The sequence below is a fragment of the Erythrolamprus reginae genome, chromosome 8 (genome assembly GCF_031021105.1).
Source record: "Erythrolamprus reginae isolate rEryReg1 chromosome 8, rEryReg1.hap1, whole genome shotgun sequence".
In the NCBI taxonomy this organism is placed as follows: Eukaryota; Metazoa; Chordata; class Lepidosauria; order Squamata; family Dipsadidae; genus Erythrolamprus; species Erythrolamprus reginae.
The window spans coordinates 15,335,957-15,592,430 of record NC_091957.1 but is presented as its reverse complement, the minus strand read 5'-3'; the positions used below and the strand labels follow the sequence as shown (position 1 = coordinate 15,592,430).

The 256,474-nt window shown below is 45.4% G+C and overlaps 8 protein-coding genes across 29 annotated transcripts in view; 5 read left to right on the top strand and 3 right to left on the bottom strand.

Moving 5' to 3' along the window:
• Positions 1–13,027: 13,027 nt before the first annotated feature.
• Positions 13,028–16,495, top strand: C8H1orf174 (chromosome 8 C1orf174 homolog). The gene is made up of 3 exons (XM_070759016.1): positions 13,028–13,120; positions 14,508–14,930; positions 15,725–16,495. Exons 1-3 carry the CDS (start codon positions 13,106–13,108, stop codon positions 15,833–15,835), a joined length of 549 nt encoding a protein of 182 aa, XP_070615117.1. The 5' UTR covers positions 13,028–13,105; the 3' UTR covers positions 15,836–16,495.
• An 18-nt stretch (positions 16,496–16,513) lies between these two features.
• Positions 16,514–22,791, bottom strand: DFFB (DNA fragmentation factor subunit beta). The gene is made up of 7 exons (XM_070759015.1): positions 22,643–22,791; positions 22,255–22,384; positions 21,320–21,508; positions 21,057–21,136; positions 20,188–20,358; positions 18,863–18,963; positions 16,514–17,101 (listed from the first exon to the last, which is right to left on the bottom strand). Exons 1-7 carry the CDS (start codon positions 22,745–22,747, stop codon positions 16,783–16,785), a joined length of 1,095 nt encoding a protein of 364 aa, XP_070615116.1. The 5' UTR covers positions 22,748–22,791; the 3' UTR covers positions 16,514–16,782.
• An 84-nt stretch (positions 22,792–22,875) lies between these two features.
• CEP104 (centrosomal protein 104) lies at positions 22,876–53,846 on the top strand. Of its 5 annotated transcripts, none has more exons than XM_070759014.1 (23): positions 22,876–22,964; positions 23,303–23,378; positions 24,553–24,683; positions 25,372–25,545; positions 27,206–27,344; positions 28,437–28,499; positions 30,188–30,267; positions 30,375–30,539; positions 31,925–32,083; positions 33,662–33,901; positions 35,080–35,283; positions 36,010–36,177; positions 38,065–38,238; positions 40,820–40,996; positions 43,535–43,741; positions 44,942–45,058; positions 45,270–45,306; positions 46,242–46,323; positions 46,985–47,093; positions 48,744–48,882; positions 48,972–49,039; positions 50,146–50,242; positions 50,386–53,846. In XM_070759014.1, the coding sequence occupies exons 8-23, from the start codon at positions 30,414–30,416 to the stop codon at positions 50,520–50,522; spliced, it is 2,241 nt and encodes a 746-aa protein (XP_070615115.1). In that variant the 5' UTR covers positions 22,876–22,964; positions 23,303–23,378; positions 24,553–24,683; positions 25,372–25,545; positions 27,206–27,344; positions 28,437–28,499; positions 30,188–30,267; positions 30,375–30,413; the 3' UTR covers positions 50,523–53,846. The 5 variants fall into 5 exon arrangements, with proteins under 5 accessions (XP_070615115.1, XP_070615112.1, XP_070615114.1 ...); XM_070759011.1 differs by having other exon boundaries at positions 30,371–30,539; XM_070759013.1 differs by lacking the exon at positions 23,303–23,378 and having other exon boundaries at positions 22,921–22,964; positions 30,371–30,539.
• A 1,676-nt stretch (positions 53,847–55,522) lies between these two features.
• Positions 55,523–67,039, top strand: LRRC47 (leucine rich repeat containing 47). Its single transcript, XM_070758993.1, has 7 exons — positions 55,523–56,298; positions 57,782–58,216; positions 58,798–58,914; positions 61,032–61,147; positions 62,063–62,165; positions 64,184–64,273; positions 65,839–67,039. The coding sequence occupies exons 1-7, from the start codon at positions 55,603–55,605 to the stop codon at positions 66,052–66,054; spliced, it is 1,773 nt and encodes a 590-aa protein (XP_070615094.1). The 5' UTR covers positions 55,523–55,602; the 3' UTR covers positions 66,055–67,039.
• A 7,674-nt stretch (positions 67,040–74,713) lies between these two features.
• Positions 74,714–103,265, top strand: ZNF362 (zinc finger protein 362). Of its 14 annotated transcripts, none has more exons than XM_070759001.1 (10): positions 74,714–74,816; positions 78,204–78,347; positions 81,151–81,294; positions 86,243–86,306; positions 89,359–89,605; positions 90,839–91,184; positions 92,109–92,333; positions 93,481–93,559; positions 95,062–95,220; positions 99,041–103,265. In XM_070759001.1, exons 4-10 carry the CDS (start codon positions 86,244–86,246, stop codon positions 99,155–99,157), a joined length of 1,236 nt encoding a protein of 411 aa, XP_070615102.1. In that variant the 5' UTR covers positions 74,714–74,816; positions 78,204–78,347; positions 81,151–81,294; position 86,243; the 3' UTR covers positions 99,158–103,265. The 14 variants fall into 14 exon arrangements, with proteins under 14 accessions (XP_070615102.1, XP_070615106.1, XP_070615097.1 ...); XM_070759005.1 differs by lacking the exon at positions 74,714–74,816 and adding an exon at positions 74,859–75,046 and having other exon boundaries at positions 90,863–91,184; XM_070758999.1 differs by lacking the exon at positions 74,714–74,816 and adding an exon at positions 75,134–75,221.
• A 1,796-nt stretch (positions 103,266–105,061) lies between these two features.
• Positions 105,062–157,069, bottom strand: PHC2 (polyhomeotic homolog 2). 5 transcript variants are annotated; one of them, XM_070758987.1, is made up of 15 exons: positions 156,987–157,069; positions 146,468–146,675; positions 137,022–137,180; positions 135,939–136,013; positions 135,649–135,819; positions 133,839–133,994; positions 132,000–132,321; positions 131,110–131,429; positions 128,787–128,913; positions 112,534–112,772; positions 111,702–111,825; positions 111,054–111,168; positions 108,073–108,214; positions 107,232–107,514; positions 105,062–106,298 (listed from the first exon to the last, which is right to left on the bottom strand). In XM_070758987.1, exons 2-15 carry the CDS (start codon positions 146,627–146,629, stop codon positions 106,144–106,146), a joined length of 2,550 nt encoding a protein of 849 aa, XP_070615088.1. In that variant the 5' UTR covers positions 146,630–146,675; positions 156,987–157,069; the 3' UTR covers positions 105,062–106,143. The 5 variants fall into 5 exon arrangements, with proteins under 5 accessions (XP_070615088.1, XP_070615089.1, XP_070615090.1 ...); XM_070758988.1 differs by having other exon boundaries at positions 111,702–111,789; XM_070758989.1 differs by having other exon boundaries at positions 133,839–133,928.
• Positions 157,070–205,141: 48,072 nt separating this feature from the next.
• Positions 205,142–254,149, top strand: LOC139171135 (solute carrier family 2, facilitated glucose transporter member 1). The gene is made up of 10 exons (XM_070758986.1): positions 205,142–205,264; positions 230,006–230,098; positions 239,539–239,699; positions 240,209–240,449; positions 244,597–244,759; positions 246,188–246,375; positions 246,563–246,667; positions 247,199–247,300; positions 249,427–249,630; positions 251,727–254,149. The coding sequence occupies exons 1-10, from the start codon at positions 205,247–205,249 to the stop codon at positions 251,922–251,924; spliced, it is 1,473 nt and encodes a 490-aa protein (XP_070615087.1). The 5' UTR covers positions 205,142–205,246; the 3' UTR covers positions 251,925–254,149.
• The window catches only part of ZMYND12 (zinc finger MYND-type containing 12), an 11,880-nt gene continuing 9,461 nt past the window's right edge, over positions 254,056–256,474 (bottom strand). The window contains exon 9 of the mRNA XM_070758985.1: positions 254,056–255,273. The gene's annotated coding sequence lies outside the window, so the exon portion shown is untranslated. The remainder of the gene's footprint in view (positions 255,274–256,474) is intronic.

Genomic DNA, 256,474 nt, shown 5'->3' with positions numbered 1-256,474 from the left:
GAAAGGAAGGAGGAGAGGAGGAGAGGAAGAAGAGGAAGAGGAAGAAGAAGAAGAAGAGGAAGAGGAGGAAGAAGAAGAAGAGGAAGAAGAAGAGGAGGAAGAGGAAGAGAAGAAGAGGAAGAAGAAGAAAAAGAAGAAAAGAGGAGGAAGAAGAAGAAGAAGTAGTAGTAGTAGTAGTAGTAGTAGTGAGGAGAGAAGGGAAGAGACCTATAGGACTCTGAGCTTGGTGGTTGCCTTGCAGACATCTCGTGACCCAGCCAGGTAACATTGTCAGTGTTAGATGCATCGTATCTGAAAGTACCATGCTATATTTTAGGGACTGCCACAAAGAAGGAGGTGGGGGTCAACCTATTTCCCAAGCATCCAATGGCAGGGCAAGAGGCAAAACAATGGAAGAGACGGGTGGGGTCCTTGGTGTTTTCTGAGCTTCAAGGCGGGGGGGGTTTCGCAGACGTTTCATGACCCAGCTACGTAACATCATCAGTGCCGGAAGGCAGTGGGGTTTGCACTGATGAGGTTACCTTGTTTGATCATAAAACATCTACAGGGAAACAACAGAGGAAGGAAGGAAGGAAGGAAGGAAGGAAGGAAGGAAGGAAGGAAGGAAGGAAGGAAGGAAGGAAGGAAGGAGAGACGGAGGGAGGGAAGATAATAATAATAATAATAATAATAATAATAATAATAATAATAATACAGCAACAACAACAGAGTTGGAAGGGATGAATGCAATGATGAATGAAAAGGAAGGAAAGGAAGGAAGGAAGGAAGGAAGGAAGGAAGGAAGGAAGGAAGGAAGGAAGGAAGGAAGGAAAGATATTTTGATAGATTCCAGGAGCAGCTGAGCAAAACCTCCCCCAGGTCGGTCCTTGAAGAGGAGACTTCTGTGTTGGGAAGTCAAACCAAGCTGGGGAAATAGGCCGTGGCAAGCCCCTTCTGTCTCGTTGTTAAGAAAACGACACAAGTGTGTTTAGAGTCAGCAAGCGTTAGGCTCAAAGGAGCTGACTCAAATGCGCTCTGACTTTCCTGCTGCAGCAGCCAAATCCCCCCGAAAACAGGGGGCTCCTGCCCGCTAAAGAGACCCCCAGAGGCAGCCTCCATCCAGGGTGGTGAGCTGGCAAGGATGTAGTGGGGGGGGGGGGCTCCTCTCAGGGGCTTCTCATTGGGGGCTGTAGATATTTGGGGGGGGAGTATTTTTTTTTCTAAATATACAGGAGTCTTTCACTTATGACCGTAACTGAGGTCAAAATTTACTCTGTGAAGTGAGAAATTTGTTCAGGGGGCTTTGTTCCATGTGACGGCCTTTCTCGCCACAGTTGTTAAGTGAATCACTGCAGTGGTTGAGATAGTCACATGGTTATTAAGTGAAATTTTATTTTAATTTATTTTTATTTTATTTTATTATTTTATTTTATTTATTATTTTATTTTTTGATTGACTTGATTTGATTTGATTTGATTTGATTTGATTTCTATGCTGCCCTTGTCCGAAGACTCGAGGCGGCTCATATACAATACATAATATAATCCAATTAACTAATTAAGAATCTAAATTTAAATTAAGGTAATAGACTTCTATGCCGCCCAACCCCATGGGACTCAGGGCTGCTTCCCCATTGACTTTGCTGGTTGGAGGGTCGCAAAAGGAGACCGCCTGGCCCTGGGAAATTGCAACCGTCATAAATAGATTGTGATCCCGCTGTATAGAGTGCTGATGAGACTATATTTGGAATAATACTGTGTCCAGTTCTGGAGACCTCACCTACAAAAAGAGATGGATCAAATTGAAGGGGTCCAAAGACGGGCTCCAAAAACGGTGGGAGGTCTTAAGCATAAAACTGATCAGGAAAGACTTCATGAACTCCATCTGTCTAGTCTGGAGGACAGAAGGGAAAGGGGGGACACGATCGAAATATTTAAATCTCTTAAAGGGTTAAATAAGGTTCAAGAGGGAAGTGTTTTTCATAGAAAAGTGAACCCAAGAACAAGGGGGCACCATCTGAGGTTAGTTGGGGGGGAAATCAGAAGCAACATGAGAAAATGTTATTTCACTAAAAGAGGAGTAGATGCTTGGAACAAACTTCCAGAAGACGTGGTTGGTCAATCCACAGGAACTGAATTGAAATATGCCTGGGATAAACATAGATCCATCCTCAGATAAAATACAGGAAATAGTAGAAGGGCAGCCTAGATGGACCAGGAGGTCTTTTTCTGCCGTCAATCTTCTATGCTTCTAAATATGAGTCAGCCTCCAAATGTCTGAATTTTGACCCCATGGCTGTGAGGATGCTGCAGAGGTCGTTAAGTGCAAAAACTTTTAACTTTTTCACTGCCGTTGTAACTTTGAACCATCACTAAAGGGACTGTTGTGAATGGAATTGCTGGCCACTAAACAAACGGTCATATTTTGAGGACTACCTACAATTCCTGGTGGGATGTGTTTCCCCTCCCTCGTTCTTTTGAGAATAAAATCCAGGGGGGTTTAGCATTTACGAGGGATAAAATATTAACTTCTCAATCCGAGCACAAGTAAACAGCCAATTTGGGGCTGACGAAGGCAGAGGAGAAACGCTCAGAGCAGCCACCGAAGTGGATGGTAATGAAGATTTATCGGGGATCATGGAAGTGATGAGTTTTATTTAGGATCTAGCAAATTGTTCCAGGGAGAGCGGGAGGAAGCCAGCAGAGCCGGGAAGGGAATCGACATAATAGAAAGTGACAACTTTCCAAAGGAGCAGCAGATTTTTCTGAAGAAAGAAGCAACCCAGTTGCCCTTAAAACCCCCAACAAACAACCTTTCTTTCTTTCTTTCTTTCTTTCTTTTTCTCTCTCTTTCTCTCTTTCTTTCTTTTCTTTCTCTCTCTTTCTTTCTTTCTTTCTTTCTCTCTTTCTTTCTTTCTCTCTATCTTTCTTTCTTTCTTTCTCTCTCTTTCTCTCTCTCTTTCTCTCTCTCTTTCTTTTTCTCTCTTTCTTTCTTTCTCTCTCTCTTTCTCTTTCTTTCTTTTTCTCTCTTTCTCTCTCTTTCTTTCTTTCTCTCTCTTTCTTTCCTCCTCTTTCTTTCTCTCTCTCTTTCTTTTATCTCTTCCTTCCTTCCTTATTTATTTACTTATTTACTTACTTTTTTACTTATGTATTTGCTTATTTATTTTTGTCAAGTACATATTGGTAGTATACAAAGACATAACAATGTTTATATACATGATGCTAGTAAGAGAGAAACATTCGGACAGGAGATGGAAGACATGCTAGTGCACTTATGCACGCCACTCACTGACCTCTTAGGAATCGGGAGAGGTTAACAGTGGACAGTCTAAGGGTAAAGATTTGGGGGTTAGGTGATGATACTACAGTGTCCGGTAGTGAGTTCCATGCATCAACTACTCTGTTACTAAAGTCGTATTTCCTGCAGTCGAGTTTGGAGTGGTTTACTTTGAGTTTGTATCTGTTTTGTGCCCCTGTGTTGTTGTGGTTGAAGCTGAAGTAGTCGTTGGCAGGAAAGACGTGGTAGCAGCTGATTTTATGGGCTATGCTAAGGTCGTGTTTAAGGCGATGTAGTTGTAATTCTCCCTGGCAAATCTAGGATAAAGATATCCTGGGTCTATTGTTGCAGAAAACTACGAAACTGTGTTCCTGAATTGCCCAGGAATTTAAAATCCAAGACCAGTCAGATCAGAAACCAACCCCAGAATTTCTGGTACAGGGTTCACCGCAGAGACAAAGAAGCTCAGAATTAAATGGAGAATTTAAAAGCCCTGGGCCGGTTTTTAAGGACAGGGGAACGAAGAACCCCAAAGGAGTGGTTTTTTGACCCGGAGCCTCGAACGGAAAGCTTTTATAGCTGAAACAGTTTGTCCGACCGAATCTCGGTTGAAATCCATTAGTGACCTCTTGCTGAAGTGATTACTGGCGAGGATTCCCTTATTCATCAGCTGCAACCTATTTGCACCGCGGTCTATTTTGGGAAGACTTTTTTTTTTTTTAAAAAAAATACATTTTTAAATAGGTTCTCGGTGGTGGCTGTTTCTGGAGATTTGGGGCCAGAGAAGCACTTTCGGGGGATAAAAACAGAATCTTGGAGAAGGTGTCCTGTTTAAGGCCTGGCCTTAAACTCCCCATCTGGAGACCTTCGAAGTGAGAACGTCATTGCAATATGCAACGGTCCTTTTGGCACGCCGGGTCTCCAAAATGGGCCTCTTCTCTTTGCAAGGCAGCTTAATCAAAACCCTGCAGAAACCTCACTCCAGCAGCCTGGGAAGATCTCCCCCCCTCCAGCCATCAGGGGTCCCCCTCAATCTAAGTCGCTAAGTGAGAAGTTTGCAAAGTGAGTTTTGCCCCATCTTACGACTCCTCTCCCCAGAGCTGTTCAGGGAATCACTGCAGTTCTTTACACACACTGCAGTGTGTAAAATGGTCACAAGCCTCTTCAGTGCCACTGTGACTTTAAATGGTCGCTAAACAAACTAAATGATTATTTTATATTAATGTTCTTTAATTGACTTTTTAAATTTTAATATTAGATTTGTAATGTATTGCACTATTGTTGTGAGCCGCCCCAAGTCTTCGGAGAGGGGCGGCATACAAATCTAATAAATTATTATTATTATTATTATTATTATTATTATTATTATTATTATTAACCACCCACCTCTGTCGTCAGGCATGGGGAATTGAGATATCCATGGTATGTTTGTATGTATGCTTTGCTTTTTTAATAAGGGGTTTTTAGTTACTTAAATATTAGATTTGTCATTCATTGTTTTGTTATTGCTGTGAGCCGAGCCGAGTCTACGGAGAGGGGCAGCATACAAATCTAATAAATAAGATAGATAGATAGATAGATAGATAGATAGATAGATGGATGGATGGATGGATGGATGGATGGATGGATGGATGGATGGATGGATGGATGGATATTATTATTATTATTATTATTATTATTATTATTATTATTATTATATGATGGAGGAGGAGGAGGGAGGTAGGGAGGAGGAGGAGGGATGGAAGTGGAGGAGAAGGGGGAGGATGAAGATGGAGGAAGGAGAGGAGGAGAGGAGGAGGGAGAAGGAGGAACAAGGAGGGAGGAAGGGAATGAGCAAGAAGAGGATGAGGAGGAGGGATTAGGAAGAGGAAAAAGAAGGAGGAGGGAGGAAGAAGTGGAGGAGAAGGAGAAGGATTGTGGATTCCATGGTGCTCCCTGAATCTTGCAGACATTTTATTACCAAATTAGATAACATCATCAGTGTTGAAAGGTAGTACGGTTTACAGAGAGGAGAAGGGTGGAGGAGGAGGAGGAGGAGGAGGAGGAGGAGGAGGAGGAGGAGGAGGAGGAGGAAGAAGAAGATTTCAATGAAATCTCATAGGTGGAATATGTTTTGAAATGGTAAAGGAGCAGGAGGAGGAGGAGAAAAAGGACTGTGGGGTCCTTGGTGCTCTCTAAGTTTTCTAGTTTTCTTCCAGACGTCTCATTACCCAAGTAGGTTACATCATCAGTGCTAGAAGGGGATGGGGTTTGTGGAAAGGCGGAGGCGGGGAGAGGGAAAAAAGGTTGTCACTTATTAGGAAAGTATAGTTTGAACAAAACAATCGATCCATCCACGGCCTCTTGGACACCTTGAGGAGGAAATGGTGGACCGTCCCTCCATTTAGAAGGCAAACAATCCCTAAAGCCCCCCAGCCAGGGAGAAATAAGCCATCAAACTTTTAAGCAAGTCTTTTCCTCATTTTTTTCCCACCCCAAAAAAAATAATTTCAGGAAAGGAAACACACAGCCGTTTATTAACTGCCAACCATCTCCTCCGACTCCAGAGATCGATCACATCCATTTTAATTGGGAGAGAGGGGCCTGGCACCGGTTTTATGCCCCCCTGGCCCCGCCTGCCCTAGACACGGAGTGGGAAACCCGCTCCTTCCAGAAGGCAGCAATTTGTTTTAAGTTGGGGGCATCCAGAGGAGGGCTGGACCCTTCCTCCCCAAGTCTCCCCCCCCCCTGCTTTCATCTGATATATTTCCGTGGCAAAATATCTCCGTGTCGAAAGGAAAACCTGGGATCTGAGCCGCAAAATGTGATATTTTGACGGTTGCAATTAGAGGGAGGTTTGAATGCTGCTCGATGGCTCTGCACGAAAAAACAGAAGCACAACACACACTCACACAGGCACCGCGCGAGCAAGGTTTGTGTGACAAATGAGCTTGGCAATCCCATTGCAGCAACACGAGGCGTTATATATTATGGGAAGCAAGATGAAGGAAGCCATTACTTCAAATGGCAGAGAAAAAAAGGACGGGGGTGGTATATAACCTGAAGGGGTAGGGGCGAAATAAAAATAAAAACAGAATGAAATTTATAACCTCAGCCATCTGGACTGAGCAAGTGTGATTATTTTTATATTGGGGGCTCCAAATTGGCTTCAGCAAGTTCTTTTGTGGGGGAAATTGATGATGATGATGATGATGATGATGATGATGATGATGATGATGATGACAAGAAGGAGGAGAAGGAGGAAGAACAGGAGGAGGAAAATTAACTTCATGAACTCAATCCGTATAGTCTGGAGCAGTGTTTCCCAACCTTGGCAACTCAAAGATATTTGGACTTCAACTCCCAGAATTCCCCAGCCAGCAAATGCTGGCTGGGGAATTCTGGGAGTTGAAGTCCAGATATCTTCAAGTTGCCAAGGTTGGGAAACCCTGGTCTGGAGGACAGAAGGGAAAGGGGGGGACACGATCAAAGCATTGAAATATGTTCAAGGGTTCAATAAGGTTCAGGAAGGAAGTGTTTTTAATAGGAAAGTGAACCCAAGGACAAGGGGCCCCAATCTGAGGTGAGTTGGGGGAAAAGATCAGAAGCAACGGGAGGAAATATTATTTGACGGAAAGAGGAGTAGATGCTTGGAACAAACTTCCAGCAGACGTGGTTGGTCAATCCACAGTCACTGAATCTAAACATGCCTGGGATAAACATAGATCCATCCTAAGATAAAATACAGGAAATAGTAGAAGGGCAGAGTAGATGGACCAGGAGGTCTTTTTCTGCCGTCACTCTTCTATCTTTTTATGTTTCAAAGAAGAGGAGGAGGAGGAAGAAGAAGGAGGAAGAGGATTAGGAGTAAGAATAGGAGGAGGAGAAGAAGAAGAAGGAAGAAGAAGGAAGAAGAAGAAGAAGAAAAAGAAAAAGAAGAACAAGAACAAGAAGGAAGAAGAAGGAAGAAGAAGGAGGAGGAGGAGGAGGAGGAGGAGGAGGAAGAAGAAGAAGGAAGAAGAAGAAGAAGAAAAAGAAGAAGAACAAGAAGAACAAGAAGGAAGAAGAAGGAAGAAGAAGGAGGAGGGAGGAGGAAGAAGAAGGAAGAAGAAGAAAAAGAAGAACAAGAACAAGAAGGAAGAAGAAGGAGGAGGAGGAAGAAGAAGGAAGAAGGAAGAAGAAGAAGAAGAAGGAAGAAGGAAGAAGAAGAAGAAGAAGAAGAAGAAGAAGAAGAAGAAGAAGAAGAAGAAGAAGAAGAAGAAGAAGAAGAACCACAACAAAAAAACAGAGTTGGAAGGGACCTTGGAGGTCTTCTAGTCCAACCCCCTGTTTAGGGCGGATGGGGGGGGATATAGATTGGCATCAGGTGTCAGCCTTCCTCCTCCCTCCATACCTCCATACCCACCTTGGAAACATCTCAAGGTGATTAAAAACTTGCCGAAGTTTGTGAACCTAATCCCAGGTCATTGCAGGCAGCCCTTGACGATTCTTCTAATGACGGTTCAAATGTATAGCATTGGGGGGGAGGGAAGCGATGTGCAACTGGTCCTCACACTTACAGCCAATTCTCGCACTTACAACCATCATGGACTTCCCTACGGCCACGTAATCAAAATTCGGGTTCCTGGCAACCGGCATGGACAGCAGTCGTTGATTGAAATTTCAGCCCAAAATTTCCGTTGGTAAGCGAGACAGTTTTGCCCCATTTTGTGACCTTTTTTGGCACGGTTGTTAAGTGAATCACAGCAGCTGTTCAGCTCGTCACATGGTTGTTGAGTGACTTCGCTTGTCTAGGTAATATAATAAACCTTCAACAAACTTTAAGCAGAGTAACTGCAGCAATGTGGGTGAGTCAATTCTGTTCTACAACATAGAACAATATTTTTATTTATTTATTTGTTTGTTTGTTTGTTTGTTTATTTATTTATTTATTTATTAGATTTGTATGCTGCCCCTCTCCGAAGACTCAGATACAAATAGGCAAATAAACAATAGTAGTTACACAGTCCAATATCACACACATATAATCCTAATAATGGTTTACAAACCAGGTTATGGCACACAGCAAAATATACACACGCAGCAAATATAAATCTCTCTAGTATACACTCCCCCAAGAGGAACAGCGTTGGCTCCCTCTTGTGGCCAACCAGCAAATGACCCTTAAAGGTACAGTCGTAAACTTACATTGTTAGCTTTTGTATTGCAACACCCCAACATAGTTACATACAGTATACTAACAATGGTGACCATCATAACTTTGAGTCAAGCGACCTTTGAGGATGCTGCAATGATCATAAACCGGACCGAAGTGATTTACCAAAGTCACTCTGTTAATGTCTCACTTAGTGACAGGAATTGGGGGGGAGGCTCCGTTGTGGTTGTAAGTTGAGGATGACCTGCAAATCCCTGAATCTACCATCCCTCCAACTTTTTACTGGCTCGAGAAAATCCGTTCACAGCATTGCATTTGAGCTTGATGCTTGTAGAAATTTAATAAACTCCGGCATCAAAGATTCATTGCTTTTACACAGGGTTAAATCATTTTCACTTGCCAAAATCAGCCCCGGCTCTTCATTTTTCATGAGGCGACTGTAAAACAGGCGCCTTGCCCAGCGCTGAAAGACCCAGGCGCTGTTTGCACAACGTATAGGGGTGTGAGAAGCATCCAACTCCCCAAAGAAATGGCCCATCAATAATGCAGAGGGCTTTGCTTCTTCTTCTTCTTCTTCTTCTTCTTCTTCTTCTTCTTCTTCTTCTTCTTCTTCTTCTTCTTCTTCTTCTCCTTCTTCTTCTTCTTCTTCTTTTCTCCTTCTTCCTCTTCTTCTTTTCCTCTTCTTTTTCCTCTTCTTCTTCCTCCTCCTCCTCTTCTTCTTCTTCTCTTGTTCTTCTTCCTCCTCCTCCTCCTCATCATCTCCCTCTCCTCCTAATTCTTCCTCTTCCTCTTCTTTCTTCTTCTTCTTCCTCTTCTTCTTCTTCTTCTTTTCTCCTTCTTCCTCTTCTTCTTTTCCTCTTCTTCTTTTTCCTCTTCCTCTTCTTGTTCTTCTTCTTCCTCCTCCTCTTCTTCTTTTCCTCTTGTTCTTCTTCCTCTTCCTCCTCCTCATCATCTCCCTCTCCTAATTCTTCCTCTCCCTCTTCTTCTTTTCCTCTTCTTCCTCTTCTTCTTCTTCCTCTCCTTCTTTTTCCTCTTCTTCTTCCTCTTTCTCCTCCTCCTCCTTCTTCTTCTTCTTTTGTAAATTGGCACTTGGCAAACAGAGGAGCCAGCAAAGGAGAACCTGGGAAATTAGGCAGGCTCCAAAACTTGGGGGCTTTCATTGCACCGGAGTTCTTCCAGCGACCTGACCTGCCTCCTGTGTGTCTTCTTGATTGTCCAGGTGCCAAAGAAGGAGGCTCCCTTTTGAAAAACCCTTTTAAGTGGCTCCTAAGAGAGGTTCCTCCTGCAGGGAAAGGCAGGCCGAAATTCTATATTTGTCTGAAAGAGGCTCTCCCGTAAGGAGTTATTGTGACCTCTCTCAATAGGGGGAGAGGTTGGAATTAGGTTAAGGGATTAGGTTAGATGAACAGAGTTGGAAGGGACCTTGCAGATCATCTAGTCCAACCCAAAAGCTGGGGTGGCGCAATGGTTAGAGTGCAGTCCTGCTGACTGCCAGCTGTAGTTCAGCAGTTCAGACCTCACCACGGGCTCCAGGTCAACTCAGCCTTCCGTCCTTCGGAGGTGGGTCAAATGAGGACCCAGACTGTTGGGGGCAAGAGGCTAATTCTGTCAACCACTTAGAGAGGGCTGTAAAAGCATTGTGAAGAAGCTGTATATCAGTCTAAATGCTATTGCTATTGCTAACCCCCCGGCCCATACAGGAAACCCTACATCTGCTGCCTCTGCCTAAGATCATTTTTAGGTTTTTAAGAAGATGTTGGATAACCATCTCTCTGAAGTGGTGTAGGATTTCCTGCCTAAGCAGGGGTTTGGGCTAGAAGACCTCCAAGGTCCCTTCCAATTCTGTTGTTGTTGCTGTTGTTGCTGCTGCTGTTGTTGCTGTTGTTGTTATTATTATTATTATTATTATTATTATTATTATTATGTCAATACAACTCAGCAAATGAGATCACTATGCCGAATTTCATATTTCATCACCAGTCGGGCGCTTCCCAAGCACATAGGACTGCATGATGTTACTATTATTATTATTATTATTATTATTATTATTATTATTATTAAACTCACAACCTCCTGATAGTGGGGCGAGAGCTGGAGGAGAGGAAAGGGAGAGGGAGGGGAAGAAGAGAAAGGAGGTAAAAGGGGGAAAGAAAGAGAGGGAGGGAGGGAGGGAATAAAACAGGAAATGAAATGGAAAGGGAAGAAGGTAGGAAGGAGAGAAGAAAGGGAGGGAGAATGGAAGCATAAGAACCTAAGAAGAGCCCTGCTGAATCAGGCCAAAGCCCATCGAGTCCAGCATTCTGTGTCCCACAGTGGCCCCCCCAATTGTCCATTGGGATCTTGAGCAGAAAGAGAAGGCAAACCCCCCTTTCCCTTAACCCCCAACAAATGGGATCCCAAAAGAGAGAGAGAGATGATAGATGATAGATAGATAGATAGATAGATAGATAGATAGATAGATAGATAGATAGATAGATAGATAGATAGATAGATAGATAGATAGATAGATAGATAGATAGATAGATAGATAGATAGATAGATAGATAGATCAGACAGACATACAAGGAAGGAAGGAAGGAAGGAAGGAAGGAAGGAAGGAAGGAAGGAAGGAAGGAAGGAAGGAAGGAAGGAAGGAAGGATAGACAGGCTTCCGTCTATCAGTTCCTGCATTCTTCTCTCCTCGTGGTGGTTTTCTTTAGCCAAGATGAAATGCTGGCTTGTCTAAGATGGGGAGAGGCAAAGGAGGAATGAAGGCTAGGTTAAACTAGGGGAAAAGGACCTTGAGCCATTTCATTCCTGAGCCATGGCTGCACCCTGCTGGTCAAAAGAGATATGACAGCCTTCCGGCTTCCCATCATCGTTCTCGGCAAACGCACAAAGTTTTCTACTTTCAGTAGTTTCTCTTCAAGGCTCCGAAGACACTGGACAGCAGCCATTTGTCCGGAATGGTCTAGGCCAGAGGAAGGCAAAGTTGGCTCTTCTATGACTTGTGGACTTCAACTCCCAGAATTCCTGAGCCAGTCATGCTAGCTCAGGAATTCTGGGAGTTGAAGTCTGCATGTCATAGAAGAGCCAACTTTGCCTTCCTCTGGCCTAGGTGGTCTCATGGTTAAGCAAAGGTTGGACTTGAAGACCTCTGAAAAGTTTATTTTATTTTATTTTCTCTGTAAAATAAGAGCCATATTTTCATCCTTCAACTTGCAATTGAACCAAGTCTAGGCTGATGTTGGACGACGGGCCAGTTTGCATTTGTTTGTTCCCTTCAGGGTTTTTATTTTTATTTTATTTTTGTCTTTTCCAGCTTTTTAAGAGCATCTCTCAGTCATAAACATTTCACAAGGGAGAAGATGATGTCATACCTTAAGATTTTTTTAAAAAAATATTCCCTCCCCCCTTCCCCTTTGCTTGTAAAAGAGGATTCAGCAATTTCTATCAAGAGTTTTGGAAGGCAAAACAAATCCTTTCTAATAGCATTTTTATTGATTTCGCTCAACACAAAAATATCACAACTGTGCCAATGTAACCACCAGGAGAGGGGGATGGTTTGCACAAAGGGGGGGGGGGGGTTGTGGCTTACAAGAAGTCGACAACAACCCAGCAGAGTGGAAGGGGGCCCAAATAGCAAATTGGTAGACCAATTGGAGGAGTTTAAAGAGCACAAAGGCAGGCTCTTGATTCATAACCGTCTGTTTAGCAAAAATTCAAAGTTTGGGGCTGGAACAATGACTTGCAACCGGTCCCCACACTTACGACCACTGCAACGTCCCCTCCTAGTCTTGAGTGATAGTCTTGAGTGATTGCGATGCAGGTGCTTGGCAACTGACTAGCATTTATGATTCTTGGGAGAAAGGGTAGAAAGATTGGGTGTGACTCATATAATGACCAGATCGCCTAGCAAATTACATCCCAGTCCCAATCGCGATCGTAAGTCAAGGACTGCTTTTAATCCATGATTATGGTTTTTTTTTCTTTTTTGCAATTTTCTTTTTACAATTTGCAGTTCAGGAAAGGTTTAAGGCAAGCAAACCCTTGAGGAAAAGTCTGTTATACATTTTGCATTTGGTTTCATTTTGCTTTTAATTACAATTTGCAACAAGATTCCAGATTCTTAAGACTCCGCACACACGCACACACACACACACACACACACACAAAGTCAGAGGAATGCCAATAGATTAAATCCGTCGCAAAGGTTGGAAATTTGGACCATTTATGCCAAAAGGGCCGTTTGAACTCTTAAACTCGAGGCAGGCACGTTCTTCTAGAAGTTGCATACATCTACGTTCCATCCTGGAGGAAAAGTGGGGCTTGCCCTCTCTAAAGATGGCGGTTATTACCTCAACCCTGGCCTACTGTTTAAAATTCTTAGGAAACAGCGCTGAAGGCAGTGTAGCACCTCACTCTAATCCTTAGGCGACGAAAAGGTGAGGTGGAATTCAAAAAAACCTGAAAAAAGCTTCAGAGTTAAGGAGTTTCTAGGTTTGAAGGGGCTGTCATATAAAGGCGCCCAAAAGAAAGATGGCGACGGTGCTCAAGGCAAGGATGAAGTCCCGCCGGGAAAGGAGGAGGCCCTGTTGCCAGGCAACGACGGAAGTGGGTGTTCCCCCGTTCTTCATTTTAATTCGGCAATTTTACCGGAAAAGGGGCGCCGCGGGAGGCGGAAGTGCCGGCGGAGAGTGAGGGAACTTGGGTGGTGGGGGTCCTGCGGCTTCTTCCATGCGGGCCCGGCGGGTGAGTGGGATAGGCAGGGGGCGGGGCCTCTAGCTGCGATTTGCATACGGGTCTTCACGAATCAAGCGTGTAGGAACTACGGGGGGAGGGGGGGCGTATGCTAATTTATGCAAATACATGCTAACTGTTTAAATGCATGGCTAATGATAAGGTTTACTTAATAATTATGTGTGTATTAAATACAAACCCACATATACATATAGTGCAATTGTATACACACCTATGTAATTAAATATTAAAATTGTCCTTATCATTAAGGATATTATGCATTTTATATATATAAACATAAAATATTATATATAAGTTTGTGTATTTTATATATTTTAACTTAACTTTATATATTTTGTTTATTATATATTTAAATTATATAGTTATGCATTTATCTATATAAACACTAGTATAACTAATTTAAATAATATAAATCAATAACAATTCTAGTATACTGTAATTCTATTTTTTTATTTTTTTAATTATAAGTCATATTATGTATTCTTTCCACCATGTACATTAGTAGCACCCTAAAACATCCTTTTGCATATGTAAGTCGATATTTCCATCACTATTAGCTAACCCTGAATAAAATCGGCCCAGGTTCAGGAAGTCTAGTACTGTATGAATTACTGATAAGCATGTGCTAATGTGAATGGACACCAGCAATGGCGAGGCAGGCTTCCCCGTCCTGCATTTTGGGACCTATGAAGGGCATCAGGCTGGCCTCCAAAGAGCCCGGGTAGTGCAGTGGTTAGAGTGCAGCACTGCAAGCTGCTTCTGCTGGCTGCAGTTCAGCAGTTCAAATCTCACCACCAGCTCAAGGTTGACTCAGCCTTCCGTCCTTCCCAGGTGGGTGAAGTGAGGACCCAGATTGTTGGGGGCAAGAGGCTGATTCTGTCAACCACTTAGAGAGGGCTGGAAAAGCATTAGGAAGCGGTATATAAGTCTACATGCAATTGCTATTCTTTCCTTCCTTCCTTCCTTCCATCCATCCATCCATCCATCTATGCATCCTTCCGAGGGGGTGGTCAAATGAGGACCCAGATTGTTGGGGGCAAGAGGCTGATTCTGTCAACTGCTTAAAAAGCACTGGGAAGCGGTGTATAAGTCTAAATGCTATTGCTATTCTAAGTCCAGTCCTGATTTTCTAGCCATCCCATCGGCAATTGAACAGAATGCTGAATGATAAGGCGTTTGAAGGGACCTTGAAGGTCCTCTAGTCTAGTCCAACCCCTGTGAAGCAGGATCTTCCCTACACCCACTCTGGACCAGTGGCTGTCCAGCCTCTCCTTGAAGACCCTCAATGATGGAGCACCCACAACTTCTCACGGGTATGGGATGTCTCCTTACCTCCTGGGTCTTCTAACGGGCTTCCTTCCTCCTCCTCCCCCCACAGGGTCCTTCGCGCAATGGGACCACCAAGAGTCCCTCCAAGAAGCCGAGGTGCGAAAGGAAACGGGGGGCCAAGCAGAAAGCAGGAGCTCAGCTGGGGCTGGCTGCGGAAGCCCTCGAGTTGAGGCTGCAGGGCGAGGAGGGCCCTTCCAAAGACCCCCAAGATGTAGCCGAGGAGAACGCGGGACCCGGGGCCTCTGAGGCCACCCAGCCTCACCTGTCACGGAAGGCAGAGGGAGAGGAAGAGGAGGAGGAACCAGAGGAAGGAGGGAAGGCCTGCACGGCTGGCGCCTCCAACGCTTTGCAGAGGGAGCCGGGGCAGGCGTCCGGCCAAGCCAGCGAGCCGGACAACAGCATTTTCTTGAACGAGGACAGTAACCAGCCGCTGCCGATGGACCGGTTCTTTGGAAGCGTGGCGTTCACGCAGGTAAGGGGGGGGGATGCAGTTGGCCTTTTGTGAGGCTGGCTGGGGGGATTCTGGGAGTCTGCAGCGTTGGGCAGGTGGGTAAGACGGATAAGAAGGCCCCTGGCAACGGAAGGACGGACTCAACCGTTCATTCTCTGAATTTTATTTATTTACGGACTCAAGGCGGTTTACAGCAATAAAAGAGTAACAAGGATTAAAATATTCCGATGCATAGAGTAAAAACAAGTAAAAAAATTATATTATATAAAAATATATATTATTTTCCTGAAAGAGTAATCAATCCTTGGAACAAACGTCCAGCAGACGTGGTTGGTGAATCCACAGGAACTGAATTGAAACATTCCTGGGATAAACATAGATCCATCCTAAGATAAAATACAGGAAATAGTATCAGGGAAGACTAAATGGACCAGGAGATTTTTTTTCTGCCGTCAATCTTCTATGTTTCTATGTTTCTAAATAAAATCCCGTATAAAACAATCAATCATCCCTCATTTATATCACTGGCCCGAACAGAAAACGGCCCTCAGGCCTTCCAGCATTAAGTGTGTTTTCAATGCCTTTCAGAAGGCGAGAGTGGGGGCAGTATGAATCTTCAGGGGAGAAGTTGGTTCCAGAGGACCGGGGCCACCACAGAGAAGGCTCTTCCCCGCGGTTCCACCAGCCGACATTGCTTGGCTGACGAAACCCGGAGACATATGAGGCAGAAGACGGTCCCGTAAATAATCTGGGGGAATTGAAGACCATGCCAATTGAGGGCTACTAGGTCTGAAGGTGGGGTCTCTTTCTTCTAGGACCTCCCACCGGCCTCCTTCTCACGGACCAACACCAGCCGGCGGGAGTTCCGAAGAATGCATTTCATCGCCAAAGAGGAAGAGGAGGAGAGTGGAGACGAGGCAGTCTGAAGGTTGGCGATTCTCACCGAAGGGGGTTTGAAGGCCAGCGAGAACCAATCCCGGGTGAATTTTTTCCTTTTCCAGATGGCTTGAAGACTTTAAAATGTCCCTCGCTGTTGTAGAATCTTCTAGAGTTTGTATTCTTCAGCAAGAACCAGCGTTTGGGCTACTCGGAAAACCAAGGTGTCAGTTTCTGGCAAAGCCCATGGGTCACAGCGCCCACTACAACGACCATGTTGACAAGAGCCCTTGGACTCAAGGGAGCGACAACAGACCCACCCAGAAGTTGTGGGTGCCGTCTTCAAAATAAAGATTTGACCAGGATTGGAATAGAGACCCCTGCTGGAGCAGGGGGTTGGATTAGATGACCTCTGAGGTCCTTTCCAACTCTTGTTATTCTGTATGCTTCTTTCCCCCCAGGCTTTATCACTTCTCTCCTTATCTGAAAGCTCATTTTTAAAACCATATTCTGAGTTCGTTCAGAGCTGTTTTGAAGTTTGTAAAATTTGGCTGAGCTGTGGACTGCACACATTAAAGCCGGGTTTATTACGTTCTGTGAACATAAATGTTGGATGGGTTTTAAATAAAACGATGGCAGGTATGTGGGCCCTCCCTGTTTGGGCACATCTGTCCCTATGAATAAAAGGATCTATTTTAGAGCTCAAGAAATGGGTATTTTTTTAAAAAAAAAAGATACAAATGTTCACAAGATTTTGCTGCCTTAGATTGACACCACAAAATAATCACGGTGAATGAAAGGAACTGCTTTCATCACTTAGATAAGTAATAGAATTTATAATTTATATAATCTATTCTTAAATCTTTTTTAAAAAAAATATGGAATGGTGTTTAAAAAGCAATCATTTAAAAAACAAAAATGGCCAAACAAATTTGATTCGACACCTCTTTGGCAGTTATCATTAAGCAAATGGCACAGCCGTTAAGTGGGTTCCTTCTCAGCTATGGGGCGGGGTGGGGGGTGGGGTGGGGGGTTTGTTGTCCTCATTTTTAGAAAGTTTGGCGCTGGTCTTTTTTTTCATTTTCGACAATTGAACCGGGTGCTTATTCTTCCGGCCTGCCTTTTGTTTATGGTAGATTTTTTGGGGGTTGCAAACGAGATTGTGGACCGTTTTCTTGTGGCACACAATGTGCACCAGTTTCAAATTCTCCCTGGTGAACAGGAGCTGGTAAAAATATTCCCAGTCAATTTTCTTCCCGTTGCAGTCTTTCACGGCCTCGACTAAGGTGGGCAGGACCACCCGTTTCTTCTCAATTCTGAAACAGAAAAGAAGGCTAAGTGTTTTCAACATCCTTAGTATTATTCCAGGGCTGTTTGTAAAATCTTGAGGACTAGTGCCAAATCAATGTTCCGTGAGGCCAGGAAAATTCAGAATAAAGTGGCTACAGAAATGGCTTGGCTGCTGTTGTTTCAAGAATGGAAGACCCTCAGCAATAAGTCACTCAGCCTCCTGTTCCCTGTTCCTCAACTATCTATCTATCTATCTATCTATCTATCTATCTATCTATCTATCTATCTATTTATTGGATTTGTATGCCACCCCTCTCCGTAGACTCGGGGCGGCTAACAACAGTGGTAAAAACAACATGCAACAATCCAATACTAAAACAGCTAAAAACCCTTATTTTAAAAACCAATCATACATACAAACATAAAATACATAAATTGTAGAAGCCTAGGGGGAAAGAATATCTCAGTTCCCCCATGCCTGACGGCAGAGGTGGGTTTTAAGGAGCTTACGAAAGGCAAGAAGGGCGGGGGCTACTCTAATCTCTGGGGGGAGTTGGTTCCAGAGGGCCGGGGCCGCCACAGAGAAGGCTCTTCCCCTGGGTCCCGCCAAACGATATTGTTTAGTTGACGGAGAAGGCCCACTCTGTGGGACCTAACTGGTCGCTGGGATTCGTGCGGCAGAAGGTGGTCCCAGAGATAATAATTACCTAAGCCTTAGATCAGTGATTTTCAACCTTTTTTGAGCCGCGGCACATTTTTTACATTTACGAAACCCTGGGGCACATTGAGCGGGGCGGGGGGGGGGCTAAAAAAAGTTTGGACAAAAAAATTCTCTCTCTCCCCCTTCCTTCCTCTTTCTTTCTCTCTCTCCATCCCTCCTCTCTTTTTTGCTCTCTTTCTCTCCCTCCTTACCTCCCTCTATATCTTTCTCTCTCTCTCCTTCCCTCCCTCTCTTTCTCTCTCTCTTGCTTTCTTTCTCTCTCTTGCTCTCTCTCTTGCTTTCTTTCTCTCTTGCTTTCTTTCTTTCTCTTTCTTTCTCTCTCTCTTTCTTTCTTTCTCTCTCTGAGCTTCGCGGCACACCTGACCATGTCTCGCGGCACACTAGTGTGCCACAGCACACTGGTTGAAAAACCCTGCCTTAGATAGTTGAGGAACAGGGAACAGGAGGCTAAGGTAGGTCCGAAGGTAAACTGCGCTGTCACCTGGAGTCCTTTTCCGGCCAAAGCAAAGCTATTCAACTTCCCTTCTTGAGTTAGTCTAGCCTTTTTTAAAAAAAAAAAAGTATATATCTTTGCTACATAATTATTTTCATATTTTAAATCAGTGGTTCTCAACCTGTGGACCCCCTCAAAAGGCTGCGATGTCCTCACAGGACGTTTGTGGATTTTGATCACGATGCTGCAACAGTCAAAAGTGTGGAAAACTGTCGTTAAGTCACTTTTTCCAGTGCTGTTCTAATTTGGGTCATTAAACAAACAATTGTTAAGTCAAGGACCTACCTGTACGATTTTCAAGGACTGTTGCAACTTTAAACTGCCGCTAAGCAAGTTGTCATAAACTGAAGACTGCTAATAAACTGTCCAGAATTGCTAACAGGTGGCATACGCTTTTAATAAATGATACTGCTTTTTATTTTGAAATTCTTCCACCTCCCTACATACAGCAGCCAGTTGCTCAGCCAGGTAGGGAGGTCCACGGAATTTAAAATTCAAGGAATATTTTTGGGTTTACACACGGTCCATCGTCAGGAGAGGCCAAATATACTGACCGAACAGGGTGGGACTTACATGTGGTCGAGGTTCCACGTGCTGAACAGAATCCGGCTTTCTTTGTTCCCGTAAGGGTTGATGGAGTGTCTCCGGGAGCAGTCGTCGGTGTCAAAAGGGCCCTGTAGCCAAGGGACACAACCAAGGTGAATCCAAGTAGTCCCCAACTTACAAGGCTGCATTATTTATTTATTATTTATTAATTGGACTTTTATGCTGCCCCTCTCCAAGGACTCGGGGCATCAACAGAGGGATAGAATCAAGATCACGTGAAGGGTTAATATCCCTGTATAAGGCCTTAGTAAGGCCACACTTGGAATGCGGCATTCAGTTTTGGTCGCCGCGATGCAAAAAGGATGTTGAGACTCTAGAAAAAGTGCAGAAAAGAGCCACAAAGAGGATCAGGGGGCTGGAGGCTAAAACATAGGAAGAACGGTTGCAGGAACTGGGCATGGCTACTTTGATGAAAAGAAGGAGCAGGGGAGACGTGATAGCAGCCTTCCAGCATCTCAGGGTTGCCCCAAAGAAGAGGGAGTCAAGCTATTCTCCAAAGCACCTGAGAGTAGGACAAGAAGCAATGGGTGGAAACTAAACAAGGAGAGAAGTAACTTAGAACTAAGGAGACATTTCCTGACAGTCAGAACAGTTGATCAGTGAAACAGCTTGCCTCCAGAAGTTGTGAAGGCTCCAACACTGGAAGTTTTTAAGCAGATGTTGGATAACCATCTGTCTGAAGTAGTATAGGGTTTCTTGCTTAAGCAGGGGGTTGGACTGGAAGACCTCCAAGGTCCCTTCCAACTCTGTTGTTGTTATTGTTGTTGTTGTTGTTATTATTATTATTATTATTATTATTACAATTCATTATTATTATTATTATTACAATTCATTCAGTGACCGAAGGTCCCTTCCAACTCTGTTGTTGTTGTTATTGTTGTTGTTATTGTTGTTGTTGTTGTTGTTATTATTATTATTATTATTATTATTATTATTATTATTATTATTATTACAACAATTCATTCAGTGACCGAAGGACCGACAGCACTGCAAAAAGGAACTTAGGACCCTTTAAATGAATTGGTGTTAAGTTGAGAACTACCTGTAGGTTTTATTTTGGCATGGCCGCTGTAGGTTGGGATAGCTGGCTTCTCTGTAAAGCCAGTGTGAACACCCCTGTGCCTGTGGGCACCGACCTGAAAGACCCTCCCTCTCTCCCCACGCGTCCTGCAGTGCCTGGCCGAAGGTTCAACTTTGGAAAGTGTGAACCAGTCGATGCCACTAAAAGAAGGAAAATAAAAATGTTCAACGCCTTTGCTTTTACAGTTTGCTTTGATTTTCTTACTACTTACTTGGCAAGAGAACCAGCCTTCCGAGGTGCAGAGGGGGCGCCGGGTCTGTTCATTCCGGTCAAAATAAAAGCTGTTGTATTTCTCCAACTTCAGTTTCTCCACCATAGCTGCAGCGATCTCACCGAGTTTCCTTTTAAGGGTGGGAGGGAAGTCAGAAATGTAACCCCCAACCTTTGGAGGGAGAAACGCAAGTTTTAAATGTCTTATTTATAAATATTATTCAAAGATAATCAATGTTCCTTTCCCAAAAGCAAACTTCAGAGTGTTTTTTTTTTTAACAAACCAAACTGAAACCTGATAGATTAAATGCTAATTCAAACCCTGAATATGTTCTTTTATGTTATGGGCAAGGCATAATGGTGAAACCAAAGTATGAAATAGGACGGCAAAAATGCAGGGAATTATAGAGTTTGCCTTGCCCATAACATAAAAGAAAGAAAATCCCAAAGCAGCTTTAAAAGATCTGTGTCTATATTATCAGGTAGCCTTTTGCAGTCCATAAAAAGTACACTCGTTTCCATGTAATTAAGAGCACAATATGGAAAGAATTACAAATATGAAATATATTTTAGTGCAGCGTGTGTATCAAACTGTGCTTCACTTTGAATTTTAAGCTTTTCTTTTTTTTTATTTAATAAATGAGATAGTAATTGGCTACAAAGTAATCATGCAAAAATAAGCAACTTGTTTGACTGTTAAGTGCTAATCGGTTCAAGCAACGAGGAAAGGGTCAATCAATGATTTGCCGAATACCTAATCATCCTAAACAATGGTTGGGTAATACGGTAGGTATGGCAGAGGCAGACTTTGCCTCCAAAAATTTAAGGTCAAGATAAAGACTGAGTAGGGAGTTTTGCAAGCCACGTTACCTCTTTCATGTATCCACGGATTCTGCTTTCACAACTGTGGCGCATATAACTGGACTTGGTCTTAAACCGAGATTCAACCCCTAGGAATGGTAGGAAAAGAATCTATCAGTCCTCTGCTTTCCCCCAAAAAGCGTCTTGGAGCCACATTCCAAATCTAAGTGAGATTGTCAAGTTTCCAGTCCTTAAGGCTGCGTTTCCCAAAACTCTCGACATCCTGAGCATTTTCACCCACAGACCAGACAAGACATTGGCTCAGAACTGACCTTCAAACCACCTCTCGTCATCCTGTCTGCTTTCTGCAGAAATATTTTCACTGAGATTCTGAATCAGGTCAGACAGCAATTTGCACCTCATGGGAGCCTCTTCACCTGACAGCAGCCTCTGAGCTTCCTGGACCATGTGAGAGGAACAGCTGGAAAAAGTGCTCAGGAAGCGCTCGATTTCACTGACGTCTTCCCAGAGAAAAACACAAGAAAACCAAGGGTTATTCATTCTTGCAGATGATTAGCTTTAATGGCAATCTCTCTCCCTCTCTCTCTCTCTCTCTCTAAATACTGGTGGGTGGGTGAGTGGGTGTTGTGTGCTGGCTCAGCAGCTGCACGCTGTGTTGAAACTTCCTGGTGAGTCAGTGGGGTAATTGATGTATGCTGATTAGTTGATGTATAAATATTTCCCCTGTCAAATCACCCTGCTATACCCAAACATGAGAGAAGCATTGTGTATTGTCCTCTTGTGAGCCGCTCCGAGTCCTCGGAGAGGGGCGGCATACAAATCTAATAAATTGAATTGAATTGCTTCTCGGCCCCACTGGGGCCATATTCCAATGCAAATAAACTTTTTATAGCCAACAAATATAATCTATAAGTGTTAACATATTTTTGCTGATAATGAAAAGGAAAGGAGAATACATACTGTATAAATATGTGTGTATTTATGCATCTGTATATTGAATTAAGACTCTGAGGTTTGCACATTTTGTAGTGTGTCCAAGTTGCTAGTCCTCAGAGTGGTGTTTGCAGACAGACAAGACGCTAGTCCTCACTAAGATAAAAGTTTTTTTCCCCCCAAATTCCTAACAGGGCTAGAAACCAACTCTATTTGGGGCTGGTTGGAAGAGGAGCTCCGGTGTGTTTGTGTGTGCGTGTTTCATGTGTCATGGGTGTGTCATTGGTGTGTGCCCCCCCCCCCCCCGACTTACACCCGTTCCATTCCTCCCCGGGGCGGAGCAGGATCAGCTCGTCGTCCTCGGGCAGGTCAGGGAAATCCTCCTCGCTGACTTGGACGCCGTCCTCGTAGAAGCCCAGCCGGCAGCCCTCGACCACGGGCGGCTGCAGGGAAGCGGAAAAGCCCGTCAAGGGAACCGTTAGTCGGACAGAGACGCTCCGGCCAGTCCAGGGGTTAGGCAAAGCTGGCTCTTCTATGACATGTGGACTTCAACTCCCAGAATTCCTGTGCTAGCATGATTGGCTCAGGAATTCTGGGAGTTGAAGTCCACAAGTCATAATAGCCAACTTTGCCTACCCCTGCACCAGTCGGTCGGCCATCACCCCCCTCCCCCGCCGCCGCCTCTCCTCCCGCCTGCCCACCTCCAGCCGGGAGGCCTTCCGCAGCAGCTCCGCCAGGCTCCCAGCTGCCAGCCCGTATTTGCGCCCTCCGGGCCCAGCCCGCACTTTGAAGGCCTTAGGCGCCATCTTGAAACCGCGCCCGGCGCTTCCCTACACCATGATTGGTCCGGAGGTAGCCAATCCGCGGCGGCGGCGGCGCACGCACGGAAGAACGCCGCCGCCGGCGTCCCATTCGCTTCCCCTCCACGCCGGCCCGCCACTGTGCCGCCGCGCTCGCGCCTGCGCAGTGGTGCCGCAGCGGTTGCTAAGGGAACAGAGGCCCTGGTGATGGAGCCGGAATAAAGTAGGAGGCGAGGGGGGCAGATGGGGCGGGGGGGCTCCCCTTCTCTTGGCCGCCCCTCCCCAACGGGGGGGTTAGGGGGGCTCTCTTGGGGCGGGAGGGAAAGGGGCGGAGCCTCTCCTGAGAGCGAGGGCCAGTGGGACTGCCCGCGACTAGATGGCAGCGGGGGGGGCTAATAGACCGGGGGGGTCGCGTTACTATCATTGGGATTGATAGTATTATATATATATAACATATACTATTATAATCGGGATGGGGGGAGGGGAGCATCGCCGGACCCGAGAGGAGCCAGTCAAGGTGAGCTGTGCGCCCCCTCCCCTTTTTTGGCCCCCTCCCCGCAGTCGTCTTCATGGTGGTGAAGGACGCGCGAGCAGAAGAGGCCGCCCCCGCCTGCCACGACGGACGGATCGATTCCAGGTGGGCTGGGCGGTGAGGGGGTACATGCATGCAAGCCCAGAACATGCAAAACATGTCAATCTCATATGCATGCAAAACTGCTGTGCGTGCAAAACGTGCCAATCCAACCTATGCAAAGCATGGGCATGCAAACACAGTACATGCGAAAAAAAACCACGCCATTCCAACACATGCAAAACATTTGTGCGTGCTAACACTGGACAAGCAAAATGTGTTCCATTCCTGTACTGTAGTTACCCAGAATTAACATCGAGAGAGACAGCTACAGAAATCAAACAAATGTTTCTTGGAGCTCCTGGATGGAGTTGAGCCTTTACTGGCTGAATCCCCTTCCTGACGCCTAGGCGGAGTGGGCAGCAGATATTTTCTCTTTGTGCTCAGAGAGAGAAACATATGCCGACTTATTATTATTATTATTATTATTATTATTATTATTATTATTTATTAGATTTGTATGCCGCCCTTCTCCAAAGACTCGGGGCGGCTCACAACATAGCAATAATACAACATATTACAAATCTAATAATAAAATTTAAAAATCAATTTAAAAACATTAATATAAAATAACCAGTGTCATATGGTTGATAAGCTCCAAACAGATCTATAACTAGTCTCCTTTCCTTTTCACTCATCAGCAAAAAATATGTTCCCATACATATGTATTTATATTTATATATTTTCATATTTATGTATTTAGGATAGAATAGAATTTTATTGGCCAAGTGTGAGTGGACGCACAAGAAATTTGTCTTTATTGCATATGCTCTTCACGTTCATAAAAGAAAAGATAAGTTCAAAGAAACCATTTGGACAGTATTTCACCAAGGCTGTTGTTGTCGGCACCATCTTGGAGAAGTCATTTTATCATCCTCTCTCCTGTTCCTGTTAATTATCTTATCTAATTCTGTCAACTTCATATAAAAACCGTATAATTTAGTATCTTTTTCAAAATATCTTTATACCTGACAATATTTCCCATGTTAACAATATTTGTATGTATTAGTGCTTCCGTCATCAAAAGCCAGACTGGTATCTTTAAATATTGTTCTCTTAACTTTCTCCCATACTAACCATAAGGCGTTTCTTATATAAGATATAAGATATTAAAACTCTGTAATCTTTAATGGCGAGAAGCTGCTTCTTTTGTAAAAAGCTGGCTGTTCTTTCTTCCCAGTTAGCACAAGAGGGCAGGATGCCACATAAGATTGGGTTTATGGTTATAAGTTCATCCGGACATGAGGACGGCTTCAGTGCCAAGGAACTGATGGTTCACGCGCCAACGGTCAACGGATGGAGGTCGCCAAGGTCAGGTCCTAAGATATTCTAGATATTTAATGTGCTCTTGGGGGAGTCTTGCAAGAATCCAGAATGTTTTCTTGTATTTAAAGAAATTGAACAATTAAATAAATTTATATGCAGCCCTTCTGTTTTCCACTGTTCAAAAAAAGATTATTTCCCCGGACAATAAAGCAACTAGAAAAAAATACAATTTCTCAGTCAGAGACCTTTTAAAAAGTTTAGCATGTCTTTCATCTCCACTGTTAGGAAAACAGAATTGTGAAAAGGTCGTAATTCAAGCCCAGGATTGTAAAACAGTCAGCCAAGAAAGTTTTCTCATAAATCATACGTTTCATGCATTTATGTTAATTTTCTAGGTTTTTAGAGTCCTATGGCTAGAGTATTTTATGTCATGTTAAACTTATCCACATTGAATTAGGGATATTCAGAGAGCTTAGCTTTATAGAGACATGACAATTTATTTTCCTTGCTTTTTTTTCTTCTGTCCCTTTCTCCTTCCTTCTCTCTCTTCTCTCCCTTTCCACTCTTTTTCTACCTTTCCTCCTTCACTCCCTCTCTTTTTATCTTCCTTTCTTTCTCCCTTCCTTCCTTCCTTCCTTTGTCACTTCCTTTCCCCTGGTCACTGAGTGTAATAAAATATTCCCTCCATTCCAACCCTGGCATGGGGAATCAAAGAAATCTTCTTTATTTTCAGACTCTGCCAGTACCCCCAAGAAATAGTCCTCCAGATGGTGGAAAGGTGCAGAATTCGAAAATTGCAGCTCCTGGCTCACCAATATATGATCTCCAGCAAAATTGAGTTCTATATCAGTGAAAACCTGCCTGATTATTTTGCACCCTATAAAACAGAGCAGTTCCAGAGACTTGGGTGAGCTTTCCCTTCCCTGACATTTGTCGGTTTTCCTGCCCTCAAGGGATCAGTCAGCAGAAATAGGTGGTCAGTGGGCACATGGCATTTGCCCAGCCCTCTGGCTGATTCCGATTCGGACCAACTGTAAAAGCAAGGCGCAATTCCAGATAAGCAGCCACAGATCCTAAAAGACGTGTTTGTGAATGCCTGGCTGACCCTTTGCTTATTCTCCTTCCCTTAGGAATTTGAGAGAATTTGTGGATAGCTTAGGATTTCAAGACAATAATTTGAGATTTGGGGTGGGTCTATGAAAAAGATGGAGGCCCCGTCCAACACACACTGTAGAAATCACAGATACAAAGACATGATTTCTAATCAAAGGGGTGGGTTGCGCACATAGGTTTGATCCTATCCTACCCACAGAGGGCATTCCATATTCTTATAGACATGGATAGTTAACCCACATTTTACTCTTTTCCCTAAATACACAGAAAGTATAAGTTTTAGACTTAAATAAGACAGAATAGTGAGATGCTTTTTATTGACAAGATAGGTTTTCTGTATCGTTGCAATAATCGGCAATAACCTACAACACACATAGAAACATAGAAGTCTGACGGCAGAAAAAGACCTCATGGTCCATCTAGTCTGCCCTTATACTATTTTCTGTATTTTATCTTAGGATGGATATATGTTTATCCCAGGCATGTTTAAATTCAGTTACTGTGGATTTATCTACCACGTCTGCTGGAAGTTTGTTCCAAGGATCTACTACTCTTTCAGTAAAATAATATTTTCTCATGTTGCTTTTGATCTTTCCCCCAACTAACTTCAGATTGTGTCCCCTTGTTCTTGTGATCACTTTCCTATTAAAAACACTTCCCTCCTGGACCTTATTTAACCCTTTAATATATTTAAATGTTTCGATCATGTCCCCCCTTTTCCTTCTGTCCTCCAGACTATACAGATTGAGTTCATTAAGTCTTTCCTGATACGTTTTATGCTTAAGACCTTCCACCATTCTTGTAGCCCGTCTTTGGACCCGTTCAATTTTGTCAATATCTTTTTGTAGGTGAGGTCTCCAGAACTGAACACAGTATTCCAAATGTGGTCTCACCAGCATTCTATATAGCAGGATCATAATCTCCCTCTTCCTGCTTGTTATACCTCTAGCTATGCAGCCAAGCATCCTACTTGCTTTCCCTACTGCCTGACTGCACTGTTCACCCAGAAATCACTACCCCTAAATCCTTTTCTTCTGAAGTATTTGCTAACACAGAACTGCCAATACAATACTCAGATTGAGGATTCCTTTTCCCCAAGTGCATTATTTTACATTTGGAAACATTAAACTGCAGTTTCCATTGCTTTGACCATTTATCTAGTAAAGCTAAATCATTTACCATATTACAGACGCCTCCAGGAATATCAACCCTATTGCACACTTTAGAGTCATTGGCAAATAGGCAAACCTTCTCTACCAAACCTTCCCCTATGTCACTAACAAACATATTAAAAAGAATAGGACCCAGAACAGACCTATTGGCAGCTCACTAATTCATTCCAGACATCTTTTTCTTAAAACATAAAATATTGAACGTCCATCAGCACCAAAATGTTCATAATACAGGTAAAATATAATCTACATTAAATCTCTCTTTTTTCCCCTCCTCTACAGTTATGTCTCCCTTTCCGATAACGAAAAGACCGGCTACAGGGCCCGGGAATTAAAATCAGTCTATGTGGATGCAGTTGGCCAATATCTAAAGTTGACTTTCCACAAAAACTACGCCAATCAGTACAACCTGTACAGCCAGGTAAAAACTGGGCCCCTTTAGATCAATGTTTCCAAACCTCAGCAACTTCGAGATGTGTTGACTTCAACTCCCAGAATTCCCCAGCCTGCCATGCTTGTCCTTCCACCGCCCAACAGAGCAGAGAGATTGCAGGGAAGGGATTATAAGAGAGGACACAGTGGGATACACATCAGAAATAATGCATTGGTGACAGGGAATTGGGAGCTAAAGTCCAATGGGTTTGGAAGCACTAATTGAAGGGAACACAGTGTAAAAATCATTGAGGTTGATAGTAATATTCTGATTTTGAATGGCCAGAGAGATCCTGTCTATAGGGGCCATAACTTGCCTGAAAAAAATACAAATTATTAAGTTTATTATTAATAAAAAATAAATAATGTAGGATGTAATAGTTGAATTTCCTACATGGATAATTAAAAACAATGCGCTGTATTTTCCGGATTATAAGATGCACTTTTTTTGTTTCCCAAAAAGGGGGTTAAAATATCTGTGCATCTTATAGACCAAAGCCCTGCCCAGCCACCAGTAGTTTTTTGGCTCCTGCCTGCCCTGTTTTAGGGCTTTTTTCAACCTTTTCCAGGCCTCTTTTGGACTGTTTTTTAGGCTTTTGCCAAACTGTTTTCAAGTCGTTTTCCAGCCCATTTTTAGGCTTTGTTTGGGCCATTTTCAAGCCCTTTTTCCCTGTTTCTGAGGGTTCTTTTCGGGTTGCTTCTTTCCAAAAGATGGGCCAGAAAAAGGCTCTAAAAACAGACAGAAAAAACACTCAAAAACAGCTCAGAAAAAGCCTTGAAAACGGGCAGAAAAAAAGCTGGAAAAGGTCCAGAAAAAAGACCTAGAAATGGGGGGGGGGGGCACACACAGGACAAGAGCTTTTGTTGTTGTTTTCCTCTTCAAAACTTAGGTGTGTCTTATAATCAGGTGGCTTTATAGTCCGAAAAATACGGTAGCTAACTTTGTTTCTGTGGCCTATTGGATTCTTCTCTCATTTTCTTGAAACCAAAATAAATAAGACGTCAAGACGGCTCCCAAACGGCTTTTGAAGGATCTCAGAAGCTCCACTCTCTCTCTCTTTCCTCCCTCTTGTTTTTCCAGGTTGCTCTTGTGGCAATAAACATCATTGGAGAACCTGCAGATTTGAGCCATGAGAACAGCCAGGTGCGTCCCGGGAATTTTGCAGGAGGGAAAACAAAATGCAAAGAGGGTCTTTTCCTGTTTGCCCCCAATTAAACAAAGATTTGCAACCGTCCTAAGTTGCGACTGTGATAGGCAGACTGCATTACGGACGTAACTCAAGGAGCAACGGTCTGCAGGTAGTCCTTGATACAAGTGTACAGTTTGAATTTTGTCCACACAACCATGGGATGCTGCGATGGTTATAAGCAGTGATGGGCTGCAAATTTTTTTTTTACTACCATGCTGTGGGTGTGGCTTGTTTTGTGGGTGTGGCTTGCCAGTCAAGTGACCAGATGGGAGTGGGTTGACGATCAGAGGGGGGCTTAAAGATGACCAAAGTGACCTCACTCACATCAAGTGTTAGGGTTAGGGTGCCTGGCCTCTCCCCGCCTCCAAGAGATACAATTTCCTTCTCTATTGACTATGACGGAACATCCAAAATATGCTCTTTAATTCTATGTATAAAGAAACATAGAAACATAGAAGACTGATGGCAGAAAAAGACCTCCTGGTCCATCTAGTCTGCCCTTATACTATTTTCTGTATTTTATCTTAGGATGGATATATGTTTATCCCAGGCATGTTTAAATTCAGTTACTGTGGATTTATCTACCACATCTGCTGGAAGTTTGTCCCAAGCATCTACTACTCTTTCAGTAAAATAATATTTTCTCATGTTGCTTCTGATCTTTCCCCCAACTAACTTCCCATTGTGTCCCCTTGTTCTTGTGTTCACTTTCCTATTAAAAACACTTCCCTCCTGGACCTTATTTAACCCTTTAACATATTTAAATGTATTGATCATGTCCCCCCTTTTTCTTCTGTCCTCCAGACTATACAGATTGAGTTCATTAAGTCTTTCCTGATACCTTTTATGCTTAAGACCTTCCACCATTCTTGTAGCCCGTCTTTGGACCCGTTCAATTTTGTCAATATCTTTTTGTAGGTGAGGTCTCCAGAACTGAGCACAGTATTATTCCAAATGTGGTCTCACCAGCACTCTATATAGCGGGATCATAATCTCCCTCTTCCTGCTTGTTATACGTCTAGCTATGCAGCCAAGCATCCTACTTGCTTTCCCTACCGCCTGACTGCACTGTTCACCCATTTTGAGACTGTCAGAAATCACTACCCTTAAATCCTTTTCTTCTGAAGTTTTTGCTAACACAGAACTGCCAATACAATAAGATTGAGGATTCCTTTTCCCCAAGTATATATGCCATATGTATACATACATATTACATGCAGGCACACAAAAATATACATTATCTACTATATAAACTGTACGTGTATGTACACATACACAAGTATGCACAATTACATACACATTCAACCTCTTTGACTGCGATAGGAAGAACATACCCAGAGCCCAGAAGGGGAAAAAAGAAAAACTTTTTTCTACCGGTTCTGCGTACCTGACCGTACCCGTAGGAGCCCATCACTGGTTATAAGTGCGAAAATGGTTGTGAATCACTTTTTTTCAGTGTCGTCGTAACTCCAAAGGGTCAAGGGCTGCCTGCATTTCAGGGTTGCTTTCATTCGCCTGCATTGTGTCCATTTTTGTCAAAAGTTCTTTCTTCTTGCTGAGAGGGGTGGCATACAAATCTAATATATTATTATTATTATTATTATTATTATTATTATTATTATTATTAATTTGTTTTATCCAGTCTGACAGGGAGAAGCTCATCGACCACTACCTTGGGAGCAATTTGGACGACTCGGCCCTCCTCGAGGGAAGCTACTCTGGGTGAGAACGGCCGTTTCCCTTCCCTTCCTCCCTCCCCACCCCCGCCTGCCCAGCGTGGGCCTGGAGCACCGTCCCAAACTGCCACTCTCCCCCTTCATTCCAGGAAGCCCGACGCCATTTCTCCGCTGGACGATCTGGCTTTTGACATGTACCAGGATCCGGAGGTGGCCCAGATCATCCGCAAGCTGGACGAGAAGAAGCACGAGGCCGTGCACATGGAGCACTACGACCACGCCAAGAAGCTGAAGCAGGCCATCGCGGATCTGCAGAAGGTAGCGGTGCTGGTGTGGCCAAGCCGGCAGGGGGGAGGAGCATGCTTGTGGAAAGGGACTCGGCTGCTCTCAGGCCCACAGGGTCGGCCTTCTCCGGGTCCCGTCAGCCAAACAATGCCGACCGGCGGGAGCACGGGGGAGGGCCTTCTCTGGGGTGGCTCTGGCCACCCCCAGAGATTCATACCGCCCCCTCTACCCTCCAAAAGGCCTTGAAAACCTGGCTCTGCCAACAGGCCTTGGGCCATTGAGCTCTGCCACTCAGCTCCGGCCAGAAGGAGGGAATGTGTTTATTGAATGAATGTTGAGGGATTTTATATTGTTATATTGTTTTATGCTGTTGATTGATTGATAGATAGATAGATAGATAGATAGATAGATAGATAGATAGATAGATAGATAGATAGATAGATCAGATTTCTATGCCGTCCTCCTGTGACTCAGGGCAGCTCACAGTAAACAAATTCAAAATATGAAGACTTCTAATATTAAAATTCTCTAAAATTCTCACTACTACAAACACATAGAAATCTAATTTTTTTTTAAATTTATTCTATTTTTATGCCGCCCTTCTCCTTAGTCTCAGGGCGGCTTACAATATGTTAGCAATAGCACTTTTTAACAGAGCCAGCCTATTGCCCCTCCCCCACCACAATACGGGTCCTCATTTTACCCACCTCGGAAGGATGGAAGGCTGAGTCAACCTTGAGCCGGTGATGAGATTTGAACCTCTGACCTTCAGATCTACAGTCAGCTTCAGTGGCCTGCAGTACAGCACTGTACCCGCTGCGCCACCCCGGCTCTAATTTAAGTTGAATTGTAAAACCCTTATATATTTAAATAACCAACTGTCCCCATTCATCCTATCATACTTCACCCATAGGCCAGGGCAGATGTTAAAATTGCAATGACTCCCAGGCCTGTCGGCAGAAATACATTCTCAAGGCCTTGCGGAAGACCGGGGCGGTACAAATCATGTTTTGTACTGTTGCTTGTTTTATACTGTTTGCGTTGTTTGTTCGCCAGCCAGAGTTCAAAAGAAGTTGGGCGGCTTATGAATGGAATGAATTAAATTAAATTAATTGAGGTCCTTCCTTTCTCGTTCTCTTCCGCATCCGAAATGTGTAGAAGGCTTTTTTCCCTTCTGGATGTTGAAGATCAAGAGCTCTGCTGTTGGATTGGGGAAACCCAGTTTCTTAAACAAACCGTGATTTAGTTTATTTATGGCTTTGAATGTGGACTTGAGGAACGGCCGAAGAAGCGATGCCCAGTCCATTCATTCACTCGTGTAATTGTCCACCGGACATTCGGGGACTCGTTCGCTCTGGTGTTTTAGAGGTTTTTCTCTCTTAACGACCAACTGGCCCCGCACGGGGCTCCCGTTCCAGGTCGGGGAGCGGCTAGGGCGCTATGAGGTGGAGAAGCGGTGTGCCGTCAAGAGGGAGGACTACGACCTGGCCAAGGAGAAGAAGCAGCAGATGGAGGACTATCGTCTCAAGGTCTACCAGCAGTTGGAGCTTCATAATCTCTTGGACCCAGAGCTGGCCGTAAGTGGGGCCTCCCCCCTCGGCACTTCTGGAAGCCAGCTGTTTGGGCTTTATAGGATTTAGAAGGTCCATGGTTGCTTTAGATCAAATTTGGCTACTTGAAGATGTGTGGACTTCAACTCCCAGAACCTGGTTAAATAAGGTCCAGGAGGGAAGTGTTTTTAATAGGAAAGTGAACACAAGAACAAGGGGACACAATCTGAAGTTAGTTGGGGGAAAGATCAAAAGCAACGTGAGAAAATATTATTTCACTGAAAGAGTAGTAGATCCTTGGAACAAACTTCCAGCAGACGTGGTTGGTAAATCCACAGTAACTGAATTTAAACATGCCTGGGATAAACATATATCCATTTTAAGATAAAATACAGAAAATAGTATAAGGGCAGATTAGATGGACCATGAGGTCTTTTTCTGCCATCAATCTTCTATGTTTCTATGTTTCTATTAGAATAATTTAGGTGACAAGGAGATAGGCGCTATATGCCACAGTGATGTATTAGCCACAGTTACTCAACCTTGGTGATGTGAACATGTGTGGACTTCAACACCCAATTCTAATGCATTCCTTTTATTTATTTATTTATTTATTGATTGATTGATTGATTGATTGATTTGATTTGATTTGATTTGATTTGCATGCTGCCCCTCTTCATGGACTCGGGGCAGCTCACAACATATGTACGATAATACAATTGGATCCAATTAATGTAGATGGTTAATTTAAAACATTCTAAAAAGTTAAACATCAAAAATCATTCATTCAAGCACAAACCACGAGTATATTAGGCATTCAGTGGCCAGAGGCTGGGAACTAATGACCCCAAGCCTGGTGGCATAAATAAGTTTTAAAATTCTTACGAAAGGCAAGGAGGTTGGGGTGGTACAAATCTCTGGTGGGAGCTGAATCCAGAGGGCCGGGGCTCTCACAGAGAAGGCTCTTCCCATAGGTCCTGCCAGGCAACATTGTCTAGCTGATGGGACGTGGAGAAGGCCGACTCTGACCGGCCGGTGGGACTTATATGCGGTCCCGTAAGTAATCTGGTCTCGTGCCATGTAGGGCTTTAAAGGTCATCACCAGCACTTTGAATGGCATTCGGAAACCATTTGGCAGCCACTGCAGTCCGTGTTTTGATGTGTATCCCCATTGTGGCTTGCTTACTCCCTTCTAATCCCTTTCTCTGCTGTCTCCCTGCTCTGGAGAGGGAGGGGAGAAAACAAGCATGGCTGGTGGGGGAATTCTGGGAGTCGAAGTCCCTCCATCTCCAAGTGGCCAAGCTTTCACAATATGGGTTTAGATAGCATTTCATAGAGGCTGGTTTTCTTTCCCTTGCCAACCCGCTCGCATCTCTCAGTCCTCGGAATCTATGGTCAGCTGCACAAGGTATGGACTGGCCACAACAGGATGTGTCAGCAAACACTTCCAGTGACTGTGGAGGAGTCAAAGGGCAGCCAATTTTTGCTACTGTGTAGAGAGAAATAAACCTCCGGAGACTTTGCCTCCAGATGTCTCTGGGGTTTTCTGAAAAGCCAAAGGGACAAATGAATGAACGGTTGCGTGAATTTCTCTCCTCCAATCAGATCCGGCGACTCCCTGACTTGCCCCTCGACCCCGTGGCTCAGCCCACCACGACCCTCCAGCAGAAGAAGCCCCTGCTGTCTACCTGGCGGGAGAAAGCCGAGCCGGAGAGACCTGCCTCGTTGCCCCCCGAGAACCCCCCGGAAGCCCCCTCGCCTGAGCCGGCCCCCTCGCACGCCTTCTCTCCCGGACTGGCCCGGGCAGCTCCCATCGCTGAGGAGACTTTCCCCAAAATCAACCAGGTGAGTTTGGGTGGACACTTCCCTGCTTCTTCTCTTGTCCCTTTTTCTCCAAACCCGGAGGTTGGGTGGTGGGGAGGAGATAAGGACAAGGCTGGACTTTCCCTCCGAGGAAGAGAGCCCAAGTCCCAAGGCAGAGATGGGAGGTCCTTCCTTCCTTCCTTCCTTCCTTCCTTCCTTCCTTCCTTCCTTCCTTCCTTCATTCATTCATTCATTCATTCATTCATTCCTTCCTTCTCTCTCTTCCTTCCTTCTCTCTTCCTTCTTTCTTCCCTTCCTTCCTTCCTTTTTTCTTTCTTCTCTCTCTTTCCTTCCTTCTCTCTCTTCTTTCTTCCATTCTTTTTTCCTTTCTCTTTTTCTCCTTCCTTCCTTCCCTTTTGTCTCCTTTGCCTCTCTTTAACCCTCCTTTCCTTCTTCCTCAAATACCAAGTTCTTGTGGGAGAACTTTTTCAACAATATTATCCTGCCCTTCACATTAGCATTAACCTTCACACTTATATATCGCTTCAGTGTGCTTGACAGCCCTCTCTAAGCGGTTTACAGAGAGTCACACTCTTTCCCCTAACAATCTGGGTCCTCGTTGGACCCACCTTGGAAGGATGGAAGGCTGAGTCAACCTGGTGAGATTCGATCTGCCAACTGCTGGCAGCCAGCGATCAGCAGAAGGAGCTTGCACTACTGCGCTCCAACCACTGTGCCAGGGAGGGAAGGAGGGAGGGAGGGAGGGAGGGAGGAAGGAAAGGTTAGAAGAAGGAAAGAATGGGAGGGAAGATTTGTGTCCAGGGGCAGAGATGTGAGATAGAGCCTCAGTGGTTGGAGTGTAGTCCTGCAAGTTCTGCTGATCACCGGCTGCGAGCAATTGGCAAGATCCAATCTCAGTAGGCTCAAGGTTGACTCAGCTTTCCATCCCTCTAAGGCGGGTCAAAGGAGGGCCCAGGTTGTTGGGGGCAATATGTGCTGATTCTATCAACCGCTTTGAGAGGGCTGGAAAAGCACCAGGAAGCGGTATATGAGTCTCAATGCTATTGCTGTTCTTGCTCTCTGCAAGAACCCTTCCCACTTCCCTTCCTTGAGAGTGCTGTGTGTGTTTGTGTGTGTGTGTCCCCGGGAGCTGCACCCTGGAGGGCATGAAACAGCTGCCCCCCTTTGATCCCCCTCCCCCCGGGCCTTTTCCCTCCCAGGTCGAGTTCTTACCTTACGACGAGCGGCCCCTCCCGGCCATCCGCAAGCAGCAGGAGGAGGGCTTTTCCTTGGTGGAGCCCGAGACGGCGGAGGAGGAGCTGGGGGACACGCCCAGGAGCGGGGTGGTTGGCGACCCGGAGCCCCTGACCGAGAAGGCCCTGCGGGAGGCCAGCGCCTCCATCGACGTCTTCGGGGAAACTCTGGTAAGGGGACGGTCAGAGTTTAGGTGGCGGGATGAGTCTAGCCGCCCGAGTCTATGGAGAGGGGCGGCATACAAATCTAATTATTATTATTATTATTATTAATAATAATAATAATAATAATAATAATAAGTGTTGCGAGAGAAACCCGGGAGCAAAAACACAGCACGTGGAGCCCTTTGGAATCAGCGGTCCTCAACCTGGGGGTCAGGGTCCCTTTGGGGGTCGGACGGCCATTTCACAGGGGTTTCGTAATAAATAGATTGTGAAGACTCCATGCACTGGGGTGCAAGAAGCAGAAGACCTTCAGGACCGCCTTCTGCCTCGTGCATCCCACTGGACGGTCAGGTCCCACAGTGTCGGCCTTCTCCAGACCATGTCACCTGGCGGGGCCTAGGGGAAGGGCCTTCTCTGTGGCGGCCCTGGCCCTCTGGAACAAACTCCCTCCGGAGATACGCCTTTGGTGGGAAAATGCGCCTTTGGTATTTAATCATTCCGGCCACATGATCCCGGAGACGTCTTCCGACAGTGCTGGCTCTTCTTCGGCTTTGAAATGGAGATGAGCACCGCCCCCTAGAGTTGGGAACGAGCAAAGCATGTGCAAGCGGAATCTTTACCTATAGAAGTGAGGGAAGGAGCCTGCCCCCAGGAGCCATTCTAGGCCTACTTTTGTGGAGTTGCTGATCTCCAGCCCCGTCCCTCTCCTACCACCTGCCTTGCTTTCCGCAGGTGGCCGGCGCCTACTCCAAAACCTGGTCGTATCGCGAGGACTCCTTGCTGGCCATCTACAAGAAGATGACCGAGGCTCCCACCAGCATGCCAAAGGAGGAGCTGAAGAACATGCTCCGGGGGGCCATCTTCCTCGTCGTGAGGGCCACCAAAGATATCGTCTCTTCGGTGAGTCCAGGTGGGAAACTGGAAGGTTGAGAGGCCCGGTCACCTGTTTCTCCCCCAAAGGCTCCTCCCCATCCCCTGCTCTCCTGCCCCTGCTTCCTTCCAGCTGACCCTAAAAGGAAAATCAGTTGTCTTCAGGTGGCCTTTAAAAACCTTGAAAATGACTCACCTGGAATATCATATTAAAAAAATATATTTGAATGGGCAGAACTAGACAGAATGACATTGGAACTAAACGATAGGGAGGGCTCGAACTATCATGAAGTATATAGAAACATAGAAGACTGACGGCAGAAAAAGACCTCATGGTCCATCTAGTCTGCCCTTATACTATTTCCTGTATTTTATCTTACAATGGATATATGTTTATCCCAGGCATGTTTACATTCAGTTACTGTGGATTTACCAACCACGTCTGCTGGAAGTTTGTTCCAAGGATCTACTACTCTTTCAGTAAAATAATATTTTATGAATGGTTAGAAAAAAGGTTAGAAAGCTGTAGAAAGGGAAGTTATATGTCAAATAGATATAGAACCTATATGGTAGGAAAGGTTCATATCATACCAAAAGAAGCCAGAAAAATGGGAGCATATTGCAATGAGAGCTAATAGGAACATAGTTGGGAAAATAGGCTTAACATTAAGCCCAAAATGAGCTATTGTTATTAAGAACCATAAAATAAATGAAAAGATAAAGGGTGAGCTGTCAGGAAAGACAGCAAGAGAAGAGGGGCTATTGGGTTTTCATTTCTTCTCTCTCCTTTTTATGTGTTTTTTCTTTCTGTTGTCATTTTGTTCTTTTGTTGTCATTTTGGTTTAGTCGTACAGTGGTACCTCAAGATACGAACCCCTCGTCTTACGAACAACTCGTGATACGAATCCGGGGTTCAGAAAAATTTTGCCTCTTCTTACAAACTTTTTTGGAGTTACGAACCGGCGTTCGGAGACTGCTGGGAAGCCGCGCGGCTGTTTTAAAAGGTGACAGCCGGGCGGCGGGGCTTCCCAGAAGCCTCCCGAACGCCGGTTCGTAACTCGAAAAAAGTTCGTAAGAAGAGGCAAAATTTTTCTGAACCCCGGGTTCGGTTCGGGAGGTTGCTGGGAAGCCCCCCAGGCCGGCTGCGACCTTTTAAAACAGCCGCGCCGCTTCCCAGCTGTCTCCCGAAGCTGAACGCGGAAGTTCGGCTTTAGCGTTCGGCTTCAGGAGACAGCTGGGAAGTGGCGTGGGTGTTTTAAAAGGTCGCAGCCGGCCTGGGGGGCTTGCCAGCACCCCCCCAAACCCCGAACCCGGGTTCGGGGGGGGTGCTGGGAAGCCCCCCAGGCCGGCTGTCACCTTTTAAAACAGCCGCGCGGCTTCCCAGCAGTCGCCGAAAGCCGTTTTTTTGCGGGGGTTTTTTTGGTTGCACGGATTAATTGACTTTACATTGTTTCCTATGGGAAACAATGTTTCGTCTTACGAACCTCCTCCTTGCACCAATTAAGTTCGTATCATGAGGTATTACTGTACTGGATGAGATTATAGTATTATGCACTGCTCAAAAAAATACAGGGAGCACTCAAAGAACACATCCTAGATCTGAATGAATGAAATATTCTCATTGAACACTTTATTCTGTACAAAGTTGAATGTGCACAACAGCAAGTGAAATTGATTGTCAATCCATGTTGCTTCCTAAGTGGACAGTTTGATTTCACAGAAGTTTCATTTACTTGGAGTTATATTGTGTTGTTTAAGGGTTCCCTTTATTTTTTTTGAGCAATATAATTATGACTGGAAATTACAAACTATGTACTCTCTTTTAAAATGTATATGAATTTAGTAAAAAATATTTTTTTCAAAAAATGTCTCACCTGGATGGTTCCGTGTTGCCGCTTCCCCCTTTAAACGCACCAGGTCTTCCACGCTTCCTTGAAGCTGCTGAAAATGAGCATCACGCAGTACATCCCCAAGCATAAGCTGGGCAAGCAGGAGACCATCTTCTGTGTGGAGAGGACCTTCCCCAACCTCCTCTCCCGGACGGGGGACTCCTCGGCCCGCCTCCGGTTGGCCGCTGCCAATTTCATCCAGGTCAGTCTGCCTGCAGGGAAACTCGGTTGGACGACGGCGGTTCAACTGGTCGGGTTTGTTTGTTTGTTTGTTTGTTTGTTTGTTGATTGATTGATTGATTGATTTGATTTGATAACAAGACAGCATACTATAATAATCCAATACTAAAAACAATTAAAAACCCATTACAGTGATCCCCCGGGTATCGCGATCCCGATCATTGCGAACGGCTATATGGCGATTTTTCAACCCGGAAGTCAAAACACCATCTGCGCATGCGCGCCTTTTTTTTCTATGGCCACGCATGCGTAGATGGCGCCGGGCAGATCAGCTGCTGGGCGGCTTCCCTGGGTCTTCCCCCTCTTGCTGGCAGGAGGGCGAGCGGCGGGCATCAGCGAGGAGTTTCCCCACCGCCCACGCAAACTCCTCGCTGCCGCTCGCCCGCCCTTCGCCCGCCCACGCCGTTCGCTCGCGCCGCTTCCCAGCTGAGTCCTGAAGCCAGAAGGCAAAGGCGAACTTCCGCGTTTGGCTTTGGGACTCAACTGGGAAGCGGCGCGAGCGAACGGCGTGGGCGGGCGAAGGGTGGGTGAGCGGCAGCGAGGAGTTTGCGTGGGCGGTGGGGAAACCCCAGCGCCGCTTCCCAGCTGAGTCCCGAAGCCAAACGCGGAAGTTCGCCTTTGCCTTCTGGCTTCAGGACTCAGCTGGGAAGCGGCGCGAGCAAACGGCGTGGGCGGGCGAAGGGCGGGCGAGCGGAGGGCGCGCGGGCAGGCAGGCGGGACCCGGAGAAGACCCAATCTGTGGGACCTAACTGGTCGCTGGGATTCGTGCAGCAGAAGGCGGTCTGAGATAATCTGTTCCAGTGCCATGAAGGGTTAACAGACATCCTATCCATCACATAGCTTAGAGACGGGTCCTTCACATGTGATTTTCAAATGTGATTTCCAAAATTCACTATATATTTTTTTAATGTTCTTGTCTAGTTTGAGAAGTTTTTTTTCACCTCGAATCCCTGTTGGATTTTGTATTTGGACCTTCTGGATACAATATTTTAAAATGAGGAATTGATTTCAATTCGGTTTCTTCATATATTTATGATTTCATTTGAATGTTGTAAGCCATTTCAAGTTGCCTTGTATAAAATAGAATTCTTTTTTGGCTGTGATTGGACCCATAATTAATTTGCCTTTGGTACAGATGCTCTCAGTGAACATAAAAGAAAAGATGCATTTGTCATGAGGAATGTGGAGGATAGAATAGCACTAAAGCCAGTGCTGGCAAACCACGGGCTGATGGGCAATTCTGTGAAAGGCTCCAGGTCAGCATGGCAAAGCACTCTGACCTGTACGACCTTTTGTCCTACGTGACATTCCATACATTTCTCCCTTCTCCTTGGAAGACATGCTTCCTTATCAGTTGCAAACAGCTTTGGAAAGGACCTCCAGACCTGTAGGCAATGGCTTTAAGCATCAACATAATTGATCATTCACTGTCCGCGAGGCAGACATGAGGCCCTCCATGCTTTAAACTAGCCAATAAGATTCTGTATTCTCTAACACCCAATGAGATGTAACTTGATGACTAATGGTACTGGATGATAATAAAAGGACGGGCCAGGCTTTGTCCTGAAGGAGTGACTTCCCAGAAGATGCAATTCTTGCCTCCTGCCTTCTTATTGCCGACAAGGAGCAACACTTAAGGGTTGTCATAGGGGTCAAATAAGCAATCAGGAAACTATCAATATCAATACAAATCTTAAGCATACATGCTACAGTCATACAGTCCTAAGTGGAAGGAGATGGGTGATAGGAATGATGAGAAAAAAGTAGTAGAAATAGAAGCCCAGCGGCCGATAAGGTCCCACAGAGTTGGCCTTCTCCAGGTCCCGTCGACCAAACTGTCGTTTGGCGGGCCCCAGGGGAAGAGCCTTCTCTGTGGCGGCCCCGGCCCTCTGGAATCAACTCCCCCCAGAGATTAGAACGGCCCCCATCCTCCTTGTCTTTCGCAAATTACTCAAGACCCACCTTTGTCGCCAGGCATGGGTGAGTTAAGATATTCCTTCCCCTAGGCCATTACAAGTTATGTATGGTATGTTTGTGTGTATGTTTGGTTTTTATAATAAGGGTTTTTTAGTTGGATTATTACATGTTGTTTTTTATCATTGTTGTTAGCCGCCCCGAGTCTGCGGAGAGGGGCGACATACAAATCCAATAAATAAATAAATAATAAATAAGTGCAGACTTAGTAAATAGTTTGACAGTGTTGAGGGCATTCAGAGAAAAAACTGTTCTTGTGTCTAGTTGTCTTGGCGACGCTTTGAGGGTAGGAATTGAAACAGTTTGTGTCCAGGATGCAAGGGGTCAGCAAATATTTTTGCCGCCCTCTTTTTAACTCGTGCAGTAAACAGGTCCTCAATGGAAGGCAGGTGGGCAGCAACTGTTTTTTGTATATAATAAATAAAGAAATCCTTCAAACGAATGGTTGTAAGTCGAGGACTACCTGCACCTCCTAAATAAATCCTTTTGTGCTCCCGATTGAGTCTCTTGTAGTCCCGGAAAGCCTGGCTGCCCCCCACCGACCATTATCCCGCCCTTCCTCTTTGCAGGAGATGGCCCTTTGCAATGAAGTGAAGCCCCTGCAGATCATCCCTGCCCACCTCGTGCAGCCCCTGAGGTCCAACTGCCCCACACACCTCGCCATGAGCCAGGTGGAGCTGGTGGAACGCTTGCTGAAACACCTGGGCACCGAGAACTCTGGCTTCACCGTCGATAACGTCATGCGGGTAAGGACACTGGCCTCCTACGGCCTCCGACTTTCCTTGTATAAATGTGTCACAGGCCTCTCTTCTTTTCATTCTTTCTGTCCCATCACAACCAAAACTTTCCTTTGGATGCTTAACAACCGGTGTTTCTCCATCTAGGCAGCCTCAAGATGTGTAGGCTTCAACTCCCAGATTTCCCCAGCCAGCATACTCTCTTCCCCCCCCCCATCCCCTGGAGAGGAGAGATTGCAGAGAAAGGGACTATATGTAAGAGAGTAACCCAGCCTCAATGGGGATACACATCAGAAGAAATGCGTTAGAATTGGAATTGAAGTCCCCACATTGCCAAGATTGAGAAGGGGGGTTTTTTGAACGGGAGGGGAGGGATAATTTTTTTTCTCTCCACCTTAAACATACATAGATAAAAAAAGGACATCCATAACTAACAATATGTATACAGTGTTCCCTCGATTTTCGCGGGGGATGCGTTCCGAGTCCACCCGCGAAAGTCTAATTTCCGCGAAGTAGAGATGCGGAAGTAAATACACTATTTTTGGCTATGAACAGTATCACAAACCTTCCCTTAACACTTTAAACCCCTAAATTGCAATTTTCCATTCCCTTAGCAACCATTCAGATTATTTCTCACCATGTTTATTTATTAAAGTTTATTTAAAAAAATATTTATTAAAGGCAGACGAAAGTTTGGTGATGACATATGACGTCATCGGGTGGGAAAAACCGTGGTATAGGGAAAAAACCCGCAAAGTATTTTTTAATTAATGTTTTTGAAAAACCGTGGTATAGACTTTCCGTGAAGTTTGAACCCGCGAAAATCGAGGGAACACTGTACACCATTTTTGGCTATGGACAGTATCACAAGCCATCCCTTAACACTTTAAACCCCTAAATTACCATTTCCCATTCCCTTAACAACCATTTACTCACCATTATTACTGGTACTCACCATTGAATAAGACACTTAGTGATCCTGATATTTATAAACATAATTATTTATTAATAATTATTTTTTTTGTTATTTATTTGCTATTTATATACTCTGACAGATTTTGAATTTAAATTGATTGTACCCCCCACAAAAAGGAAGACACACAAATGTGCATGCAGACACACAGAATAGCAATAGCAATACCACTTAGACTTCTATACTGTACCAATTCAGGGTGCTTTACAGCTCTCTCTAAGTGGTTTAGAGTCAGCATATTGCCCCCAACAATATACTGACTCTAAACCTCATTTTTCCTGCCTCAGAAGGATGGAAGGCTGAGTCAACCTTGTGCCTTGTGAGTTCCGAATTGCCAAACTACTGGCAGTCAGTGATCAGTAGCCTTCAGTACTGCATTCTAACCGCAGCACTACCACAGCTCTAAATTCAGATGAAAGTTTGGCGATGACGTATGACGTCATCAGGTGGGAAAAACCGTGGTATAGGGGGGGAAACCGCCAAGTATTTTTTAATTAATATTTTTTTGAAAAACCGTGGTATAGGCTATTCGCGAAGTTCAAACCCGCAAAAATCGAGGGAACACTGTATATAAAATTTGTCTTATCTAATAAACAATTAAGGGAGCATTTTAGCTTTCCTTTTTCATTTAAACGATCATAACTTCATCCCTCCAACATTCAAGCTAATTAACAATAAGATTATTTGGATTACAAGAGTCAAAAAATACCACTTCAATGCCTAACAATATATACATATAAAATTATTTATTGAAAAAAAAGATCACTCCAACAATTAAACTGATTAACAGAATTTATCTATTTAAGATAATATAAATCATGAACTACCTTAAGTCTGTGTCACATTATTTTTCCGTACTACCTCCGTTTCTTTTTTCATCATCCGGGTTTTTACCACCTAATTTCTAGTGCTTGTACCTCATTTCCAAAATGATTATTCATTTTAACTATTTTTAGCTTCCATCCATTCATAAAACTTTCCCCAAATTTTATAATAATCCTAATCATCTCCCTCTGTATCAATCAGATTGAGAAACTCTTGATTACCAGATCATGCTGGCCTATCTTGAGGTGTGTCCCCCTCCCCACCATCCTTTTTTTCCTGCCACTCCAGATCCTAAATCTATGATGGCGAGCCTTTTTTTCCTTAGGTGCCGAAAAAACATGCGCACCCACTATTGTGCATGCGCAAGTGCCCACACCCATAATTCAGTGCCTGGGGAGGGCAAAAACAGCTTCCCTTGCCCCCCTGGAGGCCGGAAATGGCCTGTTTCCCAACTTCTGGTGGGCCCAAAAGGCTCGTGTTTCGCCCTCCCCAGGCTCCAAAGGCTTCCCTCCCTCATCCTCTCCCAGTAGCTTTCTGGAAGCCGAAAACGCCCTCCCAGAGCCACTGCGTGAATCAGAAATCAGCTGGCCAGCACACACATGCACGTTGGAGTTGAGCTTAGGCAACGGCTCACGTGGCAGCAGATATGGCTCCACGTGCCCCCGTGCCCTTGGTTCGCCCTCCATGTCCTAAACGGTTGTGCTCGATGCTCAGCTCTGAGCCCGACGGGAAAGCTTTGCCGTTCTCAGTTTGCCACAGGAGCTCTGGAGCACCGGGTTTTCGAGGTGCGGGAAACGGCTCTCCGGATCATCTTGGACATGTACCGGCAGCACCGGGACCACATCCTGGATTACCTCCCGCCGGACGACGCCAACACCCGCAAGAACGTGCTGTACAAGACCCTCTTTGACGGCTTTGCCAAGATCGACGGCCGGCTCACCGAGGCCGAGCTCAAAGTAAGGGAGGAGCCTCTAGGGCAGGGGTGGGCAATTAATTTTGCCATGGGGCCGCATGAGAAATTGGGATGGTTTTAGAGGCCCAGATTAATATAATTAACTCAGTTCTACCCAATACTGTATATTATTGGGTAGAACTGAGTTAATTATATTATAAGCATATACTATATTATATATATTATTTATATTATATATATATATATATATATATATATATATATATATATATATATATATGTATAATTATATTATATATTATATATTATATTATAATTATAAATTAATTGCCCACCCCTTCCTTCCTTCCTTTCTTCCTGGTTCCCTCCATTTCTCCTTTCTTCCTTCCTTCCTTTCTCCTTCCTTTGTCAAATGAAGACCCAGATTGTTGGGGGCAAGAGGCTGATTCTGTAAACTGCTTATAAAGGGCTGTCAAAGCAGTAGGAAGCGGTATATGTCTAAAATGCTATTCCTTCCTTCCTTGTTTCCTTCCTTCCTTTCTCCATATCTCCTTCCTTCCTTGTTTCCTTCCTTCCTTTCTCCATTTCTCCTTCCTTCCTTCCTCCCTCCATTTCTCCGTCCAACCTCCACGGGCCGGTCACAGACAGCAGGTGGGCCGCCCTTTGCCCAGGTCTGCTCTAGGGGGATGGAGGAGGCTGTTTCCGCCTCCCCCAGGCACCACGAAAGCCTCTGTAGAGGGTGAAGAATAGGCCTACAGGGAGACTGGAAACGGGCCCCTTCCGCCCTCCGGGGGCTTCAGGGTGGCCTGCTTGGCCCAAAACAAGGTGCAAGGGGAGTGCTGAGCCTGGGGGGAATTGCGTGTGCATGTGTGCACATTGGGGGCGGGGGCATTAAAAACCTGCCTCCAGAAGTGGTGAATGCCCCAACACTGGAGGTTTTTTAAGCAGATGTTGGATAACCGTCTGTCTGAAGTAGTGTAGGGTTTTCTGCCTAAGCAGGGGATTGGACTAGAAGACCTCCAAGGTCCCTTCCAACTCTGTTGTTGTTGTTATTATTATAAATAATAATAATAACAACACACTTTCAACCCCTGAGGGCTGTTCTAGACGTTTCATGACCCAGCTAGGTGACGTTGTCATTGCTAGAATGAAGGCACGGGAGTGGGGGTGGTTGCCGGGAGTAGGAAGAGGAGGAGTGAGGTTGACCGGGGGCTCCATGGCTGTCTTCTGGTGGTCTCCACAGGCCCAGAAGAAGTCGGCCACCGAGGAAGCTGAGAAGGAGAGGAAGGAGGAGGTCAGAGCCGTACAAGGCCACGGGACGGCCTTGAAGGAGATACAGGCAGAGGACCCGGCTGACAAGGTATCATCCCACAACACCAAACAACCACTTCCCCCCTGCCCAGGGGACCCCTCCCCCATCAAATTGTCAACTGTCATGCAAGTTTCAAGGGGACCCAGTGAGATACAACCCACCCACCCCTTTAGTCTATGTGTCTTGTTAATTAAACTTGGCTCTCCACAAAGAGCCGGCGTTTCTGTTTCTTTTGACCTTCCTTCATTTCTTTTTTTAGGAAAAAGAGAACGATTTCCAGAAATCCAAGAATCAAGGTACTGTTTAGATAGATAGATAGATAGATAGATAGATAGATAGATAGATAGATAGATAGATAGATAGATAGATAGATAGATTGATTTTTTTTGAATATTTACATTTTTGTACTTACAGGTGGGTCAACATCCATATTTTTACATTCCTATCGATATTTTCTATATTTATACATTTGTACATTGTAATGTTCCATCTCTCACTGTGAATTTGCGTTTCTTTTTGTGTCCATTTGTACCACTTTGTCCAGACTGAATAATAATCAGAGTCCTTTTGGTCATTTAACTCCATAGTTGGTCTGTCCTCTTCTGCGCATTCATGTTTTTTTAATTATTTCCTTATCGTCGGGTTTCTGTGGGTTCTTCCATTTTTGCACGTAAGCAATTCTTGCAGATGTTACAATGTGTAGTATTAGATATTTTTCATTTTTAATACATGATCCTCCAATAATGCCTAATAAAAAGAATTCTGGCATAAATTCAATTGCTACACCTATTATTTCTTGTCGCCATTTTCTCAATTTTCTCCAGTACTTTTTCACTTTGGGACATAACCACCATAGATGGAAGAAGGTCCCCTGCTTTTTCTTTTTTTTAATGCTTTTATTAAGCACCTGAGGGGCGTTTGCCGTAACTGAATCCAGTTACACTCTGATTTAATTTTTAAATAAAAATAAGGAGGGAACGGATGGCTGTTTTCAATCAGGCGACCCCAAAAAGAGAAGCCTTTTTATTTTCAAATGTTTGGATTGTACAAGTAGTCCTCCACTTAACGACCTTCCGTTTAATGGCTGTTCGAAGTGAAGAACAGCACTGAGCAAAAGGGATCGAGGGCCGTTTCAGCACCCTCGAGGCCCTGCGATCAAAATCCAGACGCTTAGCAAGTGGGTTCATGCTTACGGAAGGCGCCCTTCTCTCCCCTTGCTTTCTCTTCAAAGCTGAAACATCCAAGAAGGCTGCCCAGCCCGTCCCAGCGGATACGCTCGATGACCATTCATCGGTCGTGAACTACTTGGACAAGTGAGTAGCTGGTGGTTCCTCCCTTCTTTCCCTCCCTCCCTCCCCTTTCCTTCATTTCTCCCTCCTTCCCCCTTTCTCTTTCCTCCCTCCCTCTCCCCCCTTTCCTCCTCTCTCTTTGTCTCTTTCTCTCTCTCTCTCTGGCCTTCTTTCCTTCCTTCTCTTTCTCCTTCTTTTGTTCCTTTCCTTCGGTTTTTTCCTCCTTCCCCTTTGTCTTTCCTCCCTCCCTCATTCCTTGCCCCTTCCTTTCTTCCTCTCTCTCTCTCTGGCCTTCCCTTTCTCCTTTCGTTCCTTGCTTTCCTTCATTTTTCCTCCTTTCTCTTTCCTTCCTTCCATCCCTCCCTTCCTCCCTCTTTTCTGGTCAGGCATAAAAAATTAGGACCACACCTGAAGCTCCAGCTAAGCTACTTTATGGCTTGTGCCATAAAGGCTACTTTCTGAGCCTTGGTGGCGCAGTGGTTAGAGTGCAGCCCTGCAGGCTATTTGAGATAACTGCCAGCTATAGCGGTATATAAGTCTAAATGCTGTAGCTATTGTTATTCTGCACATACAACACTCAATGAACGTTGGATAAGAGTGAAGGGAATTCCAGAGGGCCTGGACTGAGGCCTTTTTCCCAGGACGCGGCTCCCGTGGCTTAATTTGTCTTCTTCCTCCCCGCCAGCCTGTGCATCTTTTGTGGGGAAAGGGACGAATCCTTCACGGAGGAAGGGCTGGACCTCCATTATTGGAAGAACTGCCCCATGCTGACCAGGTGCGACTTCTGCAAGCAGGTGAGCTTTCCCCGAGTGGCTGCCCTCCTGGAGTTGGGCCTGCTCCGTCTCTGGGGGTTTCAGGAGAGGATTGGACCGGCTTTCAGTGGCGGTCAGAATTAAGCCCCTTGGCAACTGGCTCATATTTTATGACGGTCAAAAGACAAGCATAGCCGGATTCGCTTAACAACTGTGTTGCTAACTTAACAACCCTAGGCATTCAAGAACTGTGGCAAGAGAGGTCATAAACTTTGACTCATTTTACAACCTCTCTTGCCACTGTTCTTAAGTGAATACCTGCAATTGTTAAGTTAGCAACACGGTTGTTAAACGAATCCAGCTATGCTTGTCCTTAACTCAGCTAACAACTGCTCTGGCTCAGCAGTGGAAATTGTTGGGCTCAATTGCAGCCATACGTCAAGGGCTGCCTGTAAGGTCTTCTGCTTTGACAGGGGGGTGGACTTGAAGACCTTCAGGGTCCCTTCCGGCCCTGTGATTTTATGGCCCTCCTTTCTCGTGCCTTAGAACAGAATCACAGAGCATGAAGGGACCTTGGAGGTCTTCTAGTCCAACCCTGTGCTCGAGCAAGGGATGCTGAACCGTCCCAGTCCAGTGGCTGTTCGATCTCTTCTTCTTGAAAACCTCCAATGATGGACAAGCGACAACTTCTAGAGGGAGGGAGGGAGGGAGGGAAGTCCTCCAACGGGTTGGTTATTCTGCAAGCCAGGCTAGGGATTTAGGAAGTCTGGTCAGTGACAACTAGTCGCTAACAGAGGCCTGGCCCCAAATAGTTGGGAATGCAGGTCTCGCTGCTATGGGGGGATTTAAAAGTATTTTTAAGAGTACAAGACGCACTGGAATATAAGACGCACCTTCGTTTTTGGGGAGGAAAATAGGGGAAAGAATGTGCTTACCAGGTATTCGTCTGGCTAGCATCCTTAGCCTGGTCAGCTTCAGCACATTATTTTATCCCCTGATTAAGGGCTTAAATTTATTTTCATTTTGAGAGAGTAACAATGAAAGAGCTTGCAAGCCAGTAAGAACTGTGAACATTGTTAGCACCTGGAAAGAAACAGAACAAGTAGAGCAGTGGGGGGGGGAAAACCCTGCAAAGACTTAGGGCATGGAAAACATTCTTCACAGAGAGAAATAATGAAAGAGGCTGCAAGCCGGTAAGAGCTGGGAATATCATTAGCACCTGGAAAGAAACAGTCTGAGCAAATAGAGCAATGGGGAAAAATCCCTGCAAAGACTTTAAGACTTGGAAAGCATTTTTTGCAGAGAGAAATAAAGGAGCCTGCAAGGTAAAAGCTGGAAAGATCGTTAGCAATTCAATTCAATTCAATTTATTAGATTTGTATGCCACCCCTCTCCGAAGACTCGCAACTAGTTAGCAACTAGTTAGAGCTGGGGGAAAAAGACTACATTCAGAGTATAAGACGCACCCAAATTATCAGCCGCTTTTACGGAGGAAAAGGCGTTTTATGCACCGAAAAATACAGTAATTTAATTTAATTTAACTTAATTTAATTTAATTAACTTCTGTGCCGCCCAATGGGGAACAGAGCAGATTTTACTGCCAGCCTGGGAAGACCGAGACACACACAAACACACACCCAGCAGTTTGACATCCTCCCAAGCCAAGCCTGCCTTCTCTTCCCACCTGGGCAGGTAGTGGAAATCGCCAGCCTGACCGAGCACCTGCTGACGGAGTGTGAGAAAAAGGACAACTTTGCCAAGTGTTCTCGTTGTTGCGAGGCCCTGCCGAAGGACGAGCTGGCCCGGCACGTCAAGAGCAGATCTTGCAACCGTACGTCCTTCGTTTCTGCCCCCCTGTACGGCACCTTTTTTTGCACCTGGGACCCTTCCGATGACCCCCTCCCTCTTTCCTCTCTCCAGCTGCCAAGCCTGAGAAAGTGGCCAACCGCTGCCCGTTATGCCACGAGAATTTTACGCCGGGCGAGGAGGTGAGAGCTGTGGGTGTTAAGCAGAGAGTGTGCTTCAAGAGGAATTGACGGTCAAATTGCAGGGTGTCCAGTAAACCTAGAAAACAGGGGAAAGGGAATTATCAGGGAAATCGGTGGTTCGGGAATTCATGGGGGGGGGGGGAACGGAATAAATCAGAGGTAAAAAATCAGGGGGGAAACCCCAAACTGTGTTAAAATGTTTAAAAGTCAGGGAAACATCATGCAAAATAAAAACAACGGATTGCGCTGCCTAGCACAAATAGCCAGTGCCTTCCCTCCCTGGGAGGATTATGTCATTCTTTTTCTCACCCTGAGCCAGAGTGGCGTAGTGGTTAGAGTGTCTGTCTATCTATCTATCTATCTATCTATCTATCTATCTATCTATTCTTGTCTGTTTATCTATCTATCTATCCATCCATCCATCCTTTGGAGGTGGGTAAACGAGGACCCAGATTGTTGGGGGCAAGAGGTTGAGTCTGTAAACTGCTTAAAGAGTGCTGGAAAAGCAATGTGAAGCGATAGATAAGTCTACATGCTGTTGCTATTAGTATCTATCTATTCTTGTCTATCTATTTATCTATCTATCTATCTATCCATCCATCCTTTGGAGGTGGGTAAAATGAGGACCCAGATTGTTGGGGGCAAGAGGCTGATTCTGTAAACTGCTTTAGGGAGCGCTGGAAAAGCAATGGGAAGCGGTAGATAAGTCTATATGCTGTTGCTATTAGTATCTATCTATTCTTGTCTATCTATCTATCCATCCATCCTTTGGAGGTGGGTAAAACGAGGACCCAGATTGTTGGGGGCAAGAGGCTGATTCTATAAACTGCTTAGAGAGGGATGGAAAAGCACTGTGAAGCGGTAGATAAAGTCTAAATGTTATTGCTATTTTTTTTGCTTTCGTTTTAATTCTGCCTTCGATTTGGCATCGGCCCCTGCCCCATATTTTCTCACTCTCTTCTTGTGGGAAAGTCTCCCTGCCGCCCAGTCCCCATCCTTCCCCATGGCGGTTGTGAGCCTACCGTCCGTTGCTCTTCCTCCTCTTTCTCTTCCTTGTCACTGAGCCTTTCCTTTGTCCCCTCTCCCCCCCACCCCTCCCCTTGCAGGCCTGGAAGGTGCACCTGATGGGCAAAGACGGCTGCCGCGTGAACCCCAGGCGCACGCATTCCCTGAACAAGAGCCTCCCGATGCAGACCTCCACCGGTAAAGACCCCCTCGGGTTCCCCCCCTCCCCCTCCTTCATAAACTGGGGTGCCCCTCTCCCCTTCCCCTCCTCTTCTTCAGAAGGGGTGCTAAACTCACACACACACACTTTCCTTCTTTCTTTCTTTCTTTTCAATTTCCAGGCCGGGCTGCCGGGAGCGTCCTGAACCGGTCGGTGCCGCTGGGAGCGAAGGTGCGGTCGCCCACGGTGGGGAGCAAAATCCCCACCCCTCGAGGAGGCTTGAATAAAAACACTGGCAGAACGTATGCAAAGCGATGAGGCGGCTCCCTTCTTTATCGCCCAGGGGCCACCTTTTCCTCCTCCAGCTGCAGTAGGGGGGGGGGGAAGCAGTGGCAGTCCAACTGGGGGGCACCCCTCGTTCCCTGCTAATTGCCCCCCATCCCCCCCAATTTACAATCGCTGCAGTTTGCTCTCCATGCAGAATAGCAGAAGGCACCTTGGAGGTCTTCTAGTCCAGCCCCTCTGCTCAAGCAGGAGATCCTAGACCAGAAGCTGGTCCAATCTCTCCTGTGATGGGACACCCACAGTCAGTGTTCCCTCTAATTTTTTTAGGGGGTGGGCGGAAAAGTATAGTGTCTGAGCGGCAGTCCCTTCGGGACTGGGCGGCACAGAAATAATAAACAAACAAGCAAACAAACAAATAAAAAACCCACCCTGTTTTGCCTCAGAGAATTTCAAAATAAAATACTGTACTGTGTGTCTATAACAGTGAGCTCATAATAGGGCAACTCTATCAATATCAAAATGCCACTTAAATAGTTGAGCTAGTTTCAAACTAGATTTTGATTTTCTTTCTCTCTTCCTTACTCCCATTCTTTTTCTTCCTCTTTTCCTTCCTCTCTTTTTTCTATCTGTTTCTCTCTCTTCCTCTCTCTCTCCTTCCCTCTCACTCTTTCCCTCTCGGCTTCTGGGCAGGTTTGGAAAACTCTGAGTTGATGATGATTTTTAAGTGAGCGATTGCTCACTGCTCAGCTTAGAGGGAACTATGCCCACAGTCTCTAAAGGGAAGCTGCTCCGCTGATTAATTGTTCTCATGGCCAGGAAATCCTTCTTTATGGTTGAGTTTGGGTCTCAGAATAACAGAGCTGGGAAGGGACCTTGGAGGTCTTCTAGCCCAGCCCCACTGCTCAGAGCAGGAGACCTTATATATTACCCCAGACAAATGGATGTCCGGTCTCTTCTTAAAAACCTCCAGTGATGGAGCAGCCACAGCTTGGATAACCCAAGACTGCACCGCTGAGATGGGCGGTGTATCAATTTAACGAATCTGTAAATATTCCCTGGGAGAAGGAGCTAAAACCAAAGCACAAAATAGATTAGAAGAGGCTGTTGCAGGCTCTGCTGCTTAACGGTAGGGACCTTTAAAGGGCTTTCCTCACCCTCTTCTCTTGGAAGGGTTGGCGCAGCAGCTAGAGTGCAGGCTCCTTCAGCTAACTGATTGCTGTAGTTCAGCAGTTCAAATCTCACCACCAGGTCCAGGTTGACTCAGCCTTCCAAAGTGGGTCAAATGAGGACCCAGATTGTTGGGGGTCAAGAGTCTGATTCTGTAAACTGCTTAGGGAGGGCTGTAAAAGCACATGAACCAGTATATAAGTCTAAATGCTATTGTTATTGCTAAAGCTCTGGCCAGGACCAAGCTGAACTCCTGACCTCAATTTTCTCCTTCGCTCAGACTAGCAAAATCTGGGGTGGGGGTGGTTGTTCCTTGCACGCTTGATCACTGAAGCTCTGCGGTGAAATCTTCAAAAAGAAGGGAGGAAAAAACCCCTGGTAGATTTTGGGCTTCACTCTGGCTTTTGATGTCTCCAAAGAGCGGAGTTGAGCGAGTTAATTTTTGATGCCCCAAAAGTCATCAAAAACGGAATTCATTTTGTTCAGGATTGCAGCCTACTTGGGGGGGGGGGGGGGCATTCAGAGAAAAGAACAAAGGAATTGTGTGTTTTTTTTAAAAATCCCTTTGGAAATACAGGGAAAGAACAATTGAACAAGGGAAGTAGAAAACAGTCACAAAATCCTACTTTTTTAATTAAAAAAAATCTCTTCTTGGTCTTATGCTTTCAACCCTCAATTTGAAAAGACCGGCATTGTTTTTTTCAAAACACAATGTGTCTTTTTAAAAAAACAAACAAATGGATTTGCATCTCTTCTTGAAATGTCTTAAGCAGTGGTGGGTTGATACCGGTTAGGACTGGTTTGCCTGAGCCGGTGATGGATATTTGGCCCCGTTCGCCAAACCGGTAGTGATGGCTGGCTTCCAAATAGGTCAGGAAGGCAAGAAAAAACCCCCCACTGGTCTTAGCCAAGGGCTTATCACAGGTTTCTGAAATGCACCAGTATACCAAAAAAAGGGTTTGCTTTTCTGACATGGCCAAGCCTTGTATCCTTATATCCTTTCCGTATCCTCTCTTTAATTTGCTCAGGACAGGCAAGAATCTTATTTTAAAAGACTTTAACAGAAACAAACCAGGTTGCATGAAATCAGCATTTCCCCCCCCCTCTTTATTTACTCCCTGGAGACCTCCGGCTGAGCACAATTTGGGCCGAGGGCCTCGCATAGCCACAAATAACGCGAGCACTTTCTACTATGCAGTCAATGCCCTCGATAGCTGTAGATGCAGGAATGCACCACCGTTGACACCTGAAAATGTTTTTTTATTATTATTATGTGTGTGGTTTTTTTTTTAAAAAAAATTGAACTGTAGAGAATTTCAAATGTGTTTCAGTTTCATAGAGCAGAAGATGTAAGTGAGGGCTGTTCGGATTTTAGCGCAAACTCAGCTCCACCGAGACATACTTTGAGGCTCAGCCTCGGCAGCCTGACCTTGTGTGGCTGTTGGCTGGGAATCCTGGGAGTTGGAGTCTACCCCTCCTCAAGTTTCCCAGATGCTTTAGGGCGGTGTGTCTCAATCCTTGGCAGTCATCGGCTGCTGTGCCTCGCCTTACATTAGGAGCACACGACTATGAAGTGAACCAGTTGCCACGTTTCTGAATTTTGGTCACGCAACTGGGATGTTGCAAAGTTCAAAATTGTGCAAGATGGTCGCAAGTCACTTTTTTCAGTGTCGGCGTAGCTAAACGGTCACTAAGTGAGCCATTGTAAGTCGAGAACTGGCTGTATACAGGACAGAGTGAGGCATCAGCTATCGAGTCCCAGCCCTGTCTGGGAAGGAGGGGGGTGAAGAAGGACCCTCATCGCATGCTCTCAAAACCTCTCTTCCTGGGTTGTTTTGATTGTGGCCATATTTACTATCCTCTAAGAAGGTTGTGGAAAAACGGAAATTCAAAAACGTCCTTCTCCACCATCTCCGGGCCTTGTGTAGAAATCTCTGGCCCGTCTTGAGGTCTGCAAAAGCACATTATGGGGGGGGGGCGAGGGGGGGGAGAGATTGCTTTAGATCCGCCAAAGTGGAATCCTACCTCAAAGGAATCCTTTGTGGCCCTTTTCATTCCAATTTTGTCTTAATGTAAAGAGCAAATAAACTGGATAGCAGGCCTGATTCCAGAGTACCGCAGGCGTTCTGCTACGTAGAAACATGTTACACTCCTGTTTGTACCTAAATGATAATAAAGTTTGAAATTTCAGCTGATGGGTGACTGGTCCTTTTTATACGTCTGTTTTCTGCACATCCATTTCTTCTTCCTCATTATTATTATTATTATTATTATTATCATTACTACTACTATTATTATTATCATCATCATCATTATTATTGCATCATCATTTTCAGTTCAAAAGGAAACATAGAAACATAGAAGTCTGACAGCAGAAAAAGACCTCATGGTCCATCTAGTCTGCCCTTATACTATTTTCTGTATTTTATCTTAGGATGGATATATGTTTATCCCAGGCATGTTTAAATTCAGTCATTGTGGATTTATCTACCACGTCTGCTGGAAGTTTGTTCCAAGGATCTACTACTCTTTCAGTAAAATAATATTTTCTCACGTTGCTTTTGAAACTAACTTCAGATTGTGTCCCCATTTCTTGTGTTCACTTTCCTATTAAAAACACTTCCCTCCTGGACCTTTTTTAACCCTTTAACAGATTTAAATGTTACAATCAATTTTAAAGATTTAAAATTGGTGGTCTATTAGAACAAGGAGTCATTTGGGTGGCGCACGTAAGGCCTCCACCTAGAAACCAGGGGACTGTGAGTTCTAGTGCCATTTAGACACAGAGTCGGATAGGTGATGTTGGGCCAGTCCCTCCCTTTCAGCCCCAGGAAGGAAGGAATGGCAAGCCATGAAATCTTCCTAGAAAAGGACAGCTATTGATCCAACTAGATAATGTTATCAGTGCTAGAAGGGAGTGGGGTGTGTGGAGAGAAGGAGGGTGACTGGGGCTCTTCGTGCTCTCTCAAGTGAGCCAGGGTGGTGCACTGGTTAGAGTGCAGCACTGCTGGCTTCTTCAGCTAACCACTAGCTGTAGTTCAGCAGTTCAGATCTCCCCACCAGCTCCAGGTTGACTCAGCCTTCCATCCTGCCAAGGTGGGTCAAATGAGGACACAAGTGGTTGGGGGCATGAAGCTGATTCTGTAAACTGTTTAGAGAGGGCTGGAAAAGCACCATGAAGCGGTGTATAAGTCTAAATGCTATTGCTGTTGTAGACATTTTTTGACCCAACTAGGTAACTCAGTGCTGGAAGGGAGAGGGTTGTCTGTAGAGGGGAAGAGGAGGAGGGGGACTGTGGGTCCTTGGTGGTCTTGCAGATGCCTCATGACCCAACCAAGGAACATCATCAGTGTTGGAGTAGATGAATAGAAAGAGACCATGATGGAAGGTCGGTGACCATTAGATAACCAACTTAGGGACGTTTGCCCTGGAGAAGGTCAAAGTTGGATGCTTCTTTGATGCTGCTAATCCAGGGGACTGCAAGCTGGGCAACTTTTAACACTTGGGGACTTCAACTCCCATAATTCCTCACGTTCGGCCTAATTCTGGGGGTTGGAAGTCCACAAGTCTTTAAAATGTTGCCCAATTTGGAGACTCGCTTGGCTCAACCATTGGGAAGGAGCAGCAGCAGCACCCCTGGAGGACCTGAGAAACCAACTTGGTGGGGGGAGAAATATGTATCTTAATTGAAAAGTCGTGACACTTTTTCAATCTGGGCCCCTTTAAAGTGGATGGACTTCCGCTCCCAGCATCCCCCGGGCGGGAAGTCCGCCCATCTTAAAAAACCCAGCTTGAGAAACGCCGGCTCTTAAAATGTCTCAGCGCCTGCGCAAAAAGAGGCGGCATGGGGGAGAAAAGGAAAGAGAGCAGCGTGACGTGAAGTGAAAGAGACGCGCGCGTCTCAAGACGTCATCTGCATGCGCCGGAAGCGACCGGTCGAGCAAACATGGCGGCGCCTGAGGAAGATTGGCCGGAGCTGGAGGCGGCCGCGGCGGGCGGGCGGCGGGAGCTGCGGCTGGAAGGCGGCGAGGCGCTGGAGTGGAGGGTCCGAGCGGCCGGGGGTCGCCTCCCGTCCGCGTTAGGCGAGCTGGGCGCGGCGCTCCGCTCCCTGGAGGTCCTCGGCTGCCCGGAGCTACGCGAGCCCGGCGCGGCGCTGGGCCTCCTCTCGGGCCTGCAGGCGCTGGCGCTGCCCGGCTGCGCGTTGGGCCCGGCGGGGCTCTCCCTGGCCGGAGGGCTGCTGCCCGCCGCGCTGCGCTCGCTCGACCTGTCGGAAAACGGCTTGGAGGAGCTGCCACCGCAGCTGGGCGGGCTGGAGGGACCCGAGGAGGCGGCGGGAAGGGCGGTGGCGCTGCCCGAACTGCGGGTGCTGAACCTGCGCCGCAATCGCCTGCGCGGCCTGGGCCCCGGGCTGGCCCGCTCGGCCCCCGCGCTGCTGGAGCTGCTCCTGGGTGGGAACCGGCTGCGCGCCCTCCCGGGGATGATGCTGCCCCCGCCGCCGCCTCCTCCGCCCGCCCAGGGGATTCGCCGGCCCGGCCCCCCTCCGCCGCCGCCCTCGCCTCTGCCGCTGCTGGGCCTGCTGGAGGCGTCCGGGAACGAGCTGGAGGTGCTGGGGCCGGAGGTGGCCCGCCTGGCCGGGCTGAAGGTAAGCCACACAAGGCAGGCCGAGCAAATTGCATGAATCGCGTTTCATTCAAGCACACTTACATCAGAGGGGGTGGACTAGAAGACCTCCAAGGTCCCTTCCAAATTTATTCATTTGTTTATTATTTATGTGCCACCCTCTCCAAAAAGGACTCAGGGCGGCTAACAATAGTCATAAAAATTCTAATCACGGTTGAGTTATTCAGCGGAAGGGCTTCCTTCTTGAAAGTGGCGGGTGCTCCATCACTGAAGATCTTCAAGAAGAGACTACTGGGCAGCCATTTGTCTGGAATGGCTAGATCTCCTGCTTGATCTTGGGGTTAGACTAGACCTTAGAGGTCCCTTCTAGCTCTCATTTATTTATTTTTATTTGGTCAGTCGGATTTCTATGCTGCCCTTCTCCACAGACTCGGGGGCTTACAACAAAATAATAAAATATGGTACAATATAGTGAGTGAAACCCAACCTGTCATTAAAACTAATAGTTAGAACCCCAATAGTATAAAACAGCATTCATTCAACAACCTTCACACAATCACATCCACGGCCGGAGCAAGATGTAAAACTCAGCGGCCCCAATGTCTTCCACATTATATGCAGTGGGTGACTGTGCTAGCCGAGAAACCAGGAGATGGTGGCCATCAATATCTAGTGATGAAGGGGTGGTAGTGAATAAATTCACAGAGACACACACACATCAACATAAAACAAAACATTGTTTTCAGGAAAGCAAACTTCAAATTCCCACAAACCCCCAGCACTGTGCATTTGTGTAATGATGAGAACACATCTGATTGCTACTGACTTCAGGGACCAAAGATACATAAATGTATTAGTGTCATAAAACATTCTTAAGGATGCATCTCATCCTGGGCACTCTTATTTGGAAATATTGCCATCCGTAATAGTTTGTATTTTATCCCTATGTTTGTAAGCTGCCCTGAGTCTGGAAAAAGGCAGCATAGAAATCCAAATAAATAAATAAATCTGGCAGATGGTTCAGGATAATGTAAACAAGGACAAATACGCTGAAAAACAGCTTCTACCCCAGAGTGGTAACTATATTGAATTCTACTGTATACTGCAACATTAATGCAATGTCAGGGGTTTTTAATTCAATTGTGAAGGATATGTATTTTTGTTTTATTTTTAATACTTTTTCTTATGTGTAATGTACACTGAAGATGACATTTAATTTCATTGTACAAGGCGCAATAACAATAAAGTTAATAGAACACACACACACTCTCCCATGATGGTGGCTGTGACTTCCCTACCAAGAATGTGGAAGGGGTGAATGTTCAAAGTAAACACTTTCCAAAAAAATGCCTAGCACCTCTTAGCTTCCCTCTATGTGCTTTTGCCCTGCCACCTGTTGTAGTTTTTCAGCTGTCCCGTCTGACCGAGAGGACAAGATTTCGTTCCTAGGGATTTGTTCTCTTTTCTTGGTGGAAAACAACCAGCTCTTGATTCTCTTTCTCCAGACTTTGGACGTCTCCAATAACAAGCTTTCCGAAATCCCAGCAGAGCTGGCCGACTGCCCGAAGCTGAAGGACGTCAACCTGAAAGGCAACGCCCTGAAGGACAAACGGCTGGAGAAGATGGTGAATGGCTGCCAGACCAAATCCATCTTGGAGTACCTGCGCCGGGGGAGGGGCAAGCAGGAGGGCGGCATCGACAGAGAAGAAAGCCGGAAAAAGAAGCGAGAGAAGAACAAGAAGAAAGGAGGCAGCGATGACGAACTGGAAGATGTCCAGAAGCTGCTGGTGAAAATCCTTCACATCTCCGAGAGCCCGGCACCGTTGGTGGTGAAAGCCAGCCCCAGCGCGAAAGACATCCGTCCTTACATCGTGTGTTGTGTGGTGAAAGGCATGGATTTCAGCACTGGCAACGCTCTGAAGAGGTTCCTCTCTGTTCAGGTGGGGTTCCAAAGGAGGCACTAGGCCCTTACGCAACTCTCCTACCCCTCGCAGGTAGAAAACTCTTCTCAAATGGGAGAGTCCGGCTGTTCCTGGTCAGGACCTTGGCTTGAAATGCTGTAGTTTAAAATGAAATCTGTTTTTAGTTTGATTTGATCTATAGTTAGGTTTTATCCTTTTTTAATATATGACTAGATGTGTTTTTATACAGCGAGTTACAGTGGATACTTTACCTTTTTTTTATTCAAATTTCTTTTATAAATCTTTTTTTTTACATATATAAATTATTAGATGTGTTTTTCTTTTTATATCTTCCTTTACTTTTTAATTATTTTCTCATTATTTTACCTTATTTCTCTTTTATAATAGAGCATAGTCATAGATGCCTTTAAATATTCTCTGGTTTGATCAAATACAATGTCATCTTTTTTGTTCCTATACAATGAAGACTTCTATGCTGAGCGGAGCAACGGTGGCTCCTTTATTGTTTTATGTTATGTTTGTAATGTCTGTCTTTGAAAAATTAATAAAAATATTTTTTTTTTAAATGAAATCTGTTTTTCTTTCAATCCCACAAACAGACAAAACTCCATGAGGACATTTGTGAGAAACGAACAGCGGCCACGATTGCGACTCATGACCTGCAGCTGGTGAAAGGACCACTCATCTATGAAGCTCGGGCCCCAGAGGAGTTGAAGGTGGGCTGTCCTCCAGCAGAGAGAGGGGTTTGTGGGGAGGAATGGGGTGGGGGTCCTTGGTGATCCCTGAATATAGTTGTTCCCTTGCAGACATTTCATGACCCAACTACCCTCAACTCCCACCCCCAAAACGTCACTACGGAGCCCTGCACACCAAGACAATTAGACACAAAAACAGTTTTTTCCCAAACGCCATCACTCTGCTAAACAAATAACTCCCTCAACACTGCCAAACTATTTACTAAGTCTGCACTACTATTACTACTAGTTTTTTCCCATCATTCCTATCACCCATTTCCTCCCACTTATGACTGTATGCTAGTTACTTGTATCCTTAAGATTTTTATTAATATTGATTGTTTCTTCATTGACCCCTATGACAGTCATTAAGTGTTGAACCTCAGGATTCTTGAAAAATATCTCTTTTTCTTTTATGGAGACTGAGAGCATCTGCACCAAAGACAAATTCCTTGTGTGTCCAATCACACTCGGCCAATAAAGAATTCTATTCTATTCTAGCTCATGTCTCTCAGGCTTAGCAATCCTGAGTGATATTTCATTCTAGTACCATATAAGGGAAAAGTAGAATATACGGTGAAAAGTAGAATGTATTGCCATATAAGATAAAAAGGCAGAATGTAAGCATGTTAATGAGTGTGAACTGCAACCTGATTGGGCCAGGGCATTATAAGATGCAAATCAACTTCACCATTATCCCCTTGTGGTCGTTTGCTGTTGATGGTGGTTGTTAGTTGGCTGGCTGAAGCAGTTTGCGTGTGAGTTAGATATTGAGTAGAACTGAGATAGTGGTACGAAGAAACCTGGATTGGTTGAATATCTACTTGTAAGTAAGCTGAATACAGCCAATGTAAAGTTCCTGTAAATAGAAGATATTTTTCACTGAAAACTACTGTTTTATACAAAAGTGTCCTCGTCATTTATCTGGTTCATTAAATTGCTGCGATATATTCTGATATCTCATATAGTCCTCCTACATTACTCTGCATATACAGTGGTACCTCGGTTCTCGACCACAATTCGTTCCAGAAGTGTGGTCGAGAACCGATTTGGTCGAGTACCGAATTTATTTATCCCATAGAAAATAATGGAAATGGATTTAATTGGTTCCCAGCCCCTGTTGACTCGCTGGGAACCAATTAAATCTATTTTCTTTATTTCCTATGGGATAAAAATCTGAGGAGCTCTATAGTCTAACCCAGGGGTAGGGAACGTTGGCTCTTCTATGACTTGTGGACTTCAACTCCCAGAACCCCGAGCTAATCATGCTAGCTTAGGAATTCTGGGAGTTGAAGTCCACATGTTATAGAAGAGCCAACGTTCCCTACCCCTCTCCAAACTGCAGGAAGGGTGGGGGCGGCTGCAACACCAGCAGCTTTTGGGGGCTCCTTTCCTCAGTGCTTCACGTGATGAAGGGAAGCCGCCAGAGCCATCTCAGCAGTTGCCGCCGCTCCACCGGCTTCCCTTCGTTACGTGACGTTCCCGGCGCTGCTGCTCCTCGAAGGAAAGCTGTCGCCACCGCTGCCGCCGGGAAGGAGAAAGTTGGTGCACAAGACGAAGCTCTGAGGAAAGGAGCCCCCCGAAGCTGCCGGTATTGCAGCTGCCCCCACCCTTCCTGCAGCTGGGAGAGGTTAGACTATAGAGACTGGGAGGCTGTTAAGCGGGCGGTAACATTTCGGATAACAAACAAAATTTTCTGTGGCCGTTCGGTATCCGAATTTTTGCCGAAAATTTTGTTCGGTATCCGAAATGTATGAAAACCAATGCGTTCGAGAACCGAGGTAGTATATATATCCGAACGATGTCATCAATACTAGGAGCAAAGTCCATCTCAGTTCTAGCCCTCATGATGTTTCCTTCTTGGGTTATGAATCATCTAAAGCGGTGCTTCCCAACCTTGGCATCTTGAAGAGATCTGGACTTCAACTCCCAGAATTCGGGAAGGTTGGGAAACACTGGTCTAAAGCAAAACAACCCAGTTCGGGGAGCATCAAAGACGCCAATGTTATAAATGGTTTGCCTGTTTCCTGCCCCTCAGTCTTTCTCCCCTCCCCCCCCTCTGAAGATGACCATCTTGAAACAGTTTTTCCATTTTCCAGATCATCCCCCTGGGGCGGAAGGAGGTCCAGGCCAATGAGCTCCTTCGCCAGTTGCAGGCCGAAGCTGAGGAACAGCGGAAACAGAAGAAAAGACAAAACATCTCCGGACTGTACAAGTAAGTCATGGATTCAAGGCAGAGGAGGAAAAAGTAGGGTAGAGCACGAGTTCAAGAGTTACCACATCTGTAGACTCAAACAGGGTTGCTGGCAAGGTTTCCTAAAAGAAACAAAAATATTTCGTGCTCTCTCAATTTTCACATTAATATTTTAGTTTTAAACGAAATTATTTTACTTATTTATCCTAAAATTAGCAGCAGGGTTTCTTAAGAAAAAATCCCAAGATTGTGCACACAAATAAACTCGGGTTTTAAACAAAAACAAATCCATTTTAATATATGTTTTTCCTACATTTATTAGGGTTGCCAGCAAGATTTTCTTTGTTAAAAAGTATCCAAAAATTCATGTTCAACTAAACCCAGATTCTACACAAAACACCCCAATAAATCACTTTCACACTAAATTAATTTTCATCTATTTATCTCAGAGTTCTCAATTGGGTGTCTAAAAAATAATTTGAAAATTTCACGCTCAAATCTAAGTTCTGCACAGAAGTCCCAAGGTAGCAAAATATGCTATTTTAAGTTTAAACTAAATTATTTTTACCCATTTAATACACACTCTATAATCTCGCATATAGAATAATTTAGTTTTCTGTACTTTTAAAAAAAATTTAAAAAGTAAAAACCCAGAGAGGATTTGAAAAACCCAAATTTGGGTTTAAAAACCCAGCACTGATGATCCCTTCGTGAAGACTGAAGCCTTTTGTGGCTTGAATTTGATTAAATTCTTAAATATGCAGTTTGAGCTGCCTCGGCTGCTATTTTTAGAGATAGAGTGGGAGGTTTTAATTTAATTTTATTTTTTTTAATGGTGCATCAGACTAGGGTGGTTGCTTGGGGCTTGCATTAGTTTTTATTGGACTGTCATGGCGTCCTAATAAGGTTGGACCTTCTTCCTTCCAATTTGGGCAGGTATCTTCAGTTGCTGGATGGGAAAGAGAACTACCCTTGCCTGGTCGATGCCGAAGGCGCTGTGATTTCTTTCCCTCCTATTACGAACAGCGAGAAAACAAAGGTAAGGGGCTTGGCTGAGCCGTGGGTGGGGAAGGGGCTGCGATTCCTGCACTATTAGGACCCGTTCTTCAATCTGCCCATCACGCAAATCGCGCCAGCCTTGTATAAATAAATTCCAATCAGTGAAGAAACATTGGTCCTTACAGTCAGAATGCACTGATGGCATTACGTAGTTGGGCCATAAAACGTCTGCAAGGAAACCCCCAAGCTGAGGTAGCATCATGGATCCCCCAGTCCTCCTCCCCCTCCTCTTCCTCCTGCTTTCCTCAAAGCCCCCCCCCCCCCCAGCACTGATGGTGTTACGTAGTTGGGTCCTGAAACGTCAGTGGCCAGGTACCTGGACTGTGATCACAAAGATGAGCAGTGACCTCACTGGTTGTAAATCACTTTTTGCAGGGCTTTGAATGGTCACTAAATGGGTGGTTGTGACTCTATTGGATTGAAAGTGTTATAATTAGAGTAGGGAAGATGATTCCACTGGGTTTACAGTGACTTTTTTTTTCCTAGAATAGGGTATGATGATTCTAAAAGTATTACAACTAGAATAGGGTATGATGAGTATATGGAGTACAGTAGTACCTCTAGATACGAGCTGCTCCATATGCGAGTATTCCAAGTTACGAGCCACGAGGGGAGAGAAATTTCTGTTCCAGACCTGAGCTCAAATTCGGGATACGAGCCGAGCGTCCACTAGGTGGCGCAAGAATCCTTGCTTCTCGTTATCTCGGAGGGGAAAAACAAAGTCTAAAGCCATTTGTTCCAGATACGAGTTGTTCGACATCAGTTTTCCCTCTACTTTTTTTGGGGGGTGGGCGGAAAAGTATAGTGTCTGAGCCGCAGTCCCTTCAGGACTGGGCGGCACAGAAATAATAAAGAAAGAAACAAACAAACAAACAAATAAAAAACCCACCCTGTTTTGCCTCAGAGAATTTCAAAATAAAATACTGTACTGTGTGTCTATAACAGTGAGCTCATAATAGGGCAACTCTATCAATATCAAAATGCCACTTAAATAGTTGAGCTAGTTTCAAACTAGATCTTGATTTTCTTTCTCTCTTCCTTACTCCCATTCTTTTTCTTTCTCTTTTCCTTCCTCTCTTTTTTCTATCTGTTTCTCTCTCTTCCTCTCTCTCTCCTTCCCTCTCACTCTTTCCCTCTCGGCTTCTGGGCAGGTTTGGAAAACTCTGAGTTGATGATGATTTTTAAGTGAGCGATTGCTCACTGCTCAGCTTAGAGGGAACTATGTTCGACATACAAGCTCCCTTCTGGAACGAATTAAACTCGTATCTAGAGGTACTACTGTATTCAGTGTTGTTTTTGTTCTTTCTTTTTTAATTTTTTCTTTCATTTTCTTTCCTTGTTAATTCTTTCATTTTCTTTAATTCTTATTTTTTATTTCTTATCTTTACCTATTAAAAGGAATTATTTGCAATTAGTTTTTTTTATTTGGTTTACTAATTTGGCGATATTTGGGGCATACTATTTGGCGGGTTCCCCCCCCCTATATTTTTTTAAACTATCTTTTAGCAAGGGTTGGATTTAATTTAAATACCGTTGGAGGTATTTAGAAATTTTTGCTCCTTTTCTTTTTTAATGTTCTTTTCTTTCATTTTAAAGGGCACCTATTATGGAAGAGGGTTTAAAACATACATGAAAACTGATATGGAGGAGATTTTGAGAAAATTGAAGCATTATGGCTTAATTAGATGTGATCAAGAATAGGAACAGCCTAAAATGTATATTGGCGAACAGTCTTTTTGTTATTTTATAAGAAATTGGAGTAATTATTTTTATTCAGATGTCAAATGTTAAGGAGGTAGCATTGGTTAAACTATGTATATCAAAATTGTGAAAATTAAAATTAATAGTATTTTCTTTTTTCTGAACACGTGATTGGAGAGAAAAATAAAAAAAATTATTTACCCCCCAAAAATAAATAAATGGGTGGTTGTAAATTGAGACGTTCTTCTCATAAATGCAGAAATATAAATGCTGATGTTTCCTTTTGGTCTTTGTAAGCTTGGGAAAACGACCACTGACTTACTCCTGGAAGTGACCAGCGCCAGTAGTCTCCAGCTGTGTAAAGATGTGATGGACACGCTCGTTGTGGTACGTCTTCCATCCCCCCCACCTCACATCAGGGCTGGGAACCATGGGTCTCAGGACTGTCAGGGTGCGCCTGATCCCTGGATACAACTCACAGCTGGGAACACAACAGGTGCAATTACACCTGTGGCTGGTTAACATCCAGCCTAACCAACAGGTTTACAGCTAGCCCTCAACAGCCACCTGCCAATTACAGCCGTGACTGTCGTAAAACAAGTCAAATCAGGACCAGCTTTCTTTCCAGCGGTTGCAAATGCTGCAGGCATTAAGTGAAGCCATAGTTCACAGTGGCCGTCTTGGCCAGAGCTCAGGTTTTCAGCCAAATAATGTCCTCACTCCTGGCTGCGTGACCGCAGGACACTGCAAAGAGTCAGCCGTAAAGACGGCACAATTGCCAAGCACGCAAAATGTGATCGCGGGACCACAAGGGGGGATAGAACACCAGAACCAGGTCTTAAAATACTTTGGGGGTGGGGGGGGGCTATTTATTCATTTATTGGATTTTTATACAGCCCCTCTCCGAAGACTCAGAGCGGCAACATATAAAAACAGTAAATTGGACCAAAGTACCTCTGGAACCGCCTGCTACCGCACGAATCCCAGCGACCGATAAGGTCCCACAGAGTTGGCCTTCTCTGGGTCCCGTCGACTAAACAATGTCGTTTGGCGGGCCCCAGGGGAAGAGCCTTCTCTTTGGCGGCCCTGGCCCTCTGGAACCAACTCCCCCTGGAGATTAGAACTGCCCCCACCCTTCCTGTCTTTCATAAACTACTTAAGACTCAGTTATACTGCCAGGCATGGGGGAGTTGAGACACTCTTCCCCCAGGCTATTTTTTATACTTTGTTTTATGTTTGGTATGAATGTTTGGTTTTTAAGTAATGATAGGGTTTTATATGTTGTTTATATTAGATTTATTCCACTGTTATATTGTTTTTATTGCTGTTGTGAGCCATCCCGAGTCTTCGGAGAGGGGCGGCATACGAATCAAATCAATCAATCAATCAATCAAATAAATAAATAAATAAATAGCAATAAAATTAATCCAATTAAGTTAAAATTACATGGCTATCTAAAATCCCTAATTGTACTGCTCAAAAAATATATAAAGGAAACCCTCAAATAACCCATCGTAGATCTGAGTGAATGAAATATTCTCATTGAATACTTTGTTCTGTACAAAGTTGGATGTGCACAACAGCCTGTGACATTGACTGTCCATCAGGGTTGCTTCCTAAGTGGACAGTTTGATTTCACAGAAGTTTGATTTACTTGGAGTTATATTGTGTTGCTTAAGTGTTCCCTTTATTATTTTTTTTGAGCAGTGTATATTAAAATCAATCACACCGATTCGTGCAGCAATCATACAGTCATTCGTTGTGCCAGGGTTGTGGTTTGTCGTAACTAAATGACTGTCTGCAGTTCCCATGAACTCTCGATTGTCGTGGAGCCCAAAACCAATCACAGTGCTCAGACCGCCACCTGGGTTTGATCCGGTTCTTTTCAGGAAGCTAAAAATAATATTTTTGTGTCTGTGTGTCATCGTTATTATTGTTTATATGAATTTCAGAAAATGGCCGAGATGAACAGGCTGACAGCTGCCGTCCACAAAGACGGGGACGCGGGCTCGGATCACGAAATCCTCCAGCCCGAAGAAGGCGGCCCCACCAACACAGCCCCTCTGATCCTGCAGCAGGTCCGGGTGGTGGACGCCGAAGGGAGCCTCAGGGTCCTCTACCCCTCCAAGACGGATCTCCGCTCCTCCCTCCTCACCGTCCTTCATTAAGCGCCATTTTCCCCCCTCCCGCGATGCCATGCGGGACTTTTTTGTAAAGAGGTTTTTTGGGGGGGTGAGGGGCTTCCCGGTCCTGGGCTCGTTCGGAAACAGGAGCCATTTTAACCCGCATGAATTTGAGGTCTCAAAAGAGACTCGGACGTTCAGTTTGGTTTAATCCCCCCTGGTTTAATCTTTTGCCGATGAAGTTATTTTGGCCAACGTGATGTCTCCCTGACTGTGGATATAATTTTGCTGTGCTGTGTGACTGCCCCCCACCCCAAGTGGCAAAGAGGCAGGTTGGGGGTCTCCTCAAGGGGAAAATACTGGGGGGGCAGCGTTTCCCTGACCGGTTCTTCCCTGGAATGTGGATTCTCCCAGAGAATGGGGGTGGTGGCTGCGACCGCCCCAGCTCGGCCCTCAGACTTTGGGGTGGGGGATCCCCAAATGGCCCCCACCTCCCTCCCAGCTGTGGGGTGCTTGGTGGCGTTTTAAACTTGGTGTCCTCTTGCAGACGTTTCGTGACCCAGCTGGTGCTAGAAGGGAAAGGTGTTTGTGGAGGGGGCAGGAGGAAGACCGGGAGGGTCCTTGGTGCTCTGTTTTTCTTGGGACATCTCATGACCCAGCTAGGTAACAGCATCAGTTCTAGAAGGCAGTGGGGGTTCTCCTTTCTAGCAATGATGTTACCTAGTTGGAACAAAAAAAATTCAGGAAGCACCAAGGATACCACCCCCTAAATTCAACCCCAGTCTATAAACACCCTCTTCCTTGGGCGACGGGCAGCGAATGCTCCATCCCTCAATCCTGGTTGTGGAGAAATAACCCTGCTCCTTAAGCAAGCACAACGCGGTTTTTGAAAATCCAAATTTCCCTCTAAGAATACACTTCCGAATGTACGGCGTTGGACTAGCAATTTTACTGAAAATTTAAATCTTTTGGGGCATCAATAATCCACCCCCCACCCGCCAAAAACAGGAATAAAAATGTTCAAAATCTCGGCTTTGATGTGTTTTGTTCTACGGAATCCCGCTGGGCTCAAGAGAAGTCGCCACTCGGCTCTTAAAACGCCATTTTCACTCTGGGACCATTAGATTGAGCCTGGGGGAGGGGCTGTCATGGGGGGGGACAGGGATTGCATTGCCCAGATCCCCCCCCCGAGTCTGCAGTACCCACAGCGGCCAAAGGGGGGCGCTGTGATATTGCCTTTAATAAATAAGAGGGAAAACTTTTTTTTTAGGACATAGGACATACCGCCCCCTGGTGGAGGACTTGGGTGTTGCAGGCTAAATAGGGAACCAGGACAAAGCATTGACAATCTATAGCACACGATCATTATACAGTACTACAGTATATTCCTTCTGCCCATTGTGACTGCAGCAATTGGGCGATCCACCAGGGGGCAGGCCAGCTGACTTTCTGTCTTGGCGAAAGCACTTTTCCCTCCAGACACTTCAGGAAAGCTTCCGGGAAGCAAAAAAAAAAAAAAAAGTACGGACATTGTGCTGTTTTTTTGCATTCTGGACACTTCTGGGAAGCTTCCCGGAAGCCCTGGAGTAACAAAACCAGCACAATGGGCTCACCGGATAGGCTTGCCCCATAAAGGCCGATTCAGAGGTGGGCCTGTAGCACAATGGTTAATCTCCTGCCTTGTATGCAACCTGCTACAGGTTCAAATCCTGGTAAGGTCCAAATCCCTTCCGTTTCCCTTATCACAAAAAATACATATAAAATAATTACATAACAAACGCACCTTTGTAAAAGGAAACATAATATTCAAATATATATATATTATTTAGACCAATATATAGAAATCTATATATAAAACTCACTTTTGCAAAAGGAGACATACATAGGGGATGAATAGAAAATAATAGTTTTATGGGACTTCAACTAGAACTGGAACACCCTTTTCGTTTTTAACTGTTTATATCTGTTAAATTTAATAAATAATAATATAAATCTAATAAATAAAATAAATATCCTTTTTTTAAAGTTTGCTGGGTCTCCTGGATACTTGTAGAGCAAAACAGCAGATCATAAAAATAATAAAAAATGTTTTGCTTAAAAACATTACAGTACACCCATATGCTGGGTGTAATTGCCCCAGAAAACCACCAGGGGGCCGCCTTCAAGAGCTGCAATAGCCCAGAAGAGCCACAGGAGGGCAGCCATCCTTTTGTAATCCTAGCTAGTTGGTCCCTCCAGCAGGGAAGGCAGAAGTCTTGGGAAGCTGCAATTGCAATTGGATAATTTATTTTTAATTTGGAGGCCAGGCGGGGAAGCTACAAAGGGAAAGGCAGACAATTATGGGATGGCAAAAGAGAGCGAGCTACTACAATAAAAAAACTGAGGATTGCAAAGCAACTGAATAAACCTTAAAGCAGAGGTCTTCAAACTTGGCAGCTTTAAAACTGGTGGACTTCAACTCCCAGAATTCTGGGAGGACTTTTAAGACTCGACTTCAACTCCCAGAATTCTGGAGGAACCTTTAAGACTGGTGGACTTCAACTCCCAGAATTCTGGGAGAACTTGTGGAGTCCACAAGTCTTAAAAATTGCCACGTTTGAAGCCCCCTGCCTTAAAGGAAGAAGAATCGGGGGCAAACTCACTAGGATTTCTCAATTTTAATTACGTTGTGTGACTCTGTTGCAAAGAAAGAGAGGAGGGGGGAGCCTTCCAGACGGAGTGGGGCAGGGGTTTCCAAACATGGCAGCTTCTAAGATTGCAACCTGGGAGTTTAGTTTAGTTTAGTTTTATTGGATTTATATGCCGCCCCTCCCCGAAAACTCGGGGCGGCTAACAACAATCATGAAAATATACAATAAAATCCAATACTAAAAGCAAATTAAAACCCCTTAATATATAAAAACCAAACATACATACAAACATACCATGTATACAGTTGTAACGGCCTAGGGGGAGAAAAAAAGTCTTAATTCCCCCATGCCTGGCGGCAGAGGTGGGTTTTAAGAAGCTTACGAAAGGCAAGGAGGGTGGGGGCAATTCTAATCTCTGGGGGGAGTTGGTTCCAGAGGGCCGGTGCCGCCACAGAGAAGGCTCTTCTCCTGGGTCCCGCCAAGCGGCATTGTTTAGTTGACGGGACCCGGAGAAGATCCACTCTGTGGGACCTAACTGGCCGCTGGGATTCGTGCAGCAGAAGGCGGTCCCTGAGATAATCTGGTCCGGTGCCATGAAGGGCTTTATAGGTCATAACCAACACTTTGAATTGTGACCGGAAACTGATCGGCAACCAATGCAGACTGCGGAGTGTTGGTGTGACATCCACAACTTGTTGAAGTCCACAAGTCTTGAAAAGTTGTCTCATGTTTGAAGAGCCACAGAGTCTGGGGGTGAGGACGGCCCAGGACAAGAGCCTCTGAGACCCGGGCCCCCATGCTGGAGGAAATTGGAGGGGGGGTCATTTGGCCTCTTCCCCCCCCCCCTCCTAGCCCTGCGGAGAAAGCTCTGCAAACCCGGCCTAGCAGCGAAGGCCTCCCCTCCCTGGGGTGGGGGTGGGGGGTCTGGTCGGCCTGCCATGCAAGGGAGTGGGCCCTCCCTTGTTGCTCCTGGCCAGCTGCCAATCTTCCCCTCCTGTTTGGCTTGGCAGAGGCCAGGCCCAAAGCCATGGGGGATTTTCGGCTTCTCTCCTTCCAGATTTGGCTGGGGGGTCTGGGGGAGGTTCTGGGGTCTTTGACCACCTGGGGTGCAGAGAGGAAGGCAGAGCTGGTTAAGTCTTCAGCCACAATTTGCCCTCCATACTTTTTTTGCTGAGGGAGGAAACTTGAAATTTGGCACTCAGCTGAGTTTTTTAACCTTGTTTTTTTAAAAAAATTATTTAATTTTTTATAGTACAGTGTTCCCTCGATTTTCACGGGTTCGAACTTCGCGAATAGCCTATACCACGGTTTTTCAAAAAATATTAATTAAAAAATACTTCGCGGGTTTTTTCCCTATACCACAGTTTTTTCCACCCGATGACGTCATATGTCATTGCCAAACTAATAATTTTTGCAAATAAATAACATCTCTACTTCGCGGAAATTCGACTTCCGCGGGCGGTCTCAGAACGCATCTCCCGCGGAAATTGAGGGAACACTGTTAATAAAACATTCACACAACACATAACAATATGCTCATGTGTGAACACCACCAAATATCATTCATACCCCTCCACCAAGATGAGGGCATATTTTATATATGCCACTTTAACTCAAGAGCAATGTATTTATTTTATTGTTTTGTTTTGTCAAGTACGTATTGGCGGTATAGAAAGATATAACAATGTTTATATCTGTTGTGGTTCCGTCTGAGGCCCCTCCAGGAACGGCTGACCTTCTGTCGGTTTCCAGCTCAGAGGGAGAGGCTGAGGAACAGGAGGTGCAGACAGACGAGGAGGAGGAATCCCAGGCTGAAGAAGAGGGAGGACAGCCAGAGTCCCACCAGGGGGAGCTCTCCCCAGCAAGCAGCCTGGATTCCTTAGAGGAAAGTGCACAAGCCATAATTGATCTGCGACAACGAAGAGCTACTCAGAGAGGGAATCAATTGGCTAAATACTTTCAGCATTAAAGTGGCAACAGCTGGGTTTGGGTGTGGTGCTCTTGGGAAAGGCTAAAAGGCAGACCCGCCCTTCCTGGCTTGTGGAGTTTTATCTTTGAGAGTCGTGGGACCTGATTGTGAACTTTGGCGTCTTGGAATCCTGGTTTGTGCCTTTGACTATTGAAACCTTGGGGGGGGGGGGTGCCAGCAAGAAGCTTGCTGTATTGTCTGGACATCAGGACCCTGCTGTACCGTATTATATCCTGTCTGTTGGGAAGAACAGGTTTTCCTCTGTGCTTATTTTTTCCAGTTATAAAATACTTTTGGCTTTTACCAGAGTGTCTGGCTGTTTTTTCCAGTTGGTGTTGAGGTCTGGGGGAACCCAGACAGAACAATATACATGATACTAGTAAAAAAAAGAAACATTAGGACGGGACGGAAGGCACGCTGGTGCACTTATACAAGTCCCTTGCTGACCTCTTAGGAATCGGGAGAGGTCAACAGTGGACAATCTGTGGGTAAAGTTTTGGGGGTTAGGGAATGATACTACAGACTCAGGTAGTGAGTTCCATGCATCAACTACTCAGTTGCTAAAGTTGTATTTCCTGCAGTCAAGTTTAGAGCAGTTTACTTTTAAGTTTGTATCTGTTGTGTGCTCATGTGTTGTTGTGGTTGAAGCTGAAGTAGTCGTTGACAGGAAGGATATTGTAGCAGATGATTTTATGGGCTATGCTTAGGTTGCGTTTAAGGCGACGTAGTTCTAAGCATTTTCCACCTAGGATTGTGAGTCTAGTTGCGTAGGGGATTCTGTTGCGAGGGGAGGAGTGGAGGGCTCTTCTGGTAAAGTATCTCTAGATTGTTTATTTACATATTATAAAGTAATTCTAATTTATTCTTTGTACCTCCATCTCAAATTCTACTGACTACATGTCCTCTTATCTTGTCCCATCATCCCATCAGTTCCCACGGGTCAGTTTCATTGGCCGAATTCATCCTCTTGTCCATAATCTCAAACTGAGATTATTATTATTATTATTATTATTATTATTATTATTATTATTATTATTATTATTTATTAGATTTGTATGCTGCCCCTCTCCGGAGACTCGGAGCGGTATTGGGTATTATGTACCGATACCCAATTTTGTGTTGTCCATTTTGTCGCATCCTTCCAACCCAACACCCCCTGAGCGTTTTGTATTGCTGCTTCTTTTATTTCTCCAAATTCTCCCATCTCGTTCCTTTCAACTAACATCACCATTTCCTTTGTAATTGTCCATCATGTGTTTAACATCCTATTAGTGTCCTCTTGCACTTATTTCCAAGCTGAGTTTTCTAACCTTGCTTCTAACCCTGGACTCCACCTCCCATCATCCCATGATGATGATGATGATAATAATAATAATAATAATAATAATAATAATAATAATAATAATAATTTATTGGATTTGTATGCCGCCCCTCTCCGTAGACTCGGGCGGCTAACAACAATGATAAAAACAGCATGTGACAATCCAATAATAAAACAACTAAAAACCCTTATTATAAAACCAAACATACACACAGAGATACCATGCATAACTTGTAATGGCTTAGGGGGAAGGAATATCTCAACTCCCCCATGCCTAGTGGTATAAATGAGCCTTGAGTAGTTTACGAAAGACAGGGAAGGTGGGGGCAATTCTAATCTCCGGGGGGAGTTGGTTCCAGAGGGCCGGGGCCGCCACAGAGAAGACTCTTCCCCTGGGGCCCGCCAAACGACATTGTTTAGTCGATGGGACCCGGAGAAGGCCAACTCTGTGGGACCTTATCGGTCGCTGGGATTCGTGCGGTAGCAGGTGGTTCCGGAGGTAGTCTGGTCCAAAGCCATGACAGGATTCTTCCACCACCGCCACCCCGAGCCTCCCAATGGACAGAAAATGTAACTTAACGACCAAAACGGAGGCCAACGTGCCCTTTGCTAAGTTGTTAAGCAGGCTTTGCCTCATTTTATGGCCTTTCTTGTCACGGTTGTTAAGTGAATCACTGTGGTGGTTGTGGATCTGGCTCCCCTGCTGCCTTGCCTTGTCAGAAGGGGATCAGGTGACCCTGCAACAGTCATGAGTCCATGTCAGTTGCAAAACCTCTGAATTTTGATCACATGGCAGCCACAAGTATGGAAAACAGTCCTTCAATTTTGCTGGGGTTTTTTTGGTGCTGTTGTGACTTCAAGCAGCCACTAACTACACAATTGTAACTCCAGGACTACTTGTAACCACCGCTTTGTGTAACACTGTGTTCTCCAGCAAAGTAACAAAGAATAACAAACTTTCAAATAACCAGAAATGGATGTTTCCTTTTTTAAAAACCACTATAATAAAGTAAGTAACAAATTAACTGGGGCCCTCTTCCTTTGGATTTAGATATCAGAGCTCAGCGCCCCCCCCCTTTATTATTTTTCTTCCTGCAGCCCCATCCTCAAACAGAGGCCCATCTCCTTCCTCAATTGCCTTCATTTAGGATGGGGCTGGATTAAACGGGGAGGGGTCACAAACCATAATTGCTGGGGGGAGAGGGCAGCAATCCAAAGAGGGGGTCTCGAGGTTCCTATTTGCTGGATTGGGGGCGGAGCTAAGTCTCTTTATTAATTTAAAGCCCTCTTTTGGCTCTGGGGGGGGCACCAAAGTCCAACCCAGGAATGTGGGCATCCCAGCAGGGTGATGGAAAGAGAAGCCCCCCCCCCTTGGCCTCTTGTTAGATGTTCTGCAAAATATGGGTGTATAAAGTGGGGGGGAGGGACTACTCCCCCCAAATTGGCCCCTCCCACCCAGCATTCACCCCCACACCCTGTGTTTTCTTGGCTGCAACCTTCATCCCTTTTTCCCCTTCTCAGCTGAAGTTGAAAACTTCAAAAGTGTTTTGAAAAGGGGGGGCAAGAGAGGAAATGACACCCTGCCGAGTTGAGGGAATTGTGTGTGTGTGTGTGTGAGAGAGAGAGAGCGAAAAGAAAAGAGGAGAGAATGCTTAAAGAGAGAGAAAGAATGAAAAAGAGCAAAAAGTAAAGGGGGAGAGAGCAAAAGAGAGAGAGAAAGAACAAAAGGAAAGGGGGAGAGAGCAAAAGAAAGAGAGAATGAACAAAAAAGAACAAAAGGAAAGGGGGAGAGAGCAAAAGAAAGAGAGAATGAACAAAAAAGAGCAAAAGGAAAGGGGGAGAGCAAAGGAGAGAAAGAGAAAGAATGAAAAAGCAAAAGGAAAGGGGGAGAGAACAAAAGAGAGAGAAAGAGAGAAAATGAAAAAGAGCAAAAGGAAAGGGGGAGAGAGGAAAAGAGAGAAAGAGAAAGAACGAAAGAGAGCACAAGGAAAGGGAGAGAGCAAAAAAGAGAGCGAAAGAGAAAGAACGAGAAAGGGCACAAGGAAAGGGAGAGAGCAAAAGAGAGAAAGAACGAAAAAGAGCAAAAGAAAAGGGGGAGAGAGCAAAAGAGAGAAAGAACAAAAAAGAGCAAAAGAAAAGTGGGAGAGCAAAAGAGAGAAAGAGAAAGAATGAAAAAGAGCACAAGGAAAGGGAGAGAGCAAAAGAGAGAGAAAGAGAAAACAAAAAAGAGCAAAAGAAAAGGGGGAGAGAGCAAAAGAGAGAAAGAACGAAAAAGAGCAAAAGAAAAGGGGGAGAGAGCAAAAGAGAGAAAGAGAAAGAACGAGAAAGAGCACAAGGAAAGGGAGAGAGCAAAAGGGAAAGAATGAGAAAGAATGAAAAGGAAAGGGGGAGAGCAGAAGAGAAAGAATGAGAAAGAATGAAAAGGAAAGGGGGAGAGCAGAAGAGAAAGAAAATGAGAAAGAATAAGAGACAGAAAAGAGATTGAAAGAGTAAAAGAGAAAGAGGGAAAGAGAACAAAAGAAAAAGGCAGAGGGAAAGGGAATGAGAGAAAGAGTGAAAGAAATTGAAAGAGAGAGTAAGAGAGATGGAAAGAGAAAATTGTTGAGAGACAAAGGGAAAAGGGGAGTGAGAAAACAGAAGTGAAGAAGGAACGACCTCCCACTCTTTAAAACAAGATTTTGCAAATTTCCCTCTTATTTCCCCCCCCCCCCCAATAAAGGCAAATATTTCTCCTCCTCTATTATTCCCCCCCTCCCTCTTTTTTTAAAACCCTCTTTCAAGGGATCCACCCAGATCTCCGAGCCTTGCGGAGGACCCAGAAGTGATCTGTCCACCAACCCGGAAGATTTGAATTTACCACCCAGCCAAAGGAGGGGAGCACGCAAAAGTGCGAGGCTGGGGAGGGACACATTAGGGGGGCACACCTTTCAGCGTGGGAGGGGGAAGCCCAGTTGGGGAGGGGGATTGGGGGATTCACCAGCCGCTCATTCGCTGTCCCCCCACCACCAAAAACAAGCCCCCCCTCCATCCTGAACGGATGGATTTTGGAGGGATAAAAAAAATAACTCCTTTGCAAAAGTGTCCCTTTCTTCTCCTCCTCTTCCTCCACCGTGGAAGGTACCTGGGCCGAAGCGCTTGTGATTTCTTCTCTTGACTTCTTGAACTCCAGAAGGGGGGGGGGCGTGTGCGGGGGGGGCGTGGGAAGGGAGGGGTCGGAAGCAGAAAGAAGAGTTTGGGAAAAATGCGCCCGTTTGGGCCAAACTTGCCGGTGCCCCCTCCTCTTGCTCTTCAGGTCAGTCTCTGGGGGAAACCCGGGAGGGGGATGGAGGGAGGGGGTCTCTCCTTTGCCCACCCCCCGCCAGAGAGGGAGGAGGAGGAAGGCTGGGCGAGGGGGGGCGCCCCCTTTTCCTGGCGCAGACGGCTGGCGGCGGAGAGGCGATTGGCAAGCCGGGCGCGTCTATCTATGCGCCTTTCTTCCTTCCTTTCTTTTTTTAAAAAAATAAATAAAAGGCCGGGCTATTCAAAACCCGCGATCGGGGGATCGAGAGATCCTTTCAATCCCCCTCCCAAAAAACCCACCATGCCGATCTAAGAGCCCCTTTGGGGCGCAGCTTTCGGGCCAGGAGCGATCCTCGGGCGCTAGGCGAGAGACCATGGCCAAGAGGAGCGAGGTGGCGTTTATCTTTCCTTTGGGGTGTTTCCCCCCCCTTTGGCCCTGCTTTGTGGGGGGGCTGCCTGGCGCGGTCGGGAGAGCCCCCCTCCCTCTCTGTCCCCCCCCCCCGCCGGGGGTCTCTGGGCTGGCGGGTCCCCCCTTCCCCCCCCCCAGATCTGCAGAATATGGCGTCCCCGATCCGTTTTAAAAATAACATTGGCTGCCATTTTTTTGCACTCTTTTGTCTGCAAATTTTCAGCAAAAACTCTGCCCGGCTCGCGGGGGGCGGGGGGGAGGTGGAGGGATCGCAGGAGGAGGGCAGCGGGGGGGGGCGCACGGGGGGATTTCCCCCCTCCCCAAAAGAGGTGGGGGAAATCTTGGTTTAATATTTTGCTTTTCGCAATTTTTTGCCTTTCTGCTCCGCTTTCTCATGGCGGGGGGGGGAGCTAGGGTGCAGAAATCGGGGAAGGGTCTTCGGGACACATCGGGGCGGTGAGAAGCTTGGCGGAGAAAAGGGGGAGCAGCCCGCGGAGCCCCCCGCCTCTGCAATTCCGCCTTTTCTTTCTTTCCACGCGTGTCCGAGGAGGGCGCGGGGGAACCGAACCCGCGTTGGAGGAAAGAGGCGAAAGGGGGAGAAACCCCAGCGCAGGAAATGCCAAATGTATCTTTTCGGATAGTTGGTGGGCTTGTTTGTTTATTTATTTATTCCTTCCCTTCTTTCGGGCTCCAAAATGGTGGGATTCCGCCCGCGTTTCTCTTCCCTTCCTTTCTCCCTTCCTGCGAAAAAGACATTTCTCTCTCGGTCGTTTGAACGATGCCACGTTTGCTGCGGAATAAGCGGGGAACTTTTGCACGGGTCGCGGGTGGATTTTTGCAAAGGGCCGAAGCTTCCAAGGAACATGGGGGGGAGGAATTGGCCTCCCCGGTGCGGTTTGTGTTGTGTGTTGTGTTTTCTTGGCGCTTTTCGCGCATTTGCGACTTTGTAAGAAGTGTTCGGGCTTTGTGTTAAATATATACTCCCTCCTACTGTATGGTATATAAATATGTCCTGGTTAATATCGGAGTTTGTTTGCCTGGGATGGCAGGAAAGGGGTGGGGGCTTGTCCAGCAGGAATTTCTTTGGGGTGGGGAACTAAGATGATCTCTCTCTCTCTCTCTCTCTCTCTCTCTCTCTCTCTGTGTGTGTGTGTGTGTGTGTGTGTGTGTGTGTGTGTGTGTGTGTGTGTGTGTAGTGGCTATTTGGAGGTGGGAATGCTGGAATTTCTCATTTTTTCTTTCTTTCCACTGGCTGCATGGAATCTCCTGGAGGTGTGTTTGTCTTTCCCTTTTGTGTTATTTCCCAGCAGTTTGGGGGCAGCTTGGATGTGTGGGGGGAGGTTGGGGGGGTCTCCAGCCATAATCTGAAATTTTGCTTGGTTTTCTGAACCGCCCAACTCTGGTTAAAACTCAGGCCTTGGGTTCCTGCCACTCCAGGCCTTAGGGAGGGGGGGAAGAGATTGACGGGGGTGGGCACAGTGGGGGGCTGTGGGGCAGAAGGGGGGACATTGGGGGGGTCCCTTCACAGTTCCTTTTTTTCCTGCATAAATAACCCTCCGTTTTGGATGGCTGTGAATAGTTCTCAATTTAACAGAGGTAACATTAATGACCCCTTGAAGTTTCAGTGACCCTGGGAAATAAAGTAACCGATGACCCTTGTGATCCAAATTCAGCTGCTTAGTGACAGACTCACATTTATGACAGTCGGGGTGTCCTGGGGGGGGGGTTTCACGTGATCTACATTTGGGACCTTCTAACCAGCAAAGTCAACGCAGATTCGCTTGCTAACTGAACAGAGGCAGCAATTCGCTTAACAACGGTGTGCAGGAAGGTTGTAAAGTAGGACGAAACTCACTTAACGGGGGCCTTGTTTTTAGCAAGACAAATTTGGGGGTCTGTTGGGGTCGTAGCTGCTCAGAGTCTGTTTTGGAGTGGGCAGCATATAAATGCAATAAATAAATGTAATAAATGAGCCGAGGCCTGTCTGTACTGTAATTGCAATTTGGTTTTTGGTTTTTTTTTAAACAGGTGGGGTCTGATGAGTTGTGAGTGACACAATCCTGGGAGGTGGGTTTCAACGAGGCAGTGGGTGCTGGGAGGGATCCCCTCACCTGCCCTAACCATGCTTGTTTAGCTGTTAAACTGTGTTTTGGGATTTAAAATGCAGCTTTATTTCTGGAACCTGGTTTGTGCTTTGGAGAAGTTGGGTTTAAATTGCACCACCCTGAAAGCTCTCCCTTCAATGGAAGCCTGGAGGGCCATTTGTCTGGGATAGTAGAAAGGGGTTGGACTACATGACCTCCCAGATCCCTAGCCGAGGGACCTGCTGAAATTGGGGTACTTGGGAGGTCAATTGGTGGGAAAACTGGAAGGCTGTGAAAGGAGGCCAGCTGTGTGTGTCTTGTTTTTCCAGCCAGCTTGTGTCCTTTGGCAAAGGATGAGTAATTGCTCTAAATGTGAGACACCAATTCCGTTTCTTAAACATTAGGAGTTCTCCAACCTTGGCAACTTTTAAGCCTTTGTGGACTTCAACTCCCAGAATTCCTCAGCCACCCATGCCTCTTTCTTTTCTTCCACTGTCTATAGAGCGGAGAGATTGCAGAGAAAGGGACCGCAAGAGAGTAAGAATATCATATCAAATGGGGAGACATATCAAAAGGAATGCGCTATTGCCAGGGGATTCTGGGAGTTGAAGTCCACTCAAAGTTTCCAAATCTTAAAGCTTTTCAGGTATTTGCTTCTATTTTATTCAGTTTTATATTGTTTGATGAAACTTATCCTAGACATAGAGAAAGGCTTTATCAGACCTAAGAAGGCCTCTCTACACAAGCACAATCTTCATGTGTCTCCTTCATCTGTAAACTTGAGGACTAGGAACCTTTACAGTTATCATGACTAATTTGACCCGCACTGAAATATGCCAGCACCTTGTGGCACTGAGTTCCACAGGCCAGCCATCTATCTGCCTTGCACCCGACAAAATAAGTCAAAATAAGATGGAAGGGAAAAACCCTGGAGAAATATCTAAATACAGTATATGTACATTTGAAAAATACTTTCTGCTAAGATATACATAGTGGTGCTGTGTCTCTGATTTTCATTTGGAGAACTGCAGGGTCCAAATTTTAATATCAGAAAATTATAGCTTTGTAATTTTTTATTAGATAAATTAAGATCCCCCCCCCCCATACCAATTTGTTTTCCCAACTTTAGCCGCTCCGAGTCCACGGAGAGGGGCGGCATACAAATCTAATAAATTATTATTATAATAAATTATTATTATTTCCAGGAAAGTTAGAAATGTGAATTTTAGAGGATCCCCCCTGGTCTTAAATCAAATAAGTGCATTTGATCTGCTGGTTTATTTAATTTTTCTTAATGAAGGAAAGCAAACTTTTTAAAATGGCAAGCCTGCCATCCTCTCACATCCGATTTTTGTTTAAAATCCAAGTTAGTTTGAAACTTTTTGAACAGGGAAAAATGTAAATAACAAAGGCTCCTTGCTCTGTGTGTTACACTGTTACCGTTGCAGTTTTATTTGTATTTGAAAACCTGGTTTGTTTGTGGTTTAGTGTCTTTTGTAAACAGATTGTGGTTCAAAGCAAACAACTCCTTAGTGGTAGAGATTCAAGCACTGAGATTTATAAAAACAGAATTTGTGGTGCAATGTAATGGGTGAATCCAGCTCATGTTGGCCTATTCAGTAGACCATGATTAGTAGAAATCATTCTGTGTTTTGGCCAGAAACTAGAATTAAGCCCCAGTTTCCAGCAAAAAGGTTGTACATTACAGTCACATGGCCTTAACACTGCAAATATCCATAAATGTGGTTGTGAAACATCAAAAATGCAACCACCTAACGGGAGAGACGGCCATTGCAACTTTAAAACCAGGTTGTAAGTACCAGTGGGAAGGCCTCTCCTAACTTGGAATGGTCGCTAAGTGAGGACACCCTGCAAGCAGCCCCCTGGTCTCACATGTTGCTTTCGGTAGCATCTCAGGTGGTTGTGTTATTGTGATGCTGGAAGGGGATACAAAACCACACCATGTGTGTTGAGTGTTGTGAGGCTGTGATAGAAGGGCTGAGCTTTATTTTTAAGAGCAGAAGGATTGGTGAATTTCTTTCTTTCTCTTTCTCCCTCTCCTTTTCTTTCTTTCCTTCCTTCCTTTCTTTTCTTTCTCTCTTGCTTTCCTTTTCCTTCTTCCCTCCATTTCTTTCTTCCTTCCTTCCTTCCCCTTTTTTCTTTCTTTCTCCCTCTCTTTTTCCTTCCTTCCTCCCTCCCTCCCTCTCTTCGTTTCTTTCCTTCCTTCCTTTTTCTTTCTCTTTCTTCCTCTCCTTTTCCTTCCTTCTTTTCTTTCTTTCTCTCTCTCCCTTTCCTTTTCCTTCCTTCCTGCCTTCGTCTTTCTTTCTTTCTTTCTCTTCCTTCCTTTTTCTTTCCTTCTTTCTCTTTCTTCCTCTTCTTTTCCTTCCTTCCTTCTTTTCTTTCTTTCTCTCTCTCCCTTTCCTTTTCCTTCCTTCCTGCCTTCGTCTTTCTTTCTTTCTCTTCCTTCCTTCCTTCCTTTTTCTTTCCTTCTTTCTCTTTCTTCCTCTTCTTTTCCTTCCTTCCTTCTTTTCTTTCTTTCTCTCTCTCCCTTTCCTTTTCCTTCCTTCCTGCCTTTGTCTTTCTTTCTTTCTCTTCCTTCCTTTTTCTTTCCTTCTTTCTCTTTCTTCCTCTTCTTTTCCTTCCTTCCTTCTTTTCTTTCTTTCTCTCTCTCCCTTTCCTTTTCCTTCCTTCGTCTTTCTTTCTCTTCCTTTCTTCCTTTTTCTTTCCTTCTTTCTCTTTCTTCCTCTTCTTTTCCTTCCTTCCTTCTTTTCTTTCTTTCTCTCTCTCCCTTTCCTTTTCCTTCCTTCGTCTTTCTTTCTCTTCCTTTCTTCCTTTTTCTTTCATTCTTTCTCTTTCTTCCTCTTCTTTTTCTTCCTACCTCTCTTCCTTTTTCTTTTCTTTTCTTTCTTTTTCTCTCCCTTTCCTTTTCTTTCCTTCCTTCTTCCCTTCCTTTTTCTTTCCTTCTTCCTTCCTTCCTTCTTTTTTCTCCCTCTTTTTCCTTCTTTCCTTCCTTCCTTTTTCTTTCATTCTTTCTCTTTCTCCCTCTCCTTTTCCTTCCTTTCTTTTCTTTCTTTGTCTCTCCCTTTCTTTTCCTTCCTTCCTTCCTCTTTCTTTCTTTCTTTCTTTTCTCTGCATTTTTGCTTCTCTCTTTCACTCCTCGCTTCTCTTCACTCGAAGTCTCAGTCGCGTGTCCTGCCTGCTCCGTGGCAGGACCGCCATTCGCTCTAGGAACAGCTAACTCAAGTTAACCAGGTCTAGCTGACCATGTGACTGTGAACACACAATGAGGTTTTACCAGAGGCATTGAATCAAGAAGAGCTTTTTTGCGCCTTTGGACTCTTTTGAGGTAGACTGCCCTTCCACAGGAGGTTCTATCTCCTGCCCGGCCCATGCTTCGTGCTCGGCCGCTGTTTCCTGTGTGAACCATGTCTTATTTCTCTTTATTTCAGCCAGGCGAGGGGCCCGGGGGCCTCCCAGGCACAGCCGCCCCCTGCCAGGGGCCGTAGCTTGTATTAACCGCAGTTTGGTAGGATCTGGCAGAGGCGGTTTCGAGTCACGTCAACACCCTCCTGGCCGGGGGTTCAAGATCGCCCGTGAGTACCGAGCTGCGGTTAACATCTTCCCTTCTTGCAGGGCTGTGACCGGACCCTGCAGTGACCAGTCCCCTCCATCCATCTCTCCGTCCCGGCCTTACTGCCTTCATATCCGGCAGAGGGGGTCCTAATATCCCCCATTTCCTGGCTCAGGGCTATGGAGGAAGTGGGCTTGGGAGAATATGCCTGGGGGTCAACCTTCCCCAAAGGGGGATATGGATCCCCTTCTGGTTCTGGGACCCCCTAATACAGTGTTTCCCAACCTTGGCAACTTGAAGATATTTGGACTTCAACTCCCAGAATTCCCCAGCCAGCATTCGCTGGCTGGGGAATTCTGGGAGTTGAAGTCCAAATATCTTCAAGTTGCCAAGGTTGGGAAACACTGTCCTAATACCCAGGAGTCATTTTCTCTGATTGCAAACCAGGGTTTGAAATATCGAGGGTTCAACTGGAGCATGGAGGGTTCTTTCTTTTTTAAAAAAATAACATTTATTTAATACATTGTTCTACAGTAGTAACCAGGAGAGGGACCTTGGAGTCCTAGTGGACAGCCATTTAAATCTGAGCCAGCCGTGGGTAGCAGCTGCCAAAAAAGCCAACACAGTTCTAGGCTGCATTAACAGAGGGATTGAATCAAGAGCATGTGAAGTGTTAATAATACCACTTTACAATTCCTTGGTAAGGCCACACTTGGAATACGGTTGCCACGATGCAAAAAGGACGTTGAGTGCAGAGAAGAACAACAAAGATGATCAGGGGACTGGAGGCTAAACATATGAAGAATGGTTGCAGGAACTGGGCATGGGTAGTTTGGTGAAAAGAAGGACCAGGGGAGACATGATAGCATCCTTCCAATATCTCAGGGGTTGCCACAAAGAAGAAGGAGTTAAGCTATCTTCCAGAGCACCTGAGGCTAGAACAAGAAGCAATGGGTGGAAACTAATCAAGGAGAGAAGCAACTTAGAACTAAGGAGAAATTAGAAATATTAATCCATGGAACAGGAGTTGCCACCAGAAGTCATGAATGCCCCAACACTGGAAGTTTTTAAGAAGATTTATTTATTTATTTATTGTTAGAGTTGAAAGGGACCATGCAGGTCATCAAGTCCAACCCCCTGCCTGAGCAGGAATCCTAAAGCACCCCAATGTCTGAAGAAGTGTAGGGTTTCCTGCCTAAGCAGGCGGTTGGACTAAAAGACCTCTAAGGTCTCTTCCAACTCTGTTGTTGTTGTTGTTGTTGTTAAATATATACATTAAAAAGAGAACATCATTAAATGCAAAGTATCTCAATAATGCAAGTTAAACAAGAGAGAAAATAAAAGATAAGGATAGAATTAAAAGAGTAAAATATTAAGGAAGAGTAGAGAGAAGAGTTATGTCAACTATCTAGTTGTCATTTCGATCGCAAGCTACCTACAATATCTATTTCTATAGTGGTTATAGGTTACCCCTCAATGTTGATTATTCGTATAGTGTTCTTATTCAAGTTGAGTGTAGAAGTATAATTTTTAATGGTTTATTGTAGGTTTGTGTAAGTAAACAGTCCTTTGGGGATTAGTTTATACAGTTTGGAAAAAAACATCTTCAGGATGTCTTGTTCGATAGCTAATGTGATTCAAGATGAAGGTTGTTTTCATTTCTTAAGTTGATGGTGGAAAGTATTGTTGTTTAGTTGTCTTTAAATAATATTGAGGTATTTTATTTGATTTAGCCATTGGTACAATTTTTCCCAGGCTTTGTAGAAATCCGATTCATCTCTGTTTTGAATTTCCATAGTGAAGCAGGGTGGTTCCTTTGCAAACGTCTCGTGACCCAACTAGGGAACATCATCAGTGCTAGCAAGGAAGGGGAGGACCATGTGGTCCTTGGTGCTTTCTGAGTGTGTTGCTTTCAGAACCGAACTAAGTAACGTTATCAGGAGGGTGTTGGCTTTCTTTTTAAACTCCATCCTTCTTTTTCTTTCTGCCCACCTCAAATTATTCTCAAACCCCAAACATCCTAGATAAGTTAGGCCATTTTTTTAAAAAAGTGACCAGGATTTATCTGTGTGACTCGGAGGCTGGACAGTTTGAACAGTTGAGATTCAAAGAACTTCTCTTGAACAAACGCTGAAAATTTGGGCTGTGGCCCAAAGCGAAGCTGGGTTCACGCTGACTTTGTGGATGATGGGTTATAAAAGGGAGACAGAACGCAACTTAGGGAGAATTGAGAAAAACGTTTTTGGCAGAAAAAATTGCAAGAAGAGAGAAAAATAATCTTGAAATCTGCACGTGTCTTGGTTTAAATACGTATAAGATGAAATAAGATTTTAAAGTTTTTGCTACAATATCCCACCACCACCATAAAAATGGACAAAAACAATTGCACAAATCGCATCAGCTTCTACCTTTATTTGCTACTAGTCCTTTTACCAACAATGTTGTCATTTCCAACTCCCAAACAATCAAAATTTCTTTGCCATCGTTTAAAAGGAGGTTTCTATCCAGTTGTCGGTACTGATTTGAAGTGTGTTTTCTCTGTTTAAATTAGTTTTGCGTTGTTTAATCCACAAGCGCTGCAATTTGTCTCCCTGGTTGTTTATTATTTTTGTTATTTCTGAAGATGGCTTGGGAGTTTTGGGTGGGCGTTGCAGTTTATCAGTAACTCCCAAACTTTCCAAACTTGTGTCTCTTGTCAAAAGAAAGATAAAAAGAAATTTATTTGTTGTGATTTCGTTTTTTCAGTTTTTCCTTACCTTGAATTTCCCAAAGTGTGAAAACTTTAAAAATTGGGTCCAATTCCAGCCAACCCTTTGTTTTGTGTGTGTGTGTGTATTTTGAAATACTGTATATATATATACTGTATATATTTATGTTCTCTGGGAGAGTTAAAATTTGGTGGGGCTGAAAGATTTGAGCCTCTTTATTTCTGATGGAGTATTTTCCCCCCAATCCTTCCCAATTCCACCAATAAAAAAACCCAAAACAAAATAGGCATTTTATCCATTTGGAGGCCAGGATTTCAGGGTGCTACACCAGTGAAGGTCCTGCCAAGCCTCCACTCAACAGTTTGGCTGGTCTCAAGAACCCATTCTCAGGTTTTGGATTGAAGTGGGAGTCCGCCTGAGGTTCCTCGCTTCCTTTTTCTAGCTGAAACTAAGCTTGAAAAGTGGCTTATGGTCTTAACTGCACTTTTAAAAAATATAATTTACCTGCTTCTTCCTGACCTTGGGCCAAAAACCAAACGTCCTTGCTTTACAACGAAAAACGGAGCCCAAGATTTTATCTCACTAGGTGACTCAGTTGCACCAAGTGAGTTTTGCCCTATTTTACGACCTCTCTCGTTGTTAAGTGAATCACTACAGTTGTGCAGCTAGTTACGTGGTCGTTGAGTGAATTTGTCTTCCACACATCAACTTGCCTGGTCAGAAGATCACAAAAGGGGAGTGGGGGTCATGTGATTGTGACCACCATAAATATGAATCAGTTGCCAAGCATCCAAAATTTGATGACAAGAGATGTTAACAAGAGATGTTAAGTGTGAAAACTCCCTTTTTTCAGTGCCTTAGTAGTAACTAACTACTAAGTAGTAAGGTACTACTAAGTAACTTACTACTAGTTACTGAACTTAGTATTACAGCTCATCTGTCTGGAACCCACACCACATTTCAGACATAAACACTCTAGAAAGCATCTAGAGATACTTTACGAAAAGAGCCCTCCACTCCTTCACTCACAACAGAATCCCCTACGCAACCAGACTCATAATCCTAGGTTTAGAAAGCTTAGAACTATGTCGCCTTAAACAGGTCCTAAGCATAGCCCATAAAATCATCTGCTACAATGCCCTTCCTACTTCAGCTTCAACCACAACAACTCACGAGCACACAACAGATACAAACACAAAGTAAACTTCTCCAAACTGGACTGCAGGAAAGACAACTTTAGTAACCGAGTAGTTGATGCATGGAACTCACTACCGGACTCTGTAGTATCATCACCTAATCCCCAAAACTTTTCCCTTAAGACTGTCCACTGATGACCCCTCCCGACTCCTAAGAGATCAGTAAGGGGCGTGCATAAGTGCACCAGCGTGCCTTCCGTTCCTTGTCCTCATGTTTCTCTCTTTCTAGCATCATGTATATAAATATTATATCTTTGTATACCACCCATATGTACGTGAGAAAAGAAATTATTATTATTATTATTTATTGGATTTGTATGCCGCCCCTCTCCGCAGACTCGGGGCGGCTAACAACAATGATAAAAAACAACATGTAACAGTCCAATTTAATAAAACAACTAAAACCCCTTATTATAAAAACCAAACATACACACAAACATACCATACATAACTTGTAATGACCTAGGGGAAGGAATATCCTAACTCCCCCATGCCTGGCGACAAAGGTGGGTCTTGAGTAATTTGCGAAAGACAAGGAAGTTGGGGGCCGTTCTAATCTCTGGGGGGAGTTGATTCCAGAGGGCCGGGGCCGCCACAGAGAAGGCTCTTCCCCTGGACATTGTTTGGTCGACGGGACCCGGAGAAGGCCAACTCTGTGGGACCTTATCGGCCGCTGGGATTCGTGCGGTAGAAGGCGATTCCGGATGTATTCTGGCCCAATACCATGTAGGGCTTTAAAGGTCATTACCAACACTTTAAATTGTGACTGGAAACCGATCGGCAGCCAGTGCAAATAAAATAACAAATAAAATAACTAAATGAATTGTTGTAAGTGGAGGACTAACCCAAGTGTGGGGGAAAGGGGAAGCAAAATTCTGCAGGATTCTGCAACTGTTGTTGTTTTTTAATTCTCTGTGGTTTATTTTCCTTTTGGGGAATTTCCTCCTTCCGGGGGTTCTGCTGTTGGGGGGGGGGCTTTGGGGAGGGGGGAGCAGCTGATCAACTCTGCCTTCCAGACCTTAACCCATCATCCTCACCCTCTCCTTCCGTCTGTTTTGATCTCCAGAATGGCGGAGCCGCGCTTTAACAACGCCTATTTTTGGCCGCCGCCTCCCACCATGCCCAGTCAGGTAAGAATCCGACGTCTCTGTCTTCCCCCAATTTCCGGTTAGATTTATTATTTTCCCTGCCCCCCACAAAGTTTCTAGTACCCTGCCCTGTTTTGGAAACCCTAAGCCTGATAATGTTGATGTATGTAAAGTCAAGCGGGCATTTTTCTTCGCCCTTCCCCATTGGGCCGATTGACAAAAAAGGGCCCAAGTCAGAGAGAATTTTATTTATCCTTCCTTCCTTCCTTCCTTCCTTCCTTCCTTCCTTCCTTCCTTCCTTCAAGAAAGAACTTTATAATTGAACTTGCATTTATTTATTCTTCCTTCCTTCCTTCCTTCCAGAAAGAACTTTATAATTGAACTTGCATTTATTTATTTTTCCTCCCTCCCTCCCTCCCTCCCTTCCTTCCTCCCTTCCTTCTTTCCTTCCTTCAAGAAAGAGCTTTATAATTGAACTTGCATTTATTTTTCCTTCCTTCCTTCCTTCCTTCCTTCCTTCCTTCCTTCCTTCCTTCCTTCAAGAGAGAACTTCATAATGGAACTTGCATTTATTTATTCTTTCTTCCTTCCTTCCTTCCTTCCTTCCTTCCTTCCTTCCTTCCTTCCTTCAAGAAAGAACTTTATAATTGAACTTGCATTTATTTATTCTTCCTTCCTTCCTTCCTTCCTTCCTTCCTTCCTTCCTTCCTTCCTTCAAGAGAGAACTTTATAATGGAACTTGCGTTTATTTATTCTTCCTTCCTTCCTTCCTTCCTTCCTTCCTTCAAGAAAGAAAGAAAGAAAGAACTTTATAATTGAACTTGCATTTATTTATTCTTCCTTCCTTCCTTCCTTCCTTCCTTCCTTCCTTCAAGAAAGAACTTTATAATTGAACTTGCGTTTATTTATTCTTCCTTCCTTCCTTCCTTCCTTCCTTCAATAGAGAACTTTATAATTGAACTTGCATTTATTTATCCTTCCTTCCTTCCTTCTGTCCTTCCTTCCAGAGAGAACTTTATAAATTAACTTGCATTTATTTATTTATTCTTTTTATTTTGTTTTTATTTTTATTTTATTCGTAAGCATTTTGAATACAGTGTATTATTTACAAAAAAAGAAAGAAAAGACAGTAAAAAAATATTGACGCATACATTGATAACGATAGTAATAATATAACCAAATATTTTTGGCTAAGTTTCTTTTTATATTAGCTTATTTATTGTTTTGTTAAGTATATTGGCATAATTAGTTATAAATGATGTTTGTATTTAGTAAATACATTCGGAGTCTTTCTTCCTCTAGTTTTTACCTCTTATCTCTAACCACTGGTAAAATCTATTCCACATCCAGTAATATTCTCTTGTCTTCTTTATCTTTTACTTTTAAAGTTGGTCTGTCCATTTCAGCACAATCTAGGCTTTTCCAAATTACATCCTCATCTTATGAGGTGTTCTCATTTTTCCATTATTTTGCAAATATCATATTTTGCTGCTGTCGGCATATGCAAAACTAAATATGTGGTCCCTTTATCATAACCTATTTATGCCCAACAAAAATACTTCCTCATTTTATTTTCTGTCTGTCTTTCTTTCTTTCTTTCTTTTCCTTCCTTCCTTCCTCTCTTTATAATTTGCTTTTCATGTTCTTCTAAAAATTTTAATTTACTTGTATTTTAAGAAAGGAGAATAGCAGTTCCTGCCTTAATTCCAGTACTTTCAGCTATCCCGGTGTTTGTAAGAAAAAAAGGCTATTTTTCGCCCCTTAAATCTACTTCCAAATTCCCATTATTAATTTTGGAGCAATGGGAGGAGGATAAAGGGAGCACCCGCACAGATTCATGGTCTTCTCCAGGAAACAGCTGGCCAGTGTGCACATCTGCCCTGGAGCTGACCTAGGGCCAAGGCTCATGTGCCCGCTGATATGGCTCCACATGCCCCCTGTGGCACCCATGCCATAGGTTTGCCATCTCAGTACTGTGCTAGCCTTGGAGGAGATCTCCGAGTGGCCTCCACTCCAAGATGAACCGGTCTGACTCTACTTGGCTTTGAAGTCCAGATGAAGTTCTTCCCTAAACCCCAAAATCTTTAACCTCAGATTGTCTACAGTCGACTCTGCCCAGTCGAGGTCTGTAAGGGGCGTGCACAAGCGCACCGTTGTGCCTACCATCCCTGTCCTACTGTCCTGTTGTCTTCTTTGATCGTTATGTACTACTAATGTTATGCTTATACAAACTACAATCCTATACTTGTTTGACAAAATAAATGAATATAAATAAAGTTTGGCAGGGATGCTTCGGTTCCGTTGAATCAGGACTAGATGACCATTTTTCCCCCCATTGTTAAAATTATTGTTAGCCCTTAAATTATGCTAGAGCTATGCTAGAGGTATAACAAGCAGGAAGAGGGAGATTATGATCCCGCTATATAGAATGCTGGTGACACCACATTTGGAATACTGTGTTCAGTTCTGGAGACCTCACCTACAAAAAGATATTGACAAAATTGAACGGGTCCAAAGACGGGCTACAAGAATGGTGGAAGGTCTTAAGCATCAAACGTATCAGGAAAGACTTAATGAACTCCATCTGTATAGTCTGGAGGACAGAAGGAAAAGGGGGGACATGATTGAAACATTTAAATATGTTAAAGGGTTAAATAAGGTCCAGGAGGGAAGTGTTTTTAATAGGAAAGTGAACACAAGAACAAGGGGACACAATCTGAAGTTAGTTGGGGGAAAGATCAAAAGCAACATGAGAAAATATTATTTTACTGAAAGAGTAGTAGATCCTTGGAACAAACGTCCAGTAGACGTGGTTGGTAAATTCACAGTAACTGAATTTAAACATGCCTGGGATAAAGATATATCCATCCTAAGATAAAATACAGAAAATAGTATAAGGGCAGACTAGATGGACCATGAGGTCTTTTTCTGCCGTCAGACTTCTATGTTTCTATGTTTCTAATTTGGGTTCCCTCTGCCAAGCGCATGAGTTGCAGGGGTGTTTGAAGGTCATCTAGCCTGACCCCCCCTGTTTTAAGCCACGACTGTCGGTCGGTCGTTCTAGGTCGGTCATTCTCTTCTCTTCTGTCCCCAGCTGGACAACCTAGTCCTCATCAATAAAATCAAGGAGCAGCTCATGGCGGAAAAGATCCGACCCCACCACCTGCCCCCCACCTCGGTGTCCTCCCAGCAGCCCCTGCTGGTGCCCCCTTCGCCCGCAGAGGGCAGCCCTTCCATCATGTCCATTCCCAAGCTCCAGCAAGTCCCGGGCCTTCACCCCCAGGCGGTTCCCCAGCCGGACGTGGCCCTCCACGCGCGCCCGGCCACCAGCACCGTCACAGGTAGGGAAACGGAAGGGTTTGGTCAAGGCGCTAGTCCTCATGGTTTCGGTGAGCGGGTGAAACCGGTGCTAAAGAGGGCAGAGCTGTAGATATTCCTCAGTTTATACCCACCATGAAAAACCAGAACGTTCAACATCGAGGGTGCAGGCATTAAATGGCCACACCCTGATTTGGCAACCTTCTCTTTTAACAAGAGAATTATGTCCATAACACCAGTTAACACAAAAATAATAATTGGCAATGGTGATATGCCTGTTTTATGGAGTGATGTGCTGATTCCAAAATAATAATAATAATAATAATAATAATAATAATAATAATTATTATTATTATTATTATTATTATTATTATTTAGATTTGTATGCCGCCCCTCTCCGGAGACTCGGAGCGGCTCGCAACAAAATATGCTTTGTTTTGCTCTATCACATAAACTTTCTGATATAGAAGGAATTTCTTTTATTACGTTATTTCTACATTTTCAATGGTTATGGTCATTACTGTTTTCTTAATGTTGTCAGCATATTGCATATAGAATAGCATGGAATAATGAATGGAATAGAATAGAACAGAATAGAATAATGAATAGAATGGAATGGGATAGAATAAGAAAATAAGAATAGAATAGAATTCTTTATTGGCCAAGTGTGATTGGACACACAAGGAATTTGTCTTTGGTGCAGATGCTCTCAATGTACATAAAAGAAAAGAGACATTTGTCAAGAACCATGAGGTACAACACTGAATGATTGTCGTAGGGGTCAAATAAGCAATGAAGAAACAATCGATATGAATAAAAATCGTAAGGATACAAGTGACATGTTACAGTCATACAGTCATAACTGGGGGGGAAGGGTGACAGGAATGATAAGAAAAAGCTAACAGTAATAGTAATGCAGGCTTTGTAAATAGTTTGACAGTGTTGAGGGAATTATTGGTTTAGCAGAGTTAAATACCGTATAACGCTGCTGCTCCATGGAAATTATACCTGCTGCAGAAAAACTATATAAATTTTTGAAATCAAAACAAAAAAATGATTCAGAAAAGTACAAGGTCAATTGTGATTTTTTTTGTAGACCTGTTTCTACAAATTAATTTAAAAAATTAAAAATTTTAATTTAAAAATTAAAAATTTTAATTTAAAAAATTAAAATCTCCTTAAAAATATTAAAAGAGAGGAGAACTGGGCTAAATGTTGACTCCTTCCTCTTCCTCCCTTTGGAGGAATTTGCTTAGCCTTTCCCCCTCCCCGACTTCCAGGTTTGGGGCTGGGGTCCCGCACTCCCGCCGTCAGCACTTCCGAGTCCAGCACGGGGACGGGCACCAGCACCCCCTCCACCCCCACCTCCTCCAGCCAGAGCCACCTCATCGCCTCCTCGCCCACCCTCATTTCGGGGATCACCAGCCCCCCGCTGTTGGACTCCATCAAGACAATCCAGAGCCACAGCCTGCTGGGGGCCCCCAAGAGCGAACGAGGCCGCAAGAAGATCAAGGCCGAGCACCCCACGGGACACCCGGTCCTCGTGGTCCCCTATCCCATCTTAGCTTCCGGAGACATCGGCAAAGAAGGGAAGACGTACAGGTAGGTGGGGAAAATGGGCTGCCGGTCACTGGCGCATCTTGGAACAAACGGGTGGTTTTGTTAGTGCTATTTGCATAAGTGGTTGGGTTTGGCAATACAGGAGTCTCTCTTCTTACGAACTTAATTCATTCCATGACCAGGTTCTTAAGTAGAAAACTTTGTAAGAATAAGCAATTTTTCCCATAGGAATCAAATGTAAAAGCAAATAATGTGTGTTAGTGGGGAAACCACAGGGAGGGTGGAGGCCCTGTTTCCTTCCAGGAGATTCCTAGAGAGGCCCCACGGAGGCTTCTCCCCACCTTTTCAGGCCCTGTTTCCTCCCAGGAGATTCCTAGAGAGTCCCACAGAGGCTTCTCCCTGCCTTTTCCGGCCATGTTTCCTCCCAGGAGGTTCCTAGAGAGGCCCCACAGAGGCTTCTCCCCGCCTTTTCTGGTTACAGTTTCGGAGGCTCGGGTTTGTAAGCGGAAAATGGTTCTTGAGAAGAGGCAAAAAAAAAAATCTTGAAACCCAGTTCATATCTAGAAAAGTTCGTAAGTAGAGGCGTTCTTAAGTAGAGGTACCACTGTATATAAAGAAACTCAATGTATGTTTAAATGAATTATAACACTATAGCTTTAAGAGTTAATGTTGCAGTTAGCCACAAGAGAGAGCCAGAAGCATGTGTGTGTGTGTGTGTCTCTCTCTCTCATTCTCTCTCTCTGATTATTCTCTACTATTACTGTTATGTTTCAGGTGAATGTTTTGTGCTAAATGCTGGTTTATGTATTTGTAGACTCAACAACTTATACTATTGTGTATATATGTGGGTTTTCCAGTCGGCTCCAGAATCGAATGAGGGGGGGGCTTTCGGTTGGGGCCCTTGTGGCTCTTTGAGGGTTTCAGGTGACCGACCCCTGCCCTGACCCCCCCTTCCTCGCTCCTCAGGTGTAAAATTTGCCCGCTAACCTTCTTCACCAAGTCGGAGATGCAGATCCACTCCAAGTCGCACACGGAGGCCAAGCCGCACAAGTGCCCACATTGCTCCAAGTCCTTTGCCAACGCCTCCTACCTGGCCCAACACCTGCGCATCCACCTGGGGGTCAAGCCCTACCACTGCTCCTACTGCGAGAAGTCCTTCCGGCAGCTCTCTCACCTCCAGCAGCACACCAGGTAGAGCTCGGGACCTTCGGAGGCCAGAGGCGGGGCAGGGGGAGGCCTTTGGAGGGGAGCCCAGTGGAAAGAAGTCGGGCTGCGAGGAAGGGGCAGAGCTGCGAGTGGTCCCCAAACCGCGAAGCAGGCTCCTCACCCCAATAAAACCTCTTTTATTTCATGTTCAGAGGATTCCTCCAGGAAAGGCTTTCAAGATGGTTCATAATTAGGAGAGGAGAGGAGAATAGCAGAATAGAATATAGACCAATGGTCCCCAAACCTGGCAACTTTAAGACTTGTGGACTTTAACTCCCAGAATTCTCCAGCTGCTCCTCTGCCCCACCGATGCCTGACTCCGAAGGCAGCTGATAACTGTCAGATGGCCCTGGCCCCCTCTCTGCCTCGGATGCAGAGCCCTTGTCCAAGCCTTCCCTAGACTCCAGGACTGGCCCCTGCTCCTCCCCAACCTCCTCACTGTCCAAATCTGGAAGTTGAAGTCCACAAGTCTTAAAGTTGCCAAGTTTGGGGACCCTTGATATAAACTATATTGCAATAGCATATAGAATAGAAGAATAGAATAGGAATAGGAATAGAATAGAATAGGAATAAGAATAGAATAGAGTAGAATAGAATACAGTACAGAATACAGCACAAAGAATATGAATGGAATGGAAAATAGAAAAAAAATAGAATAGGGAATGGAATGGAATGGAATAGGAATAGAATAGAAGAATGGAGTAGAATAGAATTTAGAATATAGAATAGGAATGGAATGGAAAATAGAAAAAAAATAGAATAGAGAATAGAATGGAATGGAATAGGAATAGAATAGGAATAAGAATAGAATAGAAGAATGGAGTAGAATAGAATTTAGAATATAGAATAGGAATGGAATGGAAAATAGAAAAGAATAGAATAGAGAACAGAATAGAAAGAAATAAGAATAGAATAGAAAAATAGAATATAGAATACAGAATATAGAATAGGAATGGAATTGAAAATAGAAAAGAATAGAATAGAGAATAGAATAGAAAGGAATAAGAATAGAATAGAAGAATAGAATAGAATAGAATATAGACTACAGAATATAGAAATGGAATGGAATGGAAAATATAAAAAGAATAGAATAGGCTTTGTGAAACGATTCCCGTGTCTTGCTGCCTTTCAGAATCCACACCGGAGACAGACCGTATAAGTGCCCGCATGGTGGTTGTGAAAAGGCTTTCACGCAGCTCTCTAACCTCCAGGTGAGTGGAAGGATTGGGGGAGCCAACAACAAGGGACGGCAGGAGACACAACGGGAAGTTGAGGCCACGGCTTGGATGTGGGATCTCTGTCTCCCTAATGGCTCTGGAGCTGCATGTCACTCTTTCATCCCACTAACTGCAGCTCCTTGGCGCTGGTCGGCACCACAAGCCCTTCCCGAATGCCGGACTCTGGCGTCGCCATCATCCCTAGCCCCCGAGGTCCAGAGAGAAGCCTTTCTTCTGCTTGCCCATCTCAGGCCCTTTCCACTCTCTTTCACTCTCCAGCCATCATGTGGACGGGCTTGCTGGAAGATTAAGTGTCCTGAAATGGCCCGATTCCTTTCACAAGGCACACCTGGGGATGGAGTTTAAAGGAGAGGCAGTTGGGAGGGACATTTGTTGAGAACAAACATTGAATTAATTTTGAGTTCCCGGCATCTTCCCAACTGTTTTGATTTACTGCAGTGCTACTTCACTTCTAGAACTCCATATCTTGCTTGCCCTGCGGGATTAATTACTGTTCTGCCGGGCTCTCTGGTAGGAGCCTCCCGAAAATTCAAGGGTACAAATTTCAGACACACACGCGTTTGAAAATTCAAAACAATGTTCTTTATCCCAAAATTCAAAATAAACTAAGCACTCTTTTTGTATTGCAAAGAGCACTCGTCCCAAAACAACCGGGTAGTCTGTACAATTTCCCTTAAGCAGTCATTAAGTACTTAGGTAGCAGCTGTGAAGAAACTTCACACCTTTTCTTCTTCCAATGAAGTGAGACACACACACACACATACACACACACACGCGTTGCTCTGCTTTGTTTTCAAGGGCGTGAAAAATCAACAAAGTCCAGAAACCAGCAACACAGGATTCCTGAAGAACTGCGATCAGATACTCTTTCACAACGGCCAAACCCACACGCTGCTATTTATAGCAGCAGCCCTAATTACCAACCACAGGTGGCCTCCTTTTCTCTTGTAATAATCCTTTAGTTGTTGTCTCCTATGCATCACTCTACGCATGCGTGGATGTGTCATTAATTCTTGTTCAGAATCCAAGGATGATACAGATGATTGATCTCCTGGGCTGTCTGCCAAACTCCTCTCTTCCCTGTCACTCATGCTGCCTTGGTCAGAGGAGGCTTCATCGGCAGATTCCATTGGGAGCAAAATAGGCCTGCGGCACGTGGATGTCTCCCCCACATCCACCTGCACATTCCCTTGGGCAGGAGCTGGGCCAGAGCTAACCACAACAAATTACCTTATCTTGCCTTATTGGATTCATAATTTGATGGGTTTTTTGCTTATAACGATTGGACAGGAGTATTAGTTTGTGGGAGAGTTTTCTCTCCAGACAGGAGAGTATAAAATGGACGTTGGGGGCAAAGTTGGAGCTAATAAAGGGACTCATATTTATTCTCTGGCTGTGTTACCTTTGTGCCACGCCACAACATAGAGGCTGTGCCTTGCGTTTTACCTTTCTCCTCCCATTTTCACTCCCTGCAGTCACACCAACGGCAGCATAACAAAGACAAACCCTACAAATGTCCAAATTGCTACCGGGCGTACTCAGATTCTGCTTCGCTTCAGATCCACCTCTCAGCGCATGCAATCAAGCATGCAAAAGCCTACTGCTGCAGCATGTGTGGACGAGCATACACTTCGGTAAGTGACCCAGGTTGCGAATGTCACGGGAGAGCAAAGGGGGTTTCTGTAGAGATCCAACTGGCGATGTTTGCAACAAAAGACCCAAAGCAGAAGGGAAAAGTCGCAGTTGCCCTTAAATTTGTGGTAGGGTTTGAAGGCACCAAGTGGGAAAGGCTGAGTTTTTGAATATGATGCACCTTGGATGGTTACACCTCTAGTGGGAAGCTTCCCCAGTGTTGAGCATTGGAGGGACTTGCCAGGAGCCAGAGGTACAAGGGTATAAAGCCCTTCATGGCACCGGACCAGAATATCTTCGGGACCGCCTTCTGCCGCACGAATCCCAGCGACCAGTTAGGTCCCACAGAGTCGGCCTTCTTCGGGTCCCGTCGACTAAACCAGTGTTTTTCAACCGGTGTGCCGCGAGACATGATCAGGTGTGCCGCGAAGCTCAGCTTCTGAGACCGGAAGCTGAGCTTTATTCTTCGCGCCCAGCTGGAGCTTCCCTGGCAGGGGCGGCAACAAATCTCCTTTGGGGTCCAGTGGGAGGGCACTGGCAGCGGGAACGGGAGGCTGCCGGCTGCAGAGGCCCCGGGCACCGTTCCCTGTAGGCTGCGCATGCCTGAGCCAGTGCACCCCAAAATGCCCCCCCCGCGCACCCTTTTCCAGGGGCACGCAGGGAGCCACGGCTGCCCACCCGCCTGCCCGATTTCCCTCCGCGCGGCTGGGGAAGTGGATTCGCCGCCCCGATTTCCCTCCGGTGGCTGGGGATGCGGATCCACCGCCTTCGCCAGCCCGATTTCCTTCCGCCCGGCTGGGGAGGTGGATTCGCCGCCCCCACCAGCCCGATTTCCCTCCAGTGGCTGGGGACGCAGATCTACCACCCTCGCCAGCCTGATCTCCCTCCGTGGGGGGGGGTTGACGAACCGACGACCGGGGGCTGTCCATCCGGGTTGGGTGGTGCAGGGCAGGCACAGGCAGCCCCAGGGGAGAACAAGGGAGGGAGAGAAAGGAAAGGGAGGGAGAGAGAGAAAATTGAATGAAGGAGGGAGAGAAAGAAAGAGTAAGAGGTAGAAAGGATAAAGAAAAAGGAAGAGAAAGGGAGGGGGAGAAAGGAAAGAGGGAGGAAGAGGGTAGAGAAAGAAGATATGAAGGAGGGAGAAAAAGAGAGATAGAAAGGAAAGAGGGAGAGAAAGGAATGAGAAAGGGAGATAGCAAATGAAAGAGAGAGCAAGAGAGAGAGAGATAGCAAGAGAGAGAGAGAAAGAGATAACAAGAGAGACAGAGAAAAAGAGAGAGAGAGATACAAGAGAGAGAGAGAGAGAAAGATAGTAAGAGAGAAATAGAGAGAGAGAGAGAGATAGCAAGAGAGACAGAGAGAGAGAAAGAAAGCAAGAGAGAGAGCAAGAGGGGGGGAAGGAGGGAGAAAGAAACACATAGAGGGAGGGAAGGAGGGAGAGAGAAAGAGAGGAAGGAAGGAAGAAAGAAAGAGGGATGGAGAGAGAAAGGAAGGAAGAGAGAGAAAGAGGGAGGGAGAGAGAAATAGAGCGAAAGGGAGGAAGAGAGATTTTTTTGTCCAAACTTTTTTTAGCCCTCCCCCCCAAATATTCCCCAGGATTTTGAAAATATGAAAAATGTGCCGCGGCTCCAAAAAGGTTGGGAAACACTGGACTAAACAATGTCATCTGGCGGGACCCAGGGGAAGAGCTTTCTCTGTGGTGGCTCCGACCCTCTGGAACCAGCTCCCCCCTGAGATTAGGATTGCCCCCACCCTCCTTGCCTTTCGGAAACTCCTTAAAACCCACCTCTGCCGTCAGGCATGGGGGAACTAAAACATCTCCCCCTTGCCCATGTTGTTTTGCTGTTTGATTGATTGTGTGCTTGTTTTTTATATACATTGGGATTGTTTTATGAATTTCTTAACTTAAAATTGTAATTGGATTGGTGGGCATTGGATTTGTCACTATGTACTGTCTTTTTGCTATTGTTGTGAGCCGCCCCGAGTCTGCGGAGAGGGGCGGTATATAAATCCAATAAATCTAATCTAATCTAATCTACTAATCGTGCCTTCGCCCAGTTGTAGTTAACTCATCGTAGTTTGGAAAACTGGGACGTTGCAGATTGTCCCAGTGCCTCCAGCAGGACATTGGGGGTGACCCTGATCCAGGAGGAGGAAATGGCCATATTATTCCAAACTGTGGGTGCCACACTCCTGCTCCCTTCGGGTCCCCACTTAGCACTCTGTACAGCCGATCCTCGCCTTGCGATAATAACAATTGAGTCTAAAATTTCCATGGCTAAACCAGCTGAGTGAGTTTTGCTCCCTTTCACAACCTTTCCTTGCCGTTGTTATATAAGTGAATCTCTGCAGTTTGTAACACAGTTGTTAAGCGGATTGGGCATTCCCGTTAACTTTGCTCATAGAAACATAGAAGATTGACGGCAGAAAAAGACCTCATGGTCCATCTAGTCTGCCCTTATACTATTTCCTGTATTTTATCTTAGGATGGATCTATGTTTATCCCCAGGCATGTTTAAATTCAATTCCTGTGGGTTTACCAACTACGTCTGCTGGAAGTTTGTTCCAAGGATCTACTACTCTTTCAGTGAAATAATGTTTTCTCACGTTGCTTTTGATCTTTCCCCCAACTAACTTCAGATTGTGTCCCCTTGTTCTTGTGTTCACTTTCCTATTAAAAACACTTCCCTCCTGAACCTTATTTAACCCTTTAACATATTTAAATGTTTCGATCATGTCCCCCCTTTTCCTTCTGTCCTCCAGAGTCCAGACTATATAGATTGAGTTCATTAAGTCTTTCCTGATACGTTTTATGCTTAAGACCTTCCACCATTATTGTAGCCCCTCTTTGGACCCGTTCAATTTTGTCAATATCTTTTTGTGGGCGAGGTCTCCAGAACTGAACACAGTACTCCAAATGTGGTCTCACCAGCGCTCTATATAAGGGGATCACAATCTCCCTCTTCCTGCTTGTTATACCTCTAGCTATGCAGCCAAGCATCCTACTTGCTTTTCCTACTGCCCGACCACACTGCTCACCCATTTTGAGACTCATCAGGAGATCATATGACCCCCACTGTGACCGTCATAGGTCCACACTGATTGGTCTGATGGAGGCTTTCCCCAAACCACAAAGCAGATTCCTTGCCCCGAGAAAACCTCTTTAATATACAGTGAATTTCTCTCCAGCAAAGTCTTTCAAGGTAGTTCACAATTACTGACCCTTATCAGGCTTGGAGAGTGGCCGAGTGGCCGGGCCGTTGTATTTCAGACGCCACAATACTTAGCAAAAGTGTAGGAATGAACTAATTAAGCAAACTGATTGTCTCCTGCAAACTCCCCTCCCCAGTCGCTCCTCTTTCGTTCCCTCTGGGAGGGGCCATTCATCGTCCACCTGTGGCCTTCCTCCCAAATGGACCCTTGTTCCTCAGCTGTCCCCTTCCCCTGGCAGCTCACACTGGGAAGAGGCTCCAGCTGCTCCTCTGCGCCACCGATGCCTCACTCCGAAGGCAGCTAATAACTGTCAGACGGCCCTGGCCCCCTCTCTGCCTCGGATGCAGAGCCCTTGTCCAAGCCTTCCCTAGACTCCAGGACTGGCCCCGGCTCCTCCCCAACCTCCCCACTGTCCGAATATGCTGCCAGGTCCACTGGCCACCAGCGGGCTGCAACACCTGTTGCCAAGTGTCCAAATTTTGATCGAATGACCACGGCCATGCTGCATGGCCGTTAAGTGTGAAAACAGTCACTTTTTTCCAGTCCTGAATGGTAGGTGGACAAACCCAAGTTGGGGCTCATTTGTACCTTTCCCCTCTTTCTCCCCAGGAGACGTATTTGATGAAGCACATGTCAAAACATACGGTGGTGGAGCACCTGGTGAGCCAACACTCTCCTCAGAGGACGGAGTCTCCCGGCATCCCCGTTCGGATATCCCTCATCTGAGACGTGGAGAAGCAGCGGCCTTCCCCTCGCGCGACGGACCTTCATGAATGCCCGAAACGAGAAAGGGGGGAAGCGAGACGGAGAACTTCGGATTATGCAAAACCGCCATAGCGCTCACCCTGTGCTGTTTCCTCAGATTTCTTGACAGTCTACAGCACTGAGCTCAGGAGGACCAAGAGACCCCCCTCCCCACCCCCTAATTCACCCTCCTCCCCCAAGCAACTTAGGCCCCCTGTGGAGGGGACGTGTCCTCTTTTGACATTGGGGACAACCAAAGACAATTCCACAGCACTTTCAACCCTCCCCATCCTCGCTTCTCCTGCAGCACCGTTTTCTGGGATCGCGGCGTTCTGTTTTCCCCCGTATTCCCTCACTTCAGTTCGGATTGTTTTTCTTCCCTCTCCAAAAAACAAAAGAACAAAAACAAAGTTTGGTGTAGATTTGAGAGATCTCTCTGACACAGAGCACATGATCCCTCTGGATCCATTGTGGGTCTTCTTGGACCAGTACCGCAGAGTATTTTGGTGCTAAGTTGGAAGGAGGCCCGACATCCCAGAAAGCATCAAGAGAAGAAAGAGGCGCAGCCTGGCGGACGCGACAATGCCACGCACCAAATGTGGCTCAGCCTGTACCCAACTCACGGCTGGTGCAACGTCAGGGGAGGAACCGTGGACCTGTCTTGTGCGGAAAACGGAACTAACTTCTGATCTTTTCCGAGAGAGGGAAAGCTTGGAGAAGATTGCAAAAAACTCGGTGGGGAGATCCTGTACGCATTGGGGCGGGGTGGGGGTTGGGGGGGGGACAAACACGAGAGAACCAGAGCACTTGGAACAGTACGTCAGGAACGTCCGCTGCATTAGACGTGGGTTTGACACCCTGGTGGCCTGTTGGGGACGAGACAATTGGACGAGATACATCCTGTACAGAAGACAAGGTTGGCACCTGCCCTGGCAGCGAACGGGGGCACAGCTCTAGGGGGACAGGCACTTGGGGGATAGTTCTTCCACACAAGTGTTTTAGCCAAGCTACTACTAGGTGGTTGGGATGTTCTAGAGTTGGAAAGCCATTGTCTTTGCTCGAGTATGGGTATGCAGCTTGGCCAAGTGAGTCTTCGAGGGGGGACGACAGCGGGATCCCTTTGTCATTTCTTCCCCTGCCCTCCCCCCAATCAAGTCTGTCCCTCCCACTTTGTGGTGGTCCTAATTCATCCCTAGATGACCAAAAGGTGCATCAACAGGCGCTTCTACGCCTCCAAGTTGGTGTTGGGGGCAAAAGGTGACTGTGGTGAGAAAAAACCCACTTGCGGGAAACTCGTTTATCTTATCTTACAGGAGGGGGAATCATCCCAGAGCCTTAGAAGTGGTCTTCCCCAGGGGCAAAAAAAAGCGATTATGCAGCTTTTCAATCTCAGGCCTACGGGTAATCCTGCTTACAACTCTTAACAGAGCCTGCACATTACAGTTGTTAAGTTGTGTAACAGTCGTAAAATGGGTACCTCCCAGGGCCAACTGAATTTTACCTTTTTTTGCAGCAGTTGTTAAGAGTACATGGTGGTGGAAAACGAACACTGTATTCATTAAGTCAGTGATTTTCAACCTTTTTTGAGCCGCGGCACATTTTTTACATTTACAAAACCATGGGGCACATGGGGGGGGGGGGGTTTAGCTAAAAAAAGTTTGGACAAAAAAATTCTCTCCCTCCCTTTCGCTCTATTTCTCTCTCCCTCTTTCTCTCCCTCTTTTTTTCTCTCTCTCTCCATCCCTCTTTTTTTGTCTCTTCCTTCTTTCCTCTTTTTTGCTCTCTTTCTCTCTCCCTCCCTAGTTCCCTCTATGTCTTTCTCTCCCACCTTCCCTCCCTCTGTTTCTCTCTCTCTCTCTCTTGCTTTCTTTCTCTCTCTTGCTCTCTCTTGCTTTCTTTCTCTCGTTCTCTTTCTCTCTTGCTTTCTTTCTCTCTCTCTCTTGTTTTGTTTCTCTCGTTCTTTCTCTCATGCTTTCTTTCTCTCTCTCTTGCTTTCTTTCTCTTGCTTGCTCTTGCTTTCTTGCTCTCGTTCTTTCTCTCTTGCTTTCTTTTTCTCTCTTGCTTTCTTTCTCTTGCTTGCTTTCTCTCTTGTTTTCTTTCTCTCTCTTGCTTTTTCTTTCTCTCTCTGAGCTTCGCGGCACACCTGACCATGTCTCGCGGCACACTAGTGTGCCACGGCACACTGGTTGAAAAACACTGCATTAAGTGTACACCACTTGTTATAGTTATAGTTTTCTATAACGGTGACCAGCTATAAGTCAGGGAGTATGTATAGCCGTGATGGCGAACCTGCGTCACACGCAGCCATATCTGAGGGTATGTGAGGCCATGCATGAGCTGGCCGGCTGATTTTTCAGCCTCGTGGAAGGCCGTTTTCACCCTGTGGGGACTTTCCTGGACCCTCCGTAGTGCAAAAAATAATCCAGCGGTCAAACCAGAAGTCCGTTTTTCTGAACTTTCAGTTTGCCTGTTGGGCCGTTTTTTGCACCCCGGAGGCCTCAAGTAGGTGAAAAAGGTGAAGGTGAAAAACGGTCTAACCGGGGGGCACATGGGCAGTATGGAACACATCGTGGGGTTGCGTGCTAGCATGCTTGTGCGCTAGCATGAATGCGCACTCCCGTTTTTGGGACACAAGGTTTGCCATCGCTGACCTATAGCAGTGTTTCCCAACCTCGGCAACTTGATGCTGGCTGGGGAATTCTGGGAGTTGAAGTCCAAATACCTTCCAGTTGCCAAGGTTGGGAAACACTGACCTATAGAGTTGGAAGTCACCCCGTAGCAATCCAGGCCCTTCCTTTCTCTCACATGCAGGGGGGCTTTGGCACAACCACGTCAGTTTGTAAGAGGCGTTGCTAGAGATCGTGGCCTCTGACGAAGCCCCATCACTTTTCGGGCAGGACTTTAGCTCCCCAACCTTGCCGGCATCCAAAACCCACCAAAAATTCTCAAGGGGGGGGAAGTATTACCCCACCCGCAGCCACTTGAATACTTCAACTCCCAGAATTCCCTGGCTGTCCCTGTCGCCTTTTTTCCCACCCAGAGCAGAGAGCTCGCAGAGGAAGGGATCATAAGAGAGTAAGCAGGGCACAGAAAAGAACGGGTTATCACCGGGAAAATTCTGGGATTGACCATAGTTGAGAAACTGAGCTTCAGTTATGCCCTCCTGGTTTCTGGCGTGGTTTTTGCATTGGGGCGGGGGGCACAGGACAGACTCCATTTCAAGAAAAATAGCCAGACTCCCCCCCCCCTCAAAAAAAATGCTGGGAAAAAAATGCTCTTTGGCTGAATTTTGCTTCCATCCTTCCGAAACCAAAACTACATGGCTGCCTCTCCCCCTCCCACCCCCCTTGCAAAAATTTCGCAGGCACAAACCCAAATGCAACTCTGGTCCCTTGCCTGGTTTTTAGCCAAACCTCAATGTTTTGTCTAAATAGGGTAAGGGGAGGAAGACCCCCCCCCACCTCAATCGACACAACTGAAAATCCACCTCTCTAAATCTCCCCTTTGCAATCCCTGTTGGGTTGTTGTTGTTTTTTAAAAAAAGATATTTCTTTTTTAAAAAAGGAAAAAAATATTTTTACGCCTTAAAATCGGTTTTTTTAAAAGCAGGTTGTTTCTTTCTTTATACTGATTTGGCCCTTCCTCCTCCCTTCTTTTTTTAAAAAAATATTTTTCTTTCTCAGTTTTGAATTGATGTTGTATGATATTCAATATTGTATCCTCTCCTCTCTTTTTTTTTGGCATGTTAATAACTGTGTAAATAAGACTCTTATACATATTGTTAACATCTTTTATATATATATATATATATAAAAGCCCAGGAAGCATCTAGCTAGTGCCCTTGTTAATGAAAAAAAAATGTTTTTTTAAAAAAATATATAGCGGGAACCTCCTTCCTCCCAATTTCTAAAACACTCATGCTGTGGAAAAAAGGCAGAGACTGACCCCTTGGTCTGGTGGGCAACCGTTTGCATCGCTCAGAAAAAAATTAAAAATAATATTCCCAATATATGAGAAATGATCACTTTTTAAAAGTTGCTTTGTATTTCTTCTCTGTTGTGGAAAGCAAATAATAAAAATGTCTTTTCAATCTTGGGCTGGACTTGGTGTGGGATCGGCTACTTTTCGTGGGCAAAACCAGCAAGGCTGAGGTCTGTTTTCACCCACAACACATGAAGCTCAAAGAGGTTTGTTTAGCCAACAGCACCTGTGTCGCCACCAGGCCCCTCCGGTCAAAACAAAGGAATCCACAGCAAGTCCTTGACTTACAACCCGAAGTTATGAACCTTCCTGGTTACAGGCGTAAGTCATAGAAACATAGATTGACATAGAAAAAGACCTCCTGGTCCATCTAATCTGCCCTTATACTACTTCCTGTATTTTATCTCAAGGTGGATCTATGTTTATCCCAGGCATGTTTAAATTCAGTTCCTGTGAATTTACCAACCACGTCTGCTGGAAGTTTGTTCCAAGCATCTACTACTCTTTCAGTCAAATCATATCTTCTCACGTTGCTTCTGATCTTTCCCCCCCCCACTAACCTCAGATGGTGCCCCCTTGTTCTTATGTTCACTTTCCTATTAAAAACACTTCTCTCCTGAACCTTATTTAACCCTTTAACAGATTTCCCTTCTGTCCTCCAGACTAGACAGATGGAGCTCATGAAGTCTTTCCTGATAGGTTTTATGCTTAAGACCTTCCACCATTTTTGTGGCCCTTCAATTTGGTCAATATTTTATCCATCTCTTTCCCTAGGTGAGGTCTCCAGAACTGGACACAGTATTACTCCAAATGGGGTCTTGCCAGCGCTCTATACAGCGGGATCACAATCTTCCTCCTCCTGCTTGTTATACCTCTAGCTATGCAGCCAAGCCTTCTACTCGCTTTCCCTACCGCTTGACCGCACCGTTCACCCATTTAGAGACTGTCAGAAATCACAACCCCTAAATCCTCTTCTGAAGTTTTTGCTAGCACAGAACTGCCAATACAATACTGTAAGTAATTCACCCCTCTGAGCGGGCTGCTTTTTGCAACCTATTTTTGTGCCGGTCATTAAGTGAATCCCTTGAGCCTTTAAGCAAACTGGGACATTGCAGCCATCAAACACAGTGGCCACGCACCCTGGATTTTGAACCCGTGACCATGAGGCCATTAGGTATGAGGACCAGTAACAAGTAGTTTTTTACCACTGTTGTAATTTTAAACAGCAGCTTGAAGAGACGGTCGCAAGTCAGGGACTGGTTGCATCAGAAGCTACGTGAGAAAATATTGTACTGAGAGTAGTAGATGCTTGGAACAAACTTCCTGCAGATGTGCCACAGGAACTGAATTTAAACATGCCTGCGATAAACATAGATCCATCCAAAGATAAAATACAGGAAGCAGTATAGGGGCAGAAGGTCCTTTTCTGCCCTCAAATCTTCTATGTTTCTATTTGCTGTTTCTAATTCCATCAAGCTTGGCTGGCATCATCCAGAACAGATTGGCCTACAGAACCTATGAGTAAATTCAAACCACCACCAACAGGGAGGTTATTTCCTATTGTGGCCCAAGAGGAGGACACAAGTGATGTTGGGTGGAGAGAACATCGGATGCCTGCTGGATGGGGGATTCTATTCCCCATCATCCACAAACACAGTCGCAGCAGCCACGGCCACTATTCCTCCACGCCTTAATGGGAACCGAGTCATTTTAAATTCCGTAAGAGAACGAGTAAATACGAACAGCCTCCTAGAAACTATCCCCAAATCTTCCCGTATAAAAATAAATCGACAGTACTGGATATTTCCACCTGCTCTTTTCCCCAAAAGAGACTTCTGGAGGAGGATATTGGGTTTTTTCAGCCTTTGAGGCTCAGCCGATCACTGTTTTTTTAAAAAACACGTGTTTTTTTTACCCCAAAGATGTTTTATTCAAAAACCAGGTGATGGAAGAAACGATAGAAAGTCCTTTTCCTGCAGCCCGGGAAAGGCTTCGGCAAGTGTCCAGCACACGGGGAAAAAAACAAGGCATTGCAAAACTGGTGACCACCGAGGGACACAGCTCAGCTGCAGCCCCCTTCCGTCCCCGATGGCCCCAGGCAAGGCCACCCACTCCTGACACCCCGGAGGCCGGCCCCGTCTTCCAGAGAGAAAACCAGCCCCTCCTGCCCCTCCGTTGGTGGGGGGTTCTCTTTGCAAATAAGGGTGGTGTGCGTGTTGTGTGAATTGATGCTTGTGACAAATGCAAAAATGTTTCTTAAGGCAGCCAGGAAAGTTGAGCTATCCGGGGAATCTGCTCCTCCTGAGCAGGTTTTTGGAAGGGGAGGGAGAGAACCCAGGACGGGCCACTCCCCGTTTCAAAAAGTGGAGTGGAGAGGCCAAAAAAAACAAAGAGGATGGACGGCAGAAAGGAAGGATGCAAACCGGAGAGTTTTGTCCAGATTTCTGCCTGGGAAAGGCGGCACGGCCCCCGATGAGGTGGGGGCTAGGTGGGGCCAGAGAGATGGGGGAAGTGCACAAGGTGGCACCAATATCGCACTCACACACACACACACACTCACACACACAGCGCTACAGAAAAGCTTAAGGCATCGGTCCTGTTTGGCTTTGAGGTTCCCAAGAGATTTTTGTCCAATGGGGGGTGGGGGCCTGGTGGCCCCCTCCCTCCTCCTCTGTCCAGGGGGTCCCACTCCCCACCCTCTTGTGGCAGGGAGAGGAGCAGGTGGGGAAGCTACTGGTTACTATGGTCATCGTTGTCGTCATTGTGGTATGTACACAGCCCCACGGCCCTCGGGGCATCGGGTCCCCAAGGAGGGAGGTCTGTCTCTTCCCCCCATCCGCAGGGGGCACTTTGTGCTCACGTTACCTGGCCAGAAGGGGGAGTCCCGGCCCAACGGCCTGACCCACCTGAGCTCGCTTCCCCTCCCTTCCCCCGAGCGGATCGCCCGTCCACCCATCACGCCGCGGCACCAGCCCCAGCCCCGGCTCCTACGAATCCTTCAACATGCAGATGCGGGCGTAAATCTTCAGGGCGGGGCCCAGTTTGATGTTCATGGCGCTCATGAGGTGGTCTTCCTTCAGCAGCAGCAGCGCCTGGCCGTCGATTTCCTGAGTGCGGAACTCGTCGGCGATCTCTTGACAGCCTGCAAGGCCGGGAAACAAACCCCATCAGCTCAAAGGTACTCGAGACAGGTCGAAAGTGTCCCACGCAAGGTTTGGAGATCTCCGGCCACTTGGAGAGGGCGTGACTCATGGCAGGGGGCCTCCGTTAGCCTCGCTTGGCAGCCCCCTCCCTTTGCTTTTCTGTTAAGAGAACGGGGGGAGTTCTGAGGACTTTGCGGCCCACACCCCTAATTCCTTCCTGGTACCAGATTCGGAGAGTGAGGAGGTTGGGGAGGAACCTGGGCCGGTCCTGGAGTCTGGGGAAGGCTCTACGTCCGAGGCAGGGAGGGGGCCAGGGCCATCTGACAGTTATTAGCTGCCTTCGGAGTCAGGCATCAGAGAGGCAGAGGAGCAGCTGGCGCCTCTTCCCAGTGTGCGCATGCGCAGAGCTGCCAGACGACCCAACTGGGAGAAGGGTTGGCTTGGGAGTTAGGCCACAGGGTCCCTCCCAGAGGGAATGAAAGGGGAGGGAGTTTGCAGGAGTTAATTAGTTCATTAATTGGTTCGTGAGTCTCCGAGACTCCTTGCCAAGGTTTGAAGATATCCGCCTGGCAGCTCTGCAAAGCCAATGAAGTCTGTGGCTGTCAATTTACCCTTGAAAGACTGGCTGTGAATGAGAAGAATTCACAGCAACAATAAAAAAGAGGGGTTTTTTTGTCGGGACAAGGAGTCTGCTTGGTGGTTTGGGAAGGCCAAGGTCAGAACAGTTGCTTAACTGAGGTCAGATTCCAGAGGCAGCTGATAACTGTCAGACAGCCCCTGGCACCCTCTCTGCCTCGGATGCAGAGCAATTGCCAAAACTCCTTCAATCCCCTCTTCTGTTGGGAGAGGCAATTAAGCCACCCAACGTGGGGCCAGGAGAGGCGGTTGGGACCTCGCGAAGGTTGGCCCATTGTCTAGCGGCAAACACTTACCGGGCAGCGAGTGGATGAATTCGTAGACGTCCTCCACGTTCCACTTGGTGGGCTCGCTCGGCAGGAAGTGGCGCTCCATGCCCACCAGATCCCGCAAGTGGACATCCGGCAGTTCCATCTCTCGCTCACTCTGCCGCCGCCGAGAGGCCGAGGAGCTGGCCGAGATGGGGGAGAGAGGCTCCTCGTAGCTGGAGTTGTCCGAGCAGCGGCTGGAGTCCTCGTGTCCGTGGAGGGAGCCGGGGACCGCCATGGGTGCAGAACTGGGGGGCAAGGAGGCCGGTGTCTACGGGGCCCAAACAGGAGACAAACCAGACTGAGAAGAGCGACCCTCGTGCCCGTTTCTAGCTCAGAACTGCGTCTTCTGCATGGAATGACCGGGAGTCCTCAACGTACGACCACCAAGGGAGGCCAAAATTTACGCTAGGGAGAAATTCATTGCCCCGTTTTTGTGACTTTCCTTTCCACATTGTTAAGGGAATCCCGGGACGTGTTAAATTAGTAAACACGATTGTTAAGTGAATTAGTTCGTTTCGAGAAGGGCAACTTAGAAATCTAATAAATAAATAAATAAATAAAATAAGTAAATTAGATGCCAAGTGGGTGACCGAGGGGAGGTGGGCAGTGTGAAGAAACAGTCCTAAGTCACTTTTTTGGTCACTTTGGAATGGCCGCTGAGCCAACTCTTGTAAGTCGAGGACTATGTACGAGACCAAAAAGGACCAAACCATCCTCCGAATTTCTCCGCTTCGGAACCCATTCTGAATTTCGCTCTCTTCAGAAAACGCCCTCCCCCCACTCCAAGTCCCTTCACGTTCCCACCCATCCCCCCTGCTGAGCTAACCGGTTTTTTGCTTTCTTTAGTGAGCGGGGGAAGGGCTCCCTTGGAGGGTCGGCGTCGGCAGTGCGCAGGCATGTTCGGTTTCTGCAGTTTGCTGCGGTCCGGATGGAAGAGTCCCACTCGCTTGGTGCAACCCACATTATACCTAGGGAGGGTGGAGGGGACAGAGAGGTTAATACGGTGCTCTGGGAGAGGGAAGAGCAAGACTCCCATCCGAATCGAAGCCAGGCTCGACCCTGCTTAGCTTGGAGAGTCGAGTGTGCCCAGATAGGCCAGGCTAGAGGTAGGCAAAGTTGGCTCTTCTATGACATATGGACTTCAACTCCCAGAATTCCTGAGCTGGCATGATTGACACAGGAATTCTGAGAGTTGAAGTCTACAGTCATAGAAGAGCCAACTTTGCCCAGGCCAGGCTAATCCAATGTCACTCCCAATGAATGTCCAGTTGTCCAAAATGGAGCCAACTCAAACAGAGAGATGGGTAGGAAATAAATGTGAGCATGATGGGTAATCCTCGAGTTACATTTAGTGACCGTTCAAATTTAAAACGGAAACGGAAACGACGTACAACCGTTTTTCATGCTTATGACCATTATACAGTTATGTGATCGGCGGATGCTTAACAACGGGGTTGTATTTAAGACGATCACCAATGTGGGACTAACAACTGCAGTGACGCACTTAGCCCCAGAAAGTCATAGAGTGGGGCCAAACTCACTTCGATGTCGCATTAGGGGCTCAAATTGTGATTGTAAGTCAAGGAATACATCGGCCGCAATCCCAAAACATCTTTAATGGCTGTCGGCATTGAAAAACAAAATCCCTAATTTTGTTCTAATATACAGAACTAAAGAAAACAAACCCACAATTCCACACACTAGATACAAATACTCAATCAATATCAATATCAACTTCATTTGATTAGCCAATTGACCATATCAAAGCAAGGAAAAGGACCACGTCGGTCGTTATAAAACTGTGACTGGTTAAAATACAATAAAATTGGCTAAAATAGAGGGAATTTGAATAAATAATAAGTTAAAATGCAGTATAGTATGCTAAAATTGAGTAGTAAAACATGAGAATATAACTCGTGCAAAGGTTTATATTAAACAAATCTAAGATACTGATATAAAATATTCTTGAGTTCATCTCCTTTGCATGCCACCCCAATATGTTCTATAAAACGTATTCTCATCTGAACAGCCCTGACTATAAACTTAGCGGTTCTAGAAACTACATATATATTTGTACCCCGAAGAAAATATGATAATTGTTTATTACAGTCCCAGTGTATGATTTTGTCAAGTAGGGGCTGTAAATACTGAGGTCTTACTGAGGAGTATAGTTTACAAATGCTCAATATTAGGTCACTTGATAGGGAGACTCAACAACATGGTTGACAAATTATGTCTTATATATAGAAACGTAGAAGATTGAGGGCAGAAAAAGACCTCCTGGTCCATCTCATCTGCCCTTATACTATTTCCTGTATTTTATCTTAGGGTGGATCTATGTTTATCCCAGGCATGTTTACATTCGGTTCCTGTGGATAACAAATAAATATACATAGGTAGCGAAAGAAAATATACTGCTCAAAAAAATAAAGGGAACACTCAAAGAACACATCCTAGATCTGAATGAATGAAATATTATCACTGAATACTTTGTTCTGTACAAAGTTGAATGTGCACGACAGCAGGTGAAAATGACTGTCAATCAGTGTTGCTTCCTAAGTGGACAGTTTGATTTCACAGAAGTTTGATTTACTTGGAGTTATATTGTGTTGTTTAAGGGTTCCCTTTATATATATTTTTTGAGCAGGGTATTAATTGATGATAAACAAATAGCTATCTAGGTGCATATATAAACACCACTGAAACTGAATACGTTCTGTATGTTGTTTACGTATTTATTTATTTATTTATCATTTACTTATTTACTTATTTACTTATTTACTTATTTACTTATTTACTTACTTACTTACTTACTTACTTACTTACTTACTTACTTACTTACTTACTTACTTACTTACTTACTTACTTACTTACTTACTTACTTATTGGATTTGTATGCCACCCCTCTCCGTAGACTCGGGGCGGCTAACAACAGTAATAAAAAACATCATGCTCATTTGTCTATCTTGTTTTTTCTTTTCTTTCTATTTTTAAATGTAGAAACTTAATAAAGATTTTTAAAAGAAAAAGAAAAAAACCCAAGTCCCCATCGGTCAATTGCAGAAGGCAGCCTAACTTGGACCAGAACTTTAACCCCTTCACACAACCACAGCTGCTGCCTCTCCCAGGTCCTTTTGGAGCAGTGTTTTTCAACCAGTGTGCCGCGAGACATGGTCAGGTGTGCCGCGAAGCTCAGAGAGAGAAAGAAAGCAAGAGAGAGAGAAAGAAAGCAAGAGAAAGAAAGAAAGAAAGAGAGAGAGAGAGAGAAAGCAAGCAAGAGAGAGAGAAAGAGAACAAGAGAAAGCAAGCAAGAGAGAGAGAGAGCAAGAGAGAGAGAGCAAAAGAGAGAAAGAAAGCAAGAGAGAGAGAGAAAGAGAGGGAGGGAAGGAGAGAGAGAGAAAGACATAGAGGTAGGTAAGGAGGGAGAGAAAGAGAACAAAAAAGAGAGGAAGGAAGGAAGAGAAAGAAAGAGAGATGGAGAGAGAGAGAGAAAGAGGAAGGAAGGGAGAGAGAATTTTTTTGTCCAAACTTTTTTTAGCCCACCCCCACCCCGCTCAGTGTGCCCCAGGGTTTCGTAAATATAAAAAACGTGCCGTGGCTCAAAAAAGGTTGAAAATCACTGTTTTGGAGGACCCGACAGGTGGACAAAAGTCACCCAATCCAGCCGCAACACCTGGCGGACTCTGCCGCCAATCATCACAGCCTGGCTGTCCTTCACCGCTTTAAACCTGCTTGAGGGGTTTTTACCCTGCAATTCTGGACAAGGGCCCCCCACTTCCCACAGGGTTTTGGGGGGTGCGGAGGTACCTTTTGGCACAGGCCATGGAGCAGAATCGCTTCGAGCGCTTGAACTTGTAGGCGAAGTCGAGTCGGCCGCAAAGCTCGCATTTCAACTTGGGGGGGGACGGCTCGTCTTTGGATTCTGGGGTGGGGGGAGAGAGAGAGTGAAATAGACCCATTCAAGGCCAGAGGGCAAGTACACGCACATACACACCCCTTCCTGGGGACCAAACAAAGGGGCCTCTTTGCGACAGGTGACTTGAAGAAAAAAAGGAAATAATGGAGAGGGCCCCCCCTATGTGGGAAGGCCCCTGACCCCCCCCCCAAATTTTTTTAAAAGGTTCAGGAAATCAACTTTATGTGCAGTTAAAAACTTCTGCAAAAGTTAAGAGACTTTGGGGGGAAATGCAGGTGGGTGCAGAAACTTCGGAACGAGACCAGTGTAAAAAAAAGGGGGGGTCTTCTGCTGCCTGGCCCCTCCCAAGGCATCACTCCATGCCAGGCTGAGAGGCCCTTTGCGCATGCTCAGAGTCCCTATTTCACCACCACCCCTCTTCTTTCCCCAGGACTGACCACTTCCATCTCTGAGTCATTTTTTAAAAAAGTGCCTGACCCTCCCCAGGGCATCGGGGAGGCGCTCTGTGCGTGCTCAGGGTCCCCCTCTCCCAGGCCCACCTTGTAGGTAGGGGTCTTCCAACTCGGAGTCGGTGGTGGTCTCCTGCAGCTGAGGCTTCTCCGCCAGCACGGCCTGCGCATACTTCTTCTTCAGGTTGCCCACCAGCAGGGAGGAGCGGCCCACCTGGCCCCGGAAGAGCCGGAGGGGGAGTTAGAGAGACCACACAGCCCCTCAAAGATTTGGGGGGGGGGGGCTAAGAGTCAAGGAAGAGGCAGAATTCCCCACCCAGAGAAGCTCTAGGATGCCTGCCCCCACCCCTCAAAAGGAAGCCCCCCACCGCCCCCCATTGCCCCACACCTTCGTCCCATCCATTTTGCACCCCGTCTCATTTCCTTAAACAGCCCCCCCTTTTCAGAGAGAGAGAGATGAAGAGAGAGAGAGATGGAGAGAGAGAAAGAGACAGAGAGAGAGAGAGAGAGATGGGGAGAGACAGATGAAGAGATGGGGAGAGAGAAAGAGAGAGATGGAGAATGAGAGATGGAGTGAAAAAGAGAGAAAAAGAGACAGATGGAGGGTCAGAGACATGGAGAGAGAAAAAAGAGAGACATGGAGGGAGGGAGAAAAAGAAAGTGACGGGGAGAGAGAAATGAAGAGAGAGATGAAAAGAGATGGAGAGAGAGAGAGATGGAGAGAGAGGAGAGAGAAAAAAGAGAGAGGGATGGAAGAAGGGAGGGAGAAAAAGAGAGACGGAGAGAGAGAGAAAGAGACATATGGAGGGACAGAGATGGAGAGAGAGAAAAGAGAGAGCTGGAGGGAAGGAGAAAAAGAAAGAGAGAGATGGAAGGAGGGAGGGAGAAAGAAAGTGAGATGGGGGGAGAGAGACCTACGTACCGGGAAGGGCTCAGCCCCCTCCTGGATGACGAAACCCTCGATGAGGTGGGTCAGGATCTGGGGCCGGACGATGGCCTGGGGGGTCGCCTTGCTCTCCCCGTTCTGGGGCAGGAGGGCGTTGCTGGGCACGGGGGCGGAGGCAGCACTGCCGCTGTTTCCGGAGGTCATGCCGGGGCTGATGGGCTCGGGCCGGGGCACTGCCGGGCGAAGGAGGCCGCTGCTGCCGCCGGGGGTCCCCTCTGTCGGAGGGAGGGAGGGAGGGGCGGGCAGAGTCAGGCAGGGCTGCTCCCAGACAAAGGCAGAGGCCCCAGCCCCTCCCGTCCTCATTACCATACAGCTGACTCCCCCCCCCTCGCCCCAGACCCTCGCTGGACAGCCCCAGCCCCCCCATCCCTCACTGGAGAGGCCAGAGAAGAAGCCCAGCCACACAATCCCAGTGCCCCCCACCCCCACTCTCCCCAGAGCCCTGCATGCTCTCTCAGCTGGGGGTGCTTCATGACCCAGATTCGGTAACATGGTCACTGCTAGTAAGGCAACTAGCGCTCATGAATTAGCAAAAGCAGCCGGTGTGATTAGCACTGATGATGTCAGCTAGTTGGGTCTTGAACTGTCTGCAAGAAACCGACAAACCCAGAGAGCACCAAGGGACCCCACAGCCCTCTTCCTCCTCCTCTTCTTCCTCCTCTACCTCTTCTTCTTCTACTTCCTTCCCCTACACTTCCTCCTCCTCTTCCCCTTCTTCTTCTTCCTCCTCCTCTTCCCCTTCTTCTTCTTCCTCCTCTTCTTCCTCTTCTACTTCCTCCTCCTGCCTCCTCCTCTTCTTCCTCCTCTACCTCTTCTTCTTCTACTTCCTTCCCCTACACTTCCTCCTCTTCTTCCTCCTCCTCTTCCCCTTCTTCCTCCTCCTCTTCCTCTTCTACTTCCTCCTCTTCTTCCTCTTCTTCCTCCTCCTCTTCCCCTTCTTCCTCCTCTTCTTCCTCTTCTACTTCCTCCTCCTGCCTCCTCCTCTTCTTCCTCCTCTACCTCTTCTTCTTCTACTTCCTTCCCCTACACTTCCTCCTCCTCTTCCCCTTCTTCTTCCTCCTCTTCTTCCTCTTCTACTTCCTCATCCTGCCTCCTCCTCTTCTTCCTCCTCTACCTCTTCTTCTTCTACTTCCTTCCCCTACACTTCCTCCTCTTCTTTCTCCTCCTCTTCCCCTTCTTCCTCCTCTTCTTCCTCTTCTACTTCCTCCTCCTCTTCCCCTTCTTCTTCTTCCTCCTCCTCTTCCTCTTCTACTTCCTCCTCCTCCTCCTCCTTTCTCATCATGCCCATCACCCATCTCCTCCCACTTGTTGCTTGAATCCTTACAATTTATATTAATATTGTTTCCTGATTGCTTATTTGACACCTATGACAATCATTAAGTGTTGGACCTCCTGATTTTTGACAAATGTCTCTTTTTCTTTTATGAACACTGAGAGCATCTGCACTAAGAGAAATTGTTTATCCAATCACACTTGGCCAGTAAATAATTCTCTTCTCTTCTTAATTTCTATTCTGTTCTAATGTATATTTTCTTTTATGAACACTGAGAGCATCTGCACCAAAGACAAATTCCTTGTGTGTCCAATCACACTTGGCCAAGAAAGAATTCTATTCTATTCTATTCTATTCTATATTCTATTCTATTCTATTCCTCCTCCTCCTTCTCCTCCTCAACCTCCTTCTAGCACTTATGATGTCAGAAAACCAAGGCATTAATTCATACACAGCTAAATAAAAAAGATGAAATAAACACATCTAACAAATTAAAGTCATTCGGAGGAACACAGGAAGAGCTTTGGAAAATCTACATGCAGTTTCCAGGGTTGTGTTTCTTGTTTACAACAGGGTTTATAATTGTGGTTACGTTCCTTGTTCACAAATACTATTTTTGGGGAAGGAAATCCAGGGTCCAAAAACAGTTGTTAAGTTCCAAAAACACATATTGCTACTATCTTGGCTTATTAATATAACATAACATGTAACATAACATAACATATAATATTATTATTCTGTTCTGTTCTATTATAAATCTCATCTCTTTCTCTCTCCCAAAAACCCAAACAATCCAGACCGATTGGCAAAGGAGGAAAAATTCTTAGGCTCTGCAAAGCAGGATAAAAATAACAAAAACCACCCAGGTTGCTGGACCTCATGATACCCGAAGCAGGATGTTTACACAGGCAAGAAAGCGCCGTTTCTAAACAAGACAAATTCTGCCCCCCAAAATAAATGCCCCTTTTTTTCACGGAAGGAATCAAAATCCTTTCCCCCAATGAACGAGGAACAGGGCCCAGCGGGATCGTCTGCTCAAAAGCACCTAAATTTGCAAAGGCGGAAAAGCAGCTGCCAATTTTATCTCTCTTTTTTTTTCCTTTTATTTTGCAGAAAGCGAAAAGTTCCCAGGTGTTTAACCGGGGGGGGGGGGGATAAAAAGGTCTTGATGTGACACACACACGGCTCTTTGCACGCCAGACACACACGCCTGAGGGAGCTTGTTGCTCCCCGGCACTCCCAGCTCGTGCGCCTTCCCCGCCCTCCCTCCGTCCCTCCGGCCAGCAACGTGCGCGCAACCTCCACAACAGAAGCCAGCAGGCGTGTTTTGCAAGGCATGCTGGGAGCAGCCTTGGTCAACAAAAGATGCCCAGCACGCCCGAGGTTCCTGCAGGCAGCAAAAATGCTTCCCCAGTTGTTGTTGTTGTTGTTATTATTATTATTATTATTATTATTATTATTATTATTATTAAGAATAGTAATAGTAGTAGTAGTAGTAATAATAATCATAATAATAATCATAATAATAATTTATTAGATTTGTATGCCGCCCCTCTCCGAAGACTCGGGGCGGCTCACAATAATAATAAAAACAATATTATAGTAGAACAAATCTAATATTAAAAAAACATATAAAACCCTATCATTATTTTAAAAACCAAACAACACATTCATACCAAACATAAAACAAAATATAAAAGAGCCTGGGGGAAAAGTATCTCAACTCCCCCATGCCTGGCGGTATAAGTGAGTCTTGAGTAGTTTACGAAAGACAGGGAGGGTGGGAGCAGTTCTAATCTCCGGGGAGGGGGGTTGATTCCAGAGGACCGGGGCCGCCACAGAGAAGGCTCTTCCCCTGGGGCCCACCAAACGACATTATTTATTAGATTTGTATGCCACCCATTTCCGCAGACTTGGGGCGGCTCACAGCAGTAATAAAACAATGTACAGTAACAAATCTAATATTAAAAGTCTAAAATAACAAATCCAATATTAAAAGTCTAAAATAACAAATCTAATATTAAAAGTCTAAAATAACAAATCTAATATTAAAAGTCTAAAAACCCATTATTTAAAAAGCATACACACAAACATACCATACATAAAACTACACAGGCAGGGGGAGACATCTCAGTTCCCCCATGCCTGATGGCAGAGGTGAGTTTTAAGGAGTTTACGAAAGGCAAGGAGAGTGGGTTGGGGCAATCCTAATCTCCGGGGGGAGCTGGTTCAAGAGGGTCGGGGCCGCCACAGAGAAGGCTCTTCCCCTGGCTCCCGCCAGACAGCATTGTTTCATCGACGGGACCCAGAGAAGGCCAACTGTGGGACCTAACCAACCGCTGGGATTTGTGCCGCAGAAGGCGGTCTCGAAGATATTCTGGTCCAGTGCCATGAAGGGCTTTATTGAAGTACAGTAATTGTATTTTTCAGAGTATAAGACACACCTTAGTTTTTTGGGAAGAAAATAGGGAAAAGAATCTGCTTATCCGATATTCATCTGGCTAGCGTCCTTAGTCTGGTCAGTTTCAATGCATTATTTTATCCCCTGGTTAGGGCTTTAAAAAAAAACGTTATTCATAAGAGAGTAACAATGAAAGAGCTTGCAAGCCAGTAAGAACTGGGAATATCGTTAGCACCTAGAAAGAAACATTCGGAGCAAGTAGAACAATGGAAAAAAACCCTGCAAAGACTTAGGGCTTGGAAAACATTCTTCGCAGAGAGTAATAGTGAAAGAGCTTGCAAGCCGGTAAGAGCTGGGAACATTATTAGCACCTGCTTAGGGCTGGAAAGAAACTTACTCAGAGCAAGTTAGAGCAATGAAAAAAAAAATCTGCAAAGACGTAGGGCTTCCAAAACATTCTTTGCAGAGAGAAACAATGAAAGAGCCTGCAAGGTAAGAGCTGGGAGGGGGAAAAAGGCTTTGAAAAAAGCTACATACATAGTATCAGCCTTTTTTAGGGAGGAAAAAGTTGTGTTTTACACTCCAGAAAGTACGGTAATAAGCCCACTTTGCAAACGAAAAGGTCACTCATTGCTATTCATGCAAACAGATGTGCCACACAACCAGCTTTCGAGACGCAAGGCCTAAGACTCTTCCTGACACCCCAAAATCAGGTTTCCAAGTGCGACCAGGAAGAACAATCCAGGCCTCCTCTTGTGACTTTCCTAGGTTCTCGTCCAACTGCGAGAAAACCCCAAGGGTGTGGGGGTCTAGCTTGTGGTGCTTGCTGGCATGGCTTTCAAGTCCCTGGTCCCTTTGGTTGTCAATATGTTTGGAGCTGAATTTAAACCAAAGGAGCTTCCTAGGGTTGCGACAAAAGGGAATACTGTATTTGCAGCTCAGGTTTGAAATGGGGGCTCCCTGACGTTGGTGGGTCTTTGCAGGCATTTCGCAACCCAACTAGGGAACATCATCAGTGCTGCAAGGGACTGCGAGGTGCAGAAAGGAGGAAGACCTTTCTAGCGCAATCAGGGTTGCGACAAATGAGAATATTTGGATTTATTGCTTGTATTTCCAAAGGGAGAAGAGCCAGGCTGCACTGTTTGAGCCGCCTCCAATCTGGTCCATGGATCAGGCATCGTTCTTGCCTTGTGGCAATCTGCACGACACCCCAAAGTCCAGCTGTGTGTGTGTGTGTGACCCAATTATTATGCTGCACGAATCCCAGCGACCGGTTAGGTCCCACAGAGTTGGCCTTCTCCGGGTCTAAGCAATGTCGTTTGGCGGGACCCAGGAGGAGAGCCTTCTCTGTGGCGGCCCCGACCCTTTGGAACCAGCTCCCCCCAGATATCAGAGTTGCCCCCACCCTCCTTGCCTTTCGCAAGCTCCTTAAAACCCACCTCTGTCGTATGGCATGGGGGAACTGAAATTTCCCTTCCCCCTAGGCTTATAGAATTTATACATGGTATGCTTGTATGTATGAGTGGTTCTTTAAATTGGGGTTTTTTAGATTGTTTTTTAATATTAGATTTGTTTACATTGTCTTTTTATATTGTTGTTAGCTGCCCGAGTCTTCGGAGAGGGGCGGCATACAAATCTAATAAAATAATAATAATAATAATAATAATAATAATAATAATAATAATAATAATAATAATAATAATAATATTGTCTCTGCTATATCCCCAAAAGCAAACCTCCCTGGTGGGATTGGTTCCAGGGGGTTGGACTAGAAGACCTCTAGGGTCCCTTCCAACTCGCGTATTCTGTTTTCGTGACTTGGAAACAAGGTGTGGTCATCATAACTCAAGAAGTACCTGTGTGCCCCTGGTACTAACAATCTCAAGACGCTTTCTAACCAGAATTTGTGTGCACGCATGTGTGAATGCTGAACTATCAAGGTTAGCTGATTAGCCAGGTTCCAAATCTCCGGTAAACCACATAATCATTTCTAAGTTAATTAAATCAGTTGCAAGGCCATGGGGATCTTGTAAGTCCCTCTGAAATACGCAGCGTTCAAAAACTGACCCTTTAAAAGCAGAGGTTTGCAAGATTTGAAGCAGACAGAAATATTCCAAGAATTCAGATACTTGCAAAACTCACATAAATCTTATCTAAGGATTTTTTTTTGTCGCAGGAAAGTCCCAAATTATTCTGATTTTACAGTGGGGGGAAAAAGCACCAGCAGCTGGTGGATAAATCCCCACGCCCACCCTAGACTGGCTGAGCCTTTGTCAGACCACCAAGAGTTGCGTTGTCACGTGAGAAGCCACAAGTGACAAACCAGGACAGAGTTCACACAACCCCCCTGCCCCCAAAGTTAGTTTAAATCTAGCCGTTGAGCAGCAGGAGGGTGCCAAAACCAGGTTTGGACCAGTGACTGGTTTAACTGTGGTTTCACAAAAGGGGGTTAGACTAGAACAGTGTTTTTCAACCAGTGTGCCGTGGCACACTAGTGTGCCGTGAGACATGGTCAGGTGTGCTGTGAAGCTCAGAGGGAGAAAGAAAACAAGAGAGAGAGAAAGAAAGAGAGAGAGAGAGAGAAAGAAAGAGAAAGAAAGAAAGAGAGAAAGAAAGAGAGAAAGAAAACAAGAGAAAGAAAGAGAGAGAGCAAGAGAGAGAGAAAGAAAGCAAGAGAGAAAGAGAGCAAGAGAGAGAAAGAAAGAGAGAGTGAGAGAAAGAGAGGGAGGGAAGGTGGGAGAAAGACATAGAGGGAGGGAGGGAGAAAGAAAGCAAAAAAGAGAGGAAGGAAGGAAGAGAGAAAGAAAGAGGGATGGAGAGAAAAAAAGAAGGGAGAGAAAGAGGGATGGAGAGAGAAATAGAGCGAAAGGGAGGGAGAGAATTTTTTTTTGTCCAAACATTTTTTAGCCGCCCCCCCCCCCTCAATGTGTCCCAGGGTTTTGTAAATGTAAAAAATGTGCCATGGCTCAAAAAAGGCTGAAAATCACTGGACTAGAAGACCTCCAGGGTCCCTGCCAACTTTATCCTGGTTTTTCTGCTCTCTCAAAAAAAAGCGGAAGGGAAAATCACTCAGCAGTCACCACGGAACATGCGCGCACGGGGAAGGAAGGAAGCGCTGGCAGGGAGGGACAACGAGTCACAACACAAAGGAACAAGCCCCACCCCTCTCTCAGCTGTGCAAGCCTGGAACTATTGTGGTTTTCTGTTCTCATGCGCAGCGTTTGGGGAACTGGGCTTCGCGGCCCCACTTCTGCCCACTTCCAGGCTGCAACGTCCATCCAGGCTGGGCTCTGACACACACACCCCTTCACACACACACAAACACACACCAGCGCCCCCCACAAGCGTGGCCCTAATCCAATCAGACCTAGGCTGCCTCTGGGTGGAGTTGCCATCTGGCCTCACAATGCAAATTCAAAGCGGGGCTTAGAGAAGCCAAGGGGAACCCACCACCCATCAGGCCCAGCCCCTCCCCTTGCCCGCTGGGGATTCCTGGCCATGCGGTGCTCCCACCGGAAGCCCCCTCCCCACTGGAGAGCCCAGGGAGAGGGTCCATGCCAGTCACCGTTCTTTCATTTCGGGTTTGTTTATCTGCCCATCTCGTAGGGGAATGAATCTGGGCAGCCAGCCGAAAAGCCCTTTAGAGCCAGCCCCCCCTAAAACAAATGGGGAAGGGTCTCCTTTAGGAGAGGAGAGGAGGCTGCCCACCCCCCCCACCCCCACTTTGCTGAAGTCTTTTAACCAATTCTCTCATTGCATTACCTCCTACACTATTTCACCCAAGTGGCTGTCCGGCCTCTTCTTGAACACGTCCCCCCACATCTGGTGGCCAGCTGTCCCACGGGTTAATTGTCCTCGCAGGGAGGAGGATTCTCCTGAATTCCAGGTCGCTGGAATCGGGACTCCAGGTTTTGATTTCCGTAGCAGAGGAACGGAAGGAAGGAAGGAAGGGAAACCGCAGCAATGGGACCGGAAGGAGAGGATTATTTACAGCTGTAGAAAGCCGCCTTTGTGTGTGTGTGTGTGTGTGTGTGTCCTTCCCACCCTCCGCCACACGCCACTTCCTGGAAACAAGAATCCTCTGACACACACACAAACAACGAGCTCTGGGGGCCAAAAGCGCCTGCAAAGATTGAATCTCAAAACAGCCGTCAACAAAGTGTATCAAAAAAAGTTTAAGCAAACTTTTCCCCCCACTGGAAAACCCGAAGGATGATTTGGAGTGAGGGGCCCCTCCCTGACAGAGTCAGCTTCTCCGTAGGTGACACCAAAGCAACTTCATCTGCACCTTCTGGGGGCTGGCAGGGGGAGGAAAGATGGCTTAGAAGCATAGAAACACAGAAGATTGACAGCAGAAAAAGACCTCCTGGTCCATCTCGTCTGCCCTTCTACTCTTTCCTGTATTTTACCTTAGGATGGATCTGTGTTTATCCCAGGCATGTTTACATTCAGTTCCTGTGAATTCTTCCTTCCTCATTCCTTCCTTCCTTCTTTCTTTCCTTCCTTCCTTCCTCTAACCTTCTTTCCTTCCTCTAACCTTTCCTTCCTTCCTCTAACCTTTCCTTCCTTCCTTCATCATTCATAGAAATATAGAAACCTAGAAGACTGATGGCAGAAAAAGACCTCCTGGTGCATCTAGTCTGACCTTATACTATTTCCTGTATTTTATCTTAGGATGGATCTATGTTTATCCCAGGCATGTTTACATTCAGTTCCTGTGAATTCTTCCTTCCTCATTCCTTTCTTCCTTCTTTCTTTCCTTCCTTCTTCTAACCTTCTTTCCTTCCTCTAACCTTTCCTTCCTTCCTTCCTTCATCATTCATAGAAATATAGAAACCTAGAAGACTGATGGCAGAAAAAGACCTCCTGGTGCATCTAGTCTGACCTTATACTATTTCCTGTATTTTATCTTAGGATGGATCTATGTTTATCCCAGGCATGTTTACATTCAGTTCCTGTGGATTGACCAACCACGTCTGCTGGGAGCTTGTTCCAAGCCTCTACTACTCTTTCAGTCAAATAATATTTTCTCACATTGCTTCTGATCTTTCCCCCAACTGACCTCAGATTGTGTCCCCTTGTTCTTGGGTTCACTTTCTTATTAAAAACACATCCCTCCTGATCCTTATTCAACCCTTTAACATATTTAAATGCTTCGATCATGTCCCCCCCTTTTCCATTCTGTCCCCCAGATTCGACAGATGCCTTCTCCTGGGAATTCTAGTTTAGGAAGAAGTTTGGAAACCATGGCAGGTGAAGGGTGGGGGGCACAACTGGTGGAGGTGGGCTCGCTTGAGGAGGGGAGGGGGAAGGAAATCGGGGGGGAGAGCATCCCCCAAACCCCCGCAGTGCTGTTTCTCAGCCTTAAGATGCGCGGACTTCAACTCCCAGAATTCCTCAGCCAGCACAAAGTTCAAAAAAGAAACCCCAACACTGCAAAAGTGTGACACTCTAAACAGCAGGGGTCTCCAAACTTGGGAACTTTAGGACTTGTGGACTTCAACTCTACAGCAGAGCTGGCTGGAGAATTCTGGGAGTTGAAGTCCACAAGTCTTAAAGTTTGGAGACCCCTGCTCTAAAGGAGCCCAACTAGACTGCAACATTGCAACATTGTGAAAACAACTGGAAACAAACTTTCCTGGCCTCCACTTGGCCTACCTGCCAGGGCTGGTGGAGGGGGAGAGGCTGGGCTGAAAGGGGGCCCTTCCGCTCCCTTGCAATAAAGCCACCACCAAACAAGGCCCTGCCATCGGGTGCGGGAGTCCTGGATAATGTCAATAGTGGGGTGTTTGGATAACCCGGGTTAGGCCTTGGGGGGGGGGGCTGGGAAGGAAGCAGGGGGGAGATTGACAGGCAGCACAGCTGGGGGGCGGGGGGCGGGAGCCTGACTTGTACACACACACACTCTCTCTCTCTCTCTCTGCAAGACCAAGAGAAAAGCAGCATGGGAATTGCAGTCTCCAAAGGATGCCATCTGCAAGGGGCTCTTAAGCCCTTGGAAGCCATGCACCCTCTCTCTTGCACCCCCCCAGAGAATGCAAACCGCACCCGGGATGGGAGTTGTAGTCCAAGCCACCCGAAAGTCCTGAGAGCTGCTGTGACTGCAACACAAACAGCCCCCAAATACCCCCCTCCATCCCAACCCAAACGCCCCCCCCCCGCTCCCCTTTGGCAGCCCTACAAAAACCCAGCGCCCCAAAAGGAGCCTGGCTGGGAAGCATGGGCGCTGGAGTCCCGCAGAGGCCCGTTGGGGAGGCGAGCGTGCTTTCCACCGCTCCTCTGCCGACCCACGGGAGACCCCCCCCCCACTCAGCCCCGCTAGTGCCCCCCGGAGGGAAGTGGGGGCCACGCGGAGAAGCCCCGGAGGCCCAGATCTGGGGGTTGCCCCCCCCCGCTCCCCCGCCTTACCTGCGCCGCCCGGCCCGCCCAGCCCCCCATGCGCGCTCCGGCGGGGGGGGGGCGGCAGGGCCGGGGTCCTTCTACGGGGGGGGGCGGCCGGGGGTCGCGGAGGGGCGTCGCGGGGCTCGGCGGGGCCGTGAACAATGCCGCCCACCGCGCCGCGGGAGCAGAAGCCGCGCCCGCAGCCCCCGCCCCCTCCGACGCCCCCCGCCCCTCATTGGTCGCGTCCGCCCCGCCCCCCCGCGCAGACCCGCCCACACCTTGGACGCCCCCCCGCAAGGAAGCGAACGAGGTCAGAGCGGACCCCGCAAACCCCCTCCTCTTCCGTGCCGTCTCCCCTCCCATGCCTCGCTGACGAGGCTACCTAGCTGGGTCACGAAACGTCTGCAAGGACGCCCCCTCCTTTCAACCCTGAGCTAGAAATATTCATGGGGGGGGGCTTCCAGTCCAAGCAGGAGATCCCAAGACCATTCCTGCTGGAATATTAGGGGGGGAAACCCCTCCCTCTCCTCCATCCCCCCACTTAGAGCAGTGTTTCCCAACCTTGGCAATTTGAAGATATTTGGACTTCAACTCCCAGAATTCGCTGGCTGGGGAATTCTGGGAGTTGAAGTCCAGATATCTTCAAGTTGTCAAGGTTGGGAAACACTGACTTAGAGGGTCTCCATTCGAAGACAGCATCACCTCCGACGTCTTCCAGTCCAGCCCGCCCCCCTGAAACCCCTCATTTTTTGTGCAGGGGAAAAAAGAGGAGAAAGTGAACCCCTCCCCTATTTGGAAAACTTCCTCCCTCGCTCACCTGGGGTTCCCACAGCCAGGTGGGCCGCCCCAAACAACAGCCAGACCCCATGGCACTGAGCCGGCCCAGCTGCTCCCTCCCAGCCGGGATTTGAACCAGGGGATTTTGGATTTTGGGGAAAGAAGTTGGCAGAAGGAGCAGCCGTTAAATGTCCTTCCTTTGTCTACGCGGTTCGTTTGGCTTAATCTGATTAGGCCTGCCAATCACCTCCTGCTCCCCACGCCATCAGACAGATGCCGGGCTTTTTATCCACACTACACAAACACACACACACAAACACACACAGACGTTTGGGGGCTTCCCCCCCCCCCTGTAACAAAAGCCCCAAACACTTCAGTTTTGTAACCCATCTATGCACTGGGACAAGTGGAATGAGAGAGAGGGGTTGGAGGGGGGGCTGCTTCTACGTGCCCTCCCCACAAGACCCCTCACAAAAAAGTCCTTCCCCACTTGTAGCCCCTCCCCTCCCCCTCCAAATGTCACCCCTCCCACATCAGGACTACGAATCCCAACATTCCCAGCCAATCCAGCAAGAAGGAGGCACTCCCCTTTGTTTTAGAATCAGCGGCCACTGTTTGGGGAGGGGGTCAAAGGTCACCCCGTGCCTCCGGAGTGGGGCTGCTCAAATACGCTCCCCCCACCCCAATGATCCAGGACAAAGGGCTGGGCTAGGAAAGCAAACAAAACAGGCAAACCCTAAAACAACCCCACGGTACTTCTATTTATTCTGGTTTCCCCACCCCTAATAAAAAAAACCCAGTTTTGAAATATTTGACTTTTTCTTCCTTCCCATATAGGTGGTTTATACCTTTGCAAAAGAAATCGGAGAAGAAAGGGAAGCTAATTTTAATATAGTCTGGATATAGTTTAATATAGTTTGTATAGTCTGGAGGACAGAAGGAAAAGGGGGGACATGATCGAAACATTTAAATATGTTAAAGGGTTAAATAGGGTCCAGGAGGGAAGTGTTTTTAACAGGAAAGTGAACACAAGAACAAGGGGACACAATCTGAAGTTAGTTGGGGGAAAGATCAAAGGCAACATGAGAAAGTATTATTTTACTGAAAGAGTAGTAGATCCTTGGAACAAACTTCCAGCAGACGTGGTTGGTAAATCCACAGTAACCGAATTTAAACATGCCTGGGATAAACATATATCCATTGTAAGATAAAATACAGGAAATAGTAAAAGGGCAGACTAGATGGACCATGGGGTCTTTTTCTGCCGTCAGTCTTCTATGTTTCTATGTTTCTAATAAAATTTAAAAAAATTAAAATTAAATTAATTTAAATTAAAATAATAATTAAAATAATTAAAATAATTAAAATAATTTAAAAATTAAAATTAAAATTAAAGTTAAAATTAAAGTTAAAATTAAAATTAGTTTTCCCTTTCTTCTCAGATTTAGATTTAAATTTGAACTTAAATACAGAAGGGGCGGATTTTTTAAGGTTAGATTTAGAGGTGAGTTTTAGGGGCCAGAAAGTGGGTTCTCCCCACACCAGGGCCAGCTGTTGCCCCACCGAATGATTTAGGGCGGAGAAAGGAGCTTCCGAGGTTACAAAGAAGGGAAAAACAGAATAACTGAGTTGGAAGGGACCTTGGAGGTCTTCTAGTCTAGTCCAACCCCAGAATTGTGTGATTGCCACTGGCCACCTTCTGGCAAGCCAGATTTGCTTAACAACTGCATGAACCATGGCAAAAGCCATAAAATGGAGCAAAAGCTGTTCAACAGCTGCCTCGTTTAACAACGGAAACCAAATGCTCCATTGTGGTCAAAAGTCACAACTTCACAACAACAGCGGTCACATCTTCGACATCCGAGAGAGAAAAGGTCGTAAAATCGGGTGCAACAGCACAAGCAAGGGAAATTCCACTCCCCATTGTGGTAAGGGAGAAAAATGACACCCAAGGGCCAGGGGGTGTTTGGGGGGGCTCCACCCCATCTATCCCACCCAGAAGGCCTGGGGTCGTTGACCAATGACACATAAGAATCAGAACCTAAGAAGAGCCCTGCTGAATGGGGCCAAAGCCCATCGAGTCCAGTATTCTGTGTCCCACAGTGGCCCCCCAATTGTCCATGGGGATCTTGAGCAGAAAGAGAAGGCAACCCCCACTTTTCCCTTGACCCCCAACAAATGGGACCCAAGGAAATCCTGCCTGCCTCAACCAACAGAGAGACAGCACTTGGACATCCGTTTCAATCACCACCTATGATACACTTGGCATCCATGAATCTATCTCATCCTGCCTTGAAGCTATCCAGACTGACAGCTGTCACAACCTCTTGTGGAAGGGAATCCCATCAACCAATGACACACCTTTAGATCGGGTCTCAAAAGATATATAGGAGTTGTCGACTGTTTCACATTATCTTTTTAAAAAATATATATTTTTCTTATTGGAAGCCACCCAGAGTCCTTCGAGAGTTGGGTGCAATATAAATCTAATAAATATAATATAATATAATATAATATAATATAATATAATATAATATAATATAATATAATATAATATAATATAATAGTAAGTAAATAAATCAAATAACTAAATGAATGAATAAATAAAATAAATACATTAAATGGATAAATAAATAAGCAAGTAAGCAAAATAAACAAACAAAATAAATAAAATAATTAAATAACTAACTAAATAACAAATAATAAATTGTATTGAATAAATAGGTAAGTAAATAAATAAATAAAATAACTAATTAACTAGACAGAAAGAGAGAGAGAGATACAGATAGATAGATAGATAGATAGATAGATAGATAGATAGATAGATAGATAGATAGGTAGGTAGGTAGGTAGGTAGATAATGACAGATAAAATAAAATAACTAAATCAATCAATCTTTGCAGGATTTTTCCAGATGTCTTTACATGTTTCCACCAAAAGAGCAGCTGGAAGTGAGGGAGGGGTGTCTGTTTGTGTGTGTGTGTATGTTTGCATAAGAGAAAGACAGCTGCTTCTGGGTGGGTGGGGGGCAATTCCTCCCCTTCTCAGCAGCCCCCCCCCCATTTTCCACCCAGGCAGGCCTGCTGCTTTCAAGGAGCATCGTCCAGCCTGGGGAGGGGGGCTGAGGGTGGTGGTGGATTATCTTGCCTCCCCCCCCCAGAATGCAGATGTGATCTCACCCCTCCCAAGGAGGGGGGGGTCATGCATGCTGAAGTTTTGCTCCCTTTAACGGGCGTGAAGGGGGGCAGCCGGGTCAGGAATCCAGCTGTGGGGTGAAGCAGGAGGGGAGGGCAGCCCTATTGTTTTGGGGGGTGGGGTGGCACCCCCTTCCCAAAAGGCAGACAAAAGGCTGCTGTCACATCCCAACCCCCCCACTCCCCAGTCACAGATCGGGGAGGGACAGGCCCCACAGTTGAGCGGGTGGGGGGACGCATTTCTGGGCCAGGAAGGAAGCTGGGTAGAAGAACGACAAAGGGGTGGGATGGAGCATCTCAAGGTGCCCCCGTTTTGCCATTTTCACGGTGGGGCCTCTGATTTTCACCCCTTCTAAGAAACGGTGGTAAGCCCACAAATAGTCCTTGACTGACGCCCAAAATAGAGAGTTTTTTAACAAGCCCCCCAAAACTCAAAGTCTTTCCCTCCGAGCAGCGTCTGTTAAAAAAACAAGGCTCCGTTTTCATTTTTCCAACATTGAGCAAATGTTAATCTTGCCACAGTTGTTATATGCCAACAGAAGAAGATATAGTAGAGAAAATAATAGCCTGTGCAGAGATGGATAAATAACACTGGAAATAAAAAAAATAAGTTCTGTAGATGTATTTATATTATTATGTGTTTGTGTATTTTTTGTGTATTTTTAAAAATGTTTAAAGTTCAATAAAAACTTTTTTTTTTTTAAAGGAAATTTATAAATAAGGAAGAGTCAGAATATTATAAAGGTTGGGACATGTTCTATTGCTGGCTGGGAATAAAAAGATAAAGTAACAAACGTACATTGAGTCAATTAACAAATGAGAGTCATTTCTTGGTGATGAATGGGTCAAGGGGAAAATAGATATAAGACTATATATATAAAATATGATGTATATAATGTTGCGGCCCTATTTGGACAGGGAGTCATTGCTCACAGTCGCTCATGCCCTTATCACCTCGAGGTTCGATTACTGCAACGCTCTCTACATGGGGCTACCTTTGAAAAGTGTTTGGAAACTTCAGATCATGCAGAACGCAGCCGCGACAGCCGTCGTGGGGCTTCCAAGATTCGCCCATGTTTCCTCAACACTCCGTGGCTTGCATTGGCTGCCGATCAGTTTCCGGTCACAATTCAAAGTGTTGGTCATGACCTTTAAAGCCCTACATGACATTGGACCAGATTACCTCCAGAACCGCCTGCTACCGCACGAATCCCAGCAACCAATAAGGTCCCACAGAGTTGGCCTTCTCCGGGTCCCATCGACTAAACAATGTCATTTGGCGGGCCCCAGGGGAAGAGCCTTCTCTGTGGCAGCCCCAGGCCTCTGGAGCCAACTCCCCCCGGAGATTAGAACTGCCCCCACCCTCCCTGTCTTTTGTAAATTACTCAAGACTCACTTATGCCGCCAGGCATGGGGGAGTTAAGATATTCCTTCCCCCTAGGCCATTACTAGTTATGCATGGTATGTTTGTGTGTATGTTTGGTTTTATAATAAGGGTTTTTAGTTGTTTTATTAATTGGATTGTTACATGTTGTTTTTTATCATTGTTGTTAGCTGCCCCGAGTCTACGGAGAGGGGCGGCATACAAATCCAATAAATAATATAAAATAAAATAAAAATAAATAAACTGGTCCATAACAAATATGTAAAAATAGTTGTGTAATAGAATATGAGCACAATAAGAAATTGTAACACAAATTTGCTACACGAATGTCCAAAGTTTTTAAATGTCTTTGTTTTGTGTGATGTGCATATATGTTTATAAATAAAACTTTATAAAAATAAATAAATAAACAAACAAACAAGACTCCAAAATGAAGATTGCAGGCAGTCCTCGACATAGGACAGTTCATTTAGTGACCAGGATTACAACAGCCCTGGAAAAAGTGACCATTATGGCCGTTTTTCACCTTTAATGGCTGTGAGAGCCTCCCTGTGGTCAACCTGATCAAAATTTGGACAATTGGAAATGGACTCGTGTTTATGACGGTCACATGACCTCCTTTTACGACCTCCTGAGAAGTCCCCCTCCATTTTGGCCAGACCCTTAGAGCCCATAATCCTTGCCCGATTCTCCTTCAAGAGCTCCCTGGCTTCTGCAGGTAGACTGCCCTGAATGGGGAAGTTCCTCTGAGCGATCCCCAATTAAGTCACTTTTTCCAGATTCTGGGAAAGATTCTGGGAACAGCTGGGCATTTCCTACCGTGTGGCGGGGGTCCGGTCCCCTCGGAAGGTGGCGGCTTGGGAGGGGCCAACGGAGACGTGCAGGCGGCCTCGGGGGAGAGAAGAGCCAGGTCCTTCCGGGGACCCTCCGGGACAGTCAGGGGCAGCTGCGGACCGAGAAAGGAAGTGAAGAAAAGTCAAAATAAACTTTCTCGTGGATTGGTGGGAAAGAATATCTGTAGCTCAGAATTGAACTGCAGGGCTGTTTTCCCGCAGACGTTTCACGACCCAACTAGGAAACATCATCAGTGTTAGAAGGGAGAGGGGTCTGCAGGAAAAACAAGGAAGAGGAGGTGGGGCTGTGGAGTCCTTGTGTTTCATGACCCAACTAGGTTACACTGATGATTGTTGTAGCCAGTCAACTTCCTGAAAAGCTGATCACGAGGCTGCTCCGAGTCCTCGGAGAGGGACGGCATACAAATCTAATAAATTATTATTATTATTATCACGGATTCTGAAGATCGAGAGACGGGCTACAAGAATGGTGGAAGGTCTTAAGCATAAAACGTATCAAGAAAGACTTAATGAACTCAATCTGTATAGTCTGGAGGACAGAAGGAAAAGGGTGGACATGATCGAAACATTTAAATATATTAAAGGGTTAAATAAGGTTCAGGAGGGAAGTGTTTTTAATAGGAAAGTGAACACAAGAACAAGGGGACACAATCTGAAGTTAGTTGGGGGAAAGATCAAAAGCAACATGAGAAAATATTATTTTACTGAAAGAGTAGTAGATCCTTGGAACAAACTTCCAGCAGACGTGGTAGATAAATCCACAGTAACTGAATTTAAACATGACTGGGATAAACACATATCCATCCTAAGATAAAATACAGAAAATAGTATAAGGGCAGACTAGATGGACCAGGAGGTCTTTTTCTGCCGTCAGACTTCTATGTTTCTATGTTTCTATTTTAGTGTCCCAGGCCAGTGTTCTTGGCCCCTGAATCTGAGAGTGAGGAGGAGTAGGAGGAGTTAGAGACTGAAAGACAACCAGAGACTATGGCATCCCCAGAGGTGTGAATGAGTGACTCAGGAGATGACCACGAACCATTTATGGATGCAAGAGTGTGCAGAACTAGGACCAGGCAGGATTTTTTTTGAGAATAGAGAGATTTGTATGTGACTAGCTCTATAGTATAAAAATCTAATAAATAAACAAACAAATACATAAATAGTACACTTGGCCACACCTGGTAACTATATAAGAAGTCTCATGAGGAATCAGTGCAAATGACAACATTCCAGCAATGACAAGGAGTGTTCTCCATGCTGTAGAGATCATATTTGCTTCCAGACAGCAGTAAGTAGCCACAGACTGCTCATCCAGCACTCATGCCAAAAGGCTATGACCACTGCACAACTCTTGATAAAGTTCCTTTCACTTTTAACTATTTTGATACTATGGGCATTTTTTAACCAATATACGAGGCTCGCCCAGAAAGCCATGCACCAATTTTTTTTCTCAGCCTACAGTAATGGTATGAATGCAAAACTTTAGATATCCATTATATCTGTGTGTAAATTTTGTGTTTCTTCAGACAGAGAGCATAGCTGCAGCAGTGTTTCGAAATGGCATCTGTAAGTGACGTACGTTACAAGCAGTGTGTCATCATTGAATTTCTCACTGCATAGAAAGAAACTGTTGGGAACATTCACAAACGTTTGTGTACAGTTTATGGAGAATCTGCAGTCGACGGAAGTACAATTGGTCACTGGGCACAGATATGGAGGCCATTACAATGCAGAAATGGCTTCGTGACCAGAACAAGGAGTGGTACCGACAGGGCATTCACACCCTTGTGTGTCGCTGGAGGAAGGCCATAGAACTGGACAGAGATTATGTGGGAAAATAGAGAGTGTAGAAGAAACGCCATTCTTCCTTGTATGCAAGTTTCATTGTCTTCAATAAAGGAAAAAAATGTGGTGCATTACGTTCTGGGCGACCCTCGTATATTTCCATCTTATACCTTTCCGGCTGGTTGCGTGTGTGAACTTCTTTTCGGGGGTTTTCTGACTTAGGGACAGAACAACGCTGTTACCTAGTTTGACCACGAAACGTCTGTAAGAAAACCGCCAAGCTCAGAGACCACCAAGTTCAACCTCGAGCTACAAAGGCCGATGACCCAGAGCAGTTTCCCTGGCTGGACGAACCCGGGGTAGCCATCCACCAATTTGGAACAGGGGCTGGGCTGGATGGCCTTAAGGGGACTTCCCAAAACTGGACCCCAAGCAGGACAACTCCCTGGAAATCAAGGGTGGAGAAACCCCCCCGCCCAGAAATCGCCCTGCCACGCACTCACCGTCCCAACGGGCGGCTGTAGCTGGAGGATGACGGCAGACGTGTGTTGGAACTTGTGCTGAGCTGCGTTGTGGTTCGGACAACTTGTGGGACGTCCGTCTGTGCGTGGTGGCCCCAGGGCAGGTGGGCCGGGTAGGTGTGGGGGCGACGGGTGGCTGAAGGCATTCGGCTTCTGCTGGACGGGGGGCAGGTGGGCTGGGGGGGCGGGCGGGGGCTGGAATGCTTGCAGGTGGGGCGAGGGTTTGGGCTGCAGCTGCTGCTGGATGACAAACTGGTGCGGGAGGGTCTTGGCCGGGGGCTGCGGCTGGGTGGGAGGGAAGGCTGGAGGAAGCAGAGAAGGACCGTCACTCTCCCCCTCATCGAAGCTTTCCCCCCCCCCCACCCGGGGGAGAAGGAGAGGCTGCTGTGACTGCCAGCATCCCTTTTCCCTGCCTCCTTTTCAGCAGAAGCATCGTTTTGGTCACTTAACTCAAAAGAGAAGAAGGGGAAAGAGAAGGGAGAGGAGAAAGAAATGAAGGAAAGAAGGAGGGAGGGAGGAGGGAGGGAGAGAAGGAAGGAAGGAAGGAAAGAAGGAAAGAAGGAACAGGAATGGAGGGAGGGAGGAAAGAAGAAAGAAAAAAGGAAGGAGGGAGGGAGAGAAGGAAGGAAGGAGAGGGAAGGAAGGAAAGAAGGAAGGAAGGAAAGAAAGAGGAGAGTGGGAGAGAAGGAAGGGGAAGGAAGGAATGAAGGAAAGGAGGGAGGGAGGGAGGAAAGAAGGACGTAACCAAAGAGGAGGGAGGGAGGGAGGGAGGAAGGAAGGAAGGAAGGACCTGGAACCACAAGGAGACCCCCACCCCGGGGAACCCCCCTCCCTTCCCTTCCACCTGCCAGGCCCCCTTCGGGCGCACTCACCTGGGGCCATGAGGGAGGGGTTGGGCGTGGAGGGGCCTGTCCGGTTGGGGCCTCGTCCCTCCAAGGCGGCTGCTGTCCCGTTGTTGTTGCTGCTGCCGCTGCTGCCTGCCCCGCCCATGTCCCCTTTCCTTGGGTGCTCCGGGGGGCCCTCATGCCCGCCTTCCTTGCAGCCCCTCATCTGAGCTGCCGGGGAGGAGGAGGGGGCATGGCCTCCATTATTCAGGGTGGGTTTGAGAGCCCCAGCAGGTAGCCCTGGCTGAGCCGTGATGGAGCCTGAGGCCTGGCTGGTGACTGGCGGCGTCCGGAGGGCCGGGTTCTGCACCTGGAGACCGGAGGATATCAGCCTCAAGAGAAGCTCCTGGATACGAACCACCCTTGATTGACCACCATTCCGCTTAGCAAAATCAATGGGGGGGGCCAGATTCACTTAATAACCACATGACCCGCTTAACGCCTGCAATGATTCGCTTAGCGACTGCGGGAAGGTACCATGTTTTTCGGAGTATAAGACGCACCTTAGTTTTTGGGGAGGAAAATAGGGAAAAGAATCTGCTTACCAGGTATTCATCTGGCCAGCACATTATTTTATCCCCTGGTTAGTGCTTTAAAAAAACATTATTCACAGAGAGTAACAATGAAAGAGCTTGCAAGGCGGTAAGAGCTGGGAACATTGTCAGCACCTGGTTAGGGCTGGAAACAAACTTACTCCGAGCAAGTAGAGCAATAGAAAAAAACCCTGCAAAGACTTTGGTCTTGGGAAACATTCTTTGCAGAGACTAACAATAAAAAGCCTGCAAGGTAAGAGCCGGGGGGAACATTGTTAGTAAAAAAACTTTATTTGTAGAGAGTAACAATGAAAGAGCTTGCAAGCCAGTAAGAGCTGGGAACATCGTTAGCACCCGGAAAGAAACAGTCTGAGCAAGTAGAGCAATGGAAAAAACCCTGCAAAGACTTAGAGCTTGGAAAACATTCTTCGCAGAGAGTAACAATGAAAGAGCTTGCAAGGCGGTAAGAGCTGGGAACATTGTTAGCACCTGGCTAGGGCTGGAAACAAACTTATTCAGAGCAAGTTAGAGCAATGGAAAAAACCCTACAAAGACTTAGAGCTTAGAAAACATTCTTCGCAGAGAGAAACAATGAAAGAGCCTGCAAGGTAAGGGGGGGAAAAAAAGCAACATTCAGAGTATAAGACGCACCCAAATTATCCGCCTCTTTCAGGGAGGAAAAAGTTGCGTCTTAACCTTCCGAAAAATACAGTAGGTCTTAAAGGGAGCTGGAGGGCAACAATTAAGTGTTGGTTATGCCCTATAAAGCCCTTCATGGCATCGGCCCAGACTATCTCCGGAACTGCCTTCTGCCGCACGAATCCCAGCGACCGGTTAGGTCCCACAGAGTTGGCCTTGTCCAGGTCCCGTTGACTAAGCAATGTCGTTTGGCGGGACCCAGGAGAAGAACCTTCTCTGTGGCGGCCCCAGCCCTCTGGAACCAGCTCCCCCCAGATATCAGAGTTGCCCCCACCCTCCTTGCCTTTTGCAAGCTCCTTAAAACCCACCTCTGTCGTCAGGTATGGGGGAATTGAAATTTCCTTTCCACCTAGGCTTATAGAATTTATACATGGTATGCTTGAATGTATGATTGGTTCTTTAAATTGGGGTTTTTTAAAGATTATTTTAATATTAGATTTGTTTACATTGTCTTTTTATATTGTTGTTAGCCGCCCCGAGTCTTCGGAGAGGGGCGGTATACAAATCTAATAAATACAAATACAAATACAAATAACTGAACTAGGGAGATGGTGGCCTTCGACCCAGGGCTCCCGACCAGCCCCCCTGCCCTTACCTGGGGTGCGGAGGTGGTGGTAGGGGGCTGCCCGCTGCTGCCGCTGGTCCCCTCGGGCTGGACGGCGGTGACGGTGGGGGTGAAGATGAGCTGGGGGGACAAAGGGACAGCACGGCCTAGGCTCCTAGCTACTTGCATTAAACTTGTCTGCTGGGCCTGAAAAATCACAGCAAAGGGTGGCCCCGTTGCGGATCCCAGCCAGCCAAGCCCAGCGAGACACAGAAAAAGACACGACAACGTTTTTTAAAAAAAAATTAACTTAAATATTAGATTTGTTTACATTGTATTATTATTGTTGTTAGCCACCCCGAGTCTACGGAGAGGGGCGGCATACAAATCTGATTAATAAAATAAATAATAAATAAATAAATAAATAAACGGGGGCTCCGGAGGGGGGGGCACCCCGGAGGCTGTCTAGACCAACCCCCTCCCCCCAGACACTTCTTCTTGGAGACCTCCAAGGATGGAGAACCCACAACTGCCAGAGGCAAACCGTCCCACTGACTTAATTGATCTTGGATTACAAATAAGTTAAATAAGTTGGAAGGGACCACGGAGGTCTTCTAGTCCAGCCCCCTCTTAACATGATTGAAATTAATAAGATTAAGATTTAGGTAACGATATAATATACCAATGTAAAATTAATAGGCTGATTAAAAAAAAATCTGTAACAATAATGTCAACAGGTCGGTTGGCAAAGGTGTAAGTTGTTGAGTGGTTTAAGATTTGATATACAGTATAACTGCAATCATGAACGATGATATCTATATGTCAGTATAAGATGTGTCCTGTTTCTAGCTTTGTCTCTGTTCATTTTATGGTATTTGTTTTTTTCTTAATGTAAATAATAAATATTATTTTTTTAAGGAATGGAAATGTGAATTTATATCAAGTTCGTTGATTTCATTGTTGTTATGGTCTTTTTTCTGTGTGTTGGTGCTTTGTATTTTGGGTTTTCAATAAAAAGTTTAATAATAATAATAATAAAAAGTTTAATAATAATAAAAATAATAATAATTACATCACTCAGTCTTAGGTGCTTGGGAAGCGCCCGACTGGTGATGAAATACGAAATCCAGCATAGTGACCTCGTTTGCTGTGTTGTATTGACATAATAATAATAATAATAATAATAATAATAATAATAATAATAATAAATTGTTGTGAGCCGCTCTGAATCTTCGGAGAAGGACGGCATACAAATCTAATTAATAATGATAATAATGATAATAATGATAATGATAATAATAATAATAATAATAATAATAATAATAAATCAGTGTAGCAAAATTGTGTGGCTTTTGAACGAAGGCAGTCAATCTCAGATTTCCACCTCTCTCTCTACCCAACCCCCAGTTCAATAGGTGTGGGGGGAATCATGGTTCCCATCGTCCCCAGCTCGTTGCAATAATGCAATTTGGGGAAGACAGAGGCGAAGTTCAGAACGGTGTCTTCAAGGGCAGCGCTACGTGTAAAGAATGAGCGGTAGTCTAGATTGAATGTTGGGAAAAGGGAAAATTGTTTTGCCTATGGAGGTTCTCAACCATCCAGGTCACGATTATCTCGAAGTGCAACTGGACCGTTGTGTGTGTGTGTGTGTGTGTTTGTTTTCCCCCTTGAAAATGTTTCGCTTAGCATCCAAAGAAGCTTCCTCAGTTCTACCTGTTTCCCTGCCCTTGGATCCCATGATCTTTTTCTATGACTTTCTGACAAGCAACAGGGAAGGAAGATTGAAGGGCTCCCCTCCTCTCCTTCCGCCAAACTGGGACCCCCCGGGGGCAGCTCCCCCCCCCAACGCAGCATCGCTTACCATCTGCGCCCGGAGATACATTTGCGCCTGGCTGGCACTCAGAGTCGGATTGCTGGTGTTGCCCAAAAGCACGGCTTGCTGGGCGATGCCCGAGGCGGTGGCAGCCGCAGAATTCGCACTCTGCGCCCGGTTGATGAGCTGGGCCGCTGCAGGGGAGGAGGCCAAGTTGATCTGGACGGAGAGACAAGCGAAACGATGAGCCCAGCCGCGTCTAAGGAAAGGGGAGGGCCTCCCCCCATGACGACAACCACAAGGGAGGAAACTGAGGCAGAACACTCAAGTTATCTTACCGTGGGCTGCTGCGGGGGGGTCTGCGTGGCCCCGTTGGAGGGGGAGACGCCCTGCCGGTTGGCCGCCAAGCTGGCCTGCAAAAAGGGGGGAGGAAAGGGGGGAGCGGAACCCCCACGGTGTTAAAGCGGCACATCCCACAACCCCAGAACATCATCATCATCATCATTATTATTGTTATTATTATTATTATTATTATTATTATTATTATTATTAATTAGATTTGTATGCTGCCCCTCTCCGAAGACTTGGAGTGGCTCACAACAACAAATTATTATTATTATTATTATTATTATTATTATTATTATAATTATTATTATTAATTTGTATGCCGCCTCTCTCCGAAGACTCAGAGCGGCTCACAACAATAAATTATTATCATTATCATTATCATTATATAACTTATTATTATTATTTAACTTTTTATTATTATTATTATTTAACTTTTTTTATTATTATTTAACTTTTTATTATTATTATTTAACTTATTATTGAAAACCCAAAATACAAAGCACCAACACACAGAAAAAAAGACCATAACAAAAACGAAATCAAATGTGATATAAATTCACATTTCCATTCCTTAAAAAAATAATATTTATTCATTATTTACATTAAGAAAAAAACAAATACCATAAAATAAACAGAGACAAAGCTAGAAACAGAATACAACTTATACTGACATATAGATATCATCGTTCATGATTACAGTTGTATATCAAATCTTAAACCACTCAACAACTTACATCTTTGCCAACCGACCTGTTGACATTATTGTTACAGCTTTTTTTTTTCAATCGGCCTACTAATTTTACATTGGTATATTATATTGTTACCTAAATCTTAATCTTATTCTTATTAATTTCAATCATGTTACCTAAATCGTAAATTGTCCACAGTTAATTGCTAGACAACAATTTTTCATTATTTTGTATATCTAGTAAACTAATATTTTCTTTTCGGAGGGGGTGGGGAGTGCCCAGAGGCAACCCCCTGTTCCCCCCCTTCTCTTCCCTGCCCCCCTCCCCACAGATGGGGGTCCCGGCCTTTTTGGGGCGGCCTCCCCCCCCCCGGGAGCCAGACACCTGTTGGATGGCGGCCAGGCTCTGCAGCTGGCTGTTCCCCAGGTGCTGCTGCTGGAGGGCCGCCGTCTGGAGCATCAGATGCTGTTGCTGGGCAGCATACATCTGTTGCAGGTATTGGGCGGCTGTGTTCGGTTGGCGGTGCAAAGCCTGTTGGATCACCTGCCCAGGAAGGAAGGAAGGAAGAAGGAGAAGAAGAATAAAAGACCTTTGCAAACAGAGGAAGAGAAGGCGCCTCCCTCACCCCCCCAGGCATGGGAAGAAACCTGCCAAAGCTTGTTCTCCACCCTGGAATTCTCAGAATTGCCTTCTAAAATAAGGCCTCCCCTGATAGTAAGGTCCAATTGGGCTTTTGAGTGCATGGCAGTAAGGCCAAGGGCTTGTTTCAGGGTTCAAAAAAATATAAGGAGGGTCTTCTTTTCAGGGAGGGAGGGAGGAGATAGATGGATAGATAAGACCATGCTTGGCCTTATCTATCCATCTGTCACCCTTCCTTCCTTCCTTCCTTCCTTCCTTCCTTCCTTCCTTCCTTCCTTCCCTCCCTGAAAATAAGGATGGAAGGATGGAAGGAAGGAAGGAAGGAAGGAGGTAGATGGATAGATAAGACCAAGCACTTATTTCAGGGTTCAAAAAAATATAAGGAGGGTCTTCTTTTCAGGGAAGGGAGGGAGGGAGGGAGGGAGGGATGGAGGAAGGAGATAGATGGATAGATAAGACCAAGCTTGGCCTTATCTATCCATCTGTCACCCTTCCTTCCTTCCTTCCTTCCTTATTTTCAGGGAGGGAGGGAGGGAAGGAAGGAAGGAAGGAAGGAAGGAAGGAAGGGTGACAGATGGATAGATAAGGCCAAGCACTTATTTCAGGGTTCAAAAAAATATAAGGAGGGTCTTCTTTTCAGGGAAGGAAGGGAGGGAGGGAGGAAGGAGATAGATGGATAGATAAGACCATGCTTGGCCTTATCTATCCATCTGTCACCCTTCCTTCCTTCCTTCCTTCCTTCCTTATTTTCAGGAAGGGAAGGAAGGAAGGAAGGAGGTAGATGGATAGATAAGACCAAGCACTTATTTCAGGGTTCAAAAAAATATAAGGAGGTCTTCTTTTCAGGGAAGGAAGGAAGAAAGGGACGGAGGGACGGAGGGACGGACGGAGGAAGGAGATAGATGGATAGATAAGACCAAGCTTGGCCTTATCTATCCATCTGTCACCCTTCCTTCCTTCCTTCCTTCCCTGAAAGGAAGGAAGGAAGGAAGGGGGTAGATGGATAGATAAGACCAAGCACTTATTTCAGGGTTCAAAAAAGGCAAACAGACTTATAAAGAAACTCAAGAGACAGTTCAGGTATTTTCAACCACACAACCTTTTGGAAAATCTTGTGCATTTTGCAAAGGACCTTTCCATTAAAAAAAAAAAAACAACCCTCAGATAAAGTCCAGCCACACAATTGTGTGTGTTTTATGAAGATGCTAAATATGTGAAAGGGTTCAATAAGGTTCAGGAGGGAAGAGTTTTTATATAGGAAAGTGAACACAAGGACAAAGGGGCACAATCTGAGGTGAGTTGGGGGAAAGATCAGAAGCCACGTGAGAAAATATTATTTGACCGAAAGAGTAGTAGATGCTTGGAACAAACTTCCAGTAGGCGTGGTTGGTCAAACCACAGGAACTGAATGTAAACATGCCTGGGATAAACCTAGATCCATCCTCAGATAAACTACAGGAAATAGTTTAGAAGGGCAGACTAGGTGGACCAGGAGGTCTTTTCAATCTTCTAGGTTTCTATGCTTACAAAAAGACTCTGATAAAGTCCAGCTGTGTTCCGACACACAACCCTTGGCAAATCTGGTGCATTTTCTAAAGAGGTTTGCAAGGAAAGTTAGATAAAGTCCCAGGCAGGAAAGGGGGATTTTCATAAAGGATTGCGCTATCTAAATATCTTACCGCTTCCTCACCCCCTCCCCATCAAGGAGGGGGGAAGGAGAGAGAGGAGGGGGGGTCAGATCAAAGGTTAACCAGCCTCAATGAGGGTCTTAATGCTTTGACCTTGTAGGCAGGGGCTTTGCAAGGGGTCCTGGGGGAGCTTTCAAAAAGAGTCATCAATCATCCCCCTGACATTCTCACCCGCCCGTCAAAGAATCCAAAACGAATCCAGCGGGGCTACTTAAACAACTGTTGTGTATTTGGTTTCCACAAATTCTTCCAGGGATTGGACAACACGGATTGGACTCCCTCGATGGCAGGAAAGCCCCCCCTCCTGGTTTTTTAATTTGATTCCCCCCCCACCCTTTGAAACTAATCATGCTTAAACAATTTGGGGAAGGAAAATCCGACAGATCAGAAGATACGAGCCGCCCTCGATTTTATAACCGTTCGTTTAGGGACCATTCCAAGATACGACGGGGCCGGGAAAAAGGAGGATTTTTCACACTTACAACTGTTACAACACACACACACACACACACACACACACCATGGTCACGTGATTGAGAGCCAGACCCTTGGCAACTGGAATGGACTTTAGACGATCACCGCGATCCACTTTTGTGACAAACCGAGTCCAGATTCGCTTCACAAACAGGTTACTAAGTTATAAACTGAGAAAGTTTGTAAAAGGGGGGGGGAGCTCTCACTTAGAAACTGTCTCGCTCAACCGTAGAAAATTGGGGTTCTATTGTGGTCGTAAGTTGAGGACCAGCCGGGATTTTTTTTGAACTTCCATTCAAAGCATAAAACGTATCAGGAAAGACTTAATGAGCTCAATCTGTATAGTCTGGAGGACAGAAGGAAAAGGGTGGACATGATCGAAACATTTAAATATATTAAAGGGTTAAATAAGGTCCAGGGGGGAAGTGTTTTAATAGGAAAGTGAGCACAAGAACAAGGGGACACAATCTGAAGTTAGTTGGGGGAAAGATCAAAAGCAACATGAGAAAATATTATTTTACTGAAAGAGTAGTAGATCCTTGGAACAAACTTCCAGCAGACGTGGTAGATAAATCCACAGTAACTGAATTTAAACATGCCTGGGATAAACATATATCCATCCTAAGATAAAATACAGAAAATAGTATAAGGGCAGACTAGATGGACCATGAGGTCTTTTTCTGCCGTCAGACTTCTATGTTTCTATGTTTCTAAGCACAAACACACACACAAAGATGCACACACACTATAAAAGCAGAAAACTTAGAGACACAATCACAAAATCACCGTGCACCCGCCAGTGTACAAGGCTTGCCTCCGTCCCAAAGCACGCTTGGTGTGATGTGTAACCCAATCAGCGAAGGACGGTGGTACAAAACCTCAGCAAGTTTGTGTAGGTTTGTGGTGGTGGCAGCGTGCTTGCAGAGGTCCCCGGCTGAGCTTGTGGCTTCGGGTTTTGTGTATTGTGCACACCCAGGGGGCGTGAGCCGGGGACTCATTCTCCATCGAAAAGCCCCACAGTAATTACAAAGCCTGATTCAACCGAAACCTGAATGGGAAAACAGCCCTTGCGAACTCCGGAGATCTCCCGGAGGACGAAGCAGCTGGATTCCTCCACCACCCACCACACAGCATGAAAAGCATCCCAAACAACACAACCCGACAACACCGTTCCCACACTGCAAAGAGAAACCGAGATTGTGAGTATCTTGGACTTAAAACCGCTTCAGGAGAGGAACAAATAAAATACCTCCGCTCGCTCTGGTCCTTTGAGGCCGAGATCCTTTGTCCTCCTTCGGATGGGGATCTACTGAGATTTCCCGGGCAGGATTAAGCCTTGGGGGGAGGGGAGAAGGAGGGAGGGGCAAAGGTTTGGTCCCCGGGGAAGGAGGAGTTGCCGTCCTGGAATAAACTTTCTGCATCAGAAAGCAGTTCCCCTGACAGCTCCTTGAAAACACACCCACGCACCCACAAACACACCCACAGACACACAAAGCCCACCCCTCCCCTCCCCCCTTTGCAAAACTTTGTCTGGGTTTCCCTCCCTCCACTGCTATCAATGGGGGGGGGGGGGTTCCACCTACATTTTCCATCCTTCCCATATTCTCCCCCTCCTTCCTGCTGGAGGATAATGGTAATTGTAGTCCTACAGGCTGAGGGGGAGGGGAGGGTAAAGGAAGGACCCTTTTGTGCGGCCTGAAGATTTAGCATTTGGTGCCTTCGGGTGGCTGGAGGGATTTGGGGGCCACCGGCCAAAAAACTTTCCAAGGGGATTTTTCCACAAACATTTTTGTCGGTGTGCGACAAAATGGCAAATCCTTTGAACATTCTCTCCAATTTAGGCACTTCTTTAAAAAAAAAAAAAAACCCACACCAACCAGGACTAGGAACTTATGCAGTTCTTCATCTCTTCAAATGGGTGTGGCACTTCCATGGCTCCTCATTTTACCAACTTTGGAAGGGAGGGAGGAAAGGAAGGAAGGAAGGTCTTAAGTTTATTGTAATAGGGAAGGAGGGAGGAAAGGAAAGGAAAGGAGGAAGGAGGGAAAGAAGGAAGGAAGGAAGGAAGGAAGGAATAGCAATAGCATCTAGACATATACACCACTTCCTAATGCTTTCCCAGCCCTCTCTACGCAGTTTACAGAGAGTCAGCCTCTTGCTCCCAACAAACTGGGTCCTCATTTGACCCACCTGGGAAGGATGGAAGGAAGGAAGAAAGAAGGAAGGAAGGATGGAAGGAAGGAAGGAAGGAAGGAAGGAAGGAAGATCGGAAGGAATAGCAATAGCATTTAGACATATACACCACTTCCTAATGCTTTTCCAGCAGTTTACAGAGAGTCAGCCTCTTGCCCCCAACAATCTGGGTCCTCATTTGACCGACCTCGGAAGGACGGAAGGCTGAGTCAACTTTGTCTAATCCAAAAAGCAGAGACACCGCCCCCCCCCCCACCAAGAAAAGTGGGTCTAGTCAGGGCTGTGGTTCTCCCAGTTGCAACGGGTGGCTGTGAGAGTTGGACCGTAAGGAAGGCCGAGCGTCGAAGGACGGAGGGCTTGGAACCCTGGCACTGGCAGGAGAAGACCCCCACAGTTCCCTCGGACTGCAAGGCGGCCCAACCACTCGGTCGCGGAGGAGATTCCCCCCTGGATGCTCTTTGGAAGGCCACCAGATCCTGAAGAAGGAACTCACAGACTTTGACCACCTAGTGAGGAAGGGAGGACTGGCCGGAGGAGAAGAGACTGAGCGTGGGAACGAAGGAGGCGAAAAGGAGGAGGAGGAGGCGGCTGGAGGGAGGGAGGGAGGGAGGGAGACCCTGGAGGAGCCAGCAGTGAGCTTCAATGGACTCCGGGGGGGAGGGGGCAGCAGAGGAAGGCCTGGAGGGACGTGGTCCATGGGGTCGCGATGGGTCGGACTACAACTTTGCAACTAACAGCAACAATAACCTCGGTCACCGTTTGTTGTTTGCACCAAGCTAACAATGTTACAAGCTGCATGCAGGGTTGTTTCTAACCAGGAAGCTTGTTCAGAAAGAGGACTCATATAAATAGAAAAGTTTAATATAAACATGATAAACTGTGAAAATACTGACTGACCCCTCGCATCCTGGACACAAACGGTTTCAACTCCAACCCTCAAATCGTCGCTACAGAGCTCTGCACACAGAGACAACTAGACACAAGGACAGTTTTTTCCCTGAACGCCATCACTCTGCTAAACAAATCATTCCCTCCACACTGTCAAACTGTTCACTAAGTCTGCACTACTATTACTATAAGCTTTTCCCCCATCATTCCTATCACCCATCTCCTCCCACTTAGGACTGTATGACTGTAACTTATTGCTTGTATCCTTAAGATTTTTATAAATATTGATTCTTTCTTCATTGTTTCTTTGACCCCTATGACAATCATTAAGTGTTGTACATCGTGATTCTTGACAAATGTATATTTTTTTAATGTCCACTGAGAGCATACGCACCAAGGCAAATTCCTTGTGATGTGTATCCAATCACACTTGGCCAATAAAGAATTCTATGCTATCCTATATTCTATTCTATTCTGTTCTATTCTATTCTATTCTATTCTATACTGCTTTAAAAAATAAAGGGAACACTCAAAGAACACATCCTAGATCTGAATGAATGAAATGTTCTCACTGAATACTTTGTTCTGTACAAAGTTGAAACTTTGTACAAACAGCAGGTTAAATTGACTGTCAATCAGTGTTGCTTCCTAAATGGACAGTTTGATTTCACAGAAGTTTGATTTACTTGGAATTATATTGTCTTGTTTAAGTGTTCCCTTTATTTTTTTTTGAGCAGCGTATATTTTATATATATATATATATGTAGTGGGTGGTGGGTACAAATGCTATTATAATATGGTATATATTATATATATGATCCCTTTATTTTTTTGAGTAGTGTATAATAGAGAGATTTCTAGAGAAAATGAAAATAAGTCATGTTATATTTTTTTTTAAATATGTGACTTGTATAGAGATAATGGAAATACAGGTCATAAGGTCACCCAGGCAGCTTCTTAATTAATAAAGGTTATTTAATTAATGAAGGTTATCTGCATGGTTCATTAGTCGCTGGGTTTGTCAACACGAGTGGCCAGCAAGGCCACAAAGGGCCACAAGAGGGCGATATTGACTCAAAGATTCCAGATCGGTCACAGGGACCCCTGGAGGTCATCTAGTCTAGCCCCACCAGACAGATTTCTAACTTTCTCACCTTGATTCAAATCCCACCCCCTCCACTCCCCCACCCCCATCAATAAATGCTTCCTGGTGAAATCTCCCCCACTTTCAGCCCGCCTTTTCTTCCCTTCCCCACTGACTCTCCGGCCCCCAAAACGAATCTATATTAATTGGGGGAGGGGTCTGCGAGACCCCAAAAAAGCCCCCTTCAGAAGGGGGCGGGTGATGGAGGGGTGTGTGTGGCAAAGGGAAACCCCTCTAATCCTGTCCGATTTTTAAATTTTTAATTTTTTTAATTTTCTCCACTCAAAGACATGTTCAATATCATATACCTTCCCCCTGCATTACAATACAATAATTATCCAATTACTTTTGGTATTTATCCTCCCACTTGTGCTACCTCCTTTTCTTTTATCACCTGAAAAAATCAAATATAACATTTTCCAACATCCTTGTTCACATTTGCAAGGCCACTGGTTAGGTTAGGTTTATTGGATTTATATGCCGCCCCTCTCCGCAAACTCGGGCCGGCTAATACATCTAATCAACTTTTACTCCTCTAATACATTTGGGCCAAAGAGAACTCTAACAGTGCTAATTTTCATTTATCCCTATTTATTCATATACATCTCTAAATCCTTATTCTAGCTTCATTGCCCTTTTTTAACAAAAAAACCCCATTAACACAAAGAAGAAAAGAAAAAAACAATATTACTTATTTATTTATTTATTTATTTATTTATTTATTATTTATTATTTGGATTTGTATGCCGCCCCTCTCCGAAGACTCGGGGCGGCTCACAACAAGTGTAAAACAAATCATAAATAATCCAATTAATTAAAATATTTCAAGATTTAAAAAACCCCATATACTAACAGACACACACACAAGCATACCATGTATAAATTAAACGTGCCCAGGGGGAGATGTTTAGTTTCCCCACGCCTGACGGCAAAGGTGGGTTTTGAGGAGTTTACAGAAGGCAGGAAGAGTAGGGGCAGTTCTCCGGGGGGGAGTTGGTTCCAGAGAGTAATCCTAAACAGGGGCGTACATAAGTGTACCAGTGTGCCTTTCGTCCCCTGTCCAATTGTCTCTCCTTTCTCTCATATATCTTTTCTCCCTTTCATATAATAATAATAATAATAATAATAATAATAATAATAATAATAAGAAAGTATGGATCATCGACATCGCAATCCCAGGGGACAGCAGAATTGAGGAGAAGCAGCTAGAGAAATTAGTGAAATATGAAGATCTAAAAATCGAGCTGCAACGACTCTGGCATAAGCCAGTGAAAGTGGTCCCAGTGGTACTTGGCACGCTGGGCGCAGGGCCAAAGGATCTCAGCGGACATTTGAAAACCATTGGAATTGACAAAATCTCCATCTGTCAGTTGCAAAAGGCCGCTTTACTGGGATCGGCAAACGTAATTCGCCACTACATCACGCAGTCCTAGGTGCTTGGGAAGCGCCCGACTGGTGATGAAATACGAAATCCAGCATAGTGATCTCGTTTGCTGTGTTGTATTGACATAATAATAATAATTTATTAGATTTGTATGCCGCCCCTCTCCGAGGACTCGGAGCGGCTCACAACAATAAAACATCATATACAAATCCAATGCTAAAACAGTCTTTTTTTAAAAAAAAAAACCTATTAAAACAGTCATACAGCCCAAACACACCATCCATAAAATCAAAGACAGCTAAGGATATATCAATTCCTCCATGCCTGGCGACATAGATGAGTTTTCAAAAGTTTGCGAAAGGCAAGGAGGGTGGGGGTAGTTCTAATCTCTGGGGGGAGCTGATATATATATCTTCTCCTCTATTTTTATATCTTTTTTTCTATCCTTTTCTTTATTTGAGAAATATTGGTGAGACCACATTTAGAGTACTGTGTTCAGTTCTGGAGTCCTCACCTACAAAAAGATATTGACAAAATTGAACGGGTCCAAAGACGGGCTACAAGAACGGTGGAAGGTCTTAAGCATAAAACGTATCAGGAAAGACTTCATGAACTCAATCTATCTAGTCTGGAGGACAGAAGGAAAAGGGGGGACATGATCGAAACATTTAAATATGTTAAAGGGTTAAATAAGGTTCAGGAGGGAAGTGTTTTTAATAGGAAAGTGAACACAAGAACAAGGGGGCACAATCTGAAGTTAGTTGGGGGAATGATCAAAGGCAACATGAGAAAATATTATTTTACTGAAAGAGTAGTAGATCCTTGGAACAAACTTCTAGCAGACGTGGTTGGTAAATCCACAGTAACTGAATTTAAACATGCCTGGGATAAACATATATCCATTGTAAGATAAAATACAGGAAATAGTATAAGGGCAGACTAGATGGACCATGAGGTCTTTTTCTGCCGTCAGTCTTCTGTGTTTCTATGTTTCTATATATATTACTACATGTCTATTCTCTTCAATATGGATTGTGTATTGTACAAACAAATAAAATAAAATTAAAATATAAATCATCCATTCATATCTACTAAGTCTTGCTGAATACCCCCCTAACACTTCAGGGAAAGTGAAGGCATGACACTGAGAATTATTATGGTGAATTTTTTTTTACACTTTTACTATAAATTAAATGATGCGGTTGTAAGTTGATTATGTTTATGAATGTGTAATAATGTAAATTTAAGCGGACTAATCCTGCCCGATAGTTGAAGAGCGCGCAGAAATTGTATTTTAGGGAAATTGCCCATTTGGACCTCAAAGGTCACCTAGTCTGATCCTCTCGTAAGGTGGTCAGTCCCACTGGTGGGAAATTTGCTCCCCGTGCGCCCATCCCGGGCCCGGCTGCTGACCCCTCACCTGGACGGTCTGCCGGTCGGGCATCCCGCTGTAGACAGAGATGGGGGCCCCCGCCTGCCGCCCGCTACCACCACTGCTGCTGCTGGGGGCTGTGCTGGTGGTGGTGCTTGTGGCCCCCGGGTTGCTGAGCGTTGGCGGAGTCTGGACCTGCTCATTCTCCATGGTGACCACGCAGGGCGGCCCGTGAGGAGTCACCGCCAAGCAGACCCTGCGGAAAAGAGGAAGAAGGGGGATTTTTTTTAAAAAAAAAATCAGGGTTTCAATGCCAAGTTCGAATCCTGCCCTGTCTGACTTACAACAGCAGCCCCATGGATGCTGCCCAGGAAGGAAGCCCCGTTGCAGACCCACAGCATTTCTAGGCTTCCCACTACCAAGGGGATGCTTGATCCACAGTGAACACAAACACACAAACACACACACGTGTGCCCACAATGGTGAGGTTGTCCCTTCCACAAATGCTCAGATACAGAGTTTTCTCCCCCCCCACCCCACCTCTTTGGGACATGCTTATAGGGACCGGCCCCATGTTGGATGGTGCCGATGGGAGGATTCGAACCTGGCTCTTCCCACGCCAGCCATCACTTTTCCTCCCTAAGCAGTACGACCTGGTCATTGGAGACCTAGGCGTTCCTTTCCCCACCCCTTTAAATGTCACTTTCAAGCCCTCTGCCATCCCCACAACATCTACTCTTCCGGCTTGGAGGACTAGAAACTTGACAACCCGATTAGATAAAATCATTTTCTTATAAAACAAAAACAAAAAAAAAGCAAGTCCACCCCATCCAGAAAATACCACAGGCCTCCCACTCCTCATTGCTATAAGGACAGTTATGGAAAAGAGAGTAGGGGGGGGTCTCACCTGTCCTGCTGCCCAATGCACCCACCCTCCAGCACCTGTTTGCTCCTTACCTTCAGGACCCGGCCATTTGCAGGAGGCAGGTGTAGTTGACAGGGGTGCCTGCAAGACCCCCGTTCATCCCCCTCCCCAGGCAATGCCCCTCAGTTTTGCACCCCTGCTAAAGGGGGCTCCGGGGGCATCACGCACCCCCCATTTGGACCCCCTCCTCCTTCCCAAATTCCAGCAGCCGCACACACAGACACGCCCCCCCCACAAGGATGCTGGGGAGGCTGTGCACAGGCGCCTTTTTGGGGAGGGGGTCTGCTTCAAGGGCTCATCTCAGCCCCCCCCCCCAAGCCTTTGTTCCGCTCAGCCCCAGCCAGCAAATAGATAACGGGGAAAGAAAGGCGGGTGGGAAGTAATTTCCTGATGATTATGGCATTTCCTAGCAACGGCCAATCAGGGCCGGCCCCCTTTTTTGCCTGCCGTATTTCATGCAAATAGCCTTTGGAGGGGGGTCTTCTCTTCCCCCCCTTTTTTTAATCACGGCGGGTCAGCCAAGCAGCCTCAGTGGAGGCATTGTTGCCAGAGACCAAGAGGGGGATTTTCAGCCCACCTGGAGGAGAAGGAAAGGAAGGAAGGCAGGGGTGGGGAATATTGGGGGAGGGGGGAGGGGGACCCCCACCCACAAAACGTCCTTGGCAGGCACCGGGGGGGGGGGGGTCCCTTGGAAGCCCAGCCAAAATGGGCACCTTCGCAGATCAATTAACAGAAGAATAACAGAATAGCAGAACAAATAAATGACACAATAGCAACATGACAGAACGACGGAATGGCAGATTGACAGAACGACAGAATAACAGAATGATAGAATAAGAGAACAGCAGAACGACAGAACAACGGAACGGCAGATTGACAGAATAACAGAATAGCAGAATAGTCGAATGACAGAACAACAGAATAGCAGAACAACAGAATTACAGGCTGATAGAAATAGCAGAACAATAGAACAACAGAGTAACAGAATAACAGAACGGCAGAATGACAAAATAAGAAAATAGCAGAGCGACTGAATGATACAGTAGCAAAACGACAGAATAACAGAATGGCAGAGTGACAGAATAACAGAATGACAAATAACAGAATGATAGAAAAAGTGAAAAGCAGAACGACAGAACAACGGAACGGCAGATTGACAGAATAACAGAGTAGCAGAATAGTAGAATGACGGAACGACAGAACAACAGAATAAGGGACTGCAAGAAATAGCAGAACAATAGAACGACCGAGTAACAGAATATTGGAAGAACAGTATGACAGAATAAGAAAATAGCAGAGCAGCAGTATGATACACTAGCAAAACGACAGAACAGCAGAACAATAGACTGGCAGATTGACAGAACAAGAGAATGATAGAATAAAAGAATAGCAGAACAACAGAACAGAGCGACTGAACAACACAACAGCAGAACGACAGAACAACGGAACTGCAGATTGACAGAATAACAGAGCAGCAGAATAGTAGAAAGATAGAATGACAGAACGACAGAACAACAGAATAAGAGACTGACAGAAATAGCGGAAGAATAGAACGACTGAGTAACAGAATAACAGAACAACAATATGCCAGAATAAGAAATTAGCAGAGCGACTGGATGATACAATAGCAAAATGACAGAACAATAGAATGGCAAATTGACAGAACGAGAGAATGATAGAATACAAGAATAGCAGAGCAACAGAACAGAATGACAGAACAACCAAATGGCAGATTGACAGAATAAAGGAAGAGCAGAATATTAGAAATACTGAACGACAAAATAAAAGGCTGGCAGAAATAGCAGAACAATAGAAGGACAGAGCAACAGAATAACAGAACAACCCAATAACGGAATGATAGAATAGCAGAAATAACAGAACCCCAGAGTTGGAAGGGACCCGGGAGGTCTTCTAGTCCAACCCCCTGACCCAGCAAAAGACCCTGCAGACAATTTTGAACAAATTCACACATGCAGCAGCCTCCATCTTGCAGAAATAAATACGCACCCAGCAATGCCTCTGTGGCAGCCGGAATATTTTTCAAAGTTTTGGGGAGGGGGCAGGCCTAGCAACCTTGAGATGGATTTCATTCCCCCCCTATTAATTCAACCCCTGGAGTAGGAAGCACTCAGGGCCCCCTCCCCTCCCCAGGCCAGCCCATTTCTCTCCCCTAATGGCTTCATTTTAAGGAGTCCACTCACTGGTCACTGGCCGGAGGGGAATCTCCCCATATTGATCTGGTCCTTCCGCTGATTTCCAGCGGGTTCATTAGCATATCAATTAGCCATTTCAGGGAAGATGGCAGGGGGGAGGGGCACAGCCGGATGTCAATTGATAAAAGTGGATTTAATAGATTTTTTTTTTAATCTGGCAAAATACCTAACAGAAATATTCCAGCTTTCAATTCCAATTTTTGTTTTAACTTTTTTTTTTCCAAACCATGTCTGAATTTTAATCCAAAAATATTTTTTGTAAAAGACACTACGGTTAAAATGGGCACAAAACTTAAATATGAGTGGCATAAATGGGAAAAAGCTCTGGAAAAGGAATGACAAAAGGACCATTTCAACTGCTTTTAAAGAAAATCTATATAAAATGTTTTACAGATGGCCCATGTCACCAGAAAGAATTGCTAAAATGATAACAACAACAACAACAACAGAGTTGGAAGGGACCTTGGAGGTCTTCTAGTCCCTACACTACTTCAGACAGATGGTTATCCAACATCTGCTTAAAAATTGCAGTGTTGGGGCATTCACAACTTCTGGTGGCAGGCTGTTCCACTGTTGAAGGATAAGAGCATGAAATGTTGGACGTGTCAACAGATACCAGGATCTTTTTTATCATCTGTGGCACTCATGTGCAGAAGCAAAAATATTTTCCATCTTTTCATCCTATCTTGCATTCCATCTTAACACCCCTGTCTCCCCTAAACAGCGGACCCCCAATTCTCACCCCTCCGGAGAATTGAGGCTGGGGGGCTTGAAGAGGCATAGGACACACACGCACACACTTAAGGAAAAAAAACCCTTTCTTTAAAACAAAAAAGGCTTTAAAGAACAGGATGACGTTGTGCCTGCCAACCGCAATAGGACTAAGTCCTCAAATTACGACCACAATTGGGACTCAGACATCCTGCCGCTAAGCAAGACTGCCGTTAAGTTGGTTGTTGGCAGCATTTTTGGGGCCCGGTCATTAAGAGAGACATTAAGGTCGCAAAAAGGGATCAGGGGAGCCCACGGCTGTGGCAAATCGACACCGGTTTCCCGAATTGCCATCAAGGGGACGTTGTGATGGCCATTAAGTGTGAGGACTGATTGTAACTTGCTTTCTTCGGCATCGTGGTGAAGTCTGAACGGTTGTAAGTTTGAGGACTGCCTGAGAGGGTAAATATTGTTACTTTAGAGCAGGGGGAGGCCAAGATGTCTCTTCTTGTGGACTTCAACTCCCAGAATTCCTGAGCCAATCATGCTAGCTCAGGAATTCTGGGAGTTGAAGTCCACACCTCATAGAAGAGCTAACTTGGTCTACCCCTGCCCTAGCCTAATCCAGCCCACTGCCCAAGATCATAGAATCCTAGGGCTGGAAGGGACCTTGAGGTCTTCCAGTCCAAATCCCTGCCCAAGATCATAGAATCTTAGGGCTGGAAGGGACCTTGGAGGTTTTCTAGTCTAGGGGTAGGCCAAGTTGGCTCTTCTAGGACACGTGGACTTCAACTCCCAGAGTTCCTGAGCCAATCAGGCTAGCTCAGGAATTCTGGGAGTTGAAGTCCACACCTCATAGAAGAGCCAACTAGGCCTAACCCTCCATTATTATAGGTGCCTGACCTGAAACTGGACTGGAAAAAGTGACTTATGACCATTTTTTCCACACTTATGACCGTGGTCATGTGATCAAAATCCAGACGATTGGCAAATGCTTCACATTTGCGATGGTGACAGTGTGGGACAGGCGATCCCCTTTTGCGACCTCATCGCCTTCCACTGAGCAAAGCCGACGGGGAAGGCAGATTCCGCGTGTGACTAATTTAACGACCGCGGGTTGTAAAACGGGGCAAAACTCACTTAATAACCGTCACGTGTAGCAATGGAATTTTTTTGGGGGGGGGCACTGTGGTCCTGAGTTCCCTTCACAGGCAAGCAAATGAGACACGCGTCAATTTTGCAAAATATATATTACTAAATGCACTCCGTTCGTCTCTCCTTTGCCAGACAGCCCTGGGCCAGCTGCTCCCGCAATTTAATGATGATTAAACATGGGGGGGGGGGGGAAATGGATGGTAGCGCCCTGATCCAAGCCAGATGCTGCGTCTCCTGCCTTTGTTTACATCCGAAGGACACGGATAAAAACACCGCTGGACATAAAAGGGGGAAACATATACATACGTGTGTGTGTATAAAATATTTCTGTTGACCATGAAAAGGAAGGGAGATGTGTAGATTTATTTCAAGTTTATTTCGCTCTCATCAGCTAGCCAGACCCTTAAGTCAGTAGCTTTAACCTCTAGACCACATGTGTGTGTTTGTGTGTGTATGTGTGTATCATATTTTTGCTGATAATGAAAAGAAAGAGAGATGTGTAGATTTATTTCAAGCTTATTTTGCTCTCGTCAGCTAGCCAGACCCTTACCGAGATTTGAACCTGGGGAGTCAGCCTTGTAAGGCAAAAGCTTTAAACCCCCTCCCCTGTATGTGTGTGTGTGGTGTATTTTTGCTGATAATGAAAAGGAAGGAAGGACTACCCTAGATCTATTTCAATCTCTTTTGCCCTCATCAGCTAGCCAGACTCTTTACCGGGATTTGAACCTGGGGAGTCAGCCTTGTAAGGCAGTAGCTTTAACTTCTAGACCGTGTGTGTGTGTGTGTGTGTGTGTAATATATTTTTGCTGATAATGAAAAAGAAGGCAGGACTACTATAGATCTATTTCAAGCTCTTTTGCTCTCATTAGCTAGCCAGACACTTACTGGGATTTGAACCTACGGAGTTTGGGCGTACTAGTAGTGGCAGCTGCCAGTGGTTTGGAGAACTGGTAGCAACGGCAGCGTGAAGCCCCACCCACCCACCGCCATTTTCTTTTTTTAACCTTCTGCACACGTGCAGTGGATGAAAAAGCAGGTGACTCTGAACCCATAGAGGGGAGTAGATTTTGCCGCTCCTAATTTCAGCGTGTTCCTAAGTTACGTTGCAAGGGGACGTTCCAGCTGAACCCAAAATCCCACAATTCCCCATCTTGCTGGGGGATTCTGGGATCTGAAGTTCTTCCCCCCCCCCCCCCCACTCCTCAAGAGGCCAAAGTTGAGAAAGATGTGAGTTCCCAGAGCCGGGAAAATAAAATAAGGGTTTTTAGCTTTTTTAGTATTGGATTGTCGCATGCTGTTTTTACCACTGTTGTTAGCCACCCCGAGTCTATGGAGAGGGGCGGCATACAAATCCAATCAATCAATCAATCAATCAATAAATATCTGCTTTTCCCAACCAAAACTCTCATAAGAGAGTTTACGGAGAGGGGCGGCATACAAATCCAATAAATAAAATAAGAGGCAGAATTTGGGAAGAAAGAAGGCAAGCCGACCACAGGATACAAACTGGCGCAACAACAACACAACGCAGCAGCCACGGAGGGTCGCCAGGGATTGGGTAGATGGGGGGGGCTAATTTGCAACTCCAATAAGGAAGATACCTCCCATTAAAGAGACCCAGACATTTATAAAGGCCTCGCTAATTCCCGGACTCGGTTTTTCCCGCAGTCCCCAAAGTGGGTGCCATGCCATCAACGCACTGGACTTGCAGGCGCCGCAGAGTTCTTAGTCGTGGTCCCTTGGCGGAGAGTAATTAGCCCTCCATAAATTGGGGGGGGGGAGAAAGCATCTGGAAAAAAATTAAAAATCCCCCGCTCTCAATCTCATCTCCGTTTGATTTAATCCCAAGGGCCGCTACAGTTCAGTTCAGTTCGTCCTTGAGCTCCAAATTTCTGCTGCTAAGCAAGGCAGTCGTTAAGTGAGACCCCCAGAGTCCTTCTGGAGAGGGGTGGCATAGAAGTCCAAATAAATAAGTTTGGTCCCACTTTACGACCTTTCTTGCTGCGGTTCTTAAGCCACTCACCGCCGTTGTTAAGTTGCTGCAGTGCGAAAAGTGGCCCTAGTTCTACTTTTTTCCGTTGCAACTTCAAACCATCCCTGAACGAACCCGCTGTAAGTCGAGGACTGCCTGCAGGAATAAGGGGATCACAAGGCCGCAGGGCGACAAATAAGGGCAAGCGGGGCTCTCACAACCAAAGTCAAATCTGAAGTTGTGTGCTTTGCAAGCGTATCGCTTAGCGATGGAGTCACCAGCCCCACTTACCGTCATTAAGCGAGGATGGTCTGCTTTATTTTATCACCTTTCTCCCAAGCTCATCTTGTGTGAAGGCAAACAAAGAGACACACAATTGTATGACCTTTTGGTTTTTTTTAAACGGGCCTGAAACCTCTTTGTTTGCATCTGTTTCTCTATTTGTGTCTATTTCAAAATGTAAATTTTGGTTTTGCTATTTGTTTCTTTTTATTCTTTACTTATTATACCTCGTTTTTTGATGTTTGGTTCCAAACCAATATGTGGAGCACAGAGGGGTCCAACTTTTGGGGGGTATAAACTTTTTATTTATTTTTTCCTCCACATCTTACAAAAATACAAATTCATATACCTTCAAATTAGAATACAATACAATGTAATATCAATTGCCAAATTCTTAATTATTTATCTGGTGTTTTTTTTTGTAAACATCATTTATCTTGTGCTGCCTCCTTTTCTAATTTTGTCATCGGGATTTCAAAGATTGTTTTCTGTTCTCATTCGGGTTCAAAATGTTCTTAGCTGTCAAAATTTCCCTTGGGTATTGGGCTTTTTTCTACTAAAAGTATGCCATAGGGCTGGGACAGGCAACGTTGGCTCTTCTATGACTTGTGGACTTCAACTCCCAGAGTTCCTGAGCCAATCATACTAGTTCAGGAATTCTGGGAGTTGAAGTCCACACGTCATAGAGGAGCCAACGTTACCTACCCCTGCTAGGGCTTCAGTCCATTTCTTATATTCTTACATCTCATTCAATTTCATCTGTCCGTCGATTACCCTGTGGGGGGGAGTTACTGACCCCCTCAGAGAGGGTCCGCCACTTGGGTGTCCTGCTCGATCCACAGCTCACATTAGAGAAACATCTTTCAGCTGTGCCGAGGGGGACGTTTGCCCAGGTTCGCCTGGTGCACCAGTTGCGGCCCTATCTGCTCACAGTCACTCATGCCCTCATCACCTCGAGGTTCGACTACTGTAACGCTCTCTACATGGGGCTACCTTTGAAGAGTGTTGGGAAACTTCAGATCATGCAGAATGCAGCTGCGAGAGCAATCATGGGCTTCCCTAGGTATGCCCATGTCACACCAACACTCCACAGTCTGCATTGGTTGCCGATCAATTTCCGGTCACAATTCAAAGTGTTGGTTATGACCTATAAAGCCCTTCATGGCATCGGACCCGAATATCTCCGAGACCGCCTTCTGCCGCACGAATCCCAGCGACCAGTTAGATCCCACAGAGTTGACCTTCTCTGGGTCCCGTCGACTAAACAATGTTGTCTGGCGGGACCCAGGGGAAGAGCCTTCTCTGTGGCGGCCCCGACCCTCTAGAACCAGCTCCCCCTGGAGATTAGGATTGCCCCCACCCTCCTTGCCTTTCGTAAACTCCTTAAAATCCACCTCTGCCATCAGGCATGGGGGAATTGAGATATCTCCCCCAGGCCTATATAATTTATGTATGGTATGTTTGTTTGTGTGTATGTCTTGTTTTTAAATAAGGGTTTTAAAGATATTTTTAAATATTAGATTGTTTTTATTATTGCTGTGAGCCGCCCCGAGTCTACGGAGAGGGGCGGCATACAAATCTAATAAATAATAATAATAATAATAATAATAATAATAATAATAATAATAATAATTCATGTTTTTTAAACCTCATTTTAATATAACTACTCTTTACCAGGAAAGTTCCAAATTTACTTCTCTTTATACAAGGGAAAAAAAAATTTGTTCATATCTGCCTTAAATCTAATTATAACAATAGCAATACAAGGAGAAAAAAGGTTATTATTAAGAATTTAAATTATATTATCTTCTTTATGTGCTTAAACATTATTATCATTCCTTTTATTTTACAAATACAAAAACTTGAAGACCTGTGAACTTCAACTCCCAGAATTCCCTGGCAGTAACCTCTTCCTTCCTTTTGGCCTGTACCCCTCTTGTCTGCCTACTTACTCTCTTTTCGTCCCTTCTTCTGCAATCTCTCCACTGTCTAGAGTGGGAGCAAAAGGCAACACGGCTGGTTGGTTGACTGGCTGGGGGATTCTGGGAGTTGAAGTCCCCAAGTATTAGAGTTGCCAAGGTTGGACACCACCCCCGAGGAATCCCACCATCCCCCAGGTGGCTGAGAATCCTGGGATATGTAGTCCCAATCTCTCTGGGTTGGGGAGGCTGGCAGTCAAGTGCAGATGGATGGAGACGGGACAGTGAGGCTGAGAATGAGTGGCTGTTCCAGCACACACACACACACACACACCCCAGGAACTCCGAAAGAGGGACTTTCCAGTCGCTTGGTCGGTTGTCTCATTTTGAAACAAATACACAACGCACAACAGAGGCAAACTCTCGGTTTCTGGTTAGCCACTAAACACGCACACAGAGAGAAGTGGGTAGGGTCTCCGCTTAAGAACGAACGCGTCCTTCAGCCACGTGGCAGGAAAGGGACCCTGTTGGCGGCCCGTTCGTCAGCGGAACGGCCCGCCACAAGACATAGTGTGCAGGAAAGGCATCGAAGAGAAAGAGAAAGGAAGGAAGGGACTGAGAGGAGTGATCCCCTCCTTGACCCGCTCCAAGGACTTTGAGACCACAGCTTCCCTGATTCCCAGCTACAGGGAACTCTGGGTATTGTAGTCGGCCACACTTGGGGAGCAGGCAAAAGAAGAATTCGAGATTCTCCTCTGATTTTGCTGAGCTGAGGACTTGGGAAGGCAGGGTGGATCCTCCAGGGCCAGGCAGAGTCTAGCCCCAAATGCCAAAAGGTGGGAAAGGGCCACAGGCATCTATTAACCTGCAGGGTGTGTGTGTTTCAGGTTCAGACCCTCCTCCCGACTCCCCCACTGCCTAAAATCCGGGACTGGAGATTCGGGACCCCCCCCCTCCACCGATGCCCAGGGCTGCCTTGCATGGAGAGCCTCCACAGCCAAGAGCAGTCTTCCTTTGCAGAGGAGGGAAGCGCTCTTGTCCCCACCCCACCGAGTTCCATGCTTCTGGCTGCTCTGCCTTCCGGACCTCCACAACCATCATCCTCTCCCCCCACCCCCTTATTAGGGACGGGGAAGAAGCCTCTCATGCCGGCGCTGAAGGGCTTGCGCAGAGGCGGCGTCTCCTCTCCCATCATCCCTTCCCGCGGGCGGGCCGCGGCTGATGGGAGCGGGAGTCCCCAGCAGGGAAGAAGCGGCGGCGGCGGCGGCGGCGGCGGCAACCTCTCTGCCCGCTGCAGCCCGTGGAGAGGGTGATGGGGCCGGGAGTGCCCTACCTCCCCCGACCGCCTGGGCAATGACCCCCCGACCGCCCCCCCCCCCACGGGCCTTACCTGCCCCGCTGCTGGCCCGTCGCCCCGACCGGCCCCCGCCGCAAAGCGGAGCGCTGCCCGGGCTCATTCCAGCGGCCGTCACGTGCGGGGCCCCGCCAATGGCAGCCGCCCGCCTCCCCCCCTCCCCACGCCTGGGACTCACCCGGGGGGGTGAAGGAGGAGGAGGAGGGGAGAAAGTGCCAGGCCTGACCCGGGCGGTCGCCATGGCAACGGGGAAACCGGAGGGGGGGGGCGGACGTGCGTGCCCGCCTGCATCGCATCCCTCCCGGCCGAGCGGGGAAGGCGGGGGGGGCGCGTTTGCATGGAGGGGGGCGCCAGATGTGGCGGTGCAACTGGAGGGGCCCCTTGGAAGGGAGGGCTCGGGGGGCATCACGTCTACGGCCGTCCTCGACTTACAACCGTGGGAAGAACAGGGGGTTTCTGTGTGGGGGGGGGGGTATTGAGGACCCCCGTGAGGGTCGTAACCTGAGGACTCCGCGGGAGGAGAGCGGCTTCTCACGGCCGGTGCAGCGGTTCGAACTCTCTACTGGCGGTTCCAGGTTCTCCTCCCCCCATCCCCCAGGCCTTGAAAGGATTTGAGACTTTTGTCTGATAGTTTCGGCCCCCTGAATTGCCTTGGATTCTACCAGTAGGGGGAGGGGCCACGCCCAGACACCCCCCCCATGGACCCCCAATTTGTCTTATAGATATATGCCTCTACTGCCTCTCTGTCTCTGTCTCTCACTCATTCACTGTATCCCTCGCTCGCTCCCTTTATCACTGTATCTATCCATCCATCTATCTTTTCTCTCTCACTGTATCTCTTCCTTTATCTATCACTCTATCTATCCATCTATCTATCTTCTCTTTCTCTCTCACTCTATGTCTGTCTCCCTTCATCTATCACTCTATTTGTCTGTCCATCCATCTATCTTTTCTCTCACACACACTGTATTTCTCTGTCCCTTTATCATTCTATCTATCACTCTGTCCATCTATCCATCTATCTACTCTCTCTCACTGTATCCCTTTATCAGGATCTATCCATCCATCCATCCATCTCTTCTCTCTCTCTCTCTCGCTGTATTTCTCTGTCACTCTATCTATCACTCTGTCTATCCATCCATCCATCTATCTACTCTCTCTCACTGTATCCCTGTATCAGTATCTATCTATCCATCCATCCATCTATCTTTTCTCTCTCACTGTATTTCTGTCCCTTTATCTATCACTCTGTCTATCCATCCATCCATCCATCTACTTTCTCTCTCACTGTATCCCTTTACCACTGTATCTATCTATCTATCCATCCATCCATCCATCCATCCATCCATCCATCCATCCATCCATTTAACTATCTCTCCTCGCTCTCTCTTGTTCTCTCTCCCCCCCCACTGCCAAGAGTGACCACCAGGTGGCAATAGAGTACTTCCACAGCCTGCTAAAGGCTGATTTTTGATCTCACCTGCCTTGTTTTACCTTTTACCTTCCCTACTCTGGTGTCTTGAGACCCTGTAAAAAATTTTCCCTGCATATCTGAAACTTGAAATTTCATGGCTTTGCATCATGTCAGGGGTTCTCTCTATGAGAATTTTTTTTTTTTGGGGGGGGGGGGTGTTATTTTTTGCTGGGGAAAAAAAGGTCACCAAAGTTCTGTTCCCGGGTCTCCCTGATCCGGACTGAAAATTCTTTATTTTAGGTGCTTATATTTGGTCACTTGGAAAGTAGTCTGAACATTTCTGCACATAAGAAAAATATAAATGAACTGAAAAAAGTAATGCTTATTGGTTTATTTTTTTCATAATAGCCCGCCCCCTCTTTTTTGTGAATTTTTTTTCAATGTATAGATAGTTTAGCCTGCAAAATGCATTCAATTTTACTAAAGTTGGTGTGGGATTGGTAGTTTGAACATTTATGAACATAAGAAAAATATAAATGAACTGAAAAAAATGATGCTTATTGGTTTTTTAAAAATCAGAAATAAGCACACACCCCCAGCTGCTTGCAACCATTTTCACTTTAAATTGTTTTTAGGCTCCAAATCCGAAATAGTTTGAAAACTAGTTTGAACATTTCTGAACAAAATGATATGAAAATTGAACTGAAAAAATGATGCTTATATTTTTTATTTTGATCAAAAAGCCCCCCCCCCAAAAAAAATTTTTTTTGAGCATTTTGTGTCAGTTTATTTTTTTTTTTAGGCTACAAATCTCCAAGGAAGTTTCCCCCAAAAGTTTTGATATACTAAATTGAACATTCCTGATCATAACAAAAATAGAAACAAACTGAAAAAAATGATGCCTATTTGCTTATTTTGCTGACAAAAGGGCCACCCCCCCCAGCCTTGCTGTGTGTGCCATTATTTTCACTTTTTATATAGATTTGGCTAGAAATATTGGGAATATCCTTTTGAAAAGCAAGCACATGATAGCCAGACAACTAATTTTATGAAAGAAATCCATTTTACTACAAACAAGCATGTAATTTTGAAATTAACAGCATAATTTGTATATAATCAAGAATGTTCAATTTAGTATATCAAAGCTTTTGGGGGGAAATTCCTTCCCCCAAAAGCTTTGATATACTAAATTGAACATTCTTGATCATAAGAAAAATAGAAATAAACTGAAAAAATTGATGCTTATTGGTAGCCTAAAAAATAATAATAAACTGACACAAAATGCTTGAAAAATTGGGTTTTTAAAGTAAATTTAGTAAAATTTAGTAAAATTGAACACATTTTGCAGTCAAAACTATCTATAAATTGAAAACAGATTCACAAAAATGGGGGGGAACTTTTATGAGCAAAATAAAAATATAAGCATTAATCTTTGCATTTCAATTTTCATTTCATTGCGTGCAGAAATGTTCAAACTAGTTTCCAAGTGAAAAATGTTTTCAAAAAGACCAAATATAAGTACAATGATACCTCGTCTTACAAACCCCTCATCATATAAACTTTTTGAGATACAAACCCGGGGTTTAAGATTTTTTTGCCTCTTCTTCCAAACTATTTTCACCTTACAAACCCAAGCCGCCGCCACTGGGATGCCTCGTCTCCGGACTTCTGTTGCCACCGAAGCGCCCGTTTTTGCACTGCTGGGATTTCCCTGAGGCTCCCCTCCATGGGAAACCCCACCTCCGGACCTCCGTGTTTTTGTGATGCTGGGATTTTGCTGAGGCTCCCCTCGCTGGGAAACCCCACCTCTGGAGTTCCGTTGCCAGTGAGGCACCCGTTTTTGCGCTGCTGGGATTCCCCTGCAGCATCACAAAAACATGGTAGCCCGGAGGTGGGGTTTCCCATGGAGGGGAGCCTCAGGGGAATCCCAGCAGCGCAAAAACGGGCGCTTCGGCTGGCAAAAAGGGTGAGTTTTAGGCTTGCACGCATTAATCGCTTTTCCATTGATTCCTATGGGAAACATTGTTTCGTCTTACAAACTTTTCACTTTACAAACCTCGTCCCGGAACCAATTAAGTTCGTAAGACGAGGTATCACTGTACCTAAAATGAACAATTTTTGGTCCGGATCAAATAGACCCCGGAACAGTACAAGTGTATATATAGTGTTATTGAACAGCACACCAAGGTTAAAAAAAATCTTTCTTTTTTGCAAAGGGGTGGAAATCTCTTCTCTCCACCACCCCCAGCAGAGAGCAGAGGGTCCTTCCAGCTGCAGATCCCCCTCCCCTAGTCTGATGATCCCCTTTCCCGCAAGAGCCTCTGGGAGGAGCCCTGGCATCCTTATCTGACTCTCCCGTTGTCTTTTGGGCCAGGCTGACCCAGATGGACGTCCTTCGCTCAATTCGGAGACCGGCGCTGCTGGGATGCTGAAGGTCAGCCCGATAAGCCAGGAGGGCAACTAGGAGGCCGCTGCAGCTGGGCCCTCCCCACTCCCACCCCCTTCAGGGAAGAAGGCGCAGAGGAGATAGCGAAAGAACAGGAGAAGCCAAAGAGAGCCAGTGTGTCCCTTCCAGGCTGGAGGGACTGAAATCAAGCTTTGATTTGGGCCTGGGCCTCTCTGGCCTGCGGGACAGGTGCCAAAAAGAGGTCGGGGGGCACAAATTGGTGGGTCCCTTTTTGGGGGCATCGGGCAATTAAGCCACCCACCCAGCGACCGGTTAGGTCCCTCAGAGTGGGCCTTCTTCGGGTCCCGTTGACTAAACAATGTCGTCTGGCGGGACCCAGAGGAAGAACCTTCTCTGTGGTGGCTCTGACCCTCTGGAACCAGCTCCCCCCTGAGATTAGGATTGCCCCCACCCTCCCTGCCTTTCGTAAACTCCTTAAAACCCACCTCTGCCGTCAGGCATGGGGGAACTAAAACATCTCCCCCTTGCCCATGTTGTTTTGCCGTTTGATTGATTGTGTGCTTGTTTTTTTTATATATATTGGGATTGTTTTATGAATTTCTTAATTTAAAATTGTAATTGGATTGGTGGGCATTGGATTTTGTCACTATGTACTGTTTTTACTATTGTTGTGAGCCGCCCTGAGTCTGCGGAGAGGGGCGGCATATAAATCCAATAAATCTAATTTTATCTAATCTAAATCTAATCTGGCCCTTCACCCAACTGCCCAGGAAATCCGTCCCTCTCAGCAGATTCTAGCAGCCCTCTGAAGATGGGGGGTGGGTGGGAGGGGCCCTGAAGGCAGTGGGGCATAATGGGCTCAAGGGGAGGGGGGGCTCCGTTCATGAGCTGACCCAGACAGGGCCTCACCCTTAATCAGAGTTAATGAGGAGGATGGCTGCAAAACTGCAGAATTGGGGGTGGGGGGTGTCTTGCTTTGGGTTTGGGTTTGTTTTGTTGTTGCAATTTGGCAAAGGGTCAGCGAGAGCCTTGCCAACTGCGCGAGAGGGATTGTGTGCTTGTGCATGTGTGTGTGTACACATGGAAGTGTGTGTGAATCAGCTGACTGGCCCAGCAAAGCTGCAAACAGACCCATCAGAGTTGGAGCAGATAATTCAACAGGTGAAGCTTGAGCAGCTGACCCTTTCCGAAGGGTCATTATTATTATTATTATTATTATTATTATTATTATTATTATTATTATTATTATTTAGATTTGTATGCCGCCCCTCTCCGTAGACTCGGGGCGGCTCACAGCAATAGTAAAAAACAATATACAGTAACAAATCTAATAATTAAAAAACTAAAAAAACCTTTATTTAAAAGTAAAACATACACACAAACATACCATGCATAAAATATATAGGCCAGGGGAGATGTCTCAGTTCCCCCATGCCTGATGGCAGTGGTGGGTCTTAAGGGGTTTACGAAAGGCAAGGAGGGTGGGGGCAATCCTAATCTCCGGGGGGAGCTGGTTCCAGAGGGTCAGGGCCGCCACAGAGAAGGCTCTTCCCCTGGGTCCTGCCAGACGGCATTGTTCCACCGACGGGACCCGGAGAAGGTCAACTCTGTGGGACCTAACTGGTCGCTGGGATTCGTGCGGCTGAAGGCAGTCCCAGAGATATTCTGGTCCAGTGCCATGAAGGTGGGGGTGTCAGTCACCCCCTGCCCGTCACCAGGGTCAAAAGCTGTCAAGGGCCCTTCCCCCACCCCCCACAAGTGTGTCTTTAATTGCAGGATTAGTGAATAAGTGCCAAGAATCCGTTAATTCTCAAATAATTAAGGAGCAAGAAGGGAAAGCCAACTCCAGCCACGCCTCATCCCCCCCAAGCCTTAAAACAAAATATACCCCTGCCCCCACCTGAGTGAGAATCTGGGGGGACACGGGGGTGGTCACACACACACACCCCTCACAATTCTCTAACCATCATTAAGCTCCCCAGCAAAGCTGTGAAGTTAACGCAACGGATGGTTATCTGTATGATCCCAAATTCGGATGCTTGGCAACTGACCAGAACTCAGGACAGTTGCCCTGTCCCAGGGTCATGTGACCCCCTTTTGTGACCTCCTTAAGAACAAGAGGGATTCACTTAACAACCATGTGTCTTATTGGAGATTCACCTAACAATCCATAAGTAATGGAACAAATGAAAGGAGGGAGGGAGGGAGGGAAGGAAGGAAAGAGAGAGAAGGAAGGAAGGAAAGAGAAGGAAGGAAGGTTAGAAGAAGAACGGAAGGAAAGGGAGAAGGAAAGAAAGAAAGAAGGAAGGAAGGTTGGAAGAAGGAAGGAAAGAGAGAAGGAAGCAAGGAAAGAGAAGGAAGGAAGGTTAGAAGAAGGACGGAAGGAAAGAGAGAAGGAAAGAAAGAAAGAAGGAAGGAAAGGTTAGGGGAAGGAAGGAAGGTTGGAAGAAGGAAGAAAAGAGAGAGAAGGAAGGAAGGAAAGAGAAGGAAGGAAGGTTAGAAGAAGGACGGAAGGAAAGGGAGAAGGAAAGAAAGAAGGAAGGAAAGGTTAGGGGAAGGAAGGAAGGTTGGAAGAAGGAAGGAAATAGAGAAGGAAGGAAGGAAAGAGAAGGAAGGAAGGTTAGAAGAAGGACGGAAGGAAAGGGAGAAGGAAAGAAAGAAAGAAGGAAAGGTTAGGGGAAGGAAGGAAGGTTGGAAGAAGGAAGGAAAGAGAGAGAAGGAAGGAAGGAAAGAGAAGGAAGGAAGGTTAGAAGAAGAACGGAAGGAAAGAGAGAAGGAAGGAAAGAAAGAAAGAAAGAAGGAAGGTTAGAAGAAGGAAGGAAGGAAAGAGAAGGAAGGAAGGTTAGAAGAAGGACGGAAGGAAAGGGAGAAGGAAAGAAAGAAGGAAGGAAAGGTTAGGGGAAGGAAGGAAGCTTGGAAGAAGGAAGGAAAGAGAGAGAAGGAAGGAAGGTTAGAGGAAGGAAGGAAGGTTAGAAGAAGGAAGGAAAGATAGAAGGAAGGAAAGGTTAGGGGAAGGAAGGAAGGTTGGAAGAAGGAAGGAAGGAAAGAGAGAAGGAAGGAAAAGAAAGAGAAGGAAGAGAGGGAGGAGAAATGGATGGATAGAAGTAAGGAAGGAAGGAAAAGAAAGAGAAGGAAGAAAGGAGAAAGAGGGGAGGGAAGGAAGAGAAAGGAAGAAAGGTGAAAGTGGAGGAGGAGGAGGAGGAAGAAGAAAAAGAAGGATGGATAGAAGGAAGGAAAGGAAAGAAAGAGAGGGAAGGGGGGACAGGGCAGGTTTCCCCAGTGTTCAGCCACTTCCTTCCCCTCCTCACTTTTCCATTGTGTGGCAGAGCTGCCAGGAGGAGGGGGGATGTTTTCAGGGACCCCCCCCCATCCAGCCCCACTGCCTCCAGCCAGGGCTTTCATGCCCAGAGCCCCCTTTGTGTGGGCGCATTCCTCCATGCGCTCCGCAAGCCCACCAACAATGGGAGCTGCCAGACCGAGCGTTTCCGCTTGGCTCTTCCCGGCTGCCTTGCCAGCCCCCCCCCTCTGCCCACCCACCCCCTACTCCCTCCAATCTGCACCGTCAGTGGATTCCCTCCCAGCGCCCAGAGACCCCTTTGGGGGGCACCCTCCCCCTCCTCCTCCCCCTCCTCCCCTGGGCTGGCATCCCTTCTCCAGGAAAACTCCAGGGAGCCCCTTGGTTGGCAAAAAGGGGGTGGCGAGACTTCTTCCCTGCAGCCCTTTGGAGGGGGGGGGGGCTTGTCTAGAGATGGGCAGCTAGTGTAATAAATAGGTTATTACAGGAGAGAATACAGAATGGAGTGGAGTGGAGAGGAGTGGAATGGAATTAGAACAGAACAGAAATAGAGTAGAGTAGAATAGAATAGACAATAGAATAGAATAATAGGAATAGGATAGAATAATAGGAATAGAATTGAATAGAATAGTATTTAAGAATAGAATAGAATAAGGAAAATGGAATACAGTAGAATAAAATAGAATAGAGTATAGAATAGAATAAGGAATAAGAATAGAATAGAACAGAACAGAAATATAATAGAATAATTGAAAAGAATAGAATAGAACAGAATGGAACAGAATAGAATAGAATTTAAGAATAGAATAAGGAATTAGAATAGAATAGAAATAGAATAGAATTTAAGAATAGAATAGAATAAGGAATAAGAAAATAATAGAATAGAATAATAGAGAGGAAGAGAATAGAATAAGGAATAAGAATAGAACAGAACAGAAATAGAATAGAATAATTGAATTGAATAGAACAGAACAGAATAGAATAGAATTTAAGAATAGAATAAGGAATAAGAATAGAATAGAATACAATAGAAACAGAATAGAATTTAAGAATAGAATAGAATAAGGAATAAGAAAATAATAGAATAGAATAATAGAGAGGAATAGAATAGAAATAGAATAGAACAGAATAGAAATAGAATAGAACAGAACAGAATAGAATTAAATAAGAATAGAATACAGAATTCCAAATAAGAGCCAGCCTGTTGAAAGGGCAGGAATTTTAAGTATGGGGAACATTTTTTCTATTTTCACCTGGGCTCCACCCTGGCCGTAGGGCAGATTGTGGACGGTGAGCAATCTTTACTCACTGAGTAAGAGACTAGTCAACCCATAATAGAGACTGGAGGACGTGCCGTTCCTCCGTAAATAAAAGTGTTTGAAAGAGACCCAGGAGCATCATGGGGGCTACAAAGAGCCGCTGCAACCTCAGCCTCTCGGAGGTGGAAGGGACCTCGGAGGTCCTGTAGTCCAGCCCCCTGGCCAAGAGAAGCAGAGAAACCTCAGAGGGGAAAATAAAGCCAAGAATCCTGTCACCCTCGCTGAATAACTGCAGAGCTCGACAACGGCATCAAGAAAGGCCGTAAAAAGGGGACAAAAACCGCTGTGTCGGTGTCTTGCTTAGCGACGGAAATTTGGGGGGGGTCCATTTCTGTCGTAAGTCAGGGACCACTTGAATTATCCCGGACGGAGGGCTGTCGGAGGAAAACTTCCTGCGTTTGTTTTGCAAGAGAGCGAAATCCTGACGCTGGATTGTGGTTGTTTGTTTAATCTTTATTTTCCAGTTCAACAGCAACCGTGGGAAAAGGGCCGCAGGGCTTAAGGGCCTTTGTCCCTCCAAATCCCACCCCTCCCGGGATAAAACTCCCAGCAGCCTTTCTCCCCTCTTGGCCAGGGTCCCTAGGGGTGGGGGGAAAAGGGGAGGGGGCTTTCTCCCACCCACCCACCCATCGCAGGAGCAGGCAGGGTCCTTGGAGGTCTTCTAGTCCAGCCCCTGGCTCGAGCGGGAGACCCTAGACCACAGTTCCCTCTAAGCTGAGCAGTGAGCAATCGCTCACTTAAAAATCATCATCAACTCAGAGTTTTCCAAACCTGCCCAGAAGCCGAGAGGGAAGGAGAGAGGGAAGGAGAAAGAGAGGAAGAGAGGAAGAGAGAGAAACAGATAGAAAAAGGAGAGGAAGGAAAAGAGAAAGAAAAAGAATGGGAGTAAGGAAGAGAGAAAGAAAATCAAAATCTAGTTTGAAACTAGCTCAACTATTTAAGTGGCATTTTGATATTGATAGAGTTGCCCTATTATGAGCTCACTGTTATAGACACACAGTACAGTATTTTATTTTGAAATTCTCTGAGGCAAAACAGGGTGGGTTTTTTGTTTGTTTGTTTGTTTGTTTGTTTATTTATTTATTTATTTATTTATTTATTTATTTAATATTTCTGTGCTGCCCAGTCCCGAAGGGACTGCCGCTCAGACACTATACTTTTCCGCCCACCCCCCCAAAAAATTACAGGGAACACTGCCCTAGACCCGTGATCAGGTGGGGCTGGCCGCTCCCGCTGCTAATGGTGCGCTGCGCACACCGCTTTAGATGACATGCTATATATTAGCTCTTATCACTGTTGGTGGACGTGCCCAAAAGCTAAAGAGTACTGGAACATAATAGAAAAATGGCTGAAAGAAATAACTCAATTAGATATTAAGAAAGCACCAGAATTTATTCTATTGGGCATATCAAATTATAAATATAAAAAAGATATATATTTGTTCTGTCTGGGTCACTCCAGAAGCCAAGACCAACCCAAAAAGAGAAGCCAGACACACTGGTAAAAGGCAAAGGCAGTTTTATAAAATCCAAGAAAAACACAGGTAACAGAAAATGTCCTTACAAACAGGAAAATGCTGTATCTTCAGATATATTCACGAAGGCCAAAAGTCCATGCAGCAATACAGAATTCTTGCTGCCAAACCAAAGCTGTAGATAGCAGACCTACACCTCCCACGGGTCTTCCAAAGCTGCTGGGCCACAAGCCAGGAACAGAGACGCCGAGAAACAAGACAGGATAACGCCACGCCAAGCTGATAACACTCCACATGGCTTCAAGGGCTTGCCTGCCTTTTAAACCCTGCTGATGAGTACCACACCCAAACCCAGCTGTTTCTACTTCAATGGTGAAAATATCTCTTTAACTGCTCCTTTCGTTGCTCTGAACGTTGCTGTCTCATGTCAATGACAGCTTGTGCGTCATCACCTAATGACTCCAAGCTACTGGCTGGGGAGAGCCCACCCCCCCCGGGCTCTCATGCTGTTCTCCTTCATCCCATTCCTGATTTTCCTCTCCCCCGTCCGACTGTTCAGCCCCCTCCTCTGCGCTGTCATCCTCCTCCGGGCATGGAGCCAGCAGAGACACAGCTGGTCCCTGAGCAGCCTCAGGCTGAATCACAATATATATTATTTAATAGTTCATATATTAGTAGCAGCTAGGATAGCTTTTGCACAAAAATGGAAAGATAGTGAGATTCCAAAAGAAACAGATATTCTTAAGAAGATTTTAGACTGTGCCGAATTAGATATGATGACGAGACGGTTAAATAATCAAGAAGAATCAGAATTTTATGATATCTGGCAGAAAGTATATATTTGGTGGGAAACAAGGAATAAGAGATAAGCGTGTTGCTATACTATTTTGCATATTTGAATTTAGTATTAGAATTGTATGGTAATTATTAGTATAAATATAAATCCCTTTCATCTCTTTTTTTTCCTTTTTCTCTCTTTGTTTTTTCATAATTTTTTTTCTTTTTTATATGTATCTTTATAAATTTTGATACAGACTTAGATTTATATTAAGATTGATATTTTTATTCTATATAACAATATGTATTTTATAGATAAACTTTTTACTTTTATATGAAGGCTTCTATTTTGAGTGGAGCGACTGTAGCTCCATTAAGTGTTATATGTTTTGTTTGTTGTGTTTGTTACTTTGAAAAAACCAATAAAATATATTTTTTTTAAAATAGATGACATGCGGGCGGGCGCACAAGCCCCAGTGAATTTTATTTCTTTTTATTTTTTTATTTTTTTATTATTAAAATATATACATCATATATACAACGTATGGTACATTGCAGAGCATATCGCATAAAAGAGGGGGGAAAAACAAAAAAAAACCAAATTTTATTTCTTTATTGATTTTTTAAAATTAATTTAAAGAAATAATATATAAAACTCACACACAACATAAAACAATTGCACAGTGATCAGCGAAATCTTTTTTTTTTAAATAAAGTTTATTAATTTATTATTAAGAAAGGAGAGAGGGGAATGAAGATACAGAAAAGTAAAAAGGATACAAAGCAAGAAACATCTTTCGAAGTAACATATATAACTTATTATATATCAATTTCCAGAATATCTCCAGGACCGCCTTTGCCGCACGAATCCCAGCGACCGATTAGGTCCCACAGAGTTGGCCTTCTCCGGGTCCCGTCGACCAAACAATGTCGTTTGGCGGGTCCCAGGGGAAGAGCCTTCTCTGTGGGGGGCCCGACCCTCTGGAACCAGCTCCCCCCTGAGATTAGAACAGCCCCCACCCTCCTTGCCTGTCGCAAACTCCTTAAGACCCACCTCTGTCGTCAGGCCTGGGGGAATTGAAATATCTTCCCCAGGCCTATAACTGTTTATGTATGGTATGTTGTGTGAATGTTTTTAAATTATGGGTTTTTAGCTTTCTAATTATTGAATTTGTATTTTACACTGTTTTTCTGTTGCTGCGGAGTCTGTGGAGAGGGGTGGCATACAAATTTAATAAATAAATAAATTTCAAACATTTGATTGTGCATATTCTCGTTATATTCAATATTTAAAATTGTGTAATTTCATATCTATTATATATGTTGGTTTAAAAATAAAGTAGTACAGCAATATAGATATTAAGAGATAGATAAGATAAGAGGAGATTTGGATGGGGAAAGGGAAGGGGGGTGTAGCAGGCGTTATGTGTTTTAACGACGTGTTATTTAGTTACACATGGTGGATATGTATATTAAGAGATAGTTGTGAGTTACGTTGTTAGTAGGTTATGGATAAGTATCAGGGGAATTAAACTCAGACAGAGTATGTGATTAGCTTTTGGTCGATGCTTTTGTTGTATGTGTTTTTCCTTTGTTGTGGAATGAAAGGTTCTCAGTTGGTTTCTGTTTTATTGTTTTTAACATGTGCAGGAAGTAAACCCTTGTGATGCGCACAGGACCGAGTTTTCAGCTTTTTTTTTTTTTGCTTCCGCGCATACGCAAAAGGAAAAAAAATTGCCGAAATCTTGAACGTGCCCATGTCCCCTCGCAAAATGTCTCTTCCTGTGCATGCTTGGGAGCACGATCTTGTTGGGGCGCATGCATGCACCCGCCAGTCACAGGAAGCCATTTTTGCTACCATTGCGGCTTCCTTATCCGTAACCTGTAGCAAGCCAATAGTGCCCGTGATGGCAAACCTATGGCACAAGTGGCGCACAGAGCCCTTTCTGCCGACACGTGAGCCAATGCCCCAGCTCAGCTCCAGCCCGCACCGGCCAGCTGATTTTCAGCTCGTGTGGAGGATCTGGGAGGGCGTTTTCGGCCTCTGGGGGTTCAGGGGAGGCTGTTTTCATCGTCGCCAGGCTCCAGGGAGGCCTCGGGAGGATGAAAAACAGGCCCATGCGCCCCACTGGAAGTCGGGAAATGGGGAGCAGGGGGGGCATGTGGGCACACATGGGGCAGGGCAGGGCAGGGGGGAGTTATGCACATATGTGCAGAGGAGGTGGGACGCAGGGGGGATGGAATTATGGGTGTGAGCACACACGTGCGTGGGATAGAACGTATGAACATCCTTTTGGCACCCGAGGGGGAAAAAGGTTCCCCATTATAGCCCTAGAGCAGTGTTTCCCAACCTTGGCAACTTGAAGATATTTGGACTTCAACTCCCAGAATTCCCCAGCCAGCATCTACCTGTCAATGACTACTTCAGCTTCAATCGCAACAACAGAAGAGCACGCAACAGATTCAAACTTAATATTAACCGCTCCAAACTTGACTGTAAAAAATATGACTTCAGCAACCGAGTTGTCGAAGCGTGGAACTCATTACCTGACTCAGTAACCCCCAACATTTTTCCCTTAGACTATCCACGATTGACCTCTCCAGGTTCCTTAGAGGTCAGTAAGGGGCGTGCATAAGTGCACCAGTGTGCCTTCTGTCCCCTGTCCAATTGTCTCTCCTTATCTCATTTATCTTTTCTTCCTTTCAAATTTGTTCACCTATACTTTTATATCTTTTCTTCTATTCAGTTCTTTAGTTATATTACTACATATCTATTCTCTTCAATGTGTATTATGTATTGGACTAAATAAAATTAAATTAAATTAAATTAAATTAAATTAAATTAAATTAAATTAAATTAAATTAAATTAAATTAAATTAAATTAAATTAAATTAAAATAAAATAATAAAATAAAATAAAATAAAATAAAAAAATAATAAAATAGAATAAAAATAAAATAGAATAAAATAAAATAGAATAAAAATAAAATAGAATAAAATAGAATAAAAATAAAATAGAATAAAATAGAATAAAATAAAATAAATAAAATAAATAAAATAAATAAAATAAATAAAATAAATAAAATAAATAAAATGAATAAAATGAATAAAATGAATAAAATGAATAAAATAAATAAAATAAATAAAATAAATAAAATAAATAAAATAAATAAAATAAATAAAATAAATAAAATACTGTATAAAATAAAATAAAATAAAATATAAAAAAATAAAATAAAATAAAATAAAATAAATAAAATAAAGTTGCCAAGGTTGGGAAACACTGCCCTAGAGGCCATTTCAGACCAAAGGTTTTTAGTTGGTGAAACAAAATAATTAATAATTACCGATAGGGGGAAAAAATAAATCACTAGGGCAGGTCTGCAAACGAGACAGAAAACTGTGCAAACCATATGTGTGTATGTGCGTGTGTGTGTGTGAGAGAGAGAGACCCACACACACAAATTCTGGAGCTTGAAAGCTTGTAGTGTTTGCTGGCTGGCAGGAAAACTGAATTTTTTTCCTCTCCAGCTCAAAGAAAAGGGGGCTTGTGATTCTAGGATTTTGTGAACAGTGCAGGGAAGTTGCTGACTCACAGAAGAACGCAGTGGGGAGGGCCATTAGAGGTCCTCTAGTCCAGCCTCCTGTGCCATTCCAGACCAAACCTTGTCCAGTCTTTTCTTAGAAACCTCCCATCCTGGAGCACCCACAACTTCTGGAGGCCAGGGGTTCCACTGGTCAATTGTTCCCCCAGCCAAGAGATTATTTTGAGCATCGGTCTCAGAATAGGGACCCTGGAGGTCTTCTAGTCTGTCCTTCTGCTCAAGGTGGGAGTTTTTATACCATCCCAGAAACAGCCCGTTCCTTCTTGAAGACCCCACTGATTAAGGCAGGAAAATCGATCCACTGATTAATTAACTCAAGGACACAATTGGAAGGGACCCTGGAGGTCATCTAGTCTAATCCAGCCTCTTGCTCCAACAAGAGACCTTATACCTTTCCAGGCAAAAGGGTCCAAGGCCATAAGTGTGAATGATTGTTTTCATGTATTGTAGATTTTAGATTGATTTTAAATTTAGATTTCTTATGCATTGTATTGTTGTACCTATATTGTTGTGTGAGCCACCCTGAGTCTGCAGAGAAGGGTGGGATAGAAATATAATAAATAAATGAATAAATAAATAAATAAATAAATAAATAAATAGATAAATAGATAAATAAATAAATAGATAAATAAATAAATAAATAAGATAGATAGATAGATAGGTAGATAGAAAGATAGATAGATAGATAGATAGATAGATAGATAGATAGATAGATAGATAGATAAATATATGGTTCTGCAACCCAACAAGACTGACACAGACTTCAGAGGAGAATCAGAACTGCAGAATAAAACAACTGCTGCCAACCTGCCTTCCATTGAGGACCTGGATACTGCACGAGTCAAAAAGAGGGCGGGGAAAATATTTACTGACCCTTTGCATCCTGGACACAAAGTGTTTCAACTCCTACCATGCAAACGTCGCTACAGAGCCCTGCACACCAAGACAACTAGACACAAGAGCAGTTTTTTTCCGAATGCCATCACTCTGCTAAACAAATAATTCCCTCAACACTGTCAGATTTTGTACTAAGTCTGCACTACTATTTCTACTAGTTTTTGTCTCATCATTCCTATCACCCATCTCCTCCCACTTAGGACTGTATGGCTGTAACTTGTTGCTTGTATCTTTAAGATTTTTATCAATATTGGTTGTTTCCTGATTGCTTATTTGATCCCTATGACAATCATTAAGTGTTGGACTGTCTGATTCTTGACAAATGTCTCTTTTTCTTTTATACAATACAATTCTACAATACAAATCTAATAAATTATTGTTATTGTTATGTCAGAACAACACAGCAAACGAGATCACTATGCTGGATTTCGTATTTCATCACCAGTCGGGCGCTTCCCAAGCACCTAGGACTGCGTGATGTAGCGGCGAATTATGTTTGCCGATGCCAGTGAAGTGGCCTTTTGCAATTGACAGATGGAGATTTTGTCAATTCCAATGGTTTGCAAATGTCCGCTGAGATCCTTTGGCCCTGCGCCCAGCCTGCCAAGTACCACTGGGACCACTCTCACTGGCTTATGCCAGAGTCGTTGCCGCTCGATTTTTAGATCTTCGTATTTCACTAATTTCTCTATTATATAATAATATTATATATAATATATTATAATAATAAATATAATAATAGTAATAATAGTAATAACAGTAATAATAGTAATAATAATAATAATAATAATAATAATAATAATAATAATAATAATAATAATTATTATTATTATTATTATGTCCACTGAGAGCATCTGCACCAAAGATAAATTCCTTGTGTGTCCAATCACACTTGGCCAAGAAAGAATTCTATTCTATTCTATTCTATTCCCTTCCCTTCTTCCTCCCTCTTTCCCTCCCTCTTTTCTTTCTTCCTCTACCCTCCCTCCCTTTTCTTTTCCTCCCTTTTTTCTTCTTCCTCCTGTTTTTACCTCCCTTCTCTCCTTTTTCTTCCTTCCCTTCTTCCTCCTCCCACCTTTCCTTCCTTCCCTTCTTCCTTCCCTTATTTTCTTTTATGTCCACTGAGAGCATCTGCACCAAAGACAAATTCCTTGTGTGTCCAATCACAAAGAATTCTATTCTAAATAAAACCCTCCAAATTCCTCCGTCTTTCCTCCTCTTGGGAAAAACCTGGACGAAATAATAATAATAATAATAATCAGCCACCGGATTTCTCGCCTGGCCAATTTCAAAAGAAGCCCTGCGTCTCTCTAAGGCACAGGGGACCGGCCACGGCTCCTCCATCAAAGGCGGGTGGGGGCTCTTGGCCTTCCCCTCCCTGGGCGGGGCGGCCGTGGGTGTCCTGGAATCTTCGCCCCAGAATTTCCTGCAACCGGGCTCGTTTATTTTGAAAAGGCTCGGCCGGCCGCTCTATTTATGCCGGGAATTCAGTCTCTGCCCAAAAGTGCCCGGAGCGAGAAAGCAAACTCAGGAACCGCCTGCTAACCTGGATTGAATCCTGGTTTCCTTTCAGTGGTTTTTTTTTGTGTGTGTGGGCAACCGAAACAGGGGCAAGCAAGGGGGGGCCCTGCGAACATCCGGTCAAGCCAAGCGGGCTCTGCGAAGAGGGCGGTGGGGTTGGCAGGGAACAAAGCCTCTGCCGGCCTTGGTGGGGCCAAAACAGGCCAACAAAGCCAGAGCAGGAATGCCAGCCGGTTGCCCTGCGGCGCTCAGGATCCGTCTCTCTTTTGGGCGGGTTTGTTTTTCTGTCGCCCCCCCCCCCCCGGAAGAATTTCCTTTGCTTCTGTTTGCTGAGCTGTGAGAATCTTGGTGGGCTGGGGGTGTCGGGAGGGGGCTCTGGGGTCACGAGAGCAAAGCTTTTGGGCAGGGGTCTGGAAGAGGAGGAAGGAAGGAGAGGAAGAAAGAGGAGAAGGAAGAAAAGAAGGGAAGAGGAGGAAGAATGAAGGAGAAGGAAGGGAGGAGAAGGAAGAATGGAGGAGGAGGAGGAGGAAGAGGAGGAGGAGAAAGAAAGAAGAAGAAAGAGGAAAAGGAAAAGGAGGAAAAAAGGAGAGGAGAAGGGAGAAGGGAGAAGAAGGGAGCAGAGGGAGAGGAAGAAAGAGGAGAAGGAAGGAAGAAGAAGGAAGGGAGGGAGGAGGAGGAAGAAAGGAAAGGAGAAGAATGGAGAAGAAGGAAGAGGAGGGAGAGGAAGAAAGAGAAGAAAGAATGGAGAAGAAAGAAAGGAAGGGAGGAGAAAGAAGAAGAAGAAAGAGAAAAAGGAAGAGGAGGAAGAAAGGAGAGGAAAAAGAAGAAGGGAGAAGAAGGGAGAGGAGGGAGAGGAAGAAAGAGGAGAAGGAAGAATAAAGAAGGAGGAGAAAGGGAGGGAGGAGAAGGAAGAATGGAGGAGGAGGAGGAGGAAGAGGAGGAGGAGAAAGAAAGAAGAAGAAAGAGGAAAAGGAAAAGGAGGAAAAAAGGAGAGGAGAAGGGAGAAGAAGGGAGCAGAGGGAGAGGAAGAAAGAGGAGAAGGAAGGAAGAAGAAGGAAGGGAGGGAGGAGGAGGAAGAAAGGAGAGGAGAAGAATGGAGAAGAAGGAAGAGGAGGGAGAGGAAGAAAGAGAAGAAAGAATGGAGAAGAAAGAAAGGAAGGTAGGAGGAGAAAGAAGAAGAAGAAAGAGACAAAGGAAGAGGAGGAAGAAAGGAGAGGAAAAAGAAGAAGGGAGAAGGAGGGAGAGGAAGAAAGAGGAGAAGGAAGAATAAAGAAGGAGGAGAAAGGGAGGGAGGAGGAGGAAGAATGGAGGGAGAAAGGAGAGAAGGAAGAATAGAAAAGGAGAAGAAAGGGAGGAGGAGGAGGAGGAGAAAGGGGGGGAACACAGTGAAACATTTTCTCACTTAATGAAAGAAATCCAGCACTTGGTTGGGGTCGTATCTGGGGGACCCTGGAAGGTCTGCCCCTAAACGAGATCTGCGAGATTTGGCAGGCACCCAAATCGAGGAAGAGGCCAAGGAACGTGCAGGCGTGGGCAGCTGGGGTTGACCGCCAGGGGGACATTTTCTGAGAATTGGGGGGGGGGTCCTTCCCTCCTTTACAGCCTCCCCCCTTGCCCTCCCCCTTCCTCCTGGCAGCCAGGCTCCCTTCTTTCCCTTTGAAGGCTCCCTCCGGTTCAGGCTCTCGTCTCAAGAGGCCCCGCAGCCTCTGAAGTGCCCTGTGGCAGCGGAAGTGGCCGGGGAGCTATTCTTGGAGGCTGGGGGTCCCTTTTGGGGGAGGAGGAGGATGGGGAGGGGGGTCCACAACCACTGGGGAATAAGGATGGCCTGCGAAGCAGTGGGAGAAGGGCAGGAGGAGGAGGAGAAAGGAGGAAGGAGAGGAAGAGGAAGAGGAAGAGAAGGAGGAGGAGGGAGGAGGAGGAAGGAGGAGGAGGAGAAGAAGAGGAGGAGGAGGAGGGAGAAGGAGAAGAGGAGGAGGAGGAGGAAGAAGAAGAAGAGGAAGAGGAAGAAGAGGAAGAGGAGGAGGAGGAAGGAGAAGGAGAAGAGGAGGAGGAGGAGGGAGAAGGAGAAGAGGAGGAGGAGGAGAAAGGAGGAAGGAGAAGAAGAGGAAGAGGAAGAGAAGGAGGAGGAGGGAGGAGGAGGAAGGAGGAGGAGGGAGGAGGAGGAAGGAGGAGGAGGGAGGAGGAGGAAGGAGGAGGAGGAGGAGGAGGAGAGGAGGAGGAGGAGGAAGAGGAGGAGGAGGAGGGAGAAGGAGGAGGAGGGAGGAGGAGGGAGGAGGAGGAAGGAGGAGGAGGAGGAGAAGAGGAGGAGGAGGAAGAGGAGGAGGAGGAGGGAGAAGGAGAAGAGGAGGAGGAGGAGGAAGAAGAGGAAGAGAAAGAGGAAGAAGAGGAGGAGGAGGAAGGAGAAGGAGAAGAGGAGGAGGAGAAGAGGAGGAGGAGAAGAGGAAGAGGAGGAGGAGGAGGAGAAGAAGAAGGAAGAAAGAAGAAGAGGAGAGAGGAGGAGAAGAAAGAAGGGCTAAAAAAAGGAAGAGAAGGAGTGGTGGTCTTTTGGGGGGGACACAGAGAAGCTTCCTTCAGCCATGAAAGAGAGCCAGGGAGCCCCCTCCTCACCCCAGGAAAGACCCCAGGAGACAAACTCTCCCCATCCCACTGAAGGAAACGGCTTAGGGGTCCAAAATGGGGTGACCTCCAGCCCTGGGCTTTGAAAAGAGGGCTGGGGTGGGGGCAGGGGGGAGGGGAGGCTCTCCTGAGTGGCCCAGCTGGCCAGGGCAGTGGAGGCCCCAAGTGAGGGTCTCTTTCTCTCCATCCCAGATAAGGGCCCCATCTCAGTCCCGGAGGTGAGACTGGCCAGACGGATGGACGGAGGGCCCTTATCTGCCCCGACGACAGCAGCTATTCTGGGAGGCTAGCAGACCCACAGAACGTGGAGTGGGGAGAAGGGATCTTCCGAGCAGCCGGTGAGGCCCAGAGGGAAAGGAAGCAAGCAAGAGAAGGAAGGAGAGGGAAGGAAAGAAAGAAAGAAAGAAGGAAGGAAGGAAAGAAAGAGAGAGAGAGAGAGAAGAGGAAAGGAACTAAACAAGAGAAGGAATGAGAAAGAAAGAAGGAAGGAAGGAAGGAAGGAAAGAAAGAAAGGAAGAAAGAAAGAAAGAGAGAGAAAGAGGAGGAAAGGAACTAAACAAGAGAAGGAATGAAAAAGAAAGAAGGAAGGAAGGAAGGAAGGAAAGAAAGAAAGGAAGAAAGAAAGAGAGAGAAAGAGGAGGAAAGGAACTAAACAAGAGAAGGAATGAAAAAGAAAGAAAGAAGGAAGGAAGGAGAGAGAGAGAGAGAGAGAAGAGGAAAGGAACTAAACAAGAGAAGGAATGAGAAAGAAAGAAGGAAGGAAGGAGAGAGAGAGAAAGAAAGAGGAGGAAAGGAACTAAACAAGAGAAGGAATGAAAAAGAAAGAAAGAAGGAAGGAAGGAAGGAAAGAGAGAGAGAAGAGGAAAGGAACTAAACAAGAGAAGGAATGAGAAAGAAAGAAGGAAAGAAAGAAAGGAAGGAAGAAAGAAAGAGAGAGAAAGAGGAGGAAAGGAACTAAACAAGAGAAGGAATGAAAAAGAAAGAAAGAAGAAAGGAAAGAAAGAAAGAGAGAGAGAGAGAAAGAAAGAGGAGGAAAGGAACTAAACAAGAGAAGGAATGAAAAAGAAAGAAGGAAGGAAAGAAAGAAAGGAAAGAAAGAAAGAGAAAGGAAGGAAGGAAAGAAGGAAGGAAGGAAGGAAAAGGAGGAAAGGAAAGAAGGGAAGGAGGGGGGAGGAAAGGAAGAGAGGACCCTCATTAAAAACCAAAACAAAGGGCCACCTGAGAGCCTCTTAATGGGGATTCTCTTAAAGGGCAGAAAAGGTCCCAAAACCAAACATGATGGTGACTCTCCTAGGCGCCATGTTGCATGGGGATGCAAGGGGGGGGTCTTAAATCCAGGAACCCTCCCCCCCCAGGGCAGGCTCAGGTCCTCACCCCCTGCTGGGGAAGCCTACCTGCTGCCCCTCCCTCCCCCCTCTTCCCTGCAAGGCATTCTGGGAGTGGTAGTTCTTGGGGAAGGGTCTGCTTTAGAAGCCTCCCTGCTCACAACTGAGTCATTTCCCCGCTCTGGGCGTTTGTGTGAAGGCTGCAAGAGCTGGCCTGGCCCGGGCACACCTGGGCACACGTGCAGCCCTTGCCTCATCCTCCCCAGGGAAGCCCCGCCCCCAGAAGCCCCCTCCCCCCAGAGGCCGGAGGGATTGGCTGCTCTGATGGAGGGAACCCACAACTGGGGGGCAATTCCCCCCTGCCTTTTGCTCTCCCCCGCTTTCCACCAGGAAGATGAAAGCAGCGGGCCTTCCTTTGAAGTTTCTTTGAAAGGGAAAGGGGATTTCAGGGAGGGGGGAGCGTGGGAGAGGGAGGGTGATGCTTTCACACAGATTGGGTGGGCAGGTGGCTCAAAGAGGGGTAAGAGAATCCTTTCTTCCCACTCCTTCCTTCCTCCCACTCCTTCCTTCCTTCCTTCTCTTCCCTTCTTCTATCTTCCTTTACTTCCTTTTCCCTTCTTTCTTCCTCTTTTCCTTTCCTTTCTTTCCCTTCCCTTCCTTCTTCCTTCCTCCTCCTTTCCTTTCCCTTCCTTCCCTTCTATCTTCCTTTACTTCTTTTCCCTTCCTTCCCTTCTTCTATCTTCCTTTCCTTTCCCTTCCTTCCCTTCTTCTATCTTCCTTTACTTCCTTTTCCTTCCCTTCTAGCTTCCTTTCCTTCCCTTTTTCTTCCTCTTTTCCTTTCCTTTCCTTCCTTCCTTTCCCTTCCTTCTTCCTTCATCCTTCTTCCTCCTTTCCTTTCCCTTCCTTCCCTTCTTCTATCTTCCTTTACTTCCTTTTCCTTCCCCTCTACCTTCCTTTACTTCCCTTCTTTCTTCCTCTTTCCCTTCCCTTCCTTCTTCCTTCCTCCTCCTTTCCTTTCCCTTCCTTCCCTTCTATCTTCCTTTACTTCTTTTCCCTTCCTTCCCTTCTTCTATCTTCCTTTCCTTTCCCTTCCTTCCCTTCTTCTATCTTCCTTTACTTCCTTTTCCTTCCCTTCTAGCTTCCTTTCCTTCCCTTTTTCTTCCTCTTTTCCTTTCCTTTCCTTCCTTCCTTTCCCTTCCTTCTTCCTTCATCCTTCTTCCTCCTTTCCTTTCCCTTCCTTCCCTTCTTCTATCTTCCTTTACTTCCTTTTCCTTCCCCTCTACCTTCCTTTACTTCCCTTCTTTCTTCCTCTTTTCCTTTCCTTTCCTTCCTTCCTTTCCCTTCCCTTCCTTCTTCCTTCCTCCTTCTTCCTCCTTCCTCCTTCCTCCTTTCCTTTCCTTCTCCTTCCTTCCCTTCTATCTTCCTTTACTTCCCTTCCTTCTTCCTCCTTTCCTCCCTCCCTCCCTCCCTCTCAGTCCATTCCATGCCAGGGGGCACGGTTGGCCTCATGGCCACCACATGGTGAAAACCCGGGCCCCAGAGCCGGGGAAAACGCCGGCTTTTTGTGTGGGTAGCCAAAGTTTTCAGCCCGAGGAGCCTTTGGGCAGGAGAACCCCTTCCCCAAATAAAATGGGGCAAAGGAGCCGGGTGCCCCTCCCCTCCCCACTGCCAGAGCTTGCCACAAAAACACAAAAACACACACACACAGACGCACACGCACGCGCGCAACCCCCCCCCCCCCGCCTACAAGCCCGCTTGACCGCTGGCCTGGCTGGGTGTCAGGCGCACGAGGTCTGACCTTTCCTGGATGGCACAGACTCAAGCGGACGAGTCAGCTGCAATGAACACAACCAGGCTCCACATGTGTGTGTCCCTTGTGTGGGGGGGTTGTGTTCCTTCTTTGGTGTGAGGTTGCGACTCCCTTTATTTCTTCCCCTCCAGGAAACTCCACCAGCTCTCCTTGGTCCCTCTGCCTGATCAATGGCCCACCTTGAATCCTGGCTGTGATTGTGGTGGTTGTGTGACTCCTCTAGATGTCAATCAATCAATAAATCAATCAATTAAAGCCTTTGACATTTTGACAGAGAGAAGTTGGGGTCAGAGAAGGGGGAGGGGGAGGGGGGATCAGCCTATTCTCCAAAGCAGCTGAAGGCCGTTCAAGAAGCAACAGATGGAAACTATTCCAGGAGAGAAGAAACCTAGAATTCAAGAGAAGCTTCCTGACACTGAGAATAAATAGCCAGTGGAACTGCTTGCCACCAGGAGTTGTGGGCAATCCATTATCCCTGGAGGTCTTCAAGAAGAGACTGGACAGCCACATGCCCAGAATAATAGAGGGTCTCCTGCTTGAATTAGAAGACCCCCAAAGTCCCTTTGGTTCTGTTATTCTCCTGGAAAGATGACTGTAAGCAGCCACTGAGTTCTTCAAGAGCAGTAGAGATGGTAGTTGGGTAGCTAGAGCGTCCACCTTTCAGACATTCTGGAGCAGAAGTCTAGAAGTCCTCCAAGGCCCCTCCCACGGACCGTGAAGCTCTACGCCTTCAGAAGGCTCCTCCGAGGCCTCTCACCAATGGAACAGAAATATTAAGAGCCTCCATGGCGCAGGGGTTAGAGGGCAGCCCTGCAGGCTCCTCCAGCTGACTGTTAGATCTGCAGTTCGGCAGTTCAAGTCTCACCGCCGGCTCCAGGGGGACTCAGCCATCCCTCCTTCCCAGGTGGATCAAATGAGGACCCAGATTGTTGGGGGCAACAGGCTGCCTCTGTAAACCGGTAGATAGGTAGATAGGTAGATAGGTAGATATGGAAATAGATATAGCCGATAGAGGACTGGAATATAGCCGCTTAGAGAGAGGACTGGAAAGCCCTGTGAAGCGGTATATGTCTAAATGCTATTGCTATTCTACCTCCTCTTCCTCCTCCTTCCTTTCTTCCTTTTCTTCCTCCTCCTCCTCCTTTTCCTTCCTTCTCTTCCTCCTCCTCCTCCTCCTCCTCTTCTTCCTCCTCTTTGGAGTGGGGCAGTGGTTAGAGTGCAGCTCTGCTGAAGTTCAGCAGTTCAAATCTCATCACTGGCTCCAGGTCGACTCAGCCTTCCATCCTTCTGAGGTGGGACCAGGGTATTTGCGAGACCACCTTCTGCCACACGAATCCCAGCTGCCGGTTAGGTCCCACAGAGTTGGCCTTCTCCAGGTCCCGTCGACTAAACAATGTCAGCTGGCGGGACCCAGGAGAAGAGCCTTCTCTGTGGTGGCTCCGACCCTTCTGGAACCTGCTCCCCCCAGAGATTAGGACTGCCCCCACCCTCCTTGCCTTTCATAAACTCCTTAAAACCCATCTCTGCCATCAGGCATGGGGGAACTGAGACATCTCCCCCTTGCACATGTAGTTTTTGTGTATGATATGATTGCGTGTATGTTTTTATATATTGGGGTTTTTTAGACTTTTTAATGTAAAATTGTTATTTTTAGATGTTAAATATTAGATTTGTTACCATGTATTGTTTTTTATCACTGTTGTGAGCCGCCCCGAGTCTGTGGAGAGGGGCAGCATACAAATAAAATAATAATAATAATAATAATAATAATAATAATAATAATAATAATAATAATAATAATAATAATAATAAATGAGGTTTGTTTGTTTTTTCCCAGGACTATCGAAAGTTCAGTCACTAAACCGAGCAGGGTGTGTTGTGGTTAGCTCTGGCCCAGTTCCTGCCCCAAGGACTGTGGGTGTGGGGAAGACATCCACATGCTGCAGGCTTGTTTTGCCCCCGGTGGAATCTGATGATGAAGGCTCCTCTGACCAAGAAGACATGAGTGACAGGGTGGAGGAGAGTGTGGCAGACAGCTCAGAAGGACAGCAATTATCTAGCTCCTCCTTGGATTCAGAACAAGAGTTAATGATACAGCCACGCATGCGGAGAGCGATGCATAGGCAACAACAACTGAGAGATTATTATCAAAGAAAATGAGGCCACCTGTGGTTGGGTGGGGCTGTGGTCATTAGTGAGGCTGCTATAAATAGCAGCCTGTGGGTTTGGCCATTGTGGAGGATTATCTGATCGTTGTGTTTTGTGACTGCTTTACTGACTTTGACTTTTTGTGTGCTGATTTTTCCCCGCTTTGAAACTAAACCAGAGCAAAGTGTGTTTCACTTTGTGAAAGAAGAAGGACTGTGAATTGCCTCACAGCTGCAAGCTAAGTATCACAGGACTGATAAGGGACTTGTACCAATTACCAGTTTGTTTGGAGACGAGTGCTCTTTGCTATACCAAAAGAGGGCTTGGTTTCAGTGAATTTTCATTATAAAGAACATTGTTTTGAATTTTCAAACGTGTGTGTGTCTGAAATTTGTACCTGTGAATTTTTGGGAGGATTCTACCAGAGAGCCCCACAGAACAGGTCGTAAGTAGAGAACGGCCTGTTTTGCCCAAATCTCAAAGAGAAAAGCCGCTTCTTGCTCTGCGGTTCCTGGCAAGACTCATTGACGGGGGCGGGAAGACTTTTTGAAATGCCGAAGATATTTCCACCACGCGGAGAGATGCCTACTGTGCCAGCCCGGGGCTCCGTGCCAAGGGGGCTGAGGAGGACGCTGCTGGGCTAAAATTAGCCAGCACGAGGCCAGAGTCCCAGGTGACGTCCTTCATCTGGAGTAAATTCACTTCCCCACCGGCATCCCTCAAGCGAAGTGGATTGCAAAGGAGAGGGAGCTTTCTGGAGTCCCTCAGGAGCCCTTTTGCCTTGTTTTTAAGTCAGGGAGAAACCCCCAAAAAATATTCAAGATTTCGCTGATGCCAGGAGAGGAAAGGAGAAGTCGATTTCCCACCCAACCAGTCGAGTGAGAAATGAATTTGAGCCCCTGAATTACGACAAAGCTGGTGTCTTTTTTCCTTTCTGCAGAGGCGTCTTGTGTAGGCTGGTGATTTGCTTGGCTAAAGACCAGGACTCTCTGCCCTGAATAAATTAACCCAAAAAATAAAAAGTGGGCACACCACCTGGGTTTCCTTCTAGCCTCTCCCCTCTGCGACTGAGACCTTCGTCAATTTAAAAGACACACGATTTAAACCAGACATTCCTCTTCTGGGAGGAATAGTTTTTGCAAAGCAAAAAGGGAAAAGAGAGAAACTGACTGGGCCTTGCAGGTATCGGTGCCCACCTGTGACACCCCCCCTGTGGCCTCCCTCCTCGGAGAAGGAGGTTAAACAGGGGGAGACGGACGGGATTGGAGGCTCTCAGGACGGGAGGAGAGGTAAGAGGGCTGGGGAGCATGGGCACTAAGGCTGGGAACCAGGGTCTTTGGGGGGGCTGAATTGTGCATGGTTTTTTTGAAGGGGAGGGGGCGTGGGGACGGATATGAGATTTTGCTTTATTATTTTAATGTGTGGTGGGTTTTTTCTAATGTTTGTGAGCTGGCCAACGGAGAGAGATGAGAGAGAGAGATGGAAATAGATATAGCAGATAGAGCTGATAAATAGATAGATAAATGGATGGAAGGATGGTAGACAGACAGACAATGATAGATAGATAGATAGATAGATAGATAGATAGATAGATAGATAGATAGATAGATAGATAGACAGACAGACAGACAGACAGACAGACAGACAGAGAGTAGGTAGGTAGGTAGGTAGATGGGTAGATGGGTAGATGGGTAGATGGGTAGATAAGTAGATAGGTAGATAGGTAGATAGGTAGATAGGTAGATAGGTAGATAAGTAGATAGGTAGGTAGATAGGTAGATATGGAAATAGATATAGCCGATAGAGCTGATAAATAGATAGATAAATAGATGGATGGATGGTAGACAGACAATGACAGAGAGAGAGATTAGATAGGTAAATAGGCAGATAGATGATAGATAGATAGATAGATAGATAGATAGATAGATAGATAGATAGATAGATAGATAGATAGATAGATAGATACCGTATATACTCAACTATAAGTCGCTCCGATTATAAGTCGAGGCACCTACTTTTGCCACAAAAACTGGGAAAATTTATTGACTCCAGTATAAGTCGAGGGTGGAAATTGCAGCGGCTACTGGTAACTGATGAAAATGGAAAACAATAAAATTACATCAATTGAGGCATCAGTAGATTAAATGTTTTAGAATATTTATTTCAAAGAAAACCAGTAGACTAGCTCTGTAAGTTTAAAAGAGGGTAAACAGGTATATGTCCCCCCAAGGCAGGTATAGGCAAAAAAAATGCAAGTACCATAGATAGATAGATAGGTAGGTAGGTAGGTAGGTAGGTAGGTAGGTAGGTCGGTCGGTCGGTCGGTCGGTAGGTAGGTATGGCTGGCTGGCTGGCTGGCTGGCTGGCTGGCTGGCTGGCTGGCTGGATGGATGGATGGATGGATGGATGGAGGGATGGAGGGATGGAGGGATGGAGGGATGGAGGGATGGCTGGAGAGATGGATGGAGGGAGGGATGGAGGGAGGAATGGATGGAGGGATGGATGGAGGGATAGAGGGATGGAGGGATGGATGGAGGGAGGGAGGGAGGGAGGGATGGATGGAGGGATAGGGGGATGGAGGGATGGATGGACAGAAGACAGACAGACAGACAATTCACAGGCTAAAACCGCTGAGCTGCAGCTTGGAAATGGAGCTGAAATATGATCACTAAAGGCACAATCCAGGATGGACGTTGAGGGGCAGTTGAGAGACCTGCCTTTGTTTACTAATCACTGCAATTATGGGAGGGGGAGGGACTGCAAAACCCATCCTCCACTGCCCCCTGCGGAAGGCAGGCAGAGCGGTCCCCTCTGGTGCAGGCATCACAAGCAAACATCCCGGTTCTGGATTTGGTCTGGATTTGGATCGCAGGAGCATCCGATGCTGCAACGGTGGGAAAGGCTCCTCTCCCTTCCAGAGGGTCCCTGAGCGGATGGTGGCAAGCCGAGGAAGACTGTGGAGGGGGCGAGGCCGTTCTCCCTGGAGTCCCTCCGCCTTCCTCCAAGGGCTGCTTCCAGGCCTCTTTCCCCAAATTGGCCCCTCCCCAAAGAGCTGCACACCTGTCTGGAGGCGGAGAGGTTGCCTTCTGGTGTAATTCCCCTTCTGCAGGTGAATTTAAGACTGGTGGGCGGGGGGGGGACTTGGCCTGCAACCTTCACAGATAATTAATTCATCAGTGAGAACAATTAACCGGTGGAATTCCTTGCCACCAGAAGTTGTGAATGCCCCAACACTGGCAGTTTTTAAGAAGAGGTTGGATCACCATCTGTCTGAAGTGGTGTTGGGTTTCCTGCCTAAGCAGGGGGATTGACTGGAAGACCTCCAAGGTCCCTTCCAACTCTGCTGTTATTGTGACTTGGGAGGCAAACCCCAGGGTGTGTAGCCAAACCTATTTTGGGAGCAATTTTCAAAGCAGCTGGTGATGAATTTTCTGAGATTTTAGAACAAAGGAACATTATTATGTTTAAGTTTAAGTTTAAGTTTAAGTTTAAGTTTAAGTTTATGTTTATGTTTATGTTTATGTTTAAGTTTAAGTTTATGTTTATGTTTATGTTTAAGTTTAAGTTTATGTTTATGTTTATGTTTATGTTTAAGTTTAAGTTTATGTTTATGTTTATGTTTAAGTTTAAGTTTATGTTTATGTTTATGTTTATGTTTATGTCTATGTCTATGTCTATGTCTATGTCTATGTCTATGTCTATGTCTATGTCTAAGTCTATGTCTAAGTTTATGTTTAAGTTTAAGTTTAAGTTTATGTTTATGTTTATGTTTATGTTTATGTTTATGTTTATGTTTATGTTTATGTTTATGTTTATGTTTATGTTTATGTTTATGTTTATGTTTATGTTTATGTTTATGTTTATGTTTATGTTTATGTTTATGTTTATGTTTATGTTTATGTTTATGTTTATGTTTATGTTTATGTTTATGTTTATGTTTATGTTTATGTTTATGTTTATGTTTATGTTTATGTTTATGTTTATGTTTATGTTTATGTTTATGTTTATGTTTATGTTTATTAATTTTTATTTTTATTTTTATTTTTATTTTTATTTTTATTTTTATTTTTATTTTTATTTTTATTTTTATTTTTATTTTTATTTTTATTTTTATTTTTATTTTTATTTTTATTTTTATTTTTATTTTTATTTTTATTTTTATTTTTATTTTTATTTTTATTTTTATTTTTATTTTTATTTTTATTTTTATTTTTATTTTTATTTTTATTTTTATTTTTATTTTTATTTTTATTTTTATTTTTATTTTTATTTTTATTTTTATTTTTATTTTTATTTTTATTTTTATTTTTATTTTTATTTTTTATTGTTGTTGTTGCTGTTATTGTTTTGTTGTTTGTTGTTGTTGCTGCTGCTGCTATTGTTATTGTTATTGTTATTATTATTAATTACATTTGTGTGCCGCCCTTCTCCAAAGACTTGGGGCAGCTCACAAGATACAATACAAAACAGTGCGTACAAACAAATCGAATTGGTTAAAAACTACAAGCTAAAAACCCAATATATTAAAATCAATCCACCAATTCATTTGCATTTTTATTTATGTAAACGGTCTTTCCTTCTCCCCTTCCCAGCAGGCCTTAATTTGGGCAGGTTGGATGACCTCAGGGGAGCCCGCCCGCCTCTAACATTGCTCCTCTAAACTCTGAGGGTCTCGTATCAGGGGACCGGGGTGGGCTCACGAGAAGATGAAGGGAAACTTCCAGGCCAATGAAGCTTTTCTGCACCAGGCTGGACTGCCCTGTTAGCATAGAAACTGTTCTGCCAGGCTCTCTGGTAGGAGCCTCCCGAAAATTCAAGGATACAAATTTCAGACACACACACACGTTTGAAAATTCAAAACAATGTTCTTTATCACAAAATTCAAAATAAACTAAGCACTCTTTTTGTATTGCAAAGAGCACTCGTCCCAAAACAACCGGGTAGTCTGTATAATTTCCCTTAAGCAGTCATTAAGCACTTAGCTAGCAGCTGTGAAGAAACCTCACCCCCCTTCTTCTTCCAAACAAGTGAGACACACACACACAACACACACACACGTTGCTCTGCTTTGGTTTCAAAGGCATGAAAAAATCAACAAACAAAGTCCAGAAAACAGCAACACAGGATTCCTGAAGAACTGCGATCAGATACTCTTCCACAATGGCCAAACCCACACGCTGCTATTTATAGCAGCAGCCCTAATTACTGGAGCCCCACCCAAACACAGGTGGCCTCTCTTATCTCCTGTAATATGTCCTTACTTGGTCTCTTCTACGCATAATTCTGAGCTTGAGTGGGTCCAAGACGTCTTCATCCGAATCAATGGAAGATAAGGGAGATTGACTGCCTGGGCTGTGTGCCAAGCCCCCCTCTGCCGAGTCACTCCCACCTTCTTCTTCGTCCGAGGAAACTAAACTCTGAACTGCCTCTGTCGGCAATAACACAGGCCTGTGACATGTTGAAGTTTCCCCTGCATCCACCTCCACATTCCCTGGGGCAGGAGCTGGGCCAGAGCCAACCACAACAGAAACCAGGGATGGGGACCATGTCCAGGGCGGCAGAGCGAGCGAAAGGGCCAGGCCGGCCTTGTCTACGGTGGGGAAAAGGTACTGGTCTCCCCCTGCCCCCACGCAAAGAAACGAAACAAGACAAAACAAAACAACAGAACCGATTGTGGGTGTGAGGATCAGAGAAAGACCAGCCATGCAGGAGAGCGTAAAGTGAGCGATGTGTGTGTGTGGCCTTGATGGAGATAACACACAGCAGCCAGAATTAGATAAAGACTTCTGTGACATCCACAACAAGCAGATAACGTCCCCCGAGAATATCAGAACAGACAAGAGTTGTAGGTGCTCCATCCCTGGAGAAGAGGAAGGGAGAGTCACCTATCCAGAACCGGTCTCAGGTTTCCTGCTTGAATGGGGGGGTTGGACTTGATGACCTTCAAGGTCCCTTCCAGCTCTTGTAATCTCTGCAATTCACTGAATTATAAGAAGGGGGCAGGAGGAAAAGCACAACGCAACCCGGTTTGCGAAATTCTGCTGTAATATCTATGTAATATAGTGGTTTTGGTTTCCTGGCATTGATGATATGAAGCAATGTGAGAAAATATTATTTGACCGAAAGAGGAGTAAATGCTCGGAACAAACTTCCAGCAGACATGGTTGGTCAATCCACAGTAACTGAATTTAAACATGCCTGGGATAAACATACTGTATATCCATCCTAAGATAAAACAAAGGAAATAGTAGAAGGGCAGACTAGATGGACCAGGAGGTCTTTTTCTGCAGTCAATCTTCTAGGTTTCTATGATCAAGCCGCAATCTGACCAAGCCAAATGCTGGTTTCTATTTCCTCCAGAGGCAAAGTGGCTGATTAGTGGCAAACCTCTTTATCCTTTTCAACACAAAGAGGTGTGTGTGTCACAAATCCAGCGTGTCCCCAATACACAAATCTGTGCAGCCTGCATACACGTTTGGAGAGCCAAAGCAGAAATACCACAGTGGGAAGGGACCCCAGAGGTCTTCTAGCCTGACCATTTCCACATCCGATATTTTCACCTCTACCCAAAAACTTTTTTAAAAATATTTTTTATTAAATTGCAAAGACAGACAAAACATACATTACATGTAACATTTAGTGGAGCAATAATTGCTCCTCTCAAAGTAGAAGTCATCTTTATATTTATAATAAGTAAAAAATAAAAAAAATAAACTAACTATCATTAGTGTGGTCGGGCAGTAGGAAAAGCAAGTAGGATGCTTGGCTGCATAGTTAGAGGTATAACAAGCAGAAAGAGGGAGATTGTGATCCCCTTATATAGAATGCTGGTGAGACCACATTTGGAATACTGTGTTCAGTTCTGGAGACCTCACCTACAAAAAGATATTGACAAAATTGAATGGGTCCAAAGACTGGCTACAAGAATGGTGGAAGGTCTGAAGCATAAAACGTATCAGGAAAGACTTAATGAACTCAATCTGTATAGTCTGGAGGACAGAAGGAAAAGGGGGGACATGATCGAAACATTTAGATATGTTAAAGGGTTAAATAAGGTCCAGGAGGGAAGTGTTTTTAATAGGAAAGTGAACACAAGAACAAGGGGACACAATCTGAAGTTAGTTGGGGGAAAGATCAAAAGCAACGTGAGAAAATATTATTTCACTGAAAGAGTAGTAGATCCTTGGAACAAACTTCCAGCAGACGTGGTTGGTAAATCCACAGTAACTGAATTTAACCATGCCTGGGATAAACATATATCTATGGTAAGATAAAATACAGTAAATAGTGTAAGGGCAGACTAGATGGACCATGAGGTCTTTTTCTGCCGTCAGTCTTCTATGTTTCTATGTTTCTATTATTGATAAAATACTTGGATATATCAATTGTAAGATAATAAGTAAAAAACACATCTAAAACATTTAAAAATATATAGAAATTTTAAAATTGTGACTTAAAATGAACTATGAAGAAAGAAAAATAAAGAGAAATGATAGAAGAGGAAAGAAGGAGTTTATCTTTATATTGTTAATAATCACTGTCTAATACAATATAACTACTAGGTACAAATATATTTAAAATAGTGTAAAAATAAGGTTATCTCTGTTTCTTTGTATCCCACCAGATATATACCTTTTGCCAAACCTCATAAAATTCTGATTCTTCTTGATTTTTCAAAATTGAAAAATCACCTCTGCCAAATTTTTGCCAATGCTCTGGGGTGCGGGTTGCAAGCCCGGGTGGATGTTTGCAAGATGCCTGCGAGATGGTGTGTTTTTTTCTGCAGAAAATCCCGGTGCAGATGGATTCGGACATGTTTTATCCTGTTCGGATGGGGTTTTTCCAGGCCTGGATGCTTTCAAAGATAGGGCAATATTTGGAATAATGGGTTTGTTTTGGGGTTTTTTTTGCTGTGGAATAGGAATAGGTCTTTCTGCATTTTTGCACTGGGGATCTGCAATGGGTCCCTCACCTGTCAAACATCCCTGTCATAAGTGGCGTTCCCCAGGGAAGCGTACTAGGTCCTACTCTCTTCATTCTCTACATCAATGACCTCTGTGACCATATCGAAAGCAACTGTGTTCTTTTTGCTGACGATGTGAAACTTTTCAACACCACTGACAACACATTCACTCTCCAGAAAGACCTGGACTTTGTCTCAGACTGGTCTAACACTTGGCAACTTCAAATATCAACCAACAAATGCTCTACCCTCCACATCGGCAAAAAGAATCCAAACCGCACATACGAACTGAATAAACAATCTCTCACTGCCAACCCACACTCAGTAAAAGACCTTGGAATACTAATATCGAATGACCTAAGTGCTAAAGCCCACTGCAACAATATCGCCAAAAAAGCTTCTAGAGTTGTTAACCTGATCCTACGCAGCTTCTGCTCAGGCAATCTCACACTACTCACAAGAGCCTACAAAACTTTTGCCAGACCCGTCCTAGACTACTGCTCATCTGTCTGGAACCCATACCACATCTCAGACATCAACACCCTTGAAAATGTCCAAAGATATTTCACCAGAAGAGCCCTTCACTCCTCCACTCGAAACAGAATATCCTACGAAAATAGACTAACAATCCTGGGCCTAGAAAGCTTAGAACTACGGTGCCTAAAACACGATTTGAGTATTGCCCACAAGATCATATGCTGCAATGTCCTACCAGTCAATGACTACTTCAGCTTCAACCGCAACAACACAAGAGCATGCAACAAATTCAAACTTAATACGAACCGCTCCAAACTTGACTGTAAAAAATATGATTTCAACAATCGAGTTATTGAAGCGTGGAACTCATTGCCGGACTCAATTGTATCAACCCCTAACCCCCAACATTTCTCCCTTAGACTCTCCACGATTGACCTCTCCAGGTTCCTAAGAGGCCAGTAAGGGGCGTACATAAGTGCACTGGTGTGACTTTCGCCCCCTGTCCAATTGTCTTTCCTTTCTCTCACTTATCATATATATTTTCTTTCTTTCATATATCCTCTCCTCTAAGTTCACTTTACCCCTATATATATTACTACATGTCTATTTTTCTTCCTATGTATTTGTGTATTGGACAAATGAATAAATAAATAAATAAAATAAACGGTCTGAAATTTTAGGAGGCGCAAACATGCAATGGAGTTTTCGCAACATTGCACGCTGGAATTAGCTGCAGGCTTAGGTGGTGCAATCCATCGCAATCCCATTAATTAATGGTGTGTTTAATTTCTGGTTTTCCACGTCCCTCCTCATTTTTTTTATTTGGCACTGACTTCCCCCCTCCTAGTTTTTGCTTTCAGAAGAAAATGGATTTTAGCCATTCCCCATCCTGGAGTAATAACAGAATTGGAAGGGACCTTAGAGGTCTCCAGGCTATTGCTGACAATTGGTTGCCCAAACTAACAATCAATAATCCCCTGATTGATTAATAGGAAGGAAGAGGAGAAAGAGACACCCAGCAGTGAGGTCGGTGGGCTCAATTAACGCAGCAATAGGGAGAACTTTGGAAAATCTGAAGGGTTCATTTGGGGATGGAGAAAATGTATCCAAGAGGTGACACCCATATGGTGGACCCAATCCATGAGACCAAGATGCCAATCCATTGCGGAGGCTTTGGGCTGCAGGAATTGTGGGAAACCGCTTCCCCCGGGACTAAATATTAAACATTGCATCCAGTTCTGGTCACCAAAACACGTTGAGACTCTGCAAAGAAGGCAGAGAAGAGCAACTAAGATGATTAATAAAAGATGATGAATAAAATTTCTCATGAAAAGACTTCATGAACTCCACCTGTATAGTCTGGAGGACAGAAGGGAAAGGGGGGACATGATCGAAGCATTTAAATATGTCAAAGGGTTCAATAAAGTTCAAGAGGGAAGTGTTTTTAAGTGGAAAATGAACACAAGGACAAGGAGGCAACATCTGAGGTTAGTTGGGGGGAAGATCAGAAGCAACATGAGAAAATATGATTTGACTGGAAGAGGAGTAGATGCTTGGAACAAACTTCCAGCAGACGTGGTTGGTCAATCCACAGTCACTGAATTTAAACATGCCTAGTATAAACATAGATCCACTCTAAGATAAATACAGGAAATAGTATAAGGGCAGACTAGATGGACCAGGAGGTCTTTTTCTGCTGTCAATCTTCTATGTTTCTAGGTTGGAGGCTGAAACATTACAAAGGACGTTTGCAGGAGTTGGGGTGTCTATTTTAATGAAAAGAAAGACTGAGATGGGGCAGGGACATGATAGCAGTGTTCCAATATCTCAGGGGTTATTGACACATGGGAAAAAGTTTAGACCTTAAATTGGAAAATGACAAAATCAGTTTCTCTAAAAGAAAACCAAATTAAGATGTTTTACAGATGGCACCTTCCACCAAATAGAATAGCAAAAATGTTTCCTAAGACTTCTCCATTATGTTGGAAATGTAAGAAGGAAATAGGATCTTATTATCATCAATGGTGGACATGTAGTAAAGACAAGTTGTATTGGAAAATGATAGAAAGAATGATAAAAGAAGTAGTAAAACAGGAGATAGAAATAACCCCGGAATTTTATTTACTGGGTATAACTAATCAGAGATACAAGAAAGAAATTTTACACTTAGTTATTCATATTTTGACTGCGGCCAGGATAATTTATGCGCAAAATTGGAAAGGGGAAAATATCCCCAAAGAAGAGGAAGTTATTAAGAAAATATTAGATTGCGCTGAAAGGGATATGATGACAAGACGGTTAAATGACCAAGAAGAAACAGAATATTACGAGATATGGAATAAAGTGTATATATGGATATATAAGAAGAAATATTAAAATAAGAAATAAATAAATAAGGGAATTATATTAACAGTGTTATGATTTAAGATTTATATTAGCATTAGTATTGTTATGATTTAAGAGTTATGTTAGGTTTAGTTTATGTATGAAAATTTATTATATAAGGTAAAACAAATTTATTCTTTTCATCTAAAGTAATAAGTTGAATTTAAGTATTTTTTTAAATGTACTCTTTTTCTGTATTGGAATTTTACTTCTAGAATAAGCGGGGTAGTTACAACCCCATTTTTATGTTAAATGTATGTTTGTCAGTTTTGTCTATTTTAAAAATTAATAAAATATATTGGGGAAAAAAGAAGAAGAGGGGGTCAAGCTATTGTCCAAAGCACCTGTGGGTAGAACAAGAAGCAATGGGTGGAAACGAAACAAGGAGAGAAGCAACTTAGAACTAAGGAGAAATTTCCTGACAGTGAGAACAATTAATCCGTGGAACAGCTTGCCACCAGAAGTTGGGGCTACTCCATCACTGGATTTTTTTCAAGAAGAGACCGGACAATCCTGGGTGTGGGGTGGTGTAAATCTCTCAAGTCTCTTTGCCTTGAGCAGAGAGTTGGAGTACAATGGTGTTATTCTGTTATGGTCTCCATTTCTGGGCTACACCTGTGTTCACATGACTCTAGCCTGGTCCTATGACGAAGCCATGTGTGTTGAGTCATGCTTTCTTATCTATGAGCAGCCCTTGCATCAGCCAGGAGGATATTTTCCTTTCTAGGTTTTGTTCCCTTCCTTCATTCTGACTTCCTCCTACTTCCGTCCTGCTCCGTTCAACTCAGTTTTATTGCAGCTAAAAGGGGCCAAAGCCACTCCCAGACAAAATTTAAAGCTGGTGTTGGACCAAGTAATAATAATAATAATAATAATAATAATAATAATAATAATAATAATAATAATAATATTAATAATAATAATAATAATAATTATAATTATTATTATTATTATTTATTAGATTTGTATGCCGCCCCTCTCCGTAGTCTCAGGGCGGCTCACAACAATAACAAAGACAATGTAAGAACAAATCTAATAATTTAAAAAACACTGAAAACCCCATTATTAAAGGCAAGCATACACACAAACATACCATGTATAAACTGTATAGGCCCAGGGGAGATGTCTCAGTTCCCCCATGCCTGACGGCAGAGATGGGTCTTAAGAACTTTACGAAATGCACAGACACATAAAATATTTAAATCAACATTGCAGAAGAAACGAACCTGGAATTAAAAAGAGAGAAGAGAAGGGGAAGCCGGTGGAAATGTTGATTCTGTAAAGCATTTCCTGAAGCAGGGCATACTTTATCCTGGTCAGAAGAAGAAGGAGACTAACATTCCTAGTTATTATTGTTTCACACGCATGGATAGAATAGAATAGAATAGAATAGAATATTGGAATGTAGACTATGATAGAATAGAATATTGGAATGTAGAATATGATAGAATAGAATAGAATATTGGAATGTAGACTATGATAGAATAGAATAGAATATTGGAATGTAGAATATGATAGAATAGAATAGAACAGAACTAATGGAATAAATAGAATAAAATAGAATTAATGGAAGATAGAATAGAATAGAGTAGAAATAGAGTAGGGATAGAATAGAATGGAATGGAATAGAATAGAATAGAATATTGGAATGTAGACTATGATAGGATAGAATAGAATAGAATAGAATATTGGAATGTAGAATATGATAGAATAGAATAGAATAGAACTAATGGAATAAATAGAATAAAATAGAATTAATGGAACAGAATAGAATAGAGTAGAAATAGAGTAGGGATAGAATGGAATGGAATGGAATAGAATAGAATAAGCAGATTCTGCTGGATCCCAGAACCAACCCATGAGATAATCTTCTCTGCAGGCAGCATTTTGCAGATTTAAAGTATGAATGGTGGTTTGCATAGCTTTGATAGACTGAATAAGCCCACCCACCCACCTCCGTATTCACAGGAGTCACTGAACCACCTGAAAGACAAAATTGAAGACTTTAACATTCTTGCAACCATCTGTAGAATATTTTCCCCAGCAAGGCTGAGTCGCTGCCAAGGCAGGTTTAAAGTTTGCTCTTCTTTTGCCTGAAACTGATTCCTGCCCTGGCAGAATTTTTTTAAAAATGGATATTTCCCTTTTTTTACTCCTTCTTCTTCTTTTTCTTAATTAATCCAGTGATGAAAAGTTTGAACAGGCCTGGAGTGGGTGGCATATATAAAAGTCTCTTTCTTGGCATCTCTCAATTACACAATCTGTAACTTTCTGGAATAGGGTTTATCCTCGGGGCTGAACTGGTTTTGTTCAGTCCTGTTTTTAAAAAAAATATATTACTGTATTATTAACATTTTTCTTCCAAGACTTTATAGTGGGAATTACGGGCAAGAAACCATAAAAATGGTTGTTTCCCAGCATAAACCCTGTTTGGGAAAAGTTAGAGAAACTGAACCAGCTTTATGGCACCTTATCAAAATTGCTCATGTAGACAGGGGCATAAAGTGTGTAAGGCCTTCACACAATTTGCCCTCAGAAGTTGTGGGTGCTCCATCAATGGATGTTTCCAAGAAGAGACTGGACAGCTGTTTGTCTGAAATGGCAGAAGGTCCCTTGTAACTCTGCTATTCTGTTATTCTGTAATTCCAGCTCCATTAACCAGTGGAACAGTTTGCCACCAGAAGTTGTGTGTGCTCCAACAATGGAGGTTTTGAAGAAGACACTGGACAGCTGTTTGTCCAAGATATGATATACAGTGTTCCCTCGATTTTCGCGGGTTCGAACTTCGCAAATAGCCTATACCACGGTTTTTCAAAAAATATTAATTAAAAAATACTTCACGGTTTTTTTCCTATACCATGGTTTTTCCCACCCGATGACATCATATGTCATCGCCAAACTAATAATTTTTGCAAATAAATAACAAAAAAAATAATTATTGTTAATAAATAATTATGTTTATAAATATCAGGATCACTAAATGTCTTATTCAATGGTGAGTACCAGTAATAATGGTGAGTAAATGGTTGTTAAGGGAATGAGAAATGGTAATTTTGGGGTTTAAAGTGTTAAGGGAAGGCTTGTGTTACTGTCCATAGGCAAAAATGTTGTATTTACTTCCGCATCTCTACTTCGCGGAAATTTGACTTTCGCAGGGGGTCTCGGAACGCATCCCCCACGGAAATCGAGGGAATACTGTACTTAGTTATTGGAATAATTAGTTTATTAGACTTGTAAGTTTATGGTTTTCTAGATTTATTGTTGCAATATGAAGATTTATCTTATATATAATTTACTCAGTTTATATGTATTATAAGAAAACTGTTTTTTGGAACAATTAATTCACTAGACATAAGACCAAAATAAGATGTGAATTTGATGACCAGCGATTAATGTAAAGGTTATTGTAATGTTTTAATATTGGATGGAGAAAAGCTATACAGTATTTTAAGAGGTTTATGAATATATAAGATATTCTATGTTTGTAGAATCCTTTTGTGAAAGAAAGAGATATAAGAGCGTCCACTGAATGACTACGAAGTAAAAAGAAAAAACAATGGATATGTTTGATAATAAGCTTGATTTTATTTATTTATTATTTATTAATTAGATTTTTATGCCGCCCTGCTCCGATTTTGTGTTGGAAACTATGTATTGTTTTTTTAATTTTATGCTGGAGAAAAAAACATTTTTTTTGGTCAAGATGCTGTAAGACCTCCTGCCTTGTTCGTGGGGTTCATAAAATGCTAGGGCTGGAAGGAACCTTAAAAGGTCTTCTAGTCCAACCCCATTATGCAGGCTGGGGGATGCTGGGAGTTGAAGTCTCTCAAAGGGGCCCAGAGGGAGGGACGCTGCTGGATTTGCTCAAAGGGGCAGGAAGCCTGGGTCAGTTTGCACGCAAGCAATAAAAACAGCATTTGCCCAATTTCTTCCCCCCCCCCCTTCAAAAGGCGTTCCAGAGTTCAATACCAAAGGGATTTGTTGCGTGCGGTCAAATTTCCTGCCCAGTCTAGTTCTTCCACTCCCCTTGGGGCTATGACAGTTTTGCTTGTCATAAAAATCTACTTCCCTAAAAGGGAATTTTCTTTTTTCCTTTTTAATCTCCAGATCGTCCCCATCGGCTTCATCTTTTCCCGAGCATGTGATGCTCACACACACATACAACGCACACATCCAGACTTGTGGGTGCTGAATTGTGCCAGGTGACACATTGGCTGCATGATGCCAACCGCTGTTTCCCTCGAAGGCCCCCTCCTGGCCCGAGAGCCTTTGGTTGGAGCTGGAGTTTCTTGGCTGGCATTCGTCCAGGGCAAGACAGAGTCTGGAGGGGGGGAGGACTCGATTTACAACTGATCACCTCGAGATTCGACTACTGCAATGCTCTCTACATGGGGCTACCTTTGAAAAGTGTTCAGAAACTTCAGATCGTGCAGAATGCAGCTGCGAGAGCAATCATGGGCTTCCCAAGGTATGCCCATGTTACACCAACACTCCGCAGTCTGCATTGGTTGCCGATCAATTTCCGGACACAATTCAAAGTGTTGGTTATGACCTATAAAGCCCTTCATGACATCGGACCAGAATATCTCCGGGACCGCCTTCTCCGCAATGTCGTCTGGCGGGTCCCAGGGGAAAAGCCTTCTCTGTGGCGGCCCTGACTCTCTGGAACCAGCTCCCCCTGGAGATTAGAACTGCCCCCACCCTCCTTGCCTTCCGTAAACTCCTTAAAACTCGCCTCTGCCATCAGGCATGGGGGAATTGAGGCATTCCCCCCTCCCCGGGGCCTATACAATTTATGTATGGTGTGTCTGTGTGTACGTCTGGTTTAATAATGTTTTTAAAATTTATTAGATTTGTTGTGAATTGTTCTATTGTATGTTGTGAGCCGCCCCGAGTCTACGGAGAGGAGCGGCATACAAATCTAATAAATAAATAAAATAAATAAACTGCTTGTTTAGTGACCGTTTGAGGTGACAATGGCCCTGGGAAAAGGGGGTTTATTTTTCACAGCTATGGCGGCTGCAGAATTCCCCCTCTGTCACAGGATCAACATCCAGATCTTCTTATGACGGTCGCAAAAAAGGGTCACGTGACTCTATTTGGCAACCTTCCGATAAGCAAAGTCAATGGGGAACAAGTGGCCAGCTAACTTAGCTGCAGTGATTAAAGGAAGGTGGTAGAAACGAGGCAAAACCCACTTGGCTGTCTCGCTTAGCGACATTCCTTACGGGACCACCTCCTGCCGCATGAATCCCAGCGACCGGTCAGGTCCCACAGAGCCGGCCTTCTCCAGGTCCTGTCAACTAGTCAGTGTCGCTTGGAGAGGCCTAGGGGAAGAGCCTTCTCTGTGGTGGCCCCAGCCCTCTGGAATCAGCTCCTCCCGGAGATTCGTACTGCCCCCACCCAGCTTGCCTTTTGTAAGAGTCTGAAAATTCATTTCCGCCGCCAAACTTGAGATCATTATATTCTGTCCCTGGACCGATGAAGGTATGGTGGGTTTGCTGACTGAATGGATCTGAGTGCATTTTAATTGGTTTTCTGGTTTTTTAGATTTAGGTTTTAACTTAATTAATTGAATTTCAATCTACGTTGCTTTCTTATATGTTGTAAGCCGCCCCGAGTCCTTAGAGAGGGGAGGGATATAAATCCAACAAATCAATACATACATACATGCATACATACATACATACATACATAGAAACATAGAAACATAGAAACATAGAAGATTGACATCAGAAAATGACCTCCAGATTCATCTGGTCTGCCCTTATACTATTTCCTGTATTTTATCTTAGGATGGATCTATGTTTATCCCAGGCATGTTTACATTCAGTGACTGTGAATTTACCAACCACCTCTGCTGGGAGTTTCTTCCAAGCATCTACTATTATTCCAGTCAAATAATATTTTCTCACGTTGCTTCTGATCTTTCCCCCAACTAACCTCCGATTGCGCCCCCTTGTCCTTGTGTTCACTTTCCTATTGAAAACACTTCCCTCCTGAACCTGATTCAACCCTTTAACATATTTAAACGTTTCAATCATGTCCCCCCTTTCCCTTCCATCCTCCAGACTATACAGATGGAGTCCATGAAGTCTTTCCTGATCAGTTTGATGATTAAGAATTTCCATTATTTTTGTAGCCCGTCTTTGGACCCGTTCAATTTGATCCATCTCTTTTTGTAGGTGAGGTCTCCAGAACTGGACACAGTATTATTCCAGATGGGGTCTCCCCAGCACTTTATACAGCTGGTATATACATGTATACATATACATACATACATACATACATACATACATACATACATACATACATACATACATACATACATTTGGGGTTTAATTACAGTCATTGGTAGAGGATTACTTGTATTTTTGCCATAATTGTTTCAGCCAAATCATCTCTGGGTTTTAATAATAGATGGTCAATTAGGGCATATCGACCAATGATGGCCTGAGATCTTTTTCGAGACCAGCCATGAGAAAATGCTTCTTACAAACTAAATGCACGTGGTTGCATTAATAGATTTTTAAAAATTGTTTCAGCCAATAAAATGGCTTTGCGGTGATCGTTCCACGATGGGGCCTGACCGAAATCCCCAGTCGGTCCTGAAGGTCACTCAGGGATCCGTTGTTGGTAAACGTGACTCTGCTCTTGGAGGGGTTGAAGTAGAGTTGCCATTGGGTTCAGCCTTGCTGGCATCTCCAGACTCTTACTGTAACAATCTAGCCAATTAAACTGTTGGATCGCGGTCAGTGAGTCACTTCCTCTCCTTTTTTCAGAAGAAATTTTTTTTAAACGTGCCTTGCTGCAGGGACCAGGAACCTTCACTTCCTCTTAGGGGCTGTTCACCTGCCATTTAATTCGGGGGGGGGGCGCAGAGTTCAGGCGGGGGAGTTAAGAAGAAATGTTATTCACTGAGTAGACTTCAGTTGGCGGCCTCACAGGTGCCTCGCACCCGGCCCCTCAAACCGAAAGAGGGGAAATGAACATGACAAGACTAAATTTCTGACTTTCAGAAGTGAGGTAGAAGCTGCGGTTGAATTAAAATTAAAACTTTCGGGTTTAATTCCCCACCCCCCCAACGCTTTCAGAATGAATAGAAGTTCATGTTTTGCATTGTAAATTTCTCCCAGTACTCAGGAAGAATAGGGCAGCTCGGTTGCAGAATGACCACAGAGGGGGGGAAAAGTATTAGAAACTCGACCAAAAGGGGATGAAAATGGTTGGAGGCAGATTCTCCTTTTCTCTACTCTATGGGGGGTTTCTTGTGCCCTCCGGCCTTTTGTTTTTTTAATTCTCTACTCCGGTCCGAAGGGAGCCCAAAATAACCTTTATTTTGCCATCACAAGTGTCAAAACAAGAAAAATGCCCCAACACTAGAAGTTTTTATGCTGGATCACCATCTGTCTGAAGTGGTGGAGGGTTTCCTGCCTAAGCAGGGGGGTGGGGTTGGACTAGATGACCTCCAAGGTCCCTTCCAACTCTGTTGTTGTTGTTGTTGTTATTATTATTATTATTATTATTATTATTATTATTATTATTATTCGTACTGCCACCACCCTCCTTGCCTTCTGAAAAAGTTTAAAAACTCATATTTGCCACCAGACCCGCAGTTCCTTAGACCTTCGCCCCTGACCGATGAATGCTTAGTTTGACTGCTGAATGAATGATACTGAAAGTTTTTAATTAGAATTTTAAGATTGTTTTTTAAGGTATAATCGGATTGTTATTATTGTTTCCTGTTTTTCTGTACATGCTGTGAGCCGCCACGAGTCCTCGGAGAGGGGTGGCACATAAATAAATAAATAAATAAATAAATAAATAAATAAATAAATAAATAAATAAATAAATAAATAAATAAATAAATAAATAAATAAATAAATAAATAAATAAATAAATAAATAAATAAAAATAAATAAATAAATAAATAAATAATAAATAAATAAGTGAATGAATGAACAAATGAATAAATAAATAAATAAATAAATAAGTGAATGAATGAATGAATGAATGAACAAATGAATAAATAAATAAATAAATAAATAAATAAGTGAATGAATGAATGAATGAATGAATAAATAAATAAATAAATAACGGCAACAAAGACATGTTATCCATGGAATAACAAAGAGAATCCGGGTATTCCTTAACTTAGGATCACAATTGAAGCTCCGTTGCTAAGCGAGACACTGGGGAAGTGCGTTTTGCCTCATTTTGCAACCTTTCTTGGTGCAGTTGTTAAGTGAAGCCAAGTGCTAAGTTAATAACCGGATTGTTTACGGAATCTGGCTTCCCATTGACTTCCCCATTGACCCCCCTCGCTTGCTGTAAGGTCACATTTTGCAGCTCCGTGGTGCTGAAAGTGGGCGTCTTTGGGTTGGCACATTGGGAGCCACCCTGAAAAAGTCTCTGCTCCCAGAGAACCCCTTGGCAGCCCGTTCAGGAGGAGGGAACGAGAAATAAAGCTTGAGATACTCTCGTAGGACCCGGGGAAGTAAATTTAGAAAGAAGTTGACATTAACATGCTAGAGCATGCCTGGTGCCTGCCTTTACTGCTCCTTTGTCTTTCTATTTCTCCTATGCACGCCTGGCATTCAAAGATAGACTGCCACAGAAGGTGGGAGTTCTCTTAGTCACCAGCCAGCATTCAGATCCCCCTGTCATAGAAACATAGAAGATTGACGACAGAAAAAGACTTCCTGGTCCGTCTAGTCTGCCCTTATACTATTTCCTGTATATTTTATATTAGGATGGATCTATGTTTATCCCAGGCATGTTTACATTCAGTAACTGTGGATTGACCAACCACGTCTGCTGGAAGTTTGCTCCAAGCATCTACTACTCTTTCAATCAAATAATATTTTCTCACGTTGCTTCTGATCTTTCCCCCAACTGACCTTGTTCCCCCAACTGCCCCCTTGTTCTTGTGTTCCCTTTCCTATTAAAAACACTTCCCTCCTGAACCTGATTCAACCCTTTAGCCTATTTAAATGTTTCGATCATGTCCCCTCTGTTTCCCTTCTGTCCTCCAGACTAGACAGATGGAGTTCATGAAGTCTTTCCTGATCAGTTTGATGCTCAAGACCTTCACCATTTTTGTAGCCTGTCTTTGGACCCGTTCAATTTTGTCAATATCTTTTTGTTGGTGAGGTCTCCAAACTGGACACAGTACTCCAAATAGGGTCTCACCAGCGCTCTATACAGCAGGTATATACATGTACATATGTACATCCTTACATACATACATACATCTGTCCAAGCTGCTTGTCCATAACATGGCTTGTTTTTGGGCTTAGCACAGCAAAATTCATGGAGAGGTTAAATTAGAAACGCTCAGAGAATTTTATAACTTCTACGATATAGAATAGAGATTAAAATATAACTGCTGAGCTCAGAAGCCAGTTCATTTTATCGTACTTACATTTTTTCCTCATTATTCAGAGGGATCAATAACCCACTTCTTCACCGCTCGTCTTCCTTATGGTGAAGTGAGTCTGGCATTGACGTAGCCTGTCGGGAAGTCTCAAAAGGACACAACAGCAAATGTGAGCCAGTCGCCAATGGCCTGAATTTTTAAATTATAGGTGAAATGTTGCAGAGGTCATAAAAATGACCAACGACCCTGTTGTGGTTAGCTCTGGCGCAGCTCCTGCCCCAAGGACTGTGGGTGTGGGGGAGACATCCACATGCTGCAGGCCTGGTTTGCCCCCGGTGGAATCTGATGATGAAGGCTCCTCTGACCAAGAAGACATGAGTGACAGGGCGGAGGAGAGTGTGGCAGACAGCTCAGAAGGAGATCAATTATCTAGCTCCTCCTTGGATTCAGAACAAGAGTTAATGATACAGCCATGCATGCGGAGAGCGATGCATAGGCAACAACAACTGAGAGATTATTATCAAAGAAAATGAGGCCACCTGTGGTTGGGTGGGGCTGTGGTCATTAGTGAGGCTGCTATAAATAGCAGCCCGTGGGTTTGGCCATTGTGGAGGATTATCTGATCCTTGTGTTTCATGACTGCGTTACTGACTTTTTGTGTGCTGATTTTTCCCTGCTTTGAAACTAAACCAGAGCAAAGTGTGTTTCACTTTGTGAAAGGAGAAGGACTGCGAATTGCCTCACAGCTGCAAGCTAAGTATCACAGAACTGATAAGGGACTTGTACAAATTACCAGTTTGTTTGGAGACGAGTGCTCTTTGCTATACCAAAAGAGGGCTTGGTTTAAGTGAATTTTCATGATAAAGAACATTGTTTTGAATTTGTGTGTCTGAAATTTGTACCTGTGAATTTTTGGGGAGGATTCTACCAGAGAGCCCGACAGAACAGACCCTAAGGCACTTTTTTTAGTGCTGTTGTTACTTTGGTCATTAATCGGTCGGTTGTAAGTTGAGGCCGACCCACAATTGGGATTGTCCCATGTAGACGCTTTTGAAGAGAGAGGGAGCCTGTCAATCAAGCTCCCTTGTTGACATCACTGGAGGATCATTGCTAAGCAGGCGTGCTTGAAACGGAAAACCACATCGAGCGATATCGGAAAGTTTTAAAAAGAGAGGAAGGGGGAAAAAAAGCCACCCAGAACCAGGAAGCGCAATGGCTTCACGACGGGGTCCCAAAACAATGGAGTTGTGATAGGAGCCAGTGAGACCCTCTGGGGAGGGGGCAGAAGAAGAAGGAAGCAGCCCCCCCTCCCAGGCTGGAGGAATCCTGGCGAGATTTGAAGAATTGGGATTGTTCACCAGCCCATCAGTTGACATTCCGCCCTGTTATTATTAGTCACCAAAGTTAGCCCGGCGGGTGGGAAACAATGTGTTCCCGCTTTGTAAACACCGACCCTGCAAGGGAGGCCGGGCTGGGTTTCCTCAGATGCTGGGAAGGACGGCACAAATGATGGTTCTTCTCCCTCTCTGGATTCCCCCTTTTAATATGAAGCCAGGATTATTATTTTATTTTTTAAAGGTGCCTTTGCAAACCCACAATTGTGGCTTGGCTGGCAACGTGTAGGAGTGCTTGTGGATCTGGACTGTGGGGACTCTGGCTCCCTGCAAAAAGGGCAGAGAAGTTAATTTAAATTAATTAATTAGACTTCTATGCCATCCAACCCCAATGGGACCCAGTTGGAAAAGGGCATGACCCCCTCTTTGGCCCTCTTTTCAAATAAATTCTCCTCCAAGAGCAGCTTCCAACAGAGGCCGAGTTACTTTCCCTAGGGAAATAATTTCCAATTAAAATTGTCGGGTGTGTCCAGATGATGCAGACACAATTTGTGGTAGGCAGGCAAGAGGACATCCCTCTGGGAGAGGGGGAGGGAGGGAGGATGCAACCTTCCAGTTTGGGCCATGAACATGAAAGACCGAACTGCCAAATCCCCCTGCAATAATATCGCCAAAAAGGCTTCAAGAGTTGTTGATGTAACCCTTCGTAGCTTCTACTCCAGTAATCTCACACTACTAACCAGAGCATGCAAAACTTTCACCAGACCAATCCTTGAATACAGCTCATCTGTCTGGAACCGACACCGCATTTGGGACATAAACACCCTAGAAAATGTCCAGAGATACTTTACTAGAAGAACCTTACATTCCTCCACTCGTAACAGAATCCCCTACACCAGTGTTTCCCAACCTTGGCAACTTGAAGATATTTGGACTTCAACTCCCAGAATTCCCCAGCTGGGGATGCTGGCTGGGGAATTCTGGGAGTTGAAGTCCAAATATCTTCAAGTTGCCAAGGTTGGAAAACACTGCCCTACACATCTAGACTCACAATCCTAGGTTTAGAAAGCTTAGAACTACGTTGCCTTAAACACGACCTAAGCGCAACCCATTAAATCATCTGCTACAACGTCCTTCCTGTCAACGACTACTGCATCTTCAACCACAACAACACACAAGCACACAACAGATACAAACTTAAAGTAAACCACTCCAAATTTGACTGCAGGAAATACGACTTTAGTAACCAAGTAGCTGATGCCTGGAACTCACTACCAGACTCTGTAGTATCATCAACTAACCCCCAAAACTTATCCCTTAGTCTGTCCACTGTTGACCTCTCCCTATTCCTAAGAGGTCAGTAACGGGCGTGCATAAGTGGACCAGCGTGCCTTCTGTCCCCTGTCCTAAGGTTTCTGTCTTACTAGCTTCATGTATATAAATATTATTACATCGTTGTATACCACCAAAACATACTTGGCAAAATAAAAAAATAAAACAAATAAATATAGATTGCTGTTAATGTTAGCTTTAGATTGTTATAATGTTGTTTTAAGATGTTGTGTGACGCCTAGAATCTGAAAGGAGTTGGATGGCTTATAAATCCATTAAATTAAATTAAATTAAATCAAATTAAATTAAATCAAAGTAAATTAAAGTAAAGTAAATTAAAGTAAAGTAAAGTAAAAAGGAAACTTCAGCTCCCAGCATTCCCCAGCCACGATCCCTTTCTCTCCAATCTCTCTATTGGGAGCAATGCTGGATGGGGGATTCTGGGATTTGCAGTCCTCCGAGTCTTCCAGCCAGAGAGCTCTCCAGGTGAGTTCAGGAGCAGGCAGGTGGGAGGCCTTCCTTGCCGCCCTGCACGGGGGTTTCTGCCTCCCGGGGAGGGGGGGCATTGGGGGTGCAGGAGCCGGCGCCTCCCGAAGCCCAGAGGCCCCTCCCGCCGGTGTGACGTCAGCCTCCCCTCCCGCCCCACCTTCCCCCCCGCCCCCGCCACACCTCCAGCGCCGGCCAATCGCCTCTTAAGCCGCTGCCGGGCCCCGAAGGCCGCTACTGCGCTCGCTGCTCCGGTGGAAACAGCCGGGAGACCGCCGCTGCCGCCCCGCCCGCCGCCTCCAGACCCCGCAGAGCCGCCCAGGAGCGCCGCCATGGCCTCGGAAGGGAAGGTGAGCCGGGCGGGCGGTGCGGCTTCAGGACCCTGGACCAGGCGGCGGTCGGAGGCGGGCTGGATGGGGGGGAGAGGAGGAACGAGGGAGGGAAGGAAGGAAGGAGAAGGAGCGATGGGGGGGGAAGAGAGGCGGAGGGAGAGAAAGAGAAGTGGTGGGAAAGGAGGGATGGAAGGAGGAGGAGGAGGAGAAAAAAGATGGAAGCTGAGAAGGAAGGGAGTAGGAAGAGGAGGAGGCTTGAAAGAGAAGGAGGGATGGAAGGAGAGGAAAAGGAAGGGAAAGAAGAGAAGTGGTAGGAAAGGAGGGATGGAAGGAGCAGGAGGAGAAAAAGGGTGGAAGACGAGAATGCGAGGAGAGGGAAGAGGAGGAGGCTTGAAAGAGAAGGAGGGATGGAAGGAGCAAGAGGAGGAGGAGAAAAAGGATGGAAGACGAGAAGGAGGGGGAAGAGGAGGGAGATGAGGAGGCTTGAAAGAGAAGGAGGGATGGAAGGAGAGGAGAAGGGAGAGAAAAAGGAGAAGTGGTAGAGAAGGAGGGATGGAAGGAGTAAGAGGAGGAGGGGAAGAAGAGGGGGAGCGCGACTCGGAGGGCGAGAAGGAAAAGGCGGCCGGGCGAAGGGAGCCGAGCGCTTCGCGGCCCCTTCTTCTTCCTCCTCCTCCTCTCCCTCCGCCCTGCTAACTTTGACGCACGGCAGATCCGGGTGGCGCGGCCGGGGAAGGGAAGGGCCGGGCGGGGTGCCGGGGCCATCTCTCCCTTCCCGGGTAAAGTCTTGTCCAGCCGCTGTCCCGGGGCGTCCTAGCCCTCCTCGCTAACGTCGCCCCCTTTGGCGCCCTGGCCGGCCGGGACGCCCCGTCTTCCTCCCGCCGTTCAGCGACTCCGCCTCAAAGTCGCCGGCAGTCCTCCTGGCTGGGGATCGTGGTGGTGGGGCTTCCGGGGCCGGGCGGGGGCCGTGGCTTGGCTTGGGAAGCCGCGGAAGACTGACCGAGGTGGAAGTCGGTGCCCGGTTGGTCTCCAGCCCCGGAGAGCAGGAGGGGACGGTCCCTGTGCCTTCCTGGGGGGTCGGATCCACAGGGTGTTAATCCCCCCACACTCACCCACTGGGGCCGCCAGCATCGCATCCACCGGGACCCCCAACTGCACCCCCACTTTGGGCTTCCGCTGGAGACATTTGCCGGGAGAACCCAGTTGGCAAAGAGCGGGCAAAAACCCGGGCGCGAAGCAAATGTTTGCCCAGCCCATAAAACCATTGACGGACCGGTTGACAAGGCGCTGCGAGGCTCCGGGTATTTTCAGGCCCGCGCGGTGTTTGTTCAGGCGCACTTAGAGATGCGACTTCTGCCTTTTTTATTTGGTTACTAAATTTATTTGCAGCGGTCTGGTTGCAAAGGACTCGAAAAAAAAATTGTGTGGGGTTTTTTTGTGTGTGTGTGTTTTATCCTTTTCTGAGATAGGGACTTTTAAGGTTAGGGAGAGAAAAGCCATTTAAAAAAACTTAACTGAACTTTCAATTCTAATGTTGTATATGTTGTTTTATTGATTGGTTATATTATACGGACCTCTGTTTTGAAGGAGATGGGCAAGAGAGAGAGGGAGGGAGGGAGGGAAAAGAAAGGGAAGGGAAGAAGGAAAGGGAAGGAAGGAAGAACAAGAAAGAAAGGAAAGGAAAGGAAAGAAAGAATCAGCAGGGATGCTAAGTCAGCAGGAGGATGAATTTAAATGCATTTAAAGCCTCCATTGTATTTGCTTGGAAGCTTTGTGCTTATAACTCAGAATTGCTGGGGTCCCCCCCCTTTTATCTTTAGTTTAAATTATGCCAAGTATGAAATTGCAGGAGAAGGATGAATGAGGGGGGGGGTGTCCTTAACTGGGATGGTTAATGTCCCAGCCCTGCCCCCTTAGTTGGAGGGCAGCAAAAGTTTTCCTAACCAGATTTGAGACAAAACCTCTGCCTGCTTTTGAAGAGTTCTGAGCATCTCTTTGTGCAACTTTACTCTGGTGTCGGTTTTCAAGGCAGGGAGGGGCTCCCCCCAGGTGGGAGAGGGTCTTCAGCCCTGCAGCTGGAAGCCGTTGATGGAGTCCGTCCCCCCCAAATGACTGGCATCCATATTAGGCCCACGTGTGTCACTTTAAAAGAATTACTGAAAACAAGCGCACCCTTTCTCATCGAAAGAGATTTGAAATTGCGTACAGACTTCGGAGGAAGTGGGTTCAAGGCTCCCGCGAAGGAAGAGGCTTCAGTTACCATGCGGGAGTTCTGAGGAGGAAGACAACGGGGGTGGGGAGCAGAGATGGCCTGTTTATTTGGGGAGGGGGGGCAGCGATTGGGGGGAGGGAGAGAAGTCAGCGGAGAGGTAGGTTCCTGGGTCCAGCAGGACTGAGGTGAAAACAGAGCTCAAATTTGGGTGATCTGGGTTGCCGGGTTTGTAGAAAAAACAAGGGGGCACAGTCTGAGGCTAGTTGGAGGAAAGATCAGAAGCAACGTGAGAAAATATGATTTGACTAAAAGAGTAGCAGATGCTTGGAACAAACTTCCAGCAGACGTGGTTGGTAAATCCCCAGGAATTGAATTTAAACATGCCTGGGGTAAACATAGATCCATCCTAAGATAAAATACAGGAAATAGTATAAGGGCAGATTAGATGGACCAGGAGGTCTTTTTCTGCTGTCAATCTTCTACGTTTCTCTGTTTCTAAAGCCAAATCTCGGCCCTTCTTCTTGTTGCAAAGGAATCGAACCTTTGTCTGGAATGGCAAAGGAGGGGGGGAGGAGAGGGGTTGGACTAGAAGACCTCCGGGCTCCCTTCTGTTATTCCCCAATCCCCAATCAATGGCTTCCCTCCAGAAAGTTGTGGAGGTTTTCCTCCGAAGTTTCCAAGGAAAAACTCTTTTGTCCAGAATGGTGGTGGTGATCTCAACTGTTTCAGCAGAGGGGGTTGGACTGGATGACCTCCAAGGACCCCTCTGTGATTCTGTGCACTTGTTAAGCCGGGACGTTGCTTTGCTTCTGTTTTGAATTTGCAAAATTTGAGGGGCTTCCTCCCGCCCCCACTCCAGCCTCTTTAAACATCCTGGTTTCCTTGTAGCGGGAAGGCCGTTTTTTCTCTGTTTCCAAAATGTGGCACTTGAGCGTTTCTTTCCCTCCTCAAGGACTTTTTTTTATCCGGCTCAGGCTTCAACCTCTGGAGTTTGTCTCCCCTGCTTGGCTGCAGAGAGAAGTTCCCTTCCCCTCCCTCCCCGCGCCCCCTTCTATCAAACGGCTGAGCCCACCGCGGAGGGCCTGGGAAGGGGGGTGGGTGCTGGGCAGCTCCGGCCCCCTCCTCTTTTCACTGATCCCAACTGTGTGCCGGGCACCAAGACCACACAACACTCAGCTCCACAAAGCCGGCCAGCAGGCACACGCCCCCCACCCCCTCCCGAGAGTGGCCGCAAAGAGCCGGACTGGAATTTTGGCACACTCTGGATTTAAGACTCCGGGTCTGGAATGGCTGGTGGGACGACGTGACAGTCGGGAGCGCGTCACTGCGTATTATTTTCCAGGGGAGGGGAGTAAGAGGAGCCTCTTTTGCAGAGAGAAACACGTGCCCTCTCTCTCCGTCCCGGTGGGCAAACTCTCGGAAACTGATGCAAAACAATCTCTCTCTCTCTCTTTTTTTTTTGAAGAAGAAGAAGGCCAGGGGGAGATATAAATATATATATTTAAATTTCCCTTTTCCCAGCTCCTTCAAAGGGGCTGGAGAGACAATGGGGCTGGCTTTGATCTCCGAGGCAGAGGCCCAGGCACCTGGGCAGGAGCCCTTCTTGGGAGAGAGGAGAATAATAAATACTGTACTGGTGGATGGATGTTATTGTGCCACTGTGGCTTCAGCCCGGCTGTAGAACCAGGGAAGTTGGGAAGGCTACATCAACATAATAATGCAGAAACTCTGGAAAGAGTGCAGGGAAGAGCAATAAAGGTGATTTTTTTTGTGTGTATGTGTGTGCAGAGGATCAAACATAGCTAAATCCAATTAATGAAAGCAATTAATTAAAGCATTATTTAAAAAAAGCTAAACGTTAAAAAAATCATTTATACAATTACAACCAGAAACATACTAGACATTCAATGGCCAGAGGCTGCGGTCTGACGCCCCCCCCAAGAAGGAGGGGAATGCTGGAAGGGGGATTCTGGGGGAAGTAGTAGTAGTAGTATTAATAGTAGGAGGAGGAGGAGGAGGAGGCGGAGGGGAAGCCCCGAGAGGAGGAGGTGGCTGGGGCCTCGTGGCTGAGCCTGTTCAAACTTGACTCTTTAACCAGCCCGAGCATCAAGCGCCCTTTGGGGCTGAGTCAGATGGAGACGCTGACTCACAAACGGTTTCCCTTCATTTGACTTGATTGGCAGGTCCGTCTGCACGATGGCCTGCCCTTGGGAATTGGAGCTCTGTACATGTTCAGGGAGGCCACTGGAAGGTTTTTGCCCAAAACAGATAGCCAGGAGGGCAGTTCCGTTATTTTTCTCACTGCCTCATTCAACCTCTGAGGTTTTTCTTATGGGTGAGGAAAAGAAAATGGGAAAAGCTCCTCATTTGACAAGAACCACGAAACCCGCAACAGCCACAACGTGGGGAAGTGGGAAGATGGGTGTTAGAGGAAAAGGCCCCCCCCCCCCCATTTTCAGTAGAAGAAAACTGACCCAGTGGAAAGAAAAAAGAGCCAAGTTTTGGAGAGGTTTAGGAAAGTGACTTTGTTTGGGGGAAAAACCCTCTCCATGGTGCTGAAAGGGGGTGTCTTTGGGTTGGCACACAGGGAGCCACCCTGAAAAAGTCTCCGCTCTCAGAGAACCCCTTGGCGCCCCATTCAGAAGGAGGAGACGGGAAATAATTATATATATTGCTCAAAGAAAATAAAGGGAACACTCAAAGAACACATCCTAGATCTGAATGAATGAAATATTCTCATTTGCACAACTACTCCATTTGCACAACAGCATGTGAAATTGATTGTCAGTCAGGGTTGCTTCCTAAGTGGACTGATTTCACAGAAGTTTGATTTACTTGAAGTTATACTGTATTGTGTTCTTTAAGTGTTCCCTTTGTTTTATTTTTTTTGAGCAGTGTATATATACATACATAACTACAGCATCTTAAAACTCTGCATACTTAAATTAGAAAGAGAAAAAAAGTCTATCATATCTTCCTTTCATACATCAATATTCATTTTCTAACTTATGTGGTTACACGTATCATTTTCTTTTGGTACTTCAAAAATCTAACAAGTCTCATTCGTCATAGTAATATAGTAATATATCCCAAAAACAATGTTGATTATCGATTATAATCCTCTTATTCACTTCTTATTGCTCAATCTTTTCTCCAATATATTAGCATTGTCAAAATTTTCCATTTAGATTACCTCTATCCTACACGAATCCCAATGACCGATTAGGTCCCACAGAGTGGGCCTTCTCCGGGTCCCGTCAACTAAACAATGTCGGTTGGCGGGCCCCAGGGGAAGAGCCTTCTCTGTGGCAGCCCCGACTCTCTGGAACCAACTCCCCCCAGAGATTAGAACTGCCCCTACTCTCCCTGCCTTCCGTAAACTCCTTAAAACCCACCTTTGCCATCAGGCATGGGGGAACTGAAACACCTCCCCTGGGCATGTTCAATTTATGCATGGTATGTTTGTGTGTGTGTTTGTTAGTAAATGGGGTTCTTTTTAAATCTTTTTAAATATTTTAAATTTATTTGGATTTGTCATGATTTGCTGTATCTCGCTGTGAGCCGCCCCGAGTCTGCGGAGAGGGGCGGCATACAAATCTAAATAAAAAATAAATAAATAAACAAACAAACAAACAAACAAACAAACACACAAATAAATAAATAAATAAATATAATGTTTTATTTTATTTTTCTTGCTCAGCCAATCATACAGTTTCTCCCAGTTGTAGAAATACAATTTCTTCCTTCTCTTTTACTTGCGTAGTTAGCCTGTTCATCTCTGCCGAAGTTCTCTTATTCCCCAGTCAGCAGTCCAAGCTTTTTGCCCATAACATGGTTTGTTTGGGGCTTAGCACAGCAAAATTCTCATTTGTGATGTTCAGCCTTGTTGGCATTATTGGGCGCTTGGGAAATTTTTACTACCACAGAGGGGTAAAATTGAGAATTTGGTGAGAAGGGCTACTTACTTGATTAGAGAAAGGGCCTCGTTAACAGCCGTTAATGACTGGAAAGTGATTTTGCTGGTTCTGTAGTTTTGAAGATATGGGGGGGATCGAAAGAATTGTGCTGCAATCGTGGAGAGGTTAAATTAGAAGCATCCAGATAATTTTATAACTTCTGAGATATAGAATAGTGATGAAAATATAACTGCTGAGTGGAAGTTCAGAAGCCAATTCATATATATAATCCTTTTCATTATGAGCAAAAATATGTTACATACATACATACATACATACATATTTGTTTTCATAGATTTTCACAGATATATGTATGTAGATTGTTCTGAGTTCGGGTTTCCCCCCCCGTGTAATATTTTGAGTGTCTATGCGACGTTTCGGTGAAATCACATTCACCATCATCAGGCTGAAGTTGTAAGCTTCGTGCTGCTGAAGATATAGTTTACAACTTCAGATATAGATATAGATATAGCTTACAACTCCAGCCTGATGATGGTGAATGTGATTTCACCGAAACGTCGCATAGACACTCAAAATATTACACAGGGCAAAACCCGAACTCAGAACAATCTACATATATAGATGAAGATGACGAGTGGGACCTCGTTGAAACGTCGCCAGAAATTTCCAAATCCTACACGGGAAGAAACCCGAATATGCCAAGACCATCATACCTGTACCCGTGAAAATCTACGAAAACAAATATATATATATATATATATATATTACATATTTATATATTTTTATATCCATTGTACAACAGCACGAAGCTTGAAACTTCAGCCTGATGATGGTGAAGGTGATTTCACCGAAACGTCGCATAGACATGCAAAATATTACACAGGGCAAAACCCGAACTCAGAACAATCTACACACACACACACACACACACACACACACACACACATATATATATATATATATATATATATATATATATATATATGTCACATGTTTAAGCTGAATTTGAAAATTAAGGGAGACTAGGATAGATCTATTTCGGCCTCATTTTGGCCTCATCAGCTAGCCATACCCACTGGGACTTGAACCTGCAACCTTTGCCTTGTAAGGCAGAGAATTATCCTCTAGGCTACAGTATCCAATCCCTTCAGCTCTGTACCAGGGAAGGGTTACATTTTGTGTCGAATCACCCTGGTATATTGAAGGAACATCACAGCTCCTTTTTTGCCTCTCGGCCCAACCCAGGGCCATTTCCAAGGCAGTTAATTTTATTGATAGCCGACAATTCTATCTGTATGTGTCACATGTTTAAGCTGAATTTGAAAATTAAGGGAGACTAGGATAGATCTATTTCGGCCTCATTTTGGCCTCATCAGCTAGCCATACCCACTGGGACTTGAACCTGCAACCTTTGCCTTGTAAGGCAGAGAATTATCCTCTAGGCTACAGTATCCAATCCCTTCAGCTCTGTACCAAATATATATATATATATTTGTTTTCGTAAATATATATATGTCACATGTTTAAGCTGAATTTGAAAATTAAGGGAGACTAGGATAGATCCATTTCGGCCTTATTTTGGCCTCATCAGCTAGCCATACCCACTGGGACTTGAACCTGCAACCTTTGCCTTGTAAGGCAGAGAATTATCCTCTAGGCTACAGTATCCAATCCCTTCAGCTTTATATATATGTTGTACCTACTTTTTTTCTCATTATTTAGATGGATCAGTGATCCATATTTCTTAACTGCCTGTCTCCCTTATTATCTGTTCTTTTGTTTTTCTGTTTCCTTATTCTCTCCCCTACCCTGCTTTTCTTTCCTGTTTTTTTAAAGATTTCCCATTTTTTCCACCTTTTCTCTGAATGTATTTCTATTAGCTATGTATAATCTTTTCGTTTTTTTAAAAAACTTTTTTTTTACAAAAAGTAAAAGTTTACCAGGACCGTTTGAGATCAATTCAGGAGAATCAAGTAACTATGATTAATTTTATTATTCCTGGGTGGAGTAGCAATTTGAAATATGACTGGCAAAAACACATCACCCTGTAGGCATGTTTATTTTAACTTTTTTGGAAAAGCAAACAGGATGAGAAAGAACGAGGAATTTATCCTTTCCCTTTTCTCTTCCCTTTCTTTTTTCCCTTTTTTCCTCTTTCTTTCTTTCTTTCATTATTTCTTTCTCTCTCTCCCTTTTTCTTTCTTTCCTTCCCTCCCTCCTTCCTCTTTCTTTCTTTCTTTCTGTCATTCTTTCTGTCTTTCCTTCTTTCTTTCTTCCTTTTCTTCCTTTTTCTCTTTTCCTTCCTACCTGCCTGCCTACTCAGTTATTCTGTTATTTTCTATTCTGTAAGAAAGTGTCCCCTGTTTGAGCCGAGGGATGGATTGGAAGACCTTCAAGGTCCCTTCCAAGCCTTCTATTCTCCTGCTATTCTCATCTTCTATCATTCCCCTTCTCTTCAGCGTGGATTGGTAGGATTCAAATTGGGACCCTCCCCTCTTTGGAGACCCTGCAGCTTTCTTCCATGCCTGCATCACTCAACAGCTTCTCCGATGGTCTGCTGGCGAAGGGAAGAAACCTGCTGGAGGCCATAGAGGGACATTGTGTGCCCGGTGTCCAGCGCCGGCCGCTCATTGGCTGCCAGAACATGCCTTTCCCCCGCTCCCACCGCCCCTCCCTCGAATCCGAGGCTGGTGGACGTGGGCAGAGGCACCCAGTCCATGTCCGCTCCTGCAGAAACCTCCCCGAAGGCTGCCTGGCACACCAGGGGGGACCACGGTGCCAACTTCAGCCGCCGAGAAGCGCTACGTGGCCGCAGGGGCATCGGAGGGCTGGGATGGCAAACTTGGGCATCTTTCAATCTCCCTTCTCAGCCTCTGGAGCCAGGGGAGGGGTTGCTGGGCATGGGGTGGGCTGGCCTTTTTCCTAAATTCAAGTGTTTTGGGGGGGGAGGCGTAGGAAAGTTTTGCAAGAGAGTTTAAGGCTTTTTCTACTTTATTCCTTATTTATTTGGCCAAGTGTGGTTGGACACACAAGAAGCTTGTTTCCTATGTAGAGGCTCTTAGGGATCTCGCAAAACAGCAGAAAGTATAATAATAATAATAATAATAATAATAATAATAATAATAATAATAATAATTAATAAGCTACTCAAGACTCACTTGGGGGAGTTGAGACACCTTTCCCCCAGGCTTTTTAATACTGTACTTTGTTTTATGTTTGGTATGAATGTGCTGTTTGGTTTTTCTAAATGATAGGGTTTTATATGTTTTTAATATTAGATTTGTTCCACTATTATATTGTTTTTATTGCTGTTGTGAGCCGCCCCGAGTCTTCGGAGAGGGGCGGCATACAAATCTAATTAATAATAATAATAATAATAATAATAATAATAATAATAATACGGAATCCAGCATAGTGATCTTGCTTGCTGTGTTGTATTGTTAATTAGTAATAATAATAATTGCAACATTGCTATTTTTATTGTTGTGAGCTGCCCCGAGTCTTCGGAGAGGGGCGGCATACAAATCTAATAAATTATTATTAATTATTATTATTAATAATAGTAATAATTGTATTAATAGTAATAAATAAATAACGATTCCAGGATAAACCAATGCAGGTGGTCCCAGTGGTAATCGGCACACTGGGTGCTGTGCCAAAAGACCTCAACCAGCATTTGAAAACGATAAACATTGACAGAATCATGAGCTGTCGGTTGGAAAAGGCCAACGTACTTGGATCTGCGCGCATCATACGAAAATACATCACACAGTCCTAGATGCTTGGAAAGTGTTCAAGTTGGGATATTCTGATACAAAATCCAGCATATCAATCTCGTTTGCCGTGTTTTACTGGTTTTTGTGAATAGAATAATAGTACAGCGTTCCCTCGATTTTCGCGGGTTCAAACTTCGCGGAAAGTCTATACCACGGTTTTTCAAAAATTACTTTAAAAATTAAAAAGTATTCAAAAAATACTTTGCGGGTTTTTTCCCTATACCACGGTTTTTCCCACCCGATGACATCATATGTCATCACCAAACTTTTGTCTGCCTTTAATAATTTTTTTTAAAATAAACTTTAATAAATAAACATGGTGAGTAATAATGTGAATGGTTGCTAATGGAATGGAAAATTGCAATTTAGGGGTTTAAAGTGTTAAGGGAAGGCTTGTGATACTGTTCATAGCCAAAAATAGTGTATTTACTTCCGCATCTCTACTTTGCGGAAATTCGACTTTCGCGGGCGGTCTCGGAACGCATCCCCCGTGAAAAGCGAGGGAACACTGTAATAGTAATAGTAATAGTAATAATAATAATGAGCCATGGTGGTGCAGCAGTTAGAGTGCTGTACTGCAGGCCACTGAAGCTGACTGTAGATTTATTTATTTTATTTTATTTATTTAATACACAATACATATGGAAGAGAATAGACATGAAGTAATATATATAAAGATGATATGTAAAAATAGAGGAGAAGATATATGAAAGGAAGAAAATATATATGATATATGAGATAAAGGAAAGACAATTGGACAGGGGACGAAAGGCACCCTAGTGCACTTATGTACGCCCCTTACTGACCTCTTAGGAACCTGGAGAGGTCAATCGTGGATAGTATAAGGGAGAAATGTTGGGGGTTAGGGGTTGACACTATTGAGTCCGGTAATGAGTTCCACGCTTCGACAACTCGATTGTTAAAGTCATATTTTTTACAGTCAAGTTTGGAGCGGTTAATATTGAGTTTGAATCTGTTGCGTGCTCTTGTGTTGTTGCGGTTGAAGCTAAAGTAGTCATTGACCGGTAGGATGTTGCAGCATATGATCTTGTGGGCAATACTTAAATCGTGTTTTAGGCGCCGTAGTTCTAAGATCTGTAGGTCAGCGGTTCAAATCTCACCACCGGCTCCAGGTTGACTCAGCCTTCCATCCTTCCGAGGTGCGTCAAATGAGGACCCGGATTGTGGGGGCAAATAGGCTGGCTCTGTTTTAAAAAGTTGCTATTGCTAACATGTTGTAAACTGCTCTGAGTCTAAGGAGAAGGGCGGCATGAAAAATCGAATAAATAAATAATAGGGGAGGCATACAAATCCAATAAATAAATAAATAATGATAACAGCAGCAACTATAACTTGGTATTAATTACTGTTGTGAGCCGCCCCGAGTCTTCAGAGAGGGGCGGCATACAAATCTAATAAATTAATAATAATAGTAATAATAATAGTAATAATGATGATAATAATAATAATAGTCTGCGGAGAGGGGTGGCATACAAATCTAAATAAACATAAACAAACAATGATGTTACAATTATTATTATTACTAATTAACAATACAACGCAGCAAGCAAGATCACTATGCTGGATTTCGTATTATTATTATTAATAATAATAATAATAATAATAATAATAATAATAATGTAGTCCTTGACTTACAACAGTTTAGTGACAGTACAAAATTAAAGCAACGCTGGGGGAAAAAAGTCAGGGATGTTTTCACTCTTAATGACCCCCCCCCCGTTGGGTCTTGGGATCAAAATCCGGACGTTTGGCAGCTGAATCGTCTTTACGATGGTCACGCGACCTTCTGCCAAGCCACCTCTGAAGCCTGATTCGTTTAACGACCCCGTTGCTAACTTAACAGCTGCAGTGAATTCACTTAACAACTGTGGCCAAAAAGCTCCTAAAATGGAGAAAAATGCGCCTGTCAAGCAACAAAACGTCCTGGGGCCCAACAGTGTTCGCCAGTCGAGGAGTAACTGCCTGCCTGTACAAGACGATGACCGAGTGGGGAGGGACCCCTGGAGGCCTTCTAGTCCAGCCCGCTGCTCAAGCAGTCAGGATCCGAAGCTCCCCCTACCCACAGAGCCTCGTGATTGGCATCCCTCCGCCCCGAACTCTCCCCGCATGAATCCCAGCGACTCCGGGTTCGGTCGACTAAACAATGTCGTCTGGCGGGACCCAGGGGAAGTGCCTTCTCTGTGGCGGCCCCGACCCTCTGGAACCAGCTCCCCCCGGAGATTAGGATTGCCCCCACCCTCCTTGCCTTTCGTAAACTCCTTAAAACCCACCTCTGCCGCCAGGCATGGGGGAATTGAGACATCTCCCCCTTGCCCATGTAATTTTTGTGCATGATTCGATTGTGTGCTTGTTTTTTATATATTGGGGTTTCTTTTTTGGGGGACTTTTTAACCTAAAACTGTAATTTAGATTGCTAAATATTAGATTTGTTACTATGTACTGTTTTTTACCATTGTTGTGAGTCTGCAGAGAGGGGCGGCATATAAATCCAATAAATCTAATCTAATCTAATCTAATGTGTGCCTTTTGGCCTCACTTCCCACACCTGGCGAGACTTTTGCAATCTCACCTTTAGCTGGAAGGGCGGCTGCCACGCAGCTACCGACGACGTCAGCCACAAACATCCGTCCGGGTTGCTGTTTGTGTGGTTGCCATGGCTGGGCGTCCCTGGGCGGAGGGGGGGCGGTCTGCCTCCCTCCGGCCATGTTGTCTTGATTGACAGGGGGGAGGGAGGGCAGGTCCAAAGGGGCCGTTTGGGGAATGGGATTGGGCGGGGTGTCTTCCCACCTGATTAACGCTGCCCCTGTCCCCGATCCAAATAAACCTATCTACAAAAATCTAACTAATGAAAATCTAGGGAAATTTACACCAACGACGTATTTAAATCAGAGGTTGCATATTACGGAAGTGCCAGCTAAATAGCCGGCATGTCTTCTCCTTTTCACATTTCCTTCTCAATCCCCCTTTTCTTTTTTCTTCTCCCTTTCCACTGCATCATTCCTGTCTTCTCCCTTCCTTCTCTCTTTTCTTCTATTCACAGAGCCTTCTTTGTGGCGGCCCCAGCCCTCTGGAATCAATCCCTCCCCCCGAGATTAGAACTGCCCCCACCCTCCCTGTCTTTTGTAAACTACTCAAGACTCATTTATATCGCCAGGCATGGGGGAGTTGAGAAACCTTTCCCCCAGGCTCTTTTATACTTTGTTTTATGTTTGGTATGAATGTGTTTTTTTTAAAAAAAATATGATAGGGTTTTATATGTTTTTAAATATTAGATTTGTTCTACTATAATATTGTTTTTATTATTGTTGTGAGCCGCCCCGAGTCTTCGGAGAGGGGTGGCATACAAATCTAATTAATAATAATAATAATAATAATATTATTATTATTATTATTACTACTACTATTACTACTATTCTGCCATAATACAATGTATATGATTGATATGTTGTGTATTATATTTATATTTCTCTGTTTCATTTTTAACATATGTATTTAATAAATATATTTAAAAACAAAAAACAAAATAAACATTGTTTTTAAAAGGCCTCATTTGCAGGTCCTCGTTTAGCAACGGTGTGGAGTCACAAGTGGGGAAAAGGTGAACTACTATTGGCTAGTACAACCATCACATTGTCCCCCGACACTTAAAACTGGGGGCGCTTTTAACAGGCCCCGTAGTTATGACGGCCGCAGCATCTGGGGGTCCTGGGACCTTCTCAGCTGGCTTCAGATGACCCAATTCAGTGGGGGCAGGGGGGGGAAGCTGGATCTGTTTAACGACGGTGGAACTCCCTGAACAACTTCTGGGATCCACCAAACAAAAAAACACAGTTTGAAATTGTCTGATGAGGCGTGAATCAAACTTAGCTATGTTTTGTTTGGGTTGTGTGATGAATTTTTTTATGATAAGGGTTTTTATCTGTTTTTAATATTGGATTTGTATATTGTGTACTGTGTTGTGAGCCGCCCTGAGTCTTCGCAGAGGGGTGGTGTACAAATCTAATTAATAATACAGTAGTTGTAATAATAATAATAATAATAATAATAATAATAATAACAACAACAACAACAGTAATAATAACAACAATAATAATAACAATAATAACAATAATGTTACAATTATTATTATTACTAATTAACAATGCAACACAGCAAGCAAGATCACTATGCTGGATTTTGTATTATTATTATTATTATTATTATTATTATTATTATTATTATTATTATTATTATTAAACTGCCCTGCTGGGCGGTGGAAATCCTCGCCCTGGTCGTAAGCCGAGGACGACCGGCCCTTATGACTGCGATTGTTGCTAAGGTGGACGGTTGTTAAGTGGATTCTACGACTTTCCTTGACGTGGTTGTTAGGTGAATCACCGCAGTTGCCAGGTTAGCCATCTGGTGGTCGTGGAGTGAAGCCGGCTTCCCCTTGCTGGTCACAAAATGAATCACGGAAGACGGCCGGGACAGCTGAAAGTAGGAAACAGGGTCCCAGAGACTGAACTTTGATGGCGCGATGCTGGGACGCTCACGTGAAGAATGCTCCCAGCCCCCTTTATTTGCCACTGGCCCTCCTAACTTTGGTCAGTAACCGGACGGTTGTAAGTGGAGGACCGCCTGTGGCTGTCGTGCAGTGGGAGCCCGGAGCCTGGGGGAGGCGGAAGGGGTTAAATGCGTAAGAGGCTTAGGGTTGCGGGAGGAAAAATAGCCGCAGGGGGAGGAGGGCGCCTTGTTCGTCTTCTTCCTGGGGTGGGGAGATTTTAACTGGTCGAACCAGCTCTGAACAAAGAGACTCCCTGGGTTTGCCCCCCCCCCCACCGTTCCTTCTGTAGGCGGGCTGGGGGGGGGGAGGGAGAGGAGGGGAGTTTGCAAACTTGACAGTTGTGTTGCAACAAGAGTGGAGGAGGTTGTGGTGCCCGGTTGTGTCCCGACCTGCTCTCAGCAGCGGGTTTTTAAAGGGACAAGCAGGGCGAAGGGTGGGCAATGCAAGCGAATTGGGGTGGGTGGGCTGGGCTGGGCTGGGGGAGGAATGGTGGGAGGGGTCTGCCTCGAGAGCGGGAGTAAACATCGGTTTTGCAAAAGGCAGGCGTCCCCTTCTCTCCCACCCAGCCTCCGGGTGAGGTTGCCCAGCCTTTGCAAAGCGGTCCTCGAGTCACGACCATCGGTTTATTATGACCATTCACAGTCAGACAGAGGGCTGAAAAAAGGGGACTCTGGGCCGGTTTGCACACTTACGACCATCACAAGCTCCCTGTGATCAAATTCCAGACCCTTGGATACTGACTCATATGAATGGAATATAGAATAGAATAGAATAGAAAATAAAATAAAATAAAATAAAATAAAAATAAAATAAAATAAAATAAAATAAAATAAAATAAAATAAAATAAAATAAAATAAAATAAAATAAAATAAAATAAAATAAAATAAAATAAAATAAAATAAAATAAAATAAAATAAAATAAAATAAAATAAAATAAAATAAAATAAAATAAAATAAAATAAAATAAAATAAAATAAAATAAAATAAAATAAAATAAAATAAAATAAAATAAATAAAATTCTTTATTGGACCCACAAGGAATTTGTCTTTGGTGCAGATGCTCTCAGTGGACATAAAAAGAAAATACAAATTTGTCAAGAATCATGAGGTCCAAGACTTAATGATTGTCATAGGGGTCAACGGAGCAAAAATCGTAAGGGTCCAAGAAACAAATCCTACAGTCCCAAGTGGGAGGAGATGGGTGATGGGAACGATGAGAAAACAAACTACTAGTAATGGCAGTGCAGACTTAGTAAAGAGTTTGACGCCCTTATGACATGATGCGCAGGCTTTGCCCATGTGCCTTGCGCTGCTGCTGCTGTTACCTGTTTGGGTGGAAGTGGGTTGGACTGAGAGCATTTTCCGCCCCTACGTCTGGCGATCCCCTCGAGTGACCTTCTGGCCAGCAAACTCAATGGAGGGGCCGGATTCCCTTAACAACCTTGTGACTAACGTAACGGAGTTTTCAGGGCGGCAGGAATGTTATCTGAGCCTGAATAAATGGATTATTTCCCCCTTGAGATCTGTCTCAACGGCTGACCTCCGAGTCTTTCTTCCGCGTCTATTCTGTGTGAGCACGTTTCCTACTCCCACAGGGCTGCTTCAGCACCAGATGAAGGGACTGGGTGCCGGGGAGGCGAGATTCGCACCTGGGCCCAGCCGGGTCTCCACGGGGCCTCCTCCCCCTGTTCTTCCTCCTCCTCCTTGGCCCCAAAGCCTCCCTTAATCCACCGTAATCGTAAACTTTGCCGCGAGGGAGGGAGGGAATGTGCTTCGTCATCTTGGGTCCCTGGCAAAGCCATGCGAGCATGTGATTGTGGTTGTGTGCGTATTATACAACCGGGAGGTGGATTGAGGGGGCCGGGTCTCACGCTAAACCCCTGGCTTTGGGCCACAGGCGGAGTTGCTCCCGTTCCTGGAATCCCGCTGCCCGAATTCGGACAACTGTGTAGCCCCCGGCCCTCTGGAATCAACTCCCCCCAGAGATTAGAACTGCCCCCACCCTCCTTGTCTTTCGCAAATTACTTAAGACCCACCTGTATTGCCAGGCATGGAGGAACTGAGACACCTCCCCCAGGCTATTACATTTTATGTATGGTATGCTTGTGTTGCATGGTTTTTAAATGATGGGGTTTTACATGTTTTTAATATTAGATTTGTTTCATTGTAATATTGTTTTATTATTGTTGTGAGCCGCCCCGAGTCTTCGGATAGGGACGGCATACAAATCTAATAAATAATAATAATAATAATAATAATAATTATTATTATTATTATTATTATTATTATGATGTCCTTCTTTCCTTCTTCTCTCATCCTTACTTCTCTTCATCCCCCCCACTTCCATTCATGCCTCCCTCCTTTTCCAATTATCCTTCCTATCCTCCTTTCTTCCAATTTTCATTTTCCCTCCTTCTCTCCATCCCCATCCTCTTCCTTCTTTCCCAATTTTTCATTTTCTTTCTTTCTTTTTTCTTTCTTTCTTTCTCTCTCACTTTCCTTTCCTTTCTTTCCTTTCTTTCTCTTTTCTTTCCTTTCTTTCACTTTTCTTTCTTTCCTCCTTTTTCTTTTCTCTTTCTTTCTTTCTCTTTCTTTCTTTCTCTCTCTCTCTCCATCCCCATTTTCCTTCCTCTTCCTTCATCCCAGTTTTTTCTTCCTCCTCTTCTATTTTTTCATTTTCTTTCTTTCTTTCTTTCTCTCTCTCTCTCTGTCCTTCCTACCTTCCTTCCTTTCCCTTCCCTTCCCCTGGCCTTTGCTCCATCGTATGATTTTGGGCTCAGTTCCTGCCTTCTCTCTAATGGGCAGTGGGATAAAGGTGACTTTGCAGATGCCTGTGTGTCTTCGATGTTGCAAACACAACCACACCCTTGTCAGTAGCCAAAACAAAGGGGGATTGCCAAAGAGAAGCCGGGAGGGAGTCGCAATTGAACCTTTGCCCCTGAAGGACCAACTCAAAAGTTCCCAAAGGCCATTTTTTCCCTCTGTTGCATCAGCCAGGCTATTTTTTCTTTTCTTTTCCTGGTTTCGATTCTGACATTCTTCTTTCGGCTGTCTACGGGCGGTCCTCGACTTACGACCACAGCTGAGCCCAACACTTCCGTCGCTGAGCAAGACGGCTGTCCCATCTTACGACCTTTATTTTATTTTATTTATTTATTATTTAGATTTGTATGCTGCCCCTCTCCGCAGACTCGGGGCGGCTCACAGCGAGATACAGCAAATCATGACAAATCCAAATAAATTTAAAAGATTTAAAAAGATTTAAAAAGAACCCCATTTATTAACAAACACACACACAAACATACCATGCATAAATTGTACATGCCCAGGAGAGGTGTTTCAGTTCCCCCATGCCTGATGGCAAAGGTGGGTTTTAAGGAGTTTACGGAAGGTAGGGAGAGTAGGGGCAGTTCTAATCTCTGGGGGGAGTTGGTTCCAGAGAGTCGGGGCCGCCACAGAGAAGGCTCTTCCCCTGGGGCCCGCCAACCAACATTGTTTAGTTGACGGGACCCGGAGAAGGCCCACTCTGTGGGACCTAATCGGTCGCTGGGATTCGTGCGGCAGAAGGCGGTCTCGGACCTTCCTTGCCAAAGAGGTCAAGTGAATCCCTGCCATTGTTCCCATGGAGGTTATGGGGGCAGTCCGGTTTCCCGACTGACTCTGCTGGTCAGGGGGTCGAGCCCGTCCGTCGCAAGTACCAGTCAGTGGCCAAACGCCTGAATTTTGACCTCGAGGCCATGGAGATCCCCAGCCCCTTTTTTCTTTTTCTTTTTCAAGTTTTGTTTATTGAGTTTTACAAAATAAAAAATATATACACATCACAATATCTTTCTATTTTTTTTTACAGATCTTATCCATTTCATTATATTTCTTATATTTCCATTTTAACAAACACAGTATGTTTACATTTCTATATTTATCTGTTTATATACACTGCTCAAAAGAACCAAAGGGGACACTCCAAGAACACACCCTAGATCTGAATGAATGAAATATTCTCCTTGAACCCTTTGTTCTGTACAAAGTTGAATGTGCACAACAGCAGGTGAAACTGACTGTCAATCAGGATTGCTTCCTAAGTGGACAGTTTGATTTCACAGAAGTTTGATTTACTTCGAGTTATATTGTGCTGTTGTTTAAGGGTTCCCTTTACTTTCTTGAGCAGTGTATTCACCTTTACGTATTATTTATTGCGTTGTATATTTTATTTGTTTTTGTATGCCGTTGCACATGATATCACTATACCTTGTTTCTATCCTCCATCCACTTGTACCATAAATTCCAAGTAGTGTAATACAGTATTCTGAATCTCCTTGTTCCCTTCATTTTGTCCATTGCAGGGCATTGATATATTTTTATCAGTTCTATTGTTTTCTGAGGGTATTTATTTTATTTATTTTATTTATTTATTTATTAGATTTGTATGCCGCCCCTCTCCGCAGACTCGGGGCGGCTCACAACAAAACAAAACAATTCATGACAAATCTAATAAGTATAATTTAAAATATTAAAAAAAAACCATTTACTAAGCAAACATACATACAAACATGCCATGCATAAATTGAACATGCCCGGGGGAGATGTCTCAGTTCCCCCATGCCTGATGACAAAGGTGGGTTTTAAGGAGCTTAAGGAAGGCAAGGAGAGTAGGGGCAGTTCTAATCTCTGAGGGGAGCTGGTTCCAGAGAGTCGGGGCCGCCACAGAGAAGGCTCTTCCCCTGGGGCCCGCCAACCGACATTGTTTAGTTGACGGGACCCGGAGAAGGCCCACTCTGTGGGACCTAATCGGTCGCTGGGATTCATGCGGCAGAAGGCGGTCTCGGAGATATTCTGGTCCGATGCCATGAAGGGCTTTAAAGGTCATAACCAACACTTTGAATTGTGACCGGAAATGGATCGGCAACCAATGCAGACTGCGGAGTGTTGGTGAAACATGGGCATACCTAGGGAAGCCCATGACTGCTCTTGCAGCTGCATTCTGCACGATCTGAAGTTTCTGAATACTTTTCAAAGGGAGCCCCATGTAGAGAGCATGAGTGACTGTGAGCAGTGAGTCCCGGTCCAAATAGGGCCGCAACTGGTGCACCAGGCGAACCCGGGCAAACACCCCCCTCGCTACAGCTGAAAGATGGTTCTCTAATGTGAGCTGTGGATCGAGGAGGAATTGAGCATAAGATATTCTAGCGGCTGTTGTTATATGCATCACTAGATAGTTAATTCTTTGGGGATATTGGATTACGGCAGCCGTGAGTGACCGCGTGGCTGTATCCCTTCCGAGGCCACTTTCCGGCCTCGGTAGCGTCATCTTTTGGCTGTGGCGAGGAGGGCGTTTGCCCAGGTTCGCCTGGTGCACCAGTTGTGGCCCTATCTGGACAGGGAGTCATTGCTCACAGTCGCTCATGCCCTCATCACCTCGAGGTTCGATTACTGCAATGCTCTCTACATGGGGCTACCTTTGAAAAGTGTTCGGAAACTTCAGATCGCGCAGAACGCAGCCGCGAGAGCCATCGTGGGGCTTCCCAGATTCGCCCATGTTTCTTCAACACTCGGTGGCTTGCATTGGCCGCCGATCGGTTTCCGGTCACAATTCAAAGTGTTGGTCATGACCTTTAAAGCCCTACATGGCATTGGACCAGAGTACCTCCGGAACCGCCTGCTACCGCACGAATCCCAGCGACCGATAAGCTCCCACAGAGTTGGCCTTCTCTGGGTCCCGTCGACTAAACAATGTTGTTTGGCGGGCCGCAGGGGAAGAGCCTTCTCTGTGGCGGCCCCGGCTCTCAGGAATCAACTCCCCCTGGAGATTAGAACTGCCCCCACCCTCATTGTCTTTCGTAAACTACTCAAGACTCACTTATACCGCCAGGCATGGGGGAGTTGAGACACCTTTTCCCCAGGCTTTTTAATACTTTGTTTTATGTTTGGTATGAATGTGCTGTTTGGTTTTTTAAATAATGATAGGGTTCTATATGTTTTTTAATATTAGATTTGTTCCACTACTATATTGTTTTTATTACTGTTGTGAGCCGCCCCGAGACTTCGGAGAGGGGCGGCATACAAATCTAATAAACATACATACGTACAACTAGCCAGCCAACTTTTCTCGCGCAAGAGACAAAATCCAGAAATTATTTCCCCACCATCCGGGCAAAGAAGGTTGGGACCTTCATCCAAAGATTTGGCCTCGTTCTTGTTTTGAAGCGAAGCTCCCCCTGGGAGGCAAAACAGCAGATCTCTCTTCTCCTGGGATCTTTTCAAGTTGGATCCACCACCCAGCCCGTGGCCGCTCCCTTCCCTGTGAAGCCCTACCAGGGTCTCCATGGGCTTTAAGGGAGGGTCTGCAGGATGGAGGCCCTTGGACGGAGGCCAGGCCAGCAACCTCTCCGTGGGGCTCCGACCTCACATTCCTGCTCAGGTTGAGGGCGAGGCCGAGCGGGGCGAGACGGTGTGCTGGGTCGGCGGTGGGGGATGATGGATCCAACTCACAACCAGGGTTAAGAGCTTCACACCCAAGGAGAGACCCACCCGGAGTGGCTGGGAAAGGGTTAAAAATGCAGAGCTTGCAAGAGGGATTTGAACCCAGGGCTTCTTGAGAGAGGCCTGCAGCCAGGTACCATTCATGAAGCGATGCTAGTTTAAAGATGGGCTTGCTGGACAAAATATATTTTTTAAAAATCGAATAACGTAATTTGTGGTTCCCATCATAGCAATAGCAACAGCACTTATATACCGCTTCATAGTACCAGCCCTCTCTAAGAGTCAGCCTCTTGCCCCCAACAATCTGGGTCCTCATTTGACCCCCCTCGGAAGGATGGATAAATAGTTAGTTAGTTAGTTAGTTAGTTAGTTAGATAGATAGATAGATAGATAGATAGATTAGATAGATAGATAGATAGATAGATAGATAGATAGATAGATAGATAGATAGATAGATAGATAGATAGATAGGGATAGATAGCATTTAGTACTTAGACATCTGCCACTTCCTAGTGCTTTCACAGCCCTCTCTAAGCGTTTTAGACAATCGGCCTCTTGCCCCCCAACAATCTGGGTCCTCATTTGACCCCACTCAGAAGGACAGAAGGCTGAGTCAACCTGGAGCCGGTGTTGGGACTTGAACCGCTGAACTACAGCTAGCAGTTAGCTGAAGGAGCCTGCAGTCCCATCCTTCAAATGAGGACCCCGATTGTTGGGGGTAAAAGAGGTGAATTCTGTAAACCGCTTAGAGAGGGCTGGAAAAACACTCTGGAGAAGCGGCATAGAAGTCTAAGTTGTGTTGTTGTGTTCAGCCAACCTCTTGCGTTATTCGGCCGCACAAAGTTGTGTCTGTGTGTGTATGTATGTATGTATGTATGTATGTATGTATGTATGTATGTATGTATGTGTATATATATGTATGTATGTATGTATGTATGCATAATAATAATAGTAATAATAATAATAATAATAATAATAATAATAATAATAATTTATTAGATTTGTATGCCTCCCCTCTCCAAAGACTGTATGTATGTGCATATATATATATATGTATGTGTGTATATACATGTATGTATGTATGACGGTCTTGGTATATTCGGGTTTCTTCCCGTGTAGGATTTAGAAATTTCTGGCGATGATGAGGTCCCTCTCATCATCTTCAGGCTGGTGCTTCTGTGCTTGTTCGAGAACCGCCCTAGAACAAAGACAGAAACACCAGCCTGAAGATGATGAGTGGGACCTCGTCGAAACGTCACCAGAAATTTCTAAATCCTACACAGGAAGAAACCCGAATATACCAAGACCGTCATACCGGTACCCGTGAAAATCTACAAAAACAAGTATATATGTATGTGTATATATGTATATATGTATGCATGTGCATGTATGTGTGTGTGTATGTATGTATGTATGTATATATTACAATGGTTTTGGAAAGAAAATAACTTTCTCCAACTTCCGTGGCCTGGTTTTGGAGGGGGGAGGGTGTGGAAGCCCACTCTCCCCCTTCCCCATCCCAGGCCCCCAAAGCCAGCCGGGTGCAGGGAATTGCAAAGCGGACTAACACCGGGCAGCTTGCCCCAAATCCGACTCATGCGGCTGCCAGCTCAGCCTCGTCCTCCTCCTTCCGTCCGGCGATACCCGCTGGACTCCGATGCCCAAGGAGGGGGGGCCACAACAACAACGCGCATTCAGAGCGTGAGAACCAGAGCGTGTTATTGGGGCCGTGAGAGCCTCCCAAAGCCGCTTAGGTCAGCTGGCGAGAATTGGATGCCCGGATTACTGGCCCGGAGCCGGGTGAGGTGAAGTGGGCCGGGACGGCGGTCACCTCTCGTCACCGGCAGCCCAAACAAGCCCTCCATTGATAACCTGGTTAGGTGGGGAGGGGAGCTTTGCAGAAAAAAGGCTTGTTGGTGGGCCAACCTGGCTTGCGTTCACGGAGCGTCACCAGAAGTCGGGTTTATTATTATTATTTGTGTTTCTATGCCGCTCAGTCCAAAAGGTGAGCAGCGTACAAATACAAATAATAATATCCTAATTTTAGGGGGGGGAGTGTTAATTTTTTTAAAAACTTCTCCATTCAAAAACATGTTCAATATCCATCTGCATTATAATAATTATCCATTGACTTTGGTATTTATCCTCCATCCGGTGATGCCTTCTTTCTTTTGTCACCTGAAAAATCAGATATAGAATTTTCCAACATCTTTGTTTAAATTTGCAACGCCATTAGCTGTAATACATCTAATCAACTTTTACTCCTCTAATACATTTGGCCCAAAGGGCCCTCTAATAATGCTAATTTTCGATTTTCATATATAGAATACTCATATATATTATATATATATATATATAATCACATTCACCATCATCAGGCTGAAGTTCCAAGCTTCGTGCTGTTGTAAAATGGAATGTTTGCAACTGTCATTTCTTCCTAGTATTTAGTGTGGGGGTGGAGATTTGGTTTGAATGTAGCAAATAGATTGGGTGATTATGTTTATATATATGAGTATTATTATTATTATTACTCAATCTGTATAGTCTGGAGGACAGAAGGAAAAGGGGGGAAATGATCGAAACATTTAAATATATTAAAGGGTTAAATAAGGTTCAGGAGGGAAGTGTTTTTAATAGGAAAGTGAACACAAGAACAAGGGGGACACAATCTGAAGTTAGTTGGGGGAAAGATCAAAAGCAACGTGAGAAAATATTATTTCACTGAAAGAGTAGTAGATCCTTGGAACAAACTTCCAGCAGACGTGGTTGGTAAATCCACAGTAACTGAATTTAAACATGCCTGGGATAAACATACTGTATATCCATTGTAAGATAAAATACAGGAAATAGTATAAGGGCAGACTAGATGGACCAAGAGGTCTTTTTCTGCCGTCAGTCTTCTATGTTTCTATTATTATTATTATTATTATTATTATTATTATTATTATTATTATTATTATTAATTAGATTTGTATGCCGCTCCTCTCCGCAGACTCGGGGCGTCTCACAACAGTGATAAAAACAGTATACAATGACAAATATAATATTAAAAGTCCATAATAATAAATCTAACATTAAAAGTCTAAAAAAAACCATTATTTAAAAATCATACATACAACATACCATACATAAAACTACATAGGCAAGGGGAGATATCTCAGTTCCTCCATGCCTGACGGCAGAGGTGAGTTTTAAGGAGTTTATGAAAGGCAAGGAGGGTGGGGGCAATCCTAATCTCTGGGGGGAGCTGGTTCCAGAGGGTTGGGGCCGCCACAGAGAAGGCTCTTCCCTTGGGTCCCACCAGCCGACATTGTTTAGTCGACGGGACCCGGAGAAGGCCAACTCTGTGGGACCTAACTGGCCGCTGGGATTCGTGCGGCAGAATATATATAATGTATATATAATTCATATATATAATAGAATACGTATCCCAAGTTAGGGAGAGCCAGGGCAGGGCAAAATCCTCCACTTACATTCATTTAGTGAGTGTAAAAAAAGTGACTTTAATATTGTGAGTTTGGTGATGCTGTTGCACTTTCCCCCCTCCCCTTCATATCTGTGTGAAATAGGGGTGGGGGTCTACCTGAACCACTTCTGAGTGTCCCCCTGTTGTTCTGGACTTAATAAAATGCTCCATGCTCGGTTACGATCACTCTCGGAGGTCCAACTTCACCAAACGGTGCCAAAGTCGTATTCTGTGTGTTGGGGCCGGGCGGCTGCCTATCCCATTTCCACCAGTTGCTGCCCTGCTCCATTCCCCTGGTTTCCCCAGTTAGACTAACCCTGGTTTGCTCTTTCTTTCTCTCCCTCCACAGATGACGGTTCAGTTGTTGATGGCCGTTGGAGGGGCCGTGTTGGGATCGCTGCAGTTCGGCTACAACACCGGAGTGATCAACGCGCCGCAGAGGGTAAGAGCTGTGGCCTCGCACCACAAAAACACACAAGCCCCTTGTCCTTTGGGCGGGAGAGCCGGCTTGCCCTCGATGACCCCCAAGTGGGGTGCGAAGGCAGCCGCTCAGCAAATCCTATTTATTCCTATTGCTTATAAACCAGTGCAAAGCTTCGCAAATGTTGTCATGGGACCAGCTGTCAAAGGGGAGAGGGTGCGCCAGGCACATGAAGTGCAGTCTTGTGCGTGTGTGTGTGTGTTTGTGTGTCTGTTGCTGTTGGAATTCTGGAAGCAGGTTGTAAGCCCAGTGGTACCTCTACTTAAGAACACTCTTTACATGGGACTACCTCGGAAAAGTGTTCAGAAACTTCAGATCATGCAGAATGTAGCTGCGAGAGCTATTATGGGCATTCCCACATATGCCCATGTTTCGTCATCACTCCACAGTCTGCATTGGTTGCCGATCAGTTTCCAATCACAATTCAAAGTGTTGGTTATGACTTATAAAGCCCTATATGGCATCGGACCAGAATATCTCCAGGACCTCCTGCTGCCGCCCGAATCCCAGTGACCGGTTAGGTCCCACAGAGTTGGCCTTCTCCGCATCCCGTCAACGAAACAATGCTGTCTGGCGGGACCCAGGGGAAGAGCTTTCTCTGTGGCAGCCCTGGCCCTCTGGAATCAGCTCCCCCCGTAGATTAGGACTGCCTCCACCCTCCTTGCCTTTCGCAAACTTTTGAAAACTCATCTATGTCGCCAGGCATGGAGGAATTGATATTTCCTTAGCTGCCTTTGAGTTTATGGATGGTGTGTTTGGGTTGTATGACTGTTTTTAATAGGGGTTTTTTAAAAGACTGTTTTAACATTGGATTTGTATATGAAGTTTTAGTTGTTGTGAGCCGCTCCGAGTCCTCATAGAGGGGCGGCATAGAAATCTAATAAATTATTCTTATTTTTCTTCTTCTTATTATTATTAAGAACTTTTCTAGATAAGAACCGGGTGTTCAAGATTTTTTTCCCTCTTCTTAAGAACCATTTTCTACTTAAGAAACTGAGCCCAGAAAAATTTCCCAGGAAATTTGAGAGCAGCACAAAGGCCCGGCCAGTTTCCTGCCATTTCTCTCTCTGGCGCAGTGTATGAGAGGCAGCCTCGCGCCAGGTGTATCGGAGGCACGTGCTCCTCCTCGCCGCCTCAGAGACCCTCTTTTTTTTTTTAAGCCTTAAAATTTTGGATTTTTTTAAATTCCCCTCCCTTCACCTTCTTCCTTCGGAAGCGACTGTCCTCCTCCTCTTCCTCCTCCTCCTCCCACCCAAATTCCAAGCTTTTATGTCTTTCCTAATGGGATTGCATGCATTATTTGCTTTTACTTTGATTCCTATGGGAAAAATTGCTTCTACTTACAAACTTTTCTACTTAAGAACCTGGTCACGGAATGAATTAGGTTCATAAATAGAGGCACCACTGTAGTTTGTAAAACAGAGTGTAGTGCATGGACCCACCAGCCAGTTGGATGGTTGCAACTCATCCAAAGTCCTTGCGCAAACTCTCGCCTGTGAGAAGTGAATGAACCGCTCTCCCTCTGGGTGGTTTGTGGGAATCAGCCGTCCTTCGATCAAGAGCTTGTGGGACCAAGCAGCAGATAGCAAAATAAGAGGAGGGACTCTGGAATGTGTGTGTGAAAGGTGCCTTCCTTCAACACAATTCCGGCAAGGAGAGAGCCTGTCGGGTTGAGCCAGGAGGGGAATTCAAGAAAAACAGATGAAACGAAATCTCGGAAAACAACGATGACACAAGGTTGGAACAAGGTTCGGCTCCTGGCCTTCACTGAAGGCACCTCCTTCGTCCCCTTTGGCCAGGACTCCGGCTGCCCTGCGGCCAAGGACAGGAGAGCGAAGGTCATCGCTTGGGTGGTTGCCTCACCCTCCGGCCGCCTCTTTGCCAGACGTCTTGGGAAAAGGATATGGAGGTCTGGAGGGACCTGGGAATAGCCGCCTAATCTGGCCTGTTATCTTAAGATCATTAACGGCCGGCTGGCCTGCAGACTCCCTGCCCAGGGGCTGGAGTGGGAGATGCCAGCCCTCCCAGCATAGCCTTGACCTTTCCAAAGGCTTGGAGAACGTCCTGTTTTGGCCCCGGCTCCCAATCGGGGAGGACTAGCCAAAGATGACAGGCCAAGTTTCTTCTCCCCTGGCATCCAAACCGACTTCAGATGTGGCGCCTTCCCACTGAAGCCGGTGCAGAAGTTGGCAAGGAATCCACGGCTTGCCACATGGGAGGCCCGATTTATTTTATTTTATTTTATTTATTCGATTTTTATGCCACCCTTCTCCTTAGACTCAGGGCGGCTTACAACATGTTAGCAATAGCACTTTTTTTAAACAGAGCTAGGCTATTGCCTCCCCACAATCCGGGTCCTCATTTGACCCACCTCAGAAGGATGGAAGGCTGAGTCAACCTTGAGCCGGTGATGAGATTTGAACCGCTGACCTTCAGATCTACAAGTCAGCTTGAGTGGCCTGCAGTACAGCACTCTACCTGCTGAGCCCTCCCGGCTCATATGTTGATGTTGATGGGAACTTGGGAGGGGGGATTTTTCAGGAGGGAGCATTCTTTCGAGGGGTTCAAGGCCATCCAACGCCCACCCACCTGGGCGGAAGCAGAAGGAGGACTGGCCACGCTGACACAATCGGAGTGGGCAACAGGACCAGTTTGTGGGTGGGTGGGGGGACGACAAAGGATGTGAACTTTCAACTGGGTGGGAAACTCTGGAAATAAATTGGAATTTTTGAGGAATGCCTTGACTTGGACTGTGGTTTCTTTAAGAAGAATAGATCTGCTGTTTTACGTCTTTGAGCCTGGGAAGCACCTGGGGCATTTTGTGCCCTTCACAGCAGTTTTTTTGTCGTTGTTTCCCTTTGCAAAGCCAGGGGCACGCAGTGTTGTGTCCCTGCACCTTCCGAAGGGCAGCATTGCTAAGTCAGGCAGGATTGATTGATTGATTGATTGATTGACTGATTTATCTATCTATCTATCTATCTATCTATCTATCTATCTATCTATCTATCTATCTATCTATCTATTGGATTTGTATGCCGCCCCTCTCCGTAGACTCGGGGCGGCTAACAACAGTGGTAAAAACAACATGCGACAATCCAATACTAAAACAGCTAAAAACCCTTATTTTAAAAACCAATCATACATACAAACATACCATACATAAATTGTAGAAGCCTAGGGGGAAAGAATATCTCAGTTCCCCCATGCCTGACGACAGAGGTGGGTTTTAAGGAGCTTACGAAAGGCAAGAAGGGTGGGGGCTATTCTAATCTCTGGGGGGAGTTGGTTCCAGAGGGCCGGGGCCGCCACACAGAAGGCTCTTCCCCTGGGTCCCGCCAAACGACATTGTTTAGTTGACGGGACCTGGAGAAGGCCCACTCTGTGGGACCTAACTGGTCGCTGGGATTCGTGCGGCAGAAGGCGGTCCCGGAGATAATCTGGTCCGGTGCCATGAAGGGCTTTATAGCTCATAACCAACACTTTGAATTGTGACTGGAAACTGATCGGCAACCAAGGCAGACTGCGGAGTGTTGGTGTGACATGGGCATATTTGGGAAAGCCCATGATTGCTCTCGCAGCTGCATTCTGCACGATCTGAAGTTTCCGAACACTTTTCAAAGGTAGCCCCATGTAGAGAGCATTGCAGTAGTTGAGCCTCGAAGTGATGAGGGCATGAGTGACTGTGAGCAGTGACTCCCGATCCAGATAGGGCCGCAACTGGTGCACCAGGCGAACCTGGGCAAACGCCCCCCTCGCCACAGCTGAAAGATGTTTCTCTAATGTGAACTGTGGATCGAGGAGGACGCCCAAGGATTGGGGCAGGGGCATCAAAGAACAGCCGCCCTTCCCTGGAAGAGGAGACCCTGAGCTGCCTTTGACCCCCCCACCCCACACCCATATATGTGGAATGCTGCTTCCACCCTGATCCCTGGGGGCACCCATCCCCTTTGGTGTGTTTACATAGACACAAACACACAACACTCCCAAATGGACACCCTGCTGGAAAAGAAAGCAGAACAAAGAGAGGTGAGCCTGCAACAACAGGGTGTGGGCTGACTTCCCAGGCGGAGGAGAAAGAAAAGGTGGTGGAGGAGAGGACATTGAAGGTGAAGGAGAGGAGGAGGAGGAGGAGAGAAAGGAGAAGATGAAGATGAAGGAGGAAGAGGAGAGGGAGAAAGAGAAGGTGGAGAAGGAGGAGGTGAGAACATTGAAGGCGAAGGAAGAGGAAAATGAAAGAATGAATGAGAAAAAGAATGAATGAAAGAAAGGAGTTCAGTGAAGAAGAACGAGCAGGAGAAGGAGAGGAAGGAGAAGATGAAGATGAAGGAGGAAGAGGAGAGGATAGGGAGAAGAAGAAAGAGAAGGTGGAGAAGGAGGAGGAGAGGACATTGAAGGTGAAAGAAGAGGAAAATGAAAGAATGAATGAAAGGAGTTAAGTGAAGAAGAAAGAAGGAGAAGGAGAGGAAGGAGAAGATGAAGATGAAGGAGGAAGAGGAGAAGGAGAAGAAGAAAGAGAAGGTGGAGAAGGAGGAGGAGAGGACATTGAAGGTGAAAGAAGAGGAAAATGAAAGAATGAATGAAAGGAGTTAAGTGAAGAAGAAAGAGAAGGAGAAGGAGAGGAAGGAGAAGATGAAGATGAAGGAGGAAGAGGAGAAGGAGAAGAAGAAAGAGAAGGTGGAGGAGGAGGAGAGGACATTGAAGGCGAAAGAAGAGAAAAATGAAAGAATGAATGAAAGAAAGGAGTTCAGTGAAGAAGAAAGAGAAGGAGAAGGAGAGGAAGGAGAAGATGAAGATGAAGGAGGAAGAGGAGAGGGAGAAGAAGAAAGAGAAGGTGGAGAAGGAGGAGAACATTGAAGGTGAAGGAAGAAGAAAATGAAAGAATGAATGAGAAAAAGAATGAATGAAAGAAAGGAGTTCAGTGAAGAAGAACAAGCAGGAGAAGGAGAGAAAGGAGAAGATAAAGATGAAGGAGGAAGAGGAGAAGGAGAAGAAGAAAGGGAAGGCGGAGAAGGAGGAGGAGAGGACATTGAAGGTGAAAGAAGAGGAAAATGAAAGAATGAATGAGAAAAAGAATGAATGAAAGAAAGGAGTTAAGTGAAGAAGAACAAGCAGGAGAAGGAGAAGAAGGAGAAGGTTAAGTGAAGATGAAGGAGGAGGAGGAGGAGGGAAAGAAGAAGGCCCTCCCTTGTCATTTCAGCCCTTCCATCCTGACTCAGCAGCCACCTGACCACCCTAGCAGCTTTTTCCTGCTCTTCTTTCCGTCTAGGTCATTGCGACCTGATTGGCCTACTGCCCGTCCCTCCCCAGCCACCTGGACCAAGGCCACCATCTGGCGGGGAAAAGACATTGGTGACCCTTCGCTCCAAAATTTTAAAAAGGGTGTGTGTGGATTCTTGGCCCAGGAGGAGCCAGGAGTCAGCTTGCCCTGGGGGGGCTGCCTTACATGGGGAGAGGGAGGAGGTGGATCCTTGGCCTGCTCTGCCTCCCATCACGCAGGGAGCGTCCAAGCCAGTTTCTCCTTCTCTGGAGCAGCCAATGGTTTCACTAAAAACAGCAGCCATGGCCGGATGTCAAAGGGAGGGGTGCTGGGTGACCGGGAGGGGGCCGTCCCTCGGCTGCAAGCTCGTGGTCACCCGGATCATTGCGGTCCTTGTGTTGGTTGCGTGGTCTGGATTTCGAGGCAGAGATCATCCAGTCCTTCTGGAGATGATGAACCTCTGATCATCTGCAGACACGGTTGGCTTCTGCCTGTGTTTCTTCTCACCAACTGTATCCATGTGACACACTTAACCGAGGTCTCCTTGACAATAGCATTTAGACTTGTTCCATAATAATAATAATAATAATAATAATAATAATAATAATAATAATAATAACAGCAACAGCAACAGCAACAACAACAACAACAACAACAACAACAACAACAACAACAGAGCTGGAAGGGTCTTTGGAGGTCTTCTAGTCCAGTCTTTTTCAACCAGTGTGCCGCGGCACACTAGTGTGCTGTGAGACATGGTCAGGTGTGCTGCGAAGCTCAGAGAGAGAAAGAAAGCAAGAGAGAAAGAAAGCAAGAGAGAGAGAGAAAGAAAGCAAGGGAGAAAGAAAGCAAGAGAGAGAGAGAAAGAAAGCAAGAGAGAGAGAGAAAGCAAGAGAGACAGAGAGAGAACAAGAGAAAGAAAGAAAGAGAGAGAGAGAGAAAGAAAGCAATAGAGAGAAAGAGAGGGAGGGAAGGAGAGAGAGAGAAAGACATAGAGGGAGGTAGGGAGGGAGAGAGAAAGAGAGCAAAAAAGAGAGGAAGGAAGGAAGAGAAAGAAAGAGGGATGGAGAGAGAAAGACGGAAGGGAGAGAAAGAGGGAGGGAGAAATAGAGCGAAAGGCAGGAGAGAGAGAATTTTTTTGTCCAAATTTTTTTAGCCCCCTCCCCCTCGCTCAATGTGCCCCAGGGTTTCGTAAGTGTAAAAAATCTGCTGCCGCTCAAAAAAGGTTGAAAATTACTGACCCAGCCCTCCTGGAGATGACGAACCTCCGATCATCTGCAGACACGGTTGGCTTCTACCTGTGTTTCTTCTCACCAACTGTATCCATGTGGCACACTTACCCGAGGTCTCCTTGACAATAGCATTTAGACTTGTGCCATAATAATAATAATAATAATAATAATAACAACAACAACAACAACAACAACAACAACAACAACAACAACAGAGCTGGAAGGGGCTTTGGAGGTCTTCTAGTCCAAGGGTCTCCAACCTTGGGAACTTTAAGCCTGGAGGACTTCGACTCCCAGAATTCTCCAGCCAGCTTTGAAGTCCGCCAGGCTTAAAGTTCCCAAGGTTGGAGACCCCTGTTCTAGTCCAACCCCCTGCTTAGGCAGGAGACCCTACACTACTTCAGACAGGTGGTTATGCAACATCTGCTTAAAAACTTCCAGTGTTGGGCAGTGTTCCCTCTAATTTTTTGGGGGGGTGGGCGGAAAAGTATAGTGTCTGAGCGGCACAGAAATAATAAGTAAGTAAGTAAGTAAGTAAGTAAGTAAGTAAGTAAGTAAGTAAGTAAGTAAGTAAGTAAGTAAATAAATACTGTGTGTCTATAACAGTGAGCTCATAATAGGGCAACTCTATCAATATCAAAATGCCACTTAAATAGTTGAGCTAGTTTCAAACTAGATTTTGATTTTCTTTCTCTCTTCCTTACTCCCATTCTTTTTCTTTCTCTTTTCCTTCCTCTCTTTTTTTCTATCCGTTTCTCTCTCTTCCTCTCTTCCTCTCTCTCTCCTTCCCTCTCACTCTTTCCCTCTCGGCTTCTGGGCAGGTTTGGGAAACTCTGAGTTGATGATGATTTTTAAGTGAGCGATTGCTCACTGCTCAGCTTAGAGGGAACTATGGTGTTGGGGCATTCACCACCATTCACCGTAGTTGGCCACTTCACCATTCACCAGATCAGAAGCAACATGAGAAAATATTATTTTACTGAAAGAGTAGTAGATCCTTGGAACAAACTTCCAGCAGACGTGGTTGGTAAATCCACAGTAATTGAATTTAAACATGCCTGGGATAAACATATATCCATTGTAAGATAAAATACAGGAAATAGTATAAGGGCAGACTAGATGGACCATGAGGTCTTTTTCTGCCGTCAGTCTTCTATGTTTCTATGTTTCTGGAGGCAACTTCTGTTCCACTGATCAACCCTTCTGACTGTCAGGAAATTTCTCCTTAGTTCTAAGTTGCTTCTCTCCTTGTTTAGTTTCCACCCATCGCTTCTTGTTCTACCCTCGGGTGCTTTGGAGAATAGCTTGACTCCCTCTTCTTTGTGGCAACCTCTGAGATATTGGAAGGCTGCTATATACCACTATATAACACTGCTATATAACACTGCCTGTATACCACTTCACAGTGTAGAATGGAATGGAATAGAATAGAATAGGATTCTTTATTGGCCAAGTGTGACTGGACACACAAGGAATTTGTCTTTGGTGCAGAGGCTCTCAGTGTACATAAAAGAAAAAGAGACATTTGTCAAGAATCATGAGGTCCAACACTTAATGATTGTCATAGGGGTCAAAATAAGCAATGAAGAAACAATCGATATTAATAAAAATCTTAGGATACAAATAAGAAGTTTATAGCCCTCTCTAAGCTGTTGACAGGATCAGCGTATTTGCCCACCACAATCTGGGTCCTCGACTCCAGGAGGTGTTGCCCCTCAGCCATAAATGACTTCCTTAGACTGATTCACACAACCGTTAACCCTGACACCTCAGGCCTGGCTGGTGACCCAAGGTCTGGATGAGCAAGTCAGTGGGGAAGGGAAAGAGCCTAAGGTTCAGGACCAGGATGGGCCCCAGCCACACGGGCAGAAAATGTCCGTGATCTCAAGAGGCTTCCTGGGACTTTCTTTCTTTCTTTCTTTCTTTCTTTCTTTCTTTCTTTCTTTCTTTCTTCTTCCTCCTTCCTTCCTTCTTTCTGTCTTCCTTCCTTCCTTCTTCCTTTCTTTCTTTCTTCCTTCTTTCTCTTCCTTTCTTCCTTTCTTCCTTTCTTCTCTTCCTTCTCTGTCTCTTCTTTCTTTCTTTCTTTCTTCAATTTATATTTATTTATTTATTTATTTATTTATTGGATTTGTATGCCGCCCCTCTCTGTAGACTAGGGGCGGCTAACAACAGTAATAAAAAACATCATATAAATCCAATACTAAAACAACTAAAAAACCCTTATTGTAAAACCAAACATCCCTACAAACAAACATAGCATGCATAAATTGTAAAAGCCTAGGGGGAAAGAATATCTCAGTTCCCCCATGCCTGATGACAGAGGTGGGTTTTAAGGAGCTTACGAAAGGCAAGAAGGGTGGGGGCAATTCTAATCTCGGGGGGGGGGAGTTGGTTCCAGAGGGCTGGGGCCGCCACAAAGAAGGCTTTTCCCCTGAGCCCCGCCAAATGACATTGTTTTGTTGACGGGACCCGGAGAAGGCCCACTCTGTGGGACCTAACCAGTCGCTGGGATTCGTGCGGCAGAAGACGGTCTCGTAGATACCCTGGTCCGGTGCCATGAAGGGCTTTATAGGTGATGACCAACACTTTGAATTGTGACTGGAAACTGATCGGCAACCAATGCAGACTGTGCAGTGTTGGTGTTACATGGGCATTTTTGGGAAAGCTCATGATAGCTCTCGCAGCTGCATTCTGCACGATCTGAAGTTTCCGAACATTATATGCCGCTCCTCTCTGAAGACTCGGTTTTTTAGATGGTTTCTGGGGTTGTCCGTCTGCCGAGCCCGCCTTTAGCCAGGCTGTGCGTCCACACACAATCCCCCCCGAGAAGGCCTGACCGGTGGAAGCGCCTTGTGTGGGTCAGGAATCTTCTTACTTCAATCCAGCAAGGGTCCTTCTCCTTCTCTTTGCAGGTGATAGAAGAATTTTACAACCAGACGTGGCTCTATCGATACGGGACGTACATCACCCCAGGCATGCTGACCACCCTCTGGTCCCTCTCGGTGTCCATCTTCTCCGTCGGTGGGATGCTGGGGTCCTTCTCAGTCGGGCTCTTTGTCAACCGCTTTGGACGGTAAGTCAACAGAGTCACAGAGTTGAAAGGACCATGGAGGTCTTCCAGTCCAGGGGCCTCCGACCTCAGCAGCTTTAGGACTTGTGGACTTCAACGCCCAGAATTCCTCAGCCAGCCCACAAGTCTTGGTTGCCAAGGTTCTAGTCCAGTGGTCCTCAAACCGGGGGTCGGGAACCCTTTGGGGGTCAAACGACCGTTTCACAGGTGTCGCCTAAGACAAATTTCCCCTAAACCTTCTATTCTTGGAACATATTTTTACAATCCAACCAATCAGGTTTTTACAGTGGGGGTGTCCCTCTGACCTTCCTGCCAATCAGCATAAAAGCTCTGTTGCTAGACTTATGGTTGGGGGTCACCACAACACGAGGAACTATTATTAAGGGGTCGCGGCATTAGGAAGGTGGAGAGCCCCTGTGCTAGTCCAACCCCCAGCAAAGCTCAACCTTCTCCTTTCCTTTGACCCCGACGGTTGCGTTGACCGTTGCTGTCCTTCCTCTTCCTCTTCCCAGGAGGAATTCCATGCTGATGTCCAACTCCCTGGCTTTCCTTTCGGCCATCCTGATGGGCTTCTCCAAGATGGCCGGCTCCTTCGAGATGTTGATCCTCGGACGCTTCATCGTGGGCGTCTACTCGGGCCTCACCACCGGCTTCGTGCCCATGTATGTGGGCGAGGTGTCCCCCACGTCTCTGAGGGGGGCGCTAGGGACCCTCCACCAGCTTGGGGTCGTGGTGGGCATCCTGATTGCACAGGTGAGAGGCTCTCGGGGGGGGGATGTGGGTGTATTGTCTGATGAAGGGCAAAACCTGAAGGTCACTGTTGGGTCGAATGTTCACGAAGCGCAACATCAAAATGTCTGGATTGAAACCGTCACAACTCCGGTGCTCGCCCACCATCCAAGAGAATTTCAAATCCCGAGAGGTTTTTCCAACCAGGAGACAGGTTGAGGGTTCAAGAGGTCATCTACCAACTATAGAAACATAGAAACATAGAAGTCTGACGGCAGAAAAAGACCTCATGGTCCATCTAGTCTGCCCTTATACTATTTTCTGTATTTTATCTTAGGATGGATATATGTTTATCCCAGGCATGTTTAAATTCAGTTACTTTGGATTTATCTACCACGTCTGCTGGAAGTTTGTTCCAAGGATCTACTACTCTTTCAGTCAAATAATATTTTCTCATGTTGCTTTTGATCTTTCCCCCAACTAACTTCAGATTGTGTCCCCTTGTTCTTGTGTTCACTTTCCTATTAAAAACACTTCCCTCCTGAACCTTATTTAACCCTTTAATATATTTAAATGTTTCGATCATGTCCCCCCTTTTCCTTCTGTCCTCCAGACTATACAGATTGAGTTCATTAAGTCTTTCCTGATACGTTTTATGCTTAAGACCTTCCACCATTCTTGTAGCCCATCTTTGGACCCGTTCAATTTTGTCAATATCTTTTTGTAGGTGAGGTCTCCAGAACTGAACACAGTATTCCAAATGTGGTCTCACCAGCATTCTATATAGCGGGATCATAATCTCCCTCTTCCTGCTTGTTATACCTCTAGCTATGCAGCCAAGCATCCTACTTGCTTTCCCTACCGCCTGACTGCACTGTTCACCCATTTTGAGACTGTCAGAAATCATTACCCCTAAATCCTTTTCTTTTGAAGTATTTGCTAACACAGAACTGCCAATACAATACTCAGATTGAGGATTCCTTTTCCCCAAGTGCATTATTTTACATTTGGAAACATTAAACTGAAGTTTCCATTGCTTTGACCATTTATCTAGTAAAGCTAAATCATTTACCATATTACAGACCCCTCCAGGAATATCAACCCTATTGCACACTTTAGAGTCATCGGCAAATAGGCAAACTTTCCCTAGAAACAGGGTCCTTGAAACTTGCAGGATTTCAAGAGGGAAGTTATTTTGCCCATTACACTTTGTTTGTTTATATATTCATTCATTCATTCATTCATTCATTCATTCATTCATTCATTCATTCATTTTTTATGCCGCCCTTCTCCTTAGACTCAGGGTGGCTTACAACATATGTTTCTATGTGGCTTACAACATATGTTTCTATGTTACTATGTTTCTATATTAGCAATAGTGCTTTTTAACAGAGCCAGCCTATTGCCCCCACAATCTGGGTCCTCATTTTACCCACCTCGGAAGGATGGAAGGCCGAGTCAACCTTGAGCCGTGGTATTATACTCCCGTTCAACTCACACACTTTCAGCAGAAGGTTAGGGGTAACTGTTGGCACGGCTGTCAAGAAAAAGGAGTGTTTATGCATATGATTTGGGAATGCCCCATAGTGCAGGAATTTTGGCAAAAAGTGCAAGAGGACATAAATAGAATGTTTAATATACAATATGCAGTGATACCTCATCTTACAAACGCCTTATCATACAAACTTTTCGAGATACAAACCCGGGGTTTAAGATTTTTTTGCCTCTTCTTACAAACTATTTTCACCTTACAAACCCACTGCCACCACTGGGATGCCCCGCCTCTGGACTTCCGTTGCCAGCGAAGCGCCCATTTTTGCACTGCTGGGATTCCCCTGAGACTCCCCTCCATGGGAAACCCCACCTCCGGACTTCCGTGTTTTTGTGATGCTGCAGAGGAGTCCCAGCAGGGGAATCCCAGTAGCGTAAAAACAGGCGCTTCACTGGCAACGGAAGTCTGGAGGTGGGGTTTCCCAGCGAGGGGAGCCTCAGGGAAATCGCAGCATCGCAAAAACACAGAGGTCCAGAGGTGGGGTTTCGAGAACTTTGGTGTTTTTGCGATGCTGCGATTTCACTGATGCTCCCTTCGCTGGGAAACCCCACCTCCGGACTTCCGTTGCCAGCAAAGTGCTCGTTTTTGTGATGCTGGAATTCCCCTGCAGCATCTCAAAAACACAGAAGTCCGGAGGTGGGGTTTCCCATGGAGGGGAGCCTCAAGGGAATCCCAGCAGTGCAAAAACGGGCGCTTCGGCTGGCAAAAGGGGTGAATTTTGGGCTTGCAACCATTAATCGCTTTCCCATTGATTCCTATGGGAAACATTGTTTCACTTTACAAACTTTTCACCTTAAGAACCTCGTCCCAGAACCAATTAAGTTTGTAAGACAAGGTATCACTGTACTAAGGAAATGGAAGTACTAGTTAAAAGCAATGCCATGGGAGAATTTATAGAAATAAAACAAGCAGCAATAGAAAGCGCTCAGGCGGTCATAGTTTTGGGTTGGAAGGATGCGACAAAATGGACAGTGCAATATTGGTATAGGTACATGGTGGACCATATTCAATTTGAAATGATGGATAAAAGGATAAATTTGGATAATGAAACTGAATTGAAACAACTGATGGGATGGTGGGACAAAGTAAGAAGATATATGACGAGTAGAATCCAAGACCAAGCTACAAGAAATAAATTGGAATCACTCTATAATATGTAAATAGATAATTTGCTCTTGGTTTACAGTGGGTTATATAAGAAACACCCCCGATATGGTGGTGGGGTATGTGTGTGTGTCGGGGTGGTGGGCATTTTTCACCATGCACTGTTTTATGTTGTGTGTATATTAAAAATCAACAAAAATATATTTTAAAAAACAAACAAACCTTGAGCCGGTGATGAGATTTGAACTGCTGACCTGCAGATCTACAGTCAGCTTCAGTGGCCTGCAGTACAGGACTCTACCTGCTGCACCACCCCGGCTCATCTAGTTCTACCACACACAACCGCCTTGTTTCTTGGTGCAGTCTTCGTGGCACGAGGGAAGCACACACCACACAAATAGCAAGAGCCCTTAGACTTATATACCGCTTTACAGCCCTCTCTAAGCGGTTTACAGAGCCAGCCTTTTGCCCCACAACAAATTTGGGTCCCCATTTTACCCACCTCGGGAAGGATGGAAGGCTGAGTCAACCTGGAGCCGGGGGTGAGATTTGAACTGCCAAATTGCAGGTAGCCGGCAGTCAGCAGAAGCAGCTTGCAGTGCTGCACTCTAACCACTGCGCCACAAAACAAACCACAAGGGAGGAGAAGAGTTGTGTGATAAGCTAAAAGGGGAAATTGAGAAGATCATCTCCCTCCACCTCAATTTAAACCCTACTTAAACCCCGCGTGTGACAAACAAGAGCTGGGGTGGCGCAGCAGGTAGAGTCCTGTACTGCAGGCCACTGAAGCTGACTGTAGATCTGAAGGTCAGCGGTTCAGATCTCATCACCGGCTCAAGGTTGACTCAGCCTTCCATCCTTCCGAGGTGGGTCAAATGAGGACCCGGATTGTGGGGGCAAGAAAAGTGCTATTGCTAACATGTTGTAAGCCGCCCTGAGTCTAAGGAGAAGGGCGGCATAAAAATCGAATGAATGAATGAATGAATAAATGAATAAAGAAAGAAAGAATGGAAAGAAAGAAAGAAAGGAAGGAAGGAAGGAAGGGAGGAAGGGAGGAGGGAAAGGAAGAAAGAAAGAAAAGAAAAGAAAGGAAAGAAAGAAAGGAAAGAAAAGAAAGAAAGAAAGAAAGGAAAGAAAGAAAGGAAAGAAAGAAAAGAAAGAAAGGAAGGAAAGGAAGGAAAGAAAGAAAGGAAGGAAGGAAAGAAAGAAAGGAAGAAAAGAGAGAGAGAGAAAGAAAGAAAGGAAAGAAAGAAAGAAAGGAAAGAAGGAAAGAAAGAAAGAAAAGAAAGAAAGAGAGAGAGAGAGAAAGAAAGAAAGAAAAAGAGAGAGAGAGAGAGAGAAAGAAAAAAAGAAAGAAAGAAAGAAAGAAAGAAATTGAGCAGAACCTCAAGAGACCCGTTGCCTTCCAGGGAAACACGTGGATCTGTTCCTCCTGGTTTTTTTGAGAAGTGGGTGTGTCAGGGACCTCCAACTCTCACCTTCCCAACCGTGCCCTTCCCCCCCCCCCCCACACAGATTTTCGGCATTGACCTCATCATGGGGAACGAGAGCCTCTGGCCGCTGCTGCTGGGCTTCACCTTCATCCCCTCCTTGGCCCAGTGCATCCTGATGCCTTTTACGCCCGAGAGCCCCCGCTTCCTCCTCATCAACCGCAACGAGGAGAACAAAGCCAAGAGTGGTAAGTGGCCCCCAGTAGGCTGAGATGGACAGGGTGAGGCTGTCGGACTGGGTGGTCCTCCTTTCGCCATGGTGGATCTCTCTCTCTCTCTCTCTCTCTCGGTCTGCAAAATCAAGCCCATATTTTCCAGATCTCTCTCTCTCTTTCTTGGTCTGCAAAATCAAGCCCATATTTCCCAGATCTCCTGAAGTGGGGCAGACCGGATCACCTTGAAATGTTCTCGTGTAGTCCTCCTCACTTAAGGCTGCATCATGTCCTGATGTAACCAGAGGAGTTGCTGGCCTTGTCCTTAGTTCTCTTACCTCTTATCCTTCTGAAATCATCCCAAAGCAGAGGGAGGTACCTGGGACGCTTCTTTGACCTGGAGGTCTTCTTAACTCCAGAATATCAGAAGAGGCTTGGAGGTCCTCTAGTCCAACCCTCTGCTCAAGCAGGAATCCCTCTATGATTTCAGACCAATGGTTGTCCAATCTCTTCTTAACCCCCCACCCCCCGCCCAGCCATAACCTCTGAAAACAGGGGCTGCCCCAAAGAAGAGGGAGTCAAGCTATTCTCCAAAGCCACCTGAGGGTAGGACAAGAAGCAATGGGTGGAAACTAAACAAGGAGAGAAGCAACATGGAACTACGGAGAGATTGCCTGACAGGCAGAATGGTTGATCAGTGGAACAGCTTGCCTCCGGAAGATGTGAATGCTCCAGCACTGGAAGTTTTTAAGCAGCTGTTGGATAACCATTAACTATCTGAAGTAATGTAGGGTCTCCTGCCTAAGCAGGGGGTTGGACTAGAAGACCTCCAAGGTCCCTTCCAAATCTGTTATTCTATTCTATTCTATTCTTTACTCTATTCTATTCTTATTTCTCTATTCTATTCTATTATATTTTCTCTATTTTATTCTATTATCTCTATTCTATTCTGTATTCTATATTCTATATTCTGTATTCTGTATTCTATATTCTATATTCTATGTCCATATGAAGCAGAGTCAGAATAGAGAAGGACTAGAAACACGGTGGAGAGGTTAGGAAATCAACTCCAGCAGAAAGGCTAAAAGTGATTCAGTTGAGATTAGCCACAAGGACCAAAAACGTGGAAGTCTTGAGTATTTCCCCCCTCCTTGTACTCCAGTGAATGAGGGGGGTGGGGGCTCTGCCTGAGCTAATTCTGAACATCGTTTGGCCGCTCTGGTCTTTACAAATAATAATAATAATAATAATTTATTAGACTTGTATGCTTCCGCTCCTCATGGTTCCTGGGCATCTCCACCAAGGCCCCCGTCTTCCTTAGTCTGGATCCCACCCACCCACCCCCAAAAGGTCCTCGTTCCCAGGAAGGGTCAGGAAGCCCTCGTTCCCGGGGAGGATCAGAAGGACTGTTGAGTTGTAAGCCCAGTTTACCAATCGTCTATTGTTGTTTTTCCCCCTCCGAAGTCCTGAAGAAGCTCCGCGGGACGACCGACGTCAGCCGAGACCTCCAGGAGATGAAAGAGGAGAGCCGGCAGATGCTTCAGGAGAAGAAGGTCACCATCTTGGAACTGTTCCGCTCTCCTCTCTACCGCCAGCCCCTCCTGATTGCCGTGGTGCTGCAGCTCTCTCAACAACTCTCGGGGATCAACGCGGTAAATATGGGGGTCGGCGGCGAGAAATGGCGGTGAAACGCTGAGTTGGTTTTGACCCCGTTGAGGAGGAGAGTACGTTTCCTCACTGGATCTAGACAGCATCGTTTCTCAACCCAACAAGGCCACCGAGCGCCCTTAGACCCCAGTTGTGTTGACCTTCTTCTTCTTCCTCTCTCCCTTCTCCAAGGTGTTCTACTACTCCACGGATATCTTTGAAAGAGCCGGAGTGAAGCAACCCGTCTACGCCACTATTGGGGCTGGAGTGGTCAACACAGCCTTCACCGTTGTCTCGGTGAGTAGAGTTACGCTGAGACCTGGAGAAAGGACAAGGGAGGAGGGGGCTTGGAAACAGGAGGCAGGGGCTACAATGATAGGTTCCCTGGAGGACCCTCTCTCTCAGGGGTACCTGGAGTTCATTTGTAGCAGAGAGTGGGGCAATCTTCAGCCCAAGATAGTTGTCAATGGAGCATCTCAGTCAATGGTTGGTTTTTCAAGGCAACTGGATTTTGCTTTTCCCTGAAGGTGTTTTGATCCTCACCCAAGGAGCTTCTTCAGCTCCTTCACCTTTCAGATGGTCCAGGTGTTCTGCAGAGCGGGGGGAGGGCTAGTTCCACAGAATGTAATTGTGTAGGTGAATAAATGCCAACCTGAAATCAACAGCCGCTCCATCAAAGTTGCTTTGTACCTGGCAAGGTCAAGGGCTCACCCAGGGTCATGATGACCTCCAGCTCCTCTACGGTTCTTTGATGGTTTTGAGGAGGACCTTCCATGGATTCCCTGCTGACGTCTCTCCCTTGTTTGCTCTCTCCCCCTCTCTCTGAAGCTGTTTGTGGTCGAACGGGCCGGCCGAAGGACGCTGCACCTCATCGGACTCATGGGGATGGCCATCTGTGCGGTACTCATGACCATCGCCCTGGCACTGCTGGTGAGTAGCAAACGTGGATCCAACAGAGAGTCCTGATGTTTTGACTAACCGTCTCATACATCTGATTCTCATCACCTCGAGGTTCAATTACTGCAATGCTCTCTACATGGGGCTACCTTTGAAAAGTGTTCGGAAACTTCAGATCGTGCAGAACGCAGCCGCGGGAGCCATCGTGGGGCTCCCTAGATTCGCCCACGTTCCTGCAACACTCCGTGGCCTGCACTGGCTGCCGATCGATTTCCGGTCACAATTCCAAGTATTGGTAATGACCTTTGAAGCCCTACATGGCATTGGACCAGAATACATCCGGAACCGCCTTCTACCGCACGAATCCCAGCGGCCGATTAGGTCCCACAGAGTTGGCCTTCTCCGGGTCCCGTCGATCAAACAATGTCGTTTGGCGGGCCTCAGGGGAAGAGCCTTCTCTGTGGCGGCCCCAGCCCTCTGGAATCAACTCCCCCCGGAGATTAGAACGGCCCCCACCCTCCTTGTCTTTTGCAAATTACCCAAGACCCACCTTTATCGCCAGGCATGAGGGAACTGAGACACCTCCCCCAGGCTTTTATATTTTATGTTTGGTATGTATGTGTTGTTTGGTTTTAATTGCTGGGGTTTTAGATGTTTTATTTTAATATTAGATTTGTCTCACTGTTATATTGTTTTTGTATTACTGTTGTGAACCGCCCCGAGTCTTCGGAGAGGGGCGGCATACAAATCTAATAAATAATAATACATAAATAATAAATAATTCTTGGCACAGGAATTGATCCTTTCCCAGGAAATAGTGGGAAGGGTCGTCCAACACACCAGGAGAACTCAAGGTGTTCTCCTCAACAGGAGCGTATACTGTAGGTGTTGGGTCCAACGTTCTGTTGGTTTTTCTCCAAGCGCTCCTATTCAATTGAATTACTGCGATTCTCAAAAAGAAAAATTGAACAGAAAAGAGAACAGAACAGAACAATGTCAGAATAATGATGATTTAACAGCTGACCAGCTGATGTAAGACTGTAAACTGAAATGCTGGTGCAATGAGGATGGATCAGCAGGGTTACTGCCACTTTAAGACAGAGGATGGGTCAGCAGGGTTATTGCCACTTTAAGACAGAGGATGGGTCAGCATGGATATTGCCACTTTAAGACAGAAGATGGGTCAGCAGGGTTATTGCCACTTTAAGACAGAGTATGGGTCAGCAGAGTTACTGCCACTTTAAGATAGAGGATGGGTCAGCAGAGTTACTGCCACTTTAAGACAGAGGATGGGTCAGCAGAGTTACTGCCACTTTAAGATAGAGGATGGGTCAGCATGGATATTGCCACTTTAAGACAGAGGATGGGTCAAGCAGGGTTACTGCCAGTTTAAGAAGCTGTCTATATAAGGGAGGCCATGAGAGGGTGTCTCTCCCTCTCCTCCTTGTGTTGTATCCCCATTGTAGTTCTCCATGTAGTGTTGAAGATTTATTTATTTATTCATTCATTCATTCATTCATTCATTCATTCATTCATTCATTTATTAAATTTGTATGCTGCCCCTCTCCGTAGACTCGGGGCGGCTCACAGCAGTGATAGAAACAATGTACAATACAAATCTAATACAGTAATACGAAGTTAAAAACCCATAATTTAAAAAACATGCACACAACACACCATACATAAATTATATAGGCCTGGGGAAGATATTTCAATTCCCCCATGCCTGACGGCAGAGGTGGGTTTTGAGAAGTTTACGAAAGGCAAGGTGGGTGGGGGCAATTCTGATCTCTGGGGGGAGTTGGTTCCAGAGGGCCGGGGCCGCCACAGAGAAGGCTCTTCCCCTGGGTCCCGCCAAGTGACATCGTTTAGTCGACGGGACCCGGAGAAGGCCAACTCTGTGGCAAATGCTTGCCTGGTATGTGTATAAGTAAAGTAGAGTGGAGTAGGATAGAGTAGAATAGAGTGGAGTGAAATAAAATGGAATGGAATAGGAATAGAATAGGCTTTATTGGCTAAATGTGATTAGAGACACACAAGAAATTTGACTCCAAAGAAGCTAAGAACCGAGAAAAACCCCTCAAGAATGCTACCCAAAGTGATAGGATATACAAGTTGTTGTAAGCTGTTTCCCTGATCCTAATTTTCCCCTCTGCTAGATAAAAGTGCCCTGGATGTCCTATATCAGCATCGTCGCCATCCTGGGCTTCGTGGCGTTTTTCGAAATTGGCCCCGGGCCCATCCCTTGGTTCATTGTGGCGGAGCTGTTCAGCCAAGGCCCGCGGCCTGCTGCCATCGCCGTGGCGGGACTGTCCAACTGGACCGCCAACTTCATCGTGGGGATGTGCTTTCAGTATGTGGCGGTGAGTTCTGAAGGGCGTCAGAGAGGGAGGCCGTGTATGGTGGCTAAAGTGACCAAGTAGGAGGACATTTTGAGATGCTCCCGTCTCTCGTTAGCAGCAGCCCAGCGCTTAAAGCTTGTTTCGGATCTTCTCAATTGTACATGTTCTCTCTACATTACGCCCATCTTTCTTGGGAGAAGTAGAGCAGACAAGGTTGGCTGGGTAGACCTGCCCCTTTTGCCTAGTCTGAAAGCCAGGGACACTCTAGCTACCCAACCACCATCTCTACTTTCTGGAGGAACTCAGTGGCTCCTTTTACACCTGGGAGAATAATAGAATGGCTAGAGAAGGGACTTTGGAGGTCTTCTAGTGTAGCCCACTACTTAGGCGGATTTATTCTTTAAACCTTCCAGTGTTGGGAGCATTCACAACTGCTGGAGGCAAGTGGTTCCACTGGTTAATTGTTCTAACTGTCAGGAAATTTCTCCTTAGTTCTAAGTTGCTTCTCTCCATCTGTTGCTTGGTATCCTGCCTTCAAGGTCCTTTGGAGAGAAAGTTACTTCTGAAATCACAGGAAAGTCTTTTTTGGGGGGGGGGATTGGATAATTCATCAGAGAAGGGATTTGATTAAATGAAATGAGGAGGTACCTCTTCACCCCTTCAAGTGGGAGATTGTGATCCCGCTATATAGAGCACTGGTGAGACCACATTTGGAATGCTGTGTTCAGTTCTGGAGACCTCACCTACAAAAAGATATTGACAAAATTGAACGGGCTACAAGAATGGTGGAAGGTCTTAGGCATAAAACGCACCAGGAAAGACTTCATGAACTCAATCTGTATAGTCTGGAGGACAGAAGGAAAAGGGGGGACATGATCGAAACATTTAAATGTGTGAAAGGGTTAAATAAGGTCCAGGAGGGAAGTGTTTTTAATAGGAAAGTGAACACAAGAACAAGGGGACACAATCTGAAGTTAGTTGGGGGGAAAGATCAAAAGCAACATGAGAAAATATTATTTTACTGAAAGAGTAGTTGATCCTTGGAACAAACGTCCAGCAGACGTGGTTGGTCAATCCAGAGGAACTGAATGTAAACATGCCTGGGATAAACATATATCCATCCTAAAATAAAATAGAGGAAATTTATTTATTTATTTATTTATTCATTCATTCAATTTTTATGCCGCCCTTCTCCTTAGACTCAGGGCGGCTTACACCATGTTAGCAATAGCACTTTTTAACAGAGCCAGCATATTACCCCCACAATCATTTTACCCACCTCGGAAGGATGGAGGGCTGAGTCAACCTTGAGCCGGTGATGAGATTTGAACCGCTGACCTTCAGATCTACAGTCAGCTTCAGTGGCCTGCAGTACAGAACTCTACCTGCTGCACCACCCCAGTATAAGGGCAGACTAGATATGCTGTTTTGCTACTGTTGTTAGCTGCCCTGAGTCTGCGGAGAGGGGAGGCATACAAATCCAATAAATAAATAAATAATAAATAGATAGATGGACCATGAGGTCTTTTTCTGCCGTCAATCTTCTATGAGTGCCAGGTTGCGGCAATGACCGTCTCCCTGCTTCCTTCTTTCCCAAGAAGAGATTTTCATACTGCCCGGATATGGTGGCGCAGTGGTTAGAGTGCAGTACTGCAGCTGCTTCTGCTGACCGCTAGCTGTAGTGTCAGCAGTTCAAATCTCACCACCAACTCAAGGTCGACTCAAGTCTTCCATCCTTCCCAGGTGGGACAAATGAGGACCCAGATTGTTGGGGGCAAGAGGCTGGTTCTGCAAACTGCTTAGAGGGGGCTTCAAAGCATTGCAAAGCGATATATAAGTCTAGGTGCTATTTAGAAGGTTCTGAAAATTAGGTTTCCAGCTTTTTCAAGAAAAATATTGTGGCAGCCAGCAGAGTTATGAGGGCGGACATATTGAAATGTGGTTACCTTTGGCGGGAACGATCAGGGCACCTGGGTCCTTTTGCTTGAAAGAGACGTTCTGCCCGTCCTCCAACCACCTTGACGTAGCAGTGGTGGCTGGGGCCATCCTCCGCTGGCCTCCCTCCATACCAAGCAGATGAGCGGTGGTGGTGACGTCTCCTTTTCCTTCCCTTGCAGGACCTCTGCGGTGCCTACGTCTTCATCATATTCACTGTCCTGCTGGTCCTCTTCTTCATCTTCACCTACTTCAAGGTGCCCGAGACCAAAGGCCGGACCTTCGACGAGATCGCCTCCGAGTTCCGCCAAGGGGGGGGCGCCCACGGAGACAAGAGCCCCGACGAGTTCCACAGCCTGGGGGCGGACTCCCAAGTCTGAAGGCCCAGGCGGTGGGCGAGGGCTCCCCTCCGCCGTCGTTCTTGCCCTCCTGCCCACCCGCTTTCCTCCTCGTGCTTGTTACAACGCCCGGCCGCCCCCCCTCCACTGAGGCGAAGGAAAAGTATTTGGGCCCCGACATGGACCGGCCTCCGGGCGACGAGCCCGCCTCGTAGCTCCCCAGGAAGGACCTTTTACGCTGCTGTTGCTGCTGGCCTCGAGTCCAGGATTTCAACGGCCTCCAAGACATTCAGAAGCAATGGCTCCTCTTGAGAAAGATAGCACTTCTGCCCCCCCCCCCTGCATCCCCCCCCCCTGGTCCTTTCGTCCTTTTTTCCTCTTTGTTTTATAAAGGAGAAAAAGCATCTCCCCTCCGCCCTCCCCAACCCCCCAAACCCCCCTTTGCGTTGCCAGAGACAAAACATTGAATGCTGTTAAATGCAAGACGGGGAGGAAAAAACTGAAGAGCAGAACTACTGAATGGGACTCAGAGGGGTGTGTGCGGTCCAAATGGGGTTTTTTTTGGGGGGGGGGGTCATTTTGAAAAGTTGGGGAGAAGAACTGAGAACTGAGGGGGGGGGGGTCCTTTGAAGAGCGGAGGGGCCATCACGTTCTCAGATGGAGTGGACACGGTTATTTTTTTATACAGGTGGGGGGGGGAGTGAAAAAGTGTCCACCTCCCCCCCAAAACCCCCCAACACTGAAGCCCTTTGGTTCTTCTCCCCAGCTTAGGGGTGGTTTATTTTCCAAAAAGTCAAAAGAGATAAATCTACAGGAACGAAGTTCTCGGTGAGCCTTTCCTTCTGCCCCAAGGGTCTACTCTGGGCCCCTTTCCAAAGGGATTGGATCATGGGCTTGGTGATCCAAGGGAGGGGATGAAAGAACTCAAGTCGGTTTGGGAAGGGAAGGCCATCTACCCCCGGAGGAGGCACCTCTGGCAGAGAGGGGGAGGCTTAACGGTTTGGGGGCAACAATGGCAGGGTTGAGTGACAGTTGTCCCTCACCTGGAGGAGGGAGGGGGCAGGTTTGGGCATTTCTCTGACTGAGACACCTCCCCCCCCTGAAGGCAGAGGCTCCCACGGCTGCCCCTCGGCCCCTTCAAAAGCGTGAGAGGAGGCAGCGAGGTGGGGGCCCTGGGGATCCCCCAGGGATGTTGTAAAGACCACCTTGGTTGACTTTCCACACCTGGCCCCTCCCTTGCTCGAGGTGGACGGGTCAGGGCTCGCAATTCCCTGCGTGGGGAGGAGAAGAGAGAGAGAGAAAGAAAGAAAGAAAGAAAGAGAAAGAGAGAGGAGGTGAAGAAAGTTTTGTGAGTTGAGAGAGGGGGGGAATATTTTCCTTCAGATTCCTGCCCTGGGTGAGGTTGGTCCGACTTCAGATTCTGCTGGGGTCAGGGCGTGTGGTCCTGGGTTAAAAATTGAAAATAAAAAGAACATTTCCCCAGGCTGGCCAAAGACCGTCCCAGCTGGCTCCCTCTGGAGAGAGAGAGAGTTCTTCTCCCTGCCCTGGAAATTGAGTTATTACACACACACCCCTCTGAAAAAGAACCAACAAATAATTCCAGAAATCGTTCACTGGGGCAAGAATGAGGCACACAAACACACACACACACACCCCTATCCTCTCCCAGCTCCCCAGGAGCCTCCTTGGCACCCGCCCTGCCAAAGAGCCCAGAAAGATGCAATTATTTGGCGTCTCCAGCAACTGGGCTCACCCCCCCCCCAAAATAGCTGCACCCCGTTTCCCCAGCTTTCCTAGACTGGAAGATATTTATATGGTTATGTATGTATATTTCTTATTTGTTACCCGCGTTGTCGCCAGTGTCCTGTATTCCCTGCACAAAGGCTGTTATCCTTGAATAGTTCTAGTTGCTCTAGCCGCCGTTAAGAGCTGTTATTTGACTGCGATAAACTTATTTTTTTATATAGAGCCTCTCTCACCTGCACTGTAGCAGAACCCGTTGCACTGATAATAACGTTAGGTTTTTCTTTTTTCCTGTAGTCTTAGTCAGCCAGCCTGGTTTTAAAAAAGAAAAGGAAGGAGAAAAAGGCCTTTCCTGTGTTGTGTTTTCTAGTCCTCCGACAGGTTTGCGAAAAGAAAGACATTTTGAAGCAAGACAGATAAAACGCGCCTATTTAATAATATATGTCTATTTTATTTATTTGTCTGTTTGTAAACCGAAGGCATACACACAGCCGCACTTAAATAAAAGAATTACATTTCTAGGGTATCTTTCTTCCACCGTTAATTTTTTGGGTTTTGCTGTCTTACTCTTGGGGGTGGGGGGGACAGAGGAAAGGGAGGGAAGGAAAGCCAGGAAGGACATGTTTGTCTGGATCAAATGAATGACATAAAACCTGGGATCGCATCTCCCGGGACATTGTTTCAGTCGGTGGGTTGGCAGAGAATTTGCAAACCAAAAAATTATTTGGCAGAGGCTAACTTCAACTCCCAGAATTCCTCAGCTGGCAGCAGCCCCAGGTGGGGATTCTGGGAAGTGATTGCTGCCCCCTCCCCAAATCCTGGACAGCCATTCAGGGTGTTTGGGAAGAGACTGAAGTCTTCAGGAACACCACAAATGGAGCAGCTAGCCCCCACCACCACCAGAAGAGAGAAAAGAGCGGTTTTTCTGCTGCTTAAGGGGAAATTTAGAAAACCAGGAACGTCCCTAAGACTTGGAGAAGGGGGGGATCTCCTGGTGGTGACTCGTCCCCTCTGCTTCCCCCCGTCCCCAGTCTTTGAGAGGTTGCTGGTTTCTTACATTCCTTTCTAAGCAGCAGGACCATGGTGAGGAAGGGGGGGAGATGGATGGACTGCCCACCCAAGGTAGCTCGGTTCTTTAAGCTTCTTGGCTGGGTCTTGGCCTCCCCCTCCCCCAGGGATGGAAAAAGTCACACACACACTCACGCACAATCACACACACACACCCAGCAGCTGCCTCCAATCATCTGAGGAAAGCCACCATATTCCATTTGGGTCAGTTTGAAATGACACAGACAATAGAAGTGGTGGGGATTGAACCAACCATCAGTGGAAACAGGCCTGCCCTGCGGCTGAACAGCCCATTAGAGGGAGTCTTTGGAGGGTGTGTGTGTGTATGTGTGTGTGTGTTGTGGAAACAGCCTCCCAGAGGGCTCCCTCTCTCAGGGAACTCTCGTCTCAGCGTCCTCCTCAAACCAAAAGAAAGGGACGTCCTGCGACTAGAATAACGAGACCAGATCGCTGTCTTTTCGGAAGGGCTTCCGTCCCCCCCCCACCTCTAATTCTCCTCTTCCCGTGGCGGCTTCTATTCTCCTTCGGAGGGCTCCGTCTCCATCTCCGTTGTCCTCACTTCTAGTTTTGCTCGAGCACCCTCGAATCAAGGAGAGAAAGAAAGAGAGATAAACATAGAAACATATAGAAGATTGACGGCAGAAAAAAGACCTCCTGGTCCACCTGGTCTGCCCTTCTACTATTTCCTGCATTGTATCTTAGGCTGGATCGATGTTTATCCCAGGCCTGTTTACATTCAGTGACTGTGGATTCACCAACCACGTCTGCTGGAAGTTTGTTCCAAGCCTCTACTACTCTTTCAGTAAAATCATATTTTCTCACGTTGCTTCTGATCTTTCCCCCAACTAACCTCAGATTGTGCCTTCTTTGTTCTTGGGCTCACTTTCCTATTAAAAACACTTCTCTCCTGAACCTTATTGAACCCTTGAACATATTTCAATGTTTCGATTGTGTCCCCCCTTTCCCTTCCGTCCTCCAATCTAGACAGATGGAGTTCATGAAGTCTTTCCTGATAAAGTTTGATGCTTAAGACCTTCCACCCTTTTTGTAGCCCATCTTTGGACCCGTTCAACAAACTGGGGCTAAACAGACGGGGGTGGGGGGGCTCTGCAGGGTGCGTAAATCAAAAAGCTCCCTTGCCAGCCACCTCTTCGGGACACACAGGGGGTCCTCGACTTACAACCCGCCCAACTGTGTCCAAAACGTATGAAACATTTGCTGAGTGAGTTTCGTCTCACTTTATGACTTTTCTTGCCCCTTTTGTCCAGTAACTGTTGCAGTTGTTAAAAGTTAGGAAGACAGTTAAGTGGAATCTGGGTTCACCCCTCTGGCGTTGATAATAATAATAATAATAATAATAATAATAATAATAATAATAATAATAATAATAATTTATTAGATTTGTATGCCGCCCCTCTCCAAAGACTCGGGGCGGCTCACAACAACGATAAAAACAATATGATAATGGCACAAATCTAATATTAAAAAACTAAAAACCCTATCATAATTAAAAACCAAACAGCACATACATACCAAACATAAATTATAATAAACCTGGGGGAAAGATGTCTCAAATCCCCCATGCCTGGCGGTATAGGTGGGTCTTAAGTAGTTTACAGAAGACAAGGAGGGTGGGAGCAGTTCTAATCTCCGGGGGGAGTTGATTCCAGAGGGCCGGGGCCGCCACAGAGAAGGCTCTTCCCCTGGGGCCCGCCAGACGACATTGTTTAGTCAACGGGACACAGAGAAGGCCAACTCTGTGGGACCTTATCGGCCGCTGG

What these genes read in the sequence shown, in the direction of transcription:
- PHC2 (XM_070758987.1), bottom strand. Translation starts at nt 146,629, where the DNA reads ATGGAGAATGAGCAGGTCCAGACTCCGCCAACGCTCAGCAACCCGGGG. An exon ending in GGAAGACCCCTACCTACAAG is followed by an intron (nt 111,169 to 111,701) that starts GTGGGCCTGGGA and finishes CCCCCACCCCAG; the next exon opens with AATCCAAAGACGAGCCGTCC. An exon ending in ATTCATCCACTCGCTGCCCG is followed by an intron (nt 106,299 to 107,231) that starts GTAAGTGTTTGC and finishes CCGGCCTTGCAG; the next exon opens with GCTGTCAAGAGATCGCCGAC.
- DFFB (XM_070759015.1), bottom strand. Translation starts at nt 22,747, where the DNA reads ATGGCGCCTAAGGCCTTCAAAGTGCGGGCTGGGCCCGGAGGGCGCAAA. An exon ending in GGAAGGCCTCCCGGCTGGAG is followed by an intron (nt 22,385 to 22,642) that starts GTGGGCAGGCGG and finishes GCTTCCCTGCAG; the next exon opens with CCGCCCGTGGTCGAGGGCTG. An exon ending in TCCGTGGATACATGAAAGAG is followed by an intron (nt 20,359 to 21,056) that starts GTAACGTGGCTT and finishes CTCCCTCCAAAG; the next exon opens with GTTGGGGGTTACATTTCTGA.
- ZNF362 (XM_070758994.1), top strand. Translation starts at nt 76,396, where the DNA reads ATGCCACGTTTGCTGCGGAATAAGCGGGGAACTTTTGCACGGGTCGCG. An exon ending in CTCCCACCATGCCCAGTCAG is followed by an intron (nt 86,307 to 89,358) that starts GTAAGAATCCGA and finishes TTCTGTCCCCAG; the next exon opens with CTGGACAACCTAGTCCTCAT. An exon ending in CGCAGCTCTCTAACCTCCAG is followed by an intron (nt 93,560 to 95,061) that starts GTGAGTGGAAGG and finishes CACTCCCTGCAG; the next exon opens with TCACACCAACGGCAGCATAA.
- LRRC47 (XM_070758993.1), top strand. Translation starts at nt 55,603, where the DNA reads ATGGCGGCGCCTGAGGAAGATTGGCCGGAGCTGGAGGCGGCCGCGGCG. An exon ending in AGAGGTTCCTCTCTGTTCAG is followed by an intron (nt 58,217 to 58,797) that starts GTGGGGTTCCAA and finishes TCCCACAAACAG; the next exon opens with ACAAAACTCCATGAGGACAT. An exon ending in AACATCTCCGGACTGTACAA is followed by an intron (nt 61,148 to 62,062) that starts GTAAGTCATGGA and finishes CAATTTGGGCAG; the next exon opens with GTATCTTCAGTTGCTGGATG.
- C8H1orf174 (XM_070759016.1), top strand. An exon ending in GAAGCGTGGCGTTCACGCAG is followed by an intron (nt 14,931 to 15,724) that starts GTAAGGGGGGGG and finishes TCTTTCTTCTAG; the next exon opens with GACCTCCCACCGGCCTCCTT.
- CEP104 (XM_070759009.1), top strand. Translation starts at nt 23,214, where the DNA reads ATGGGGGGAGGGGAGCATCGCCGGACCCGAGAGGAGCCAGTCAAG. An exon ending in TCTTGGACCCAGAGCTGGCC is followed by an intron (nt 32,084 to 33,661) that starts GTAAGTGGGGCC and finishes TCCTCCAATCAG; the next exon opens with ATCCGGCGACTCCCTGACTT. An exon ending in CAAGAGCAGATCTTGCAACC is followed by an intron (nt 48,883 to 48,971) that starts GTACGTCCTTCG and finishes TCCTCTCTCCAG; the next exon opens with CTGCCAAGCCTGAGAAAGTG.
- LOC139171135 (XM_070758986.1), top strand. An exon ending in CCATCGCCCTGGCACTGCTG is followed by an intron (nt 247,301 to 249,426) that starts GTGAGTAGCAAA and finishes CCCCTCTGCTAG; the next exon opens with ATAAAAGTGCCCTGGATGTC. An exon ending in TGTGCTTTCAGTATGTGGCG is followed by an intron (nt 249,631 to 251,726) that starts GTGAGTTCTGAA and finishes CTTCCCTTGCAG; the next exon opens with GACCTCTGCGGTGCCTACGT.